Raw genomic sequence first — 265,035 nt, 5'->3', positions numbered from 1 at the left:
ACCAAAAGCACTCACAAAACAAAGAGGAGGAAAAAAAAGTGATCCTTGTTTGAGTACTGCTTAAGCTTGTGAAATGATGCAGGGTTGAGTTTGAGTGATAGCCCGGTCTTAGTGCAAAGGTTTGACATTCCTTTACCTAATGACTATTTGTATCATACCACTCCTGCTGAGCTGCTAATAGCAAATAAGAGAGACATTTTGGTACAGAAAGAAGCCATGCGTCCTTTCTAATCAAGCATTGCCCTGTCTGAGTTTCTAGATAAACTCCACAGTACTTCTCAGCCCCACACTTTTTAAAAATCCTCATACCCCTCTCAGCTCACTGTTTGACCTGCATACTCCATCCACTTCTCTGCAGGCCACAAAAATTCCACTCAAATTCCTTCTCTGTCTGGTCATTCCATAGATCAAATCAGAGCCCCTTGGTTTATGATTAGGAATGCAGCCATCTCAGCTGTTGACATGTCTCTGGACCCTTTCTGTTCCCATTTTCATCCTTAAGGCTCCTTTGGACTTTTTTAAACTCAAAAGTGGTATTTCTTTAACCCTTTTAAGCTAAAACTTGGGACTTTCTGTACCATCTGGCTTACCTACAATGCTTTGTCCATGCCACAAAATAGCGTCATGACAGTGCTCAGTTTTGCTTTTGCTGTATGTCCACTTCTCCCAGACTTCTGAGAAGTTGTGCTGAGCCCAGGAGTCCTGCAATGGCTGGGTTGCACCGTAGGGTCTAGAATCATTGAATTATTCATTTGGAAAGGACCGCTAAGATCATCTAATCCAACCATCAACTCTTCACCACTACGCCCACTAAGCCACATACCAAGGAACTGCCATACTGCAGGCTTTTGTTCCATGCCCCTGTCTCTCAGTGAATTGTCCCATTCTTTCTTTCTGTCCCCATGAACACACTACTGCCCCATTCCTTCAGTTCCTCTCAAGTCACCCACACTTCCCATCTGCAATACAGATAAACCTCCTCCAGTGTCTTTCAGTGCCACTAAGTCTTTCAGAAAGCATGAGCTACATGTGTGCCATCTGACCAGCTAGTGCAAGCATTGAGCCGTGACCTTCTGTCAAATCTGTCTGAAACTGGTGAACTGCATTATAAAGTTATTAAGAAAGAGTAAGAGGATGATAGGATGAGAAGGTTTGGCCTCAGGTTGTGCCAGGGGAGGCCCACGTTGGATGTTAGGAAAAACTCATCTGAAAGATTGGTCAGGCATTGGAACAGACTGTCTGTGGAGGTGTTCAAGAAGTGTGTAGAAGTGGTACTGGGGAACATGGATTAGCAGGCAATATTGGTGGCAGGCAGATGGTCAATCTTAGGGGTCTGTTGCAACCTTAAAGATTCTATGATTCTTAGAAGGCTGATAGATAGTGGTACAAACAGGCTACAGAAGTCACGTAACAGTCACCTTTTTTAGAAAATTAGGCTAAAAATCTAAAAGCCTGGGAGGGAAATGACATCAGGGAAGCTGATTTTGCTTCCTGATTCTTAGACTCAGCCTGTACATTGCCATAAATAGTGCTGCTGACAGGCAGTTTTGGATTGCACAACAAATGGACCAGGGCAGGGCTACCCAATGGAGCAGAGTAAAAGCATGTCCTTTGTTCTTCTCTGCTCTCCTGCTCCTTGCTGCCAGATGCCTCCTCCTCACCCTTCCCTTACACACCCCAGGGTAAAGAAGAGCACCTGCACTGGCAGTCTTTTGCTGTCCTGGTGGAGATATGTTTCTGTACCCCAGGACCCTGATACAGAACACAGCAGTGAATCTCACACAGGTTGCAGCAGGGCTGGAATCCCTTTGCCCACAGCCAGTCCTGATGCAGTCCTGGGTCTGGGTCTTGTGCATAGTTTGGTTCTGGAGACTTAAAATGTCTTCTGCTTGAGGACAGTGAATCTCCATTGTAAACAAAGGCTACTTGTGAAATTGTAGAAGACATATACTAAAGCACAAATTGGATGAGAAAGGGAGAGAATATTGCTGTGTGCCAAATTTCAGAATGCATGGGCTCTCTACCAGAAGCTTAACAGAAACTAGCAGTTTTCTGGGCTCTTTGTTGTATTCCATCTTCCGGGCACCTTCTTAGTGATGTGAAATGGAGCTGTTCTGGCACTGGAATTTTGTCACTCTTCAGATATTCTAATTATCTGCCCTAACAGGAGCCTCGTTTCCTAGTTCACTGTTTCTTTTTCCTCCCTTGAGACTATTCCTGGCATCTGTTTCCACATCATTATGTGAACACTGAGTACAAAAATGTCTTTAATGTTTTAGTAAGACTCTACCTAGCTTATCAAGTACAAACGAATCTGTAAATCTGTAAGGAGATCTACCATCTTTTTCAATAACCATTTTTCTCTTCAGACTGAGTTTGAAAAATGCCTTGTACCATATATTAAAAACTTAGGATTTCCTGCCTCTTTTGCCTGGCACTTCTGATGTGAAGTATTGCTACCTGAGACCTCATTTATCTGCTCTTGTCCATTTACAGCCCAGTCCTAGCTGGAGGGGATAGATGTAGGAGGTGAGGGAATTCAGCAGAGTTATCTGCAAATATGATGCAGAAATATGAAATTTTGGAAAGAGCAAGTTAAACTTATTGGGTTACTGTAAAAAGACTTCAGGGTAAGGGATTTCAAAGCAGCTGAAGCCAGAGCAGCAGCACATCTGCCTGCCCAGAGCCATGGCACAGGTGAAGGAGGCCCCCAGACCATCATTTTGTGGCCACAATGCTTCTCTGCCCCAGAGTCTCTCTGCTTTGCTGCCTGCTCCTGATCTGGGCAGTGTCTGCATGTCTGCTGTGTCATTGCTCTATTGGGTTGCACTAAACCAAAACCCAGCCCTGCCATGTGTGCCTAAACAATGTCCAAACACCCATTTTGGAACTCCCAAGAGAGCTCTGCTGCTCCTCAGCTGTCCCTGCCCAGCTTCAAAAGTATGGGCTGAGCCACATAGTGCCCACAAAGACAAACACGTCAATTTAGCCTCAGTGAAGAGGATAATTAAGACTTTATTGAAAACACACATCAGGAAGAATGCACCCTTAAAAACTGCCTCCCTGCACATAACTACCAGCTCTACCTTTTGCTTTCTGCTTAGAAAAGAGCTAACCAAGCAGGAAGGATTTACAAGGAATGCTTATTAAGGAACAGCAGTTTCCAAGGAGAACCAGGGTTGTGGCATGCAGAAATGCTAACAGTGCCATTAAACAGGTCAGAGTTACAGGCAGACCAGGTGTCTTGTTGCCATGTTTGCCTGTCTCGCTGCCTGGCTCTGCTATCTGCTAGCTGATTCCCTGTTCTGCTCTGGCCAAGGAGTCTGTATGTTTTTGTGTATGCATGTGTCAAAGGGAAAAAAAAAAGAATGGAAAATATTTTGACCTTAATGTGAAAATGGCCATTTTACAATTATTCATATGGAGAAATCACTGTTTCCTTTTTCCTTCTAAAATATAACCCCCTTCAACTTCAGCTACATGTAAGATGGGCCCAAACAAACCTTTAAAGAACAAATTAGCTATCTCTGTGGTATCTCATAAGGCTGTGGAATTCATGAAAACCACATTCCTTGGATTCTAAGGCACTAGCCATCCTTGCTGCTCTTTCAAATAATGTTGGTTTTGCTGACTATTCTCTCGGAGAGCCAGCACAGTTGTCTAATTGTAAGTAAATAATCTTGAAACAAATCCGTGTTTGACATGCTGTCATGCTAACGTTTACTGTTTTGAAAAAAAAGGGATTTACTTCAAGGATATTGAAAAATTCCATTGGTGTTTAAAAGGAGTAGCAACTGTGACCCCCCATAAATTAAAATGCTTGACCCCGCTATATGATATAGACAATCCAAAGTATTTTGCATGTAAAGATCAGTAGAGGTGGAAAACAAACCTTCCTTTTGAAGTCCCGGTGTTAGTTCATACAAATATCCATGAGGGCTGTAAAGATTTTCAGGGGTAAGCTATTTAAAACTGAGACTCTTCAGCTTACATGCAGCCCCATGAGCTTCTTTGGGAATGCATAAGGTTCATTATAAAGGTCTACCCCTGTGGATTGTGTTGCCAGAAAAGGATGTTTGAGCCACATTCAGGTGCCACTGCTATGTCCCAGCATCCTGGATCTTCAAGAGAAGAGGCTAAAAGTCTGGGGCAGACAGCCTGAGCATGATCCGCCTCTGTGTTTCTGCACCCTTGCAGGGCAGGCTGGGATCATACAGGGACTCAGGGTCCAACAGACCCGCTTCTCTTTAACTGAATGCCATAGTATTTGTAGCACCTAAGATGGATGTCTGCTGTGAGGAATTGTCTCAGCTGAGATGTCACAACTTTCCTTCTCTGTACTCTCCAGTTATAAACCAGGACCTAAGAATCTGGCACACCAGGAATCTCTGAAGAGCTCATCAGGCTCTAGCAAGAGGACATCACAGAAGCAATGCACTTATAGCAGTTTACATGGCCATAGTGCCTGGGAACCCTAACACTACAAACTTCTGAGCCTTTCAAACACCCAGGATGAGGCAGGTGACATGGTGCAGCTGAATTGCAGACTCATATCCCAAATCCATACACATACACTGAAAACTGTGGCCAGAAATGGAAAGGGTGATGGACTGGAGAAAGAAGGTACCTTAATTCCCAGCTTTCACTCTTTGCATGGATGTTGGAATATGCTTAGTGTGTTTTTTCCCATCTCCAGCATAAAAAGACAGATTCATACCACCCTTTGTGAAACTCTGTAAGAGCTGTGGTACACACTTTCATCATCTTTACTTGGTCTCCAACCATAGTCCTGATGTCACAAAGCCATTGAAAGAATGTGCCCTCTCCTAGCTCAGCCAGTGTAATATCCCTGTCACTGTAAAATCTTTTTAAAGTACAGAGTTCATATCAATTCCAGAAATGCAAGAACATAAACCTGTTAGCAGTGCTGCCCCAGCAAGGTGCTCCATTAAACCAGTACTCCACTTCAGGCACAGACAGGGTGTTCTGTGAGTGATGCAGAATTCTCAAATATGTGTGCTTTGGCTTGCTAGGTGTAGTCTGACATGTTACTTCTTTAAAGACGAAAGCTTGCCAGGTTTTCTCAGCTCCAAGTCCAAGTGCTGAGTCCAATGTGCCTTGTACCATTATGTAGAAGGCAGAAAGCTAGCAGAACTTTGCTGCCAAATTCAGACTGAGAACAATTTTGGATATAATTTCCATGTCATATTTTTACACAACTGAATAGTGTTGTTGTTGTTTGCCTTTTTACCACGCAGTTACTGTGCAAGGAGGGAAGAGTTTTTGCTTGCGACATTTTTCATTCTAATATCTTTCTTGTCATTACAAAGAATTGGCAAAAATGGCTTATTGTGAGCAGATCTGGTAAAAATATTCACAAGAAACAACAAAAACCTTCTGTGACTAATGAAAGCATTTAGATTGCCTATCCAGATGTCTAACCAATCCTGTTTATAAGTTTACACTCATCTGAGAACTCAAACTATTCAAGTGCAGTCAGAGTGATGGAGGTGTATGAAGTTTTGTTTTAATGTTTGGCTTGTACAGGGAAAAACAGTCTCTTTGGATTTGTGTGCATCTGTTTCTATCTGAAAGTAATACTCAAAGCAGCAGGAGCTGGAACATCTTTTGGTGTTGATTCAAATGGTGCATGAAAAATAAGGTCAGTTCTCTCTGGATCAGCACCAATTTTACTATTTCCAGTCTAAAAGTTATGGTGCTTCTTGTTAAAATGTTCTTGAGTGGGACTGGGAAAAAAAAAAAACTCCAGCATTTCAGAACAGTTCTTCTGGATTTGTGCATTACCCATGGAGAGATCACTAATAAATGTTGCTAACAAATCTGCCCTTTCTGACCTCTTGCTGCGAAGTTACCAAAATAATTAAAGGAGTTCCTATATCAAATAACAAAGGCCTTTTTTTCTTTTGGACAGAGGAATGTGTGATGTTTGTAGATTTTCCTCTCTAGTAAGCTGTCAACATTTTCAAAGGCAAACAGGAAGATGTCTAGTGGTGAAATCACAAGACACGGAGTCAGGAGGTCTCGGTCTATTCTTGGTCCTGTCACCATTGCGCTACGTGACACACAGCTCCTCTCTGCTTCATTTCCATCTTTCACCATGCAGTAGCCTTGGCACTCATGGACATTGCGCGGCTGTTGCAATGGTAGATCATATCCGTATTAGTTAGGGAGACTGAGGAAATTATGTTTTCCAATCCTTGCCCAGCACGTGTGGAGAGGGAGCTGGGGATCTGGGCCATGATGTATGCCATGGGTGCAGGTGGCCATAAGGAAAGTGCTGGCAGCAGGAGGTTTCTGCAGGCACCTTCAGTCCCTGGGCATCTCCAGCAGTGCAATTGTGCAGAGAGCTCTGACTGCCTCTGAAACATACATAGTGGGTTTTTTGCCTCTCAGAAAAGCTGAGCAATCCAAAAAGGTTTCTTTTTTTTCCTTTCTTTTTTTCTTTTTCCTTCTCAGGTTACATAATATATAAGGAGTTGTTTTTCTTTTTTCTTTTGCTTCATAAATGATTTCTTATTAGGCACAGTGGAAAAAGAACACCCTATAACAATCCAAAATGTCCAAAATGAAGCCATTTGGCTTTGTGTTGGTCTAACAACATTAGCAAACATCCCACATCTAAAAGAAATATGAAGCATTATTTCTGTAGTGTGTTCATTTGCTTTACTTCGAAAAGGAACATAGCACTTACATACATATTCTCAACGAAGCACATTTTTCTTCATTTTGTTTCCATGACATTTCATGGTTTCATTGCTTGTGTTTCAGTGATCTTGTCCTCTGTAGTGGAGAGCATTAAAATAATGAGGAAGGTGAACCAATTCTCATAGTCATGACCTTACCATGCAGTACCCCTCTGTGTGCTCCTGCTTTAGAGACAGCAGCAGGAAGCTCACCCAGCTGTGACTGCAGGTAAAATCCTTTACACAAAGGGGTGATGGAAGGGGACTACAATTATCTAAATGCAGCTATACTGTAAGCTCACACCTTTAATTTATTCAGAGTAACTTGTTTGTCTGTCCCTGATGGGTGGACCCTTCCAGCAAGCAAGCATGCTGGATGATGCAAAATAAAGATGTTCCCATATGAAAAATGTCTGTCTGTTGGCATTTTGATATTGCTTCTGGGAATAGAAAGAAAAGAGAAGAAGGGATTTCAAGTTTGAATTAGTGCTACTAGGGAATTCTTAACAATTAGTCTATACCTGGTGTTCCTTAAAGTGTGGACTTCAAGACATTAGAAATAACTGTGAAAAATTAAGACACGTAAGCACACACATATTCCCACAGATACAAATAAGAGAACAGGCGAAAGGGGAAAAATAAAACTAATCAAGGTGTTCTTGTGGCCTAGCCTCAGTATTTGGTTGTAGTAAGAAGCATTCTGACAGTGCCATGCAACATGATGCTTGGTCTTTGTTCCCTCAAACCATTACATGGTCTTCAGTTAGGAGGCCTACATGGACAAATGCCTTCAGTGAGGACAACGTGTCCACTAATAAATGGAGTTTGATGTTTACATTGCAAACACAGTCTGTTGGTAAAATCTGTACTCTGAGAATGCTCCTCTCTGATAAGACACACCAACGTAACTTCACAGCGTGACTCTTGATGAAAACCACCAGGAGGTAGGCTGACTGATGAAATAGCTTGGCTAGCAGGTGAAGATGGGCATCTCTGCAGTGCAGCCTTGTTTCAGTTTGAGAGAGCTGTAATTCCTCTTGTATCCTCCTCCAGGAGTTGGCATCTACCTGTTTTTTTCTGCTGTGAACTGCCCCTTTTGTGCAAATGGGCAATACCCCAGGGCTTGTGCTGCCACAGCTACCCCCAGCCCTCCGCTCTCACCTCAGAGAGAAGTTGCTGATGCTTTACAGTAGGAGACAAAATTTCTGCAGGACAGCTGGGTTAACTCCTCTTGAGGCCCGGCACTGACACAGATAAGCAAGCAGAATTCTGTAGGACAGCCAAGATTTAAGACAAGCAAACAAATGAATAAAACAAAGGTTTAGATAGCCAATCTCTAATTTGTGTAAAGCACCCACCTAAAGAAATCCTTCTGAAAATGATTTTTTGACCCACTTGAAGAATGAGAACGGCTTGATCTTACTGTCCTTTTTTATAAGAAAGAAAAGTCCAAGGGCCAGGACCCAGGGTAGCCCAGCAGTGCTGAGGCTCCTTTAGATGTGAATGGAAGTGTATCAGGCTATGAGAGCTTGTCCTAGGAGTCCCCACATTTGCTTGTGAAAGCACTTAGCTGATGCAGCTCCAGAGCTACTAACAACAGCATTGCTTCTTCTTTTTCATGATCATCTGCAATTTTGACTCATTTCTTGCAAAATTGCCCTGCTCACCCTACACAGCTATCTAAAATAAAAGATCTTAGCTCATCTTAGCTGGCTCTTCCTTTCCATTTTGTTTTTCTTCTATTGTAGCTTCATTAAATTCTGTGCTCCCTCCTGTTCTTGTGAGTGGAAGGAGCTCAATCAAGTGTCAAGCACTGGGATGGGCAGCCCAGGTGGAAGTGGAGTCACCATTCCTGGAGGAGCTCATGAAACATGGAGATGTAGCACAGAGGGGAATGGGTTGGTGGGTACGGTGGCGATGGGTTGGACTAGATGATCTTAGAGGTTTTTTCTAACCTTAGTGATTCTGTGATTCTAAGACAGGGAAGGACTGCCCAGAAATCCTATACAGCAGCACTGCCTTGTAGGTTAAAGTGTCTGTCAGAGAACTTAAATCTTCTGTGTCTCTGCTTTGGACTTTCTCTTTTCCACAGCTGTGGTGACACAAGTGTTTTCATTGCTGTTAGCTTGCCACGTGGGAGTCAGTGGCTTAGTATGCATAACAGTACAGCAGAAGTTTAGAGTATGCTACAAAGCTTAATGACAAAAATATGTGTAGAACCAAATAAATCAAAATCTTACTTTTGGACTGGTTTCTGTGGGCGGAAGGTTGTTCTTTCATTTCATTTTAAAACCTTCATTCATTTTTTGCAATAGTAAGCAATGTTTTGTTTCTAATTTGGTCAACTTCACTGTTCTTCACATGCAATAATCTATAAAAAGCAAGAACTGTGCGAACTGTTAAACAATAGATTTAAGATACCTCTTTGCTCTCTTGTCTCTTGATCCAAAATCCTTTTAAAAGAATCTGATGTTTACAATTTGATGGAAAATGAGATCTTTGACTCATCTGACAGAGCTTAGCACCCAGGGCCCCACCAAATTGATGTCTCTTAATGACACAGCTGAACAGTTAAGCTGAAAAAGATGATTTTTTTTAACATAAGTGTGCAGAAATATGTCTTGTGGAGGCCTCTCAGTATGATGTAATTCACAAAATATATATAAACACAGGAATTATTCTGTGAAGTTTTGCAGTTGTGACAAACTATTCATTATGTTGTTGGATTGTTTTTTTTTTTGTTTGTTTCTTTTTTTTCCTGAGAGTGAAAGCTAATCTTCACATCAGAACAAAGACACATTAAAAGTAAAAAAGTGAAAAGGAGGGGGCTGAATTTCTTCACAGACAGCTCAAAATTGCATACACCTTCAAAACATTTCAGGCAAAGGAAGTCTGTTGAATTTTATGTCAGTGTGTAGGGAACTGCAATAGGAGTGGTATGTAAGGAGAGGGAATGGGAAGGTGAAGAGGGGCAACCACCTGAATTGGCCATCCTTGAGAGTCCTAGCAGATCTGTGGGATGCTTCTCAAGGCATCAGATGGTGAGATACAGAGGTGAGCTGGGCTGGAGTCATTAATTATTCTCAACTTCTAGATGGTATGAAAGAGGCATGCTGAAAACAGAATCATTGTTACTGAGCTGAGAAGCAACTGCAAGACATGAAGATTTCATAGGTGACATCCCTTGTTCTAGCTGCCAGGGAGTCCTGATCAGACCACCTGGATACTCACATCTGGATGCTCGACAGACAATCTGAGTATATACCCCTCCCACTGTTTGTCAGCGTAAGCATATGGACTCAAGTGTGAGTATAAGTGAAATGATTTTTTCATATAAAATCACCTTTCCCTCTATATCGCCTTGCTTTGATCTTTGCTACATCACTGATAGAGTTGGAGCATTATTTCCTACAGATATGTGGGAAACTCCAGCTTTCAAATAACTTTGCATGCTGCAATGAATCAGAGATCTCTCTGCCACCTGTTTGTAATGAACACAAGCAGGTTCCAACAGAATTTCCCTCAAATACAGATACAAAGAGGATTTACACATCCAAACCTCTCATATATTTGTTTAACTGTATTGGATTTGCACAGATTCCCTTTCGGACAATGAAATACATATAAAAAAAAGGTAATTCTCTCAACACGCAGATAAATCTTGGCTGCACTAAAACCAGTGGCAAATATCCCATAGGCTTCAGTAGGTCCAAGATTTTGGTTTGGCTTCTGGTCTTTCAAGTAGTTGAATGTGAAAGTTTAATACAAAGGGTGTCTGTAAAGATGCTGCCTTACTGGTCACTCTTAGAGCTCATAGAGCTTTCTGATGGTACACCACCATCAGAAAGAGCAAAAGTAGTAAAAGTACTTTAAAAGGGCCTCTTCAAAGAGCAGTTGAAGTTCAAGTAAGTATTTAATAGCTTTTAAAGAACTAAACAGTGCAGACTTCTGTAGGAGACAAAAATTAAATAGGATCTTTTCTATTCACTTTAGTGGGGCCGCACTCTGCCTCTCAGGAAACAAGTGGCAATATCTGTACCTGCATCTGCATACGTCCTTGAAATATGTTCATTTCCTTCATCTGCAGGTTGTAATAAACTGCCATCCTGTTTTAAAACGGTACCTAAAATGTTGGCTGACTTTTCCATCAAAATGTTTTCCTTTGCAGCAGTGCATTTTTCATCAAAATGGAAATATTTAAAAACATGTTGATGTAAATGAACTCCCCCCCTCAAAGGCTTTCAGCACCAACACTGACTATTTCAGGAACATCAAATCCATCATACATTACCAAAGTTCATTTTGACATTCCAAAATGATGATGCTATTTGTCTTTTATTCATTTTAAAATGTTTCTATAAAGTATGGCATGTTATATACTACTGCAGTTGGCAGGAGAGCAAAATATAATGCTGTGCAAATGAATATCATGGTTGAAATATTGTGTTCATTTATTGGGTGGTGCCATCTTTGAATTATTACTGTGAATGGCCAGTTAACACTGAATTAAGCATTTTTCCTTGATCATAGTGTTTACTCATTATTGCAGAGAACTGGCATATCACATCCATCCAAGTATTTCCTGTTCGTATTGGGACTGAACAGTCTGATAAACCATTTCAAATCGACAGAAATAGGGGACATTTATATCTACAAGATAAAAATGTTCAGCGACAGGTAAACTGAGGCTGATACTAATCATTTTTTAAATCTTTTAATAAAATATACCATCGCTGAAGTCATAAACTGATTTCAAAATACTAAAAACGGTATTATCAATATAAAAATGTAAAAACATAAAATAAGAAATACAGAAAATATCTTAAAAATCTAAAGCAAAATTTTAAATTCCAGAACAGTCATGAGATGTTGAGAAAATTGGTTTCAAGATAATCTCTTACTTGATTCAGAATAAAAACATATTTTCAGTGGGAAAAAAAAAAGTGAATGCATAAATGCCATGTTTTGACCAGGACTGGTATTTGCACAAACAAGTTAGAATAAAATTCCTCTTTGGAAAAAGCAACACATGGCTATAAAACAGCATGAGTCTGAGCAAGCATTCAATCAAAACTGCTTGAATTTGGAATGGTATTAATAAACCATGAAGGAATTTGGCCATTGTTCCAATATCAATTCATATATCATCACTGTATGTGGTGTTAAATTATACATAGATCTCTTAAAAGCCAAAAATGCTGCCCATCGGCATAACTGGGAAGTAGAAATCAAAGTAAAACTGTGTAATTACACACAAACCGTGTTGGTTTACTCTTGCCAAGAAAAACATTAGGAAAAGAATGGGTTGCGTGACCAATTAATTCCCGCAGAATAGTTAGCACAACACATCATGAAGGAGCACTTCACCTGCCATCCTTCATCTCCCTGGCCCTGTGCTGGCTGCACATCTGTCTAGGGTTGGGTGAGAGATCAGACATCGGTTGCTGGCAGTTTACGTGACAGATGAAGATGTTGAGTTACAAGGAGCTCTCGATCATAGGCTACAAGCAACAGCAGGAGAGAACGGCTCTGAATTCATTCTGCTGATTCTGTAGCACCAGGGTCTACAACCAAGCTAATACTTTATGTTGTCTGAATACCTCATACCTAAGGGTGTTCTACCTGGCTAGCATGAATTGACACAAGATCACCAAGAACAGAGGCAAATGTCTAGTTAAACTCCCACAGAATGATCCGCTCCATAAAGACACATACAGAAGACCAGCTTTCACCTTTCAGGTTCGTTCTTTACCTCAATTAGTTGCATCATTGCTTTCACAAGTTTCTTTTCATTCAGTCCCCTTTTAGTAGGAGGAACTCATCACCACAACCACAGAGAACCACTGCTACCCTTGAAAAGCTTCCAGAGGAATAAAATGTCGTGCTTAAACAGTTAGCAAAGCAAATCATATCCCAGTACTGTGTTCTTCACCTTTGGATCTCACTATAGAAGAAAACCTGTTCAAGGATCCTGTCTGTTGATCAGATGTCCACATAGCTGTCAGTGGACAAAATTTATCTCCAGGATTATCACCTCCTGCAGCAGTAGAGTTCCTGGGGAAACTACTACAGTCAGCAAAGAAACTCCAAGGTGCTGAAAATGAAGGGTTCAGGGGAGTACACCTCCATCCAGCACTTCTAGTTGGATGGAGGAATCTGGATCATGACTGTTCTATGTAACACACAATTATGTATTGCAAATGACGTAACAGCAGAGAGGATTTTCATGTTTGTAGGGCTGGAAGGTGAACAGGGTCTGGAATCCATTCTGTGAATACATAAAAAAAAGATGTAAAAAATGTTACAGATTCCATCATTTGCAAGCAACTTTTGCAAAACGCGTGTTATTGATTTAGCTTCACTCCAGCAATTTCCTTCAGGCACTTAGTATGCATAACAAGTGCAGTGAAGTCAGTTTAGGCTGTCAGAAGGACCAAGATGATATTTATGGTCAGCCACCTTTCTAAATGTGGAACTCTTCTCACCCAAATGGATAATTCCAACACTACAAAATCATTTCTTTTGAATAAATGGAAAAGTGGAGCTTTACTCCTTATTTTTTATTATTTTAAAACCCTGCAGATGTTAAAGAAGCAGGTACATGAGTGAGCCCAGATATGCACCCAATTGCACAGCTAAAAAGACTGGCATTATCCTGTTGCTAGCTGGGACATTTGTCAAGGTAGGTAAGTAATGTTTTCCAAATTCTTATATCCTCTCAGAGCCTGAAGTCTGTCAAATCATCACAGTTAATACTTCTCCTGGAAGATGTAGAACAGTTTTTTTGTAAATAGGAGGTCACACTTCCATGTCTCTTTCCTTCACCCCAGGACTGCAAAAATGTCAAAGGTGTTAGGAAGAGTTACCAGAAAGCACGGTTAGTCAGAAGGAACTCTCTCTCCAGGAGGGGGAAAGGAGAGATGGCTGCAGTTACAGACAAGGATATATCTGACTATACTTGCTGGCAGCAGCTCATTTCCTTTCAGGCAAGCTAGTATTTGTTTCCATAGCCAGCAAATACAGCCAGTTCTCACCCTCATCCCAGGAGGCACTGAGCTGCTGCTGAATCAAGGTTGCACAAAGACGAATGAGTCCAAAGGGAAGGGGCAGGGAAACAGAGACAGCTTACACTCATAAAATGAGAAACACAGAGTTAGGAGAATTACAGAAACAACAAAATCCATCTGCATTTTGGAAGGTTCTTCTACCAGCAGAGCCTGAGAAGTCCTTCCCCCCCCAGTAATTCCTCTTATATATCATCCAAACCTCAAATTCCTCTCTGGAAATGAGTGTGGATGGGGCTATATTTCCCTGTGGTTATTTTTGAATGTCTCAAAGCTTTTGCCTCCCTTTTCCTTTGGGACTGAGGAACTGCACCAACCACCAGCAAATATTTGCATTCCGTGTTTCAGTTCTGTGAAGGAAGTGGCATCTGGGACAACATGGCATGACAAGGGCTTAGAAGTCTCAGTTTTAATTGCAAACATTTATTATCAGCATGTAAAACAATATAATAACAAAAAGTTAAGCTCTTTGATTGTATTGAGGGTGCCTTGCAGAGGGGAACAGAAAGTGCATGGCTCCATAGCAGATTCTGATATCCTTCCCTCACTACAACATATATCGTCGCTTCTTTTATCTGGGCCAAAGCAAATTGCCTCAAAGCATCTTTGTTGTACTTCCACAAGTACCTCCCACCTAATACACTAATACACTATGCGCTAACCAGGGCATATTTCTATGCTCTTTTTAGGACGTGTGTGGCAAAGTCTAGGGAGAAAAATCGTTGTCAGGAGCACCTGGTAGTCTCCAAGCTCAACCTGCAACTGCATGTAGCAGATGAATCAGTGGTAGCAGATGCAGAAAAGGTTGAGCAATGCCTCCTTCATGAACAAGATCTCCCAGGCCTTTGTGCCTAGCTGTAATGGTCAAGGAAAAAAGAAACTCCTGAAAGTGGCAGGCAACTGAGTCTCCTGGGAAACCTAAATGCATCCAGGTTTGTGGAAGCAGATAGGGTTTGCCCAGAGGTCCCAAAAGAGATGGCTGTGATATGTAATTGCATGTCATCTTCATCATTTTTGAAAGGTGAATGGAGAATGATGGAAGCCACCAATGGCTAGAGAAAGACAAATGTTACAAAACTTCAAAAAGAGCAATAATGACAATATGAGAAACTACAGAATATCCTTGAGAAAGTGTGGATGGCTTCTGGGCAGATGAAGGAGATGACAAGATAAATCACACCTGACCAACCCCAGGGCCTTGTGATGAGATTACTACACCTGAGGGTGATAAAGCAGCAGTGGATTTCACTTATCTTGATTTTAGGAATTCTTTTTACGTGGTTTTCCACAGCATAGGAAAAGCATATTAAGGATAGGATGCTACAGTGAAGGTGGGTGGACTGCTCAATGAGCAAAAAACTGGCTGGACGTCAAGATCAAAGGGCAGTGATTAATGCTTCACCCTCTGTCTAGAGACTACTGACAAGTGAGGTCTGTACTATTTTATAGCTTTTACACCTTGCAGTGGAGGACAGTAAGGTGAAGATTTGCCAGCAGTGTGCCCCAGCAGCAAGGAAAATTGTGTCTTCCTGGGCTGCATTAACAGGAACACAGACAGTAGACAGTGATCTTCCCCTTTACTTGGCACTTCTTAGACCCCATCTGTATTACTGCAGCCAGTGTTGGGCCCTTTGGTACAAGAAAGACAGCCAACTGGAGTGATTTCAGCAGAGGGCCATCAGGATGGTCAGGGGCCTTGTGAGGAGAGGCAGTGGGACCACTTTCAGCCTGGAGACAAGATGGTGCTGGGGGTTCCTAACAGCACTCCTGGGAGATATTCTCTTCCCATTGGTGCCTGGTGGGAGCATGAGAGACAACTGGAATGAGAAAGGATGTAAGAAAAAATGGTTTCACTCCTAGGACAGCCAGGTAGCAGCAGGCACGGCTTGCCCAGGGAGGTCGTGAGGGTTTTCAAGATCCAACTAAACGAAAACCTAAGCAACTCAGTCTGATCTCACAGCTGGCCTTGCTTGGAGCAGGAGGCTGGACCAGAGACCTGAAGGCTCCTCCAAAAATAAATTACTCCGTGCTCTAATTTTGTTACCCAAGTAATTTTTGTCCTCTGATACTTCTTTAAAACATTTCTACGTATACTTCAATATTCGTTTCTTTGCAAGAACTTAGACAACATACTCATTAAATTAGAAAATTAAATCAGAAAATTTGAGCTTCATTACACAGGCAAGTATCTTAAGGAGGAAAAAAAAGAACATTACAAGCAGACCACCTGCCTGTTACTAATTTTCAAGGAAACTTTTAAAAGCAATACAGAGCAAAACTAGTAACTATAGTTCAGAAAATAAAATGGCAACTGAAAAAAAAATGAACATACCTGAACCTGTAAATAGCCTCCAGCAATAGCAATGAAGTGGTGCCTCGTCTTGTTTTACTTCCCCTGTGAAATATTTCTTGCTTGTGCTCCATATGGCACATGGGTTGAACACAATGTCTACTGCTGCTCCCTTCTTCACATTTCTCCCTGCTCTTGCAGCTCTTCATTGTCCAAGAAACTCTAGAGATCTACACGTCATGAGGGAAAAGTTTGAATGAACAGATGCTTGCATATTTGTTCTGCAGTTCATGCTGATTTCGGCAGCTTTGGACCAAAAATTGCTCTGAAAACAAGAATACCTGGTCTTTTTCAGCAAAGAAAGAAGTATTACAAATGGCAGGATGTAAACTCCACCCTTCAATGTGTAGTTTTATCAGTGTGTAGCAGAATCCTTCCCTCTCCATCACAACTGTCCCTGCAGTAACAAGAGAGCTTGCAAGCAAAAACAGAGCTGGGTGAGGCTTCACTCTTTGTCTCTGTGCTTTTGTCTCTCTGGGATCACTGCTAAGTTCACATCCTATAGTTATTTTCCCAGGCCACCCAACTGAACTGCTTGCTCAGAAAGTGATCCCTGCTAACCACAGCCAGCTAAGATTGATCCCTGTCAGCTTTGGGCCTTCCCCCCCAGACCACCTCCTTTCACAAGCTCTGTGCATCAGTTGGGCTGGAAAAGAGCCACAGTGGGTGGAGAGCTTGAGGCCTCACTACACACCATGAAAAGCTGCAGATGTGTTGCCAGATTGTAAAGGAGATATTTTCAATCTCAGTACTCCACTGGAGCACCTGCATTGAAATGGGCTAGTAACAGCACTAGTTTGCTGTACTTTAAATTGAAATGTGTGAATATTCTGTCCACGTACATATGAGATTCTGCAAGCCAGCTGAATGCTGAGAAGTCTTAGAATCAAAGAATCATTAAGGTTGGAAAAGACCTCTAAGACTATCTAGTCCAACCATCAGCCCATTCCCACCATGCCCACTATCCGTGTTCCTCAGTGCCACATCCATACGGCTCTTGAACACCTCCAGGGACAGTGACTCCACCACCTCCCTGGGCAGCCTGTGCCACTGCCTCACCACTCTTTCAGAGAAGAAATTTTTCTTAATATCCAACCTGAACATCCCTTGGACAACAGGAGGCCATTTCCTCTTGTCCTCTCACCATTACCTGGGAGAAGAGGCCAACCCCCATCTCAATACAACCTCCTTTTGGATCACTGTAGAGGGCAATAAACTCTTCCCGGAATCTTCTCTTCTCCAGACTAAACAATCCCAGTTCCCTTGGCTACTCCCCATAAGACTTGTGCTCCAGACTCTTCACAGCTTTACTGACCTTCTCTGAACATGCTCCAGGACCTCAGTGTCTTTCTTGCAGCGAAGGGTCCAAAACTGAACACAGTACTCAAGATGCATCCTCAGCAGGGCTGAATACAGGGCGACAATCACCTCCCTGGTCCTTTGGCTACCTTTCAAGTGGAGAAAAGGACAGTGTATCTTCCATCCTGGGAGGTCTGGATGGCTAACTCAAAGATAGAAGCCAGGAGAGGTGGTATCAGCTGCCATAATATAGGTAAGAGAGTGAAGAGGACATCACTGGTGACCAGGACCTTCAGGGCTGCCTATGATCTGCTGCATCTTTCAACATAGTCACAACAGCTCAATAAGGTGTATTCTGCTCAGTTAGGCTTGTGGGTAAGTTTATATGGATCTCAGAATGACATGGGTGCACATATCTCATTTCTTATGCATTTGTCAAGCAGATAAATTTGACTTTTCTGCAGGGGAGAAAGCTTTGCTGCGCTTTTGGAAGACCTGGCATCCTAGAATGACAAAGAAAGGTCAAAATCGGCTTGTTCCTGTGCCCTCTTCATAGATACCTCCAAATACATTTTGGACGAGATATTCCCTTTACAGGACTGCATGATAAATGGAAGATTAAAATCACTGTCCACCATGGTCATTCCTTCTTCATTCCTCAACTGTTTCTGGCCTTTTACTAGAAGTTACCCAATACTTTCCATTAGAAGGGCCTTATTGCTTTGCCAAAGTTCAGTCATTCTAGCTGTAATTTCTCCTGCTGGCTGGATGCCTCTGGCTGATTTTGTTTGGATCTCTTTTGATAATTTTTTGGAAAATTTTCAGTCATTTCCAGAAAGAACCTATGGGGAAAAATGTATATACTGTTGCCTGCGTCAAAAACTTACATTTTGTTTTAAAAACTCTGATTTCCCAGGCTTTGGGAAATTTGGTGAGTCAATGATCTCTAAGTCTGGAATGGCCTTTTCTCTTTCCCAGTGGAAGTATGCAGAGCATAGAAGCAAGATGTAAACCACAGATTTGTACAGCAAATATGATTTCAATTCACTATGAGTTTTGCTTCACTTGTTTTAAAGGTCAGAAAACATATGAAGGAAAAGGGAGAAGAGGCAGGGGAAAAAAAATTCTTGTTTTCAAAACCGGTGTCTTCAGTGCTATAGAACAAGACTGACTCTGCCAGAAAGTTCCTATGCAATGTGAGCAGCTGTGTGGGGTTTGCTTGGGATGGAGTGTTTTCTTCACAGCAGCCCATACAGTTCTGTCCTTTAGATTTGTGGCCAAAGTAATGTTGATAACACTAAGGTTTTAGCAACTGCTGAGCAGTGCTTGCACAGTGTCAAGGCCGTCTCTGATCCTCATTCTATCCCTGCAGCAAGTAGGCTGGGGGAGGGTGAGAGGCTGGGAGGGAACACAGCCGGGATGACTGACCCCAAGTGACCAGGGAGATATTCTGCATCATGCTCAGCGAGAAAACAGGAAAGTTGATTTTTTTTTTCCTTCCCATAGTCATTGCTTAGAGACTGGGCATCGGTCTGCTGGTGGGAGGTGGTGATTGATTGCTTTTGCATCATCTGATTTTTTCTTGGTTGTGAGTTTTTCTTTTTCCCTTCACTTATTAAACTGACTTTACCTCAGCCCACGAGTTTTTCTCGCTTTTTCTCTTCCAATTCTCTTCCTCCATTCTGTTGCAGGGGAGTGAGCAAGAGACTGGGTGGGGGCTGAACTGCTGGCAGGGGTCAACCCACCACAGCAGCAGCTCACCAACATCCATCTCATCCTGGCTTGTCATTACCCATGTTTTTCTCAACAGTTTTCATAGGAACCTTATGGTGTAATTTGCAGAGTGCTGAGTGCCCACCCCTGCCGTGTAAGTCAATGGGATCTAACTTGCAAAAATGCAAAATACTGAGTATGACTGCAGCTAGGGTTTGTGCCATCTGCAGCACACCTAATGTCACAGTCTCTCAGCACATGGGTTTTGACTCAGACAAGGCCAGGATTGCTTTCTGTAGGCTTCGCACACATGGAAAGCAATGAGAGGAAGGGTGGAGGCAATAAAATGTGTAGCCGAGTCTTGTGGGGCTGTGAGTAGGGCCTTTAGCCAACCTTGCCAAGTGGGAGGTGGAAGGTGCTCTTGGGTCTATAACTTGCACATTGACTGTAACCCTGAGAACTCAGAGAAATCAAAGCATTTCAAAGGAGGCACTACACGTAAGAGGATAACTTTTAATTTCACTGTGGCTCAGTCCTATACAATGGAGTTATAATACTCCATATTGGTGTCAAAGATATTTGCAAAATTTAAGTCACATTTGTGAAATATATAAATGTTACACTGATGACAGGCACAGAGGAAATCAATATTTTTTTCTCCAGAGCAGAGCCCAAATGTCGTAGTGAATAGGACCCAGAGATATAATGAAGAGAAGATAAAATACCAAATGAGTATTCACTAAATAGATCCAGTCCCTTCTGTGTACTGAATAAAGAGAGAGCTACTGGAGAAAAATTAGCACATTACTATGACTCAACATCAATATAAATACTTTTTATCTATAGAAATAGATACGTTTTATCAATAGCCCCAAACGCATACAGATAAGTTAAGGTCACACAGGCAACCTTTCTACTGGCATTTGCTAGCTCATGAGTACTTGATTACACAACCTCAGAAATGTTCTCTGATAGCAGTTCTTTGTGAGTGTCATTTATGAAATCTGACAAAATGAAAACACATGGGATGTCTCCAAAGCTCTCATTAATAATTCAACTGAATATCTAACACCACTTAATCTATCTGAAAAAGACAGACAATACTGCATGGGAAATAACTGGGGATACTATACATGATCTTTGAAGCAGTGTGCAAGGGACTATTTATCACTATCTAGCTTTTTGATTAATCTGTTACCTTTGAAATCTGTTTAGTCTAAAAAGCATATTAGAGTGGCTATCATTTATTGCTATTAAATCCCAACAAGCAAAACTTCAAAGGTTCAACATATTCTATAAAAAGTAATTTACATAAATTACAAATGTGTTCTACATAGTAAGGAAAATTCTTTACATTTGGAATCACGATGTTCCCAGATTTTCAACATTTCTTCTGTACTTCTCTGGCCAAACTCAGAGATGAGGAGTTGTAATTTAATATTCCCCTGACCCTACTTACACCCACTTGTTGAAGCGTCAGGGAGCCCTGGTGGGTGTAACTCACATGTCAAAGAGCCAAAATACACTGTAATAAAATTAACTTAATGTAGGGAGGATGCACTGTCTTTGCTTGTCTTGCTGTGTCCGTCTCCTGTGGCAAAGCAGTATGCAAGAAATGCTCGCTGAGTGTCTGTTTGACCCTGACGTCTCCCCTACAAGGGAAGAGATCAGGAAAACCAAAAATGTGGATTTACTCTGTGGATCTATACTGACATAACCAGAAAATGTGAGGAGAAGACATGCTTTGACGTAGTGTCACATCAGTGTCTGATGAAAAACAAGACTATACACCAGCTTACACTCTCAGTGTCAGACTGCCTTATGATGACATCTCTGTGCATCAACCTACTTCCAGAAGAGCTTTCACAGATAGACAGGCACATGCAGAACATGCCTGCCCATCCCTGAACAAAACACATGGCATGTAACCACATCTGTAGGATACTCCTCTGGGTTGATAGAGCCAACTTCTGCAAGGAGTCTGCTGCTTGCAGGCTCCCACTGAAGAAAACCAGAGGCAGAATGTCTCTGGCATTTGGAGAGCCTCAAAACATGGCAAGATCTTTAGCTTCTTATACCAACATGAGCCAAAACACGTCCAGTATCATTCTGATATACTCCAGACAAAGAACTCACCCAGACAGACCCTGAGCAATCAGAAAGTCTTTCAGAGGAAATTGGAATTATCATACTGTGATTGTTGAAATAAATCAACACTATAAACAAACAAAATGTTATTACTAATCTACATGAAGCTACTTCCACTAGCATCCTAATAAAATCTGGCATTATTTGGTTTTAGCTTTTCCATCCTTGACACTTAGGCATTCTAGCATTAATGGAATTATTCTTCATTATTTGCAATTTTGGTGCACAAAAGTCAGTTTTTCATTGCCTTAAGTGTTCAGCAGATGCAACAGCTACCGTTGTTTTCAGTAATTTTGACAAAATACTGTGCAAGAAAATTGGTTTACAAATTGTCAGAATAAAATTTCCCAAACTTCCTGACTCAGAAATAGTTACTTTTTATTCATTTTTAAATAAAATAATAATAATGCTGTATTTCGTCAATACAAATATATATATATAACAATTTTCACTAAATATTGTCCATAGGTAATTGTCATAACGTCACTTCTATTTGCATTCTAGCCATTTGTTTTTCACTAAATTCAAGGTGATGTGCCTGTCTGCTCCATTCTAGAGCCTTGCCATGTTACCCTTTCAGGAAGTCGAGATTTTAAAAGAGAAAAGTCACAACAATTGACAGAAAAAAGAACTGCTTCATGAGCCTTAGTGTCATCAACGTTCAAGCCATATCAACAACAAAAGTCTGTTTTTCTGAGAAACTTCAGAAAGCTCAAAAGATAACCAGGTGCTTTGCAGCTTTCAGGATCTCCTTCAGCTTCTCAGTTAATCAAAACAGGAAAGAGAAAACAAACAAACAAAAAGCCTTATTTGTCATAGACAAATCTAGATAACTAAATACTTTGAAATGATGATGCTAATTACACAGTTTAAGGAAAGGCTCATCTGTAGATTTAATAAAATATCAGTAAATAACTTCACCATTTGTTTAGGATCATTTACAATCTCATTACCCAGATCCAAGGATGATATCCTTGCTCTGGGCACAGATCCAAAATGGTCATTAAAAACAATGTGAAATTGCTGTGGAGAAAAAGATTTATCATTACATTTGTTATAATACTCAACTCTTACTTTTAAAATGCACATTTTGTATTGAGCCCAAACAATGCTTACTTAAGACAGATGATCTCCCACATACAGTTCCTTCATCACATACAGTTCTCTTCAATGGTGGCTTCAGTTCTTTTTCAGATTTTTGCATTTAATCATTGCTCCTCACCTTGCATGTGGGCTCAGGCTGTTAGAAGGCTGCCAGTCAAAGTGAATGCCACACATACCTTTTAACACACTTCCAGCACCTCCCTAAGAGTCATCAAATTGTCAAATAGCTTGCAGTTGGAGAAGAGAGGAACAATTCTGACAAAATGTTTTAAGCTGAGCTGTAGGGAAGAGGCAGGTCAGAGGAACACACTGTCCAAGTGAGCAGAAACTATATACATTACATTTTTTGCGTAATTTCAACAAATTACTCAGAGATTAAATCTGTATATTTTTAATCACTGCACACGTTTAGCACCGTCGAAGATTTTCAAAATCGTTTTAGTAGAAGATCATCAGCTATTTCAATATGTCATTATGTAAAGGATACATAAGAAGTCTGATGTGCAATACAAGTTGTACGACCAAAAGAGAATATAGAGGCAGATTTTAGAAATATGAAGTCTCTATCTCCACAATTTATTAAATGTATCACAAGAATCAATGCTGATTTGGGGACTAATTATTAATCATACTTCTTTATGGACACTAAGTATTCATTATTTTTTCTTTCAACACATTCAACACAGTAAGGAGCACGTTTCCCTCAGATACAGCAGTTCTTAAGTCACAGATGAATAGGTCTCCACACTGCTTGGTTGCTATCCTTCAGTTCGCTAAGGTTACTCTCTCAAGAGCTGAAAGAGTTATCAGCAACTGCTTTTGGTGAATTTTCTAAATTCCTGCCCACTTCTGCTCCTCGTGCATTTTGTGGAATCACAGTTTTTGGTAATTCTTTCTTTCTTAGTGTTCCTCCAGCACTGTGCTCTCAAATAAGAGTAGTTTTCCTTTGCACTAATGAGGTTTCATTACCTTACTTCATTCAGTCCATGATAATTAATGGAAAGATTTCTTCTTGGAAACATATCCATGGGCTTTGGATCAGAGTCGGGATGGTTTTTAGTCTGGAAAATTGGACAATATTGATTCTTCAAAATGAAAATGCTAAGTCGACTTAGGATCCAAAATGAATGGTAGAACTGACCAAGTATTAACTGGCCACACAAACATTGTGAGTGCTGCTGATTTAAACCAACACTTTACTGCAAGACTTAATTACCCAATGACTGTACTTAGATTTAGTAGTTTTGCTCGTGACTTGCACCAAAGATGGATATTCCAGTCAACTACCAGAGTGTCAATGAAAAGCTGAGTCATGTCTCTTTGATACTTGAGCCCTCTGCTTTAAAGTAGCAAATGTCTCCTGCAGCTGGTGTGCAGGCATCTCTGGCAGTATCCAGCTGGAAGAGAATGACTACTGCAAAACTTGCTCAAGAGGTTGCCAATCCAATCAGAAAGAAATGAAGGAATTCAGATTTCTAAATCCTGGCTTTCGCTTTTGTTCTACAAAACAAAACTCTTTTGCTTCTGATGAATGTACTCTTCCATTCCTCACCCAGAAGAGACCCTACCTGATAGGTTTATAGTGCTTTTTGTCTTGGTGTTAAATCAATGCTGTGGTATCGTGCTACAAATCTGCTGGGACGCAGTGTTCCCATCAGAGCCACAGAACAGCTGACAAGACTGTATAGCATGATCCCACCTTTCAACGTCACCCAATGCAGCAGGCTGGGATACCTCCAGGTGCACAGCAGAGGCCAAATCACACACATCTCCTTTCTGAGGTGGGAAAGCCTTTCTGGCACCTGCACTGCTTTGCTCAAGCCCTGAATGAAGTGGCATACGGTGCATGAGCTCTGCTTCATCAGCATTGATGTTAGTGGCTAGAGGAGGATAGCAAACCCCTTCAACTGCCTAAGTAAGGGGATGACTGCAGAAAATCCCTGTATGCCTTTCAAGAAAATGGGAGCATGGAAACGCTCCATTATTCCTGGCAACATCCAGAACGAGAGAAATAAAAGACAACCAGGCTGTACATCCCAAATCCTACAAATATTTACACGCATTCTTCAGGCCACGCACTGAGCGCGATCCCATTGAACCCAGCAGGACTGTTTAGGACTGAGCACCGCACGTCTCAGCGGATGGGTATGAACTCACGGTTCGCGATTTCTCGCATGGGTACCAACGAGGTGTTCGGACACACAGGAGGCCAAAACCCCGTGCGCTCGCCACGCGCGCATGGAGGTCACGGAGGGACAGCGCGTCCCATCCGGGATGCCCACTCATCGCCGACGGGCGACCGGCGAGCCCCATCCCGTCCCACCGCCATCGTAGCCTCCGGCGGGGCCCCGAGCCCGCCCCCACGGCCCGGCCCCGGCCGCGGCCCCTTCCCCGGGAGGGAGGGAGGGAGGCGGGGCCGGGCCGCTGCTCGGCGGGGCCGGGCAGGGCCGCTCGGGGCTGGCGGCGAGAGGAGCCGCGGCGGGCGGCAGCGGCAGCGGCAGGGGCAGCGGGCAGGGCGCGGCCGGCCCCCGGCATGGCCCGGCAGTAGGCAGCCAGCCCCCGCCGCGCCCCGTGCGTCCTATGCGAGCCGCCCCGGCGCCAAGATGAAAGGTAGGGACGGCAGCGGGGCGAGCGCTCCGCAGCCGGCACACGTGCGGCGGGCAGCGGCGGCGGGCAGGGCAGCGCGGGGCGGGCGGGAGCATCCCCGGCTCCGCGCGGGGCACTGTGGCAGCGCCGGAGCGGGTCCCGCCGTCACCCCGCGCCGGTTCTGGGCACCCGCTCTGCGTTCCCCCCATCCCCGTCTCCGCTGTCCCGCGGACGAGACTTGGAGTTCTCCGCCAGCGGTTTGTTTATGCCTTGCCAGCGCCGTGCGATGTTCGCGGGGTTGCTTCTAAACATCTGGCAGTGATTAGGTGCCAGCGGAGGCTTAGCTGGCTTGTGAAATGTATCTGGCACATTGCTCCTCAACGTCCACCGACTGGAAAATATTTGGGCTTTGCTTTGCATCTGTTAAAGCCGAAACTTTGTTTCTTTTCCCTTTTCTCTCGTTTTTCCCTCTCTTCTTGTTGGGCGAAACTCCCCTTCTGCCGACTGACCCCATCCCGGAGAGCTGTGGCTGAAATAATGAACTCTAGAGGTCAAATAAGCAGATTGCCAAATCGATGTAAGATACGTTGTGGGGTTTCAAGAAAGCCTCTGTTTAGGAAATCGATAGCCTTGCAACGAGGGGCAGAGCCCGTACGCACCGGGGAGCGGTTACAATGGAAACATCAAAGGACACTATGGAAAGTGTGACAAGTATTGGGAGTTTGCAAGAGTTGAGTCTCGGTTTTCTTCAAAGACAAAAATACACTTGAAGGGTGGAAGGGAAAAAGCACACATGAAAATTGCTTTCGGGCAGCGGTGTGGCTGTGCCTGGATTGCAGGGGCTGGTGCCAGATGCCGGTAAACACCGCAGCACTGACACGGAGTTTCCAGGGCTGGGGACAGTGGTGCGGTACTGACTCGCTTTGCCTGAAGGAAGGAATGGCTTTGGGGGTTCTGGTTCTGCTTCAAGTACCTGAACGGGGGCTTGGGAGGGCTTGGGAGGGACTTTTTATAAGGGCATGTAACAACAGGACAAGGGGCAATGGCTTTAAACTGGAAGAGGGTAGATTTAGAGTAGATATCAGGAAGAAATTCTTTACTGTGAGGGTGGTGAGACACTGGAACAGGTTGCCCGGAGAGGTGGTGGATGCCCTCAAGGCCAGGCTGTGTGGGGCTGTGAGCACCCTGGTCTAGAGGGAGGTGTCCCTTCCTATAGCAGGGGGTTGGAACCAGATGTTCTTAAAGGTCCCTTCCAAACCAAACCATTCTATGAAAGAAAAAAAAAAAACACATCTACTCTATGGTTCCGCAAGCCCACCCACACCATTTGAGTTACTCCTGGTGTCATGACATAATCTCCCCACAGGGCCCTGCAACATATTAAAAATAATATATTTATAGGACACTTGTGCCAAAAGCTTTGTCATCAGTTTGTCACAACTGGCGTAAGTGTCATGGCAGGAGCAAAGCAAAGCAGTGAGAGTGTAGTAACATCAAGCCATGGGTGTTACCAGTATAGCCTTGCTTTGGGTCTAGGGCTGAGCTGTTGCTCGGGGCAGGTGGGATGCCAAGGGCAGAGCACAGCAGTGACACATTGGAGCAGCCACACACTGCTGCATGGCACTTGGAACCAGGCGCTGATCCCATTGAATCCAACAGGTGCTTTGCTGTAGCAATAGCTGGGTACAAGACGTGAGGGGGGCTGCAACTAGATGATCGTGAAGTCCCTTCTGACCCAAGCCATTCTATGGGTCTACGATTCTATGATTTCTGCCTCCTTCCACTCTGCATGTGGTGCTGTGCTTTGCTGAGTGGAGATGTGGCTCTTGGAGGGCCATGAGCACTCACTGTGCTCACAGCCTGGCGGGGGGAGATGCTCTGTTCCACTTGCCAGCCCCTGCCATCACCTTCCCTGAGAGCAACCACAGCCACCTCATTTCTACCTCCCCCAGAAATCAGTTCTAAAACATGCAAAGAACCCCTAAATGACGGTGCTAATAACTGGAGAAGTCTTCCAACCTATCATCAAGTGCCATTGCCTGTGTTATGGAAAATGCAGAGCCAAAGCAAACTTTGTGTCTTATTTTCCTGGTTCATATTTGTGTGGGGTTTTTTTTGTCACAATTTTTCTTTAAACTTGATGGGGGTGATAAGTGGGGGACTTTAGAAGTTGGTGCAGTGACACATTTTTCTCAAACGATCTGTTGATTGCAGCTGTCTCTGCATCTACCCTCTCTGGAGGACAGATGAATATCTAAATAATTACATCACTGAGTATCTGTACGGAATAAATTATATTTTCCACTGCTGGTGTTTGTAACATGCTATGCTTTAAATCAATAAAATAAATGGAAGTTTATGTTTAATGTGCTTGCACTTGGATTTGCAGCAAACTACACCAAGCTCACAAACTTTGCAGTACTTTTAAGTAATAATTCATGTGATTTTTAAAGGGACTCAGCTGGTTCATGGTTATATGCATCTGTATCAAATGATAACTTTTCTTCTAGGTTTTAGTTTTGTACTGGGGTGTGAGACATAGTTTGTTGCCTGGGAAACAAATGAAAACAGCTTCCCCACAGTCAACACCACATGGTCAGAAACATCAACCTAAGCTAAGAGACAGGAACATGTTGTTAAAACTTTTCTATATACCTGCGATACCTTTTGTAACGATCATTTTAAACCGTATCTGTAACTGCTGCAGTCGTGGTTGCTGTGGTTTTGCAATGTGGCTTTTGTTTGGACAGCGATCGAACAGTGATGCCCCAGATCATGCACTGCCGCAGCCCGGGTGGTTCTGTGGGATGGTGGCTCTGGGACAGCAGAGGAGCTCTGGATCCTTCCACAGATCCTTCTCCTCCTCCTATGATCCCTTCCTCCTGCCCTGCTGGCTGCACTGCTTGGAGAGCGGTGCTTGCGGTGGAGGGAAAGTCAGCTGTGCTGTAACAGGAGGGAGCATCTGGCAGAATGCCCTGCCCTGTGCAGTTCCTCTCGTATAATAATTAATAATAATAATATAATAATAATTCCCTCCAGATTTTAAATTCAAGCCCAGATGCAATCTGCAGGTGAAGCTTCCATCTTCAAAACCTGAAGGTGCATGCACCATTCAGTTGCTCTTTCATGAAAAGCCTTGAAATAAATGGTCTGTTATATAGTGCCCACTACCTTGGCAGATTTTGTATTTCCCCTGAACCATTTTGATGCCACCATTATATTTACAGAATGCAGTGAATTTGCTAATGGTGGAGAAATGTGTCTCTCTCTCCCTCTGTAATCTTCCTGTGCGCAAAATCAGATGAGTGCCCCTTCCCAGGATAGAAACAGCAAACTGCACTTTTCAAACAACCCAGCCCAAAGCATTTTGCAGGAGCCAGACAGCATCTGAAAACCAAGGATGGGAAGCGGAGCAATCCAGTAACCTTTGGTGCAGTTATAGCACAGCTCATATGAATATAGTGACATAAACATGAAACATATGCAAAGCTCTGAGTGGTGTGTGTTGGACATGTCGCAGGACCCTACCACAGAAGTTCAAAGGAATGAGCAGCTATAATAAATGTGTGATACAACGCAGAGCAAATCACAGGCAGTGCTACTCTACAGTCGGTGTAACCCAGACTGACTGGTAGCATGGGGGATTTTAAACATATGTATGAGAGAGATGATCATGCATGCGTGTGTCAAAGGATATTCTCTTTAACGCCAAAGAGGAAAGAAAGCAGAGTTTTAGGAGCTGTGAAAATAAAAGGGAAATCTGTTATGGCACAGATAGAGCTATTACTCTGCAGGTGTGGCTGTTGAGCAGAAGTAGAAAGTAAGCTATTGAGTGCAGGGTTTTTTTTTATAAGAAGTTATAACTGTGCATCTTGACTTTCAATATTCTGCTTTTCCTGGCCACACAGGACCAAGAAGAGCGAATTGGGCTGTGTGAGGAAGGCTCTTCTGCTGCTTTGGAGAAAAGGAATTTATTCTGGACGAGTTTCGCTACAGCTGAGAGCTGAACAGAGCCCTTTTTTGTCATGATCACTTAATGCTTCGTTGAGACCTGTGCTCAAAGGCCATTGTACTCCAGGTCCAAACACCTCTGCTGGCTTGGCTGGCAGGAGGGAGGGAAGCGGTCTTGCACATCTTGCACAGGGGTACAGCTGGTACGAGCTGGCAGAGCTAAGCCAGAGTCAAAAGGCAGAGACAGTACAAGAAATGTCAAGGATGAAGGCAATTCAGCACTGTGAAGGATGCATGCCCAGTTATCTCCAGCTGCACAAAACACTTCTTATGCTGAGGCTCTCTTGTGTCAAAACAGAGATATCCTCCATGGAAAGCAAAATGAAGACACCTTTTAGCAGGCACTGAAGGTGAACATGATCCTCCTAACATGAATGTGGTCTGTGCAAGCGAGGGATCAGGGCACGATGAATTGTACTTGGAGTCTGACTGCTTCCACCTAAAGTTACAATCCCTTTTGGTGCATAAATTTGAGGTGAAGACTGGGACGTCGCTAGGAAACAAAGTGGATGACTTATGGGAGGCAATATAGGAGTGTGGTGTTCAGGAATGCTGCACTGTTTAATGCTGTTGTTAATTGCCTCCTCTAACATGCGGACAGAGAGGCAAGATTTTTCAGCGCACTAATGAGAACAGATCTGTTTGCCCTTAAATCATTACGCTGAAATATGATATGATTTAAACCTTTAACTTCTAAGGTCGACCCTCTGCACCGCGCAGCTGGTGCTGGCCCCAGTGCTGCAGCCTTGCTCTGAGGCACTCAGGGGCTGTGCAGGTTTTGCTCAAGAAACACCGCTGTCTGCTCTCATCATTTCATCCCTAAAAACAAAACTGGAGCTTCTTAATCTTCTGCCTCTTTTTGTGCATTCTCTCAATTTCTGGGCTGAAGGAGTGGGGCTGTAGACCAGGACTGTAACACTGAAAACCCACTTGTCATGACTGTTTTATTTTTTGTATGTTTTATACATGTGTTAACTGATGAGACACGCAAGAGAGACAATCCAAGAGTCCTACTCGTGGATTAGAAGTCTCAAGAGAGAATCGATGACCTGGGACTTTGCCTCTTGCTTTCTTGTGATACTGAAAGCAGACCAATTCCTAGTTGTACAAGGACAAGGACAGAGAGAAGCCTCAGTTTCTGCTGGATCTAGGCTAAGACAACATTCCAAAGGATGCTGGGGGAAGTGAAGAGGTGGACTTTCTCCTAGAACTGATAGTGGTGAGGCAAAGGGCTGGATCGAAAAGCTACACTCAGAGCCAGCCACAGTGACATGCTGGCTTGGGACTGTCAGTAGAGAAGGGTTTTCAGCATGGGGAGGGTTCTTACGAGGGAGGGCTTGTCAAAACAGAAGCAGAGAAAAAGATCTGGATATGAAAAAGATCTGTATGGAAAAAATGAGTGGAGAAAGTCAGGAGAAGGAAAGTGAAATGAAGCATCTGTAAAGACAGAGGGGTCAAGCAGTTAGCGCAAGCAGGAGACTGTCCAGAGTAACAGCCATGAAAATCAGTGGAAACCAATTAAACTGATGAAGTCATCAACATCTGAAGGCTGCAGCTGCTCACTATCGTTCTGCTGGCTCAGTTTCACCACTAGGTCAGCACTTTGAAAGTAGACCCTCTTAACAGTGACCAGAAACACATATAAATCTGATCACTCCTCAGAAAGCTTTTGTAATCTGAGATGAGAAAGATATTGGTGCTCACTGTTCTCTCCTGTCTGAACAGTTGTTAATATTACAGAAACCTCACAAGTGGACAAGTTTTGTCTTTTGGAAAGAGGGCTGGTGTGGAGAGGGCAGTTTTGGGACACCACCGACGGTTCATTCCAGAGGCACCCATCTTCATCTATGCTGCTTTATGGGTTCACAATAGGGTTACTATCATTTTTTACTAATGGGCATAGTGTCTTTCCAAATGATTAAAAAATAATAACAAAATATGTTCTTGGTAATATTATGAGGGCTGCTTCAAAAGAACTGCCTCCTATCTTATGATGTTGGCCCATGACATCAGAGGTGGATGTTGGTGATATGGCAACAGAGGTTGAACCTTCCCACCAATATACCATTGTATTTGGTTGCTGTGTGACAGATGGCAGCAGAGGGGAAGCCTGGCAGCATGGCATCTGACATGGAAATGTGTATGAAGCAAAGGTGTGTCACTGAGTTCCCCATGCAGAAAAATGGCACCTACTGATATTCATCAATGCTTGCTGAACGTTTATGGAGTCCAAACAGTGGATATAAGCACAGTGAGGGGTGGGTGGTGCATTTCAGCAGCATTGAAACAGTGAATCACCACTGCTGGTGCATATTATTACGAGCACAGCATGCAGGCTCTTGTCCGTAGCTGGCAAAAATACAGAGCCAGCAATAGTTATTGTTAAAAAATAATGTTTTGTAGGAGATAATTTGCTCTATCAAACAGTGTTATTGTGCTCTTTGTATCTCTTGTTGTTTCCATGGGAAAAAAAAAAAAGGAGGCATTATTTTCAGATCAACCTACATATAATGAATTTTACAGAGTAGCACTGAGATACAACCATATAGGTGCCTTTAAACTGGTGGGAAATGCAGGGCCTTAATGATTAAAGCTCTTGGAAAATGCACATTATGTAGAGATTTATTTTAAAGGAAACTCTTATACTGGATGTCATTGTTGCTGCAAATTACTGTTACAGTCCCAAGTTCCCAGTGTGGTACTTAGAGGTAAATTCTAATGTGCTGTAAATCCAGTTTTCAGGTCGCTATAAATTAGTACCTAAAAACTAAGGTGAAACTTGGCATGACTATTTTCGTTCCAGGTGCCTCCTTCTCTCCTGAACTATATTTCCAGAGTTCGAAATTTTGAGCGGAATATTTGTGCCTTTCCTTAATTGAAGACTTTAAACAAAGATTACTTTTTAAACCCATGTTTCCCACATGGAAAATTACCAGGAACGGTTGGATGCTATGTGTCTGAAGCTAGCATATGACCCAGCATTTTTATGGCTCTGAAATCTACTTTGCTTCGTCAGGTGAAATGACCAAGCAGGGTGTACTGTTAAAAGATGATAACTGGACATGTGCATTAGTAGCTTTCTGATATGCTTCCCATACGCCAACAATGACGACCATTAAAGGAGAGGAATAAAATGGATACAATCACCCTAAAACCACACTGCACCAAAGACTTCTCACATCTGGTGCTGTTCTAAAGAAGGCACTGAGTGGTGCAGTGGTTATAGGCCCTGTGTAGTCTGAGGGTAGATTTAGCATCCTTGTCGGCTCTAGGCCAGCTCTGTCTTACTTGACCTCAGCATGGACTCCAAAGTGGCTCGTGATTAATTTAAGATTTAAGAACAAGAACCAGAAATTACATGGTTCTACTCAACATATTTTTGCTTTGCCTCTAGCAAATTAATCAAATGAGAACCCAATTTGTTTTAGATTAAATGAATTCCCTCTGTTCACTGTGATAATCCCCAGTTGAACTGCCTTCCACTCCCTTGAAGCATTGTACTGTAACTTATTTAACTCTACAACTGTATTTATTAGAGGTATTGCAGTAATAATTTACAACTGGAAGGCAAGCAGAATTTCACATTTATACTCAGTGGGGCTGGGATATTGCCAGAATATCTCAAAGCGTTGTTTTTGGATCAGAGCTCTTGCTTTGTGCTTACTCCTTTAAGTATCTGATGTACTCTTGCTAGGCTACAGATAGCCACTTATTTTCAGCAGTTTGCTGTGAGCTCTGAGTGTTGATCTGTTGCTGGCCTCCAAGGAGACTCTTGTAAACCTGATGCAACAGGTCTCTAGTGGTCCTTCTCCTTTGGAGCTAAATACAGCTGGTTGTTCGTGTGTTCTACCCAAAGTTCACTTTTATTAGCGGACCTTCAAACTGCCAGAGCTCAGTAAAAGTCAATGGAATAAGAAATTACTTTTTAACCAGCTCTTCTCTTTTCTTGTCTTTCTTATTCTAGATAATCTCTCTTTCAGATGACAGCTCTGTAGAGCAGCCTGAAACTAAGTTATAGATAGTCTTTTTAGCACTAAGGAGTAAATTCTTCTGCCTAAGATGTAAAGAAAGGATTCTTCGTTGTTATCTGGTTCAAGGAGGAGTACACTCTTCATGAGGAAAATATTCCTTGCCTGCCTATAAGTGTATGCCTATGTAGCAGGAATACTGCATTCAATCCAATTGTCTTTGAAACCAAGGGCTGAATTTAAACTGAAGTAAAATATTTCAAACTTACGGCTTTCACAACATCAAACAAAGCTCTCATATAGCAGTTGCAGCTGCATTCAATTGTACGGGCAGCACTGATGTAAAAAATCTTATGTTTTTTTCTTAGCATCAGCCACAGATGCTCAGAACTCATTCATTTCTTCCACTCTGGTTTTTGGTACTGTCTTTAAAACCATGAGGCATAAAAACATCCTGGAGGTTTTCTTACTATTTACTTTCCTAATTGGTGTATATTTTTTTAACCTTTGTAATTCATCACAGATCACGTTTTCTCTAAGAAACTTATATATTCGCTTTTCAGTGAAAGATTAGGTTCTCCCATATTAGCCCAATTCAAAGATAGCACAGAACCCTCAGACTTTTGTACACCTTGTACGAAATGGGAAGGTTTTCAGTACTGGAACTTGTGGCAGAGAGCTGAGGATGAGTGTTTGCCAGCTCCAGTCAGTGCAGTGCTCCGAGGAGTAGGCAGGGGCGAACAGTTTTGCTTCAGGACTTACATTTATGGGCTTCTTTGTCAGCTTTATTTTTAATATTTCAAACATATGCTTCTCAGGAAGAACTAGTAAAATTTTCAACACCTCCTGGTCTCTTTATTCCAAAGGATGAAGAGCTGCTAATTTCTGAAAATTTAATCTAATCTCATTTTATTCATTTTTGTCTCCCTTAAACTTGCAGTTAATATTATTAGAGATTATTTATTCCATTTGAAATATGTAAACATTGCATTTCCAATATAGTAATTTGCGTGAAGGGCCTAATGGTGATTGTGACTGGAAGACCTCTGAGCTTAGTCTGTTAAGTAATTCTAATAGCCTTCCCCTAAACTACTTTGTTGCCTGATACAACAAAATTAAAATAGGTCTTATCAGATGTTTTAGATTTTAGAAACAGGAGGCCAGCTTACTTGCTGACAAAACCGGACTTGCCCATCCCTACTTCATTTCAAATGCCATCACTGCTCTTCAAAATGAGATTTATTTGGAAAAAATGATCCCTAGCTAGCATGTAATGTTGAAAATATTAAAAAGTATGCGTGAGGGCCTGAGATGGTGGGCAGAGAGAAGGTACAGCCATTGGTGTGAGGGGTGAGGAGGGCCCTGGGGTGGAGGTGGATGGGCCTTGGAGATGTGGTGCAGCGTTAGGCCACAGGACTTCAGCATGGCCTGGCTGCACAAGGCAGATATGGATGAGATAAGGCAGGTTACTCTCCCAAGAAACAGGAGGCAATTGTTTTTAGCAAGAGAAGGCAGGAAGCTGAGGGCTCTGGCACTGATAACTTTTCTGTGCAGCTTTTATCTTTTGTGCAAGAGGGGAAGACTTGTCTGGAGTAATTTGCTGCTGGGATGAGAGGCTTGGCTTTTTGTGATAACTTGGTTTGTTAGCATTGGTCGTACTTTGTCAGATGATATTGTTCTCAGATAATATCTGGTACAATGGTGAGGTGTTCTTTGTTAGAGGATTCTTACTGCCTTCAAAATCAGGATGTGTTTGTTTTGCCTGAGGGGTGTTTGCTGGTTCCTGCATTTCTTAAATACAAAACTGAAACGAAGGTGACGATAGATAGGAGTACCTTTGGCAGTGAGCAAAATGTGTAATACCTGGTGAAGAACATGAGTTTTGAGCTGTTTTGTCAAAAGTGCTGTCTGAGCAAAGGGTGAAACAAAAACGATTCATTTCAGGGACTTCCATGCTGTATCAGGCAACATCTTCCTCAGACCTCAGAATGTGGCAAGTCAGAAAGTGCAGGGCATATTCCTGCTTATATGCCCAAATAATTTAGACTTTGCTGAGCCTGGTTGAGGAACGTTTCTTTCCTTCACTTTTGAGTCTGTCCTCCCATGGCCATGCTGTGTCCTACATCAGCTGCAGCACCAGCCCAGTCTCATGATGCCAGCAGCTTGTTCATGAACGATAAAGCTGTGGGTACCAAAGGGCTACCCAAGCCCATGCTCACTCCCACCACTTGTGCTTATCTGTTTGGAGCCTGGTTTTTCACTGCAGCTCATTAAATGTTGCATTCTGGCAAATTCCTTGGCTAGCCTCTGTGCTTCTGTTTCTTTCTGTCCGTGCGTAGCGGGAGGATCTGGATGGGACAATTGCAAGTGAGGCATCTTTCTTGGCACCCAGTGCTGCAAGAGTGGTATGAGCACTCAGCAAGCTGAAGCTCCACAGGCTGAAGCAGCTGTGCTCAATGTGATGCAGACTTCTGCCTTGCCTCTACTGCAGTGCAAGCAAAAGCTCAAGAGCAGGCATATTTTGGAGAGTAGGGGCTGCCATGAGACCTTGGTGTTTTCTTCATGGTAGGCTTGCAGGTCTTGTGAGATGATGTTCTAAGTGCTGATTTTAAAAGAGCCCTGGAGGCTTCTCCAGTACGTGAACTGGGGTGTGCAGAAGAGGAAACAGATCCCCTCTGCCTCCTTCTAGAAATCAGAAAGCAGGAGTTGGGCAGTGGGGCTGAACCGCTCTTCCTGGGAGCCAGTCGGTAAAATCTGGTTCTGGCAGCAGGCAGGGCTCTTGCTTTCCCCTCCATCTCAGCAGAAAGAAGGGCTGGGCTGGCAGTAAGAAGCTGAATAAATAAATAAATAAACGAGTGAGTGCATTTCTTCTGCTGATGCCTTCCTTTTCCTTTGAGTAATGTCTGCTGGAAGGAAGTAGAAAGAAATTAAGCTTCTGACAAAATAAATTGGTGATTACTAGCATTATGGTATTTGCTGGATGAAAATGAGAACAAAAGAGCTGAAATGTTTTTCATCATCTGTTTGCATTTGTCAGTTCTCTGTCCCATTGCTTATTGGGTCTTTGGGTAAAGCTAATGCACCTGTTAACAAGTTCTTCCCATATTTTTCCAGTGGTAGTAGTAACCTGGTGCTGTGTTTTTCTTTCTGTCTTCAGACGATTTTGCAGAAGAGGAGGAGGTGCAGTCCTTTGGCTACAAGAGGTTTGGTAAGTATAGCAGGTCTTTCACCTCTCTGTTTCTGAGCGCTTATCTTAAGAGAAGCAGCTGCTATTAAAGCCTCCTTTGCTGGCCAGGCAGCATGAAAACATGTAGGTACAGTCCCATCAACCCATTCAGTCTCATGTCTGGCCAGCAGCAGGTGTGATGAGAAGTAATCAGCTTAATTACTGGATCCTTGCAGGAAGCAGCATTACAAAAATCAAGCCTACATTTCAGTACATGAGTGTGCCAGATGTAAAGAGTTCATACCCCTGAAACTTCTGTCCCTGCTGTGCTCTTCATAGACCCAAAATGATGCATAATGTGATCAGTTGTGGTTATATGGGACCTCCTTCATGCTCTCAAAAGTCAGAACAGCTGAGCCATGAACAATTGTGTGAGTTCCTCTCAAATAAAAAGGAGCAAAAGCTTATGGGATGATAGTATTCTGAGTAGTCCTGGTGACAAAAATCCCTTGCCACAGCTTTATCTGATCCTGATCTGGGATGTGGTGGTATCTTCAAAACCTGATTACTCTCCTGTAAGGTGTTTGAGACTTGTGCTTCTGTATACATAGGGGAGCTCTTGCTTCTGTTTCCTCTTGAATGAACCCAAAGGTTTTTCTTAATACCTTGCAATGTAACCTTCTATAAGCTACACCTTAAGCTATGAATTCCAAACAGACAAATTCTTAAAACCATATTGGTCACTTTTTTTTTTTTTTTGATGGTGATTCATTAAAAATAACCTTATCATGTGAAGGAGGTAGTGCCGTACATTTCTGAACACGGGTCAGCAGCCCTCGAGACTGGAACAAGAGTCACTTCCAATGACTCTTTTTGGCAAACAGATAGGAAAAACAGGCTGAATTTATAAAAAGAAAAAATAAAGAAGAAAAATATCATCAGTTCACCCCAAAAGAAGCAGGGGGAGGCATGTTTGTGGCAGTAGGAGACACAGTGGCTGGGAGGTGGGATCACATTCGCATGACCTCTTCTACCCCCTGAACTGCTGCACCACTCCCCGCTGTTGAGCTTTATTTTGGGTAGGTCAGCCAACCACAGAGCCAGCATCTGTGGCTTGGAAAGTCCTGACGTAAAGCTGTACATAGGTTTTTTTATACTTTTTGTTTTTTTCCTCTGGACTAGGCCCTGGAATAGCAAAAAATAAAATAAAAATCTCAAGAACTGGGAAGAAATTTTAACTGTTCAGCATGCTTCCAGGAGTGCTTGTCCTCTTGTGTTTGTCCAGGTGGAGGGGAAGAGGAGAGGATAAGCAGAGTGTCAGGGGCAGGATACAAACACTTGCGGAGGTCCCTGCAGGGCACAACCAACCTTCGGGGCTATTTCCCCTTCTTCAGAAAGACTGCCTTAACATGTTTTCATTTCTACAGTGACCACAGCATCTCTAGGCAGCCTCTGAGCAATGTCACAACCTGAAGAAGCATTGGCTCCCCCATTCAGGAAGGTGGCATGCACACCTTAAAAACTCCACTGGTTTTTAAACCCCCACTGGTCCACTGGTCAGCCAGATTGGTACTTCCAGTGAAGCACCACAGCCAAGTAGTTCAGGACCCTTAGGAAACGTTATGCTTGTTGTCCCAGCTTGTGCTACTTCTTGGTCTTGAGTCCTCACTAAAAGTAGCAGGTTAAATTGTGAGCGTTTGGATCATGAAATATAGTATTAAGGATAAAAAGATAAAGAAGAAAATAAGCTTTCTATTACTGTTGGTATTGTATGGGAACTGTTGAATCACGGCCTGAACCACTGATTGATCACCTGAGGCAAACACTGAGTCAACTGTGGGAACACAGGTGAAGGCAATTCATCTGTGTGACCAGAAGGGGTGGAGTCTGACTCCACGTCTCCTAGACCCCATTTAAGGGCTGACCACCACTGGGGAAGGGTATTTTGTTGGAGATCCCTCCTTTGTGGAATTTTCTTCTGCAAGCCTTAATCTTCAGAGACAGGTGAGCATTTCCCTTATTACTGATTGTCTCTTTGTCATCTTGATGCTCTTTCTGAATTATACCATCTGCTGAATATCTTGACTGACAATACCATTTGGTATTATTAATTTTGTTTTCCATCCTTCAGGTATTAAAGAGTAAGAATGAAATATTCCTTTCACATCACTGTGAGATTTTACATATGGCAATAAGGGATGTGGTTTAGTGATGAGACTTGATAGGTCAGATGGATTTGATGAGCTTAAAGGTCAAGTGATTCTATGATAGCATGATTAGAGAAGCCCAAGTCAAGAACCAACCTTCATTATACAAACCTTTAATAAAAGGGCATTTTGGAAGGAGGCCTATCTTGTCTACAGGATGGTGCTGTAAAAATCTTAGTGCTTTTTGTGTACAGCTGCTGAAGCAGGCAGCAGTAACAGCAGGGGTTGGTTGGATCAGTAGCATTGCATAAGAGCAGCTGAGTGAAATATTTTGTGACTGGAGTAGTCCCTGTGTGCCGTTTTAACATGAGACAAGATAGAAGGACCGTGACTCAGGTGACTTCAGCTCTATGTTTTGGAAAGATGAAGCCTTCTTTGGAGCAAATTGCTCTAAGATGGAGATCGCTAAACCACAACTGCTTCATAAAGAATAAGTTTTGCAGTGGATCACTGCTGGCAGCTGGGAACATGTGTTGGTCAGCACTTGGCTCACAAGTCTTTGAGTAACTGCTTTCCTAGAAATTAGCTGAGGAGTTTATTATTAGCTGTCTTGTTGCTGGAGTCTACCATTTGCTTCAAGAAAGTAAGAGATCTGCTAAAGGGTGGAAGGCACTCTCAGGCTGTTCTCATTTTGGGAACGAACTTATTTGAAAGGAAGACTGAGCACTTTCCATCCTGCCAGCATGAACTGCTCCCGTTTCCTGAACCACTATTGCTCTCCCTTTTCAGATAAACTAACTTCCGGGAATGTATTGTGCTACTTTTCAGTCCACTAAACTCTAACTGGTTACATTAGTCCAAATACAGTAAAGTTTAAAAATACTCAGCACAGATGCAGACAGGGAACTCTACACCAGCATGTGTTTGTTTTTGAGCATAGGACAAATTCACCACAGGGGGGTCAGAGAGGCTGAGGAAGATGCTCTTTCCAGCTGCCTGGAGTTGTTTGTTTCCTCTCAATGGGTGCTCCAGATGTGAAGGGATGCTGCCAGAAGGGCACCGTTCGGTGTCTCAGCTGCCTGTGGCTCTGGGTTGCAGCGATGAGAACATGATGAAGCATATTTCTTATTGCAGTTACTTCATTATCCAGTCATTGTGAGGCTGCTTTGAAGTGATCTGCTCCAGATAACAAGCTGTGCCTGTCCATCAGTTTTCATCTACAACACTGTCATTGGTGTTAACCCTTTCATCAGGTAGTGCTTTTGGTTTGTATATCCCCCACTTCTTCTTCAGGAAAGAAGGAATGATAAGAGGCAAAACATGCTTTTCAGGGTTTTTAAGATACTAAATCTCAGGATTGAGAGCTCCAACTAATTTCTGAGTCATAGAATAATAGAATCATTTGAGTTGGAAGAGACCCTTAAAGACCATCTAGTCAAACTTCTCTGCAATGAACAGGGCCACCTACAGCTACATCAGGTGCTCAGAGCTTTGTCCCACCTGACTTTGAGTGTCTATAGGGGTGGAGCACTTAAAGGCCGCTATTATGTCTCCCCAGAGCCTTCTCTTCCTCTGGATGAGCAGCCTGGTAGATATTAGGATGAGATCTGTTCACAGTGAAGTTTTGACTCTCCTCTGGCTCTGGACATCAATGGAGGTAAAGGAACTAAAGCAAGCCAATGGACTTTGAAGTAGCAGGCCTGATCTGCTTGACTTGTGTCGTTCCCAGGCAACAGATACGTAGACAACTGCAAATTTTGATTCTTTGTATTAATGCTTTAGAACTTAAAACCTGCACTTAGAAGAGCAATTAATATACAAATTTCAATGTGAAGTTATTCATTGGTTTGTTTGAAGCTATACCAAAATATGAAATAACTGGGGGGGAAAAAAGGGGGGGTGGCTGGGTAGGGCGAGTTTTTGAGTCTGAAACAAGAAAACAAGCGCAATTTTCTTGTTTCAGAAAGCAGGCTTCCAAGAAAAGAGCTGAAAGCCTTGCTGGCGATGAGAAATCTCACAAGGAGTAAAAAGATAGGGACAGTATACTGCAGATAAGCAGAAGACTAAACAGTTTGTGCTAGATAAGTACCCTGCCTTTGCCCTCGAGAAACATAGCTGGAGTTGGAGGCTATCTTGTTCCCTGTGCTCCAGCTGATGTCCATTCTGTGCAGCTACAGTAACTTAGTTCCTGAGCTTTATTCCAGTTTTAAGGATTCGTTTACGTATTTCTAGGACAGAGATGGACAAATCATCTTGCCAGACAGTAATGAAATCTGCTACACTATAAAGACTTGGGGAAAAAGTACCAATGGCTTTAAAGCATTCTTGCAAAATATGACTTTTTGATGATGAGTTGCTTAGGGGCAGCTGAACTTGTTCCATGTAATAACTGTTCTCTCACTTCATATTGTTTTGAATATTTTATACAGAGAGAAGCATCTATCACTTGGTGTGTGTATATATATCTTTGGTAGAATACAACTGGGGAATTTTAGGAGTTTGATAAAAACATTATAAATGGTTTACAGAGAAATAAATTGAAAACTGATATAGAAGACTTTCAGGCAGGAAAAAAAGTTCTTTCTATAAGTAGCAATTTAAATCTGATAATGGTAATATTTTTTAACACTCATGGCTTGGATTTTGGTGGTGGTTCAGGAATAGCATTAACTCGTGAATACTGCAGAGAGAGCATAACTTTGGCCTTTATCCCTGGATAAACCTAGGCCATTGCTCACATCTATAATAACACACATAGAAGAATGCCTGGCATCAGCTTGATGGCGAGCTATATCCACACAAATCTTAAGCCTGTAAGAAAAGTAAATAAATAAAAATCTAATCTTAAGAAAGTTGTCAACTTTTCTTTCATTTGTAAATGACCAGCAAGGGATTTCAGGTGCCACAAGCCACATAGCTCTCTGGATATTTTTTCACCTGTGATGCACAGCTGATGTACAGCTCAGTAGTAAGTCAGGAGTCACTGTTGCTTACAATGCCAGTAGAAAGTCTGGCACATGGCTTCTAGGCTTCTGATCTTGCTGCATTTATTGGATGGAGATTTTTGTGTGTGTGTCCTGGGGTAATTAAACCTACACTGCATGGCAGCATCGGCATGCCTGTTCATTATAGGCCAAGAAATATCACTTGGAGCTACCCTTTCCACTACAATGGCCTTAGGATAAAAGGGGGCACCCAGGTGAGCCTAGTGTAGCCAGCATGTCCTGGGGCTGGAGCCTTAGGGGCACAAATTGGGGGCTGCATGTGTATGCAGGAGTTCCTTTGTTTTTGTTTTTCTTTTCTTTGCTAGTGTACATCCAGAGTACAAGTGCTACTGTCAGGGAGTTGAGCTCTTGGTAAAAAAAAAAAATAAAAAATCAAGAGGAACATATGGGAGGAGCTACAAAGTGCCTGCAAACTTCCCTCTTTGTCCTTGCTGTCAGCAGCTTCTGGATTATCACTGATACCTCCCAACTGAAAATTTAAAACTGACCAATCTTTCCATGCTTAGCAAAGATGGAAAGCGGTTGAGGCACCCTGACTGATCCATCAGCATTGGACAGTAATAGTGCAATCCAAGAGGCTGACAGAGCTGTGTGTTCCATGCCACTGTAGGCCAGAGACGTTGGAGCTATTGGGGTTGATGGGTTTGGGACTGCCTCTCTCCTGCTCTGCCTGCATACAGGCCCCAGAAGGAGGCCTCTTAGCAATGCAGTGGGTGACCAGAGTCATTCCAGCTGTGTGCTGGTCTGCAGGCAATCTATTTTTTATTAGTTATGTTTTTTTTCAATCTAAGTACAATTAAAATTCTTAACATGTTTCTTCCTACGTTGCATCTGCATGCCTGCAAGTATACCTTCTCTATCAATCTCCATCTTTCAGAGATGTGCTGAAAGGTGGCATGGTCACTGCTATGTGTGCAGTCTGCCCTCTGTTTTTCATTAGGGCTGTAAAATAGGTGTGTGGGCTGACTAGAGTGTTGTATTTACAAATGGAATGAAAAATATTGGTTGCACTGTAAGCAACACCTGGGGATTTTGTATTCGTTTCCCTGAAAACTAGCTGGACAAATAATGAAGCACTTTGCATCAGGTTGCTGCCAAAACAGCTGGTCTGTGTGTTGGGTTGTTCTGTATCACAAGCCATTACCTGAGAGAGAGATTAATGCATTAAAATGAAACGAGTTGCATTTTTAGTACTTGGTGCTGTTTCTATGGAAAAAAGCACAGGAAAACTGTGGAAGAAGTGAAAAATTTAAGATAAGAAGCCATCCCAAGAAGGAAGGGGAAGATAAAATAGTTGGAGACACCAGCTAGTGGGCTCTCCCAGGGCTGCTGTTGTAGCATTACTGATGTCCCTGGTGAACTCTATCCAAAGCAGAGCTCTGCTTTTGCAGCCAGCAGCTGCCATACGCTGCTCTTTACAACCTGCTATAAGCTATAAAGCTGCAAGTGCTCAGATGTGTCTGACTGATCCTTGGCTATTCCCTACCTGCTTCTGTTGTCCCATGCCAGAAAGTTGCCGTGCTGTGCTTACTGCTGGCAGTGCAGTTTTGGAAGAGGCGCACTGGTGTATAGTGAGGCAGAGGATGCCTTTTCTTTTGGGGGATTTTCCTCAAGCCATCTGGGCAGCCTGACACTGGTGTTAAGGGGCATCCCACAAGTGACATGCTGCATGCAGATCTGTAGGCTGTGTGAAGCAGTGCTGCTACCGTCACTCTGACAGCAGTTTATTAACAATGCTTGTGTTAACAGTGAAGAGATGAATGTTTCAATTAGTGGACAAAAGTTGGTACAACTCCATCCAGAGCGCATCCAGAGGAGGACCACAAAGTTGATGCAAGGGATGGAACACCTCTCCTACAAGGACAGGCTGAGAGAGTTGGGGCTGTTCAGTCTGGAGAAGGGAAGGTTCCAAGGAGACGAGAGCGACCTTTCAATAGCTAAAGGGGAGCCATAAGAACGAAAGGGACACTCTTCAGCAGGATCTGTCGTGACAGGACAAAGAGAAAAGTGTTTCAAACTAAAAGACTGGGGATTTAGGCTGGATAGAAGGAAAAAGTATTTTATGTTAAAGTTAGTGAAGCACAAGAACAGGTTGCCCAGTGAGTTGGTGGATGCTCTGTCCCTATAGATACTAAAGATCAGTCTGGACAAGGCTCTGAGCAATGTGATGTAGTTGTAGGTGTCCCTGTTTATTACAGGGGTGTTGGACTAGATGGCCTTTAAGGTCCCTTCCAACTCAAATTATGCTATTATTCTATGATTCTATGATTCTGTTTTAGGCTGTTTTTGCCTATTGCAGACACTGACAAGGGGCAGCATGTTGCTTCACTAAACTAAAATTAAACCAAACTCTACTGTGCCGCAGCATAACAGTTTAGCCAAAGTAAAGCTGGAATAAAATTTTATCCAGTCTCAATTAATCTTCTGCATATGGCTAAACCTAAGCAGAACAGGTGGAGAGCCCAAGCATTTCTTCTGATTCTGCTTCAGCCAAGGTTGAATGAGTGGGTTAGGGGTCTGGAAACAGGTGAGTAGTGGGGGACCATGAGTGGGAAAGGGCTCTGTGGGTGCCTGGATCTGTCAGGGCTGTGATTATGTAACAGGGAGCTGGGAGGTTTGTGTCCTGCAGATACTCTTTGGCTTAGTCAGGAATGTATCTGGAAAATGCACCCTGCCAGGGCAAGGCATGGATGCCTCACATTAATGAAGTGTGCATGTGTCTTCTGGGTTGTAGCTAGTGGCTGCTGATGGAGGCAGCTGGAAATTTTTGTGGGAGACAGTAAAAGACTCAAGGGATCCACTTTTCAGCCCAGCTTGTCAGGAAGTTTGCATTAGTAGTCCTGTGCACACGTTCAGTGTGTTGGCAGCCATTCCATAAAGAGGCAGGGCAGGTAGGCTTTGTTTTATGGATATCAGGGAACTAGGATATCACAGAATCATGGAATGGCTTAGTTTATAGGGGACCTCAAAGCCCCCCAGTCCCATCCTGTGCCATGGCTGGGCTGCTACCCAGCAGCTCAGCTGCCCAGGGCCCCATCCAACCTGGCCTTGAGCCCCTCCAGAGATGGGGCACCACAGCTTCTCTGGGCAGCTGTGCCAGCACCTCATCACCCTCTGAGTGAAGTATTTCTTCATAACATCTAAGCTGTATTTAAGAGGGCTTCATTGCGTATGTTTAAAAACAAGAGAATTTAAAATTATCGATTTTATTGATGTAATGTATTTCTGTGTTAGCATGGTTTTGTCCAGGAACATGGAAAATTCCACTGAGTTTTATATTCTGGATTTGCCCAGGAATAGGCATGCAAGTTTCTACTTGTCAGACTTGTAACGTCACTGGAACCTACTCAGTTGCATCCAAAGGCAGAAAAAACACTATCCTTGCATATTTTGTTAAGTGGTTAGGGAATGATTTCAGAGTGTCTGTGTGTGTAGGGACAACCAGTAACTGAAAGATTTTCTACATACATCTGTTATATTGTATAGAGGAGAAAAATCTGATTACCAAAAGAAAAAAAAACAAAACAACAAACATAGAGCCCAGGGATGTTTTTCTTCCTTTTTCCTCTCACCTGAGAAGTTAATTGCTTCAGATGGGAATAAGGCATATAATGTACAGTGTACTGGTGGTTTCATTATAAGTCTGGCCTGTAGGACTTGAGTTTGGAGTGGGAGAGCTCTTGCCCTTAATTAACATTTTGTACAATCTGATGCTAGAGTAATTTGAACCCACGTTGTGAAGTTTCAGTGTAGCACTTGCGTGCAGCTAAATTCACTTCTCCCCAGCAGCAGTTGCATATTACTGTTTGTTTATATTTCAGTGTATGTGCTCACTTTCATTTAAACGCATTCAACGTGAATTTGGGTCAGTGTGTTGGATTACCTATCAGCTCGACTTCAAATACACAAAACCCAGACATGTGGGTATATAGATATCCTGTAGGTTCTATCTAGAACTCCAAAAGTGTTCCTGGAATTCCCAAGACCAGGAAAGCCAAAAACCTTTGAGTTTGGTTCTGCTTCTCACCCTGTTCCAAGACCCCAGTGGAGAGTTCAGAAGTCATACTGTTACCACAAATACTGATGCTGCATATGCTCTTTCCTAAAACAAGCTATCTAATCATTGCTCCATAACTTATTTTTCTCCTTAGGATCACAGGTTTCTGCTTGATGAATGATACTATGTGCTTAAACCTCTTTCACAGACCTAAAAAAAAAATTACCACATGCATATTTTAGCACTGAGCAGAGTTTCTTTATTAAGTGTACTGGACAATAGTCAGCATTGCTCACTTATAAGGGGAAGCAAACAAAGCAACATCTGGTTCTTCTACTCACTGCAGAGAATCTGAAAGAGCTTTCCAAAAACTCTAGAACTGGTGCATTTTTTAAAGAGTTGGTCAATGGTAGATAAAATTAGGAGAAAGTCTTGAGGTGTATGTGAGGGGCTGAACTGAACAAAATACTGGAGGAAGCAGAGGAAGAGCAGATGTGTCCATCTGGGTCATCAAGCAGAATTAAAGTATACATGTTATTTTTCAGAATTCCTTAATTCAACTCTTTGCTCCATCCCTGCTGGATTTTCCTGTCACTGATTGCCCTTTATGCAGGTTCCAAAACTGTACATGAAACCACCTCAGTGGAAGATCTCTTTGTTTTCTGTGGTGTTCACAGTTCAAGTTTTAGGGAAATGGGTGATTGGGTGTGGTGGGGTGATAGTTGAAACAGAAGATCTTAGTGGTCTTTTCCAGCCTTAATAATTCTATGATGACCTGATTTGGAGAAGTGCTGCTCTGCTGTGCCATATGGAAACCATGCATCCTCAGTGACAGCAGGAGCAAGTTGAACCCCGTCCTTCTGCTCTACTCATGGTATGGAAAAGGTCAGCACAAGGTAAAAAGCAGATCTCAGTCCCAGGCTCACTACCAAGCCCTCTAAGGCAGGGAGATTTGGTAGCTGGAGGAAAAGCAGAGAGCAGCCTGTAAAAACCATAAGCTTCAGAGCTGGCCTTTTGCTGTAGCTTTGCATCGCAGCCCCTGGGCAGCTCATATTTGTGGCAAGTGGCTTTGGATAATGCTGTGGGGCTGTGTTTTAATTCTCAGCTGTCTATGCAGGAGGTTACTGTGAGTGGTTCTGTGATTTAGTAGAGAGAAATGGAGCTGTGTTCTCCACAACAAACCCTTCCTATTGCACTTGAATAGCAGTTGAGTCTCTAATTATGTCTCCAATGGAAAGGGAGCTCCTCACTTATTGCAAAGAATGAAACTGCACGTGCATGAAACCAGATGTCCTAATAAAAACCCCACCAAGTAACCATAAGAACTACAAGAATATGTATTTGTCCAGCAAATGATAGAGGTGGTCCAGAAGAGAGGAAGTCTCTTTGCAAAAGGAAGCAGAAGAGCTGATAATGAAATCAGAAGTCATCTTATGTCAAAGCAGGATTTACGTTGCTGTAGTTTTCTTGATTTTTGAGCTTGCTGGTTGCACTGGTGTAGCACTATAATTTAATCACTTTAATTTCTTTTTTCTCCCTTCTGGGAGTTTTCTAAAACACTCTTTTAGAAAGAAAAATAAATAATCTCTGATGTCTTTTCAGTTGTTCTTCTGGGAAGACTTGTGGTGAGCTAAAAGAAAATAGTCAGTGAAGCTGTGAATGGGAGACATTTCCAGGGTGGGTGTGTTTGAGGTTTGTTTGGGTTTTTATAATACTCTACTCCTATGTCTTTTTTTTAAGTCTTCAGATGCTTTTAATACAGTGGAAATTGGATTAAGAAACTGCTCCAAATTCCACAGTGATGGGAGCTTTGTGGAGTGATGTGTTTTAGGACCAGCTCCACTATTGCACGTACACCCTGAGGACAGTTCTGCTGTAGTGGAGCTGGGATCCTGTTCCGGTTCTGCAGCCTTTGCTTGAGCAAATACACAGCAGAGAGTTTTTGCAGTCACTTTTCACTCCTTTGGCTTACAGATCCACACCTAAAGTGGATAAACCTCTTAGCCTTTGTGGGCACTCTATTGTTGACAGTGGCATTAGTGAAGCCAGATGATGTCTGCATGGGTCTGTCTTCTGCTCGTGTTGAAGTGCAGTGCTGAGAGCAGCACAGAATGGAGGGAGGTGCTGCATTGCACATGAGATGCTCTGAGGTTGCAGCTTCCACCATGAGGGTTAATCTACTGTTTTGTGGAGGCTTCTCAGCATAGTTAATATCACTAAGGAAAAAATTCACAAGATTGATGAGGCAGTGGCACAGGCTGCTCAGGGAGGTGGTGGAGTCACTGTCTCTAGAGGTGTTCAAGAAAAATGTAGAAGGGGCACTGATGGACATGGTTTTCTGTGGTGTTCACAGCTCACGTTTTAGGGACATGGGTTAATGGGCATGATGGGGATGGGCTAGTGGTTGGATTGGATGACTTTAGAGGCCTTTCCAAGCTTCATGATTCTGTGATTCTAAGCCTGTTTATAGAAAGCAATGAAAAGCCCTGCTCTGATAACTCCTGCGCTGCTGGGAGGTGCTTTTATTTTCTATGCTGCATGGGGTAGGCACACTGCAGGATGAGGTTAAAACAGCTGTAGTTTGAAAACCAGTGGCACACTGCTGACCTGCTTTCTGCCTTTATTATGATTTCTGTGCTATAACTAAATCTTGGCTGGAGCCAGTGTGGATGGGCACCATCCTGACACAGCTGTGTCAGCAGGGCAAGGGCTGCCACGACTCACATCTGTATAGCCAGCTGCCCAAATCTCAGTGGAGAGCTTGCTGTCTGTCAGGTCCTGCCAGGCAGCACTACCTGCCCGGGTGCATTTGCAGTGCTGCTCTGCTGCCCTCCACCTTTTCTCCTTATTGCCACAGCTTGCAAGGGTCACAAAATCTCCTCCTCCTCTGTTTGTTTTTCCTTCTTCCTTGTGAGGCTGATGTGCACTGGCCTCGCTGTCAGGCTGGTGTTTGATCTTATCCATGAGCAGGCTGTGTATTTTTCAAAGCACTTTGCTGCCAGAGCTGACCACTACTAAGGGAAAGGAAAAGCAGTCAGCAAACTTCCTCACTTACAAGCGTGCTACTTTAAAGCTCTGCAGATCACGTTGCTTGTTTTTCAAACCAGCTCGCAAAAATGTTGCCAGCAAATTTCCAGTAAATTTGGCATTTAAGTGAAAGCGGCTTCTTAGAAGTATTTAGATGGTCACCTATGGAAAGTTTTGTTGAAGGGGGGGAAAAAAAAAACGAACAAACAGGGGGGATGATCTATAGTCTATATACAGCTATTCCTGAAGAAGATGAGATACCCAAAGGAAACCATCCTTCTCTTTAGGTTGTGGCTTGTTAAAAAGGATTTTGGATTTTCCACCCAGATCTGAAGTGCTGATTATGGAGTTCAGAGGTATGCAGAGAAATGGTTCTTCATGGGAGTTCTTGCATCAAGCTCTTTTTGAGATTCATGGGAGCTGTTTATAACATCATTTTCTCTCAATAATCTTAAACAGCTTTTAGGAATCTGAGTTGATAATCTTCTGACTCACAGGTAGATCTGCTGTAAACAGGTTCCCTTAGTGCAGTTGTGTGGTCCCCACTGGTGTCTGTGAAATGATTTGGCTGGATTTGATACAGGGAGTTAAAAGATGCTCAAGCAGCCAGCTTAAAGGTTTAAATGAAAGCACCGTTTTAAATCACAGTTCCTTTTAATGCATAAAATGGCCCTGGAGACTTTCAAGGTGAGGCTGGATCAGGCCCTGGGCAACCTGATGTAGCTGTGTTGTCTCTATTCTTTGAAGGGGAGCTGGACTAGATGACCTTTAAAGTACCCTTCCAACTCTAAGGATTCTATGATTCTGATTCTATAAGACTCATATTGTCACTGTATTCAGTAAATTGCGGTCAGACTCTCACTGAGCAGGACTCATTACCTCTGTGATGACCCCTGCTGTGCAACCCAGTAACACCTGTCAGAGGCACCTCCTGCAGAAAATAAGGCATTGAAACATAGTTTAAGATCTTAAATACCCTCGTGGACCTGTACCTGGGTGTGACAGAGCACTGGCACAGCTTTCCCAAAGGCCTTGGGGACCTTCAGAAGCCACCTGGTCATGGGCCTGAGCACCCTGCTCTGGGTGGCCCTACTGGAGCAAGAGTGGGTCAGAGGGACACAGAATGCCCTGCTTCCCTCAGCCATGCTGGGATTTTAATTCTGCATTACATATGATAATATATCTAGCAAATAACGTAGTGTTTTCTCTACTCACTCCCAGTTGAGGAACACAATATAAAAACATAAACAAGATTTTGCAAAGACTGGCACAGGATAAAAGTGCTATTGCATCTCTCTGTTAATAGTTTTGCAAAAGTAAAGTTAATCCCACTGGAGAGTTCGGCATATGGTCAGAGTAGGAATTACTAAAAATAAGTAATATTTTGTTTAAAATCCAGTTCCAGATATTCTCATTAAATGAGAGTAATAAGAGAGTCCGTGTTCCTTTATTTACCTAGGAATTTGGTATTTACTGTAAGATGATTCAGATGGACACTTCTACATCCTCACATTGTGTTAATGATTTAAATGAATAAAGAAGTTGTTGAATGTGGTCCTCAGTGACTGGGGATGATAAAATAGTCAACAGTTCAACTTGGTTTGAGGATATTTTATGTATCAAAGCAATATCCAAATATTTCTATTTGACAATGTATATTATTCCACTGGTATCTTCTTATACTTCTACTGGGAAAAACCATAAAATCTCAGAATGGCTTGGGTTGGAAGGGACTCTAAAGCTCACCCATCTCCAACTCTAACTGTTCCAAAGCTGCTTGTTGCTGCATTTATGTAACCTTCCTTCTGAGTCATGTGCATGTGCCCACTCAGCCTGCAACCTGGGACAGCACCATTCATGTGAACAGGCTGCAAACACCCCAGTATAGGGATTCTCTTGTGAGACTGCCCAGAATGCTGCCCAAAAAACACAGTGGTAAAAATGGAGAGCTGAGCAACCCAGGAACGCTACCCCTTGCTTTTAACACAAAATTTGATCATGAGTATCAGCAGCATCGTGATTGCATTGGGATCTCATGTTTCTAGCCATTCACTATATGCCATTTCCATTGCAACAACTGGGATTGTACTGGGAAGAGATTATAGGAGAGAGCACCTGCTTTGTTCCCATTGCTGCTCACTGCAGAATCAACAGGCACTGGGCTAATCAGAACTGACAGCAATTAAGAGTAATTGAGGTAGTCTTTCTAACTCAATGATTTTCCTGTAGCTTTTAATAAGGAAAAATCAGAAGGAAAAACAAATGCTGTTGTTTGCGAAGCTCTCACAAGCCATTTCTGATTGTCTCAGGAATTGACAACTCATTAGATGGAGAATTGGCAGTGTTTGGACTAAATAACACCAGTTTTCTACATGTCTTTATTATGACATTTTTGTTTACATTCTTTCAACATGTGGAATGTTAATATTTTTTTTCCTTGGTATTTTTTTTCCTCAGTACAGGGACTCTTGGGTTAATTTGAGTCCAAACTTGTTTTCTTCTGTTATGTAAGAAGTCTAGATAAGAGGAAAGCACATCAAACTTTCTATTACAATACTGCAACTGAGGGAACTGCAAAGGTAGGGCTGGCCAAACAAGGTCCTAGTCACAGACCTCTAATCATAAAAAAAAAAAAAAAAAATCACTGGCTTTGGAAAACATAGCACTAATAAGAATTTTTTTAAACTTTTCTTATGTTTTGAATATTATCTGTGTTTAGCATGGTGAGGTCAGATAAATACCACGTCGGCTGCAAAAGGGAAACATGTTTGTGGTGGTGACAGCCCTGGCAGCTTCACCTGCAGCCTGTGCACTGGGCTGTCTCCACTGGGACTGTGTCTGACATACCAAGCCTGTGAGCAGTGGCTCATAGCTGCCAATTAAAAGAAAAAATGTCCAGAGAAATATTTCTGTCTTATCCCCCTGTCCCAAAATATGTTGCTTTTTATTTTTTCTTCTTATTTATTTTGGCCTAAGTCAGGACCCCAGATCAAGGATTGCAGGTGGGGAGATGGCAAGGAAGGATCTGCGTCAACTGCTTGTCCTGCTACTCATGCATGTGAAACCCCTCGTGACCCCTGGGCAGGAGATGCCCTTGCCACCCCATACCTCTCATATATGTGTACCTGAAAGTGTGTATCTTCAATAGCTTCTTTATGAAGAGAACAATTGAAAAAGTAAATTCTCTGTTATGTTGTCCTCTAAACTCTTTTTTACAGTCAAGCCGTTCTATCATTGCTTAGTGTCAGTGATAAGCTATGGCGAAGAGCAGACTCACTGAATCATAGAATCATTAAGGTTGGAAAAGACCACTAAGATCATCTAGTCCAACCATCAGTCCATCACCCACCATGCCCACTGACCATGTCCCTCAGTGCCACAAAGGGGAAAATTACTGGTAAAGTTGTACTTGTAAATGCATAAGCTTTTTCAGATAAAAGGAGGAGATAGATGTGGATAAATTCTTCTAGTCTGACAGTTTCCCCTAGAAGATTTTTGTGTTTTTCACTTCCTTAAAATCATGAATAAAGGCTTGTAGATTCATGCCTTCATTGGGTATCTCAGGTTAGCTAAGGTACTATTTTGCAGTCTATGTACTCTCTGTCTGTCTGTAAACAAAATCCGTATATATCACATCTCCTAGAAGAAGCAAACAGAACGAAAAGTCTTCATCTGTGTTTAGCTACAACTTTGAAAATACTTCCTCAAAATACAGTTTTCATCTTTAAATAATAAACTGTTGTGTTCTTTTTTATTATGTACCACCTTCTTCACCCAAATACTGATGTAAATTATTCCTGTCATCTATGCAGAAGAACTAGGCATGTGGCTCCCTGTCACACTAGGAAAATCACAATCTCCATGGCTGGTGACATCCTTATATATATATGTTTATATATAGAGAGAGAGAGAAGAAGAGAGAGATAAAGGTTTCCTTGGTGTTTTGTTTTAATTTTTGAACTGGAAAGAAATTGTTGGTTAAAAGAAAATCTGTGCCAAAAACTAAATCATACTGCCACAATGATACACATCGTCCAAGTGCTCCAGCCAGATCTGGAGTCTTGGTGTTTGTGATGTTGAAGTTTCTAAGCACAAGCTAATTCTACCCATTTTAGATGTTAAATATAGCAAATGTGATTTCACTGCATTAGACTGAATTTCATCTTGAATTCCAACAGTATGCATTTGTTCTTATAGGGAAATTCCTCTATTCAAAGGGAGTGCAGTGTTGACATATTGCTCTAATACTGGATACTGTCAAAATATTTGACCCCTTTCTCCTAGAGAAAGCTGTGGTCATTTAACATTTTCTTGTTGATGCCCCAAATAAAAGCAACATGGTTTGCTCCCTCTTACCTTGCTAACAAGTTGTAGAAAGGTTCATTGTGGAAACCCCAAGTATGCTTCATTTTAAAGTCTTCAGTTGAACTGAAGTCTTCAAAGTTCCCAAACTACTCAGTTATTCCACATTCTGCTTTAATATTAAATTGTTGCTTTGTTTCATGGGAAAAGATTAAATAACCTGTGTCTGAGTTTTCACCGGAGGATGGACTCTCCAGCCAGGGATGCACGAAGCCTCATGCACAGTGATTTATTTAGAAATCCTGTCCAGTGTTTTCCCCTTTTCACTGCCTTAGGTTAATATATTTAAATGCAGTAATCCAATTTTTTCATTTTAATATGTTTTTGTTTGTTAATTACTTTCTCCAGAATCTGAACACATACAGCTTATTCTAGCTTTCCTGAAAGAAGGTCTGGAAATGTTTGTGAAGGTAAATCCTTCAAAATGGCAGTGCCTTATTCCATAGACACAATATTCTAGAGCAAATTTCCACTGGTTTTAATTTCCTAAAGAGGTGTCACATTCTTCACTGTGGTTTAATCAGCGGTGCAGTACTCTAAAAATATTACAGATGGCTGGAACCATATATTTCATATGCACAGTGAAACTGAAAAGTGGCTAAAACACTTCATACTTGCAGAGAACAACTGCCTTTTCTAGCGTCTTTATGTTGCTGTTACTGATGGTATAGAAATAGAGGACAGAAGGGTGCGGTGAGCATTCGAGATTCCAGGAGAGTCTCTCTACAGAATGACTGAGACCTCCAGCCTGAATAAGTAGTAAATAAATGAGTTTTTCTGTTAGCTCTCATAAACAGATGGTGGCTCCCAGTGTCAGGACAAGAGGCAATGGGGACAACTGAAGCACAGCAGGTTCCCTCTGACCATCGGAAAGCACTTTGTTACTGCACAGGTGATGGCGCACGGGCACAGGCTGCCCTCAGGCTGTGGGGTCTCCTCCTTGGTGACATTCAGAAGGTGGCTGGATGTGGGGCTTGGCACCCTGCTCTGGGTGGCCCTGCTAGAGCAGAGGTGGAACAGATGGACACAGGGAGCTCTGCTCGCCTCAGTCATTCTGTGATTCTGTGATACTTTAATCTATCTTGTTTTCTGCAAACATTATTATGAACAGCCAGCTGTTTCTAGGTCTGTTTGTAAGCATCTAGTAAACAGAAGGTTGAAGTACTATCCTAGCAAATTCAGTAAGGGTTTTTTCACCTATTGGAGTTCTGTTTCGTGTAATGTATCTACATCTGCTAGAACAGGCTGAGGATGGTCTGTATGTGTTGGTCATCTTCATCTCATATAAACATCATAATCTGGAACCCACACAGGGACATTCACCTGAGAAGCTGCTGGTCATTACACTTATTTATTTATTTAAGCAGTTCTGAGAGTATCAGAGCACAAGGTGAGTCTGTTGTGCACACTCAAAAATTCTCTGCAAAAATACATGTTAGAGTTCAGAGTACACTTTTTGGTTGCATCCAAGTTATGCCTTGTAAAATAAATAACTCTCTAGAGTTATTTAGAGAATTAGACCATTTTCAGCAAAAAATAAGCAAAGTGATTTTCTTCCTGACAAAATAATCCATGGTATTCAATTATATCTTTGTCTAGGGGCTGTGTAGGAAGGCAGAGATGTCTGCTGAACCTGATGAAAGTCTTCCTTAGATTATTCAGGCAGCCAAGTTCATCAGCTCTGTTAAGTTTCTATCTGAATTGAGTTCAGTGTGATAGAGCCAGGTGTAGTAATACATGCTTCTATATAACGCATAGTTTATTGCACTGATATCAGCAGTTTCTTAAAGGCTTACAGCCCATCCTGCTAGATATTTGTAGGTGAATGCTGACCGGGTTTGCTTTTTCTAAGTGGCTGCTGCGAGAGATTCAGTTCCTCAAAGGGAGGTCAGCATTGCAGATGCCCATGGCCCTGTATGAAGCAGCCCAGGAACTGGCTGAAAATCTCAGTATCACAGCTGAGGTCTTGTGCACCTCGGCTCCCAAAGCACGCCATGTGAACAGGATGTGTTTGCTGCTTTTTCTGGAGAGGTCTAGGCCGGCTGTGTTTCTCTCCAAAGCCTTCTGGACAACTCACAGAAGCTAGCAAGCAGCCAGGTGGTAGAGGTATTAAGTTGCAAGGAAGGTTTTTAAGAGTCAGTTCAGAATGTGCTCACTGAATGAAGTTTAGCTCTTTGACTAAGCATGCAGTGGTAAAGGAGGGGCCAGCTCCCTTGTGAGTCACTGTGGATGGAATGGTGTAGCTTTTCAGAGGACAAGAGCTATCCTGGGCTGACTGGGCTGTGTGGGCCTGTGCACCATTTTCTGCCAGCACAAGTGCTGCAGGCTTGTAGTGGTAGGGAACAAACCTCCATACTAAACATGAGCGCTCGCAACTTGCTCTCAGCTCTCACTCCCATCTTCTTACCAAGCTTCAGTAGGCTTTTTTGTGGCAACTCCTGGCTCCAGTGCTTCTTGCATGACCCTGTGATGACTCCCTCTATTCTTGAGGGATAATACTGAGACATTTAGCCTGCGGGCCAATTTCACATAAATTAATGCCCTGGCACCTTCCCATGTGATGGAGTTGAGATTGCACCATTCCTTCTTCTATTCAAAGCACTTTTGGGGTGGTCTTCACAACTCTGGAATTTGCACAGCTGTACAAATCTTATATCTCAGGCAGCACTCAGCACAAGAACCTGTTCTTCCATCCCTGGTCTTCAACTCCAGATGAAATGCAAACACGGTGGGGGGCCCTGTAGCCATGCTTCTGGTTTTGTTCCTTCCTTTGTGAATGTGAAGCATGGTGAGACCAAAACGTGAGCTGGGAGGAGATGTTCAGCAGAAATGTTTCTTGAGAGACATCATATGTGCCTCCTGGGAGTGTTGATCCCACTCACTGTCAAACAGCAGAAATGGTACTTGGTCTTTCTCAAAAATTTAACTTCTTCAGTCTTGAGCTTTTTTGCTCATTGAATACTTTTCATTGTGGCTAAATGAATTAAGGAGACATTGATGTAAGAGAATTCTGTGTCCTGGATCCTCCATTAACTATTGCTAACATGTGATCTGCAGGTTTTTTCCACTTCACCTCTGTCTAAACAAAGCTATTTCCACAAGATTAAATAGCCTTTCCCAGGATGCGGGAAATGGGGTGAAGGAGATGGTCTTTTGGAAGAAGGCTATAGCAGTGTGGAAAGACATGTTAACCTGGGCACTGAAATAAATTCTGGATTCTTGAAAATGTTTTTCAGAGGCCATCCCAAAGCCCATGTAGCTTTAGTAATCCATGATCTCTTCCAGCTGTTAGTATGAGCACCACAGCATAATAATCACCTCAGCATGCATTACTCATTCCCCATTTTATGGTATGTCTTTTTACTTATTAGATCACTGACAGAGGGAACAAGCCATCCGTTGAAGAAGACCTGGATGTAATTATGCATAGTTCAACTGGATCCTATTTGCACTGAACAATAAAAGATGTTACATGTAATGTGAGTTAGTAAGCTTCATGGAGGAGTATAGCCATCAGGAAGACAAGAAGTGATGCTCATCAGAAACTGCTGCTTGCGGAGATGCAGTCCTGATGACATATTAGCCATGATGCATGTTATCCACGGGTCATTAATTTTGGCTTGAAATTCTCTCCAGAAATGAGAAACCCTGAGGTTACACAGGAGGAGTTGACTAATGGCACTACAACCTGGCCTACCTTGAGAGAACAGCAGGTTTTTGCTGTCTGTGCTGAACTATGACCAGGATCTGTGAAGACAGTAAACATTTCAGGCTGGTGCCTCTGCTTTGTCATGGGAATGGGTGTGAAATTCCTCGGGAATCCTCTGTCCCTCTGTAACAAAACAGCAAGAGGCCAGCCAGACTGCTATCAGCAGTCCCCAGCACAGACATATGTATGGTGCAAGTCAGGGACATGCAAATACTCTTCCATTAGTACCACAGCACTCAGGTGTAGGGCTGCTCAATCCCCGTGAATCGGTCCAAGCAGGCTAATTAATATCCAGCCCTGCCAAACACCTACACTGTTTTCTGATTAGCTTGCATCCAATGTGCTGTTTACGCTTGGGCTCAGATCACTAATAGATTTAAGGGATCAGGTTTTGGCTCTGCTTGATGCTAATCTTGCTAATATAGCTATGCTCAAGTACTTAATTTTGGACAGCTTTCCTCTTAGCACTTGGAGACCTATAAATATATAAATGGAAAGGCTAGGGAAAAAATTCCTCAGAAGTGAAACACTTGATTTCCCACTTGATGTTCTTGATACCAGTGCAGTACTGTTGGCCAACTGTAGCAGTGTTAGTCCGTTGTGAAAATGATAAAAAGAATACAATTCTCAGGTGGCTGTTACAAGAAGCATCCTGATTTTTTTAAAAAATAGCTCTGAAGTTTGGTTAGTGCCTCAAGGTTCACAACACAGTGAAACACCACAAAAGTTAGGGCCAACAGACAAACATACTGAATGCAACAACAATGAAAATAACACTAGCAGAATTATAGAAACATCTTGATTATTATTTGTTATTATTATTTCATCAAAGGCCATTATCCTTCAATTCTTCTTTCAGAAACAGATTTCAAAACTCATGAAAGGATTTTTTTTACCCAGTCATATTTCAGGAAATGCTATTTGCACGGCATAAACTTACAGAGGAAGATGCTCAGTTTCATCCTGCACATCCGTTTGACCTATTAAAGACATCTGAAACAAAGATGTTTGCTAACTACTCCTCTTTTATTAGAAAAAATATTTCTGTCTCCAGCACAGATCTTCTGATTTCCCAGTATCATGCCGTAGAAAACTTCATCATCAAGGTGAGGAGAGATGAAGAGTTTTTATGAAAGTCTTTATCAGTAGCAGTAAGAATTCACTGCTCATCTCCCAGTGATCACTGATCTTTCCAATAAGGGAAATATGCCATCATCCAATTGGTATAGAAGGGGATACTGAAACCTTGAGGCAAGGAATTTGCTTGCAGACATAGCAGATCAGTGATTCTGAGGAACCTGTGTAACAGTGAGAAAATTATTTAAGTTCTGATACAGATCAGGAGAAGAGTCGGGACATGCTGGTGGTCTTCTAGCTCTAGTGAGAATGGCTGCATCATGTTGGGAAAGTCACTTAATCTGCATCTGGAAAGGTAAGGAGGAGAAAACACTTCACCACCTTCCTGTGGTAAAAAAAGCATACCACAGAGCCAAGGAGACAGCAAGGGAGCTGAAAACAAATTAAGGCCAGAGAAGGGGATATCATTAACTTGCCTAAGATGTTAGATGGTTTTATTTAAATGTATATCAGATCCATGACCTCAGAATAAAACAAAAAGCACATTTAACAAATATTTTGTAGCCCAAGAGCCATACCAGAAATTTGTGATGCTTGCTGAAATCTTAGCATTATTTCAGGAGATTCTTAAGTAGCAGCAGAGGTGGGAAATGGCATAGTTAGGGAAATTTATAGGTACTTCTAAATCTTGTAAAGTTCTTGGATGAAAAGTTGCATAGCAGTACAAATGACTTTTTGTGTAAGTTATCTTTAAAGTAACTATGACTGCTTTGCATTGTGGCTAAGAAATTTTATGGGACTGAACATAATACACAGGTCTTCTCACTGCATGATCTTCAATAAAACTCCCCACTAGGCCCTAGGCCCCAGATGAGTTTCTCAACTGCACTTTAACTACATAATACTAAATAATGTACTTTAATTAAATATATAAAGGCTTCTCTAGAATTCATCTGCTCTGCACAAGAAGAAGCAAAATTGCTTCTGATACATTGTTGATGATACCAGGTAAAGTATATGTGGACAAGCCAATAGTCACATGCAGAATAAAGAGTGGAACTCAGCCCACTAGTGAAAGTGACTGCTTGCCAAGCAGAACACCTTCTCAAAAAAGCAGCCCAAGCCCAAGAGCTTCTCTCCCTTCAGTAGCTGGCACTTATATGAGCCCAATGTGGCTCAACCCTGGGTCCATCCTTTCTGGGCACATGGGAAGCACAGTCACAAACAATGTGCTTGAGCTCCCTGGACCAGGCACACACCTTCACCAGGTGCTCCATCACCAGCTCAAGCACTGACCTAATGGTTCTGTACAACATCCATTAAAAGTTCCTTACAATTTCCCATCTGGTATTTAGTCCAGCCCAACGTCTCAGCTGATAGCACATTCTGAAGTCACACCAACATTCAAGATGAGTTGTGTTAAACCAGAACTGGTGGGAATCCAAGCTGTGTTATGTTTCAGTAAGGAGAAATCAAACCTCAATTTTAGATCTAATTTGACTTTGTGATCTTGATTGTGAGATGGTTTCATATCTGAGAGAGATTTGTAGTTTGCAGATAGTTCAAACCTTAAGATGGTAATTTTTCTGAAGAGGTCTCTGCTATTCAATGTAAAATGAGGGCTAATATTTTGTTACATTCAAACAAGAACCTGATTTATTTGTCTGTGTACCAACTTCTCTGATTCTTCTCTGGTAGATGTGTTTGAGGTGAAGGATTTTTCAACTGCAGGAATTGAATATTTCCTAGTTTTCTGGTTGGGTTTTGTTTTTAAATGAAATTGTAGAAAAATTACACATTCTGTCCTGACTGAAAAAGTCATTAGAGAAGTCATCTGAGAGAGGTTTGCTATTACTTTCAGAAAGTCTGTGCTACTATTTTCAGGTGAGACGTTAGACTGTAGGAAGTAAATACAAACCTCCCAAGCCATACATTTGAAAGATATCACCTAGGTTGTATGCCAGTCTGTGAAAAGACAGACATTTGGACTCACAGATTTTGTCCTGTATTTGTGCATTACTTCCCTTGTGGATCGAGATGACCAGTGGTCTCATAAGACCTCCTGTTTGGTTTTCGAGACACATCTTAGTAGGCAGGCAAGTGCCTCTCTCAGCTCTCATCTGGCCTTACTATCTGCTGACAGGCACAAAATTACGTTCATATATGCTTTATTGATAATATTTTTATACAGAACTTTTGGTAATGGTTGAAGTTGTATATCTTCCTGTTTACTGTAATGCTGGGTTTTTAATATACCACTCTCCCTCCTAGGCACTAAGCAACACAGGTTTTTGTAAAGGCTGCTGAGTTCAGTGAGGTGAGGCAGGCTTTTCTGAACTATACACATACTGTAGCTATTGGAGAGGCAGAAATAAAGTTGGCAACTCACCTCTGCAGTCATCAGTTTCTGCCATTCCCCTGCCTCTGGGATCACTGGAGCTTCTGTACCTATAAGGTGAAGATAGTCTTGGCCTGTGGTCTCAAGTCAGGGAAACAACCCCCTAGCCTAGCGTAGAATCAAAGAATCAGAATCATTAAGGTTGGAATCATCTTGCTCAACCATCCACGTACCATCAGTATTGCCCACTAACATATGTCCCTTGGTATGACATTTACATGTTTCTTGAACACAAGTGTATGCTAGTAGTAGTATAGAAAGTCTATCACTTGAGGTAGAAAAGAAAATGTGTCTCTCTGCTGTGGTTGCTAGCAGCAGGAAGAGTAAAATCTGTCTTTAGACAGAATGTAGTCCAAGCTCTTTGGCTCCCTTTTGACAAGGGCAGTCCCTCTCTTTTGTTAGCATGCAATACTTTCCTTTTCCTTGAGCTTGGAGAAATGAAGAAAAACTTTGGAGGAGCGTTTCATCAGATGCTTGCTGAGCGCCATTTCTTTTTTTTTTTTTTTTTTTTGAGATCAAGGTGCATCTTAGCATTTCATGAATTGCCAAAAAGATTCCTTACTGACATGCAGCCAGGGTGGTCATAGAAAGGCAGCTTGGCTTGAATGGCTGTTGTAATTCCTGAAGTTGTGTTGAACACCCTGTGCTACTGTGGGAGAAGCAACTTTTGGAAGAGTGTGACTCTTTCGTGGTCATGTAACCTGGGCAGTCTGTGCTGCAAGACACTTTGGAAGCTGCACTTCTGCAGGAGAGGGCCCTGCAGTCTGCTGAGGGTCGGAACTGCAGTTAGCTAAACAGTAATGTCACTGCATGCAATGCCAACAGCGAGCTGAAGTTCTCTGATGTCTTCTTTGAACTGAGGACCCCAGAGTAGAGTTTCTTGGTTACACAATAAAATAATAAAGATGCTAGTTTAAATTTCAAATTAGTAAAGGACTATTTTTGGCTTTCTCAGAGACAACATCTGTAAATAATCAGGCAGAAGCCTTTCCATAAAGCAACACAGAAAAACCTCAAAGAGCATTTAGATTCTGCAACATTTAAACAAGATTTTTAACCCATGGGGAAGCCAAAATCAACACAATGCTTCCTGCACATAAAAGCATGGAATTTCTTAGCAGTGTGGGGGCAATAAATGACTATCACATTTCCCTCCTTTCTAAAAACTAAATATTTTTCAATGGAAATAGTAATATTGATGGAAAAAGAAAAGAGGATGGTGAGTTATGTAAGAATTGATTTAAGCTCTGAACCTCCATACATTGCAGTCTGGTGGCTAATTAAAGAAAAACTTGGGCTCCTCCATTTTGCTTTAATTGTCCTCCAAGCTCAAGAGATCAAATGTGCTAGCTGAGTTCTTTCTTGTAATCATCCAGATTCATGACCCAAGTTCAAGTTCATTCCTGCTGGTTCCAGCCAAGTCCATCTATAATGCAAACAAATGAAGGGAATAATATACTCTTAATTATGTTCTCTACCATGACAGGGGAACATGATGACTAACAGCTATACATATATATTCTCCTAACTATCTCTGACCACAGCGTTTGCCCGCAGCGTGTGTGGAATCAGAAATTTGCCTGTAGCCAAATACACATGGATGGGTTATTTGCTAAGGAAAAATGTAAACATTGTCCAGTGTAAAAAAAAAAAATACTTCATGTAAGATGCTGATACCTTGTTTTCCTGGTTTTTGCATGAAAAGTGCTGTTGCCTTAAGGGGTACTGAATCAGGCTTTTGTGCATTAGAGTAGAAAACTTTATGAAGGAAGGACTGGCTACATTTCTGGTCATTAGATTGACCTGATTGAAACATAGATTTCCAAGTTGTGGATGAATGAACCTGTAAATATAATATTCAGGGGTACTAGCAGTGCAGACAAACAGAACTGGGAAATTTTATGATTTAATACAGCTTCGTGAGCAAGCTGTGTGGTTCCATGAACCACCCCTGGTTTGTGAACCACTGCTGGAGAAGGGCTGAATTAAGCATTTATTTCAGCTGTGTGAAACTCTGGGTAAAGAAGCAAAAATCACAGTCTTGCAATTCCTGTTTACCACTCTGGTTAGTTTTTAGCTCTAGTTCATAAGTTGTCATTTAGAGTGACTAATTGTGTAGCTTCCCACAAACACTGGATTTGTGTCTTTTCCCAGATGAGGCACAGTTATGAGAAGTTATATAGTAGAAGAGACAAGCTAATGGAGTGGCCAAACTTTGCCTAAATCTGTTTTTCTCAGCTAAATGACTTACTCATTTTGATATTCTGAGAGATGCCAAGGCGGTTTCAAACTGTTTTGCTTCATCGGCAGCTTTCAGGGAAAAATAAATAAATTGTTGTTGTTTCAACATAGGAAGAGATCATCACAGAGATACTGAGTTTACCAAAGTGCGTCCATTGTAATGAACTCCCATAGTTCCCAGTCACACATCAGAACTGGTGGGACCTGGGTGCCTGGCATAGCCATAGCTCCCTGCAGAGCCATGTTCCCAGCCAGCTTCTGCTTTGTGGCTCCTCCAGGCAGGTAGCTAGCACTGGAGGAACGGTGCCCCTTCTCAGCCCATGGGTGGTCTCTGGGGCTAAGCACAGACATTTCCAAAGGGAAAAGAGGCATCTAAGCTGGTTTGTCTCCTTGGAAATCTCAGTGGACCAGTTGGGTCTACCACAAGACAAAAATGCTTTGATTAAAGCACAAGATGAATGGAGACTTCATCTTCTGGGACTGGGGAGGCTTTGTCACATAATAAGAATTTTCTTTTTCATATCTTTTTAACTCTGACAAAATTGAGATTGCAGATTGGCACACTATGATCACAGCACCATGTGGAAACCAAAAGTTTGTGCTGTGATCACCTTTTAAAAGCAGTTTTCTTTCCAAAGCAACCTCAGCTGCCATCAGAAGAACAAAAGGCCAGCCAAGAGTCTTTTATCATGAAACTAAAAGATTCACAGCAATGAAAGTGTGCATCATATCCTATATATTGTCTGTACATTAGCTTGTTTACTTGTAAGTTGTGGCTTTTTGCATTTTTCTTTGACTATAGCACTTAGGATTTAAGGAAGATATGCTGTTGGTGGGAAGGATATCAAACAGAGGAAATTGAAGTTACTTATCAAAGTAGGGCAAACTTGCTGCTCTTCAGTGTGGAATAAGAGATTATCACCTGCGGTACGGGTGATGGACATGGTTAATACAAACATCTTCAATATACGATTACTGAGGTTATATAAACCTGTGAAAATAGATTTTAGTTCCAAAATTGAAGACATAAAAAGCAGACATATTTCTCCCTTGTTTGACCACAACTGTCTTATGATGCTCCTACATTTTCATACATGCCCTTGAACTTTTTCACATTAGTTGCAGAGCCCATTCAAGTCACAACTTACAGAAAGTCAGGGTAGGAACAGAGTTAGTGTAATCTTGTATCTTAAAAAAAAATTAACAATATATATGCTGTTCGGGTATTAGGAAACATCTACTGTCTTAATTCAAAAGTTAGTAAGTGCAGCATGGTAAACAGAGAAGTAAGGGTGTACAGTATGGTATTGAGTTTTTTGTTCGTATCTTACCCATTCAGATTCTTCATACCATGTGGGTAGCAAACAGATGTATTACATTACACGACATTAAATCCTGTGGAGGCAATAGTCTTAAGTGCTGCGTCAAATATTTATAATGTGGAATTATTTTAGGACAGAATCCAAGTGCAATATGGCATCCTTCATATCGCCTCTCTTGTTTTTGCAAGAGCTGGAAGCTTAGCTACTGCCTTGCAATCATGCTTCTTCTCTAGCCATCAACATCTCTTTTCATTTGTCACCATCTGAATATGTTTTAATTATTATCATTTATTAGTGCCTCTACTGTTTTATAAGCTTTCTCTCTTAAGCTGGGAAGAGACAAGTTTTCAGGAGCCCCTTTCTAGCCTGACCACTCAACTGAGTGTACAGGACCTCATTTTCTCATGCCTTTAAGGAACTTCATGGAGCATGTGTAGCACCTCTGTGCACCCTAGCAAGCCCATAGCTACAAGCAGCTTGCCTCGTATCTTATGTCAGTGGTGTGGGCTGTGTGTGGCGTGACACCACAAACCATAGCCCTGGCCACAGTGGGGTTCTTCAGCTAATTTAACAGCTCCTGGCCCAGGGGTGAGAGTGCAGGATAGGTGCCCAAGGGGGACAGCTCAGAGCAAATAAGTTTGACACATACAGCCAGCTTGGCGCACTGCAAAGAGGCTATGTGATGGCTTTTCAAGACTCTATTCTCTTTAATGTGTGAGAGAATAATAATTACAACAGCAAAGTAATTTCCACCATTAAATCCTCTTTATCTGTATAATGTTGTGCTTCTAGGTGTCAACTTGCTTTTCTTTTACTTTGCAAAAATGAAGCTCCTAACCATAGCAGCCTGTCCTGAAAACATTCAAAATATCTGCGGCTATTTTCTCTTTAGAAAATTGGCGTGCTAATGGAGTTTGTTGTTCATCTACAGCATGTGTCTTCTATTTATGAGTCTATTTAAATGCCAAACTTTTGCATGCTTCTTTCACCTCCCTTTAACTTCCAAGCTTAGCCAAATCACCTTTTTATGGCATTAATTTACATGTCAAGTTAGTCTTTAGAAATTCTTTACTCAAAAATATTGGCAATATTTTTGTTCATAACTCAGAAGAATTTGTATCTGAATACTTCTGTTGCTCACTTATTTGTAGGAGTGACTTATTAACTGAATATGATTGTTTTAATAATTTACCCACAAAGATAGTTTCCCATCTCCCAGCTTCACATTTTGAGATTTGACAGGAGAGCATCCCTGTTTGTAGACAAATTTCTGAAGACTTTGAATGTACTTTTTTCATGCAGATGAAAGTTCTGGAACATCACCTGTGCCTACAGTAATTCACAGGGTGTGAGTTTGGTTGAGGACAGAGTCTGTTGCAGTGTCTCAGTTTGTGGACCCAGTGGAGCCTCACGGCTGGCCTAGTCTGGGCTCAAGCAGCCATGAGGTGAGGGTGCACCCCAGATAAGTCCCCCATAACCAGATTCTGAGGCTTAGGTGCTGATCAGCATGCTTCACAATCTTCACATTGAGCCTACAACAGATTATCCAAAAACTTGTGCAGGGCCAAGTGCAGCCTTACTCATATAGTTTTCTTTTAGCCATAAAGATACAGCCTTGTGTAACCTAAGTTCACAGGACTGGTTTGTCTCCCTGTTACCCCTCTTTGTGGTTAGGTATTTGAATATTTAACATATTGGCAGATGCACGAGAACTTGCAGGTCAGAGCTGCCAGAACAAGAACATTGCTCTTCATAGTGTGCTGCCTAAGCCTGATGAACAGATTGATCTTTCTCTGTGTGTGTGGCTGATGGAGGATGCCCACACATTTCCACAGGGTTGTAGTCAGTCACCTTGGTCTCACAAGGAGCTTCATAAACAGGACTGTTGGCTGTCACTAGAAAAAGGCATTTATACTGCTCAGTATTGGTACAACTGCTGTTGAAATACAGGGCACTAGCTCTCCAGGGAAGATGTGATCAGATGGAGAACATGCAGAGCTGAGTGAAGAGACAGGTTCTGTTTTCTGCGACATATTTGTCCCCTGTCACTCATTTTCTTACCAACAACAGAACTTACCCCTGCAGAATTCATTTCAATGCTGTCAATCTGTTGGACATTTTTCTCCACAAATAAGAATTTGGAGAATGTATTCAACTACATAGTAGGGTTTTATTGATTTTTGCTTGCCTTAGAGCTGATTTCCAAATTCAAATCAATACCTTCTTTATTCTGACGCTTAGTGTGGTATGAAGAAGGGCAGCTATAAGCAGTATGTAGCAGGGAAAATGAGGACAGCCTCCAAGTTTCTCTCTCAGGGCCCTCTTTCAACGTTTCCAATCCCAAATCCTAATGTGAAAATGCCATAATTCTTATCATAGTGTCTTGACAATCTTAATCCTTTCTGCTGGCACAGGCAGTAACTCAAACGCTTCAACCCCTTTCTCCTGTTTGAAAATGTCTCCAAGCAAAATGGAAACTACTATCTGATGTTACTTTAAAAAAGCAGTTGAAACATAAATATCTTGGTGCAGAAGTCCAAGTCAATCTATTTCTCAAATTCAGCACGGCATTTTCTCATTCTATAAGATATATTGCCTGAGGTTTTCAGTTCCTCTGGGTGGGCTCTTGAGCCAGTGAAACGGAGGTGTAGTTCCTACCAAATTTGGCTCAGGTTTGTGTAGCAGCTCATAAACAGTCATTTGCATAACCTCACCGGTGTCTGAGGGAAGGAGGCTGTCAGGCAACACTTGTCGCATGTCAGGGCCATCTTAGGGTATCCGATCTGAAGGGCCACCACCAGGGTGAGCCTCATCTCCTTCCACTGATGTGACCCACATACCATCTGAGATGGGGAATGATAATTTCAATCAAATCAAAGTGAAGATGACTACAAGCTGAGGCCATTCCGTCTCTGAGCCTTTTATCCACTAAACTGCTATGTAATATTCTTGAAACTACCTAAATGCGCAGGTCTCATTGAGATATAAAACACTCAAACTGTTAGTCTGGTTTTTATTTGCACTCCTTCCAGCACGAAAGTAATTGAGAGTAGGTCTAATACAGTGTATCTGTAGCTTCTATAAACCTCTTTTAGGCCTGTTTGATTCCTGGTTTCATACAGGGTCTGCGAGATTGGCAATGTAAAACAAGTTCAGGAAAATAATAGAAAGTGTAGAAAATATATTTTGCATTGACAGACCATTTGAACAGATGATCCTGAATAAAAATTTACCTTTCTAATTTATGCTTACCTTCAGTGTGGCACACTGATGCTTTTACTTGTTTTTTGATGCTTCTTTGATTTCAGGAGAATTATGTTGTTAAGGAACTTTTGAAAGTCCTGGAAGATAAGCACCTGCATCTTTAGATGCTATAAGTGCTTTTAAGATGTTGTACCTGCATGACTTGCTCTGAGGCCTAATGGAAACCAATGGAAGGACATTCCAGGTCAACAGGATAGCTCTTGAACTGGTTTTCCTAAGCTGAACTACAGTGTGCGAGGCACAATAGACCAATGAGGAAAATTTTAATTAAACTGCTTTTTTTTTTTTTTTTTTTAGTTTTACTGAGGCAAATGACATTGTGAAAATTGTCTCATTTGTCATTACTTCCTTAAGCTATCTGGCATTTCTAAGGGCACATAAAGAGGCATTGCAGTCCCTGAGTATCTGGAACTGCTTTTCACATTATGCTTGTTGTTAAGTAGTATTCCTCTCCTTCTCCCATCAGGCTTGGAAGAGGGAATTCTTTTAGTTAGGCCTGTCCACTGCCTTTTCAATGGCTGTTATGGCAAACTAATCAGCTTCGTTCTTTACATAGCTCCTCGACATTTGTTTATTGTTGTTCATTAGGAATTTTTTCTGGCTTACTTTAGTTTGAAAGAGTTGTTGGATGCTCTGGTATGCTGTGGCCTGTGTTATTGCTGAAGTCCATTTATTGCCTAATATTTTTCTGAAGTGATTCTTTTCAGAAACAGTCAGATTTGTATATCTGTGAAGGATTTAAATCTTTCACATCCAAGCATGATGACAAATGTAATATCTAAGTTGGAGATTTTTACTTTGGTGTTTTGGCATTAGTTGTTTGCTGACCACACATTGTTTAAAGTGGTAAATGGCAGCTGCTGTCTTGCCAGTTTATGGCCTTATCTCCTTTTCTCTATATCTAGGGAGACAGTTTCGCTCCCAACATATGAAAAGCAATTTTGTGTATTTATTCTTCTGTCCAAGTAATATTTGTACTGTCACAGAGGTTCTCATTAGAATGAACAGTAATTTGTTTTTGTGACATGAATGCTACTTAGATAACTGCACATTGTCTGAACTATCACTTAGAAGACCAGGGCTATTAGCAAAATGTAGCGTACTGTTGATAAACACTACTATAACTGTATTGTAGAATACCACAATTTTCTTTCCAGTAGTCAACTAACAGAGACAGATATGGGGATATTACTCTGGAAAATAACAAGTATGGGCCCCAAGTTGCTATTGTTATGAGTAAGAGAATCTGGGAAGAAAAATAAGAGAAAGCCATAGTGAAAAGAAACCGGTAAGTCAGAGATGGTAAAAGGTAATTCTCTTTAATGAATTGACTTTTAAAAATTTGAGGTCATGCTGCCAGAGAACAAATCTATTACGATTCTCTGTGAAATGAACAGGGGCAAAACCATGGTAATAGCACCAGGGAATTGTCAAAATCATCTATAAATCTTTGGAAATTTTCAAAATTTGACAGCCTGATGAATTCAGATTATAAAAGAGTCTTTGGAATTTTTCTGGACTTTTTTTTTTCTTTAAATCATGGGCAAAAATATCCCAAGAAGATATGAGCTAGTAACTTTCAAACTTATTCAGAACAATGACACCTATAATTACCTTCTTTTATGTGGAGAGGCTAACAAGTGAATGTCTTCCCACTCACTTTCCACAAACAAGGGTTTGGATTTTACTACCAAAGTGAAAATGTGAAAGCCCTGTCAGTGAACACAGGAACTTGGTTTGAAGTTAAAAATAAACTTTATTCTTATGGGTTGAGTATGTGAGAGAACAACCATGCTTTCTGCTTCACTTCTCAGATGTGGGCTCTAAGGAGACAAAGAAATTGGAGAACATGGAGAAGCATCTCCTTGATAACCTGATGGTGTGCTGGCCCAGTACAGTTTCTCTGAGGTGCTGGATGTGTCCTATCACTGGCCTTGGGAAAGTTAGGGAGAGCATATACCCTTAGCAGAGTGCCCTGTGTTCCTGCACAAATTCATCATGGCGTAGTTGAGGTAACACTGTTACCCCCAAAACTCTTCTTAAGGAGACAAACACGCTCATAAAACTATAGCCAGATCCTCTTTAGGATCTGTCTTTGATAATGCCCTCCTTCTGCCGGGCTGGTTGTATTATTCACCTTAAAAAGGGACTGAAATATCATAATGAACATCATTTAAATAGAAACAGTTGAAGTAGGAGGGAATTCAAATGCAGATTCTTCTTCATTTTAAAGAACTTATTTTGAATAAGGTCCAAATGACAAAATCAGATTTGTTTTTTCGGTGCTTTTTGTCAATTGATTTTACCTCTTTTTGACAGCTGCATCTCTATGCAAATGTCAAATTCAAACTTCCCACTGAGCCTTGAGTTTGGAATAATTCAAACCTCATCTGAGAGCCCTTTTCCAAGCATCAGATTATTTGTATATGTATGAAGTGCAAGGATTTTTGTTACGTGAAAATGATTGAAATAACCTTTTTCTTAACTGAAGCCTGGTTGAGTAAGGTTTAACATATTCAATTCCAAACAATCGTTTCTGTGTGATTATAACATGCTTTGCTTTTGCAAAGAAAAGTGGGCAATTTTTTATTGCAATTTTATAATGCCAATACATCTTTCTCATGAGTCTTCAATGTTATGTGTAGCCAGTAAGAGCATTAAAAAAGATCCAGGTTTACAATGTGCCTGCATGTTTTTGTGTACATACACATAAAACATAGACAAGTGTCACACAAGTCTATGAAGGAGCATCATATGGAGTTTTAGGTTTTATCTTTTGCCACTATTATTTTGTTTAAGATGATGGTAGCTTTCCAATCATATTTTGCATATGTTACCCTGAGAAACAATAAGAGTGTTCCAAAATATTTTAGATGCTGTATAATTATTTTAGCAGCTGTGGTTTCAGTTACTTTTAATTAATTCCCCCTGCAGCTCTATATAAAGAGAGACTTATGTTAAATGCAGTTACTTTCCTCTGCAGATGGTTTGGTAAAGTATGGCTACTCATAAAGGAGGGTACTGAGCATTACATGGCAAACTTGGGGGCTTTGAACAAATGTGATTATTAATGTAGGACCATTTCTACGTGGATCATTCACAGTTTCTGGTAACCACAGCTTTACATCAGAATGGTCAACCCTAGGTTTTAAGCCAGCTGACACTGCTGGAACAGTTAGCTTAGATAATTCAGAGGTGGTGAGACAACCCTCCACCATAGAAGCAAATGGTGTTTTGACACTGCCCTATATTTTTCCTAAATCATTTACTTGGTTCAGTGATCATGACATTCCCAGAGTGTGTGGCTCTGTCACTAAGAACATGTGTTAAGCAGACGAAAAAGCCTCCTGTAGGGTATTTATTTCTCTTATGTATAGGACAAATTCTCAGACCCTGGTGAAGCTAATTTAGTTTTAAAATGCTTTGGATGGAAACTGTAGGGCCATGTTCTGTTTCCATGGGATGCAATGGCACATGCCAGCTGGCATCCATAGGAGCACTGCTTCTTTACAATAAAGATTTAATATCATTTCTTGTAGTATCCTTCAGATGGATCAAGTCTGTTAACTCTGTGATTTTTTTCTGTCATAGTTAAAAACAAGACCAACATGAGACACAGCATAGGTTGATGACAACACAACCTGCATTTTAGAAGTTTTTCAATTTTATTTTTTAGTTTAGAAGGATCAGGCCACTTAAATATATCCAACTCTTATTACTGTTGACTGACTGCATATCAGTAAAGGAGCATCTATCACATAATTACCAGTTTACATCACTGAGCGATGCTAACTCCAACCAAGAATTCTCTGAAGTATCAGAACACATAAATATTTCTATTAAAATATTATCATTCTCTAGGAGGATGCAGATTTGGGATGAGTATTCCTGTTAGGTGTAGAGTGCTGAGCACAATGATGGCAGCTCGTGGGGGCACATCCTAAAGAAATTTCTGTATCGCATTAGCAGCATTGGTGTGATTTTGCTAACAAAAATAATCTCTGTCAACGGGAAACTAATCATTTTGGTGGTTACAGCTCTAAGCGTGCTTGAGTGAGAAACCTGAGCAGAACGGATCCCATGAAGTCTCTGGTTTTCCCAGAGAGACTGACTGTGTTATAGTCCTTTGGCACCTATAAAAGTGAAATGCAGAGGAATAGCAGGATGGTGCCAGAGTCGTGACTTTATTCCTTGAGCTTCAGCCAGGAAGGCACTGTAAGATTTAGAGCAGTAGGTCTCCGTAGGCAGGGGAACTCTGCTGGCTTCTTTCCATCATTTCTGGATCATTTAATTAATTAAAGAATCGTTTCTGTTGCAGTCACAAACGTTCCAGTTTGCACTATTGCCCAGGGTCAGAACTTGCCTGACCTCTCTGGCAGAGGAAGAGAGGAGTAAGGAAATAGGAAAAAAAAGAGAGTAACTAATTCACTTCAAGGAAGCTTTGTTTCCTTTACTCTCGAACTCAGAAGAGCAGAAAAGGCTGAACTGGAGGAAAAAAGGGCTAAGACTGAGGCTGATTAAGAGAAGTCCAGCTTGGAGAAAAGGCAAAGAATGAAACAAGTAAGACAGAGAAAAATAAACTACATTAAGAGAGAGCTTGGATGAGAGAGTCGGCTTGCGGCCAGGAGGGAGCAGCTGCAGCAGGAAGGCCCGGATCCCATTGAAACAGAAAAGGGGCCATCTCTCTGCTGGAATGAAAAGGAAACAAAAAATAATTCACCTTTAAAGACACAGAAATGGGATTTGAGGTGAGGGGAAGGGCAGAGAGGAATGAAAACTTGTGAATGAGATATTTTTTCTAAGAGCAATGTGATGACTGTTAAAACCCTTCCAAAGAGCTGTGATGGTGCAGATAAATCAGAGCAGCCAGAACGGATAAGCCATTCTGAGCAGTTTCACGTTGCATTAGGACTTTTGAATGAATGCTGAACATCAAGCACATTTCCTCATTTTTATCAGGGGAGATGAGGCAGATGACATACCATACTGATGACATCATGCCTCATTCCAGATGTGAGCAAAGAGGGAAGAAAGTCTAAGATGGATATTTTACCACAAGCCAGAGCAGTTCTCAATACTGAGGCATGACATGAGATTGCAAATCTCAGCACATTGTGGTTCAACAAAATAATGGACAAAAAGAAGCAAGGTGAAACCTTGGGCAATCCTGAAAGAAAATTTTATGTTCAGGTGACAGAGAACATACATCTTGAGTAAAACATTTACACTTTCAGTACAAGAAGAACAGCCAACTGGAGCCATTTCAGCAGAGGGCCATCAGGATGGTCAGGGGCCCTGTGAGGAGAGGCAGTGGGACCAGGGCTGGATCAGCCTGGAGACAAGATGGTGCTGGGGGTTCCTAGCAGCACTCCTGGAGCCTGCAGGGAGCTTATGCAGAAAAAGATGTTCTCTTTCCATTGGTGCATGCCAGGAGGAGGAGAGATAACAGGCATGAGTTTAAACAAAAGAGGTTCTGACAGGATATAAGAAGAAGCAGTTTCACTCCAAAGACGGGCAGTGGCACAGGTTGCCTAAGGATGACACACCGTCTCCAACCTTGGTGGTTTTCCAGACTCAGCTAGGTAAAGCCCTGAGCAGTCCTGTCTGATCTCATGGCTAGCCCTGTTTGGAGCAGGGTGCTGAGCTTGAGACCTCCTGACAGGCCAAATGATGATGTGTTACTGTTTTGATTTGAGTGATTTTTGAAGATAGATAGCTTAAGATAAATAAACAGTTACGGGTAATTTCATTAGGAAGTGACAAGGAATTTCTGCTCCTATAAAGAAGCTACACTTCTTAGTAAGGAACTAATTAAATTAGACACTAATATAGCTATTCAACCAAAACTTTATGTTGAGATAAGAGGAAGATTAAAACAGTACGTTAAACAACCTGTTTCCTGTGGTTTCTCTCCTTTTTGTTCTGCTTTCTTCCCTTTCCAGTTTATGAAATGCACATAAAACTGGACCTTTTGAAGGGTTCTAAAGTAAAACAGAACAAGATAAAAATGCTCATTTGATTCTGGAAAGAAGGGAAAATAAGTTGTTTTATTTTACACTCCCCCCCCCCCTCCCTTTTTTTTTTCTTGATATTAGAATTTTTATTTTTCATTATGGTAGATGTTAATAACGAACTGGTATGGATCTCTTGGTAATGGGGCCATCATCTTTGGCAAAGTGATTTTTCTTGTGTGTTTTATATTAAAAGGTCTGACAATTGAACCAGAAATAACTGCTTCTTAGCACTGCATTCTTTGTCCCAAGATTTATACTGATGAAGACATTCTGAAGTTTTAACAGTATTGCAATGCACGTTAAAACTCTCCTATAAACCATAAACTTTAGGTTAAAGAATGACCACCATTTTAACTATTTAAATCTTTTGCAACATTTTCCCAAACTCTCAATAACTATTGTAAACAAACAAACAAACCACAGGAATGACTACAATTAGGCAATATAAACAGGCTTCATCCAGATCAAAACACTCGTGGTTGCATTCTTATGCAAAAAAAAGTTGGTTTGTAGTCCCAAAAACCCTACCCTTGCTTATTTATGTTTGTCTTTCCATTATGATGTTTACTGCAAGGATATGCAGTCAGTTGCACTGGAGGTTAGAGCACAGTCCTGAGAGTCTGTTTCTCAGCTGTGGCTTTCCAGAGTCTGGCACATCTTCCAGATAACCATTGCATGGTACATACCTTCTACCTTCTAAGGCTTTGAGTGGTAGCACAGTACAATCACACCTGTCCTTGCCCAACCTGGTGGCTTCTCTGAGTTGCCTCCTGATTTCCCAAGGTGAGCAATGTACTCATGGCCTGAGTACCTGTTCCTGCTTGGTGCAATGATGCACAACAGTGAGAGCCCACCCTAGTTATCCAGCTCTCCAGGGATACTGTTTTGCGTTTCATCCTTGCCTGGCAGAGGCCCAGTAAGAGTGATGGTGGGATGAGAGAGGCAAGGAAGCCCTTTGGTTAAAGAAGGAGCATAAGAGAAAGGTGTAGAGTGGGCAGGAGTAGTGAGGTCCAGCTCTATAAGTCCTAAGAATTGCTGTATACCCAGAAGTGAGATGTTGCCTCAATTTTGTGCCCCCAGTTTTCCATCCCAAGCAAGCTAGTGTAAAGACAGCAGCTTCCATGTGTCTCAGCTAGTTTAGATTAATGCAATGTCGAACATGAGATATGAGAATCAGTACAGTGTGTTGAGTTTTTCTGACATGTTGCCTGCGGTGAGCAATTCCTAGCAAGTGGGAAGCCACAGTGTGTGGCAGCTGTTGCCTCTTGAGTGAATCTTCAGGGGCAGCTCGAAGCTTGTAGTAGTACTTTTCACTGTAGTAGTTACGTCTTGAAGAAAAAGGAAGTAGAAAGTGTTGGTTAACTACAGCAGAGCCCATGCCTGAAGAAAAGATTGTAAAAAGTCTTAGTGATTTTTCAGCGATGCAAACACTCTGTGGGGCCTTAAACCAGGAGGGTGACGCCAAGTTCAAATCATAAACATTTTATGTGAGATAAAAATGAAAGTCTTCAGCAGAAGTAGAAACAAACCCTTCCTGTCCATAAATGTCTGTCTTTCTTGTTCGTCAGTCATGTGACCTTCTAGAACTTCATCTTAGATCAAGCTGGACTTCAGCAAAAAGCCAGAAAGTGAGAAACAAAGACAATTGTACTGCAGTGCTTTATTGATGGCAGATTCGACATAGACATTTTGCCTCTGAGTAATGCAGCAGTGCCATAGCACTTGATGAAATAGACCACTGGCACTAGGATGGGCAAAATAAATCCCATAATCAACTCTTAATTTCTAATTTGATTTCTGCAATGTCACTGTCAAACCTCTGTGGAATGTTAACTACGCTTTTACTCTCCATTCACATGGCAGAGCAAATATTTTGTAAAATGTTATTGTCTCTAGTTGAAGCTTTGTTTTAATCCAGTCCCAAGTTTCCATGGTTTTCTATAGATAAAACCAGAAATGTTAACTGTAGTCAAATGTTTTATGCTAGTTTGGTAATAGGAACATGAGAATTTAGGCACACTTAGACTTAGCTTTGTTTTTGACCTATCTGTACCCAAGTGCTTTCTCTCTAAACTCTTCCAGTTGCCTATGTTATGCTTTAGAGAGCATAATTCTTGTGAGTGGATATATAAACATCCCCCCCACAGTGTGAAACGAGGTGGCGTGCAGGACGTGTGGTTGAAGTTGTCAGCTACAGATATATCTTGACATGAAGAAATGGAAATCACAGTGATATTCAGCTGTTTTCAATCTGCTTAAGTATTTGGGTGTTTTTTTAATCCAAATTCTTCTAGGTTTTTGTTTAAATTAAAAAGATGACAGACACCTTATAACTTCTCTATTGAATTTATAGTGGATGTCTCTCTCTGTAATTGCTACATCACACAGATATGCTATGCTAAACAGCTACAGACAAGTTCTTGCGTGCTTGCTGTTAAGACCTGGGATCTGGCACTGTAGGTCTTTTCACTCTATACCCTCTCACTGGAAGCTGTGAGAGCTACACCACCACACCCTGATGCTGTTCTGTTTTCAAAACATTCTCTAGTGCAACGAGACACAGAGGCAGTCCTAGTGTTCTTGTTATTTATTGATAATAAGGTTGTCATTACGCAGTTAAAAACATAAGGCTTTAACTTACATTTCAAACTCGTAAAAAATGGTACATGTTGTTTGCCCTGCACAGATTTTCAAGAAAGTTAAGAAGCATAATATGAGGAGATTTCCCCTCTTTGTGCAAGGAGAAACCAATATCCTTAGACTTTTGCTCCAGAATGGCAATAGCCTGGATTCAATGCCAGGAATTTTCTCTTTGGTATGAGGAACAGTTGGAAGTTGGGTACTGGCTGAAAGAACACACTCTTTAACAGCTTTTTTTGAGCATCAAAAATACTGAGCAAAGCTGCTGACTCTTCACAGTTATCACATCACCTGAGCAAGTCATGAGGCTGTATCAGTGGACACTGCTCTGTACCAAAACTTGTGTCCCACAAGTTAGCTTGTTTTGATCATCCTACAGTGATGTAGTTATTTATCCTCATGCAGAGGAAGGATTATGTGGCTATCTGAGTGCAAAAGGCCTGGAGGAGCATTCTCTGAGAAGCAGCCTTTGGTCTCAGGAGGACACCTTGTCCTGCCACAGTACTAATCATTCAGCATTTTTCATTTATAGATACAAATGCACAAGAACATTGGCACCTCTTCCTGGTTCCTCGTTGCTTTTCACTATGCATTACAGTCGTAAAATGCCTCAGCTTTGAAGCTGGAAAGTGAAAGCCTTTTTATTCTCCTGGATAAGAGCAACCACATGAGGACCTAACTTGCTTTAATACACATGCAACACGCTTCATATGTCTAATTGATTTATCTTAGCTTTCCCACATGTCCCCACATAGGCATGCCTCAGTGCAGCTTGAAAGGAGGGAGTGCAGCCTTTCGGCTCAAAAGCTGGTGGTAAGTAATTAAACCTAGCAGCAGCAAGAACCCCTGAGACAAAATCTTTGGCAGTTTTCTACACCATGTAGTGAGCTTGGGTCACCAAGGGCCTGTAAATAGCATCATAATGACTGGTTCCTCAGCAGGGATAAACATGTGCTTTGAGTTTTCTAAATGATTCAGAGGCATGCTGTGAGATAACTACTGATAACAAGCAGATGTGAAGCTTGCTTTTCAAGACAGGGAGGCAGAGGGGGAAAGTTGAGTAGATAAGTAGATTTTTGGCTTACAGACCTCTCAGAAAGCCTGATGTTTGAAGATCATTGAAGCTTGGAGCTCAGTTTTACCCAATGAAGGTAGTGTTTCGGTTCTTGTGAGAGCTAGTGAGATAATGCAGACAAAACTTTCTGATGGTTTGTACCTGAAAGCAAAACCAGAACCTTATTTTAAAAGATTAGAAATGCTGTATAATTTCTAAGTGCATTTTACATTATGCCAGTGTCTTTATGAAGGTTTTCTCAGAAGTTGTATGTGCAGAAGTTTTAGTTTTGTTCTTAATGATACCTAAGCATTGAAGGGTGTGTTTCAACATTATACCCAGCAGCAGGACCCAAACCCACTGCCCAGTAGGAACAGCACATTCATACTGGTGCAGCAGTGGTGCCCAACTGCATTAATGCTGTGATGCTGTGAGTTCAGGGATGGGGTGGGTGTTAATTTGGGTTTCCCAGCACGTTTTGTATTAGCAGACTGGATATACGAACTGTCCTATAGAATGGTGTATTTGCAGTGTTTTGGAGGAAGTCTGTTACAGCCTCCCAAGGTAAAGGCTTTTATCAACAGGTTACCTGTTCTTTCTCAGGGAGATCTGGAGTTTTGCTAATAATGTACAGGTGGAGTAAAAGAAAGAAATTTGTTTTGTTTTGTTTTTTTGCATTATTTAAAAAGCCAAAGTACATGTTAATATTTCTCTCAGTAGAGAGGATTCCTGGCAAACTGAAAACTAGAATAAAAGCTGTTTTGGTGTTCAAGCAGAGAGTGGACCATTCAGTAAGAAAAGAGACACATCCACAGTGACTCTTCTGAAATCCACTGGAATAGTTGTTGGGATGGATAAGCAGTTTTGCATGTATTGTTTAGGATCTCCATTTAAATGCCATAACCTGATGCCTTACAGTGCATTAAAAATTTAACAAATCTTAAGAACTTCCCTAAAATAGCAAAGGAAAAATCTCCCTTTGCCTGTTTTTGTAGGGAGGGGTTAGAAACGAAAAGACATCCATAGATGTCAAAGACATAGATGTTTGTAGACATAAAACCATATTGAGGCTCATCAGTTGCATTATACCCATGTGTGTCTGCCCCTTCAGTTCCTGCTTTATCTTTCATTCTTCCATTTCCCAAGAGGAGTGCACTTACCTGTAGGGTATGGGACCCCTGCCCAGCAATGCCTGCCTGTGTACAGTGAATTGAAGGCTGAACTTAGCAGTTCCCTCATGAGATACACTGCCTGCACGGGAGCTTTAAATACACAAATGGGGCAAGCAAAATATAATACTAATATTTTCCTTTGTGATCTCCTTCTTCCCAAAGAGGAGCCTAATGTGGCTCAGGCAGCCTCAATGAATCTTTTGCACAAATGCCAACGTGGCATCTGTGTGTTCACTGTTTGCATTTGAGTCCGTTTCCTATAAGCATTGCAGCTGGTTACTAGCTGTGGTGAGATACTCTTTTCAGCTTCTCCATCTAGAAGGTGACTCATTTTTATAATCATATAGTTTCTTGCAGTTAACTTTGAGAGCTTTGAGTGCTTTAAAAATGCATCAGCTTATAACTTTACAACTGGAGGGGACCATTATGCCCATGTCTGACCTTTTGCATAATACAAGACAGAGTAATTGCTGAATGATGCCTATAAATTTTTTTCTGGGTGCAAGGCATGTCTTTTAAAAGACATCCAGTCTTAATTTTTAAACTTCATGTAACAGAATGCATTAAATGTCTTTTCTGCTGCTTCCTATCGTTAATCATCTTCTCTGATAAAAGTCATCAGCCTGTGTCTGCTAGGAACATATTTAATGTCTGCCCACTACATCTGCTCTTCTTGTGGCTTTGTTTACTAGAAAACCCTTTATTGTCAGAAGGGGTTTTGTCTATGAGCAAAACATAAATGTCAGCTTAGCCTTGTCTTTGATTAAATGTGTAAAATGAGATTCTTCAGCCCTTCATTTAAGGCAGCTTTTTATCATCCTTTCTCCTTAACTGTCCCAGCTATTGCTGCATTTCAGGATTTCAATGAGTGGGTGTTAGAAGGAAGTACATTATCCCAGTATCTTCGCCAGCCTCAATTATGCTGCATCTCTACATCTTGTTTATACACACACATGTTGCCTTTGTTCTCTCTTCAGGTGGAAGGTTTCCTGCTGTCAGGCTCTGGTGGTTACCCTCACTGCCTCATCCTGTTGCTGAAACACTCACCTTTCTCTATTATGACCAGGCATTTAGTTTTTATATTTAATTAGAAATATTAAAACAAACACAAAAAAATCCCAACACAATTGTAGCCAAGTTGTTTGTCCCACAACCCAATTGCTTTGCAGATCTGATTCATATGCATTTTCCTAAGCTGGATCCCCTGGTGAAGCTTTCAGCCCTGACCCACAGGCTGTGGTGAGCCCTGCTAAGTATCCACAGCAGCTGTCAGGTATTTTACATTGCACAGACATGCACTCTGCTTCCTCACAAGTCCTGCTAGTGACTATATTGCCATTTGAAGGCATGTGGTGCTGAAAATTGGATTTCCATCAGGCTGTTTCTAGTTCAGCACCTCTTTGATGAGTTCTCTGTCAACAGCCAGGTGAGCTGCCAGCTTAATATAAAAGCCTTTCTGAAATGGATAGCAAGTTTATCAGTGGAGTGATAACTGTCTTTTGATACAACGTCAGCATCTGTCACAGATGTCTTACGTGACATGAGCATCGAGTCTGTGACTTTGGGAAGGCAAATATTCCTCTGAGTCTTTGTTGAAGTGGTGTTACAATGGAAATGGGTGGATTATTTATATCCTATTCCTTTTTGCTGGAGGAGATTTTAGAGGGTTGTTCTTGGTTTGGTTTGCTTTTTTATATTTATTTATTTATTTATTTATTTTGCAAATGTTGTTCTGTAGTATTTCTAAGGCCCTCACTGTCAGAACTCCAGATGGAGAAGCTTTAATTCTTTATTCACCAAGTCATTCATAATATACTTGAGTTTGCACTGCTCAAACTGGAACATTCCAACCTGACAGAACTTCTGCACAGGGATGTATGTGACACAAGAGAAGACACTAACCGTAGAGAATTAATGCATGTGAGATAGGAGAAGGCTCAAGAGAAGGCCAGGCGTCTGACATGTGTGCAGAGCAGCCAATAGCACCAGGAGCGGGAGGTGGTGGAGCAGGGCTGGGGCACAGTGCTCAAGGACCTGGAAGCAGGGAGCAGCCTCTACTCTCCACTGCATGTCAGCAGTTTGGTTTTTTTTTTTTTTTTTGAGGGAATCATAGAAATGTTAAGGGGGGAAGAGATCTCTTAAGTTCGCCTTGTCCAAACCATCCACCTACCACTAATATTGCCCCTAAACCATGTCTCTGAATACATCTACTCTTTCCTTAAACGCTTCCAGGGACGCTGACTCCACCATATCCCTGTGCAGCTTGTTCTAGTGCCTCACCACTCTTTCTGAAAAATAATTCTTCCTAATATCCGACCTGAAGCTCCCCTGGCACAACTAAAGGCCATTCCCTCTTGTCCTGTTGCTGTTATCTGTGAGCAGAGACCAAATCCCACCATGCTGCAACCTCCTTTCATCAGTAGCAATATTAAGCAGAATGGGCCCCAGTACCAATCCTCGGGGAACATCACTCATGAACAGTTAGGTTTAATTCCATTTGCAACGACACTCTGGGTCTGGCCCTCCAGCCAGCTTTTTACCCAGCAAAGAGTATACTCGTCCAAGCCATGGAAATGACAAGGGATAAGAAGAAAGACTTCAGGATTCAGAAGGTGGCTATAAACAGACCTCTGGAGTGACCAATAGGTCCACTTAAATGCTACAGGGATGGAGAGTCAAAGGCAGAGTGGGGTTGTAGCAGAAGAATGTGTTAAATGTGAAAGAATTGGATGGAGGAAAGGGAGGTAGCAGCAACCGCAGGGCTCTGCTGGAGAAGGTCAGAAAACAATGTAAAGAATCTGGTGTCAAGGGGATTTTAATCATGAAGTCAAGAGGCGGCCAACGTAGGGTCCAGAAGTTTAGAAGAAAGAATGTAGAGAAAACTCATTGCAGAAACTTCTAAAGAATCTGTAAGACTTAATGACAGCTTCAGCCTGACTTAAAAATCTCTGACTTTTTTCATAAACCAGCAAGGAATGAACCATTGATATGCTCCACTTTGAAATGACATGGAAAATTAACACATTGTTGTGGATGCCTACAGGAAGGATTTCTGGCAGTTTTGATCTCACATTGCACAAAGCTTTAGCTGTCACACACAGAGCATGAATTCTTGAGCAGAGGATAAACATCCTGCAGAAGCAGGCAGGATGCCAAGAGGAGTGCTGTGTGATATCTAGCCTTATTTATGTTTGTACAAGGGGAATTAGCTGTGCATCAGGTATTGTCAGTGAGGTGTCAGAAACCTGCAGAGCTCTGTAAGGGGAAAGATACAAGTATATGAAGAAGACTGAAGATAACTTGCTAAACAGTGAGTTATCACACCACATGTGAGCCACCACACCACATACAAGTCACTCAGCTCTTACTTCAAATGGCTTATATTCAAAGCCTGGTTACAAAGGACTAAACTACCCCTGTCTTGTTGCCATTTCCTCAGTACTTACCAAACTGGCTGGTGTAGAAAAGAGGCCCCAGACTGGGACAATGGGGAAGCTGGGTAAGGATGGAGGCATGTGAGCTGGGATCACACAATTCTCAGCCCTCATAAATGCTCACTTGACTGAATGATATACTGCTAACTAAGCAGCATTTTGAATGCAGTTCATTTACTAATGTTCTTAAGTGAGCCTTTATCTTTTTCTCATGTACAACATGCATAAGGAATGAGTAATTTAAGTACAGAAGACATTATAGACATGTGCAGTGATCAAGCAGATAGGTTCTGCTTTGCATTAATTTCTCCTACTTATGTTATTCTCTATGACCCAGGCTGAGTCTTGTCTATTTTCAGGGTCCCCAATGCCTTGACATGGAAGCAGTAAGGGCTAAAGAAAGATTTGGTCCTGGGAAGAGAGAAGCTGATTTTGAGCATAATTTTTGTTCTGAATCAATGAGCCTTCTTTGTTTTTCAAGTCCTTCTGGATATTCCAAAAAATAATCTCAAAACACATAACTAGACCTACTGGACAAGGCCTGTACAGTTTATTTCAAGAAGAAGTATCTGAAACTCTTCAAATGCTGTTCAGTTTTCACTTGTACTAATTTAGATCTGGAGTTACAACACTGGAGTGATTATGGATTTGCACTGATGTGAAAGGGCTGAGAATTTGGTTCAGAAGGAAGAGTTTGCTCAAAGAGGCAGCAAGTTCTATGAAAAACCTGTGACTATGGAGTATCTCTGCTGTAGAGTAACCAGATCTTTTAAAATCTACCTGCTGAGGATCTGTTCTTGTGCTATTTGGGGAGGACAGTGAGACAGTTTGCATTTCAAGATCGAAGGTGTGAATAAAGAAAAATGCTTAAAATTCCTCTCTAACCATTGTGTCAGGATATTGCAGATCTAGTCAATGTGGCATATTTTAGGGCTGAAGATTGGGTTATGCCAAAAATCTAAATTTGGGGCAATATTTTTATGACAAAAGAATTTTCTTCATTTGAAAAAAAAAAGGCTAAAAATTTAGAACAAATAACTTCTTCTGTCTTCAAGTTCTGCACTTGTTGAATCATAGATTTTTCCCACATATTCAGTGTCTGTCCCAAACATATACTTTTCTTTTTCTAGAGTTGTTGTTTCATTCCGCCTGCTCAGCCAAAACTCCAGTCCCCTTTTTGCTTGACGAAAATAATAATCATCATCATAGAATCATTAAGGCCAGAAAAGACCACTGAGATAGTCTATTCCAGCCATCACCCCATTCCCACCATGCCCGCGTTCCTAGAACTTGAGCTGTGAACAAGTAAGGAAGTGCAATTAGTCCATGTGCTTAAAAGCAGGAGCCTTGGTTATAAAGAAACGTGCTATAATAGTAGTCATAGAAGAGATTTCAAGAGATGAACCACCAGCAACTTCAGTTAAGCTCCTCTCATGTATTTACAACAGTGTTTTGTGCTACGTATTCTGAAATGCTGCATTACAAAGCATCCTAAAGTAATCTTGTCACTTGAAAGTCTCACTACTATTACTGTGTCATCAAACAATTGCAGATTTAGGGACAAATTCTGCAGATTTCTTAGTGTCTACAGCTGCAAGAGAGCTGGTGCATCTGCAAGGCCATCTGAATACCAGACTTCATTTACATTACAGAAAATTATTCTAATTCATTATAGCAGTCTTTCAGAACTGAGTTTCTGCTTGCAATAGCTGCTAAATAAATTCAATCTGTTGAAATAAATGTATGTGTGCCAAAAAGAGTCTTGATCGGGCAAAGTGAAACCGCAAATTTCAGAAGTAGTGTGTTTTGCAGCAACCTTTGTCCTGTGCAGCTGAAAGATGGTCCGTCCTTTCTGTTGTTTGTTTTTGAGAAAGTGAGTGGGTAGCAACTGGCAATTTTGGTCTGCATTTGACTGTAAGGAAGTAAAGTAGATCAGTCTGTGATGTCAGTTGTTGATGGAGTAAGCCAACGGGAACCAGCACTGAATCCAAACACTAAGACTTAATGAAAGTTCAAGGCAACGTTTCCTACTTTTTGTAAGGTTTCCAGGTACAGTTCAGGTAGGTAAAGAAGATGCAGACCCTCTGTCTGTCTTTTTGCAACACAATTAAGCACCCTCAGTTCTTTCACCTTTTCAGTTCTACAACATTTTAGTAGGTGTCAGGGAAACTATACGAGTTTGTCTGCAGGGGGCACCCAGCCTTGCATGTTCTGCTGCCTGCTGGGCAAAGAAGTTGCAAAAAACAGTGATATATCTATAGACTGCTGAAAAACTCAGCCAGAACGTGAACTCCTTGACTGTGGTGAATACAATTGCTAAAGGTTACAGCTCACAGGGAGGCAGGTTTTCTTGGCTGTGTAAGGCCGATGCACTAAGTATGTGCTACAGAGTGAAAAACTGACAAGAAACCTCTTAGATCTCTGTTCTCCTTACAGGTTGAGGGAACCATCCCAAGATGGATCACTATCTTTTTGATAGCGATCAAATTATCCTTTACCTTTGTTGTTGTAACTAAGGAGTGTGAATTGAACAGAAACTGTGTGCAAGGTAGGGATTGTGTGGGCTGGCTGCATCTCAGTAGTTTCTCATTAATATCAAGTGAACTCTGTCTTAAATAGTAGTACTTCAGGAACTAATTTCACAAGCCTGTCAGAGCTAGCACTTTCTAGTTTTTTAGAAGATGCTGCTGTTTCCCAACCTGATCCTAAATCCTTCTTACACTGTGACTGTTAGTAGTCACAAGCATTATCAGCAGTTGATTTGTGTACTCATGGTGTGTGTGCTGTAGTACTATAATCTTTTCTAGTATTGTATTAATAGACTGAAATATTGCTCTTCCACCCTATTTTTCCATGTATTTCAAGTGCACTTCAAAGAAGATGCACTTTGACAAAGAGAGCTTGTCATGACAGAACTTCCCACCAGATTTTGGTGAGCTGCACTGAAGAAGTTTCTACACAGTCAGCCTTAGGACTTTGATCCAGGACCTTTATTAAAAAAATAAAAATAAATTAGAAATGAGAGAAAGCCAAGATCAGAATGGTATCTTTTCATCCCTGAGTAAGGGCCACATACCTGCCTTGGTTTGCAGCTCTCCAGATACCTGCACACTGGCAGACCCTTGCTGAAGAGGGCCAGGTCGCACACAGCAGAGTGTGTCCACTCTCAGGGAAAAAGAACACAGAGAATGTGTTTAGCTAACAGGATAAATGATATCTCAGCATTTTCTGGCAGTATCCCAGGGCCATGATTCAACATAATGGACTGTCCCTGAGCAGTTTCTCCTATTGTATTAATACAGATGGGTTTTAATTACCCTCCAGCCTTTGTTCCTTTTGATTCACATTATTTTGTTCCTTGTACAAACAGACTTACCATATGTTTGAGAAGAAAAGAAATGCTATTATGTTCCAACGTGCAGAGCTATACTGACCCTTATCAGTATCCAGTGCCATGAAACATCTGAGAGGATCATCTTCTCGCTCTCTGTTTTCGTTCTGGGCTCAGCTGGATCTGAAAGGCACATCCTCCTCAGGGCAGTGAGACACTGTGTCAGCACTGTAGATTTTCTCCTAAATACATATGCAACAGGCCAGAGCAGAGACACACCTTTTTCCATGCATGGAGACTGGAGCCAAAATGCTTAACTGCTCTGTCCCCATGTGTGATAGGACATAGCCTTATCCAGTTGCTCCTGTACTAACTCCAATGACCTGAGTTTTGGCTAAAGTGTATCTTTTAAATGAGGACGCAAGCTTGATCTAAAGACATTAAAATACAGGGAATCCCCAGTGATGCTAATTTGTTCCAGTTGTAATCACCTCCACTGCTTCATTTTTGCTTCATTTTCAACAGGCATCTTTCTTCTTTCTGCCTCCAGCTTGTAGCCAGGGACTTAAGTTAGAAACATAGTAATCATTTCTGTTGGAAAAGACCTCTAAGGTCATCTAGTCCAATCATCCACCTACTGCCAATGTTGCCCACCAAGCCATGTCCCTTAGTACTACATCTAGACATTTCTTGAACACCTTCAGGGACAGTGAGACCACCACAGCTCCAGGCAGCCCCTTCCAGTGCCTGACCACTTTTTCGGAGAGGTTTTTCCTAATACCTGACCTGAAGCTCCCCTGGAACAACTTGAGGCCATTCCTTGAGACCTGCAGCCTCCATTCTGTAAATATGGGTATTGAAGGCATCCCCTTCCTGTACGTGCTGCCTTGAAGCTAACAGCCATGGAGGCCCTTGGCCACTAACTCCAGCAGACTTTTTCTCATGGTCTTTGCCTGACCAGCCTGGCCCAGAGACCCAAGGTTGTCCAGGGTGCAGGTGTTGTCTCCAGCCACAACAATGGGTGGGACATTTGGGGTCCCTGTGACAAGCTGAGTGTCAGCACCATGTTTCCCAAGGCCTGTTGGGCTTCCAGCTCCTTGCGCCTAGCTGGATCCTCTCTCTTTTCCTTAAAATCATTGTGGAAATTCTTTGGTAGCTTCCTTGTCATCTCTCCCATGTTTTCCCTCTTGGAGCCACTGCTCTTCAAGCACAGCGCACAATTTTAAGCTTTTTGTTTCCATCATACTCTTAGTGGTGTTAACAGCCATTTTCTGTAAGTGGTCCCAGCTTATGCTGTGATTCATCTTGCTTGAATGGCTGCCCTGCACGCCTCATTAGTTAAGCGTTAAGTTCTGTGGTCCTTTGGAAATCTTACAAAGATTGTGTCCACATCTGAAAGAGGCCCAAGAAGGATCTCCCACAAAGCTGGATGCCATTTTCAGACAGCACAAAATATTATGGAGTGGCTAAGCCATTTAGTAACTAATGAAATAATGATTAAAAATAAAGCACTCTTATGTCCTCTGGCTTCTGTCCATGTACAGCAAAATTTTGACCTGAATTTGTTCATGCACCTTGGCAAAAGACCTAGAGGAAATTTCCATAAGTGCCTTTAACTTTTCCTTAATAGAGCTCTCAATACAAGAAGGAGTGGAAGAGAGAAGAACCTGCATTACAAATCAGCCTGAGAAGAGAAGGCTCCCGGGAGACCTGATAGCAGCCTTTCAGTATCTAAAGGGGGGCTATAAGAAGGATGGGGACAGACTCTTTAGCAGGGTTTGCTGTGATAGAACAAATGGAAATGATTTCAAACTAAAAGAGGGGAGATTTAGACTGGATGCAAGGAAGAAGTCTAATTTTGCAATAAGGGTGAGTGAGGGACTAGATTGCCCAGAAAGGTGGTAGATGTGTAACAAACAAAAGATATCTTTAATTGGATTTATCCTTATGGTTCTGATCATGCTGCTTTTCATGGTCCTGTTTGTGTTGTGAGTCTTTACCTATAGTTCCTGGCTTTCAACATTTCCTGCTCATGTTTTTCAAGAGTATATAGTTAAGCCATGGAAAAAAATCATACTGAGCTGAAACTTGGCATACAAGGAACCAGACGAGAAATAAATGTTCAAAGTCAAATTAAACTGCTGAGAAACAGGTATTTTTAGAAAATACTTTTAAAATGTGAAAATTATTTTTCAGCTTATTATTTAGAACAGTACAGGAACTTAATGCCTCTGGACCCTGAAGACAGAGAGTTATTTTGCAACTCATTAGACTTTCTTTAAATGTCATACTGCTATGTGTTATTTTTTAAATCCAAACTTTCCATTGAGCTGCCAGTTTGGCTGCTTTCCTGCTCTTCTTGTTCTATGCTTTTAGTTTGGCATAGAAGAAACATCATTTTACAGCTCCTTGGTTTCAGTGATGCACCTGCAATTGTGTACAAGTCTGTGGAAGCCAGAGAGGTTACACTTGTGTGACTGAAACTGAGAAGGAACAAGAGTGTTTAGTGCAGTGATCTACTGAAAACATTTGACACTTGCATTGGGCAAATAAATTGTAGTGTCTCCACAGCTAGGTTGAAAAGCTACGGGTCAAGGGTGCAATGTATTTCTCTGTTGGAGTTCCGAAGAGCAGCTGCAGAGTATGGCATAAATAACAGCAGATATTGACTTGTTTTGGAGTGAAAAAGCAGGATGTGTTGACCCTGAAGTTAAATATTGACCCCAAATTTGCTTCAGTCATTTTTTGCTTGAAGCAACATAAATCTTGGAGTTTGGCAAAAAATAAGAGTTGAAAAAACAAATTCAGGCTTGATATAGTTGTGTGCAAATCTGTTAACATTCTGAATCACCTTTTTCTGCCACCTTTTATAATAAGTATCAAAAGGGACCATTTTCCTTATGTTTTCAAGTGGTTTTATCATGTCAAAATAAGGAAACTTGATTTTATAGCAATTATTTGAGAACTTCAACATTCTTTAACAAGTTCAACATATGATGGAGTTGCAAGTCTAGAAAAACACTGGAAACCAGTAAGTCAGTTTTAATGTAGATATTTAGATTTGCAGTCTAAAACACTTCGGTACACTTCGGATGAATAACTTTTCAAGATTAAAAAATTGTATATATATCATCAAAGTTCACTCAGTTCTTCCTTTTTACCTGAACTGTTTCCCTTCAAAGCAAGCATTATGTTCTGTTAAGATTGCTTTTATTGAAAACCAAGATAAGATTTAGGGTTTTCACTGCTTTTTTTTTTCCATTTAATTTATAGCATTGTACCTTTCTTAAGAACTTCTAGTAGCATATTTGCAAATCTACTGAGGAAAAAAGAAACAAATCTCGCTCACAGTTTCTCATCTAAAATATATTCTTCCAAATTCCCACACATAGCTGTAGGTTTGTGTTATGCCTTGTGTCTTTTAATTAACATACCGTTAAAGCACGTAAAGTTTGTAGCAAGATCTGCTTTCTTTCTTTATTCTTTGGAATAAGAAAGCTGTTAGGTTCAATTTAAGACTCATAGCAATGAGCCTGTATGATACACCCAGTTAATACTTGAGTACTCTATCTGCTGATGTGGAGTCACTGGGTCCATGACCTCAAAGCAGATCCCTTTGTGTTTTTCCCTTTGTGCTATTCTGGAGCCAGAGACCCTTCAATTTCCTGACTCTGTTAAAAATAGTTTCAATTACTTGGTTTTCTGTCATTTCATCATACTCATCAAAGGATGGTAGATTTCTTTCTGTGCAAGTTCAGGAAGGGATATATCACAGAATTGTAGGGGTTGGAAAGAACCTCTAGAGATCATCTAGTCCAACTGCCCCAAAATACGTTTCAGGAAGATCATTATTATTGTTGCAGGTATTATTTTTGCTATTATTATTGTTGCTGTAGCAATGCAAGCAGCCGTTTGTTAGGGGATGTCTAAGAAACTGGTTCATTTTTACAAGACAGGCTGCTAGAAGGCTTTTAATGGATTCAACAACTTTCATATTTCTGTATTGTCAGTAATTTTCATCTATTTTACGTGGCAATTACACTGACAGTAGGAAGGCAGTAGATAGGTACTGTGTAAATAGGTAGTATGTTACTTGTTTTCCTGGACAGCTGCTTATCTTATCTGTGACTACAGTGCTCTGGATACAGTTCAGCATAGCTTTTCCTCACTTGCCATGTGTGGATTTAGTTCATCTGTTTCCAGTGGTTGTCAAGACAGTATATATTTACTTATTTATTAGGAGGGAAAACAGGAATTGTATTTAGCGGTCACTGTTCTATCTTTGTGCAGAAAGTTATAGCAATTTATGGAATCAATTTTGTTCTCTAGATACAGATGAACAGGGAAAAATCATGGCAACTGTCATGGTATTAGGTGAAAATAATCCCATTTATTAGGGCTGTTGCTCCTTACATTGCACAGCACATTGGCACAACTGTGTGAAAATGTTCTGACTGCTTGAGGAACGCACTCTTGGTCTGCTTTTTATCCAGGAAATTGGATGCTGATGAGATGTGTATGAGTCAGGACAGAAGGAGAGCTCAGGAGCTGGAGAAACTACAGGACATGGAGAAGACAGGAGAAGAGGAGAAAGGGAGAATAGAATGGCAACACTGAAAGGTGGTAACTGCAGTGGGTCATGGTCCTTCATTTTAGCCCAGAAATCTAGCTTAAAAGAGGAAGAAACCTCTCTTGTAAAGATAACATTCAGGAAAAGGAAGTGGAGACTGAGGTTGTTTGCAGGAGGTTGATTAGGTTAGAAATGGAAACAGGATTTATTATCTCTACTGTCAGGCCTGCAATATTTCTGAAGAAAAAGCTACACCTTTAGTGGCTTTATAAGAGCAGTGAGGTGAAAAATAAATCCTACCCCTGTCATCCCCTTGCCTTTGGAGGAGATTTAATGCAGTGTTCTTGATTCTCCATGTGGCACCATTCCAGGGGAGCACTGTGTACCTAGACGTAATTTCTCTCTTGTAGCTGAATGTGTAGTACAGCCTCAAGAGATGAAGAGTGAATTTACAGTCAGTGGAGTTGTGTCTGCAAACTGTGTTCAATGCAGTGCCTACAAGCATCCTTTCTTCTCCATTCAGCAGTGGTACCTCAGCCAGGCAGACTTGGCGTTATCAGGGAAAAGGTCACAAGTGGCATTTTACACTCCCAGCCATAATTAAATAAACAAGTGGAGCATGCCTCTACGTGTATCTTCCTCTCTAGATGCGCTGTGTCTTTTGCACCCACTTTCCTCTATGAGTGCTCTTCCTCATGGCCTCTGTTTTTGGGGCCCAATCACTTGATCAAATTCCAAATAGGGGAATCCAGCAGTGATAGAAACAACTTCAATTCCTTTTTTCTTTTTGATCTGAGAATATGTCTTCTAAATTTCCTCAGGCTGACTTTTCAGCTGAAAAGAGGCAATTCTTGCATTAGAGGATGCTTCCATAAATGGAAAAAGAGAAATATTTTTTTGTCATCAAATACAGTTGAAATTTTATTTTGTTCTGCCCTGCTAGGTAGTGGAGATCAGAAAAAAAGTCAACCATGATGAAAGAGAAAGACATCCAGTGGGCTTCTTAAAACTCAGTGAAAATTGGTTTGGATTCATATTTGTTGCAAGAGTTTGAAAGCACACTTTGCAGAGACGTGGAATTTTATAATGCAGTTATGTGAACAAGTGGCTACAGTGGCATTAGAAATGCACATGTGTAAGTGTGCACACTCAGACACTTTTATGGAATAGATCTGTATTCCGTTTGACTTGTGCTGGCACATAACAAGTTTAATTTTTTTGTTGGTGGCAGAATAAGTGAAGCTCTTCTTTGGTCTGTAAAAAAAGTGATCCAACCTATCACGTTTTAGCATTGTCTTCAGAATGATGTCAAAAATTGTAGCAATTAATAAAGCCAGTGGTGGAAAAGAATGGGCTTCACACGTGTGCCGTGGCTGACCTCACCACTTCCCCAGCAAGTCCTTCTGCAGTACAGGTGTCACCACTGGCAGTATCAGGACAAACCACATTTGCAGCCTCAACTGCGACCATGATGCCCTCCTGAAGACTGCATCTTAACAGCCCCAAATCACAGAGTTATTATTATTTTCTACTTACCAGTTAACATAACTTCAATACTAGGGTCACTAATGCCTAAATACTGCATTATAAAAATAGAGAATATTAAGGAAAATATATACTTAGTCTATTACCTTTTTCCTCCTTTCAGCCTAATGTAATATGAATTAAAGCTGAATATGTGTGTTAATCGTCAAATTATACCACCTTAATTAGGAGCTACATTTTACAAAGCAGCTTGCTTATTTAAGAACAGAGGGACCAAACGTAAGCAGAAGTGGCATTACTTTGCCATCTGGCTAAATGCCTTAGGTCTCAAGGACAGATCCCTCCTGTGACTTTGCTATGGCTTTATTCAGTCTATTTTTAATTAACTCATTGTATGGAATATCCTCAGATTTTCTTAGGAGGCTGTTGCACAAACAGAGATCTGGCTTTGATCTCCTTATAGATCTGGCTGTACATCTTCTTGCAAGTTTATCTAAAATTCTCCTGTTTGGTCTATGATTGGATAAAGACTTTTTCTGTGATGTAGCGCGACTGTTTTGCCTGTCAATGAACAGGTCTTTAATTCATACATGATTTTTATCTTCTTTTAACTGGTCTAGTTTTTTTTCTGTCATCTTCTGAACTGCTTAATTAGATTTTTGGGTTTTGTTCCAGAGACATGCACTGAGTGATCCCCCTCTTGAGTTTCATTAACTGAGGGCAGACACATCTCTCTAGTTCCAGACAGTAGTTTAAAAGCAGCAGCACTTAACTGTTTTTTTTGTTTGTTTGTTTGTTTTTTCATTCTGGTTTGAGTTAAGCTCTAGACGCGTCTTTAAATCTAATAGTCTGTGGGATGCCGGGACCCTCAAGTTGTGTGATATACCATACTGCTATGACTGGACCTTAAATTACTGCAAATCTGTGATATCTGTTAAAAGTAACCGTGCTAGTTCTTCAGTTCTGCTCATAATATTTGCGTAACGTACAGTTCAGATACTCAGCAGTCTTTGCTCATCCTGTGTTGTGGCTGGGCTTTTTGTATCCTTTCAATTAAGATACTTGGTGTTTAATCACAGTAGGACATTGTTTGGTAATAGTATATAATTAAATGGTGATGGTTGTTGAAGTGTATAATTAGGATTTTTGACAATTCATTGTGAATCTCTGGTCTGCTGTAAAGAAGAACAAAGCCAGAGAGAAAATGCTGGCTGGGTTATATAAATAAGTGAGAGATGATGGTTGGGCCGAAAATGAGGGTTCTTCCCTCCTATAATGAAAGGCTTTGTGTACATTATGTAGAATATAGTATTTCTTAGGCTTAAAGCTTTCCAGAGATGATAGTGTTGGCCCTCTGAGACTCTTCATTATGTCAGATGTGGAATTATGGATTTATGGGAAGCAGACGCTGCCTCAAACAGGCTCAGTCTCATAGAGGAAACTTTTCTTCTCCTCCCTGAAGAATTTCAGGCTGCAATCTGCATATTATCACTGGTAAGGGTTTTCTGAGGTGTCCAAGAGAAGAAATCCTCCCATTTCCAGTGAAATACGCTGGGGTTTTTTTTGGGACAAAATGCCTCCTTGTGTCTCTGCCTGCAGCTTCAGGAACAAGTGGCCTATCGAGCCATGCCGGCCTGAGTCCAAGCATTGCTCTCCCAGAAGTGACAATAGCTTTTAAGGGGCAGGACTATGAAAACCCTGTCAATTATGGATTCTTCTATTGTCTTCTGACTTCAGCCTTACAGAATGACTTTGTTGTTGTTGTTGTTCTAAGAGTCTAAGAATATGCTATTCTCCTAAAATGCAAGCTGAAAGTCACTCGTCACTATATAGCTGCAAGAAAGGAGTATCCGTGTGAAAAAGAAATCCCCCAGTGTGCAGCTCTTTCGAGGCATAAGTTCCTATCCATAGAGTGGGCTTTGGGGTGTGCTTCTTTCCTCTCCAGATGTCCTTCAGACAAGCTGTCAGCTGTGTGACGTGGTGATCAGATTGTGCAGGACCCTCCAGAAACCTGTGAGGACAGACCAGTTAGGGGTTGGTCTGTTTATTTTTTAATTTGTGAAGAAAAGAGGCACTGTATCATGTGGTGTTTATGTGAAATATGAAGTACATTGCTGCCATGTTTCATGATTTTCCACCTGACACAGGAAAACTGGCACAAGCGAGGTGAGTACATATCCACCGCTTAGATTTCGGGTTTAGTTGCTTTGATTGCTTCCTTGTAAATAACCAGAAACCTTTCCAAAGTAAACAAAGCCTGCATTTAAAAAATACAGAAGCAAAACTACTGAACTCCAGAGTGAATGACAGCATGTTTGTGCTGAGTATTTTTGACAGTTATTAAAAAAAATCTGAGCATGGAGTTAAAGCAGGCTGCTCCCACCTATCCAACCAAAAGCCAGCATCGTATCCCCTGGCCTAGCAGGACCATTGTCATCACCAAGTCTGTGGATGCAGAAAAAAAGGCTGGTACCCAGGGCCTCAGCCAGGGCTGAGCATGAACCACTCTGAGTTTGTACTGTTTATAACCATTATGAAGAATGATTGCTTTCTGAGGTAGCTTGGTCATACAGAGCCATCAAGTCATCAGTTTTGCTGATTGCAGCTAAACTATTCATGGAGGATCACAGGATTTGTTTCCATGAGGGGTAGGTTAATAACCTGCAAAACCACATAGAAAAAACATAGAAAAACTTCAGTCTGAGTTTTGTGGCTCAAAGCCGTGTGAGGTGTATTTTTGGCAATGATGTGTCTGTTTTGATTTGAGAGTGCAAATATAATACTCCAATTTTTGTGTCAGTATGAGTGCTTCATTCTAAAAAACATATACACACATATATGTTTTTATGTGAATATATCTATGTATGTATGTGTTCACTCATATGTGCCAGAATTTGAAAATCCTGTTTATTTAGTTTCCTGACGCCTAGTAATGCTAATTTTACATACACACACACACACATGCATACAAACATACATTTTACACTTGGGTGTGTACATTTCATCACTTACAGGTGCTTTTTTAATGGGATTTGGTTATTTAAATCCATTTATAGCTTCCTCATGGAATGGTCTTCTTTTGCCAGTGAGCTCAGCACCCACTGGGAGACTGTTGCGTGGTTAAATACCTCTCAAGATTTGATTCCCACCTATATGTTGCATTACCTCAATAGTTTATTCAGGCCCCTTTAAATATAGCTATTAGATCAACTGCTCATCAGTTTCAAAAGCATTATCCTGGAAAAAAATTATCTTTTGAATGATATGAACCAGACTTGTCGTCTTCCTTCCGAACTGGAAGGGATGTTGTCTCTTTACAATGAATCACACTGGGGAGAGCCTCTCCTAACTAATGCACATATTTTTGTTTCCTGCACTCCGTTTCTTCAATCATCTTATCAGCACAATTCTTATCAGGGTTGCAAAGGGAACCTTGCACCTTTGTCAAAACTGATCTGCTGGCAGAAATATGGTGGGGCCACCTAAGATCCTGCAACAAGAGCCAGGGAAAGGTCATGGAGGAAAATAATTCTAAAATAATTATTCAGCAAGAAAATATGTGTATATCATCCTCAAGTGCTAAAAGACATGCTCCTGACACACCAAATAGTCGAGAAGGGAGGCGTTTTGTAAGATAGCTGCTCTGTGTCAAAGAGCAAAGGTATTTAGCCTCCCATTAAAAAGCATAGGATTAAAAAAAAAAGGGAAAAAAAAAAGCAACCCCTCCCCCAGCAAAACCTCTGCTTATCTGGAGCACAAAAGGCATCTGCAGATGTCTACCCCCCGCATGAGAACAAAGTCTTCAGCTGCTGGAATGCGATGCTATAAAAACAAATACTACAAAGCCTGGTAACAGGGGGATGTCTCACTTGCATATTTTTTTGTGACCGTCTTGGTTTGCAGAGAAGGGAGTCCCCAAAGCAAGTAAGCCAGCAGGATCTCTTTGTACTGGGTCGCTGTCTGTTTGGCCAGATGTCTTCCCAACAGGGAGATAGAAAAACCAGAGCTCTTATTAAAATAAGTCGGGAAAGGGAATGGAAAAAAGCATGTGTCCAGCAAAATGAGGCGCATCATGTTCCATCTGATATTTATTAAATGTTGATCAAATCCACGGTGAGAAATGCACATCATGCGGAAGTGACCTTGGCTCCCTGGTTTTTGAAGTTAGTGACAAATGTCTGGGAGCAGACCAGCATTAAAACCATGTGTACAGGACACAGAGAGGAATATGCTACACTAGGAGCAACAACAACAAACCAAGAACCGACTGGAGCCAGTAACCCAGCTTTGCAGGTTTTACATATGTTCTAGCAATGGATTGGGCATATAGGGTCTTTCTCTGTACATTTTACTATATGGATTCCTGGATGAGATGTAAAATGGAAGAGTACAGCATATGTGAGCCATGAAAGGGAGTAGTCATGTGAGTAAAAGTGTGATCAATTCTTGGAAGTAGAAGTTGTATTAAAGTAAAGCCCAGGCATGGATTCCTTCAAGACTTGCCTTTGAGATTTTGTGATAAACCTGTATACTTTCGTGCCAACCTGATGGGTTTTGTGTAATCACAGTGAGCATTTGAAATCATCTCCCATCTTTTCTTGCCTAGTACTTTGGCTATTGTGTTTTTCAGATCAACCCTTCAATAAAAAGGAGTGTTCTCAGAGCATGGACTAAATGTTTTTCCTCTATCAAAGCAGTCTTTGGGACTGGACCTAAAACAGGGAGCAGGGAAGAGCAATGGGGCAAGTTGAAGCCAGATTCTTTGCTTGGAGAGGTTATGGAGCCCTGATTACATTATAATTCATCCCTATACAGGGAGGGCTATACTCCTGGTTTTACCTTTGCTCATAGCCTCTACTGTTAAACTGCACAAAAAGACATCACAGACTCACAGTGGAGTTGGACTAGATAACCTTAAAATGAGTCTTCCAAGTCCTTGCTTCAAAGTACCTCTATATTTAGTAAATTTTATATGCTTAGTAAGATAGAAAGCCAGCTGGTACCAGGAAACTTAAGGGCTATGTATTTGCAATAAAGAACACATTTAATGATTCTGAAAGACTTTACTGCGTCCACCTCTAGTGAAAGGAGAACAACAGAGCCTGTTAGACCTCCCTTGTGTTTCACTGCAGCCCTGGACCTGGGGCACACTCGATGAGGGTGCTTGGGGTTCACTAACGTTCAAATACAGGTTTAAGCTGGCAGACAAAGCACCAGCAAGCAATGCTATGCGCAGCTCCAGCCCAGATTAGTTAATGGAATTGCTATCGTCTGTATGATCATGTCAGTATGCTGTGTTTATGTTATTGATACCGGCAGTGCTGGATTGTTGAGGGATGGAAAGCTCTGGCTTTTGTTTGAGTGTTCTGATGTCTGTTTGAAATACACTGAAAGTAAAAGTTCTTAAAGCCGAAGTGCTGTTTTATTGAACCTGCAATAGAGAGGGGTGAGACAAGTGAAACAAGATCTTTGTGATGTACTGGAGCATACATGATACATGATGCTGGACTGCAATACATCCAATGGCATCAGTGGCATTTCAGTTCATTACACTACCCAGGAAGTTGGACTACAGTGACAGAAAGCAGTTCATGTCATAAAATGAGTAATCTTAATATGAGACTGCAATCAAGTGATACTTTTCTATGTGCAGTCGCTGTCAGATTTTTGTTTATGTTTCTGCCTTTCTCTAGGCTTCATACCTCTGCAGTTTGTCAGTTTTCCTGGTTATGGATATGATCCTGCTTCCATTTACATTAAAATAGCGGAGAGCAAGCTTTCTGTTATCTGTAAAGCTTAGAAGGTGAATGTGATGTGCTTTGTGCCCCAGACTTCCAGTGTTTTTTTTTTATGTGTGATGTTCAAAGTCTTAGAGTTCTGGAATCTAAGTTTAAAACTCTTTCTGAGGAGGAACCTTATGTTCAGCACACAGTACAGAGCCCTCAGTGAGCCCTTTAATACCAGCTAACAGCAGCAAAATGGTGCTCTAGACACCATGAAAATGTGAAATAACTTGTTTCCAAATTAATACTGCAAAACTTTAGAAAATTGCTTTCCTCCTCCAACTTTTTCAGCAAGCAGAACTTCCCTGCTTGTAAAGCCCTTACAGCTATCAACTAGAGAAAGAAAACCAACCCACACACCAGGGTCCAGAAGCAAACTTGGCTGTCAGATTATGAACTCTTCACCTTTTCTTTTGTGGTGTAGGTGTTACCAGTCTTCCAAGTCCAAGCACCAATAAATGGGCTCTCCAGATGCCCAGCTCTGTAGCAGCTCCTTTCCTTTTGCTTCTGGGGCTTACACTTGCATATCTCTGTCTTCTTTTCTCCTGATGTTCCTGAAAAAAGAACTGGTTGTTCCCAACTGATCTCATGCCTAAACATGGAGTAACCCAAGTCTATGGCATCATATGCATCATGTAGCAATGAAACGTGGCATCCCATCTGAAGAGTCTAGGAAACATGAGATGGCATGATGTGGAAAAAAGGTTGACCTGTTGACATGAGAGATACACATTTCTGCCTTGTGCATGGCTAGTATATGTGCTAGCTATAAACTTTGTATAAATCCTCTTCCTGAGTTGCTCTAGTTTGGTAATCCCTCCTTCTTGTACAATGGGCCTGAGGAAGTCATTAGACTGCAGTTCTTTGAGAGGGAAATACAGTTGACTTAACATGCTGCATCGGTCACTGGGTCTTGGTGAACCTAGGGGAAGAGGCCTGTGTTTTTCTCTTATAAAATAAAAGCAAAAATCAACTCTACAGAAGGTCATGAGCTGGGAAAAGTAAAATCAGCTGTGGGCTAGGCCTCAGGGGAAATGTAAGTTACTCATAAAAAGCTACAGAACAAGTCTTGATTAGTAAAGTAATCTGGTACATATAATTTATTAGAGCTTAAAGCCTTCCTGTGGGACTCCTCTAATAGTACACAAATACAGTAAAATATCAAAGAAACGCATATTTTGTAAGACACTGAAAGCTGCATTTATCCTGACCTACTAATGCACGTCAGAACAAGGGATAAATCCAGCCCATTCAGTTCAGTGCAGTGGCCCAGTTTGCATATTTTCACATGGGTCACATTTCTCCTGAATTTCTTTGTATCTTAGTCAACGCTTCCAACACCATCAAACTGTTCCTGAGGAGTGCATCAAGAAAAGAGTAGTATTGCTTTCATGACATACTCAAAGACATTTAAAAACTCAGCAAAAAAAGATTGAATTTAAAACAATAAGGGTTTGTTTTCTGTTATTGAGGCCCTTTATCTTAAACATGTCTACAAGGGAAAATTCACCAGTATTTTTCTGCTGGCATACATCTGCCACTAGCTTCATTAGCACTGCGGCCCTTGTTCTGCTTGGAAATGGTGCTTTCCAAATCAAAAATTAAAAAACCTCTCTCTCACTATGGAAAGTGTTCACACAGTGGGTATTTGTGATAAGCCTCGCAAGGTAGGTCCCAGACTCCCATCATGCTTTCACGATGTTATTGTATTTCTGTATTTTCTTTCTGCTGTTTTTTATTTATTTATCTGAGTATTTACTGTTGCCTTTGTGGGTTGTCTGAATGCTGAGAAAGAGCTGCTATGGCATAATGCCTGACAGAGGATATACTGATAAATATTTGACTTCCAAAGCTCTCCACGCATTTGGTAGCAGAGACGGAAAATGGTCCTGTCTCCCAGGAAAGCTCCAGTTTTCCAGCAAAGCAGAATCTGCTTCTTTTCCACAGCCTAAAACCCCAAAGGGACTGTATCAATAAGCTGATGCTTTAACCACAATGGAGGCTATCCTGGCAAAATAGGCAGCAAGGCACCCATTTCTTATCTGATCACATAAATATTTTGTTTGTTAGAACATGGAGGAAAGAAACACAGAGATGAAACCAGCAGTGTATCCTTAGCCCTTGTTTCTTGCTTTAAAATTCTTCATCTCCTCTTTTGCAGGTATTCAGGAGGGGACTCAATGTACCAAATGTAAAAATAACTGGGCACTGAAGTTTTCCATCATCTTATTATACATTTTATGTGCCCTGTTAACAATTACTGTAGCCATTCTGGGATACAAAGGTAAGTATGCATCACATGAAACACTTTTCTTTCAGTCAAGCATCCAGGGAGATTTTTGTGTATTACACAGGCAATTTATCGTGTTTTCATCTTGAATATGAATTCTTTTGTCATTGTTGTTTGTGGTACACATAGAGCAACAAAACCTCAGCCTTAGGGTTTCACTTTCAAGCAATTATGAAGTTTTGAAATTAGATTAGAAATCTTAAAAGAAAAAAATTAGAAGAAACTGATTTTTCTTCCACCATGAAAGGGTTCTAACTGGAAGACTCAAAAGTCTGCAATGCATTTAGCCTTGATTTCACTGAGCCCTTTTGTACATCAGCACAGTTTAAAATTCACATTGCATAGCTTAAAATTCCCATACCTAATGGATACTAGCTAAGTGTAGTCACTTAGATACTGTTATGAATGAATCAATGTGAATGTCTTCTTGTGCAATCACAACTATGATGTATGAAATAAGTAAGATATGAGGCTCCTGTAAGATAATGTAAATGAATAATGTTATTCTGAGCATAAAACACTGCAGCATCTTGCGGAGAAAAACAGGCAAGCTTTAAACTACCTATCTGAGCACAGCTTTGAGTTGTAGCTTCATAAGCCCTCTGAGAAGCTGAGTAAATCTTCACGTGATTAGCATGCAGTGCATCCTGTGCCACCAACAGCTGCGCTAGTAGCAGAACTGACATCATCTCTGGTCCATTGCCACTGAAAAAAAAAAAAAAAAAAAAGAGGAAACTGTAGAAATAGAAAGGGATAAATACTGACTTGGAAGGATTCACTGGAGTTTTAAGAAGGAAGAAAATTAAAACTGCTTGCTTTAGATGGAAAATTTAAACAAGGAAGAGCGAATGGGAAGGGTATTCTATCAGAATATATTCTTTTCAATATAATGAAGGCAGAATGTGGTAAATTAAAAGCAAATGTGAAAAAAAAAAGAGTACATACATACTCACTCAGATGTTTTCCTGAAGAATGTGTAAGATGCTGAGAAAAAAAGACTTTTTAGGATTCTTGATCTATTTAGAAAAGATTGTTTGGATATACTGACTAGGGGAGGACAAACTAGGGCCTTTTGCAGGTATAAAAATGCAAGTGTCTGCTTATGGTGAGTAAGGATGTGATCTTTCTGGTCTGTAACCCAGACATTAAATGGCTGGGATTTAGTGGAATTTTCCTCAAGAGCAATTTATTACATGGTTGTCAATTCTGGGGCTTACCATGAGAATCAGACTTCACTTGGCATCAGAAAGAGCACGTCATGTGGAGGGACCATTGCTCTGTATCTTGCTTTGGCAAACATTTGCTTGTATATGTACCGGAAGCAATAGCAATAAGGAAACTGTCCAAAATATCTTTTTGGGAGTTTCTCTTCCTCATTTCAGTCCACAGTTTTCCAGCTTCATTGTTTTTGGGCCTCCAGCACAGTCTCTTCCCCAAGCTTCACTCCTGTCTGAGTCCCCTTCATTTCTATACTCAGTTCTAAACCTGCTTCTTGCACTGACCAGTCACTGCTGACTGAGCAGGAACTAGCCTTTCTGTACATCCATATTTATCCAGGGTAAGGACAAAATAATTTCCTTGCCCACAGAAATGGGGAAAGAATGCACATCTTCACTGACCTTAGGTCATGTTGGTGATGAATTCCACCTGAATTCCAAAAGAGACAGGCTTTGGAGAAAAATCCTTTTTGGTCCAAGGTATCTTCTCAGTAACTCCAAGCAGTAAGTGGCCACATGCCAAGTATTAATTTCACCCTTTGTACCCTGCAGTTTAAGAGCTTTGTCTCCACAGTGCCTAAAGAGCTAACTTGCAGGAAATATTTGCAATTGAACAAACCCCTAGCTGACAGTACATATTTAAAGGAATTGCTGCAATATTTTTCTTAGTGGGGAAAGAATTAAGCCTTAAAGGAAAAACAAAATTTAAAATAAAATTTTATAAAGCTCTTGAACTCTCCCCTCTGCATTAGAGTTTGGCTCGTCTTTTTCATTGCAATATTACACAGAGAGAAGGAATTCTGCTGGCATCAGGGATTCTTTAAGTCTCTTAGCTAAGTTTCCATTAAATTTGCCTCCCACGCTTATGTTTATAAAGCCCAAAACTACTTTTAAAACTTTCATTTCCTACATAGCATTTAGATATCCTTTGTGATTTAAAACATTAAAACTACTAATCAGTGAATTAAATATGGCAGACAGAAAAACAACTCAATGGGAGGCAAAGTCAACACAGAACAAACCTCTAAATTGGTGGTAAAAATTACAAAGTAGGTTGGAGAAATCTGAAACCAAAACATGAATTAAATATCGAGGTCGTGAAGGAATAACAAGCTGAGTTTACTACTAGTTTGCTTTCGGAAGAAATGTGCAGTAGTTGTTTAAAAACATTAACAAAGCAAACTGTGATTTTAAAACATGCTTTCTTAAATAAAATACAAAACTACAAAGCTATAGAAATTCTGGCACTGGGCAGTGCCAAATTAGCCTAGATAAGGTGAAAGATCATTCTGCAGCTCTCTACATTAAGAGAAGCTCGTGTTCTCAGTTTGAACTTCTGATTCTCAGTTCTCAGTTGCTGATCAGTCCTTGTTCTGTATGTTCTTGACTAACGACCACCATGACTTTCACCAGCTTGCTTTTCCTGTCTCCCAGCTTTTCCCTGCCATCACCCAAGACCAGCACATCCTGGTGGGAGGGCACATTTTCTCCCTGCTTCTTGTCTGAAGCTGAAACAGAGTAGGTCAGGTGCGGACACTCCTCACTGTTCTTGTCAGCAACTACTTGAACATCTGGCTTCTTTTGAAGGACCTTTACTAAATTTTTCACAGTGACCTTGTCAGAAATTTAAGATCACAGTGTAGAGATATCTCACCAAGCTGAGAGTTAAGATGAACCTGTCTGAAAGCAAGCTTAAGGCACAGACTTTACATTTTTTGAGAGCAGCAGACTGTTGGAAGCAGCAGAATGACCCTCATAAAGAACATCAGAATCAGTCTGCCTTTTAGCCTTGTCCTTTCTGCCTTCCTCCGCACTTCACACTGCTGTGCTGACACCCTGTGAGGGTAAAAAGAACAAAAATCAAGGAAATTCTATGTCTGATAAAACTAATTTTGCACTTAATGTCAGTTAATCTGAGTAAGTCATCAACCGTTTAATATCATATAGGCAAAACCACTATCTTGAATATTTGAAAGCAGCGTTCTCTTTCCAGCCTCCCTAAACCAGCATCTTCTTCCTAAGTATCATGTCAGCCTCGCCTGGTCCAGAGCAACACCACAGAACTAAGTGCTGTTACTTTCTGTAGGAGTCAAGCTGCTGGGGACTGGAAGACCTCTTAGGAGTGAGCACAGTCAGCAAGTTTGGTGATGATATGAAGCCGGGAAGAGTGGCTGCCACACTAGAAGGCTGTGCTGCCATTCAACAAGACCTGGAGAGACTAGAGAGTTGGGTGGAGAAGAACCTGATGAGGTTCATCAAGGGAAAGTGCAGTGTCTTAAACCTGGGAAGGAATAATTGCATTTATCAGTACAGGTTGGGGGCTGACCTGCAGGAAAGGAGCTCTGCAGAGGAGGACTTGGGTTTGCTGGTGGGCAACAAGTTGACCATGAGGCAGCAGTGTGCCCTTGTGACCAAGAAGGATAATGGGATCCTGGGGCGCATTAACAAAAGTGTGGCCAGCAGGTCGAGTGAAGTGATGCTCTTCCTCTGCTCTGCCCTCCTGAGGCCACATATGGAGTGCTATGTCCAGTCCTGGGCTCCTCAGCTCAAGAAAGATAGGGAACTTCTAGAGAGAGCCCAGCAGAGGGCAATAAAGACGACGAGGGGCCTGGAGCATCTCCTGTACAACGAAAGGCTGAGAGACCTGGGGCTGTTCAGCCTGGGGAAAAGAAGACTGAGGGAGGATCTTATCACTGCTTATAAACATCTAATGGGTGGGAGTCACAGAGATGGGGCCAGGCTCTTTTCAAGCAGTGCCCAGCAACAGAATAAGTGGCAATGGGCACAAACTTCAGCACAGTAAGCTCCAAACGAACATGAGGAAAAACTTACTTTCAAGGTGACAGAGTCCTGGAACAGGCTGCCCAGAGAGGTTGTGGAGTTTCCTTCTCTGGAGGTATTCAAACCCTACCTGTATGCTTTCCTGTGCACCCCGCTGTGGGGAGCCTGCTTTAGCTGGGGGTAGGACTGGATGATCTCCAGAGGTCCTTTCCAGTCCTTACAGCTCTCTGATTCTGTGATTTGCCATCCTTCAGACATAGAACAGGCATGGTCTTCCATACATACTACAGCCAGTTTTCAGTAATACCAGTAAGGCCTCTGATGAAACTGATGCTTCAACAAATATTTGGGATGTTCTACACAAAGAATATTCATAGTTACAGACCACCTTCAGTCTTTTTAGTATGGGCTACTTTTCTATTTTCTTATTTTCATTTTTTCTTTTTTCTTTTTTTTTTTTTTTTTTGAGTTTGGTAATGAAAATAGCACATGCTGTTGTATCTGCAATTCCATCCAGTTTCACCAGCTGCCAGTACAGGCTACTACATATTGATAATATTCTACTACTTCCATGTGCTTTAAACTCTTTGAGGGAATGCTGTAATATTAGTTTCCAATATTAGATTTCATTCAGTCAACATTCTTGCTGTTACAGAGCAGCATAAAGTCTGAGGTTTACAAACTGTAGATCTGAAATGCAGATTTTCATTCATTCAAACTGCAAAAGGAATAAACTACATTTTCCTTTCATTATTGTCAATATATATTCATTTTCCAACTCCAGGTATACTGCATAACTGGAGCAAGCAGGTGAATATTATGCAGAATTTGAGTTAACAGATGATGTGACATTGCTAGGAAAAGGTTCAGCTAAAACACTTGGAGTGGGCCTGCTTTTTAAATCCAAATGCTTTTGCTAGATCCTAAGATCCCAGAGTGAGCCATGTCCTTCATGGTGACTATCCATAAACAAAGCAGAGCATTGTGGAACTATCAAGGAGCTCTCTAGTGCTGGCCAGAAAGAAATACCAAGCGTGGTCCTCATGCCCATGTGTGATGCATAGATATATACATGCATTTATATATACATGCATAGATATATACATGCATATATACATACATGAAGTATGAGAATCTGTATAAGGACCTGGGCTGATCTGGACTACAAACTGGAAGACAATCAGTGAGAACTAACAGAGCATCAGCTTGGCTTAATTTGGGAAAAATGGTGTACAACATTTTGACATGTACCTTTAACAGGTCCCCCTGAAAAAAGCAAATCCATTTTTATAGCCAGGGTCATTACTGTAGCCTGGCTTTTAGCAGGCCAGCTGCCATCAGCCCAAATACTGAAATCTGCACTCTGACTCTATCTTTACACACACAGTAAAGCTTCTTTTTTTTTTTTTTTATTGCATTGTTAACAGTTAGAAGGGAGCATGAAGGTGATTCACCAAAGGATGTCGTTTCACTTCGAAAATCTTGAGATTTTCCCTGTGTTGCAACTGCACTCACCTTAGTGTAGTTACATCAGAGATAATCTTGGTCTGCTGTTGGTTTTTTGGAAAGCATTAAAACGCTTCTGTGCATCTGTGGACCCATAGACAGAAAAACAAGGCCAAAGTTAATGGTGGACTGCACTTCAAAGGTCTAGTTGTGGTTGCTCAAAATAGCAAAATATGCCCTAAATTTCCACTCCTAGTGAAAAACAATTCTTTACATAGCAACAACTACTATGAGGTTACTTTGTGGCTGCAGATTATCTCACAGACAGAAAGAGCTGGTTGGTATCTTCAAGCCAGCACAGGCCTAGAGAGTTGGGTTGCCTTTATAAAGGCATGGGAAACACATTATTTCTCCTATCTGAATAGGGGACTGGCACAGTGCCTCATGCAGCCCCTACCAGGGTTCATCCATATCTGTTCTGCTCCCAGTGCAACCTAAGGGCCAAATAATCAGGTGATGAGAATAACATTTCTGCCCCTGATTGCAGTTTGAATGCCAAGCATGTTCAAGTAGATTTGCCACGGAAGTTGAAGACAGCTCCTCGCCTTGCAGATGTTTCCCTGGTTGCTTCAAGTACAGACTTCTGTCACTAGAAGCCAATCCAGGCTCTTTATTTGTTGCTCTTTTTCCATTTCCATATCAACTCATTCAAATCATCAAATTGTCTCAGTGACAAGAAAATGACTCAGACATTACCAAATGAAAAGCACATCAGAAGCTGTAGGGCTGTACTTGCTGACTGGCCACCATTTCAATCTTAACAAGTCAGAATAATTTTAGAAACATTTTGAGTGATCTGTGCCATTATTAACACATTTAAATGTTGATTTCAAAAGTGTTTAATAAATGCTTTTTCAGACTGCTACGTCAGACCAGAGCTTGCTAGCTAGGAGACATTTTTTTTTGTGTGTGATTAAAAGGCTCAGGATTTAAAAAAGAAAAATGGAAAGGCCTCTTCAAGGAGAAATGGCTTGGTGGATCGTGGTGAAATAGAAGGAAGACCTCTCTCTCGTGTATGAGCCCTTTGAGCTTTGAGCAACCATTCTACCCTCAAAGCACTGTGCTTGTAGCATGGAAATACTGTGAAAAGACAAGGACTTGGTTCATGAGGAAAACTCACAGAGAGATTTCTTTATTCATAAGGGAGGTTGCTTCTGAGTAAAGAAATGCGTGGGAACTCTTGGCAGAGTGAAGAACTGGAAGTGTGCTGGGCGCCACCAGCAGATGGGAGTTCATCCTGCAGCTGTCTCGCAGTACATTGGTGGAGTGTAATGGCAAGCAAGGCAGTTTTAATGCTTTTTTTTCAATTTTGATGTGTTCTTCTGGTTTATTTTGTAGCTTTCTAGACTTCCTATTTTCACTTTTTCTTCTTTCCATAATATACTCTTATATTATATTATATATTATATCATAATATATTCTTTTCCCTAGTTGTAGAAAAAATGGACAATGTGACAGGTGGCCTGGAAACGTCCCATAGAAGATACACAGAAAAGCTCACAGAGGTGGAGAGTGATCTGAAGAAATTAGGTAATCTACATGCAAGTAGAACCTTTTTATCACAACTTTTCGGTGTTCTCCTGGAAGACAGTGGCCAGAAATTTGTCTGAAAACTTTCTGGCTATGACAAGATGCAGCACTTCTGTTTCAGTTTCTCAAGCACTTGGGAAAACACTTGTTAAGGCTGTCTCTACCTGTGACAGCATTTTAAGCATACTTTAATATTTACAATTCCTACGGAAGTCACTCTGAATTCATTTATACTTAAATAAGCACTTCAAATTTGTCCTCAGGAGTCTTGGGAAAGGGACTAGCTTGCAGCTTGATCGTAAATGTTTAGAGCTTTTTTCTGCTAAAAAAAAAATAGCTGTATCCTGAAGTATTTGCACGCTGCATTTAGTTCAGCGACATGGGATAATGGGATAATTCAGTGGCATGTACTTTTGCTGATATATATATATATAGGCATAAATACTACTCCTTGATGCACATGCAATCTTTCATGTTACTCCGCTGACTAATTTGATTACAGCTTGTAGCACCTTTGATTTGGTTCATGCCCATGTATTCTTACACAATACTGGATGGATGGACAATGAGATACTTGGACCATCAGTTCCCATTGAAGTGGACTTATAGTGGAGGAAATCAAAAAGTTACAGGGCAATGTGTGTGAGAGGCGTATGGTTAAGAAAACTGATGTAGGGTTGCTGAGATACCCGCACGTGGTAAATGAAAGACAGGCCTTCAGGGATTAGCTTTTGTGGACCTGAAACTTGTCAGAACTGTGTGAGGAGCACAATATAATCTGAGCTATACCTGAGAGGTATACATACAGCCAGAACTGAGAAGGTCCTGAAGTGAGAGAAATGCTGGGGAGAGAAGCTGTGCTCAGGATGGTCCTAGATGTGTTTATAGATGTGTCCATCTATAAAATGTTCCATAAACACTTTGGACTGAAGTCGCCCTTGCTGTTCACCATCATGACTCATTCAAACACATCAGAAGAAAGCTCCATTCAGACCTTTATTCACTGTAGCTTATGAAAACCATCCCACCCCCTCTTGGATTCATCTGAAATGATGCACTTCAGGCTGCATAATTCACAACATAGTTACACTTTGATGGGTCAAAAACATATGGAGTGTGTATAGCAGAGGGAACTGACTGAGGTCAACAAAGGGAATCTTCCATCAGAGTGAGTGTTGACTGCTTATTTCTTTAGTTTCTTTGTCCTGGATGATGAAGTGTGCAGCCTCAAAAGCTTAACTACACTCAGACAAGGTCCCTGAAGTATACTGTAGAGTGGTGCAAGCAAAAGCAGAGATGTTCCTTGATGGTTATGGTTTTGCTTTCCTGAAATTCAGAACATGAGGAAACAATAACAGCAAAAGAAATGTCATTAGAATCAACAGTGGTATGCTCGAGAAAAAAAAAGAAATACATCCTGTCATGTCTAGAATAGCTGGATGGCAAAGCTTTTGTCATTACCCAGATTGTTTTAAAATAGGTATTATAACCATTTTTTAAACTAAAACCGAGATTTAAAAATACAGAATTATTTGTACTAAATCACAGTAAAGATATTCCACCTGCCAGAAACAGGAGAAAAAAAAATATGAACTGCTAGAATCTACTTCTGAGCTTTCAGCGAAATCCAGCTGTAGCTTCAAAGCATAAACTTTCTGTTACCTCTTCAATATTTTTAATGTTTTTTACCATTCAGATTTAATTCAAAATAGAAGCACTACTTGACAGTGTGTATTGATCATAGTTTCTAATGGTACATTTTCCTACATATGCTAACAGAATCACCATTTTGTTCTCCTCAACAAAATCTAAAGTCTTCATCTTTCAGATTTCCACTCTGTCTACTGAAAAAAATTTGCTTAGTGATTTCTCTTGTCTGGAAAAGATATTGAAGAAATTCTATTGACAAAACATTTTGACAGCCATACTGCACTTAAAATATACTGTAATTTTTTATAGCATGTTTTTAAAAACCTCATGCTAAACTCTCTCATTCATATTTTTGTCGGTACAACAGATGACCAAGCTGGACAAAAAGCCTTGAATACTAACACTGAACTGTCTAGCTTCAGATCTGACATTCTGGCTCTTCGTCAGCAGCTTCATGACATTGCAGAGAAAACAACCAGAAACAAAGATACACTGGAGAAGCTCCAAGAATCTGGAAATGTACTAGATGATAGGCAGAGCCAAATGAGAAGTGCCTTAGATAGTAACTCTTTCATGATCATCAGTGTCAATAAGACTCTTCAGGCATATACTGGCTATATAAACAATCTTCAACAAGACACAAGCAATATCCAAACGAATTTGCAAAACCAAGTGCATGCTCATAATGTGGTCATCATGAACCTTAACAACTTAAACTTGACACAAATACTGCAAAGAAATCTTATCAGTGTCCTGCAGAAGTCTATGGAAGATACAAGTTTGGCTATTCTAAGAATCAAGAATGACTTTCAAAACCTGCAGCAGGTTGTCCTTCAAGCCCGGAAGGACACTGATTGGCTTAAGGAAAAAGTACAAAATTTACAGACTTTGGCTGCCAACAACTCAGCACTGGCAAAAGCTAATAATGATACACTCGAAGACATGAACAATCAGCTCAGTTCCTTCAGTGGGCAAATGGAGAATATCACCACAATTGCCCAAGCCAATGAACAAAATCTGAAGGATCTCCAGGAACAGCATAAAGAATATGAAAACAGAACTTCTGCCAAATTCAGCCAACTAGAAGAGAGGTTCCAGGTCTTTGAGACTGATATAGTCAATATAATTAGCAACATCAGCTACACTGCTCATCATCTACGGACACTGACTAGCAATCTCAATGAGGTTAGGACAACTTGCACGGACACCTTAAGTAAACATTCAGATGAGCTGATTTTTATGAACAGCACGCTAGCCAATATTCGTTTAGACTCTGCATCACTCAAAATGCAACAGGATTTGATGAGGTCAAGGTTAGATGTTGAAGTTGCCAATTTGTCAGTAATCATGGAAGAAATGAAGCTGGTAGATTCCAAACACGGCCAGCTCATCAAGAACTTCACTATCCTACAAGGTATGTAGGTTCTCTAGTGAAGCCCATAATGGATTGTGATAAATTCCTATTTGCAATACTTTATTTCTGTATAAGTTAGTGCATGTTGGTACATAGTTCTGGGGTTTCCCATTATATAATGCTAAACTTCAGAAATGTAAATGTAGTTTGAATTTTCCTTACTAATTTTCCTATGCCTTCTTTACATACCTAGAATGGGGATGTTATGAAAGAAGGTTCTGACTTAGCAGATTTTATTCTGAGTGACTGCCTGTATCTGCTTTTGATTTAGTTTCTAAAATAAGGTAGTGGAGGTGTGGAACCTCAAGAAACCAATCCCTGCTAAGGAGGAAATGGCTAAAAAATATATGTTGGACTATACCCAGAAAGGTCCACCCTAACTGAAAAACAAGTTACTATTTTACTTTAAGACAGTTGTTAGACCACCAGAATACATCCTACTTTGCTTAGTTTTTAATCCTGGAATATTTTATTTTCTCCAGGAATAAATAGCATCGAGATTAGGAGGTTTCTCCAGTCAAATGAAAAGAACATTCATATTGCCAACCTGATGGGAACCAGCCAGTCCTAAAACTCTAATCACAAGTATAAATTAAATGTTCCAACTAGACTAAGTCTGAATTAGAGCCAAGATTACAAGTCAGTAACCTTAAGGTTCTTCATTTAACACAGGCCTAAATTACTCTAGTTGAGTAATCTATGTCTGAAGGAGTTTAAATCATGTTGAAACAAATATATGTAGGCAAAATACTTGATCACCCATGATCAGATACTTTAAGTCCAAAATTATTTTGCTGTTTATATATGTAAAACTGCCACAGCATTACCATTTTCTATCATGGGTATCGTTCTGTTTCCTGTTATAACCTAGCTAGTGAATATAACTGGCCTTTTCCGTTGTTGGCCAATTGCACGTTGTCCATCTTTTTTGTCTCTTTGATAACCCATTATTGACAGAGTAAGAAACAGCCCTGCAGGAAAAGCAGTCCAGTAGTCTTAAGAAAGAAGAGATGTTGCTGGAAGGAAAAGAAAGTATAGCAGAATGGGAGAATGGGAACATCAACATGCTGTACTGCATGTATTGTTGGGCACCTCGACTGGTCACCTGAAGCATCACAGCACTGTCCAGTACATAGCACAAGGTGCATCAGATGATTTTCTGCTGAATTTTATTTTTCATTGAAGCTCAGAAAAGAGAAATGGTGTGTAGGACCTGAGAAGCAGACCTACTTTTACAAGCACAGCTGCAAGGAGCTGTTAGCCTGGTTTTCATAGTGCTGCATATCAAAGTCACTGGTCTGAGATGTATTAAAGAAAGATCCCCAGGTGGGCTCTTTGTTTTCTGTCTGTATTCCCACTTTGAATGCTTATATTGTTTCAGGCCCTCCTGGTCCAAGGGGACCTAAAGGTGACAGAGGCCCTCAAGGTCCTCTTGGCCCTGCTGGCCTAAAAGGACAAAAAGGAGAGAAAGGAGAGCCTGGACCACCAGGACCTGCAGGTGAAAAGGGCCCGCCCGGACCAATTGGGCCACCGGGAGAAAAAGGAGGGAAAGGCTCAAGAGGATCACCAGGCTCCAAAGGTCAGAGAGGTTCTCCTGGCAAAACGGGTCTCCCTGGACCAAGCGGAGACCCAGGGCCACCGGGGCCTCAAGGCAAGGATGGCCCACAGGGACCACAAGGCCCACCAGGATTTCAAGGCCTGCAAGGAACTGTGGGAGAGCCAGGCGTACCAGGACCTCGAGGACTACCTGGGCTACCTGGAGTCCCTGGGCTGCCTGGTCCAAAGGGCCCACCTGGCCCACCAGGGCCACCAGGTCCAGGAATGCCAATGGCACTACAGAGTGAACCTACATCAGTGCCTGAGGCTAATGGTAAGCTCTACTGGAACATGTGCATCTTTTACTGAGATACAAATATATCTAGTGGAGGGTGTTCACCAGAGTTACTGATTCACATAACCTCTGCTACATCTCAGTCTCTGAGATTCATCATAAAGAGCCCTGTCAAGTGAAGCTATACCTGTTGGTCTTCCTACTCAGGATCTGAAACTGATTCAATTTATTGATTACAGCTACAGAAAAATCGTAAGTTATATGAGAAATAAATGGTCCCCTTGGCCTCCCAGTTTAACCTTGATTTCACAGTCAGGATTTTGGTAAATAAATTCTCAGAATGTATCTACATATGTTAGATGGCAGTGCATGGTAGATGAACGTGGGATACTCCCCTAATTATTGACCCTGTGCAGAATGTTATTATTGGTTCACTGATTTGTGAGTAATTGGTTTCATGCAAAAAAAATTCACATCACAGGTTGTTCTCCTCATTGGAAGAACTATACAGAAAAGTGCTACTACTTTTCAATTGAAAGAGAAATTTTTGAAGAGGCAAAGTTATTCTGTGAAGAGAAGGCATCGCGCTTGGTTATCATAAACAACAAAGAAGAACAGGTAACTAGCTCTTCTTTCCATTTTTCAAGGAGGGTGTCTGAGCTTATTTAACACGAGGAAGCCACAAAGTAAGTAGGAAGTGGGAAGCTGCGAGCATCATGAATTCATATAGTGAAAGTACACACAGTGGTTGATTTGCTTCAGTTAGCATTTTGTCCACCTTCTGCTCAGCAGTTATTCCTCGTGAGAAGCATATACGCTGAAGGTGCTGGTCACAGAGCACAGGAAGAATGGTGAGAACTAGAGGAGTTTCAAACCTCTGAAGATTCAGTCAAGTATGCTTTGCATATAATCCAAAATGTGGACTTTAAGATCTTAGCTGTGGCTTTATGTCCGCCATACTTTGATGACTAGCTCTTTGTACACCACCTGCAGATAGTACTATGGGTATGGTGTTGCAAGGCAAACTCATGAAACCTATCTTCAGCTTTAAAAAGTTTCTCTAGGCATTCCTACTCTGATAGCAGAGAAGATCCTGAAGACACAGTAGCTTAATAGCTTCAAAGACTGCATTTACTTGTTATGGATTAAGATCTTTCTTCCACAGCAATGGATAAAGAGGCAGATTTCAGGGAAAGGCAGCTTCTGGATTGGACTTACAGATTCAGATAAGGAAAATGAATGGAGGTGGCTGGATGGATCCTTACCACTTTACACGTATGTAAATAAAAACAATAGTATTTATTTTCTGCACATTCTATGATTCTTGCCAACACTTCTGTAAACAGCATCTAGAAATTATCCCATGGATCTAGAGGTTTGTAGGTGCCAATGAAATCATTCTTTACTGAGGGTGCTATTCAACTTTTTTTTTTCTTTCTCCCTTCTCTACGTGTACAGCTTTCTTTCCTTGCCAGAAGGAAGGCTGAACATTGAATGAAAGAATCACGTAACTACACAGCAAAACATTCCTTGCCAAAACATTACCTCCTGACTTTTATTACAAAGTTGAGATGGAAAGCACAGATAGTTTTTCTGTCTTGTTTTGAATTTTCTTTATTTGCATTACAAGTGGCTATAAATAGAGGGTTCTTTCTGATAACAAATGGCCAGCCTTTAGATAAAGCCCAAATCCAAGTGGAAAGCATTAAACATAAGGAAAATGCTTGAAACAAGGGTGTCTAAACTTTGGCCAGCCATGAACTGAATTGGCAGCTCTCCAGGAATCCTAGGGTTACACCTAATTTGTCCTAAATGGAACAGATTTCAACCACCCAAATGTTTAATACTGAAGAGTTTACAGAGCTGAGCATGCTGTGCTCCAAAAAAACACGCTCAGTCAGTCAATTGTTAACAAAATAATTAGCTGTGATCTCATTGGTGCTCATTTTGATGGGAAACATGGAAAAAGTCAGATTCATTTCAAATGAGCCATAATATTTTTCCCTTTTTCTCCTTCCCTGTTTTCATTTTTCATCCTCTTTATGGCAGCACTGTGCCCAGACTCTGCTTCAGCCACTGCTTTCAATAGATTTTCACCACACCATGCGTTTAGGTGCCCTGTAATAACCTCAGAGCTGTCAGTTTCTTATTTTCAAAGTATTTCATTACTCGGAAAGCCACATGTCCTCCCAGGTGCCTGCTCAGATGCTTACTGTCAGGCAAGCATATTTTCTATCTGAGTGTGGCCCATATCAGCCAGCAATCACAAGCTCTGGTCAACAACCTGTTCCTTCAGGAAAACTGAGCTTCTAAATCCCAAGGCCAGAAGTGTTTCTCACTTGTCAAGCAAAAACAGGATGAGGAAACACTTGCTCCAAGCTCTTTACATACTGTGTTAACTTTTACCACTAAGACGATCTCAAAATATATGTAGATACATATTTTGTACATTATTTATAAACTCAAAATTTCACCTTCTATCGAAATACTGGTCTCTAAAGTAGATAAACCCTTGCTGTGCCTCTCAAGAGGTCTATCTCAGTGCAGTTGCTGACCAGGTCACCGCATTGCCATCCTTTGCAGCAGTGAGAGCTGCTGGCTCCTCTCAGTACCATCTGCTGGCAGGAATGAAGCGTGCACACTGTGCAGGTTCAGAATGATGCACATGGAGCACTCCCACTGTATGTGCATGTACATTCAGAAACTAAAATAAATTTCATCGTTCTAATTTTAGGTCTTTGAATCTTGGCAGCCTGAGGCCAAATAGATTCCCTTCTCTGTTATACATCTGTTTTCCATTTTCAGCAAGAGTCATGTATTGTTTGTCTCAATGTGTATTTCCCTTTCAGAACAGATCTCATGATGTTTTTGTTAATTTCTTGTGGTTGAAAAGCTGTCATGTGTGCCGCGTTGTGCAATAATATCTATTGCTTTTTTGTTGAAAGAAACTGGAAAAGCGGGCAACCTGATAACTGGAGCCATGGGGACGGGCCAGGAGAAGATTGTGCTGGGTTAATCTATGCTGGGCTCTGGAATGACTTCTACTGTGAAGATGTTAACAATTTCATTTGTGAAAAAGACATGGATAAAGGTAAGCAAGGCACTTGATTATTTTACTCTACGTGTGGCAGGTCAAATTCAAGTACACTTTGCACAGATAGAATAGAGTTGGAATGGACCCTTAAAGGTTATCTAGTCCAACTCCCCTGCAGTGAACAGGGACACCTACAGCTGCATCAGGTTTCTCACAGCCCTGTCCAGCCTGACCTTGAGAGTCTCCAGGAATGAGACATCCACCAACTCACTGGGCAACCTGTTTCAGTACCTCACCACCCTTATAGTAGAAAACTTTTTCCTTATATCCAGTCTAAATCTAGATAACGGTAGGTAGTGAGGAGATGAGCCAGGCAAAGGGTTGGTTGCAGTGGCAGTGCTAATACTCTACATGATGTAAATGCTGGATTGATCAATTTGGAAAAGCAGCCTTCAGATTGACTGCATCGCATGCTGTGCATCTTGCCCACTTAAAACACGCCTAAAATTTCAGACATGATTTGGCATATGTGCTCCAGACCCTGGCCACACTGCAAGCTGTTTTATAAACTCAATGGCCAAGCAGGGGGGAAAACTGGCCATTAGGCTGGCTAAGGGACCAGCCTTCAAAAAACAAATAGACTGTTCAGAGAGTTTTTGCAACAGGAAGCACTTGGAGAATGCCAAGACCTTGAAATTCCCACAAGGAATGCTGCCAGGAGATGTCCATTGGGCTGAGGAGCCAGGTCCCCATGCCACAAGCAACAGCTCTGTTGCAAATAATGGCCATTGCAGTGGAATGCTTGTAAATGGCCAATGCAGCCCAGCAGTCACCGAGGTGGTTGACACAGGGCTTCTCTTCCTAGATGCACAGAGTGCAGAGAGGTTTGCATGGCTCCTTGGAACCTCACCCCACCATCACAGAGCGAGGTGATAATGATGTTCAGGGCCTTGTTCCACATACATGTTAACACCTACGTACAACCTGGTGTAACATTGCTTTGCTGAGAGTGCCCAGCTGTTCCACTTGCAAACGTGTAAGCTGAATTTCAGCAAAGGCAGATGGAAATGTCAGCTACAGCCAAAAATACTTCTCATCCACAAAACAGCCCCCTGCAGCAAAACAAAACAAAGTGCTGAACAAGCTTGGTGTGTGTATAACAATGTTTGAATGTCCACAGTGAAGGACTATATGTAAGTAACTACATGATGTATCCTCCTTTCCCTGCATACGTTTGTTATTTTTAAAAAGCCTAATGGTTTACAAATACTTATCTTCCTTACAGAATCTGAGTCCAGATAGAGTTTTAACACACCTTGATCTCAGTAAGTTTTCTTTTTAGAAATGTTTAATCTTCACAAGCTTTTTATGTGATGTTTTTCTGTTTGATTTTTTTTTCTCTCATACTGTAGGGCAAATGTTTGGAGTGTAACAGGCTGTGACTTTACAGATACCTACATGTTGTGAAAATTCACTTCAAGAATAAGAAAATCTTAGGAGAGAGAAACATTACCTACAAAAAAAAAAAAAAAGAAAGAAAAAAACCCACAAAAGCAAGCACTGAAAACTGGTTAAATTGCAACAGCAACTCTTCTTCAGCATCCAATTGTTTGAAGCCTTTCATGCCACAGCATCAGGAAATATCATTGGACTAACTCTGCTAGAGATTTTTCTTCCCAACCAGTAACCACAGACAGCAACTGGTGCCTTCTGAAAAAAGACATTCTCTCAATCTGAGTAAGACTGTTGGTCAGTCACCTATAGAAGAAAAAACATATAAAGCAACTGTGTAAACAGGATGTTTCATTTGCTAAAATCCCAAATGTAGGAAAATTATTCAGATACACACAAATATATAGATTTTATATAAATATATATATATAGTCCAACTCTTATCAATAATATGGAATATACTTTTAAGAGCTTTTAAAACTTTGTATTTTTGTACAAAATATTTGCTTTTTACAATTGTTCTCTTTTTTAGTGACTTTTTTTTTACAAATATAGTGCACAGGGGCCAAAGAAAACAAGAAAGGTACTAATAATTCACTAAGGTTTGCTACCAGGCCTAGCTCAGCTATAGAGAAATATTTTTCCAGTTAGAAATATTTGTACTTACCCAGATGATTTGTTCTGGTTAAATAACTTTTAAAGCAAATTTTAGGTAGTGTTTTCCTTATTTTACGCAATCTAGTCTGCGTGGGTAACAATGAAGTTGACTAAGGACCAGACACTCATTGTAGCTCTGAAATCAGCCATGTTCCATCAGGGTACTCTGCAAAGACCATGCTAATAAGAGTTTCTCCTTCCTTCCTTCTTCCGTGCCTTCCTGCCTGCCTTCCAGCCTCCTTCCACTGGTGAGGAAATGCCACAGAACTTGAAATGTTTTCATTCCTTCTCCCTGTTTGTGAGGAATCCTGCTCTAATAGGTGCTGCCCACATTGCCCAGAGGAAGGATTTTAAGAAAACAGAAACGAATGAGCTGCACTTGCAGAAATGCATTTCTTTTCAAGATAGATTTCAAAATTTGGTAATAAAAACATGCCGTACTCACGAAATCTAATCAACTTGCATTTCTCCAAAGTACTTTGTAAAGTGATCTCTCTGTTTTCTTGGACCAGTACTTCTCTCCCAAACAAACTGGAAAATAAAATAAGCTACAAAACAGAAAGCAGTGTGGCTGAGATGATATCATCAACCAGACAGCTTCCTCCACAGTCCCTTGAGCCATTGTCTAGGCAGCAGTGCTGCCTATCAGGAATTTAAACAATTAGCAACTTCTTGAAGCTCATTAGCACAATCTCTGGTTTTGGTTCATGGTTTTTATGCTCTTCATATGGCCACATGGTATATCACGAGGGAAGTTGTTTTGGCTTCTTCTGAAGAAGAGTTGTTTTTCCTTTGCCTCCTGACCTGCCATTTGCCTTGGCCGAATGTAGATAAGTTTGTTGAAATACTCCAGCTCTGTTGGACAGAGACATGATTTTGTACTTCAGATTTTCAAATATTGCTCCTAAGAACATCCAATTAAAGACTGCTGCTTTCCTAAATCCCACACTCCCTCCAGTGTTCATTCTTTGAGGGATGGTGGGGGGAGGGACAGATATTTTCAGCATAACTTACTTGAAGAAAATACAGAAAATGTTTCATTTGGGAACCTGTCCTACAGCATGTACTAGATGTGAGACAGGGACAAAAGGATAATTGCACATATTTAATTGAAAGTGAAAAGACTGTGTACTGCAGCAACACAGACTGTGTGTTGCTCACTCTAATATTTTTCTCTTTCTTTAGCAATAGGGGTGATGCTCCATTTCAGGGTAAGATAATCCAAGACTCAGTGCCCTCCATTCCCTCAGCAGAGGTTTTCTGTGCAGTGATGATTAACAGCTACACTTATGCATGCATAAGGTTGCAGATATGGCTGTAAGCAAGACCTGCTTAGCTTATTGAAATCTAGCATCTATGCTAAATCAACCATGGAAATAACCGTTGAACTATGACAGTTTAAGGATGCAACATTTTTATAAATGAAATCCTTATTTCAAGGTGATATTCATGCTGGATTGTAATTTGTGTTCTAATTAACCACCTTTAACTGAGAAACAAACTGTGCCTGGTCTAAACTCTGTTCATGTATTTGAAGCCAAGACTACAGCTATTAGACAAAGCTGCCTGGAGATGCATGCTGCATTTACATGCCTAGTGTGTTCAGTCATCCTTCAAATCTGGCCTCAGTAGCCAGGAGGGCTGAGACAGACAATCATTCCAACCCAGTGTTCCTACAAGAGGGAAATGGAGATGTCAAATGGCCACAGAGAAGGAAATAGCTGGGAGAACTGGGAGGGTATTAGGATAGCTCAAAGACCTGTCACAGAAAGAAAAGATTGGCAAGGATGCAAGCAGGACACTAGAAAGGGCCAAAAAATTGTCAAGAAAGCCAGAGCTGCCACATGACGTCTGGAAAACATCCCTGCTAAATCTGCTTTCTGTATGGTTTGAGTGACAGCATAGGTTGTATGGAAAGTTCTAAGTGATAGGAAATTATTTTGTCCCAGCTAGAATTTTGGCTTTCCTTCTTAAGCACAAGTAGTGTAACTTGGCATCCTGAGTTCATATTTCCATCACTCTTTTTTCTTGGTTTATATCAAATTAAATGCAAGTTCCTATCCCCTGGCAAGCACTCGGGGAGGGGAGAGGAAGGCAGAGAGGGTGCAAAATCATTGTGATTTACATCAGTGCTGGATTTCTTAAATCCGTGTCTGACTCATGTAATTAATTTATTTTGAATCATCTTCAGCTGATTAGAGTTTATAAATCTCAAACTTTCATCCCCTATGATCTCTATAAATAATATTTTCAGTTGTTCCGATAAAGGAAGCACTAAACAGAGATGGAGTTGTTTACTTGTGCATGTTTGTGTAACCAAGAGACATGTGGAGATCAGTGTATACAAACAACCAGAAACATTTGTAGGCATTGAGAATAATATTGATGAAAATTATTTTAATTAAAGCCTTTTCACTTACACCATCCTAGTTCTAAGCATGGCTGTGGCTATCTTATCCCTTAATTGAAGTTTTAGTTCATTGCTCTTGCAGTATGCTAAATGCTAGAAAAATGGTTTTAAAGGCCAGAGCTGAGCAAGACGAAATACAACTGAGGTTCCTCTTGCAGTTCCCCATCTTGATGGAAGAATGCAAAGCACCTCAGACTGGCCTCTGCAGGAATTATGCCTTGACCTCAGCTATAGTACCACAGGACCACAGAATGGCTTGGGTTGGAAGGAGCAGTTTGTGTGCTACCATGCACGACCAGCTCACCCCCAAACACGATGGTGAGGAACTGGCAGTGGGACACAGCTGTCTTCACATGGCACTGTCTCCAGCATGGGACACTGAACAGCTCAGGTGGGAAGGGACCTCAAAAGATCACCAGGTCCAGCCTTTGGTGGGGAATGGAAAACAGGCCTTCCTCAACCCAGAGTCTGTTTGTTTGTTCACCATTTCCACCTCACTTTTTCCATGCAGTTTAATAAAAAAATAAATAAAAATAAATAAATAAAAACTTGGCAAAAATATTTTTGAAAGTTCTCATGTGTTTCCTTTCTTAGGATGGAATACATTTGTTTTTTTCTTTCCATCTGGCTCAGAGTTGAAAAAAACATTCTTTGATTTCTTTTTCAAAATAAACTCTGTGTAGTGCTCCAAAATTTGTGTAGTTTTTTTTTTCTTTTTCTAATACCACAACAATAAGAGCGAATCACCAGGCGAATAATGCTCTTCTTAGAGAATATTTTACATGTGGTTAGGATTTGCTTAGCCGAAGGGTTTCCTGGGGGCATGGAAGTATTGCCACCCTGACTTTGTGACTGGGGTGAAAGGTATGGGTATGATTCATTTTGATGTCTTGGTTTGGGGCATCTGTTAGGGATGTGTTTTATAGAGGTGATTTCCTCCAATACTACTGACATTGGCATACAGCATATTCACAGTTTGTGAGGAAGGGGTTCTTTTCAATACTCAGTCAAAGAGAAGGGTGTCTCCCCCACATCACCATGCATATGGTGTAGATTTGGAAAGCAGACCTCAGTGTGATCACAACAGAGCAGCATCAGCTCAGCAGAGCAGTGTCTTGCAGGGATAAGAGGTAACAAATGACTTGGAATTACCAGGAGATCCCTTGATCATGGGAAAACAGTTTAAAGGGCTGTTGTGACAAGCTCTATTTTAAAACTAATTAGATTTTTCTACCCTTTTAATATTTCTGGCTGCTCTTCAAAAACTTTTTATTAAGAACCTTCTTTTAATAACCAGTGTGAAAACAATTATGTCCAGTTTGGACATTTGTTCCTGTAGAAGTGCTGTCCCTTAGCATAAATCACTTCTCTCCAGGGACTGCCATGCAATTGAAGTGGTCAGTCTGGAGCCATTCATCCTGGATGCAGTGAGGAGTGGCTGGGAACAAACACGTCCCTCTGACCAGCTGGGGAGCCCTGATGCTCCTGGTGCTGGTTCCAGCCCCGCAAGGTCCACTCTGAGCCTTCTCTTCTCTAGACTGAACAATCCCAGCTCCCTCAGCTGCTTCCCATAAGACTTGTGCTCCAGACCCTTCATAGCTTTGTAGCCCCTTGTGTCCCTGGGCATGCTCCAGGGCCTCAGTGTCTTTCTTGTAGTGAGGGGCACAGAACTGAACACAGTACTCGAGGTACAGCCTCATCAGCAGTGAGTACAGAGGGATGATCACTTTCCTGCTCCTGCTGGCAACACTATTTCTGATACAAGCCAGGATGCCATTGGCCTTCTTGGCCACCTAAGAAGTTAACACATGATTTCTTCTGGTTATATTTTCTGCTCTATCTGTATTGCTGAGGCACAAATCCAAGGCTCAGACATCCACGTGCTTCCAGGCAGTGGGGACTGCTTCCAGACTCCCCACAGTTGCAGCCGTGCTCTTGCCAGCCTTGCCAGAGGTCCTGCTGGTGGAAGCTGCACATCTGAAATGTGACTTTGGAAGATGTCTGTTTGGGAATCTCTCTCATTCAGAAGTCTGGGCATATTGTAAAGATGACATTTCCCTAATCCCAGCTCCATTATCCACATTCATATAAAACAGATGATGAATTTTTTTTTTCTGAATGCTAGCAATGTATTTTTGTCCACTCTTTTTCTAATGTCAGAATAAAAGTCTGGAGGTGGAAATTGGATGAAACACTGTTTGGCGCTGCAGTATCCTACTGTAGCAAGTGAATAATGTTCCTGGATTAATGCCTGTGAGAACATCTTGAACTGACATTTCAACAGCAGATAGCTTTCTGCTATCTGCTCATGGAAGCAAACTTAGTGCACATACAGCTGTATGTGGTCCATCCTCTGAGGGGCATGGGCAGCCCTGCAATGTTCTAAAGCTAAAGAGAGAAGAGTTGAAGACAGAAAGGGACCAGAGAAGAGGAGAAAGGGACAGACAGAAAACAGAAATAGGTAGAGAATGACTGAGGAGTAAAATGAACTCTGATGTTCTCAATGTGGTTTCTAGTAAGATCAACCACAGAGGAACTCTCTTCTCAGAAACAATGTAAAAGGCCATTGTCATGGCTCTCAGAATACGCACTTGACTAGAGAGAGAAGCCTGCTGGAGCCTGAAGTCATGTCCGAATTTCCCAGCACAAACAAAAATTCCTGGTGGCTCCAAGACTCCAGGGAGCTGGGTTAGGGTTTTTGGTTTGGTGGTGTTTTTTTTTTCCTGCACATCCTTTCCCTCCTACACAAGTTTGGAAACACAGAATATTTTCTGGTCTTCCAGCTGTATTAGAAGCACAGAGCTAGACTTTGGAAGAAAGATTAAAGCAAGAATAGGCAGCAGTCTCCAAGCAACAAAACAATGTGTGTACTGGGAAATAGGTCCACAATAGTATTTGGACTCAGAACTCCTACTGTAGTACTAAATTCTCATTGGTGTTTGCGTTTGAGCAGGTGCACTTTATCAACAGTCTGCTTTATTAGTAATAAACAGCAGTAAAAATGTACAGATGCTGAAAAGGAGGAATTACTGAAACAAAAAGAAAGCTGTTTGGCTTTGAAAAACAGGTGATTGTTGAATTCGAAAATCGAGGACAGTTCAAGCAGAAATATCCAATTGATTTTCATGGGTAGGAATTTTAAGGGTGGCATTTCTAAATGAGTGATCAATCAGTGATTAAGCACCAGCTTTCCTCCATTTTTAATTTTAAGGGTCAGAATGTGGAGCCTTCGGGGGCCTCTCCGTAGTCACCAGGTGGTGATTTCAAGCAAAAAGCTAATTTCAAAGGTTGATCAGACCTCTGCATCCCATTATTATCCAGCTTAGGAGTGGAAGGATGATCAAAAGTCCTGATCAGAACTGACTCTTACTTTCTGTATGTTGTGCAATGTTAATTAAATAAGGGAGAAAACATTTCAAACATAGTTCCACTCCACTGTCACTGGGAGCTCCCTATTTATTTAGCAGACATCACCACAAGGTATCCTGGTCTGCGTCCATCTCCTGGCATTTTACATATGAGAGAAGTCTAAAAATAAAATAAAACAAGCAATAACACAGGCAGAACAGCTGTTGTTCTATTCAGACAAAGCTCTGTATGAAAGCCATTATGATGGAGCAGACTTTGCAATTGAAAATCCATTTGCATTTTCAAGTCTGAGGCCAACTGTAAATCTTTGGTTATATTTATAACAGATTAAAAGACTCTGGCCCCACTACACTTCTCCCTGGCAAGAAGAAAACCACCTGCACAGCATCAGTCATTGCTTCAACTCAGTAGGTACACATCTTTCAATGACAAGGTGGTATATTTTTTCATTTCCCATCTCTTCATTTTCACATGTAGTAAAGTGATGTGCACTGCATTTTCCTCAGCCCTGTGGTAGCTAGCACTCTTGCTAAGGAGACTGACGTGTGTTTTGATTTGCTCCTTTCCCTCAGTTTGAAGGACTACTGCACTATTTCCTTTGTGATCGCAAAAGCCAAGGTAAAAACACTGAACAAACATAAGGCTGAGAAACCTCACAAAAAGCCAGAAATATTGCTCACATTTCAAGTTCAGAGAGAGTGAAAAAGAGTGTATGCCATGCAACAGGCTACGTAAACCCTTCTGGAGCTGACCACATCCCTCAGTGACACATTCACATGATTCTTGAACACTGTGGTGACCCCTCCACCTCCCTGGGCAGCCTGTTCCAATATCTCACCACTAATATCTAACCCTAACTTCCCCTGGTGCAACTTGAGGCCATTCCATCTCTTCCTATCACTGTTACCTGGGAGAGAGGCCTATTCCCAAAATAAAGCTTCCTGAAGCCCAAGTGACCCTTATTTTGATAGTAAAGTTTGCAAAGTGTTCAGCTCTTGCACCACAGATGTTGGGGGGAGCTCCCTCAGCACAGATGACATTCACCAGATGTGTTTCCATGCTCAAGGACCCCGGTGAGCACAGGGTCAGCTGTTTCTCAATGCACGTACAAGGCTCACCTCTGTTTTTTTATGATAAGAAGATGAATGAACCAATGAAGAATCTGAACTTATGGAGAAATAGTCCACAAAACTAGCAGCAGGTTAATTCTCTGATCACTAACCAATATATGTGACAAATATAACTTGCAGAAAATATATCATTTGTTGTTTTTCATTGTCAGTCCCATCGAGGTCCATAGTGGAATGGCACTGGAAAGAAGCAGATGCATTGCTTTTGTTCAAAAGAAATTGCTGCCTGAGAAAACAGAGAAGGGATTTATTTGGGAACTTACTCACAGGTGTTTATGGGCTCCAGCTGTCAGCTCCAGCATGTATGATCTCTTGCTGTGCCACATATGCCACTCTGGTGTGAACATCTCAGGTACATCAGGAAGGCCCAGACTTGCAGTTATGGGACTCCACAGAGTGCCTGCCAAACATTTTGAGTGCCACCGAGCACCACAGACAATCTTGGCATGCTTCAGTTTGGTTCATATTATAATGAGAGCATAAGGGCATAAACAGTTTAACTTCTAGAACATGGGTGGTGTGCAGTTGAAATATATATATATATATATCAGCTAAAGGATTTGCAAATTGATACAGCAATCCATACTGCAGGCCAAATTCCATCATTTACATGCCAGCCAGACTTTGGAAAAAAATAGCACATTTCAGGTTAATGTTTCTCACCTTTCAGAAAACCAGGTTAAAATCTTCCTGATATTTTAAAAATTGTATAGCTAGACAACAGAGAATTCACCCAGAAGATGTCCATTTCCTTACTTTACAGAATTTCTTCAAACATAACCTCTAGAGTTCCTCTTTATGGGAGTGAACTATGGGAGTATCATTCGATACTGCTATCATGTAGTTTTCTGTGTACAGCAATCTGCCACAGAAACAGTCCATTTTCACTTCCAATTCGTCAGAAATTTTTACTAAACTATAGAGTCATTTATAGTTAACAGTCACTACTTGAGCCTGGGCAGAGATACATGTCTATCAATACAATACCATCAATTTTCTGGATGAGAGCCTGATGGTAAATCATTTGAACTTGTATTTGGCTTTAAACATATATCTGGTCCTGTCAATTAATGTCTAAATGACTCTTCAGCTCAGTTTCTCTTTCTTTTCATTTCAGATGCTGATGATATTTGCCAGACAAAGAAAGGCTTTGCAAATATTCCTGAAAGAACACCTGCAAGTAGCCTTGAGAAACTCATCTGAAAGGTGGACTAGAAATAAAAACACCCAGGAAATTCCACTCGTTCACCAAATTTATGTAATCAATCGACTCAAAAGATAATAGCCTCATTTACCGAATAGATAGTAGCTGGCTAAAGAAAACAATCGCCTTTCCTTAAGTGAGGCAATGAATGGCAGTGAATGAAGAGCCTAAGCAGGTAAACAAAAGTTTGGGCTATATTTAGTCAATGCAGAGTCTAACAGATAGCTGGGAATCTTGAGGTGAAAAGCTTGATAAGTTATTACTGTTCCCTCGGGCACCACAGAAAAGTCACTTGCATGTGAAATTTAAGTAGATAAATAATATAAAATGGGAAAATATGTGATTGATAGAAAGCTCGAGTCAGATCTTAGTTTTTATCATGTGGATATTTTATCCTTGAGTTAGATACGACATTGTTATCTGAGTATCACTGCTGCTGTGAACCACAAAAATACGTCACTTTACTAGTCTTACTTTAAAGAAAATAGAGAAGTGAAATTACTTGTGTTTGTCAGCTCTTTGCTTATCTTTCTCCACATACCAATTTCCCATTTTCTTCTACTACCTGCCATGAAGTGAGAAAAAAACAACCCAAGCAGAAAATATGTCACAGTCATTTAAATTGGCAGTTAGAGTCAAGAGCAAGCAAAGAAAATGAAACTACTTTCACTAATTTTGTGTATTTTCCCCCTTGATGTCCCTTCCCCCACTTCTGTACATTTTAACTTCCTCATCTCCCAGTAGCAAGGGGAGTTTCAGATACAAGCAAATGCTCCCCTCCAGCTGCTTACTCAGCTCCAAACTGCAGTGAAGCACAGAATTTTCCAGGAATGTTTCTTTGGAGTGACCTGCATAGTTCAGATGGTGCTTAAATGTTTGCTGATTTGAGAGCTTCAGGATCTTACCCAGGAGCTTTCATTTTTCAGTTTCCTCAGGATGTTTTCAAGGTAAGCAAAAAAACATAGTAGACTTCATCCTATTGACTGTGACCTAGCAAAGCCTTGTTTCTGAATGGCTTTTAGGAATCTGTTTCTGTATTACAAGCTCAAACAACAGGTATAAAATCCAAAATTGTAGCTCAGTGGCTCAGAGCTTATAATGCCTCTATAAAAATACCCTCATTATATTACACAATTGTCAAATTCCTCACCAACAAAAAATCCAGTTGCTGGTAACCACTCTGAAATATTAGAATTGTTAGGTAATTTGTGTCATCGTGAGGAAAAATACAGTGAATTCAATATCAAATGTTGTGAAGAAATTGAAATTCTGAGTAATATGACAATGAATACATAAAAAATCAGACTTGTGAGAGAGTCTGGGGAACCTTTTAAGCAAGGAGAGGAGTCACAATGACACTCCAGGTACTACAGAGCAAGATATATCTCTCATTACAAGCAGCTTGCTAACAGTTTTCCTAAGAAATTCTGCATCAAGACCATGAACAAGACTCAGAAAAAGTGAGAAATGATCAGGTTTTTGATGTTGTTGTTGTTGTTTTTTAAGCATTTAAAACAACCAGTGATCTGGAAAAGAGACAGACCTGATAGTATCTTGAGCAATGCAGCTTAGCCACTATTCCTAACCTGCAGCCTGAAGGAAGGGTAGATACGTAATGAATAAAAATTGTCCATCCCTTGGAAAGGCCTTGGGTTGCATCAGCACCATGGATTGCACCACTGTAGTAATATTTGATCTTTCTGGCCTGTCACATCTCCTCTCATCTGAACAGTTCATCTTGGTGAAGGTAAGAAAACAATGTTTGGATGCACACACTGTGGGCCTGTGAGAAAGAGCAAGTAGCTTCAGGTTTGCTGCCATTTTCAGTGTTTAAGGATAGTGGGTTTCCATGAGCTTTCTCTAGTACTGTGTAACATGTAAGGCTGCCTGGAAAAAGACTTTGCAAGCACTTTGAGATTATTGACAAAAAAGTAAACACTGTCCTGATTCTAAGTTTGTTCAGACACACTTTTATCGAACAGACTAATGCCCTCCAGACTCCAGTAGGTGAACTATGCTTTAGTGGCTGGTTAGACAGTTGCACTTAGGCAATGCAACTGACATTCCATGGAGAGGCATATTGATGTTGCAGGGATTTTTAAGTGATTGGATTCTCTAAAGCAGTAAGAGTGACTAATTTCCCTCTCAGTGAATCCACATATGTTCAGCTTTCATGTTTTGAAAGGCAGCCAAAGCAGCATTCCTTCAGGCTTTAAGTTGATATAAATAAAGTGTAACAGAGAGCCCTGACAGCAAAGTTTATCAACCATACATCCCTTATTAGAATTTACACATGGCTGGATTTTTCACTTTGTCTTCAACTGGCTCTTAAAGAATGTCATCAGCTGCCATAAGTTGGCAGTTTCCAGCTATGAGGGTGAGATAAAACCTCCACACACAGACATTTTAGAATGTCATTTGGACAGCAGTAAGCTGAGGTGATCTGCTGGTCCACAACGTGCAGGGTACTTTACAAACTTCTGTTTCATCATGAAGACTTTATGGTCCCTGCAGTACAAAAATTAAAAATATGGTAGAAAGAGATGCTGTAGTGAAGTGAGCCATTAGATGTAACACACACACTTTGATCATTTCCCTTCTGATCCTCCCTATGGAGTTTTTTTTTGTGTATCATAATAAAATTGATTGCTGTAGACCTTATCTATTTTAAAAAAATTATCCAAATCTTATTACAGTTTTTAATATCATGGATGTTTTTCCATTCTTTCTTCATTCTTCACTGGGGTAAGTCATCACATGTGAGCAGTACACAGTGATGGTGCAGGATTCAAGCAAGTGTATCCCTTCTCAATGAGGGAGGGAAGGGATTGATTATCGTGCTCTGCTCTACACTGGTGTGGTCTCACTTCAAGTACTATGGGGCACAATATAAGGAAGGCATAAAACTATTAGAGAACATCCAAAGGAGGTGAAGAGGATGAAGGGTGTGGAGGGCAAGGTATATGAGTAGCAACTGAGGTCCCTGGGTTTGTTCAGCCTAGAGCAGAGGAGGCTCAGATGAGGCATCCTACAGCTCCTCTTGAGGGGGGCAGGTCAGTGCTGAGCTCTGCTCTCTGGTGGCAGAGGCATGGGGCTGCGTCAGGGGAGGAGCAGGTGGGGATCAGGAAAAGGTTGCTGCACCAGAGGGTGGTGGGCATGGAACAGAATGCCCAGGGCAGTGGGCACGACCTCAAGAAGCTGGAGTTCAAGGAGCATTTGAAGAATGTTTTCAGCCATGGGGCCTGGATATCTGGGTGGTCCTGTGTGGAGCCAGGAGTTGGACCTGATGGTCCTGGTGGGTCCCTTCCAACTCAGAGTATTCTGTTTCTACCATTCTTCTAAAATGCATCCTTTGCTGAAGCACAGGAGAGAAGCAATAGCTTACGGAGAGCAACAGCTTCTTCTGATCTCAAGACTTTTCCCAGATAGTTTGTCTTGGTTTGGGGAGGTTTTTGGATGAATTCCTGCCTAAAGCCTGAGAAAATCTTTTTCACAGGGTATTTCTGTAGTTTGAACTACAGTGGCTGATTCCTTCTTCTCTTGCTTATGCATGTGAAAGGTTATTTGGACTGGACTGAACTCTGGGTAAGGACCATTTCCCCATTAAAAAGGCTCCCAAAGGACAGAGTTATTGGGCTACCAAAGGACAAACATTTGCAGTGCAGTGTGGTAGATTTCTCCTATTTCTGGTTTGTAATGAGACCAGTTCTCACTGCCTTTAGCCTCTCTTCCATTCCTCCTGGGCCAAGCTCTTCCTCTGGACCTTCAGGACTCTGCCTCCTTACATCTTAACTCCCACTTTCTCCCTCAGTGACTGTCTGGGATTCTCACTTTCCTGACTTCTTCCATCCACACCCAAAACCTGTATTACTTTGTAACAAAGACTGAAATTATGAGGCGCTTGTCATTGAAATTAAAGAGGTCCATATCAGAGTATGCTAAAAATGGGGGGGTATTTTGCAAGGAAGACCTCTCTAAAACTGACACACTAGTGCAAGATTTCTGCTTAACTCCCAGTAGTTTTATTAGGTTATAATCCAAAAGATAATAGTGACTGAGGGAAGCTGTTGATACCGTGATCACTGTGAATAGCAGCCAGATATGTGACAACGTGCTTCTGAAAAAGGCCAGACTTCTGCAGTAACAGTGACACAGAGATGTAAAATTCAGTAAATTCTTTTGGCAACAAAATCAACATGTTCTCTGCATAGAGATATAACAAGAAATACAGCGTAAGCACTTCCACAAAGTGAGGCTTGGGACAAACAGATGGTGATAAATGAGACAAATTCAAAGGATATTTCTAAAGACAGTAAATAGTACTATTTGAAAACATTTCATGGACTTTTCTTTCTTTAACACAATAGTATTTATGTAAAAATATATCAATAATTATGATGATTATGATAATAAAATAATAATAAAGTTTTGGAAACATGCCTCCCCGCAAAGATTTAAAAGAAAAATTCTCTTTTTTCCTACCTTACCACGCAGAATCAATGACAAACAAGAGTCTTTCCTTTCCAGGTTTTTTTGCAAGTATCTAGCTACAGTGAGTTGTCTGATCATTACCTTCAGATAGAATAGCACAGTTTAGTCGGGTCAGTGTTGATGTAGATGATACACTCCAATTTGGCCAGAATCCACCTACAAGCATCTTTAGCATGACTCAAGAACCTCTCCATGCTCCCAGCTTCTACTGACTCCCATTTTTATTCTACCACAAGGTCAAAATCCTGGTTTTGATCATTGAGGTCATTAATAGGCCAGACTCATTTTCCATTTGGGACCATATTCCATCTACATCCAGAGCAGCAGTATTCTAGGACAACTGTTCTATTAAGTCCCATGTCCAAGATGAAAGACAAGAACAGAAAATCAGCCATTTTCAATAAAACAGAAGATGTGTCTTTGGACTAGACTCCTACCTAAGTCCAGGTAATTAAACCTCAACAAATTATTTGAACAATGCCATCAAAATTTACTGGTGAAGCATTTCTGTTGTAATGAGCATGATAGAATGGGATGATATGGAACATATTCCCAACAGTTTATCCAGGAAATGGAGCAGAAAAGCAGAAAGTATTAAATGCAGCAGAATATTATAATGAGATCTAACAAATATAAAAGTTGTATGTATGCTCTGGATAAAATTATTGCATACTAATAAAAGGTAGAATTCACTGTAAACTCTTTTTACAAATATAACTTAAATTTTCCTGAGGGACTCCTTTTTGTGTCAATCTAGTTTCTCGCTCATCGGTCCATACACTGTTAGTTGTACCTCACAGTCCAACAAATTAAAGGGCTGGACAAGATGCCACCTAAAAATTAAGTACCAAAGGTAGCACAGCTTGTGCTTCGGTGTACATAATTGCTTTAAAGATGAAAGGCTCTGTCTTATGCAGCATCCCATGACTAGTTCAGAAATACCAAGTAAGCTATTCAACTTAGGCTAATAAGGCAATTTACCCACTTTTCAGGCTGGCCCTTCTACACTGAATGTCGCATGTTATTGTGCGGGGAAGGAAAAGCATTGAATAGATGAGCTCTTTGAGCACAAAGGAGGGCAATCAAGAAAGGAAAGCAAAGCAGAAAACCCTAGTGCCATCAGAGACAGAGGCTTCAGAGGCTCTGTTCTACAGGAATGTTAACAGAACTTAAAATGAAAACTCGGCTTAGCCTTGGGAAGGATTTATCCAAAAAGATAGCATCTGGTTTAAGTGAAGCTTTTTGTAATTCAAACTACACACCCTATCGACATAAGGTAATACGATCTCTGTTGCATCAATTGCCCTCAGAGCACAGCAATGATCCAATATACTGGTTTTGTTAATTGCTTTCATCCATCTGGACTTTCAGCTGGGTATAGTTTTTAATTCTGAGCTGAAAACTGATTTAGTTTGCACAATCTTTAAAGAAACAAATAATAACTATTTTCTTTCACTCTTACCTTTCCACCTAGCGTATACTAGAACACAGCCTGATCAATGCTGTACTTTTCTAACATATTGTTAGTCAATGTAGGACATTGACTTCCCTTCACATTTTCACACTCCACTGAGCTTCTGATCCCTAAAGAAGAGCAATTGTGTCTGACAGTCCAGTTCATTGTTTGGCATCCCATGCAACCTCATGAAGTTCAACAAGGCCAAGTGCAAGGTTCTGCACCTAGGTCTGGGCAATCCCAAGCATAAATACAGGCTGGGCAGAGAAAGGCTTCAGAGCATCTCTGAGGAGCATTTGGGAGTGTCAGTTGATGAAAGATTCAACATCAGCCAACAGTGTGCGCTTGCTGCCCAGAAGGTCAACTGTATCCTGGGCTGCATCAAGAAAAGTGTGGCCAGCAGGTCAAGGGAGGTGATTCTGCCCCTCTACTCAGCTCTTGTGAAACCAAAAAAAAAAGTACTGCATCCAGTTCTGGGGCCCCCAACACATGAAAAACATTGAGCTGTTGAAGCAGATCCAGGGGAGGGCCACAAAGACAAGAAGAGGGCCCTATGAGGACAGGCTGAGAGCTGGAGCTCTTCAGCCTAGAGAAGAAAAGGATCTGGGGTGAGACACTGGAACAGGTTGCCCAGAGTGGCTGTGGATGCCCCCTCCCTGGAAGCATACAAGGCAAGGCTGGATGGGGCTTTGAGCAACCTGGTCTAGTGGGAGGTATCCCTGTCTGTAGCAGAGGAGTTGGAAGTAGCTGATCCTAAAGGTTCCTTCCAACTCAAACTATTTAATGATTTGATGATCCATGCTTAAGTTCATAAGTTCATAAGTTCATAAGGTTGGAAAGGACCTATAAGATCATCTAGTCCAACCATCCTCCTATCACTATCTCTACCCAACTACTAAATTAAGTCCTTTAGCACCTCATCTAAACGCTTCTTGAACAGCGCTAGGGATGGTGCCTCAACCACCTCCCTAGGCAGGCCATTCCAGTGCCTGACCACTCTTTCAGAAAAGAAATGCTTCCTGAGGTCTAATCTAAATCTTCCCTGGCGCAACTTGTGGCCATTCCCTCTCGTCCTGTCATTACTTATCAGGGAGAAGAGGCCTACCCCCTCCTCACCACAACCCCCCTTCAGGAAGTGGTAGAGTGCAATAAGGTCTCCTCTGAGCCTCCTCTTCTCCAGACTAAACAATCCCAGCTCCCTCAGCCGCTCCTCATAAGACTTGTGCTCCAGACCCCTCACCAGTTTTGTTGCCCTTCTCTGAACACGCTCCAGGGCCTCAATGTCCTTCTTGTAGTGAGGGGCCCAAAACTGAACACAGTACTCGAGGTGCGGCCGTACCAGAGCTGAGTACAGGGGGATGATCACCTCCCTGCTCCTGCTGGCTACACTATTTCTAATACAGGCCAGGATGCTGTTGGCCTTCTTAGCCACCTGGGCACACTGCCGGCTCATGTTGAGCCGAGCATCAACCAACACCCCCAGGTCCTTTTCCTCTCTACATTCTTCAAGCCATTCTGCCCCAAGCCTATAGCATTGCATGGGGTTATTGTGGCCAAAGTGCAGGACCCGGCACTTGGTCTTATTGAACCTCATCCCATTTTGCTCAGCCCAGCTGTTCAGCCTATCCAAATCCCTCTGAAGGGCCTCCCTACCCTCAGGCAGTTTGACACATCCTCCCAGCTTTGTGTCATCTGCAAACTTACTGAGGGTACACTCAATTCCCTCGTCTAGGTCATCAATAAAGATATTAAACAAGATGGGCCCCAAAACTGACCCTTGGGGGACACCACTCGTTACAGGACGCCAGCTGGACTTAACTCCATTAACCACTACCCTCTGGGCACGGCCCTCCAGCCAGTTCTCCACCCAGAGAAGAGTGAACCTGTCCACACCACGGGCTGCCAGTTTCCTTAGGAGAATACTGTGGGAGACCGTGTCAAAGGCCTTGCTGAAGTCCAGGTAGACTACATCAACAGCCTTTCCCTCATCTACCTGTCTGGTCACCCAGTCATAGAAGGAGATGAGGTTGGACAAGCACGACCTGCCCCTGGTGAACCCGTGCTGGCTGGGTCTGATCCCTTTATTGCCATGCACGTGTCGTGTGATCTCCCTCAATAACATCTGTTCCATAACTTTCCCTGATACCGAGGTCAGGCTGACAGGCCTGTAGTTCCCCGGGTCTTCCTTACGGCCTTTCTTGAAGATGGGAGTCACATCGGCAAGCCTCCAATCTTGTGGGACCTCTCCAGATAACCAGGAATGCTGATAGATGGCAGAAAGTGGCTCGGCAATCACCTCTGCTAGCTCCCTCAGCACCCTTGGGTGGATCCCATCTGGCCCCATGGACTTGTGGGAGTTCAGATGGAGGAGAAGATCTCTGACCGTCTCTGCTTGAATCACAGGGGGTGCATTATGCACCCCGTCCCAGACTTCCAGGTCAGGGCAAGTACCATTTGGATAACTGTCCTGTCTATTAAAGACAGATGTGAAGAAGGCATTGAGAACCTCAGCCTTTTCCTTATCATCTGTGGTTATATTGCCTGCCTCGTTGAGTAAAGGAGGGAAATTTTCCTTAGTTTTTCTCCTGCTGTTAATATATTTGTAAAAGGGTTTCCTGTTCTCCTTTACAGCAGTAGCCAGCCTAATTTCAAGCTGGGCTTTAGCATTTCTAATTTTCTGCCTGCAGATCTTGGCCAGTTCTCTGTAGTCACCCCAAGTAGCCTGACCCATCTTCCAGAGGACATAGACTCTCCTTTTCTCTCGGAGTCTCAACAAAAGATCCCGGTTCATCCACACTGGTCTTTTGCTCCTCCGGCTTGACTTACAGGACTCCGGGACTGCCTGCTCCTGTGCCTTTAAGATTTCCATCTTGAAGAGCATCCAGGCTTCCTGGACCCCTTTACCCTTCAGGAGCAAGTCCCAAGGGACCCTTGCAACAAGTGTCCTGAACAGGTCAAAGTCTGCCCTCTGGAAGTCCAAGGTAATAGTTTTGCTAGTCACCCTCTTGACGGCACCCAGAATAGCAAATTCAAATAAATAAAATAAACTTAAATACCTAAATGTGGATTAAAGCCCATTGTCCAGTTAGCACTGTGGCAAAACCAAGAGACAAGCAGAAACATCACACTGCTGGCTTTGCTGTGGGAGGAGTAGTCTCTATTGGGGTGCATGGCAACTGCTGGGGTGCTAACACCTTCAATCACTGCTACCAGCTTGATGGATGTGCTTGTCGATATACCAGCATTGGTAATAACAGCACAGCACTGATGTCAAGATTTATAGGAAAGCAACAAACAGCATCCTTAACGGAGGAAAAATAGAGGCTATTAAGTCACAACAGTAACATTTTTACTTCCTGTTAATCTGTTCTACCCAGGAAAATAAAATATGTTGCACTCACTAACAAGTCGTATTGCACTGCTTTTCAGCACACTGGCAGTTTGTTCTGTTCACATATAACATCAGTCTTGGCCTAAGGAATATTTGTATTCTGGAAAAGACTTGATTTACATTGACAGTAATGTCTCCTTAGGACACTTCCAATTGGCTTTTTACTATCCTTGCTAAAGTTTAAATGCTTTGCTTTATCCTCTTTGGAGAGCTCTGTTCTTCCTTCTTACAGCTCTGGAGGGGGGTGATGACGCTAGAATAATCTCAAACAATTTTTAAAGCACAGTGCTTTATTCATCTGACAACATGCTTTATCAAAATATGAAGTGAGAAATGATGAGAAGACTTCATAGAGAGCTGAACTAAATTTCTCCCGTGGGTGATTTTCAGCATATGCAGGGGACACATTCAAAATGACAACTCATGCCTGTTTTCAATGCTATGAAGCCCCTTTCCTCCGTGGTTTGGAATGAACCGGCAAGGCCCTGGCCCACCCTGCGTTTTTCAGGCAGTGCCAAACGATGGTTTCGTTACTGGTGAAGGAGCGACCTGTCGTGGCAGCGCCACAACTGCTGCTGCCTGGGCGGACACTTCCCTCTGCCGGCAGAACACTCACCAGCACACACACAACAGCTTTCGCTGCAACTCCAGCATCACAAGCGTGATGGGGAGCGGCTGAGGGAACTGGGAGTGTTCAGTTTGGGGGAGGATGAGGGCAGATCTTATTGCTCTGTATAACTGTCTGAAAGGAGGTTGTGCTGAGGTGGAGGTCGACCTCTTCTCGCAGGTAACAGTGATAGGATGAGAGAGAGTGGCCTCAAAGGAAGTTCAGGTTGGATATAAGGAGAAATTTCTTCTCAGCAAGAGCAGTGAGGCAGTGGCACAGGCTGCCCAGGGAGGTGGTGCAGTCACTGTCCCTGGAGGTGTCCAAGAGCCGTATGGATGTGGCACTGAGGGACATGGTCAGTGGGCACAGTGGCCGATGGATGGACTCGATCTTAGAGGTCTTTTCCAACGTCAATGACTCTATGATCTTCAATACTAATAACAGTAATTAACTGTCGTTAACAAAACACTATTAGTAATTATTTGCATTTTCCAGTGGGAGCAGGATGGATGTTTACTTTTCCTTCCCTATGCCACAAAAATTGGGCAGCACCCGGTGACAAAACGGCAAGCGACCAGCAAAGAGGGAGCGCTCTAACGCGAAAACAGCCAAAACGGGACGCCAACGCTCCCGCACAAAACGCGGTAACAGTCGCTCGTACACAGAAACGGCGCAACGGGAGAACCCCACAGATCGCCAAGGGCCCGCAGCGCTCAGCACGCCGCGCCCGCCCACCGTGCCCTCAGGGAGCCGCGCATGCGCGCAACCGAGAGCGACTCGCCGCGGAAGCGGGAAGGGAAGGGAAGGGCGCGCCGCGCGGCCGTGAGGGCGCTATGGCGTCATCAGCACGCGTCTCGGAGCGCCGCTCGGCCGGAGCGATGTCGCCGCCGCTTTTCAGCCTGCCCGAGGCGCGGCACCGCTTCACGGTGAGCCCGGCGGGAGGGCGGCGGTTCTGCTCCGCGGCGGCCGCTCGGAGCCGGGGACGCGGCGGTGTGGAGCTCGGCCGCCTCTCCCCGCGCCAGGGCTGGGCCCGATTCCGGGCCGCCGTGAGGGGAGTGCTGTGTGAGAAGCGATGCGCGACCGCGCGTTCCCCGCACGGAGGAAGGAGGCGATCCCTCAGAGCGGCGTTGGCAGCCTCCTGGTTCTGTGCTGGGTTTGGTAACTTCTGTTTGTTTGCGTCTCGGTAGATCTCCACTAGAGAAGCTCTGCACCACAAAACGCTCAAACCGCTGTTGAACGCCTTTAATCAGATCCCAGGGAGGTGAGTGGCTGCCGCTCTCTGTTCGGGTCGGTGTGGGTGATCTTATTCCCGGCCGTGCTGCTAACTGATGGGTGGTGTTTGTATTTGCAGCGAAAATGAAAAGAAGTGTACCCTGGATCAAGCTTTCAGAGTTATTGTAGAAGAGGAAATAGTAAGTACTACAGCTTATCTGCTAATATAATGCGAACTTGTATCTCCAAGTTCACAGAGTCATAGGGGTTGGGAGGGACCTCTGGAAATCATGCAGTCCAACCCCCAGCTAAAGCAAGCTCCCCACAGCAGGGTGCACTGCGAAGCATCCAGGTAGGGTTTGAAATACCTCCAAAGATGGAAGCTCCCTCTGTCACCCTCACAGTCAGATTCTTCTTCACGTTCACGTGGGACTTCCTGTGCTGTAGTTTGTGCCCATTGCCCTTTGTTCTGTTGCTGGGCACCACTGAAAAGAGCCTGGCCCCATCTCTGTGACTCCCACCCATTAGATGTTTATAAGCAGTGATAAGATCCTCCCTCAGTCTTCTTTTCCCCAGGCTGAACAGCCCCAGGTCTCTCAGCCTTTCGTTGTACAGGAGATGCTCCAGGCCCCTCGTCGTCTTTATTGCCCTCTGCTGGGCTCTCTCTAGAAGTTCCCTATCTTTCTTGAGCTGAGGAGCCCAGGACTGAACATAGCACTCCATGTGTGGCCTCAGCAGGGCAGAGCAGAGGGGGAATATCACTTCCCTCAACCTGCTGGCTATGCTCTTGTCAGTGCTCCCCGGGATCCCATTATCCTTCTTGGTCACAGAGGCACGCTGCTGACTCATGTTCAAAAAAAAATTAACACATTAATTGAGCAGTTTCGTATAGGATCAGGAAATACTGCTTATTAAAAACATGGATTATATGGAAATTACATAATTAAGATTGAAAACGGATGGCTAAAGGAAGCAGTAGTTGAGGCAGAACAGCAGCATTCTGCAAGTGCCGTCCTGTGCTGAGAGGTGTTGGCGTGTCCTTTTCCAGCAGTTCTTTGTAGTGCTCATGGAATTCTGCCTAGAATTAAAACCAGAGTTTATTATCCTACATCAAGAGTGGGGTGGAGTGGCTACCTGTTTGTAGCATGTAACAAAACTGCTAAACAGTTGGTGAGAGGAGTCAAAGAATGTTTGTGTTATTGCTTGACTGTAAGTAGAATGGGAGATGCTTATGTTCAGCGGTAAATGGCTCAGTCTACAGAGTAAGTGTTGTAGGGGCAGAAGTGATCAAGAAATGTTGCTCATTCAGTACAACCCTTGTGTATATATAACTGATGTGTCTGACTTAATAGACCAAAATTTTGTGAATTTGAAATGTCAGTATATGCTATAACTATGCCTGCTTGGGAACAAGAATTTTGATTTCATTAAGTATATCAGTGTCTGAATAGAGAAGTTAAATGCTGCTCCTTTTGTTTAGATAAACAAAGCCCCGTGTGAAAACCTGCTGGCAATTATTTCTCTTGCTATTAATGGAGTCACTGAAGGTGAGCATATTTTTCTTTAATCTGTTGGCAGTTTTAGGGGCTGCTGGGTTGCTTTTAATTTTAATTTCTTGATTTTTGGTAAGATGTATTGAGCAGTTGCCTTGGTAGTGTGTGGTCCTTAGGCTAACAGTTAAGACTGTTTCCTGAAAGGGGTGAAACATAATGTAATTGAATTTGGTTATATTCATGATAATTGTGTTGGAGCCTTTTTTTCAGTTCTGCTGAATATTAGGGCTCATCTCCCACATACTGACCTGTCAGTACACAGATGTTTATAGATATTTATTGAATCTGTTGTGATAACTTCTTGTGGGTATCAGAAACCATTGTACTAATCTCTTCTGAAGAGTCTCTCACACCCTTGCTTTTGTTCACATTGCCTAGAAATACTCTTTTTTTTTTTTTTTTTTAGTGTAGCTCAACTACACACACACTTTATCAATTGTAGAATAAAGTGGCCTCTGGTTGTGATGAACGCAGACGTTACCAAGGTGCAGGCCTTAGCATACAGACTTGGAGCACTGCTTCAGCAGCGCTTAGCTTGAGAAAAAGATTCTCAGACTGTGGGTTTAGATGTATAAAGAGTTCACCCACAGTCTGCAATGAGATGTTTAAATCTTTTGAGATATTTAAAACAGATAATGTGTATTATTTGTTATACACCAGTGCAAAGCTCTCACAGTGCATGCTTGTGCTTGAGCTTAAGCTTTTTGTTAGGTGATGTAGGGACTTTACTTCTTTCTGAACATAATGTCCATCAAATGGCATGCTTTTACAGCATTTCTGTTCAGATTTGCTGAACAGAGTGTTCCGTTCTTTAGGTATCTGCACTGCATCGACGCCTTTTGTGCTTCTGGGAGATGTTCTGGATTGCTTGCCTTTGGATCAGTGTGATAAAATTTTCACTTTTGTTGAGAAGAACGTTGCTACGTGGAAATCGGTGAGTGTTTTTCCATATTAAGATGCATACCCAAACATATTTACAAGGAGATTTTAATCATCTCTGTGTCCATTTATGTTAAAATAATAGCATCTTCTGTTTTGAGGCTTATAAATGTCATATATTATGTTTTGAGGCATATAAATGTCAATGATAACAGAAGTCAGGAAGGTAATAATGAAAGATTATAATGCTGATGGTTCTCCTGTCTCTTTTCTCTCCTGCCTGTGGCATGTGTCACTCGTAGAAAGTGAATAATTTACTTGAGATACACAGTTTCTATGAATGTCTTCCCTTGGCTTATGCAGCTGCTTCCTCACATCTGCACAAGATTCCTCCCTTTTCAGCTTACAGGGGAAGAAGTCTCGGGCACTTGTTTAATGTACTTGTTCCAGTACATTATGTACTGGAAGTACTTGTGAATATGTAGCCCTGAAATACTTATGCTCTTAACAAGCTGAGTTTTGAGGCCTATATGAGTGTTCTGTGTTCTTGCTGTGCTGTTGTGCTGTGGCAGGAGAAGGGCTGCAGTGATGGGCTGCTCAGCTTCTGCTGAGGGTGCTGTTAATTGAAGAGGGAATTCAAGGACAAAAGGCAGAAGTCCTAGCCTGCCTGCATTTCTTGATCACTTCCATAGGTTTTGTCCTCTCTGATGTTTTCATAAATTGTTTCTTGTCGTTATTTAAAGTGCCTTCTATTTTCTTCCCCCTGCTGTCAAATTATTATTACTGTGAACATTCAAAATCTTTTATGCAGTGTTCTTCACATATGCATGGAAATAATGTGTGTAAGAATAAAAGAAAAAATAAAAAATCAGTGTTTTTTGAGGGGGAAAAAATGTGGATCTTACTCTTGCAACTCATTGTCATGTGTGAGGTTTTTGTTGTTCCATTGTAGCTTTGGTTTGTTTTATATGGAGACTGGATTTAAATGTTGCATTTCATGCTTTCTTGAGATTTGCAGGAGTGTTTGTTTTATGTTGGCTTTACAAAGTCATGGCTTGGAGCTGAATTAAAATCTGCTCCAAAAAGTTTTGCTGTCTCTTGCTGATCTGAATACCTTCTCTCCATTTCAGAACATGTTTTATTCTGCAGGGAAAAACTACTTACTACGAATGTGCAATGGTGAGTTTTAGTTTTTTGTGGGTGGTGGTGGGGAATTAAAGAACTTCCTGAAAGGCAGTGAAAATAAGTTCAGTAATGTAATGTACACACAAATTTGTTCAATAAGTAATAAAGGCAAAAGGCAGATGGCTCAGCAGTTGTTCATGAACATTGCTGATTAATGTTAAAGTCATCCTGACCTGAAGGGAATCCTCTTCATCAGTGGAGCCAGTTACAGAACAACGTCAGATAAATATTCCTCAGCAAATACAAGACCCCTGTCAGAGGAAATGCACGAGTAGGATTTGGTTGAATTAATCTTTCTTTACCATTGTAGGAATTCAAAGAATAAATAGAATGTGTTTGGGAAAACTGTGGTAATCAGAAGTATTTACTAATATTTAAATTTACAAATCATAGCCTCTTTTCATTAGTTAGGTGGGACTTGTAATGAACAAGTCTGAAGTTCTAGTGAGTAAGAAATTGGAAGCAGGACACATGCTAATATTCTTTACTTTTTACAATATTTAGACCTTCTAAGGAGACTGTCTAAATCACAGAACACAGTCTTTTGTGGAAGAATTCAGCTGTTCTTGGCTAGGTTGTTTCCACTGTCTGAGAAGTCAGGTAAGATTTTTCCATTTCATCACACTTAGAAGGTTCAGGGTACTTAGTCCTTGTCATATGCTAAGCCTATGATAGCTGCAGACCAAATCCACTTGGTGAAAAATGTGTTGCATTTGTGTTTTTCTTCTTCTACCCTTAATATTGGAAGTTGCTTTTATTTGTTGTCAGACACAGGTTTTAAATGCTCTTTCTGAGAACTTAATAGAAGTATCTAATAAACGATCAACTGTAAGAACAGACTCAGAAAAGTTACAGCTTCTAAGATTGACCTTCTGTTTTCCACAGGACTGAACTTACAGAGTCAGTTTAACCTGGAAAATGTGACTGTTTTCAATACCAATGAGCACGAGAGCACTCTGGGGCAGAAGGTGAGAATTCCTACATCATTTTTTTCACTCACTGTGGAGAAAACAGTTCTGTGAACATATAACACTGTTTGCACAGAAGTACAGTACTCTGCATAGTACTCAGAGCTGTACATTTCTGATTTAGTTGTTATTCTTCCAGACCAAGCTGCTGATTCTCAAAATGGGCATGTTTTTCAGTACAGTAAGGTGTGAGGACTTCAAGGGGGGAAAAATCTTGATTAGATTGTGAGAGATAAGAACTGTTACTTAGAATAAGTTTTCTTTACAGCCCACAGAGGAGAGAGATTTCCCTACAGCCTTTCTCTTCTGTGGAAAACGTATATGATTTATAGTGGCACTTATATTGAGTTTTAAGTATCTTTTCCTGTTAGCACTCAGAGGAGAGAGATGAAGGAATGGATGTAGAAGAAGGTGAAATGGGAGATGATGAGGCACCAACAAGTTGGTGAGTTCATGGCAATTCTTAAAGTTGAAACAATTTTATGAACTGAAAGAGTTCTTCTTTCTTGTCCTCTTCAGATACAAATGAGCAGTGTTTCAGTTTCTTTAAGAGGGAATTGCCTGGAGTTGGAAAGAGACCTACAGGCTGTTGGAAAATGTTACTTACCCTAATTGGTGTTCTATTACATTTAGCCCAAATACCTTGACAAAACTTGTCCTGGTAAAATGTGTACAGAGATGATGAGTACACCCTGTATATGCTTTCAGAAAACAAGACTGTGCTCCTCTTCATTCCCCAGATAGTGTAAAACTCTTAAGATCACTTTTGCTTCACTGTCTGTGCTTTTCTTGTGGAAAAAAACAACAGTAGACTGCATGAAAAATTCTCTTAGGAGCAAATCTGGAACTACAGACTTCTCAATAGGACTTACTAATAGCTTCATGATTACACTTAGAAAATGAATGATATTTTCTAGGGTCATACATTCCTGAATGGATGTGAATTTAATACAATGTTTTCAGTGTACATTTTTGTCACCATTGGGATTTTCAGGTTTTTTGTTTGTTTGTTTTCCAGTTCCATTCCAATAGATTATAATCTGTACAGAAAATTCTGGTCGCTTCAAGATTACTTTAGAAATCCTGTGCAGTGCTATGAGAAGGTCTCGTGGAAAACTTTCCTTAAGGTAATCCATCTGTGTGCTTTCAACCACACCTCCTAAGTGGAAATCACTGGTGTGTGATTGATAGCAAGAATAATAACAGAAGGTATTGAAAATGAGGAAGTAATTGCGTTTTGCTGTCTTCTGAAGTGAGCCTTTGACAGTACAGCATATTAAGGTGCAGAGTAAATCCTCTAATAAAATTTCCATAAGTCAGTGACAGAAATGCTTGATATGCAGAAATGTCAGAAGTACCTTTTTTGTTATCAGTTGCACAAAGCAGAACTTCTTTTATCTCATACTAAGAAAAATAGCTCTACCTTGTCCCAAGTCTTAACTTGTGAATATTGATTCTTTTTGAATATTAGTCCCACTAGAATCCTAAAATCAACAAGATTCTAATGACACAGATCTCTATAGAGGCAATAACCTGCAGGTCCCCTTCAGCCAGCTCTTTCAGTTTTGCTTACGATGAAGACTGAGGATGGTTTATTGCAAAGATAACATATTGCTTCACACTTGGTCAGTCAGATTTCTATTTAGTAGTAAGAAGCTTGCTTTTTTTTCTTTTTTTCTCCTGATCTTCATTCTCTGTATTCTGGAAATAAGAGGTAACATCTACACAGACATCTGATGTGAATGTGGTTAATAAAGCCTACCTTCTCAGCTTATCAAAAAAAAAACCAACAGAGTGACCAGAGAAACCACGATTGAGAGAATGAAGATAAGGTTTAAGTCTTTCACATGAATTTTATTGACTGATTTTCTTCAGTTTCTGCACTGATTTTTAAGAGCAGGAGTACAAACCTAACTCTTAACTTATTTATCTTTGCTTGTGTATATTCTGAACACCTTTAATGGTTTTGGATATAAGCACTATCATTGTGTAAACCATTTTTTTTTCCTTTGTAACATCCATCAAGAAAGTATTTGAGCATTGTTTGGAGCCCCTAGCGTGTTTTCATTAGTACCTTTTGAAGGTGTTATTCTGGCAGTCTTTATAGCAAGTTTGCAAATGATTTTATTTGCTTGGTACTAAGACTGTTACAATTTTCTAATGATGTACTTTGCCATGTGGTGTATAACTGTTTTATAGTACTCAGAAGAGGTTTTGGCTGTTTTCAAAAGTTACAAATTGGATGACACGCAGGCTTCCCGAAAAAAGCTGGAAGAGCTAAAAACAGGCGGAGAACACGTGTATTTTGCCAAGTTCCTCACTAGTGAGAAGGTATGGCATCTCTTTGCTCACAGCCAGGCTAGGTGAGGTTGAAGGGAACCTGGAGAGATAATCTAGTTCTGCCTCCCTGCTAAAAGCTCTCAGCTGGAGCAGGCTTTCTTCTGTGCTATGTCCAGCTGGGTTACAAAGGCCTCCACAGTTTCTCAGAGTATCTCATTGCATTATTTCACTACATTGTTTATTGATATGCATTTCTTCTGCGTGTTTTTTTTTTTAATGAATTTTATTTTGTCTGTGGGTTCCCTCACTTAGTTTATGATTCAGGGACTAATGTTTTTGGAATAAGAGTCTGCAGTAAAGCTCTTACTCATGTATTGTGTTTGATGTGTTTTGTTGTATTTTTAAAAAGGATGCTGAAAGAATTTTAAGAGCTCATGTGGTGTTTTTAATTCTCTTTACTGTTACATTTTCTAAACTCGACTGATAATGTTTTCACCGTGTTTCCTGCCTCTTAAGGGTCTTTAAAATTACTTTGAGAAAGATATTGAGAGTTTTGAGCTTTGTCAGCACTGTATTTTTGAGTTAACTCTATCAGATTTAATCCTCAAATGTTTGTTTTTATTTCGGAATAATTTGTGGCTTTAAATTCTATGCTCATATATTAGTAGATGACAGAAAGCAAGTCTCAGTGCAAAATGGCTTTTCTTTTTCTGGAATAGAAAAGAGGAAAAGAGAACTTAAACTCATAAGCCTTTGTCTTGTGTATCAATGGTTTTAGCATAATGTGGTATAGAACTGATGGCTTAATAATCACATAAGTCAAAGATCTTTTTCCTTAATTGTTCTCTTTGTACGAGTTGCAGCCCATGGGGCAGAAACCAGGCACAGTTTGCAGATGTTGATGAGAGAACCGTTTTGTGGTAGCCAAGTCCTTATGCTGTAGCCGATAGTTGATAGGAAAAGGAAGCAAGCTGTCCTTCAGCTACTAAAAGCACTGAGTACCTGTTTTTCCAAGTTCTTCATTTCAAGGTGATTGATACGTTAGGTAGAATAGGCAGTATGAAATGATTTCTATAAGAAGTTAAGAATGTGCTGTCTGTTTTACAAACAGTTCTTTGAGGTTCTACGAAACCAATGGGAAGCTCTGATAACTGGCTTTCCTAAACTGCAGTGCGTGACAATTGCACTGATCTTAGTACTTTTGGAGCGTGGTCGTAGAAGTACTGCTGAAACTGAGTAGTTTTTCTTGTGAAAACAGTCTCCATCTGACTTATCTGAAAATATTTGTTGGATTTTTATTTTTTCAGTTATGCATATCTTTAAAATAAGTGTAATTCTTCTGTTTTTGTTTAGCTGATGGATTTACAGCTGAGTGACAGTAACTTCCGCCGTCACATCTTGCTGCAGTATCTAATACTATTTCAGTATCTGAAAGGACAGGTCAAATTTAAAAGGTAATACAGGAGTGTTTGTGTTTTGAGTTTGGGGAGCTAAGGTCTTGGAGTTAAATAAACCAAAATATTCCAAAAGAGCTTATATCTGTTCATTCCAGGGTTCTTGTGAAATCTGTGGAACCTTGGATTGCTAAACAAGAATTGGCTGCAGTTATTTTGTAGCAGTATGAGAGCTGTCTCATTCTTACCTTTCTGTGCTCCTCTTAGTGCGATTTTCTACCTTCCACCAACTGTGGTGTTTGTTTGGATAATGTGATATATAAATGGCACGGTGTAACACCTGGTGCAGATGTTGTAAGATAATAACACATTATTCCCTTCCTTAAAGAAGAGTGTTACAAAAAGAGTCCTATTAACAAAGAGAAACTTTTCTAAAAGCCTTTTTTGTGTTACTGGATTAACCATCATGTTTATATTTACCATTTAAGGTACATAGTGCTTTGTAAAAAGCTAGTTTGCTTTTAAAGTATGTAATTGGCATGGGTTATTCTTGAATCAAAACTACCTGATGTTTGGTTAGTTTAAAAAAAAATCCATCTAGGAAATAAGCCATATCCTAGATTACATGTTTATCTCTCTGTATTGCTTTCACTTTCACTTACTAATTGTTATCATCAGTCACACAAATGGACTTCCTTTTGCACGAAGTACAAGCTCGTCTGATTGACTCCACAAACCATAAGGTGGTCAGCTCATGGGACTAGATTAGAGTGTATTCAAAGGCCTTTCTTCAGCTCCTTTCCAACTCCTCTCAGGAAGCATGTGGTGTAAGCAATTTTTTTTTTTCCAGTTCAAACTATGTTCTCACAGATGAGCAGTCTCTTTGGATTGAGGATACTACAAAAGCAGTTTACCAGGTTGGTACAGTAGGTACTTCTATGAGAATTTGCATGGACAAAGTAATTTCCTCATGTAGTATTGTGTCAGTGACCCTTAAAGAAAAAAAGCAACGTTTTATTTGTTGCTTTTTCTTTTTCCCCTAAGTATTATGCTACAAATAACAATGCAATAAGTTGACTTTTTTTTTCCCCCCCTCCCAACTGTAGCTTCTTTCAGAAAATCCTCCAGATGGGGAAAGATTCTCAAAAATGGTAGAGGTCAGTACTTTGGTGCATGTTTGAACTTAACTCTGTCTGACAATAGTAAGGAGTAAAAAGGCTGTAGTGGTTTAAACTGGCTTTTGGAACACAGATATAACGTCTGGGAGACTTTTTATCTTATCTCACTGAAGATCTCAAAGCATCTTTCTATTTTGTAGCCACATTTTTCCCCATGTTTTCATTAATGTGCGTTTCGTGTTTCTCCTGGGGAGAAATGGAGGTGTGCAAGTATGTGCCTGTATACATGGTATCTTTACAAAGAGGAATGCTATGTCCAAATAATAGGAACAAGATGCTAGTAGAGTTTTGTTGTTTTTCTTTAACTTCTTGTCTTCTTTTTTTTCTCCTACTTTGACTACATCTATTTGTTTACAGAAGAAATCCTTTTCTGTAGTCATTGAAGAGTGGAAGAGCACTGTTTTTGAATAAATGAAACTAGTGCCTGAGATTATGCTATCAACCTTCGAAGCTGTGACTGAAATGCACTGAATCAGTTTTCCCTTTAGTTTTAATAGTGAAATTAAAACTCACAGGGACAAATTTTAAGGTAATTATGATGCTAATGATGTGGAATGTTCTGTTTCTCCAGCATATATTAAATACTGAAGAAAACTGGAACTCATGGAAAAACGAAGGCTGCCCGAGCTTTGTGAAAGAAAGGTACTTCTCTTACCAAGTAGAAACTTGCTGTTTACTTGAAATGGTGGCTCAGCTTTAGAATATTTCACAGTGTTTGACCTTGATTCACAGAACCTTGACGTTCTTGTCATTGGATGTCCCTGCTGTATGTGCAGAGCACTCTTAGATGTCTGTCAAAAGTCACAAGGCCTTCGTTATGCCAATGAAGAGGTGGTGATGCATATATGGGTCTCAGGAAGGCATTCCTCATTGTCTCGTGGCACCATTTTGTTCTCTCAACAACAGGGGTCCAATGACTGGAGAGACTGAATTGTGCCCTTCCTGACTTTGGCAGGCTCTAGGATGAGGAAGTTAATGCCTGACTTGTACAAACACCAGTATGGATTCCCTCTGCGGGAGCTGTGGGCACTGTGGCTTCAGTAGAGTGGCATACCTGGAATTTTGCATTAGTTTTCCTCTTACATACCATTATTGATGAGGTTTTCCACAGTGGTGATCACTTAGCTGAAAGCAAGCTATGGTTATGTGGCTATAGCCATCAAAAGATTTCCCGTGTAGCTAGGTACTAACTAGTGCCAAACTTGAACTTAGTCTCCACATATATATTTAACTGTTCTGAGTCGGTGTCCGACATGTTTCCCTTCCATCCCCATTCGTTGTACCCACTGCCACTGCCCCTTTTTGTAAGGAGCAGCCTGGTCACCACTTCTTTGCAAATTTCCTTTCGTGGAGGGATCAGGTGGAGACATCTCTTCCTGACATCCCCCATTTGCAAAAAGGGGGGGGAGGGGTGATGAGAGAAGAGAAGTTGCTATTGGGGTGGGGGGCAAAAAAGTTAAGTTTTGAAATTTGACTTATTTATAAATATGTTCTGTCTCCTTCTTTAGATCTCAGCCAGAGTTTCAGCTTGGGTAGGTCTTACCCTAACTTCAGTGATTTGGGATCTCCATTCTCTGATCCCATGAAATCAGGTGCAGCTGGGGAAGGAGAACTTGCAATCATAGTGCAGATGATCCCAGCAGCAGAGTAGATCCCACTTAGTATGTGCTGCTGGAGCAAATGTGATTTGCCTCTTTCTCTGTGTTGGGACTCTGATAAGCCTTTACTTTTGTGAGTTAACTGATTTTGGTGTATGGCATATCTCTTTCCTTACCCTCCTAGCTTATGTTCTCCATCTTCTTTCCTCTTCTCTCTTTCCACCCTGATAATCCTTCCAAATACTTTCATTGTGATTTAACTTGAAGCTATCTGAAATGAAATAACAACATGATTTTCTTTTCTTAAATATGACTGGTTTGATTTTAAAGAGCACTGTTTTGTTTTGTTTTGTTTTTCTATAGGCCTCCTGATTCTAAGCCAATGAGGCCTTCAAGAAAGAGGCCAGCTCCAGAGGATTTCCTAGGAAAAGGACCAAACAAAAAAATCCTGATGGGGAAGTACGTTGGTCTTTTTTAGGGTTTTTTTTTCTCCCTCATTTTGTTTTGGTGTTTTTTCTTCTGTTTTTTTTTTTTTTTTCTTAGAGGGTTTCTGTGCTGTCTCTTCTGCTAATTCCTAACAGGTTTGTAATACAAACCTTATACCATTTGCTTTAGTGTAAAGGCTGTGGTTGAGAATTTCTACAGCACTGTTTTGTGTGTCTGTCTTTGGTGATAATGGAACATGGAATGATAGAGTGATGAATGTGGAGTTTAATGTGTGTCTGTGTTTTACTTTTTCAGTGAGGAACTGACTCGACTTTGGAATTTATGTCCTGATAACATGGAAGCTTGTAAATCTGAGAGCAGGTAGGTGAGAAATGATGTGCCATTGTCTAACACTGATCTCTCCAGCCCTTGGATATATACAAAATCAGTTATTTCAAAGCTATGTAAGGAAAGTGTTTAAGATTATCATGCACAGCATGCTGTGTCACTACATGTCATGAGAAAAGCTGCTTGTGTGCATCTCTGTCTTGAAATCTTCTTACAAAACACTAGTTCTCTTGACTAACATTTACATTGTCAGTAACTTTCATTGTTTATCAAAATCTGAGCTAAAAATACAGCTGGAAAGACTCATTTTTGTAGCAGTTGATTGTATAATTAAGCACCTTACTGATAAAGGAAGATTGTTGAGTCTGGTTCTAACAAAGTTGGCAGATTTTTAGGTAGGCATATGCTTTGAGCAGTACCAGATAAGATGAAATCAGCTGGCATGCATTGTTTCAACACACACCACATCTACGAGTGGTGCAGATGTGGCAAAACACAATTATTGGTTATCCCTTCTGCTTGCACAATTGTAGGAAATACTGCAAATATCCTTTTCTGCCTAACTGTCTATTTGTTAGGTAGCACGTAATTCCTCTGTGTGCTGATGTGGAAGTTTAGGATCCATCCCATTTCTTTTCCAAAGAGAGCTTTGCTGGTAGCATCCAAAAAGGCTGTGAGTGCCTGAGAAGAGGTGCTAGCTGGCAGCAGGCGTCCTCACAGCTCTGAGTAAGCATGTAGCCTTCAAAGTGGCAAACTATCCATACAATGTGAATATTGTTCCTGTTGTTACATCTTTCTGGCTATGGTTCCTTATGTGCTGGTTTGAATATCTTAAAGAAGCAACAGCTGGCTGTTCCAAGAACAAAAATATAGGCTGACCTTTTAATATGTCCCCTAGGAACCACAGATACTATCACCTGAATCACATTATCACAGAAGAGCTGAGGTTGAAAGGGGCCTCTGGAGGCCATCTAGTCCATCCCATTGCTCAGCCAGAGCAGGTTGCTTGGGGCTCTCTCCAGTCAGGTTTTGTACATCTCTTCATGAGTGGGAACTCCACAGCCTTTGGGCGATGTGTTGCAAAGGTTGACCGCTCTCACAGAAAAGTTTCTTTGTTTATGGGGTGGCTTTTTTTGTTAGGATTTCTTTTTTTCAGCTCCTTGTGCTTATGTGGAGTTTCCTGGTCCCTGAGTCTCCCTGCAAAGTCAGATATTCCCATCCAAGCACAGCTTTTTGCATGGGCCCACATCTGTCGTACTGGTGAGCCCAGAAATGGACCCAGTGCTCCAGTTGTGTATCAGAAGTGTTGAGCAGAAGGGAAACATCGTCTCCACTGGCCTGTCGGCCATAATAATTGAAAATTGAGTAGCAAGAGCATTCTGGCTTTCTCTGGTTGCAGGTGAAACTGGAGTGACTGCGTGTATATAGAGGAGACCACGGTTGCTTATCCTGTCCTATTGAATCATACAAAATGAAGCAGCCATTTTAGATTCCCAGCTGTCTGTGAGCTGTGCATGTCTCAGATACAGCCAGCTGGTTGTTACAGATACTTTTATGAAAGTCTATTTGCCAGAAGTCGTGTCTTGTCCTGTATTCCTTTGTCATCAAACGTGCTTTAGGATATCAGCATGAAGGGAGCTTGTAAGCAGGAGGGGGACTGACTTTTTACAGAGGTAGATAGTGATAGTTTAAAGCCATTCCCCTTGTTCTAAAAGAGAGGAGGTTTAGTTAAATGTTAGGAAGAAATTCGGATTGCAGTGAGGTGCTGGCACAGCTGCCAGGAGAAGCTGTGGTGCCCCATCCCTGGAGGCACTCAAGGCCAGGCTGGATGGGGCCCTGGGCAGCTGAGCTGCTGGGTGGCAGCCCTGCCCACGGCATGGGGTGGAATAGGGTGGGCTTTAAGTCTCTTCCAGCCCAAACCTCTGAGCAGTTCTATGATACGATTCACCTTTCCACGTGGCACATGGCTAGGTGTGTATAATCAGTAGTGCCAGTGACTGCCAATACCTAACCAGTTCTTCACTTACATGCAGTTTTTAAATCATAGGGATTTTTTTGTCTGCTTCTGCATACAAAAAATTGCATACAATTGTGAGATGTTTATGAATGAACTGAAAAACGCCTATTTTAGAGTAATATGCAAGTAGTATTATGTTCCTTATTTTAATTTTTAGGGAATATATGCCAACACTGGAAGAATTCTTTGAGGAAGCCATTGAACAAGCAGATCCTGAAAACATGGTGGAAAACAAATACAAGTACGTGGGCCTTCGTTTTGTTTCACTTTGTTTTCTTGTCTTTTGTGTTTGAATTGCTGGAGAAAACAAACTGTGCTCTGTAGTGCTTTATGTCTGTGTCAGACTCTATTAATGCTCAAGTCTTTATAAGTTCAGACAGAATAATTCTGATTTGGAAATCAATCAGATCTTTTTGACTTTTTTTATGTGACAGACTGTTAACCCAGCTGGATTTGTGTTCATTGCAGGGCTGTGAACAACTCTAACTATGGATGGAGAGCATTGAGACTACTGGCACGCAGAAGCCCCCATTTCTTCCAGCCAACAAATCAACAGTTCAAGAGCTTACCAGAATATCTAGAAAACATGGTAATCAAATTAGCCAAGGAGCTGCCTGTAAGTGGTATTATCCTATAATAATAATAATAAATGAATTAATTTGACTTCCTGCTTGTCTCTTTCTGCAGTCCATTTGGTACATGGGGAAAAAAAACCACAAGAAAAAGTTAGTATGTCAAAGGAAAGAAATTGCAAGGAAAATTAATTTAATCTATGAGGATAACGTTAAATTTCAGATAACGTTGTCTAAGAAATTAACTGCTGAGCTGTGCCTTCTGCTCTGTGAACAAACAGCTGTGGTGATCCAAGCCTTTCTGCACCCATTGCAGAGTTGCTAGACAGGAGTACGTCCGTGCTGAGCTGCTTGGGCTCAGTGTTGTGGTGCAAACCACTTCTGTGGAGGACACAAGCTGTGTTACAGCTCCCAGTGTGAGCAGCTGTGGTCAGTGGGGCAGCTGCCTGCAGGGAAGGGCTGAGGGTACTGTGGGAGATCGTTGTTACAAAGCTTAGCAGAGTTCTTCTGGCAGCCCTCTGACTTTTAATGTGCGTAAGGAAAAGTAGAACTGCTGGAACTGTAAATCCAAAGGCGTTGTCTCCTTGTGTGTTCATCAGTACAGATTTGAGGCAGGGGCCCCTAGGGGTCTTTCAGGTTTCTCTGTATGCAGTGGTAAGGGAGGCTAATGCTGGGGAAGGGGGACATTTCTAAACCTCTGAGTTAGCACAACCCAGCTGTTTCTCATGGAGATGAAATTGTGGTTCTGTACTTCAGACCTTCCATGTCTGCAAAGTAAAACTGACTGAGGTGTAGTAGTCGGTTTGTCATATACAGCTTTGTGGTTTGTTTGGCTGTCAGAGCTAAATGGATGCTTAAAGCGATTTTGGAGGAAGTACTGGGAAGGGAGAGCTGTTAAACAGACACTCAATGCAAAATTGGTGATGCTCCTGTCACGTAGCAGGTGTTAGGGCAGGAAACAGTTACGTGGATAAGGCCTGTGATTGGAATGTGGAAAAAAGGAACCTTTTGCTCATCTTGTCTGATCTGTAGCTTACTCAGAGAGTGAGAAATCCACTGTTTGCTTACATGTTCACCACCTGTAATTGTCTACTGGGGAGTCTGACAGTACAGAGAACTTGAGGAATTCTTGAGAGGACGGGCCTAGGGAGCTGCTTTGGCAGGGGGTTGGACTCGATGATCTCTAGAGGTCCCTTCCAACCCCTACACTTCTGTGAAATGAGACTCCCAGTAACGTAGGCTTAAAGAAGGTTCTGGGGCTTGAAATTTTTGTTTGTTTGTTTTAAAGAAAGTAATAAAGCAATATATGCCATGCCCTAGTCTTAGTGCAGAAAGGAGAGAATCCTGTGAAGTCAGTGGGGTCTTTGTTAGGTTTTTTTATTAATGCATCGTTGTATTATCACTGCTGGATGCCGAGGGCTGTGGGAGAGTTTTAGTCCTCATTGTGGGATCGTGTTCAACTTTCCATTCTAACACACGTGCCAGGCACCATCATAGAGCTGTAAAATTTCTTTAAACACGAAATTCATCCAATGATGTTTAGTTCTCTCATTGTAGCCTCCTTCTGAAGAAATAAAAACAGGCGAAGATGAAGATGAGGAAGATAATGATGCTTTATTAAAGGAAAACAATGAAAGTAAGATTTGCATGTTCTTAGTATTTTCACAGTTCTCTTGATGCGTAGAGTAGAAGCTGTGTTTAATGGTAGATTCTTCTGAGGGTTACTGCTCTTGGTTGCCCTGGCACTCCTCACTTGTGCCCACGTTTGTACCCAGAAAAATGGCCTCCCCAGCTCACACAGCTGCAGCGCTCGTTGGTCTCGTGCTCGGCACTGCTGACAGTGTCCAACTTGTCCAAGTTGGAGAGGTGTTTTTGTTCGGAGCCTCTTCTGCCCTTTGTGCTGTGAGGTGTATGCTTACAGGATCGCTGGGCAGTTGCAGCTGAAGGGTCCGTACCATGTGTACAAACCTTCCTGAGTGTTCCTCTGCGCCTTTTCTCTTCTTTGTGCCCTTTAGACGCCATGAGCGAGGGCCTCCCTAAAGCTGGGTGTATAGCTACGAGACTTTGAGAAACAGATCTATTCCTCTTCTCATATCTTCATCTTCATTTGAGATAACTAGAGGCTAGAGCTTCTCTGACAGAGGAGACAGGAGCCTCCCTGACAGATATCATCTCTCATTCCTCTCCATGAGCCAGCCCCTTCCTTTTTGCCTCTTGCTCGTAACCCTGGCTGTTCTGTTCTCATGTTTCCTCTCATCTCCTGTGTCTGTGAACTGCTTCCTTCATCCTCATTCACACCTTCATTTTGTAGTACCTTCTCCCTTGTGCTCTGTACCCCTGTCTGTGAGCTCCTGTCCCCGGTGCAGGCAGGGAGGGGAGCTCCCTCCCGAGGGCCTCAGGGTTTGGGTGAGAGATTTTTGTTGCTGGACAGCTGCTGCTGGGCCTGTGTCCATCCTGCTTCAGTTGCCTCCCTCAGCTGCTGACCTCTTTGGTCTCCATGCTGGTAGTGGAGTTCTCTTAAACCTAATGCTGCCTGAATCCACCTTCTGATTTTCACTGTGTCGATTTTACATCTTCCTGTAAGTGTTGTCTTCAAGCAGAGGGGTGGTCAGCATGGTACACAGAGCTGATGGAAGATGTCGAGCCGCTTCCTGTTCTTCTGTCATTCGTGCTCCTCGGTTCTTCCCTGTGTGTAGCAGATCTAGCTCACATCAGGGGGTGTAGCACTGTGAGGGGCTGGAACTCGGTGCCCACTCACTGTTGGGGTGGCGTGGGGGTGGGCTGCTCATTGAAATCAGGAGCACACTGACTTCCTGTGCGTAAATAATTGTGTTATTATGTGGTTTTTTTCTTTGGAAGTGTGTGAAATTACCATCAGAGGCAAGCCATAGCTTATAACCTACGGTGAGCTATAGATTTGTAAGACACTTGTGTGGTCGCTCAGCTTCTCAGCAGAGCGCAGGGTCGTTGTTGGGATGAGGGGAGTCCCTTAAGGGCTGGCTGTGCATTGAAGCTGAGCCCCTGTTCGTCGCTGTCCCAGCTCTGATCTTCAGCAGCTCTTCAGCTGCTCTTTGCAAATCGCTGCAGCGTTTACCTGGGTTGAGGCTGTCTAAGTGACTAAGTGGGAAAGACAGACAGCTGTGGAAATTCGCTGTGCTGTGCCACTGCAGCTGACTGACGTACTGCAGGCTCCCTGAACACATCCCAGCTTTTGCTTGGCAGAGCAGCTCTGATGGACGTGAGGCTTCAGCAGTTGTCAAGTCAAGCAGGCACTGGTTCAGTGCGGTGACTAATATGGGAGGCAGTGCTGGAAGCCCCAGGGTACAGCTGCACACAGGCAGCACTGCTGGGCGGCCTCTAAAGGCCCTCTGACTGCTGGTGACTAAATCAGCGGTTCAGAGTGGGGCAGCTCGGGGAGTCAGAGCAGTGTGTGCTGGAGACGCTCCCTGAGTCTCGCTGTGATTCTTGTTTCCTTTTGCTCCAGGTCCAGAGGTGCAACGGGACAAACCCATGACCGGGGAACAAATGGAGGCGTTTGCCATCAGGCTGGGGGAGCACTGGAGGGCTTTGGCGCCCTACCTGGAAATGAAGGATTCCGATATCCGTCAGATCGAGGCGGACAGCGAAGACGTGAAGATGAGAGCCAAGCAGCTGCTGGTTGCCTGGCAGGACCAGGAGGGTGCTCACGCCACGCCCGAGAACCTGATCACTGCACTGAGCAAAGCGGGGCTGGGGGACCTCGCCGACAGCCTGACCAACGACAGCGACAGCGGCAGCTAGCGTGCTGCCTGCCTTCCTCCTGCTGAGGTAATGCTGGCCCCTTGGTGCTAGGAGCAGCTCTTGGATAGCTATCTATCTTATGGCAAAAGAAACAATAAACCCTTTTTATAATATTGTTCAGTTGCCCCTGTTTTCTGAGAAGATAATGAGGCTTTGCACGCTTCCCTGGAGACAGGGGAAATGGAAAAGGGTGAGGTTGCTCCCAGTGTGGCTCCAGAGGAATGAGTCGTACATCCTCGTGTGGGTGTTGCTGTGCTGGAGCACACCTATACCTGCTGGCAAACAAGTCACTGAGGAAATGGGGCTGGGTGGGAGAGCCAGGCATCACGTCCACCCTTAGAGGTGCTGCTTGGAGAGGTCCCCCTCTGGAAGAACCCAAATTGAGGCACAGGAATTCCCTGTCTGTGGAACAGCAGTGTGCTCCAGGGCAGGGAGCGGCTTGGAGTATGAGCTGTTCTTGTAGCTGGGTTCCTTCTCAAAAAAAATACAAATGTTTTGTGTGTTAACTTGTGCACTACAGAGCTGGTTGGTGCCTGCTGTAGCATGGCTACCATCAGCAAAGTATCCCCAGTGGCTGTTTGGAAGACAAAGGACCGGAACATCTCTGAGTAATACTTAAGGACACCTGTGAGTTCCCCTGGTGTGCTGTAGCTGAAGCAAAGTACCATGCACACCCTGGCACAGGAAAGCTGGGGCGAATGAGGGCCCCTGCGGATGGTGAATAAGCACTGCGTGTGGGGACTGGTTACCAATTGCTGCAGCACAGCCTGCCAGCTCAGTGCTGTGTTCAAGGTGTGGAGCTGTGCCGGCTGCATGTGATCCTTCTCTCTGAGCTGTGTTGTGTCACTTCATGCACAGTGAAGCACAGATTTCTTCTGCTCCTGCCAACCTCATTTGTCACCAATGCCACCAGCAGCAGTGCTGTGACGTGTGGGGAAAGGTGCTGAGCAGGAGGAGCCCAAGCACTGAGCCACACCCTTCTCTACAGCTTAAAAGCAAAGCACCTTTCCGTGCCTGCTGTGAGACACACATTCAGCAGCAGTGGCCCAAGAAGTGAACACAGACACATACTAACTGTGCTATCAAGCCACCAACTTTTTTTTTTTTTTTTAATGGAGACAGTGTTGATCACAATTTATTGTAAAGTCATGAAATGCCAGCAATGGCACAGACTGATCAGCAGGTCAGGTTGGGCAAAACCCTCCATTGGAGCCACAGCTGTTGGCTGCTGGCAGCAGCACTGAGTTACACGAGGAGGCAACAGTTTATCTTCCACCTGCCCACTGGAGGCAGAGGATGGACAGCCACTGCACTGTGGTACAGACCATGCAAGAGTACAAATGTGAGAGTAGGTGTGTAATAAATACTTGATGACATCAGAGAGGAAGGGGGGAAAAGAGGCTCATGTAAAAAAAAAAAAAAAGATCTCCTGCAAGACATTAAAGCTATTTTAAGTACTGTCACTACCACAGCGGGCAGTCCCGTGCTGTAGTGACTAATTGGTACACGGACCAGTTTTTAAACGGCGTCCCTTCTCATATGAAAAGGTCTGAATGTATTATGTATCCACCTGCTAAAGCTCTGGGGTTAAAGAAGTGATCAGTAATCAACATTTATTTCACACCTAGGCAGAATGATGAGAACCGAAGGCTACTGCTCAGCTTCATCTTCAATTACTTCAATTCTGCGTGGGCCGTACAGTAGAACGTAGGCTATATGCCAGTCTCCTCCCCCAGATAACCTCAGAATGTCTTCAGGTGTGACGATGCTGACTTTGTCATCATCAAACTTAATCCACTCATCTGTAAGAAAAACACAGGGAGTGCTTGTAACAGAGCCCCTTCCAGGCTCCCTCCTTTCCCAGCACCATTTCTTTTCACCTTGTTTCCTTTTAACCCAAGACACGTAGTGCCCAGAGGAACTCGATCTGCCCTGATGCGTTAGCACTGCCTGCAGGTCGTAATAGCCACAGTTATTGGAACCGATATCTGAAGGGAAGAAAGAAAAACAAATTAAAAAGAATTGCTTAAGCTCTTCTTTAAGGGCCAACCTTCAGATTTTGAACAGCAAAGACAAGTTCACCCTCTTTGTGGTTTTGCTTCAGTTTCAGCTTTCCCCCACCCGCTGGTATGGGGACTTAACTGATGCAGATATCTGTCAGACACGTGACAGTTCTGTTGACTGCTTGACCAGCACGTCAACTTACCCAAGCTCTCCCTCCCTTCTACTTCCATCACTTTCTGAAGGTTAATACCCAAATGCCCTGAAAGGAGGGTTCTCCAGTATTCCTTCTATCCGATCCACTTAAGCACGAGTAAACAGAAGACTGCTTAAACCCCATACATTTCCCCATGCTCACCGTCAGGAAAAGAGAAGGGCTCATATTTAACTTCTTTCTGCGCACCATCGCTTTTGCTCAACTGGAAAACACAACGAGCTGAGTGAACACAGACACGTTCTGAAAAAGCTTGGGCTCAGTCTCACAGATACCAACTGCGCATTTGATTCAGTGTCTTTCTACAACCAAACTTTCACTATTCCAACTTGGAACACATTCTACTGCAGTTTACTTTGAGCTGGACCTCTGAAAAGCTCACATAGATAGCACCACCTTCCAAAGGCAGCCTGCTGCAAGGAACTGCTTTAGACCCCCAGAGGTCCCTTCCAAGCTCTACGATTGCATGCAGCCGCTGCAGCACTCACTGCATGCACACCAAAGCCACTCTGTTACTGCAAGTTTCATTCCCTGCCAAGGGTTTGCTGGCAGAAGAAGTGGCAATGAGAAAATTGTGGGCAGACCCCAACTTGCTTTAGTATAGCTCTTTTTTTTGGTCCTGACTGTGTAAAGAAGGGTGCAAGCCTTATTCACATATCTACACAGAATTGCCCAAAATTACAATGGGAAAAAGATGAGCATTTTGGGTGCACGCTGCATTTAATCAAACTGTCCATGGAACTGCCACAGGACTCACATTCTTTGGCTGTTGATTTACTTTTTTGTCTTCAAGATCTTTGAATTTCGATCGGTAGGAAACCATTTTTTCCTGAAGATCTGGCGTACACAGCTCGTACACATCCAGCATGAGAGGAAATTTCACATCCTACGAAGTGAACAGACAGAAAATCTGCAGTTTGGTACTCTATGTGGAAGTGTTCTCCCTAAGTCACCACATCCAACTAAATGAGACTCAGTGTATTTATGACAACTTCATCTGTTAAGTATGTACAGCAGCATATATTACTGTTCCTTACTTCCTCACTACAGGAAAGACACTGAGGGCTAGAGAAGGGCAACAAAGCTGTGAGGGTTTGGAACACGTGTGATGGGAACTGGAAGAGTTCAGTCTGAAGGAGAGAAGGTTCAGGGGAGACCTTATTGCTCTCTACAACTGCTTGAAAGGAGGTTGTGGTGAGGTGGGCGTAGGTCTCTTCTCCCAGACAGCAGCGACAGGATGAGAGGGAGTGACCTCAGGTTGTGTCAAAGGAGGTTCAGGTTGGACATGAGGAGAAATTTCTCCTCAGAAATAGCAGTGGCACAGGCTGCCCAGGGAGGTGGTGCAGTCACCATCCCTGGAGGTGTTCAAGAACTGTGTGGATGTGGCACTGAGGGCCATGGTCAGTGGGCACATTGGGGATGGGCTGATGTGGTTTTAGAGGATTTTTCAACCTTAATGTATCTGTGTTTCTGTGGTAACAGGGAACAAAGCTGCTTCGCACTCAAGCAATGAAGTTATACTCTTAATATTTTTTAAATTACTCTTAAAGAAAACTATTCAGTAAACGACCTGCAAGGTTTAGTCGCCTTCCCATGATGACAAGCATTAGAAATAGGTAAGCGTTAATATGGAGGAAACTTACCTTAAGGACTTTGGCATTCACAGACTCTTTCTCTTTGTAAAAAAATCTAACCATCTGAATGGTCAGGTACGCTGGCAAGCGACTAATTTTAGACTGAAAAAAAGAAAGTGCACAAAATGCCATTACTTCAGATATATTCACAGATCATTTATCCCTTAAGCACTGTTCATCCTAAATTACAGAGTATTGCAGCAGGAACATTTCTGTACATAAACACAGAGGAATAAAGGTCAGCCCCCCCCCCCCTCCTGCAGTACTGCTGTACTCAAAGAAATCATTTACAACTGAACTTAAATTTCTTGGTAGTGGGTACTCAGGTGCTTTATAAACATAAATTGCATGCAGCATTAAGTTTGGGATTTAGGACAGAAAATGGGCAGTAGTTAAAAAATAAATAAGAATGAGAACAACGAAAGTAGCACTCACAGATTTGATGTAGAGTGCATTTCTCTGCAAAGTCGGAGAGAGTTTGGTGATTTCCTCTTGAAGACGCTGTTCAAAAAAGCACAACAGACACATCCATCATAAAGCACTGAGCTTCAGGCACAGCACGGATAAACAAACTGCATGTTGTTCTGCTGATCCATCCCGCTGCTGTCAGCCACTGTGCCATAAGGCATTTTGAGACCATGAGACCCCACAAGACTGTTTCTCTGTGTGGAAAAGATTACTCTACAAGAAAACCACAGTTTAGAACTGAAGAATCCAGATTTGGTGATGGATGTGTTGTGCTGTGTCATGCTTGTAACACAACTAATATTTCAGGCTCCTTGCAGCATGAATATTTGCACATATCTCAGCTGCTGTTCTGAAGAGGCCACCTGCCTCCTTACACAGCTCCACTTCTGGGGACCTTCCCAAATTCAGGGCAGGAGCAATGTGCTCGTTAGCACTGTGACTCTCTGTCACTACAGGCAGTCCAGCACCAGAATTCTAGACCTCTTTTGGCCTCAAAGTGAGGTTTCTTTTTTCAGCTCTGCTGAAGCCTGCATTATATTAACACATAATTCATTCCCGCTTCCATCTATGACACCCCAAAAATCTTTGAACTTTGGACAGCAGATGTGAATTCTGAGTCGGGGTAAATTAAAACCAAACAAAAAAGCAGAGTAAAGCCAGCACCACAAAACCCAGATCGTTTGGAATTTCAATTAAATTAAGACTTACCAGTTTTAGTCCTGTAAACAGATACTTCACTTCCTGATTGATAAAGCAGCTGAGCTGAAGCTGATTCTCCTTTCCTTTAGTTACTTCTTCTTCTTCAGCTTCTGTACATTTCATGCTTCACAATGTTAAGGAAAACCACTGTGCACCACACAGCTGAGCTAGTGCTCTCAGGAAAACAGCATGCTGAATGGCATGCTCATTGAAGTTCTGCACACGCTGCCACAGTAACATAACGCTCAGGAGGCTTGACACCCAACTTTCCTACCAGGTCTCCTCCTCCTGTCATTGGCCCATCCACCTGAACTACTCATTCTGCTCCTCCCAAATACTTGAGCAATAAAAGACATCACAGCGCAAGGAGAAAGATGGATGACTCAAAATATGAGGCCTTCACTCTTCATTAGTACCAAGCTATGAGGACAGTCCCCCATCTTAAGGGATGCTTCCTTATTTCAGAAGAGCAAAGCACACAGTACAACTTTTTCAGGAAAACAGTGGTCAGTTTAATGATTTTGTGATAGAAAAAAGGGAAGAGTAATCATTTGGCAGGACACACATGCCCCACGTGCTCATCTGTTTTTGTTTTCACTGTAAAAAAGCCACTAGAAAGTTGGGAGCTGAATACGTTTCTTACGTATTGTTTGCTAAGTATCTAATTTATTTCTTGAGAAGTCGATCTCACCTCAAGCTGTCCACATTTAGTACACCAAGATTACCAGAAAAAAAAAAAAAGGCTATTTAGGAAGCTAGTTATTTTACGTGGATAAAACATCTTGGAATTCCCACATCAGATAACTGGAAGACTTTCCTGGAAGGAAATTTAAATTCAGTGTTGTTTTTTTTCCTGTAAATTTCCATTATTTGCATATACTGTGAGAAGGAGAGGAAGGAAAACAACTTTAATTGCTGTGCGCCCCTGAAATACATCATTCCCTTTATTCCCCGGCAAGTCTCTATTTTCCACGCTACTCTCAACTCTTCACCATCCCTGCACTCAAGTAAAGAAACAGAAACTCATTAACACCCTGCATGCCTTGCCTTAGTCCTCAGGATACGCAGTTTCAAATTCAATGCTGAAGAACTGATCGATTAAACTCTTCTTTTTAGAGGCTGTTGCTGAAGCTCCAGAGTCTGTCTGTAAAACAAATCCTCTCATGAAGTAACTTCAAATAGCATGTAAAGAGTCTCTGTAGACCAAACAACCCCATTTATTTAAATCCCTTGAAGCCCGTTCCTTCACCTGTGTTCAGGTGCATTTTCTCAAGTCCATCCCCCTGCACAGTGTAAAACTTTTAAAAAGAAATGCATTTGTAGCCCCTCTGTTAAGGCACAGCAGTAAGCAAGATTTTCAGTCAGAATGTGCCACATGACAAGTTGAATCCGCCTTTAAATATTGCGGTAGTCTGTCACATTTTTTCTGCTGCCAAGGTTCTTCAGAACGGTTTACAGAGTTGGATTTTCCCCAAGATTTTACCATACAAGCTTATTTCATATCAGGTTATTAGTTCTCTGCTTAGAACAGCAGTTGTATAGCTAAGAATGCTTTTATCAGACACAAAGACGTTCTTTCATCTACTTTCAGTTCTTAGATTTGCAGGCTACCCTGGGCAGCTGCCACATTCTCACACCCACCTCCACCCTGGTCCAAAACACTCCCTAAAAGATCCAAATGAAAAGTACTCCAAAAAATACACTGTAGCACAGCTCACAAAACAGTCAGCGCTACCCTGATCGGTCATCAGAAAGCAGTTTCACTTCCTGGACCACAGACACCTGTTAAAGAACTCAGTGAGCAAATTAATTAAAAGAATTACGTGAGCTGTAAGTAGACATTCTAACTCCAGTTAGAGTGAGTCCATGATTACCTCCATCACTGTATCACCTTCTATGCCCTCCAGTTTCTGCTGTAGTACCCTCATCATCTGCACCCAGCACTCATTGGCATCCTAGGACAGGAACAGAACAATGAACAGGCTAACAGCAGAACGATTTCAACAACAGCATTACTGTCTTCCCTCCTCACACTGTAAACCAAATGGAACATCCCCAGCTAATAATTTACCTCCGTATCCTTTCAGAAATAGAGCCTGAAATTACAAGTGCCTTTTCTACGTAATACAAAAGCCAACACTTACCAGGTTACATCATTTTCACAGAAGGAAAACATACACATATATACATTAAGACTTCCCAGATAATACAGAACTTTCAGGCAGTGAATTAATAATGACTCTTTACCTGTTGGAGGTATTGTCCTTGATCACCTTTCTCTGCAAACTGTGGGAAGGCCATGTGTAAAAACTGCAGGAGAATGATAGGTGGGATACTGGAGGAAGTTTTATCCATGGAATCAAACAAGTCTCTAAGAGCTTGAAAAAAAAGTGAATGCTTTGAGAAGTGGAAAACATTTACAACACATCACGAGGTTTAGAAATAGTAAAACAACAGCAATATTTAAAGGTGGATCCTCTAACAGTGCCCAACATGATCTTTCCCAAACAGGGTCAAGTTCTCCAGGTGGCATAACACGAGCACCTAAAATCTCCCTTGTCAACGTGACCTCCCAAAGGTAAAGATGACAGTTCTGAGAGCTGGATGCTCTGGTGCTTTGACTTTCCTGGTGCTAACAGAAGAACATTTCTGAGTAAATCAGATGTCATTCAAAACACATCTGAGGAACGTTTTCACAGTAAGACAACACCTAGAGAGACCAGAAGGCATTCACAATCTGTACTCTAGAGCAGCTCAAGTGTCACCAACTACTTGAAAAGAAAAAAATAAATCACTTTTTCCAAGTAAGATATCTAGAAAACGCTCACGCTTGATTTAATACCCAGGAAAAGAAGTATGTGGATACACATATGCAGACAGGTGTGACTGTGTGCAACTCAGTGACACGACTGCGTGACAATACGTGTGGCTTCCTTTTTGGTTCTGGACACACTATCACGTACACCTTAACTAACCATGTTATAGCATTTCACGTCAACAAATGACTTCAGGGCCATCTGTTAACCCTCAAGGGTCAACAACAACCCTGCGAGGCAGGCAGTGGTCACACGGTCACCAACTCACAAGTGGAGAGACTGCTGAATGCAACTCCTGAGCCAGTGAACATAGGCCGGATTACATGGAACCAAGGTCAATTTCTCCCCCTCTTTAAAGAATATGTTCACTGATCTTGGACAAAGGATCAACAGATATGACACAGCAATTAAAGAAGAAAATGCCCTGCATGTTACACAGGAGTTCTTGTTTGGCTCAGCACCAGACAGTTAACTAAGAATTACTCAGATCTTTAACCATTACAACTCCTAAAAGGCAGAGCTGCCACCTTTAAAAGAAAATAAGGGACACAAAGTAAAGGCAGTGGAAGGGGGAGGGGCAGGCATGGTTGTACAGAGTAACCATTGAACTTACCACCCCAAAATTGGATCAGCAGGCATACCCACACACTTGACCTTTCCTTCCTTATACTCTTTTGTTTTTCCTTAAATGGACTGGTAGAAATCCCAGTGTCCTGGCCCAGCATCATAGTGGGGCAATGAAATAGAGTAAAAAAAAAAAAAAAGAAAGAGTGGACAAGTAGTACCCTTGTTCAAGTCTAAGGGGTCTAACTAGAATTCTAGTTAGAACTTGGAGATAAGAGCCATCGTGAGCTCCCACACTGTGAGCACCCAGACCTCCACAATAAGGATAACCTTCCTTTTGAAGACATTGCTTTGTATCAGTAGGGTTCTTCAGGGTAAAGGCTGATAAAGCATCAGCTACCACCCAACAATAAAGCTCAGACAATAAGGCTTTTAAAAATAACAAAATACATATGCTGTGGGCGTGGCATTAGACAACCATTAAGAGAATTAAAGAACTGCTCTTGACATTATTTCAATGCAAAATGATCCAGTCAGCAGATGGATGGAGTCTGCCTTGGAGAGTTCCTGTTACCTTATGCCTGCATGCAACACAAACACTTTACAAGTAAGCCTAGCTAACACTGGATATACTTCTCCTAGCGTGCAGCTATGTAACATGCACTGATGTATGCTTTGCAGCCATGGTCAGTTTAACCTTTAAAGATGTTAACCAAGCAAAACGAGTTCTCCAGTGCGAGCAGACCTGATATTCCCAAGGTGTACACATTGAAGAAACACACTGAGCTCTAACTGCAAAGACTGCCTCCATTTAACAGGGAATCACACACTTGCCTAAAAGGCTGTGTTTCTCTACACACCAACCTGCAGTAATGTACTGAGCAGAAGCCATTTCTCCTGAAGCTCTTAAGGCACCACCATACCTAAAAGAGAAGAACAATTTCTCTGATTTACACTCAAATCATGAAGAGCAGTCAAGCTGGCAACCAAATTTAAACAAACCTATCCAAAAAAGTCCATCATTAAAACTGAAGTAAGTGAAGAAAAGACTGATATGAGTCCTGGCTATTCTGCAAGCACATGGAAGCACAGGAAAACTGGCAACCTTGAAAATAGACAAATGCTGCCTCTCTAACCTGTTTTATGCAAAGATACAATCTTTTCCTAAAGAAACTAAGAAAACATTTGAGTAGAAGCTACCATATTTCTGAAACGTACACTATAGCTGCTTTGGATGCATGGAAAGAACACATTCACAGACAGACTGGAGATATGATGCACAGAGCTGGAGGACAGCCTTCCTACCTTCACAGAAGATGAAAAAACTGAGAGGTGATGCATTTTGGAGCAGCTGGAAGCACTTCCAACACTGGGAATGCGGGGGAACCCACCCACATTATGAGAGCTTAGCAATCCCCTTTGGATGGTTTCTTAATTTACCACTCGCATGGGGAACACATGGCTTCCTCAAAGGACATAAGCCTTCAAGTCAAACAAAGGCCACAAGCATTCTTGTGCAACCTTAGACAGGACTTTGAGTTCTGTCCCTTGTCAGGTGACAGACAGGGCACTTTCTTCCTGTCACATCTCAAAGATAGGAATACTCTTGCAGAGATCAACTGAACAGCTGAAACAAAGCTTTACAGTAAGTTTCCCATTCAAGACCATTCACCTCTCTCCCACTGCCAACATACCCTTCCATGTCATCATCAAGCAGAGGAGGCCCAACAGAGGCTGGCTCCCCAGTAAAAAGCTCCATGCTGATGGTTCTTTTGTTATAATGCATCTGGAGGACACATTCAGGCTCATGTTGCCACACACTCTTTTATTCCTCTGATCTTTATGACATTCTAGAAGTTTCTACCAGATTCCTCACAGAAAGAAGCTTGGTCTTTTTGATACTTTAGTCCAGAATCGTACATATTCTACAATCAGAACTAATGAAGCAGATTTGGATGGACATGGCTTCCACTTCCCACACAATCACAGAACTGTAGGGGTTGGAAGGGCTCTCTAGAGATCACGGAGTCCAACCCCCTGCCAAAGCAGCTCCCTAGCCCAGGTTGCACAGGTAGGCGTCCAGGCGGGTCTGGAACGTCTCCAGAGAAGGAGACTCCACCACCTCTCTGTGCAGCTGTGCCACTGCTCCGTCACTGCACTGGGAAGAAGTTCCCATGCACATTTGTGCAGAACTTCCTATGCTTCAGTTTGTTTGCATTTCCTCTCATCCCAGTACCAGAACTACCCATCACTGAAACTCCAGTTTCTTCCTGTTATATCCACAGCCTTCCCAGGAATACCTTGTTGTTTTATCTCCACGTACCAAAAGGTTAATAATAATTTCACAACTGAAACATATCACGGTACAAAGTCATCAAAAACAAAAAGGAGACATTCTTCAGAGGAAGAAGTCACGTACAATTCTTTTACGCAGTGCAAGAACATACAAATAACACAAACAAGAGTATTCAGAGTTAAGAATGCTTCAGCAGGCCCGCTGAAGCATTCTTAAGTTCCTTTTAGTTAAGCAAAACTCATTCTCTCCATCAAAAGCTAATTCCAAGAAACACTTGGTTTAAATCTTCTTTAAGAAGTTTAGACTAGCAAAGCCATAGTGCAGGTTTTAATTAATTGTGATATTAATCCTTAACAGGTTTAAAAAACGTTGTGGTAATCCATAGCATTAAAAGGCTGTTGCACAAAACGCATGCTATGTCATAAGCTGAAGCAAACATTCTAGTCATGGTATTTTTACATAGAGCCCTACCTTTTAAGGGCCTCTTTCACTTCTGGCACTGAACGGATACACTGAACCGTAGCATTCATGTAGCAAGTGTTGCCAAGGTTTGTCAATCCACATGGTAACTCCATCTACCAAAAAATTAACAAGGGTGCTTGAATAGAGACACGGGGAAACTTTTTTTTTCCCTACAAAAGCTATAACTGGACACAAACTTGCAAGAAAAGGAACCATCAGAGAGAAACCAGGAAAACCTAGAAGGTTGCATCAAACTGTTCTGCTGAGTTTTCCAGAGCCATTTTCTGACCATGCTGATCTATTTCACAATTCACTGCTTTCAGGGGACATCCAAGAACACTTTGTGGCTCTTTTGCTCTGTATGTTTAACTTAAGGAGCATATTCTTCAAGCAAGCAGTCAGTTAGAAAGTATAATTATGATTCAAGTTTTGCTTTTAACGAGAACGTGAACCACCTCTGCTTTCCCTTCAGAAACATGAAGAAGGCAGGAAACAATTTCATGCATCTCATATTCAGGTGCAGCCCAGGATAGCAGCGTAAGGGTAGCACAAATCAGTTCTAAAGCCATCAGTAATGCTCTTTCCAGAACATTACTCAACTGTCTTCTTACAGCCAGCCTTAGTAATGTGACTTTTCAAGCACATCCCATACTTTAACCGAGTTATCGATATAGACTTGGTGTTTAAGAAGACACAAACGCTAAACAAAAGAACTACAGATTCAAAATACACTTTCAAGCAACTGCAAGTACTTCAAAGCTTGCCACTATTTACAAGTTCACAAGGAACTGAAGCCTGGGATGTGCTTACAGCAGAAGCCAGCTGCTCCTCTGTCATGTCTTCCACAAAGACGGGCCGAGCAATGGGCTCTTCTGGGAGCGCATCTGCAGAACCCATCATTAATAAGGTCATCCCCTTGGAACACAATAAAAACAGCAATAAATATTTAAGCTCAGTTATTTCCTTAAAAACAACAGCACAACATAAAGCCCTTAACACACTTCAGGTATTTCCCCAGAGATAAGCCACATCTCTCTCTTAGATTACACAACTCCTTCCAGTAGCTGACAACGTGAGATCCCAATCAGGACTAAATGTAACAACCACAGAGCAAACCAAACATGAAGTGTTCAAAAATGTTCCCTTCCTGACTGAGGATTATGCATCTTGAAGACTCAAGTCTTCATTCTTCTTTCCCTTAACTTTCAGACAGAACCCTGGGACCAAGGATAACCGTGCAGCAGACTTCCCATTGGAAAGCAGCTGCAACACTTGAGATTCTCAATCAAAAAAAAGTCCACGAGACCTCACATGCAGAATTCTCACAACAAAAAAAGATCCTCAGTTTTAGCCAAGAGTCTGGGGAAATGCGTCAGACGGACGTCGGCCAAAATTGGGACAGCAGCTCTGAGTACAGAAATCTTTTTCCACCTGAAAAGCATGCAGGACAGGAAGTAACACCCTTTGGCCTGGCACGTTCCAGGGATGTTAAACTCATCAAAAAAGTCAGTGGAGAAATTCGGGGAAAAAAAAGAAAAGAAATTGTGTTACCGCACCTCCAGGACTGTTAGAAAGAAAAGGAGTTTGCTGGCATTCAGCAGGAAAACATCTATACAGAGTAAGGTCCATCAAAGGGGAAAAAATGGCCATCTGAAGGAAAAGGATGGGCTGAAGAGGAAGAAACTGATTTGATAGCGTAAATAAATCCCTACGAGTTGTACAGATTGTTACTAAAATGTATAAAGGCAGCTGTAAGCCTAAGAGTATTCAGAAAAGGATGAGACTGTGATATATTGGAGTTTCTGCTGAGCAACTTTGCTACAATAGCTGCAAGTTATCACTGTGGGCTGCTAACAGATGCTCAGGAACTAATGACAAGGGTAAGAATCGCCCTAACTTACTCGATCTGTTCAATAAACAGATGTTACAAGATACCTACACAAATGAAAGTGGTTGAAAACGTACAAAATCTCAGTGGTTGCCTGTTTCAGCATTACACAGGTAAAAAGTGAGCACATTTGTACTTATTTCCTCACTGATCATATTCAAAGGTGTGACTAAAGCACAACCCATGGCTTTGCTTTTAACAGCCAACCGGTACAGGAGAACAAATCTCAGAAGGCTGATGAAAAACAGCAGGCAGAGGCAGCTTCAGCATCCCCAGTGCAAGGACCAGCAGTGAGGAGCCAGTAAGGACTCTCAGGTGCAACAACTCTGCAAATACTTTCCATCAAGGCCCAACTTTTAAAAAAGGAATAACCCACTCCAATAGAACTCACACAGAAACAAAAGCTTTAAGATCTTCCTCACAGGCCAAAATAAAACTGAAGGCAGTAAAATGCAGCGACTGCTTAGAACTTACATTTTTTATTTTTATGTTCCCCCAGTCATCATCCTGCATTTGAAGTGAAATAAAAGAGAGGTTATTTACTTTCCACCAAAAGACAAGCGAGCACTTTCATTAATATTAATCACATATTTCTAAATATACGACCATGTTTCATCTAGAAATCCCAGTTACGATGGATTTACACACCATTAGCCTCATCTAAGGAAAATAAAAAGCAACTAAGCCAGCTTTTCGATAGGGGGTTCAGACATGAACCAACTGCTAGGAAGGCTGCCACATTGCACAACACTTGATGTAAGCCTCCAGCAAAGCACCAGGCAAACTTTTCTTCAGCTAAAAAGCACAAAGTTCCACCCAGATTCTGAACGGTGCAAAGGAACAGCAAAAACAACTAAACAAACACAGCAGAGTTTGGTGCTAAACGGTGAGAAAGCAGTTTAAAACTGCAGTACACCTCCTGGGCATTCAGCAACAAACTTTCAGCAGTAATTTCCAGCAGTAGGCAATGAATCACACAGGTGATTTCTGAGAAGTACAGGCAGTTTAATTCTAGAGAAGCACTCAAATATGGCCATTGTTCATTATGTCGCAGCGTAATTAAAGCAGAAATAATGCAGAAAAAAATGTATTTGTACCTTCAGGGTTCCTCCTTTAAGCATGACCTTCTGTCGAGACGGCTGCACTCCGGTCAGGGCGAACAGCTGGGCCTTGAAGACCATTGGAGGCTCATCCGTGTTGAGCTCCACGCCATCAAATTTCTCTTTTCCCCATTTCACATTAACTGCAAACAGAAGCATTTTGAAACAAGATTATTTCCTAAAATGAAAGAAAGCAGTTACGAAGATGGAGCCAACATTTCAAGTTCTGGACTTCGTGCCATGGCAAAGCATTAGTTCAACACTCTTGACATTAGGGGACAACCTCACAAAGCCTAAAGGAGATCCTACTGTAGGCAACATGTGCACTGAGAACTTCCACACAGAGTAAGTGCACAGGAGAGAATCGGAAATCCCTTTGGCAAGTCTTCATCAAAGCAGAGATAAAGCGAACTCTTCCAACCTCGTGGTGCTACCCACTGCAAACAAATTTCTGCAGGAAGGTGAGATGCGCATTCAGGAAAGCTTCCCATCCTCTCTCAGTGGCAAACCAGTTTTAAAAGCCACGGTTCTGGCCCCAAACGTTACCAATCACACTGACACAAGGTGCTAAGCACGTACTGACACAAGCCCCACAGAACAGCACACCTTCCTTTATTGCAACACCAACCTGACAGCGCTGCGATAGCAGGGGATTTGGACCTGATGATCCCCAAAGTCTTCTCCAACACAACAACTCTGTGATTTGGTGATTTGAAAACTACGCTGCCACCCTCCTTAGTTTCAGCAGCACTCAGCATACCTGAGCGCACGTACAGCCCCAGGAGCCCTACCCCCAGTACAGCTGACAAGGAGTCGCGCGCACGCACACACACACACACACACACACACGCGAGCGCGCGCGCACAGTATTTGGTCGTGCAAGTGGGAGCAGCATCACAGAATCACATGTGAACGACCCCAGGACCGCCGCCCACCGCTGCCATCAGCCGGGCGGGCACCGCTCGGTCAGGGGGCCCTCAGGCAGCTCGGGGCGAGGCGCGGAACCCGCCCGCGGCTCCCAGCCCCCCTCGGCGGGCACGGCCCGGGCCGCCGCCTCACCTGAGAAGAGCGGCATGGCGGAGGGCCGGAGGCGGGAGCGGCGTCACCAGAGGGGAGCGGCGGGCGGCGGCGGCAGCGGAGGCGGCTCGGGCGCGGCCCCCTCCCTCGGGCTCTCATTCAAACCGGCCCCTCACGATGACGCTGCAACGCGGCCACTGCCGGAAGCGGGGCGGAGTGCGCGCGCAGCGCCGGAAGAGCGGGAGAGGGCGGGAAGGAGATGAGGTAGGGTGTGTGCATGGAGGCGGGGCTCCAGGGTAAGGGATTAGCGTGGCTGGGACCTTATTGCCTTAACCCTTGCCATCCTGTGTTTCTGTCACCTCCTGTTTCCAGCCAGACCGCAGCTGCCTGCTCATAGTATAACCACGGCAAATTTCCAATCCAGTCATTTGTTCTTAACACTAACAGAGGCCTGTGTATAAACCGTTTTTTCGTGGCTTCTAAACAAACGTGGGATGGTCTACAGTCAAGCTGAATTGAGGGCGTCCTTCCCTGTAGTATAACCTCTGGAGGATACAGACTCATCCCAAGGAAGTGCAAGTCGTTTACAGAGTTTGAGAAAGGCACTAGAGGGTGCTGTGCTGGAAGAGAAGTGAGGTTTGTAGCTGCTGGATGCCACGATGGACAACCGCTGCCTTTTCTTTCCTCCACTGTGTGTTAGGCTTCCCATGACAACTTTGTGCTTTCCTTAAGGTGAGGATCAGCAAACAGATGCTGCTTTGAATCTTACACGAACTGGCGTAGGGAGTACAGCAGTAGAGTGCAGTGTGGTGTTTAAATAGGAGTGGAAGTACAGATTACCTGGACTGCTTTACAGCACTCCGCTTTCCTGCACCTCAAAACCCTGTCTGTCTCCAGGTGAGCACACAGGAAACAAAGAACAAATCCCTGAAATACACCTCCAGCATGTGGTATGTTTCCAGCACAGGGCTGAGCAAAGCCCAGAGGGGATTGCTGTGACCAGCAGCATCTCCTGGGGCTGCCGGGGCCCTGGGGCATGGCACTCCCATCTAGAAATCCACTATTCCACTTGCTCCCGTGTCACAGCAACACCAAGCTGAAAAACGCTCAGATAAAATGGTGTGACTTCTGGCAGCACGAGACAGAAAGCACGAAGGCAGGCTGAAGAAAAAACGTAGCCATCTGGGAGGTGCTTAAAAGTTGTGTATCTCCCATTTCAGTGTCATTCCTTGCCTTAAAGCGGTTCACACTTTTCACACGGTGTATCTCTAGGAGTGTGTGTCTCGGGGGTGGAAAAAGAGAACAGAATTGTTTCATGAGCATAGTAGAACCATTCCTATGTGCATTCTACATAGATGTTGATACTCTTCTCCCTATATTTATTTATTTATTTATTTTTTGCCAAGCTAACTCCTTTATTTTTCTTGTTTCTTCAGCAGGAAAAAGGAGGCTTGAACAGGAAATGAATAAAAGAGTACATTCTGGCTTCGCATCAGCATTAATGAGCTTTCAAGGTAATACAGTAATGGAAAATAAAATAAAACAAAGTGAGAATGAATTTAAAAAATAATCAGAATAATGTGGACATCTCATTTTCTCACAGTGTGTGAACCTCCACACCTTTTCCTGCATGAACAGAGCTGCCCTGATTTATGCCAGCTCTTCTAAGCTTACACATTTCTCTTGCCAACTGTGGCACTGAATTCAATGAGGGCAGGCAAAGCACTTCTGTGGGAGAGGAATCTGAGATGACAGGCGCTGCTTTTCCTACATCTAGAAGCCTGTGGTGGCATTCGTTATGCAAAATGTTCCTGCAGATAGGCACCCTGCTTAGAGTAAGCAAGTGCTAACGTCAGTGTAGCAGAGCACACGAGCTGCGATTTGCATGTCTAGACTCTCTTATTACAGCATTTTAGTGGCAACCTACCCGAGACAAACAAGTCATCTTCATTTTACACTTCTGCTGCTTCTTTCCCAAGCAAGATCAGCATTTAGAAAGGACTGTGGAATTCAACACTGGCTCGTACTGTCACTTTCATAGCTTTTTAGCAACCTGCAGAGTAAACCCATTTTTTCTACAGCCCATTCTTCTAGTCATGGTCTTTTCATTGCATGGTTTTACGCAATTCTTTTCACATTCATGAAACATGGAATTACAAGATATGACTCCTTTTAGGTAAGGTTCAGGAAGAGGTACAGAGTGTGAAAAAGCAATACAAAAACTAACCTAGCCTGGTGAATGACCTGGCTACAGGCCTTCTCTATTGCTCTAGGTATTGCTCTATACTAGTAGAGTATGTTAGATAATACAGAAAGGTGTTCATATTTCCCCTCTAGGTACACAGTAGGAGTTTAAAGCAGGTCACTGTGGCCCCCTCGTATTGCTTTGCAGTCCAACAATGCTTCAGACGGTGTCTGAGTGCTCAGTGGGATGTACAAGCTGCAGTCAGGAGAAAACACCATGCCAGTCATTTTCAGAAGGGTCCTTCCATAAATTACTTTATTTCTCATTAAATGAGCACAGAGTCATTACCATATTAATAACAGATATGTTTATTATTACATATCCATCAGTGCGGCTTTCAATACCACTTGAAACATGCAAATCGTCCTAAGGACGAATCAGTTTTCCAGTGCTTCTTATTTAATACACAACTGCAAAGCCATTATAAATTACTGAGGAGGTATTCGGTTAAGAAATAATATAAAATAAAACCATACTGCCCATATAACCATGAATGCATTCCTGCTACAAAGCAAGAGTCTGACAGCATTTCCTGACATTTCTGAATTACCTGAAGCTTTTATGTTACATGCTTTATTTTTTCCCACTGCCTGCACGTCCTGCCTTATAAACCACAACCAGTCTTTCTTTGTAAGAGGAATTCTCATTCAAAGATTGTACTTAAATTTAGCAAATGCATCTAGCATCTACAATACTTCAACCAATCAGAGTTCAGTAAAAACAACTGATATGCAATAGGTTTTTTTTTTAGAGGTTTCCTTAGTTTTTATATTTCTACATTTATTGACATGGCGATCATACAATTAACTCAAATTAAGGCACTAAAATGACAACGTAAAACCCAGTAAAAGTGTTCTAAGAATAATTTACATTTCAAACAGTGCATACATGTTTGTTAACTTAATGTATGTTATCTCTTAAAATTGTAAAGCAACACATTATTCAGTTATAGTAATGATGTACCCCAAAATACGCCTCCAAACTTGGTTCTTACTGTTAGTTTCTAATGCCTCTAATAGTAAAATAATTCAGTATGGCTTGGCAAAAATGCATAGATTAAAGGCAATTACTTGTTTCCCCCCTTTACAAACCTGCCGGATCAGTATTTTGAGAAGCATGACGTGAGACATTTAACACTTTGATCCATTCCATAGTGGGTGATCGAGCATTAAGGCTGTTAAGAACTCTGCAGTGAAGGCACTGAAGTTCAAGTGATAAGGCTTCATTTGTGAGCTCGTTCTGCAGTCTTCAAGAGCACAACCACTGAGTCTTGAAAGCAATGGCAGTCCTTCTCACTGAGGAACCTTCCTCCTCTACTCAGTTTCATGCGCTCATCTTGACATAAATATCCCCTTCCGAGGGTAAACAGTCCTTTTCTTTCACTGATACGAAGAAAGTTGGCTGCATTTCATTGTGATTTACAGGCTTTTTTTCTTTTTAAATACAAAAAAGGCAGCACCTTTTTTTTTTTTTATACACTAGCTAAGCTTTATTTGCTTTAACTTGCATTACATAGTAATAATTAATCTAATCTACCTTTAGGCAAACCCGCAATTAAACACCCTCAGTGTGCTTTTGTGCCAAAGCAAGGAGGAGACAGTAATAGCAATCTTAACCCTGAAGCCTGTGATAGTTACGTTGAAAGGAACAGCAGCACGTCTGCACTGCTCGGTGTGGTTACAAAGCCCAGTTCTTCAGACCGCATCCCAGGAGGTTCCATTAAGCGCTGTACATGTGGTTAGCTGCAACAAAGAAAAAAACACCAGACAATTAATAGCAAATATTAAAGCATTTGCTTTGTCACATTTCGGCATGCTTGTTAAGGACTTCGTTTGCGAAGTTCCGAATGAAACTTGTTCGTTTTCCTCCACTGACACATATGGTAATAAAAACGTACCTACATCATCTTCCCAGCTGCGCTTCATTTCAGACAACATGAGATGAACACAAATCAGACAGATGATTACGTTACTGCAGCTTTACCAGTAAGCCACTGAGAGCAGACAAGCACGAGTACATCTGTGGCAAATACAAGGTGACCTTCTTCCACTTATGAGACTAGGAAAGGCTTCTGTAGGGCTAAGAGCATGCTCGTGCCGTTGCCAAAGCTCATGTGATGCATGGAAGTTCCATTTGAAACATGCATTAACTTGATCGGGCGCTCAAGTCCAAGGACATTAAAATATAACACCTCAACTGTGCTGATAATGCGTATAAATTGGCGTGCTGCAAACTGGAAGCGTAGTTTCAGATCTCAAAGCAGTACTGCAATTGCTGGCAAGTTCATTGTGAAGTTACAATCCGTGTTTCTTAAGTTACTAGGATAAAGAATCAGACTAAAAATTAACTTCTTTTTGAAGTTCCTTTTAAAGGGTCTGATGCGACTCTCCACCATATCACTGCCTATCAACTGCAAGGAAAGCCAGATCAGACCTAAATGAAATATACTAAAATGTTTTAAAGGATGTATTGAAGTCTGCATCCATCAGTGAGATCAGACTGTGCTACACCATCTGCCAATGCAACCATTTCCACATATTCAGTACAAGCCAAGATGCACTGTATCCCATAGAGATCCCCATTGCTTCTCTTGTCCCTTCCTCTTACACTCTAAGAGCACAGGGTAAGAACTGCAGGGCACAGTGTCTTGATTTCAGGGAAGCTGATCTAAATCCCTGCTTTCATCCTTCATCTTTCTGACTCCAGAGGAGCACCCTACCCTCATACCCATCCTCCCTCAGCTGAGGTGGCCACGGCCTTTCCCAGGGGCTGATCTCACTCACCAGCTCCAAGAACTAGGTCTGTGGGATTTCTGACAGTCAGGACACTGAACTGTGAACCTTTGTGAAAAGGACTGTTTCAAGCACCTTCCCAGACGGTATGATAGAGGAATGGAGAAGGAAGACCGAAAAAGGAAAATGCTCATCTTACAGCAGAAACGGGCTGTTGGATTAGCTCCATCTCTCGAGTTCTCATCTCACCTCTTCCTAATACTTGTGCGCTAGGTACCTTTTCAGCATGTGCTCACACTGCCTGCAAGTGCCACGCAAGCCTCATTTTGCTGCAGCTAACCAGGTGTCAGCCGCCTCCCCGCTGCGCTGGGGAAGGAGCGTGCTGCAAAGCCACCAAGCAGCACCTCAAGCACCAGTGAGCTGTGTGGGCCCCCACTGCCTCCTGCATACATCTCACACACAGCACAGCAGGCCGGCAGCACACACGTACCTAGCACTCTTGCTGGCCAACAGTTGTGCCTCTCTAAATTGCTTATGCTCAATATTCCTCTTCCTCCATACTTGGCGCCTACGATATGCAGCAGTAAAACAGAGCTTGCTGAAAGTTCATTACGTGTTCTAAGAAACTATTTCAGTGTTAAACATAAGAAAGAAAGAGAATTTCTAAGGTCAAATATCAATGACATCAACGAGTTCGCTGAGGGACTCAGGCCAAACTCTACAAGAGTCACACAGCTGTTAACTGTTTGATTCACATCGCATCCTGTGCTCCAAGAAGTTGAAAAGATGCAAGATACCATGTGAGTATTTATTTCTGAATTGCCAGAATGTCAAATAAAGTGAACTTGACATGGGCAAGGTTTGGCTGGACAGGGGAAGAACAAGTATGCTCAAATAATAGAGAATGACTTCTAAAAGGCACCATCAGGATCGTTTAAGTGCTGTTTTGAATGATCCCAGTTAATAGAGCTTAAAGATACATATAAATAGCATATTAAAATAATTCTTTCCAATCCCATTTCAGCCTTTAAAGAGAAACCTATTATACCTTCCAGGAAGATGGTAAAAATGCATTTTTCTTTTACTGTCATCGTTCTCTGCAATAATGGCTGAGAAACATCCCTTATAGATGGAAACGAAGCATAACCAGCAAGCAGGTATTTCAAACATTTTATCCTGAACATTTCACATCAGCTGATCATGTAAGAGCCCCCCTGCAGGAAGTCTCTCATGGCAATCGCAGGGGTGGGTGGCAGCAGAAGGAGCACCTGAAGTTCTGCTCCAGAGCACCTGCTGATCCCAGAACATACAGGGAGACAGGACAGGAATAGGGCAGCAACACACATTTCAGAAAAGAAAAACACAAACAACTATTAAACAAAAACGTCTTCATAGCTTTTCTCCAGTTTTCTGACTTGAACTAAAGGAATATCCCTGGATAATGTAGGGACAAGAAAATAGCACTCTTTCTACCTTTCCTTTTTTACTACTCGCCTTTGGAGGTGGATGTTCCATAATGTACTCAATGCCTCCTTGTGCACAGAAGTTTGCATTTAGCACACTTCACACAAGGAGCGTTTGGCAGTGCTTCCAAATCAATGTCTTGCAATCCAGAATATGACTCTTTCCTTAGTTTCCACTTCAAACTGTCCACCTACTCACTTATTCTTGGAGAAAGGAACATGCATACTGTGGGAGGACACAGCTTAAAAATAAGTTTACCATGCCCTAGCGTTGAAAAAAAAAAAAGGTATTTTAAATCTGGCTCTGGTTAACACATAGTGCCACAAACAGAGTTTCCTAACAACTCACAGGACAGAACACAGAAAATGAGAGAGCAAGGAGAAACGATGAAATCACTAGTTAAGCTGTGTGACACTAATAAACAGTACAGCAGGCAGATGTTCCATGGTGGCACAAATCCACAAATCAGAGACAGGAAAGCTTCTCACATCCCCATTTGCAGAAGACAGGGTCAATGAATGCAGGTTGGCATCCTTGTATTTAAATACTCCTGCTGATATATTATTTTTTATTTTTATTAGCCTTACTTTTAAAACAGGGAAAAAATGCAGAAGTGCAACCAGCTCCCTCACACATACTGGCAGGCCAGGCTGCCATTGCTATTGCACTTCAAATCTGACCAACTAGCAAATGTGACCAAAGCAGCAAGAGAATTCTGTCTATTCCTGCTTTCAGGATTCGAGCACACATTTAGATCACCTACTCATCAGTCTTCACTAAGGAATTATTTCACAATTTTCTCTCAAATAAGATTTTACAAACAGATATATGTATACATTTTTTAATTAAAAGATCCACAGCCTTTGTAGTTTTTCACCTCGTTTTCCCAGAAGTATTTTTAACAACTTTTCGGAATGACTGGTTCGCTGAGGATCTTGTAGACATAGTTCTAGGAGAAGCACGGACAAAAGCAGACGGTGGGTTCTTAGGGATCTTCTTTACTAAATGAGTCACCCACTTCTTCTGTTCGTCTTGACAGGATGCCAGTAACAACATATCTCTTGCTGAAGTTACATCGTAACTCACTGGAAGTAAAAGACAGAAGATAACGGTTATCAGTGACCTACCAAACGTTCCACTAGAAACAGCAACAGCACAGTCCTGCACTGTCCCCAAATAGTGAAGCAGTACCTGGGCAAAAACCCTTGTGCTCCCACAGCTGAGCCACGAGTTACATCAAAGGCCTCCCTGCAGAGGCTTCTCAAAGCTGCCTGTTCATAAGCAGCACTAATACCTTTGCACGGTGCAATTAACTCCTCCTTTTTATCCAAGTGGTCTCTATGGCACTTCACGTGGCATCTTCGACATTCCAGGGCAGCAGGGGGTTTAAAGACATGCCAAAGAGGTTTGGCACAGGCCTCACAGTTGGCTGGAAAGTGGTATATTGTTGGAATAAATTCATGGCCTTTATGATTTAGGAAGTTTGTCTTCTCTGCAGGCTGTACTGGTTCTACCTCCACATCCTTCCTGCATTCCCCCTCATTAGCATACAGAATCTGAAAAAGGAATACTGCATGTTACAGTTGAAACACTAAATATTTCTGTACCATTTCTAAAATCACCAAATGTTTTGAAAAGGATTGGAAAAGGAATGACAATTCACTTCCTTTTTACCTGGAATATTTTAGGAATTTCTTCAGTTTCTGCTCTATATACATCTCCTTGAGTTACAGGTCGGACATGGAACAGCTTACTAGATTTAAAGAAAGACAAATCAGAAAATGTGACTAATCAAATTGCTTTCAAGTTCTTAAAGATTATGTTCATGGAAGCAAAATTACACACTTCAAGGCTGTAATACCATTTCAGGAATTCACTAACACCTTACAGATCTTATCTAGCAGATCTCACCCAAGTGAAACCAAAACATTCCAGAGCATGGAAAGAGGAGGATGTTACAAGAGACTGAAGATCCACCACGGCAAACTTAACTGTGAAAAAGGCTTTCAAATTCCCTTAGAGCACTGGGAACTCTATACTACTACTAAAAAAGCATATTTGTAACCCTGGGTGGAAGTACCCATATGAAGTACACTAACTGCAACTTCTTTTCTTCCTAAATCATATTATCGACTGAGCAGCAATCAATGCCAGAAGATGATAGAGGGCAACCTGGGGCACAAAGTGATGAAAATGCTGTCAAAATTGAAACAGACATCATCCCACAATGCATGTGGATCTAAAGCCTATCCAGCCCAACACTCTCTTGTCAACAGCAGCCATACCAGATGTTTATGAAAAGAGAATGAGAAACAGCTCAAAGAGAAAATAACGCTTTTCCTGTTTACAAGCAAACAGCAGCTTAAGTGCTTCCTGATTTTGTGATTCCTTCCAGACCCCAATATTTTTTAGTTGCTGGTAGACTGCTTCATGCATTTGGAACCCTTTTTTCAATTACTACTCTATGAGGTCCCAAAACAGTCAGCTGTTCAAACATCACATCCAATCATGTAACAGCAAAAGCTTTCAGAGATATCTGAAACATTTTTCCTTATGTATAACCAACATACAGGGGACACTAATTTTTTTTTTCTCTAATAAAAATTGTCCAGAAAATTTAGAAATGCTCTGGGCTTTGTCAACACCAATCCCTTCTCAGACTGCAAGAGAACGTTATGAGAAAAGGGGATGAAATTTAAAACCAGAGAGCTTGTACCTTACTTTTGTGTGCCCCACAGACATCACAACCTGCTTATAAAACAGCTGTCTGAATTAACAGGAGAAACCAGTCACTAAAGTACTGTGGGGCTGTGCCACAACTTACCAGCCATCCCATACTTTAACCAGCAGCAGTAATAGGTAACACCAGATCAGAGAGAGACAGAACCAGGTAGGTTCTACTGTTTCTGTCCCCATCATAATAAGCCTCATCTCTTCTGCAAAATCAGACCAGTGACTACAGAAAGACCCACACTATCCTGTAATTCAGTTTCTCTCTTTTAGCCATAGCAATACAAAAAAAAAACGAACAACGTAAGATCTTCCATGAAAGATAACAGCGTACTGAAAGATGAAATACAGGTAAAGAGACATTTCCCAATTAGGACAGGAAATTCAAAATTATTTATGGAATTTTGATTCCAAGCTTATAGATTTCTTATGAGCTTGAAGACAGTTCTTTTGCCAACACACAGCTAACAGTAACTGTACTTACTCTATGTCTAGTACCATGGATGGATTAGACTGGTCCTTGTCCTTTTCATCATTATAGAATAGTATCTTTTTACTGCTCACCACAACATACTGAGAAAAGAAAAAGTAAAAAGAAGTTAAAACTGAATATTAAAAAGCAACATTTATCCAGTTGTATTTTCCTAAGAACATTAAAAACTTTTTTTTTCCCCACTCAGGCTTTTTAACTAGTTTCAAGAGCTATTTAAATCATCTTCCAGAGATACTACTGACAGCTGTGCAACACTACAGTCACAGTGACTGTGAACTGTCACTGCAGAACTCTGAAGTGTCCACAATGACTTTGGGAGTCTATCCACACAGAACTCATATTTCATTTGCTACTGGGAAGTTAATATGAAAAATTACTCTATCCCTGAGCAGCTCCTGGAGTGTTCAGTATCACTTGTTGATAAGTTGCAAACGCCTCTGCTAGTCCAGAGACCTGCAGGACTCACTGGTGCTTTGCAGTAAATAACTGGTAGACTGAAAGTCAGCAAGAGCTCAGAATCTATTTCCTACCTCATGGTCTAACACAACAAAGAGCCATAGTAAATCAGCAGCAGGTTTGAACAAATGATAGCCTGGTATACATTCCAAATCAAGGAATAAACTCAAGCAGTAATGAAAGGTTTGCAGAGGAAGAAGAAAGGGAAAAGGACATTCTCATGTGACTTTCCATTTTAAAGGTCAAATCACAGAGTACATTTCAGAGTGGTAAAGATGTTAAGAAATAGAAATATTACCTAATGTGCTGATGAGGGCTGGTTTTTTTTTCTTGAATGTTTTAAAAGCTTTTGTTCAAAAACTGCATATAAATGTATTACAGTTATGCTATGCCACCGAAAAAGTGAGTATGTAAGAATGCATGGGATTCTAAGGAATATGGAAGAGCTATTTTGGGAAGGCACTAAAGGCTATAGAGCAGCGTCTGCCCTCCCATTCTCAAAAGCCTATTTATATTGTCCTCAGTGTAAAGCAGAGACCCCTTCCCAGTGCTGCTCCTAAATCACACAATTCTAAAAGCTTGTTCATATGACAGGAATTACAAATCAAGCTGCTCAGAGAAAAAAAGTTTTCCAACAGACAAGTGAGTTAAGATCAAACACCTCTAACCTAAGCACTCCCCAGTGAGCTCAGATCTGCAGCATTCACTGCTTGTCACCCTTCGCTAGGACCTGCCAGTCCAACGTCTTTGCTACAGCTGCCCATAAGCAAAAGCTCAGCTGTAGCAGTTCCCTCCCCTATAGTTTCAAACATTTTAGAAACATTAAATGTATACATATAAAAACAGGATTAAAAAGACTGGTCTGTCCATATTCAACTCCATATTCTGGTATAATACAACTCAAAAGTAAAGGAAATAAGAGAATACACAAACAATTTGTCTTGAATTCCAGTTACTGGTAGGTAATCAAATGAGTTTCTGCATGACACCAGTACTGACTATTCAGTAAATGCTGGTTATGCCCCCTACAAGAGCAGATTGAGTTTCCTCATTACACAGGAATGAGTCTGACTTCACAATCTGAATATGAAAGTGACCTTAACAAGTTCATAGGAAAGTGTGTTCCTCAAGCTGAACGCTTCAGCTGAGCACATCTCAACTACTGATCTCAGTTCCTTAGTCAGGATTCCCTAACACAAATCCCAATCACGTTGAGTAACTACTAAGACTTAAAGGTACAAACCTCTTGCAATTTTCCCCACCGTAGAAAATGTCTGTGCTTGTATTCTTTTGATCTACTTCAACAGAAAGCTGATGCCTCTTTGCCACTGAAGTACACACCTCTGCCTTTCACAGTAAAAGTAGAGCCTTAAAATGAGTACTGCTAACAAAAGCAAATTCTGACAGTAATAGAATTCAGTTATCACACTGCATACACTGTTTCAGACACAGTGTAGTTCAGCCAATGAAATACATAAGGAGAACACGGCCCCTCATTCAATGGTTTGAAACTCAGCTAGCTGAACAAATCTTGTCAGCTTGATTCCTTTTACGTAGGCAACCACTTATAACTTGAATTCCCTCAAAGTGCAGGAACTACTTTTTAAACTAGAACAGTATGAATGGAGTAACTGACTGCAATACCTTGCATGCCTGAAGAAGCTCAAGTCTTTTAAGGGAAAAGCTGAATTTACCTGAAGTTTACAAATTTAATCCTCCTAGGGTGAATGAATATTCTAGAATTAAAGTAGAGATGTAAAGTAGAGATGTCTGCAAGATGTATTCTGACAGAAAAAGGATGTAATATTTTAGATAATTAAGAGCAAAATAAAGTGATATGTTTTGTGCTTTATGTACTGCCAGAAGTCTGATAGCAAGATGGATAAATCAGAACAAGAGTCAAACAGCCTTAGATATCAAACAATTTCTGATACATGCTGCACATCAGTCCTGGAATAAAGTTACAAATAAACTTGAAGAGCATTCAAACACTATTGTCATTTGACTCAAATATGGCAATGAGAACACACCTGATCTTGCCCTGTGGATTTCACGCACTTCTACTCCCAGGTAGACAGAGTGAAAGGTAAAGAGACTAGAAACCAACTGAAAGGCATTCCAAGGATCTGTAACAAAGCCAAGGTTCCAAACTGTGCTAAGCAAGCGATTTCAATATGGCACTTGACCGCATCACCTCCTGTCTGAGGGTCTGGGGGTAATACTCTTAAGTAGAGATTGGCTGAAATAGGGTAAAATTTAACAATCGCTCTTCACAAAACAGAGTACTGCTTTTAACTGATAGATACACCACCTTCATCCCAAGGTCTGACACTGATATGAAAACAGACATCTGGAATTTAAAGCAGTGATAGTAGAAAGGAAGTTATGTTAACCAAACGGGAAACTCAGTATTTCAAAGGAGCTCTCTCTCCTAAGTGCCAGTGAAAACACTTCAGTGTTCTTCAGAAAAAGAATCAGATTCTGCGAAACACAAACTTCCACAACAATCATTACAACTGCAAATACTTTGCATACAGTTACCAAGTCAAAAAAATCCCACAGAAACCACCTGAGCTTCTCATGCTTCACACCATTACACTGTCAGCTGAAGGGACTGATGTAATGCATAGGAATGGCCTTTAGAACACGTAGCTGTGGTATTTACTGATCTCTGTTATCGAGTTGCACAAAAAGCTTCTTTTTTCAGTCACTATCAGGGATATAAAGTAAACTACTCAAAGGAAAAGCAGGATTAACGAGTCCATGATGTACATTGTAAAGCATTTCCTCAACTGCCTCACACAATTTTATCAGTATGGTATTCACACCTGACTTGGATTTTCCTATTTTTTTCTTAATAAGGTAGCACACACACTACAGCACTCTCACTACTTTTTTTGTTTCTTAAATACAAGCTGTAAAACCAATTCCATCATTACTGTATGCCTGAAAATAAACATTTTTCAAGGGAATAGGGAAGAAAAAAAACCCATGCGTACCTGTTTCTTCCAGCCATGCCGCTTTATGTTTCCCTTGTTTGGTATTGAAAGCCAACCTTCAAGTCTTGACTCTAGTTTAATAAGAAAATTGAACCAGTAAGTAATTGTATATATCATTAATTACATTAAATAATTTTATATATGTATAGTAAAGCAGAATAACACAAAGCAAACTACAACTAGAAAGGAAAATGTACTACATGCAGTAATAGGCAATTACCTATTCAGCAAAGCAGAATAAAAAGCACAGCTGAATAAAATGAAGATATAAGCATTTCATGCTCCATCACAAGCTAACACTTTATTATACAGTTACTGCAGAATAAAGTGAAGCTGCTTTCCTTGATGTCAACATTTAAACACAATGTGAACTGTCAGGCCACAGAGAAGTCTTGGCACTGGAAGCACGTTACAGCTTAAATGGAGGATGATTAAGAAATTTTCCATGTAAATACCATTTAACACTCATAGGGGCTACACGAAAATATTCAGCAGGAGGATGCAGCCAGTAAATCAGATTCACATTTCCCAAGGGAAACATAAAAGAAGAGTGCACAAGAGCAAGCAAAGTTACACAGGTGTTTCATTACTCACAGAAGATAAGTATAGAAGATAAATAAATAAGGAATGCAGGAAGAATCAACTAGATACAAGGAATAAGAAACAAGCATTTTATTCAGATTTTCAGTGGACAGCTTTTCAAAAAAAATTACTTTAAAATCATTTATTTTGCTATCATGAAATTACTGATTTAACAATTAAACAAAGAAAGGTCACAAGAAAAATAAGTCTGCCTAATGTGAATCATGAACTACCCTCTGGCTAACTGATTCAACATTTCATTTTCTTTGACTGATATTTTTAACATTATGCAGCCACATAATACAAGTGAAAAGATACGTTGGCTCCAGTAATCTAAAATGACTTAATGAGAAGACTCACAGTTTTGTAAACGGGAGAATAAAGTAACCTAAACTTACCCCATGGTTACAAATAACTTCTGTGCTGCTACTGAAGCTAAAAAAAAGTTAAAAACTACTGAAACTCTCTGCACAAATATTTACGTAAGGAACTAGTGGCTCCCTTCATAATCCCATGCTACTCCATGTAAGGCTAATCCCAGAAAGCTCTGAAAAGCACACCCAAATATATAAAAGATATTGTCCGTACACTTTGTTATGTAAAATTACAGCAAGACCAACAGTCCAGCATTTAAAACTGGGTATGAAACAAACAGCTTTCCAACATTACTCCATACAATATTTAACAGCAGACTATGATTTAAAAGAAAAAGGCAATAAAAAGATAGAATCACCTCTTATCATTTCTTAACAGACTACAGAAAATTCTCAAAATACTGAGTGGGACAGCCAACTACTCAAATCCCACCCAGAGGAAAGCAGAACTCTTTCCAGCAAGAAGTCTGCCAGGAACAATTAAGGAACACCATGCCTCCCTGCCTCTTCCACCTGTGAAACACTTGCAGCAGGCCAGAGAGGCTGCCTCTCCTCCCCCCTAGCTCTTGACTTCAGAAATGGAAGCATATTCTCTCTAGGCACCACAGCTAATGCTCACCCTATTTCAAATACTTGTTCCTCGACAATTAATTTTATTCATTTATTTATTAATAATTTAAATCTTTTTTTTTTTCATTTTGTTTTTCAGGACTTTAGAACTATTCTAAGGCTGAAGTACTTTTTTGGAAAACAAACAAAAAACCTGTTTCCCTGCTACTAATGAATGTACTACAGGGATTCTAGAGGAACACCACATCTTGGGAAATTGTGCCATATGAAAATATGGAAAGATCCAATAACAACAGACTTTAAAGAAGAATCACGTACTACTCTGCTTATAAAGATACAGCACGAGGAAGAACATTTTCCTAAGTTCACTTCAATTTCAGTACATCCTGGAAGAAATTTCTAAGGATGTACAAAGTGGTCAAGTTATTACCAGTGAAGTGGTTCACGTTCTTTTCTGTCTGCTAAAGATCTATTTTAGTAAGCAAATACTGTTTGAATGAGAGAATTTCTGAACTGTGAATGATATATTGCAGTTGAAAGTATTTTCTGAATGTGCTCCTTTTCAGCAACAACTAACGTTGGTCTGGAACTAAATGTACTTGTGAAAGGGTAGATGAGCTATTTTGTTCCAGCCTTGCCACAAACATTCATCTTGAATAATATCTACAGTGCATTTTAATTTTCCTTGACAGAGTTAGCTAGCAACTGCAAATGCCCATCTGGACATTTCACAAATATCTGATCCAGAGGAATAATATTTACAAGCGTTCCTATTAAGTAATTAAGAAAATATGAACCATCCAGACTATGAAAGAGATTTTTCCAACTTTGTCTCTAAAAATAAGCTCAGAACTATTGCCTAACAACTTCCCTATAGTTTGAAAACAATCCCAGAATTGATACTTCGGTATTCCCAATTCAGGAAAAAAAAAAGCAACAAGGAGAAAGGGGGAAGCCTTGAAAATACCTTATGGCTACCTCAACCCAAACAGAATAAGAAAAAATAATCTGCTAAACCTACAACTCTCTCAATGTGTATTAGAAGATGGATTTGCATTTTAAACATTTCCATGGCTAATATTCATGTCTCCACAACAGTGATTCAAGATGATAGACAGGAGTTGTAACACTATTAGACAAGACAACCACTGCTCAACAGATTCATGAGTTTTTCTTGATTATGAGCAGAGTAATACAGGTGCCTTTGTGAGCAATACAGTATCTTTTCCACATGAAGGAATTTCTGCTCCTCAGACTCTTCCCATAACTACAAAAAGAGGGATTACTACCTCACTAATTCCTTCCAGTCAACCCTTCCCATTTGATTTATTAATAGATTTTCATTAAAACCCCAACCAACACTACTGGCTCATACTTTGACTGTAGGAATATTTCATTTCTGTGCCCTGTATTTCAAAAAACTGCTGTTCAAAGTGGTTCGCATTCACTGTTCCACCTTGTCTGTGTAAAAAATGATGCAATAACATACATTAAAATATTGTTTCAATTAAAACTGCCAGACAGCTAAACTGTTTAAATTATCTGAACCATTGAACAGGTTGCCCAGAGATGTGATAGAAGAATAGAGTCCTGTACCTGGGCAGGAACAACCCCCCACACCAGGACATACAGGAGAGCAGGACCTTGGGATCCAAGCAGACACTGAGGTGAACAGGAGCACCTTGTGCAAAGAGGGCTGATGGTATTGTCAATTGCACTGGGCAAAGCACAGCCAAGAAGTTAAGAGAGGTCATTCCGCCCATTTACACTGCATTGAAGTCACACCTGAAGTACTGGGTCCAGTTCAGTGCCCCTCAATACAAGAGAGGCATGGAAATACATTCAAGAGAGCTCATCCACTGGAAGGATAACAAGACCATGAAGAGACTGGAGGCATATCTCCTGTGAGGAGAGGCTGAGAGAGCTGGGCCTGTTGTTCTGCCTAGAGAACAACAGTCTCAGGGGGATCTCATTAATGTCTATAAATACTTGAAGGCAAAGTGCAAAGAGGTCAGAACCAGGGTCTTTAAAGTGGCATCCAATGCAAGGATAGGAAGCAACAGGCACAAACTAGAACACAAGTCTGAGTATCAGGAACTAATTCTTTACTGCATGAGTGTCTGAGCAATGGCACAGGGTGTCCAGGGGCTGTGGAGTTTCTTCCTTGAAGATCTTCAAGTCACCTGGACCTGGTGATTGGCAACTTGCTCTGGGTGTCCTCATTTGAGCAGGGGGTTGACCACACAACCTCCAGAGGTCCCTTCCAACCTTAACCTTTCTATTATTCTGTTGATTTCCTCTTTTATGGCATGGGGTATGTACACTTAGAAGACTGGCTTTCTTTTCCTGTTTACAATGATATTATAGTCCTCCTGTACTCTCTACTTGTAAATAAAGCGTGAAATACAATCATACTAATGTCACAATCTCCCTAAATGACCTCAATTGCTTTTTATTCAGATTCTGATCAATTCAGAGCCTCACTCAAACAAACAAAATGAAAAAAACCAACACATTAAGGACAAAATTTAAACATATTTTAAAAATATACATGAGATGACCTAACAACATAGATTAGAGGTCCTACCTGTATGAAATACTAACATCAGAAGCACAACTGCAGTAAAAGTAAGAGGCATGTGGAAAGAAGAGGGCAAAAAATGAAGAGAAATGAAAGGCTGGTAAAGTAAAAATAGAGAGTTCATGAATATAGAAGACAAAGGGAAAGTCTGTAACAAGCTCCAGTAATTGTGATATTCTAATTAACAGTGAAAAAGGTATAGCTGATTTCCCAAGACTTGGCAAATTTCAGCCCCTCAAAATCCAAGAGACAGTCTACACAAACAGATGCTTAAAAATGCACAATTGCAAAGGGAAATTTGGAAATATGATATATGAGGCAGACAAAGGAGAAGCACAATCCTATAAACTTTCTGAGATCTAAAAGACAGTGTCACATTGACTTAATATTAAGGAAATAGGGAAGATGTTACCAGATGGAGGCAAGTGGTGAGGGGTTTTTTTCAGTATATTACACAACAGCTATTTTGCTGAAAATGGTGGAGAAGGAAAGCGAGGAAGTTTAATACTACCCTCGTATGCTGAATAAGTCTAGTCTGTTTTCTGGTAGAAAAATGTAGATAGAAAGCTTACAAGAAATCAGAATTTCTCAGTAGAAATTAGAATCTATGGACTTCTTCATCAAGGAGATGCTGCTAAGCATCTCAATTCCAAATAGTAATTTGAGGTGGGGAAAAAAAAAACAATGTAGCTTTGTAACACAAGTTTGTAAGACAAACATTTATTAAGGATTTAAGTTGTTCTCCAAATGTATATAGAAAATAAGCCTAGCTCTAACGTATAGAAAATATTAAGCACTGCTGATTATTACTATCCCTACCCAGGGATACAGAAACATGAACATAATGAAACATAACTTTGCAGGTACTGAGGATGGGAAATCACTAACCAGTGTTAACAGTGGGCCTCAAAATACAATGTCTGTAACTGTAACTGAATGGGAATTGCTCGCTTATATTTGTTATTCTTCAAAACAGTTGAATCTGAATGCCATACTCTGGCACACATCACAGAAATTTCTACTATTTAGTTTTGGTTTTTTTTCCTTCCACACATACAGCCGTTGCCACTTTTCATAAAAACACTACCTTACTACAACTAACAAACAAGATCAAGGCAATTTTGCATTCAAGATATAAAACACAATCAAGACATTATGGAAATGCTGGCCCTTTACTGTATTCACTCTACACTGTGACTTGTAGTTACTATTCAAACACCAGCAGTGACAGCTATAAAGACATTCTTTCCACAAATGAAAAATAAACTGAAAAAATAGAAGTAGAAATGCGACACAGAAAGAAAGCTGGAAGTCATTTTCAAGAAGGTAGTAACTGATTTGAAGGACTGGAAGAATGGACCTTCCAAAACTCTGTGTACGCACAGAAACAACTGCTTCAAATATGCTTTCCTGTTACCTGAAAGATTGCCATCAATTTCATCTGGCTGTAGACTAGAAACGCTGGTGGAATCCATTCCTTGCTGAAGATCCAGAATTTTCCTTCGTAGTTGTTCTATGTCACTCTCTTTACTATCCAGCTGCATCTGTAGCTCATTCCTGTATGTTGACTCTTCTGCAAGTTGCTGTTTTTGTATATGCATACAATGTTACCACGGTATCAAAAATATGCAAACAAAATATTTTAAAACCAAAACCTTACTGCTACTTTTTCACCCCAACTCTCTAGACCCTTCCAAGAGCAGTGATACAAATTATCCCAAAAACATTCCTCAAGTTTAGGAAAAAAGGTTAAATATCAAAAATACAGCAATGCGTTAAAGTAGAAAATTATTAATAGAACTTCTAACAAAAAAATTTAATCTTCCAGAGGAAAATCTATATAAATATGTACTATGCAAGATTTGATTTTCATAATGTAAATCAGTAACTGTGGAAGTGACTAGTAGAAAGGGGAAATGCATGAGAAAAAATACAGTTGCCGTAAAATTCTACAGCCTGGTACATCTGAAACAGAACTCTTTTTCTCAAGGACACTAGGAGCTTCACATCTTCCCTGTGCAGAGAACTTCATAATGTGACAAAAACACCGAGTACTTTACCGCTTGCATTTCATTAAGCTCTTTCTGGTATTTCACAACCATCTGATTGAATTTCTCTTTTTCTTGATTAAGCTCTAATTGTAGCTTTCGATTTTCTTTCTCCTTCTTCCTCAAATCTTGCATGCTTGCTTTCTTTCTATCAATTTTAAAATCTTTCCTATTCATTATCTCAGCCAGTTTGTTGACAGCCTGTTACAAGAAACAGAAGATTAGTTAGAAAAGTTATATATGAAAGCAAGTTTCACATAAAGCTTCCAAGTGTATCCAGTTAGAGGATTAGCAAAAACGTGCAAGTCTACAAGATCTAAGAACAGAATGGGAGAGGTGTGCTTCAATAAATCATTGTAATGAATTCCAAAACTGAAAACATGTACACTTTTTAATGTACCCACAAGGACTTCAGTTACTGTATTTATCACACTGACATCCAATTCAAACAGCAAAAATGCAGATATGAGCCCATGCCCCATTCCAACTTCTCCAATCATCTCCATCTATCTTTAAAAAGTGTAGATTTCCCAAAACCACAGAAATGTGGTTGGTACAGAAAAACTTCTCTTGCCCCTGAAAAATTCTTCACCAATATAAATGGTATTTACTCATAATAGTAATAATAGTGAAAAGCATTCAATCAATGTTACTTAAACTCTAATTATCAGTAATATGTACTGCACATCATGATTAGCACTAAATTAACAAATCTCAAACACTAAGAGCTAACTGCACAAAAAAGCCATGCTGAAATATATCTGCTATGCAACACTTATTACTTTATTCAGTTACATAAGAAGCTATACCTGTGTCTTCAGAGTTCTCTCAGTGTTGATACTCTTCTCATAATGCATTCTAATATTGTTGATTTCTTCCTCTTTTTTCAGTTTATATTCTATTAAAGTAAGATTCAACTTTGAGATTATTGGACAAGGTAAATATTCCTAAGCTTAATCACTTTTAAAACCATACCATTTTATTTCCCCTTATTCCTATTGAGTCACCAAATATTACTGGTCAGATAAATGTTACTGGTCTGATCAATACTGCTGGTCTACAGCTACTGTTACTGTTCGCTGATGGCACCAAGACAAAATACCATAAACAACCTGAGTGTTTGTCTCCCCATGAGGACTAAACGTGTTGCCCTACTTCCTTGGTGTTTGCACCGATAGAAGTTTCTGCTGTAAAAAAATTATTAAGCCAGCAGCCACACAGAACAGGACTGGCCTCACTTCCAGCACAGTTTCTCACGTGAGGCACAGGAATTCTCTGAGGAAAAGGTTTCTTGAAGCAAGGAATGACTTAGTTACATCTCCAACTTGCCCACCCACACCAGTTACTCAGTTTTATTGAGCTTTCTATCACACCTGCAGTCTTCTGATTTTTCTCAAGGTTTCTAAAACCTTGAGAATCCCTCATCAAAACTACAAGTACTTAATGAATAATTTTCAAGTACTTAAAAGTAACAAACTTAATAAAACTAGAATATGTATGTATATGCATACACTGCAAACATTCTCACTCAGTCCCTGCCAAGCTCATGGTCTTACGGAAATGCAGAACAAAAGGAAAATATTCCTTATTCCTTCCTGCTTACATATTGTTTGCAACAACACTGGCATCTCAACTGATAAAGTCTTTCCTCTCCTAGTTAACAAGATACTAAAATACACGTTCCGATTATACAGTCCTTGCTCAAATGCAGAATCACAAGCAACTTGAACAAGTCATTTTTTCACATAGCCTGAACACAAGAAATTTGAATGCAAATCCACTAATATGCACATGATCATAACTTACTGTACATTCTAGAGACAGAAACAAACACTTCATCAAGTACGCCGCGTGCTATGTGAAATGAGTGAAGTACTACTTTTCCTTAACAACTTTCATGCACTCGAGGTATGGCTGGCAGACAAGTTAGACAGACAGTGCAAGGAAGAGCTGTACTTGGCAGGCATTCCTGATAACGCCTGCAGGAACTTACATTCTAACTTGCTTTAAAAACTGAGGGAAGCAGGTGCAGCAGCTCACTTAATTCTACCTGCTGAAGCTGAGCTTTCAATTGCTCACAATAATAAAACAGCAGTGATGGGAACGGAACCAATACTGTACAGAGTGGCAATTACATGGAATTTCATGACACATTTTCCATCAGTCACTTAACCACTACAGATGACGTACAGGAATACTTCTCCAATTTTCCACTTTCATTATGACACATGCTACAAATTCATTTGTGCTTCATAACAAGTGATTTAAAGCTTCAAAGATGACATACCTTCCTCCTGTTTCTTAATTCTTTCACTGATTTCTGAATTTTCTTTTGTTATCAAGTCAACATCTTTGGTTAACGTGCTGTTAGTTTCTTCCAGCTAAATGAAAACGAATACATAGTATTTGTTTACCTAGTAACACAGTCTAAAAATTTTAAGAAGCTGTTCCATTTTGGAAAGTCAGAGCTTTTAAGAGGGCGCAGAGTATTGGTGCAATTAACATTACTTCCGCTGTCTTCACAGAGAGATCTAACGTGCGGTAGCGCTAACAGAAACATTTCAGTAATTGATCCAAGATGAGCTCTTAGGGTCAGTTTTCCCACTCCCAGGATTCTTAAGAGCATTTGCACACATTATGCTAAATGGGAAAGTGATGATTAAATAGCAGGTTGCTATTTGAAAACTCTCAGTTAAAGACATTTATAAGCACAATATTAATACTCAACAGCTATGCTATAAAGCATCTTTGAAAACAGCAAGAAGAGGAGGAGTTCTTTTAAATAAATAGTTTAACAGAGGGAAAAGTCGCAAGATTTCCAAGTATACATATATTTTTTTAAGATTAAGTAATTTTACAGTAAGATTCTACAGCACACCACCTAAACAAATTTTTCTTTAAAAAAAATTAAATACATTGAGCAATGACAGGAAAAGGCTGGAAAGGGCTTAATAACTGAATTATAGACATTGGCTTGACTTTCAGTACGAGCTTATCTCAGATTCTCACCATCTACAATTCTTTGTTTGTTCAGATGATGGGATTTAAATGCTTTAATTGTCTGAGCTCAAAACTCAAGACACTTAAATAACCATTAATTATGCCTGTAAGATTCAACAAATTAAGATTTTTCTTCCCTGTTGTAGGATATATTTAGGTAGTATTTAGTCATGCAATTTACCCTTCTTATGATGCTGTCCTTATCTGTTATTTCTTGCCTATGTCTGGATGCAGCTTTTTTGCTCTCTTGACTCAATTCAAAATACTGCTCTTCAAGAAGTGCTCGTGCCAACTGTTCCGACTCAGCTTTGGTTTCAGCTAAATCCAGCTGCGTACTGAGTGTTTCTCTGTAAAAAAAGGATATTAAGATTTTGCTTTTCTATGCAAAATATCCTGTATTTTCAGGAAAACTAAACAGTTCAAATTGTACTATTCAGTTAGTTATCGTTATCTTAGTTTCCTAAAAAAAAAATATTAAGATTTTACAACTTGTGTGCTTGTTATGTTTTAATGAACAAAAAGCTACAGCAGTCAGCTACAATTTAACTGTAATTTCAGTCATCCACAAAACACCAACCCTTTGGAAATGAAGTTTCAAGTTATCCTGTCTTTGAGGAATAAAATATTTGGATTTCACATACAGCGTGGTCCACTAAAAGGTACTCAATCCTACCGATGTTAGCTGCTACTTCACACAGGATTACTGCTCGTGTGCTCTCAACTGTCTGAGCAATAATACCACAGGACATTTCTGAAAACATACAGTGGTTCTAAGTAGGTTTTTGGCATGAAAAGTTGCAGATCATGTCTACAGCTTGAGAGGCAGTTCAGCATACAAGCTATAGCACTTTGCTCTCGCGTGGGGTACAGGCAGAGCACTCATGTGCTGGCAAGGAAACCTACATTAAGCCAGACTATCACCCGTAAGTCAAATGTACCCAGCAACATGTGACATGGCTCACAATGTGGGAGGAAAGTAAGGTGGCAAAACATTACTGCAGTATGGGCTTCAAAAACAGACGTCCTTCCTGCACTGCAAAATAAAATGCCATTTATGCTGTGAAGTAAGCACTGCTGTGGAACCCACTGATGTGATACAACTGTAGCAGACATGGGCCTCTACTGTAAAAAGATAACTGTCAAAATACACTTAAGAGTTTGTCTTTAAAATAAATATATTTAATATATATATCCCAGATATACAGGTAAAAAAACACCTGTAATGAACAGATGGTTGTGGTGGAGAGAGAGAGAGAATAAACAGCAGCTATAAAAGCACGTGACGGAAGGACTGAAAAAATCTTTCGTTTTTTTTTTTAAATAATTCATTTAATTTAATTTAATAATAAAAATTTAATTTTTATTTATTTTTAAAATAATTTCGTTTATTTTTTAAAATAAATCTTAAGTAATCAGGGTATCCAAAATTCAGAATTTAGTATTTATTATCTTTTCCTTAAATTATTTCTTGGATTCAGAAATACATTAATTACTAATGAGGACAGTGTAGTAACCAAATCAAAGAACTTTTACAAGCAAATGGACAACAAACAGACTAGAATATTTTTTCCAAAATTTTACATCCTCCTAAAATTCTCAGAAGTCAGCACTCTTCCTCTTGCCATGATGTGCCAAATCCAAGAAAATATGGATAGCCATATTTGTCTGTCAGCACAGGCAATATCGTGTGTCTCTGCCATCCTACAGGGTGGTACAGAACAGCTTTGAAGCTTGCCTGATTTTGAAAGAATTGAATAAATTTTATATCTGATTCAAATCTTTGTAAGTGAAAAACATGCCTATTTGACAAAAACAATGGGCATACTTCTCATTTTGCAATTCCTGCATTTTCCTTTGAGTTTCTTTATTCTTTTCATCAATTTCTTCCTTCAGTTCCTTAACCTGAGTTTTGTAAAGTGTCTGTGAAAGAAAACACAAGAAACAAAAACAGCAGAATTATTATTCAAATTCCGTGCTATAATTCTTCATGGTTTTGGTACCTGGTCGGTTTTAATCTGTCAAACCAACAAATGCCAGTACTGCCTTTAATAATAATTTTCTTCTCCATGCCTCCCCAGTATGCTCCTTTTCAGTTACTCCCATGTCAGGAACTGATGTGATTGGGATAGTTTTCAGTTTTCTAGTCTGGCTTTCTACATAATTGTACAATCACATCCACTGACAGAATGGAAGGCTGGTGCTGGGGCAAGTAGGATTCTTGGAGACAAGATAGAACTGCATCCTCTTTTAGCATCACTGCCCCAAAACTTTAGTCAAACTGAAGCTTAATCCTGCCCTACACTTCCCTCTGTTGTATTCTGCTTACATCCATGCTCTTAGACTGCAAATTATGCATACAGATTGATTTTGCCTCAACTAATTCAACCGAGGTCTCATCTATGTGAATGACTTTTGCTCTTAATCACTGTATTAACAATATCACTAATTCTGTAAGTTCAAATTTGATCTTGTACTGTAAAATACCTAGGCCAAGTTTTCAGACTGGTTTAAGAGCATCTCATTTAGAGCTTGCAGAAAAAAAACAATAAAACAACACACAATAAGGAGCTCTTTGTTGGCAGTACGCTATGGAGAAATGCACAAAAGCCTGGAACGTGTGATAAAAATCACAGTGACATGCAGTGTAGTAAACACCACAATTTTTTTTACTGCTCCTTCAATGAAGATCTGAATGTAAAGCATTCTTCCAAAAGCAAATTGTATCTGTGGGTAATCACGAACTATTTAATCCATGAAAGACACATCTTAGCTCCCTGGACTATACAATAAAGCTCTTCCATACTCTCTGGGGATTCAGGTGCAGAGATGCTGTCTTTTAAGAGAGATGAGGGAAAAGTGCCGAACAGCACCAGATCTATGGCTTTTAAATATTGAAAATAGTTGAAACGTTATTCAAGATAATTGAGTTACTCATTACAACATAACAGAAAATCTGACAAGCGACCAACTAAAATGGAACATATAGAACAGACTGCAACAGCATATCAAGGTTCACTAATTCACGATTTCTGGCAGGTTATTTTAAAACTTAAATATGCCAGACTATTCAACTTCACATACAAATGCAGCATTCAGAATTCTTTGCAAGTCTTACCGAAAAATACTGCTCTGCTTCAAGCTGATCCTGAAGCTCACGCATTTGACCTTCATTTCCTCTGTACTGTCTTTGAAGAGAAATGGAAACCGTGTAAGAAGTCTGCTAATAACAAATAACAAAGGCTAGCTCTAACCAGAACTGTAGCCTACAATAATTTTATATTTGTACACACATTATTTCAAAGACCAAGAATTTGCTTCATCCTATTACTGTGATTTAATTACATTCTACGTAATTGAATGATGCTTCTAGTTACGTAAGCTAGAACAAAAGTAAAAAGAGAAACATCAAGTGTTGAGTCTTACTTTCAGCTGAAGGAAACTATGATAGAAGTATGATTAACAAGAAGCATCTTCAGTCAGATCGTTGCAAAAAATGGGAAATCAGGTAGATAAAGAGGAAAAAGTTGCTGACTTCTGTGCAATAAGACAAGTCCCATACACTTAAATAAGCACCGTCACATTCTGTCCTTAAACAAGTCAAATCTCAAAAAAGTATCTATATCCTGATGTAGAACAATAAGCCAAGAATTACTCTGTGTCACAGCTCATAACAAAAATATTCCAACACTGAAGGCTACATGTAGAAATGATAACATGCAGCTAGAAATACTCTTTGTTTAGGAAAAAATGCCTAGGCATCTGTCACGGTGTTATCCGTGACAGTGACCCAAGGGAAACCGAGAAGGGAGAGAGGAGAGAAAAAGAAACTGTGTCAGTGGCCGCGCGGCCGCCCGAGCAGAGCCGCGCTCCGGGAGGGGGAGGGGGAAACAGCGGGAAGAGATGGGTCTACAAGAAGACAACGGCACGATCTGAGAAGGAACAGTAACTTTACTAAATATAATAAAATTGAACAACTGAGAGAGAGATAAAATTTCCAAACCGAAAGCTGTGAGCTTACGTTAAGGAGAAAAGTGCAGGGGAAGCACACGTGCTGAACCTCCACGGCAGCCCAGAGGAGCGCGCCCAGCCCGAGCGCCGCCTGGCATCCGGTGCGGAGCTCCGCCCCTCTGCTGCTCCCACAGCATTAACTCCTTCACTGCTGCATGATGCTCTGATGTGGAATACCGGCATCAAAACCACAAAACCACAACATTCCACCCCTTATTCCACATCATCACATCATGCTTAACACACATCTATACATAACCAAACAGTAATAACATGAGTTACATAGAAACATATATATATACATACATACACACGTAATTACAGACTGCATTCCCCCAGCATCAAATTCCCTTGTGGGACACACTGGACGTCCCCATTTTTATCCATTACCCACCAGGTGCACCCAGGTCCCTGCACAAAAACGGTTCCACGGAGGGGTTTGCCCTTTCCAGAGGCTGGAGGGACCCACACCGCTTTTCCCAACATGCTCCTCACATGTGCCACAGGGACCTTATCTCCCTCTATGGTCTATAGGGAGCCGGACTGTGTAGGACCCTCTCGGTTGACTGATCCCCTAGTGTTGACCAGCCAGGTGGCTTCTGCCAGATGCTTCTCCCAGTGCTTGAATGTCCCACCACCCATTGCTCTCAACGTGGTTTTTAACAACCCGTTGTAGCGCTCGATCTTACCAGCAGCTGGTGCATGGTAGGGGATATGGTAGATCCATTCAATGCCGTGTTCTTTGGCCCAGATATCCACAAGAGAATTTTTGAAATGAGTCCCATTATCGGACTCAATTCTCTCTGGAGTGCCATGTCGCCATAGGACTTGTCTCTCGAGCCCTAAGATGGTGTTTTGGGCGGTAGCATGGGCTACTGCGTATGTCTCAAGTCACCCAATGGTCGTCTCCACCATGGTGAGCACGTAACGCTTACCATCGCGAGTTCGTGGCAAGGTGATATAATCAACCTGCCACGCCTCCCCATATTTATACTTTTGCCATCGCCCTTCCTGCCAGAGGGGTTTGTCACCGGTTTGCGGGACAGTTTGACCCGGTGCCGTGACAATTGAGGCAGGGGACCCACGGGCCCACACCCCGGGGAAGGAGGAAAAACGAGAAGGGAGATGGGTCTAGGAATAAAACAGCGGCAACGATCTGAGGAGGAAAGCTAATTTACTAAATAAGATATCAGAAAGGAAAATAACACAATATAATATAATAGGAATTGAGGCAAATGAATCAAATAAAATGAGCAAGAGAGAGAGTGTCCGATAAACCGAAGGCCTTACGCTAACGCTGAAGGCGGACGGCTGCAACAAACACCCACTGCCGAGCTCGGTCCCGAAGGGAAGAGAGAGTCCCGTGACTGCAGACAGTTTTTATCTTTCCCTCTGAGCGTAAACACGTAAGAACGCAAAGCATCGCAAAGTCCTCTGGAGAATGTAGTTCTTCTTCTCTTCTGAGACAGGTATACCTGGAACTATCGATGATCCACGGAGCTGGAACATTAACTCTTTAACTCTAAATGCACTACATGTTATGATGTGGAATACCAGTACCAAAAATCATAAAACCATGACAGGGTTTCATCCTCTTGGCCTGTTTAATTATGGTGCAACGGCATCCATAGTTAAGTCCACCCCTCGGTCTCTAGCCCACTTATAGGTCGCATCCCTTAAATGATGGCCTGAGGTCTCATGGGCCCACCGAGCTAAAAATAGCTCTCCTTTGTTCTGCCAGTCCAAGTCTATCTGAGACATCTCAATTTTGGCAGCTCAATTTACCTGATGGTTATTTTTCTGCTCTTTAGTAGCTTGATTCTTGGGCACATGAGCATCTACATGGTGCACCTTTACACCCATCCTTTTTGTTCGGGCAGCAATGTCTTTCCACAGTTCAGCAGCCCAAATAGGTTTACCCTTCCGTTGCCAGTTGTCCTGTTCCCACTGCTGCAACCACCCCCATAAAGCATTTGCTACCATCCAAGAGTCAGTATAAAGATATAGCATGGGCCACCTCTCCCGTTCAGCCACATCTAAGGCCAGCTGGACAGCCTTTACCTCCGCAAATTGGCTTGACTCTCCTTCTCCTTCGGTGGCCTCTGCAACTCGTCGTGTGGGGCTCCACACAGCAGCCTTCCATCTGCGATGCTTACCAACGATACGACACGATCCATCAGTGAAGAGTGCATACATCTTTTCATTCTCTGGTAGTTCGTTATATGGTGGGGACTCTTTAGCACGTGGTATCTCCTCTGGTGGGGATGTTCCAAATTTCTTGCCTTCAGGCCAGTCCATGATCACCTCCAGGATTCCTGGACGGTTGAGGTTCCCCATCCGAGCTCGCTGTGTAATCAGTGCAATCCACTTACTCCAGGTGGCATCGGTAGCATGATGGGTGGGGGGAACCTTTCCTTTGAACATCCAATTCAGCACTGGCAGTCGAGGTGCCAGGAGGAGCTGTGTCTCAGTACCAATTACTTCAGAGGCAGCCCGAACCCCCTCGTATGCTGCCAAAATCTCCTTCTCAGTTGGAGTGTAGCACTCCTCTGAACCCCTGTACGCTCTGCTCCAAAATCCAAGGGGTCGGCCTCGGGTCTCCCCAGAGGCTCTTTGCCACCGACTCCAAGTGGGACCTTTCTCTCCAGCAGCAGTGTAGAGGATGTTTTTCACATCCTGTCCCAACCGAACTGGCCCCAGGGCCACAGCACGGGCTATCTCCTGCTTAATTTGCTCAAAGGCCTGCTGCTGTTCAGGACCCCATGTAAAATTATTCTTTTTTCGGGTCACCTGATAGAGGGGGCTTACTATGAGGCTGTAGTTTGGGATGTGCATCCTCCAAAAACCTACTACACCCAGAAAAGACTGTGTCTCTTTCTTGCTAGTGGGTGGTGACATACTGGTGATTTTGTCAATCACATCTCCTGGAACGTGATAACATCCATCTTGCCATTTTACTCCTAGGAACTGAATTTCTTGGGCAGGTCCCTTCACTTTGTTCCATTTAATAGCAAAACCAGCACCCAGAAGAATTTGGATTATTCGCTCTCCTTTTTTAAAAACTTCCTCTGCTGTATCACCCCACACAACAATGTCATCGATGTACTGGAGGTGCTCAGGTGCCCCACCCTGTTCCAGTGTGGTTTGAATCAGCCCATGGCAAATAGTTGGGCTGTGTTTCCACCCCTGGGGCAAACGGTTCCAGGTGTACTGAACAACCCTCCAGGTGAAAGCAAACTGTGTTCTGCACTCTGTGGCCAAAGGAATAGAAAAGAATGCATTGGCAATGTCAATGGTGGCATACCACTTGGCTGCTTTTGACTCCAGTTCATACTGCAGCTCCAACATATCTGGCGCAGCAGCACTCAGTGGGGGTGTGACTTCATTCAAACCATGGTAATCTACCGTCAGCCTCCATTCTCCACTGGCTTTACGCACCGGCCATATGGGGCTGTTAAACGGTGAGTGAGTTTTGCTGATCACTCCCTGGCTCTCTAGTTGACGGATCAAGTTATGAATGGGGAGCAAGGAATCCCTGTTGGTGCGGTACTGCCGTCTGTGCACCGTTTTTGTAGCGATAGGTACCTGCTGCTCTTTCACTTTCAGTACCCCCACAACAGACAGATCTTCTGACAGGCCAGGTAAAATAGACAGCTGCTGAATGTTGTCTGCATCTACAGCAGCTATTCCAAAAGCCCATCAGTATCCCTTGGGATCCTTGAAATGTTCCCTTCTGAGATAGTCAATACCGAGTATGCATGGAGCCCCCCATCCAGTCACTATGGGATGCTTCTGCCAGGTTTTACCGGTGAGGCTTATTTCTGCCTCCAACACAGACAGTTCCTGAGAACCCCCAGTCACTCCAGAAATATGAATCAGTTCTGTCCCTTTATAACTCGAGGGCATTAGAGTGCACTGTGCACCAGTGTCCACCAGTGCCTTATATCTTTGTGGCTCTAATGTGCCAGGCCATCTAATCCACACAGTCCAATACACTCTATTATCCCTTTCCCTCCCCCGGCGGAGGGCAGGGCCCCTCTATTGGGGCTTGTTACCTGCAGTGACGGGAGCAATTTCATTGGTGGCTGATCTCTGCTGCAGTTCTCTCACCTGTGCTCACAGTGCAAGAGTGGGTTTTTTATGCCACTTACTCATGTCCTCTCCATTTTCTCGTAGGAAGCTCCACATGGCCACACGTGACATGATGTTACTGCTGTCATTTGCTCGAGCAGAGGGGCGGTTGCCTTTGGTGGCCGAGACTTTCATCAGTTTGATCAATTGCTTCATCAGATTCTTTGGGTCATGCTCGCCTTCATCAGGCGTTTCCAATACTGACACAGGTTCATCCCTATTCATCAGTAATGACAGTTCATCCAGTATAGTTTTCTTTATCTCACCTACTTCTTCTGCTACTACAGCTGCAATGGAAGCACGTGATGGTGGAAACTGTTGTTCAAAGTTTTGGAGTGTAATAGTCAGTTCATAAACTGGGAGTCTTCTGTCTTGACCCTCAAATTTATGGAACATTGCTACCAGTGTACTTGCGTACCTCTCTGGTGCTGTTTTTGAGAGCTTACGATATACATCAGGTGTGCACCTTACTCTATCAGGATCACAGTCCTGGTGTTGATTGTTAGGGACGAAATTGGGATCATACAGCATCTCTACTACGGCTGTTTCTCTCAAAAATTGGATGCTTTTCTCCACGGTGTTCCATCTTTCCACCTTAGGCTCCAGATCATCTTTGTAAGGATATCTATCCTTTGCAGCCACTAGTACTCGTTCCCAGAGGGTAGCGACTCCATTCAGACATCTGCCAATTCCTCTGTCGATAGCTGGGTCTCGAGCAATGCTTCCCAGTTGGCGGGCTTCGCTGCCATCTAGGGACACACTGCTGGCACCGCTGTCCCAACACCGCAGCAACCAGGTGACAATAGATTCACCCGAGCGCCGTACAAACTCCTTTCTTGAACCTTGGATTTCAGTCATCTTTAGGGGCCGACGAGTAGTGGTAACAGTGACTTCATCATCATCGCTGTCTTCTCCATGTCTCTCACTTTTCTTAGTGGCCTTTCTAGGTGGTGCTGAGGAGGGCCCCTCGCCTGGATCTTCCTCTTCTTTCTCTGCTTCTTCTTCTTTCTGTTCTAGGCGCGAGGACGGCCGTGTCCATTTCTGGCCTTCCACAGGGGCAACCGACACTGATACCAGTGCTTCCTGTGATTGGTCAGGTCTAACTTCAAGGTTCTCATTTTTGCTTTGGACCTTGGTTTGGAAACCATTTCTCTCCTGAATATCAATTATAGCTCAATAAGCACAAACCAAACCCCAAACAATACATTCCTTCTCAGATCATCCTGAGTCACATGACTCCTTACCTAAACACTCACTGAATTTCTCAGGATCCCACAGGTGCTCAAGATCAAAATTGCATAACACCGGGGGTCCCCACGCTTCTAATTTCTTTCCTAATTTTTTCCACCTTTCCTGCCATTCAACACTCTCTGGTTTTGAGGAACGCTTCCTCCACATGATGTAAATTACTGTTGCAGAGAGTGCATACAGGAAAACAGATAACACAGTTGCCAGGCTGACATCCTGAATATAGGTAAAGACCTGAAAAGAGTAACCGGAAACCAATCCGAATGCCGCATAATCTGTCACGTTAGCCAGGGTGTTTAGGCAGGAGGTATGTAACCCCCTGAGCACACTAAAATAGCTGTATGCACACATTATTCCGGTGCTGAACATGAGGAGCTTAAAAAGATGCCAGCATGCTATAAGGCTGTGGGGTAAATAACTCCCAAGGATGGTACTCCGCAAAGAGATAGTATAGGGGATGGTATATTTTAAGTAGTCCTATATAAACAGTATACAAATAATACAAAAGAGAAGATGGCTCACCTTTAGGATGACAAGGCTTGCAGGGGACTCCACGTGGGAGGGATCTCCAAGAAGAGATCCTTCCCTGGTGGTGGTCAGCCCTTAAATGGGGTTTGGGAGAGGTGGAACCAGGCTCCACCCCTTCCACTCACACAGGTATATCACCTTCACCTGTGCCCCCATGGCTGACTTGGTGCTCACCTCAGGTGACCAATCAGTGGTTCAGGCCGTGATTCAGCAGTTCCCATACAAAGGTACATGAAAAACCTTAGTCCACTTAGCACCAGATTTACAATGGAGTACATATACTGCACTGCCCGCATTCTCCACCAATAATTGTCACGGTGTTATCCGTGACAGTGACCCAACGGAAACCGAGAAGGGAGAGAGGAGAGAAAAAGAAACTGTGTCAGTGGCTGCGCGGCCGCCCGAGCAGAGCCGCGCTCCGGGAGGGGGAGGGGGAAACAGCGGGAAGAGATGGGTCTACAAGAAGACAACGGCACGATCTGAGAAGGAACAGTAACTTTACTAAATATAATAAAATTGAACAACTGAGAGAGAGAGAAAATTTCAAACCAAAAGCTGTGAGCTTACGTTAAGGAGAAAAGTGCAGGGGAAGCACACGTGCTGAACCTCCAAGGCAGGCCAGAGGAGCTCGCCCAGGCAGAGCACCGCCTGGAATCCGGTGCGGAGCTCCGCCCCTCTGCTGCTCCCACAGCATTAACTGCTTAACTGCTGCATGATGCTCTGATGTGGAATACCGGCATCAAAACCACAAAACCACAACAGCATCACAGAACATTTTTCATTAATAGGAACAATTTTTTCCTCTTTATCTCAGACTTTCACTTACTTAGCAAGTTGAGCCAACTCAACTTCCAGTAATCTTTTTGCTTCCAGTAACGTATTGATTTCTTGTTTCAGTTGCTTCTCAGAACCCTTCAAGTTATCTGCTTCAAAAGCTTGTGCCTTCAATTCATTCTGCGCCATTACTCGCTTACTTGTCTCTTGCTCTAGCTGAAGTGACACATTCTTTACCTAAATGAGAAATCGTTTCAAGTTTAGGAGTGTCTGCTGAACAGCTGATAATATCCAGTTGAAAGTTTAATTTTTGGATCATTTGTCAAACAGTGCCTAAACTCTACACGTGGAATAATATATGAAAATATCCCTAAATCTCCAAGCATTTCAGACCAATTATTTCTCAATGCAACTAACCCTTCTTTATTTTCTTATTTATACAAAAAATTCTTAGCAATAAACACTCTACTTACTTCATCTTCCAGTCTTTCCTTTTGCTGAAGAAGATGCTCCAGTTTCTGCTGAGATTGCTTCAGGTCAAAGTCTAGCATAGAACACTGTTTTTCAGCCTGAACTATTCGATTCTCTGCCTTTTCTCTTGCTGCTCTTTCTTCCTTCACTTTTTTTTCCATTTCTAAAACAGATTATGGAAAGAAAGACAATGGAAATGAATATGTAGCATCTGCAAGAATTTTTTTATAAACACAGTCTGAAATACCCTAATATTTTTCAGACCTTTCTGTTCAGCTATTCAGGCTCTTTTGACATTACATGAACTGGTTAGCACATGAGAACTTCCTGGCTTTGTTTCAAGCAATATTTTTTTAAGAAGTACTAATTTCAATTTGCATTCAAAGCATCAGAATATTATAATGATAACTGACAGTAAATAATGAAGAAGAAATAAAAAATGTGGAGTCTTAAAGGAATCACTATGAAATGTTATGAACAAAGTTGAGTTTCCACGAATGGATAGTACAGGGAAAGAAAGGATATGCTATCATTCAGATAAGCTTTATGAGAAGTTAAGAACTTCATGCACAGATCCCAACAAACTTCAAAGACGTTATAGTCAACTGTGATAACACGAAACCTCTTTCACTCATGGACATAATGCAAAAACGTTAAAAGCTTCAGACAACCCTAACAGAACATTAGTATTTACAACAAAGTTACACAGGAATGAATGCTCCAGATCAGTCTTGGTAATGAATTCTTTCAATTCCATTTAACATTGGCCAGGATTACAGGATTCAGTGGTATTCCAGAGGCCAAAGAAGGTTCTGAATTGGAAAAGCAGTAAGTTATTCAAAACATTAAGAAGTAGTACACTTTCTTTTTGTGCACGTATCTGGTTAAATAATGTCTTTTAAAATACACAGTTCTCATTATGTTTTATAATTTTGCTGTCTTTTTTTTTTTTTTTTTTTACATCAGGGATTAAACACTTATGTAGAACTGCCACATTATAAGACCATGCATTTTAAGGTATCATGATTAAAAGACTATTAACTATTCATCTGAAAACTGCAAAGTAGACTTACCACACATTGCAACTGATTTTGCCTCCTCTATTGACTGATGTTTGTCAGTTAATCGAGCTTTAGTCACTTTGTGTTCATTTACTTCCTGTTCTAAGCGCTCTTGTAAAGACTTGAGTTTGTAGTTCAAATCTATCTCCAAATTATTCTTTTCCTAAAGATAAGAAAAAAAAGAGCTATAACAGTTCTATAATATCTGAGGGAGTATTTCCTCCCTTCTCTTACTCAGTGTTATCTTGTCATGAAGGAATTATCAGTGTTCCATGCTTCTAAAGAAAGCCAATAAACAAAAACTGTATTCTGCACCCAGGAGAAATCTTCATTGGTTTTATTTATTACTGTGTAAATTCATAAAACAATGAGAATTCACAATTTGTGTGATTAGTAGTCACCTAAATTGGAAACATTTAGCTATCCCAGTGACAACAGCAGGGCACAAAGAAAATTTTATTACCCACACCTGCATGCAATTACGTTATTTCATTAATAGGAGCCCAAGCTCCTAACAGGAGCTCACAAAACAAGCACAGCAGATGGGCATTGAGAAGCAGGACTTCCTTTCCATCACTACTTCATGTATTTCCAAGTGAGAAAGATCACTTCTTACACCTTCCCACATAGGTAATTATCTCCCTGCTTTATTTGTAGACCACACAATACTGCAAGTCTTTCTCTGTTTTGATGTCAGATAACTATGCAGCCTAACTGAAAAAAATGGTGCAGGATTTACTTTTATTCTTCTTTGCTTGTATCCCTTCTTGAGGCAAGGATCAGAGATGACTGATTCACAACAAACATGAATTATACACCCAAAGCTACAAGTGAGAACCATTTAAGGACTTGCAAGACCTACCACCCTGATAAGACTATAAATTAGTTAGCACAAATTAGTTCTTTTTTTAATAGATTGATTTACAGCAAGGACATAACAGATGATCCTAATTTGAAAATACAATCAAAGCTGTCACAGAATATTACACTCAACATCGTTTTACCATACCTTTTCTGAATGATTAAGCCTATCCTGTGCTTGTTTTCTTTCTGCTTCCACTCTCTCAAGGTTATTTTTAAGGTTTTTTAATTCCTCTTGTAAAGTTGTAATGCGAACTGTCAAAATACAGGTATTATTCAGTATTTGTTTCTAAACTTAAGACAATCTTTTCAATCTTCACTAATTTCTGAGAGCATAAAATACTTCTAACTTTTTAATATATACAAACACTATACACTGTAAAAGGAACTGACCTTTTCAGTTACACCGTCAGAAGCAGTTCCAAGAAAAAAAAATCACATGCAAAACTGCTTGTACCTGGAAGGCAGCTGCCTTCCATCACTCCCAATAGCCACTTTGGGAAATTTCTTTGCTTCAATGCTAATTCTGCCTGTGCCAAGCAACAAACACCTTTTCTGATGTTATCTCCAGTAAAGTGAAAATGAGGCACACTAACAAAGACCAGCGCATATGGATATACAGGTGTTACTGCAGTACATATTCAACTGACTAGAGCAATATTCCATGAATAGATTAACTGCTCCTTCTTCTCAGCATCTACAAGAGCCTTTGCAGCATCAGAAGTTTATATACTAAATACCAATTGTCAGTATGCATTTCTAGACTGAAGATTTTGCACTAGCTCCTTTAAAATAAACACATGAAAAAAAATTTATTACTTTGTTTTACACTTAATACCTTAGATACAGTAGACAACCTACAATTCAATTCCATCTGGCTACAATGCAGAATATTTCATTTAATTTTTAAGTATAATGAGAACTGCATAAGATGGAAGAATGTCTTCCTGATTTTTATCTTTCTGCATTCATTTGAAACATGACTTTAAAAACAGCTGCCAGTGTCTGAAATACACAAAGTTATTCATATGTATACCAGCAAATCCCTTATTATATATACCTTATCCCTACACCTTTCAGAATAAAGATCCCTCCCTTGCAAACTCTTGGATGAAGCCAAAAAACACATTTAAAAGTGCACAGAAGTCTTCAGCCATTTTGTACGTCCTGCTTGCAATTAACAACAGACTGCACCAAACGGAAACACCCCAAAGTGTTCAGAACCTCTCTCCAGTCTACGCAAGTAAGCAAATGATCGTGCCTTTAGGAAATGATTCTCAATACCACCAACAGATGGATTAAAATGGCAAGTAAGGAGGCAAGCTCTGTTAGCAGTCACAGTCATGAAACATTATTTAAGTAGTATCTCAAATATAAATATACTTGTGATTCTTAGTACTAGATAAAAAGTTCCAAGCATCCAGACCTGTATCCCTAACTATGGTTTTTGTCTTACCTACAAAGTCATGTAGAAACCTAAGAAGAAATAATATAAATGTGACAACAAATTAGCAAGGTATGCCAACTTAGCTGCTGCACCAAGATGGTAAAACGCAACATTGGGTCTTTTCTAGTACTACCAGCTTTCCATATTCTTTTACTGATCATATACTTTTAGCTTCCCTCAGAATCTTATATCCTCCCTTCACAAGAGCCACTCAGACAAAGTCAAGTCTTCATAAATTATTCTATTACATCACACTATTCACAGATTGGCTTTCCCCTTCTTCATGTAATTTTAGCTTATAAACGGGCTTACAACTTTTACTTAATTACAAAGACAAGATTTACCCTGCAGTTCTCCAATCATTTCAGATCCGTGACTTCTGTCCCTTCGTTCTGATTCCAAAGCTGCTTGCAGCTGATAATAATCTTTCTCCACCTGCAGTTTTGCACTTTCTAGAACTCTGCACCTTTCCTGCAGTTCTCTATTCAGTGATTCCACTTGACTTAATGACTTGCTCATTTCTGTGTTACTCTTTCTCAGCCTTACTGCTGTTTCTGATTCTGTCCGTAGCAGATCATTGGCTTCTTCCAGCTGTTAGAGAACATAAAAAAAAAGATTCTCAAACATAAGCATTTATTTACTGGGGAAATTTTTGCTGTATCTGAATACACAATACTGCTCCCTGGATTCCAGAAATGATGAAGACGGGAAACCAACAACATACTTGTTTTTGTAACTGTGTTATCTTCTCATTTGTAATTTGTGAATGCTGGCTGATTTTTTTCAAGTCTTCCATTTGATCTTTCAGAGTAGACACTAAAGAGAAATTACACCATTAATTCCAGCAAATTAAAAAAATCCTTCAGCTTTTACACAAACATTTGAACATAAACATTTTTAGATCAAATTCCATGCCTGTAGAATAACAACAAGCTGTAGAGAACAGAACTCAAAAATAAGACAACTTCTTGTTAAGACTCAAATCAAGGAAAAGCACTCAACATTTGTCTTCCTTATTTTAAAAGATTCTTTTTAAAGTTCTGTAGCACTTAAGATGTTAACATAGTACAATTATTAAACACACCATCTATCTCATCTGTTTCAATGTTTGGACAATGTGACATACCTTCATTTTCCACATTCCGTCTCTTTTCACTCTCTTGTTCAATTTTTCTTTGGTAGTCGTTTATCTTATGCTGCAGTGCCATCTTTTCCTTCTCAATCTGAGACACTGTTAATTCTAGGTTCTTTCTTTGATTTCCCTAAAATAAAATGCATTGGAGTTTACTATGTACATTTTAACCAATGGCACCTAAACCAGTATCTATGCCAATAATTAGTCAAGGAAACTGATGCATTTTCAGTGGATTCCTTTTGGGCTCTTGAAAAAGTTCTCAGAAAACATAGCTTTTTATAACTCCTATATCACAAGTTTACCAAATTACTAGAGAAGTAAATGTCAAAGAACTGCAATGATCAAGTCTACATAAAACGTTTAGCAGAGGAAACAACTCAAATCAGTGCATCAAGCAATAAAAAAAACTTTTGAAAGTGTGAACAACTAAATATATATTTCTTCCAAAGATATGCACTGAAATCGAATAATTTGGTCTCAAATTTAAACTGAGAAGAATCCTGAACTGTCAAAGCATTACCCATACTCTTCATCCAACTAATGCTTCAGTGAGGAAACACATTACCTCTTCATCCAGTTCTTTCATTATCTTGTCTAGCGTTATGTTTGAAGATCTAAAAATGAAATGATCGATGAGGATATATTATGTTTTTGTAGTTAAAAATTCCAGTCATCACTGAAGTGCTGCATCTTAGCTAATTCTAATATGTAGTAAGTATTTAAAAAGCAAAAAATAAAACATTTAATCATTGGAAATTGTTTGTAAAATATCTTCACTATTTATCAACTTTGCTGCAGATTAATTTGGAAAACCTAGGTGTCATACTTTGCCCCTAAATCTGAAATGCAAGAACACTAAATACAGAGAGTATCATTAAAACTGGAATATTCTGATGAACTGCTAAGACTACCTCTAGTTTTGAGCTACTACCTCTAGTTTTGAGCTTCCCAGGTGACTAAAATGTTTATTTCAATAGTGAACAGCTCACTACCACGTTTAATAGCATTATTAAAAATAACTGAAATAAGTTATTTGAACACAGACAAAATTAACTGCACAGTAAAACTTTCAGATAACCGGCAAAAATCTTAACACAACGATTACATTTTGGCAGCTACTTATCCCTCTTCAGAGGGATAACACAGAGGACTCAGACATCATCATCCACCAGGCACAGTAAGGAGCTGTCACAGCAACATATCTAACCTACTAACTCCACAGCAAACAACATCATGTATCAGAAAATACACAGTAGCATTGCAGGAACTACTGCAGTCACTGAATATATTTCAAGCACCTTTATGTCCTACTTGTGTAAAGCAATCAGAGCCCATGAACAGTGAAGTGGTATTCAAGTAACAGACCAAGTCACACAGCATGGATTCACAAAGGACCATCCCAGATCTCAGTTTCTATATTAAGTATCTCGTGCAGTTACAGACTTGGGTCTTAAATCTCATCTACTAACTCTTCCTATATTCTGCACGTAGCATAGCTTCCTGGCTTGATTCAGGCTTTCAGGAAAGGGCTTCAAAAGGAAAAGCTAACTGAAAGAAAGTAAGTGGAATGACTCTAAGTAAAAATTTCTAGTTATTAAAAAAGAATATTGCCACTAGTTTGACCTTAAGTGCACCTGCAAAAAGTGGGCAAATTTACCTAGAGCTACTTTAACAAAGCAGAAACAAGACCTTTAGAAAGAAAGTAATTGGTCTTTTCTATCAGTCACAGGAATTAAAAAGGAGTTCTGTAAAAATTGCCATGTATTTAGATACCTGTGACAATGTTAACAGTCTGATATACACAGCACATAGAGTAATTCACTTTTATAAAAAAAAATGTTCTTCATTCTATTAAAGCAGAAAAACTAGATAAACTCAAATACACAAGGGTTCAGAAAATGTCATACACGAATGCCAATGAAAACAAAGTATTTCCTTCACACTGTATTAAAAAAAAACATTCAAATGCTGTTCTAGAATGATTTAAACCTGTGCTTGGAACTCCCCTGTAGAAATACAGCATAATCATGTTATTCTGGTAATCCCTAAAGTAGTAATACAGAATTGAAGTGTTAGATACATTTAAACTACATAAAGAAACCAAATTCAGAGTCTCACCTGCACTTCTGTTCCATTTCATCTTTCAACTGCATTTCATTATGTAGCTGTTCCTCCAAATCATAAATCATCTTCTGCATATTTTCCATCTTTAAATTTTTATTTGTACACGAAAAAACACGCATTAAATTCAAAAATTTCAAAATACAATTTCAGTCTATTCAGAGCTACTTAACTCTCTCACAGCCCATTCACTTTAATTAAAACACTATATTTTTAAGCTGATTTATATAGCCCAATTCCCTTTCTCCAAAAAAAAATCTTAGTTACAAGAAAGAACGTGATACTACACAGTTTTATCATTTGCACACCGGTAAAATTATAAGGACATGTATATTTCCACTGAAATTTATGGGACAAAGCTAGGTCAAGTACTCCTCGTTTTCAGTATTTTCAGAATTAGAACTGTTTTGTTAACTGTTTTTTCTAGCATTACCTACTAAATATATTTTGCAATGCATCTTCAGTTCTCAGTTCAGGAAGCAGAATCGGGCCCATCAGTTATTAGCAGTAGAGGAAAATGCTCTTAAATACTAAGTCAAGAGATTTTTTTTTCCAGATAGCCTTGTACTAAAGTTTGAAAATAGTAGCAAGCTTTGTATGTTAATGCAGAATGGTCATTTGCACGTACTGTTTGCCAGCAAAACAAATTCTTAAATTCATTCTTTCCACACACTCTCAAAATATCTACCTTCTACTGGATGTCTGTGCACAATAATCTCACTCCAACATCAGCAAAATCTTCAATTAGCAAGATGGTATCAGTTCCAAGGAAGCTCATTAAGTCAAGTCTGTGCTGATTCACTCTAAACTTTTCCACTGCTCTTGTAAGGGTTTCAGCCTTATTTAGCTTTCCCACATTTTTCTCCGCATTTTTGAACGGCATAAAGAATTACAGTCCTAATCTTGATTTTTTCAAAGCAACACATTTCTTACACGCAGTTCTTACTCTTGGCTGTCTTATTTCTTCTAACTGCTAACTGCCCGACTCCTTTTTGCACAATCATTCCAGAAAAAGGAGCAGATCAGTTCCTCTGATGTCTACCTCTTCCACTTTTTCCCCACAAAATGAACCTAAAAAACCTAGAACTGCACATTAAGACCATAAGGAGAAATTCTCACTTCATTCTTCTTTCACAGCAATAGTTTGCAAATGCTTACATCCTCAAAAAGGGCAGTCCTCTGTTCAGTCCTAAACTGGAGACACAGTGTGCTTTAATCATAACAAATGGGAAACCTACAGTTGAGATTGTTTTTGTCTACTTCCAGGCAAGTGTTACTTTTAATTCCTGCTTTCAACCTTTACACTTTCTTTCCTATTTTAGGAAAAAAGCAAGGAGTACATGCTGGTGTGCCCAAGAACCAGACACCCTATCTCACTTCCTCATTTTTCTTCCATCCATGCTCTTAAGCTGAAGATTTCAGAGAAAGACAGATATGGCAACAAGGGACTAACCATAAACCATGTATTTTATATATTCACTACTCTATATTCCATGTGTTTACCTCCACCTACCTTTCTTTCCTTGAGAGAACAAGGAAACACTAGAAGAAAGAGACTTCTCAGCACTTACAGAGCAGCTTCAGTAAACTACTGGTGTTATATACAACATAGCACCGTTCTGAAGAGAACATGGTTGTAGGCAAAAACCACTGTCAACTCAGAGGAAGAAGGAAGGAGAACTAGAGCACAACTCATTTATTCCATTGGTATTACCACTGTGAAACAACGCAAGACTATTTAAAGGTAAGCTCTCACTTAAGTAAAAAGGATCCACAAATAATACACAAAAATAAAGGATCAAAAATCTAAGATAATTGCTCATCCACTTCTTGGTTACTCATTTTACCACACAAAGGAATTTAATGTGATGGAGGAAGACAGTTCTAAAGACATCTGTTAACTGAAGCATTTCTGTACTAACTCCTCGTAGTTTGGACCTCTACTGCTTCCTCTTACTTCTTATCTCTAAATACTTTCATAGCAGTCTATCTAATCTCACTGAGCAGTCACATTACATACATGCAAGACAACAGGCTTCAATAGCACTTTCGTGCAATCTGATATCAATCACCTAAATAATACCTTAAAAAAACCCTGTTAACTGTAACTTAATACAAAAGCATTCCCTTACGTCTCACCCTCTGTTTACAGCAGAGATGACAAGAAAAATCCCTCTGAAGTTGCCATAACTTATGTATTTTTTAAACCATCTGCTTCTGAACCCCAAGCAATGAAGAAAAATGAAGATCCACTGCAAAAATATCTGTTCATTTCCTTAATACCTGCACTGTTGACAGAAGTTTAGGGTAGCACTAAATGAAAGTAAATAATCAGATCTTAAGAGGTTGAGTATCCTTTAAATGAATTACAAACTCCATTTTCCTCTGACTTTATGGTTTGATTTTGTAAAATTTTACACTCCTGAGGGATTGAATGCCAGAAATTTCAGAGGAGATACTCAGTACTATGCCATAAATACAGATAGAGTAGTTTACATTGTGTTATATTTCCAGAATTAATTACTTTGTCAACCATGTGTTAACATTACCGTTTTCATTGCAGCATGTAATGAAAGGAAAAACAGCTGAGAAAAAACTGTAGGATAAAAACACCCCGTAGTAAAGATTTAGAACTCATTTAAACATCCTATCACCCACATCCTTGCGGAGCCTTCCCTCCCAGCACTATGAAAACCACAAGACATTCCAACAGACTTGACAGTTCAGACAGTGCTCTAGGAATCTAAATGGGGGTGTCACACCACTAAATTTGCAAAGAGCATTTAGCTACTATCTTTAAAGTCAACTCAAGCTCAGAATACACCTTTAAGGTATCTGCAAATATGTTATAGTCTAGCTCTGTTTTTAATTTTGTCACACTGACAGACATATGCTGATGAGAAAAATAATATTCATGGAAACGCATACGTAATCAAAACAAGTTTAGTGCTTAATAAATTCACTTAGTCCAATAAAATAAACTACTAGCACCCTTGCCCTTTACAAATTGTTGGGGGGTAATAAACATCACTAGAACATTTATAATTACAAGTTTAAGAGAAAATTAAGAGAAAAGGGAACGTGCATCAACATCTGCTTCTCTTTGACTTTAAATGGAAGTCGTAAGAGAACAAAGGACTAAACAAGGTAAATCAATCAAATCCAAAAAGAGCTATTTTGAGTCATCTATCATTTTTGTCAGCATTTTATAATGGAAAGAAAACCAACGTGAAAAAATATCAAAAGGGAATAGCTTACTTTACACCAAAACTTAAGTAGAATCCAAGCATGACAGCTAGGTGAGCTGCTATATATATATATACAAATGCAGCTTCTTTGTGCCCTGAATCTCAAAAGCCTGTGGGGCACTCTTGGGAAGGAGCAGAACACCCAAGCTTGGAAATTTTGTTCAAAAAAGAGAACTCCTGCATTGCTACCTCATGTGCCACCTCCCACTTATCACACAGGATGCTCCAGCATCACAACAGTGGGCTGTTGAAAGGCTCAAACTTCCTATCACACATCTAGATGACTCCCACAAAGCCAGCGTATAGCTGGGATAGGTACTGCACCCCAAAAATACTGCACAAACACTTCAATATGTCAAGAGACGAAATCAGCAAATCTGATTTCATAGAGAATGCACTTTTATTCCAACTCCTAAAGATCAGTGTTCTAGGAAGAACTGAAATCCAGTTTTTTGAACAAATGTAACAAGCACCAATCAATGCCATCTATTGCACTCTTCTATTTCAAAGCACTAAAACAACTTGAGATATTCAGAACTCAGTTTATACTCATACATTCAACTGACTCCCTGGGATACGAGAAAATTTTAAATCAGTGAGACATACCACACTTTTATCCGTACTGGAGCCTGTTCTGTTATCATTGGAATTTTCTGCAGAGACAGATAAATACCTGTAACAACATTTTAAAAGTTATTTTAAGAGTTGTTTAAAAGGAAAACGGAAAAATAGAATATAACCACACTAAAAATAGAACAGTCCAATTTTTTTGTCCCAAAATCTGGATAACAAATAGCAACAAACAGATTACTTATTATACTTAAGAAATTAAGCACATTTAATTGAGCAAAAAAATAAAAAACAAGCTCCACATGATTAATTCTAAGAATTGGATTCAAGTGGAAAGAAAAATGTTGCAGCAGAAAACCTCTTGAAAAAAAGGACTTCTGCCAAGTATTAATACAACCATTTTCCTTTTTTTTTAAATAACTATTAAAAAAATCTTTGCTTTCCATGGTTACGATACTCTCTCTGGCTTGCATCCCATAAATATTTATTCCAGCACTTATGAAACAAGTGGTAATGAAGCAAACCACAGAAACTGAGTGTGTGTGTGTGTGTGTGTGTGTGTGTGTGTGTGTGTGTGTGTGTGTGTAACTTCCAACAGAGTCATTAGAAGTTCCACACACAAAGCAGTCCTGGAGTGCTATTTCACAGAACTCTTCTCTAGGAATACCACAAACATGTATTTGTTGTGATTCTAAAAAGTCAGTTAAATAAGCACAAGTGACTGTTTGAGAATTACTTCATTGTTTGGTGTAATATTCTTGGCCTGATAAATGCTCTAGAGAGCCATGAGAGGTTCCTAACTATATCACATTACGTGAGGAAAAAATCTCCAATATATAAATTGAGGAAGATTGATACGTCCTCTTTTTTTTTTCCCACATGAATAAGAACCTCTCCAATAAATCAAGGAGGGTAACACCAGACACCTGCAAAAGAGCCAAATTAAACAACAGGACTGCTTAGAGACAATCAAATGACAAAGAGAAAACATGATAGTTCCCTTCAAAAAGGGACAGACTGTCTCAAGTACAAGAAGATAATCGCATTTTGCACACCAGGGCTACTGAGCAGCAAAAATACCATTCTGAAGCAGTCACAGCACCAGAGAAGATAAGAGTAGGAATAAATTTCAATCTAGAAGAGAATACCAAAGCTACAAAGAGCTATAAACTGTTCTCAATTAGAATTCCAAAATCTGTGTTATAGGTGAAGTTCAATAATGAAGAACCACATTCTCTAGTTTGGAATAAATGAAATTACAAGCTGTAGAAAGTACTTTTTACTAAATACCATTCCACTTCCTTTAGTGACAAAAGTCACATCATGTTCTTAAATCCCCACTTCTTCTAACTTTAAGCATGTGTCAAACATAACCAAAGGAAGTGGAAGATGCATGCAATAAATACACATGTTAATGTCTGAACTATTTTCAATACAAAAAGAGAATTAAAAGTAAGATTACAAGTTTAGCAAGTATGAATGATAATTTCAGACTTTTCAAAATTGTCACAGAGTATTATGGGATTCATATCAATTCCAGAATATCATTTTACTTCCAGTAAGTGTACAACTTAATGATAGCACTTTGCAGAAGAGTTCTACCACAACAGTAAAATAGTTTTCTGAATTCCTGGTACTGTCACCATTTCAACAAGGAAAAGAAAAGAAAAGAACGTCTGTTATTAACAACTTTCAGTATGCTATTTCACCTTCTTAATAATATAGTCTTCCTGCAAGGCAAAAATTTAGACTTTTTTTTTTCATTACAGACTGAAGTCAAAACAATAGGTAAAATTATTGGACTGTTGAACACACTCCAACTGTCTGCAAAGCTTGTTTTTACTATGTAGAAAGCAACAATAAATCCAACTCATTGCTGAGATGGAAAGAATTTCACCACACTTTGGAAAAGTGGTTCCACTTCTATCCAAGGCTGGATAAGAAGTTTATTTTTCTTTAAAGCTTTCCCATCCTGAAATGCTATTAAAACTAACAGTTACAGTTTTCTGACATGCTCTACTAGAAGATTTAGTCCATTTTAAGTGTGACTGACACCCAATAAAAAGCAGCATTAAAGGTAAGAAGATTTTCTGAACACAGACACAGCTATCCATAGTGCTTAGAATAATAATGAATGTTAAAGTATTAATCAATGTAATTTCAACTGATGTCAATTCAAGTTTTGTAAGGAACAGCAAAAACTGAACTACTACAATCTCACACTGTAGTTGAATAGTTTGAAAAACAAAAACTGTTTCACAGATAACAGGGAAGAGAAAAGCATTTTATTTCTAGTGACCCAGAGAGAAGTCAAGAGAGGTTTTAATTTATCACAAGACTACAAAACTGATGTAAAGTGTGGAAATCCTTGTATAAAGCTTCAGAACTTTCCAACAAAAGTGACATTCATATCCCTGATTCATGACTGCATGGGTATTTCAGTGCCCTTGTCTTGCAGCAGTCAATTATTCTTGCTCAGTTTCTGCTGCATCACTATGTGATGTTCTTAACAGAGAATAAGACATTCACAGAATCAGCATGGTATTTTAATACACTGATAACTGGAAGTATTGGCTATCAACGTGTCAAGAAAGTGTAATTTATTAGGATTCTGACTCATTAGTAAGAATGTTTGGCTTGTATTTACATACTGGTAAGAGACAGATGGGAATATTGACAAGAGAATACACCACTATATTGCTTGTGTACGTACCGACGGTTGCTGTAATATGTAAATCCAACAAAAGGAAGCTGGTTGCCCACAAATGCTTTTGGAATGGGAAATGTTTCTTCCTCTCCTTTGTCTTCATCCAGATCATCAAAATTACTAGTATCTATGTCACTACTTAAGTCTGGCACAACTGGTGCTACAGCTAGGAAAAAAGAGGAATAATTATAACCATCTTATCATTCAAGTAACAGTAAGAGTTTGGGGGAAGAGTTTGGGAAGAGTTTGTCTCTTTGGTGCCTAAGAAACTTCATTTCTTGCTAAAGAGTAAATAAGACTAAATTCCATTAAAAATAAATATGGCAGTTGTTTTGCTAACATGACACATTAGTAAGCCAGATTACTGTCTCTGAGAAAAGCATTATACTTACTATCTCTGAGAGTCTCCCAAGCCCACTGATCATCCTTGAAGAAAAGATGCCGTTTAATTTCTTCTACACCATTTCGTCCTAGTCTCACCTCCCTGTAAAGACATGCTTTTTTCAGCATAGCATGGGCAACGACATAAATCATTCAGAGAAAGAAAAGAAAGATTCACTCTACAGCATACCTAACAAAGTGAAAAATAATTATTCCTCAAATTAAGGCAAGAAACAGACACACCTCAAAGCTTTCAGATATGAAAATAACTACAGCAATACCACAGGTACATTTAAGAACAAAATCAGGTTTTAAATCCTGACAAGAACTCCTGCTGCTACTGCTTCCATCATCACAGACTGGCCAGACAGCTGTCAAGGAATTTGTGCTCTTACATGAATCCCAAGCAGCTTGGCAAACAAAACAGCCTCCATCCTTTGTAGCACCAGGTCTCAAGCAAAGGTTATGCTTACATCAGTAAGTAGTGTGAGTACAATTGGAGCGCACCCACAAAATTAAAAAACCTAACATCCACATTTCACCCAGGAGTCTACCTCTGAGTTGACTCTACCCTGATCCTATGGACTGAATGCCCACAAGCATTCAGCCGAGACTGCATTAGGAACACTCCCAAAATGCACCTTTTGCTTCAGCATTATCCTAAAGGACCTCTTATGACATTCTGCAACACAGCAGCTATTAGTAAGAAATAGCACTTCATATTCAAACCAAGTTTAGAATGTAGAATTATTCACAGCAGCAGCATTTCCCTTCCACCACTATACATGATAGCAACCACAGAGGACAGCAGCAAGCACTGGTGACTCTTCTCCCAGGCACTGGGACTGGACAAGATAAAACTGATGATACTTCCTGCCCAGTTTGCAGCAGCATCAGTTAGTAACTGCTACTTCAGGTTAAACAAACATTATTTCAGGGTAGACAAAGAGACTTAAAAGATTTAAGCAACTTAAATTCTAGAAGCTTCTTGACTAAAATTAAGATAGCATTCCTGTACTTAAAGCAACTTTATGTTGTTGAGGCACAAATAAAATCAAATTCATACAAAGGAGAACATTCAACTAAAAGGAGTGCATTGAGAGCGCATACACCTAACTATGGTAGCATCTAAATTGGAACAGTTATGCTGCATTCATACCAAGACAATGAAAATTCCACTTCGGCTGAGCAGTTTATGAACCCAAACCAACACATTATATAACACACACATACACTCCTCTAACATGAGAAGTTTTCTTAAGGAAAGCTTACTTTCATTTTGAATACAGTTTAAATCTCACCTATCAGTTAAAAAGGCACAAATAAGGTTTTTGGCCTCTTTAGAGATGTCACTGTCATCAGGGAAGGTGAGTGAGTTCTTGTGGTTCATAATCTTACTGTATGTCCCAACTAAAGAATCTGCATAAAAAGGTGTGTCACCTGAAAAAGCAACAACACAAAAAGTAGAACACAGAAAGATTGTGGATTTGATGCATAGCATCTGAATTAATTATATATGCAATAAATGCAAGCAACTAACTGAACAATAGGCAAATAAACATTTGAGAACTGTGCCAGAATATTTCCAAAATATATTTTATGAATTCCGCAATCAGTAAATCACAACTTATGGCAGGAAAGTAATAAATTAAATAGTTAAAGCAGTGTTATTTTAGCTTACCTAACAGTACTACAGCTGACTTTTATTATCCTGCTACTCACCTACAAGCATCTCATACAGAAAGACTCCAACTGACCACCAGTCACATTCTCGTCCATAGTAACCATCACCGCCCTGGGACTTCAATACTTCAGGAGAGATATAGTCTGGTGTTCCTACAGCTGTATCACATCGTACCATACCTTCCTATGAAGAGAAAGAAAATAGCCAGGCCCAAATGTAAGAGCTGAAATTGCAAACCATCTTCAAGAGCTTATGCAGCCTAAACAACACTGACAAACCGTCAACTTTCATTAACAAATGTTTAAATGCCCATTCAGAGAACATTTTTAATCACTAAACTACTAAATCCAGAGCAAAGCACTGGATTACTTGCTCATACAAGTATGAATGTCTTACATACTGACAGGATTTAGTTAGGGTAAACAAGGAAAGATCCTCTGCTAGTGCAAAAGAGTCAAACATTCGGGATTTTGCTTTTGAGACCAGATAAATTAACTTCTTCACTTCCAAGCCAATATCCTTAATGCCAGGAAGACTGCAACAGAGATAAGATCCTGAAACTTGAAGCAGAGGCTTCAAATTGAGTAACAGATGAGAAAAATGTTTTACATTCCTCACGCTCCTGAGAAAGGACTGGCAGAAGAACAAAGCAATCACGCCGGAGATGTCAACTAGAACGCTGAAGCAGAAATCACAAGACTCTTTCCAGAGTTCAGACACTTCCAGAAAAATTCTATGCTACTGCTAGAAATGGATCCGCAGAAAAACTTGTATAAAAAAATATAACTAAAATGTAACAAAGCAAGTGTTGCATGCACTGTAAATCCAGAATGCACCTGTATCAAGCTCCTGTCTATATGGAGCAGTTTATTTTTCACAGAGCTAACTCACTCTTGCTCCTGAACACAACAGCTAGCCTCGTTTAGTACAGCACAGAATGTAAAGCATGACTGACACAAGTTTACTTCTGTGACACTAATAAAAGGTTTTACATTTTTACTTCTTCTTGGCACTTAAACCTTAAGCACTAGGTCATTTTTCTACATCTCAGAAGTTCCCATTGTTGAGAGCAAAACCAGCCCCAAAAAACTGGTATTAACTCACATTATGTGCCTGCTATTCCACTGAAGTGAACTGATTTCACACTAACTTTGATAACAAAAACTAAGAAATAGTCCAGAAGAATCTGGAGACAATTAATGGTCCAACACGGTACAGAAGTTGATGCAATCCCTATTTCCAGAATCGTTTTCACATTCTATACAGTAGTTTAGTAGGATGCATAAAGAATAGTAATAGGAATAGAGCAGAATCCTTGGACATCTCTCATCCAAAGTTTTCAGTCTATTTTATTTTCACTTTCACAAACAGAAAAGCAAAGTTAAAAACTTACACCTACCTTATTCATCTTCATACAAGTACCAAAATCTGCTAGTTTTAAATGACCAGCTTTATCTAGCAGCATATTATCAGGCTTCACATCTCTGAAAAGAGAAAAATTTTTGTGTAAGTTGGTCAGTTTAACTGATGAAAACAGCAGAAGTTATCCACTTTTTGATGTAACATGGCAAAGAAAAACAAGACGAAAGCACAACCATTTCCTCCATTTTTTCCTTCTTAAAGTAGTTCCACAGCCTGTGTGTAGGGTGTGATAAGACATTTTCAAAACTGAGAATGAATGTAGGAACAGTCTCAAGTCACTAAATTTAGCAAATCTAGAAGTTACTCTTGTTTCAAAATAAAACAAAAAACACTCCGTGGTTTAAGGTCATCTCTATTAAGGTCCAGTTCAGCTACATATATAAAAAAAAAAATCTATTTTGATTCCCAGCTAATCATCTCAACTCATTTTACACAGCAATTCTTTTAAAGAAAGAAAATTTCCATAAGCTAACTTGGTGAAGTTCAAAGCTAACAGTATTAAATGTACTAGCAGAATATTAGCAAGAAGCAGCAATCAATAAATAAGCTTCAGAAGAAAGTATATTTCTGGAACTTCAAAACTAGAACTGAGGCCACTACTGTGAAGTCAAGCTCTAGCAATACCTCAGCTCAGGGCATGAAGTGGAAATGTATCAGTATACACAGAATAATTTTAGTTGGGAGGAGTTTTTGTAAGATGCTTAGGCCAAGTGGCTGATTAAAGCACAACTCAGGAAATCAGATTAAGCTTCAAAGTCACATTCAGGTTTCTCAGGGTTGAATCCACTTGAGTTTTGAATTTTTTCAAGGATGGGCATTTCACTAATTCTTAAGAACTCTCTTCCATTGTTTAGCCATACTCAAATTTATTTCCTAGTGAGTAACTGGATATTCACAGAATGGCTGAGGTTGGCAGGGCACTTTGGCACCACCCTGGATGCAGCAGGGACACACACAGCAGGTGCCAAGGAGGCTTCTGAAGATCTTCAAGGAGGAGACTCCACAGCCTCTGGACAACCTACACCAGCACTCCATTACCCTTGCTGCAACTTGTGTCATTGCTGCCTCTAATCCTTTCACTGTGCAACTTCAAGTCTGGCTTTATCTTCTATATGAAGTCCCATTGGGCAGCCAAAGTCTGGTGCATTCTGTCTCATCAGAACATTATTCATGTTGTGAACAGAAACTGTGCTGACCTCATAAACTTTGTGAGGACTCTCTAACAAATGGTTGGGCCTCATTCTACTGAGCATAACCCTTTGAGGACAGTGTTCCACATTCCTATTCCAGCTATCTCTCCATTCCAGCTATATCAAAAGCCTTCAGGTTAGATAGGCATGCTTTACCCTTGGTAAATTCACGCAGGCTGTTCCCAGTCACCTTGTCCCTTATTCCCCTGATAATATACTCCACTCCCAGAGACTGTCACGGGGCTGATCAGTCTGCAGACCCTTGGTACTATCCTTCTCTCCTCTCCTGGAGTGAGAGACTCCGGACAGCAGTATCATGACACTGACCACCTCCTTCATAATCTTTGGTGCATCCAACTCTGGACTTGTATATGTCCAATTTGGCTAAGTGGAACCCAGCTTGATCCCTCTCTGTCACAGAAATGCCTCAGTCCTTCACACTATGCCACAAAGCACAGGGACCTAGAAGGCATAAGAGCAGACCTTACAAATGAAGGTTGAGGTAAAGGTAGCAGCCTCAGCCCTTCCCACATCCTTTGTTGCTATATCCTTAATCCACGAAGCAATCACATTTTCATCAGTTTCCATTCACTCTTCAAATTTCAAATCTGCCAGCCTCAAAATACTCAAGATTTCAGGAAAAGATCTGCAGTGCTGCTGGCAACTTCAACTGTCTGCTCTCTGAAGGCTGCAATACACATGCACAAATGGTTCTGCCAGACAATTCATTCATTAAATGTAGTGTAGTAACATCATTAATGATGTATCATCTAGATCCTGTTCAAGCACGGTTCAACACGGTCTCCCACAGTATTCTCCTGAGGAAACTGGCAGCCCGTGGTGTGGACAGGTTCACTCTTCTCTGGGTGGAGAACTGGCTGGAGGGCTGTGCCCAGAGGGTAGTGGTTAATGGAGTTAAGTCCAGCTGGCGTCCTGTTACGAGTGGTGTCCCCCAAGGGTCAGTTTTGGGGCCCATCTTGTTTAATATCTTTATTAAGACCTAGATGAGGAAATTGAGTGTACCCTCAGTAAGTTTGCAGATGACACCAAGTTGGGAGGATGTGTCAAACTGCCTGAGGGTAGGGACGCCCTTCAGAGGGATTTGGATAGGCTGAACAGCTGGGCAAGCTCAATGGGATGAGGTTCAATAAGACCAAGTGCCGGGTCCTGCACTTTGGCCACAATAACCCCATGCAATGCTATAGGCTTGGGGCAGAATGGCTTGAAGAATGTAGAGAGGAAAAGGACCTGGGGGTGTTGGTTGATGCTCGGCTCAACATGAGCCGGCAGTGTGCCCAGGTGGCTAAGAGGGCCAACAGCATCCTGGCCTGTATTAGAAATAGTGTAGCCAGCAGGAGCAGGGAGGTGATCATCCCCCTGTACTCAGCTCTGGTGCGGCCGCACCTCGAGTACTGTGTTCAGTTTTGGGCCCCTCACTACAAGAAGGACATTGAGGCCCTGGAGCGTGTTCAGAGAAGGGCAACAAAACTGGTGAGGGGTCTGGAGCACAAGTCTTATGAGGAGCGGCTGAGGGAGCTGGGATTGTTTAGTCTGGAGAAGAGGAGGCTCAGAGGAGACCTTATTGCACTCTACAGCTTCCTGAAGGGGGGTTGTGGTGAGGAGGGGGTGGGCCTCTTCTCCCTGATAACTAATGACAGGACGAGAGGGAATGGCCAGAAGTTGCGCCAGGGAAGATTTAGATTAGACCTGAGGAAACATTTGTTCTCTGAAAGAGTGGTCAGGCACTGGAATGGCCTGCCTAGGGAGGTGGTTGAGGCACCATCCCTAGCGCTGTTCAAGAAGCGTTTAGATGAGGTGCTAAGGGATTTGATTTAGTAGTTGGGTAGGGATAGTGATAGGAGGATGGTTGGACTAGATGATCTTGTAGGTCCTTTCCAACCTTATGAACCTATAAGCAATATATTAATATTTTTTGCTCTGCTTTTCTGGAAAAATGTGTTAACACATCTGACCAAATTACAAACTTAGAATATACAGCATGTCTTTCTCAAATTGTTTCCGTATTTTCAGTTGATAAAGATATCCTTCTGCTTCTAGTTAATACAGTTAAAACATAGACAGAAGTTCAAATATCAACAGAGAACATCTCAACCTATCCTTGTTTAGATTCCTGTTTAAGGTGTCTCTGAAGCCAGGTGAGGTTCTAAATGCAGAGCTGAGAGTTAATAATTACTAACAGTGTATACTATCACTAACAAATTCTCAAAACAGCTTTTTCTAGTCAAGTTAAATTAATTAATCTGAGGTCACCTTATTCATGTTACTCTAGGTCTGCATCTCTTGGTAAAGTGGGACAATTTTATTATTCTCTGAACTGAGGAACTGAAAAACTTTACAGATCTGAGGTGACAGAGTCAAAATAATTTCTGTTGGCAAGTATTTCTGAAGTTGTAACATTGAAACAATAGTAAAAAAAATGATCATTAGCAATTTTAAGACTATCTCAACTAAATTCCGACAGAATTAAAACACTATGTAACAATATTTTTTTTTATTTTTATTTCTCACCTGTGTATGAAGCCCATTGAATGAATTGCATCTAATGCAAGAACAACTTCAGCAGTATAAAATCTTGCCCATTTCTCAGGAACATCGTAGTTACTCATTAAATTCACAAGGTCTCCACCAGGCATGTATTCCATGACCATGTAAAGGTAACGATCATCTTGGAATGCATAAAATAACTGTAAAAAGAAAATAAAAAACAAGTCACTGAATGTTCCAACTATCTTTAATCTTCTGCTTGTTGGAAAACCATGAAATTTCTGTGCCACTTGACTTACAGAATAATAGAACTGCTACAACTACTGCAGTAACTTCATATCATCCAGTAGACCTTCTAAAAAGGTCTTTAACTCTAGACAGTTTTTGTCAGACTTTCCTTTCTTTTATATTACTACATAAACAGTGGAGTTCTGCTTCCAGATTACAATTTGGTGCAATAAATATTGACAATTTCAAAGAGAATTCATTGCATAATAAGACTTAATGCTTCCTTACTCCCTGGAATGACAACTGACAAATATGTAAACATAAAACTACTGTAGTGCAAGTATCTGCCTGATTCTATTTGTGTTATCACTGAATATTTATTATTCTATTGTCAGTGTATCCATTGTTTAGAAAGTGAACCTAAGCTTAAAACTAAAAAAAGTAGTACTTCCCATACAGTAGTCATTGCTCTGTTCAACAGTTAAGAGTAAGTAGATTGAAGTATTTAAGCCTTTTAGAAAACCATAAAACAGTGTTGTACAATCACTCCCAGGCAGACAGTGATGTAGTTACCTGTCTGACTGCGGTAAAACTTGAATGATTTTTAGGTCACTCTTGAATGATTTTGTTTAATTCTAACTTAACAAAAGAATTTACATGCTTAAGGGTAGGAACAGTTTAAATGTGTTAACATGCTCACAAACGTATGATGATTGCTTCAGGCATCCTCTGCGTAAACTTCAAATGCAGCAATGCCTCTCCAAAAATTGTAATAATGCTGGTTATGTTCTTGTTTCAGTGCAGGCATAATTTGTAGTCAAATATATACAATTGGAATATGCAGAAGCAGCATCTTAACATATTTCTCTTACATAAGTTGCTTCAAAGAATTACTATAGAGCAGGCTCACCAGCTTTAACTTCTATTTCTCTTACATAAGTTGCTTCAAAGAATTACTATAGAGCAGGCTCACCAGCTTTAACTTCTATCTAGCAAAGAGTTCTAATAATAAACAGAATGGTTTATCTTGCAATTGTTAAGGCAAAACAGTCCTGAAGGAAGTACAGAACATGCTATTTGCTGTCAATAGCACTCCAGTTGTAAGCCATGCATTTCTCCAAGAGATCAATGTGAAGAAAAAGGGAAATTAGAAAGTTAAACCATGAAAATAGAACTCATGCAGCATTATAATGGAACTGCTCTACACCAACAGTATTTTTAAAGGAATCTCACTATACCTGAACAACCCAGGGACTATTAGCAAAAGCCATAATATCCCTTTCTTCCCAGAAGAACGCAGAATCGGATCTTTTTATCATCTCAAATTTGCTCAGAAGTTTCATAGCATACACTTTTCTTGACGATTTATGCCTTACCTATGACAAGAGTTATGTACAAAATACATTAAAATACATTAGTTTTCCACAGTAATATGGGAAGAATATAACAATGTATTATTTTTCCTGCTTCACTCGATTTAATAGGTATCGTAAGACTCTTCACGCTTTTATGGAGAATGATATATTGCACACCCACAAAATAATTAAATAGCATTTTCTGATATTGTGCTTAAAATTCTTCCTAGAAGTATCCAACAGCCTCCAAAGGTGTAACAGTGATTTTATAACTTGCAGGTGAATATCTCTAAAAGGACAGATGGAGGCTCCTCTTAAATACCATTAAGATCATAGGCCTTTCCTAGAGATCAATAGCAAACATATAAAATTGCTGCTTATGCCTAGTTTATCCCACTAATTCTCAGTTTTATAAAGCAGCATGAACAAGTCCAGTTGCTGATTCACCAACAGCGCACATCTCCTCTCATCTGTAAGAAACTTCCATAAAACTCCAGTGTGGGCCCTGAAGTGGCAGAAACTCTCTGAGTCCTGAAGAACCGTTTGAGAGTCCATAAATACAGCAGCAAAGGCTGATTTGCAGATTACAAGTAATATACATTTCACTTCTTTTCAACAGAAGTATGACTTACAGTGCAAAAACGAGTGCAGATTGAGAGTACAGATATTCTCAAAAGCATTGCCATGGGATAAAAAGAAATAGATTTCCACATATAATATAGTGTATATTACATAATGTAAATATAATACATATGTACATATATATATAACATGATATATAAGTAATACAAAAGACTTCATCTTCTGAACACTGTATTCAGAAAGAGACATACCAGGAATTGTTACAGAAAACATTTAAACATACAGAGAAAGAGCTTACCAACTGAACCTCCCCGAATGCCCCTCTGCCAATCACCTTCACCACTTCATAATCTTCAGCTTTCATGCGCAGATCTCTCATTTTATTTACTGTGTCTTTATCTATGTGAAAGATAATTCACATTCCAAAAATATCAAATTGATATAACTCGTTCACCTCTTATTTTAATTTTTCAACATTACTGAAAGATAAACTCCTTACACAGGGGACCCGGTTTTTAACCTACTTCCCTATTGGAAACTTCCCTGCAGAATGCATGACCTCACTCTCATTACTGTAGTAACAAAACCCAACACAAACATAACACAAGAACAACTGTTCAATCAAATTACTGAACATCTTCACTTGGCAACTTTTTTCTGAATATTTTTTCTAAATAATTATCTTAAAAACAAAAAAAAGCTATGCAAAAATCACATATCCAGTATGACCTCGCTTGCAAGCAGATCTGTTTTAAAAAGACTATTTCTGGATAACTATGCAATACATCTGAGAAAATGTTATTAAGTATACATAAGAGACACTTAAAGAAACTATTTTTTAAAAAAAAGCTCTCAGTATTCTGCACTTTCATTATTCCTTTTACTGTAAGAAGTAGATTTTAATTTAAAACACACAGTGGGAATCATGGTAATTATTTATATAAACCTGTCATTCTATAAACTATGATAATTTACCAACTCCCAGCAGGCAGATATTCTAATTCCAAATTTGGTCAAAGATTAAAACCGTCTATTTTAATCCATATGGGTCAACACTGGCATGAGATTACATGGAAAAGCTTCAAGTTTCAGTATTTCTAAAGAGAAGGAACAGCTACTAAAATACTGCTGATAAAACAAGTTATACAACAGTATTTTATTTTCAAAACTAATACTCTAGGCCTAATGGTAAACTTTAAAAGAAGTACAAGGGAAGAGAAAGGAGAAATATCAATTCTATAGTTTATGTTAAAAAAAAAGATGTGGCAGACAAAAGGAAAATACCATTTGGATGCAGCCTACACTAGCCATTATCTCAAACAAAAGTGGCATATGGGCAATTAAAATTCATTAAGATTTTATTTTCTACAGGAACAAAACCAGTTTTGTTTGAATAAACACTGTCAAACCACTAATGTGGAGCCATCCCTTTACAATGCAACATGCCATCAGCTGATTTCAACAATCTATGTTCCAACTCTAATTTCTGACAAAGTCTTGTCACACAAGGATCAAAAAAATCAGCAAGTCAGAATAAAATGCATTGCCTTATTTGCCCACTGCAAAAACTGACCAATAGCAGCAGATGGATAGGACTGCAGAGAACCAAAATGCAGCAATTCTTATATAATCACTGAATCACCAAGGCTGGAAAAAACCTCCAAGATCATCCAGTCCATGACAAGGATCTTCTAATTACCATTAACTAACTTACTGTCTACTCATCTGCTAACAGTAAGTTCTCCATAAAATAAAGCAAGCTCTGATTTTATTTGTATTGTAAAACATTATTCTGAATTTGTAGAATAACAATGTAAACTGTTTGGACAAAAGATATTTTTAATGGTTTTCTATTAATCAATAAAATGTTCCTGTATGTTTTAGGTTATATTGAGGAATTTGTTTATTTATTGAACTCAGAATTTTGAGACAAACCAGATTTCACCATTTCCTCACAAGTCCACAGCCTGTTTCTGTATTCCAGCAAAGACAGCAAAATTACATTTCTAAAAGCAGTCTGAAGCTGAAATAATTTGGTCTGTTCTCTACCTTTAGATTCCTTTAGGTTACATTTCACTCACAGTAATTTACACATATAAAATACTCAAGACAGTGAGAAAACATTTTCCTTTCTTTCGCTCATCCCCACATGCAAAAGTGAAGATCTTCTGAAACTTACTGACGACTTCACTATTCTTAAAAACTACATTCAAATTATGTTTTGAAATAAGCATTTCCTTTGCCTAATCCAACTTCTCCTTTCTCCAGCAGTTTCACCACAGCTTCTCTGCAAATAACTGAGTACACAAAATGTTTGTATAACAATGCATACCAACTCAAACATAGCTTCATCTGTGAGAAGTTTAACATTAGACCTCAGGCACTGCAGCAACCAGCTTACATGCATGCTGAGCCAACAACCACATCTAATGGGCTTAACATTGGCACAGACAGGGAATAAACTGAAAACCACCGATTTGTTATTGTCACTTAAATCAATGTCAATGATGCAAAGACAAAAATTAGGTTATTTTACTGAAATTACTTTGTATTTGCCACAAAAGCAGTTTATTACAACATTTAGTTACAATGTTTAAGCCTGTAAAAAACTAATAGAAGTTCATTTAATTCTAAGGTTTGCCCATTCTACGCACAGGCAGGGGCAAGACTAGAATCAGCAAACAACTCTGCCACATCATCTCCAGAATTTGTCCATTTGGTACACCATAAAAGACTTTGCTCTAAAATGATGCTTTGTTTTGATTATGTTTATTTTGCTTTTAAGTACAAAAAGCAGGCAACTTACTTCTATCAGTAGAATCAATATCATCAAGAATATTGTTACTGAAAAGGATATCTTGTTGTAGAATAGAGCATCATATGAAAAAAATAAAGTGACTTCCTAAATTTGAAATGAGTTGTACCTGAAGACTAACATTAACATGAAGGTACATGAATTCTGAAATTCATTTCAAAAAACAACAAGGAACAGAATTAACAAGAAAGTTAAGTAGGGTAGTGATATCTTATGGTTGCAAAATAAGAAAAACAAACAAATGATCACTTTCTTCGCATATTCTTTTTTCTGTCTAGATAATAAAACATTATCTCATGCCTGCTGATTTCTTTAAAAATCAAGGAAGCTACCACGGCAGCCTAATTGTGTATATATTAAAAAAAAAATCACAAAATCATAGAATTGCTCAGGTTGCAAAAGACCTTAAGGATCATCAGGTCCAACTGCAAACAAACAATCCACCACTAAATCACATCCCTGAGCACCACATCCAGATGGATTTTAAACACGTTCAAGGATGGTACCTCAACCACCTCCCTGGGAAGCCTATTTCAGTGCTTAACAACCCTTTCTGTAAAGAAGTTTTTCCTTACATCCAACCTAAACCTCCCCTGATGCAACTTGAAGACATTTCCCCTTGTTCTGTCAACTTGTCACCAGTGAGAAGAGACCAACCCTGCTCTCACTGCAATCACCTTTCAGGTATTGGAAGAGAGCAGTAATGTCTCTCTTCAGCCTCCTCTTCTCCACACTAAGCAGCCCCAGCTCCTTCAGTCACTCCTCATAGGGCATATTCTCCAAGCCTTTCACAAGCCTTGCTGCCCTTCTTTGGACCTGCTCCAGCACCTCATGTCCTTTTTGTATTGAGGTGCCCAAAACTGAACACAGTTCTTGAGGTGGGGCCTCACCAGCACTGAGTACAGGGGTAGGATTACTTCCCTAATCCTGCTCACCATACCATCCCTGATACAAACCAGGATGCCATTGGCCTTCTTGGTCACCTGGGCACACTGCTGGCTCATATTCAGCTGACTGTCCATCAGAACACCTATATCCTCTTCCATCAGGCAGCTTTCCAGCTGCTCCTCCCCAAGCCTGTAAAGTTGCCTGGGATTCTAGTGACCAAAATGCCAGACTCACATCTTACAGCTTACCTTGGCCCATCAATCCAGTCTTTCCAGGTCTTTCTGTAGTGCTTTTCTACCCTCCAGCAGATCAACACCCAATTAATTCTAATTAACTAATAATCCTAAGCTGCATGAATATGTAAATACAGCAGCTATACAGCAGTATAGGATTCTCACTGGATAAAGAAAAGAGACTTTTTATGATATAAAACACATGCTCCAGTCTAACAGTGAACACTTTAGTATGATTTCTTGACACTGCACATGTTATGTCATTTTACTGTTAACTGCTTTAAATACATTAGTACATGACATTACAAAGCAAGCTACAGGAGTCCAAAAGGTTGCCAAGAACAAAGAGACAGGCTTTTCTCTTTACAGGTTCTGTGATGTTGAAAACAACATCATTTACATTAGCAAACCTGAACATTCGTTAGCTGGGGATTAGATTTCTACTGGTAACTGTGTCAGTACTGACTGGTAAATAAACAAATATGACTTCTAAAACAGCTTGCACCCAAAATCCCTAATGACATCTCAAAATGCAAGAACAAATTATTTTATTTCAGTTGGTATCTCTAGTCCCAGTTAGTCAGTAACCAAAGCATTAAATACTTACACCTGTTCAAGAAGTTATCAATGTTTTTGTTTTTTCGTAAGGCAGGAAAATCCAAGTCATATACCAAAGCATCTAATCCATCCTGCAGAAAAACAATAAAAGCAGAATTAAATGTTTGGGAAAATACAAATTCTGCTAGAGATAAAAATGGTTGTCTATCAATTTTCCATACAAACAGAACTATTGACATTTACTTGATTCACAATCAGCAACTGCATATCTCTCACAGACAGGTGAAACAGCTGTCACTCATCTTCCATTGGATATTTTGACACTTAATCTTTGCCCACATCTAAACAAATACACTTCTATGAACTAGTTACCTTCATTAGCTCCACATTTACAATATTTTTTTTCCAAAACATGAAAATCTTAAATAATAGCTCTAATGAACTTCATCAATGTTAAGAAGTCACAACATGCCACTCAGCAGGCACATAACCACTGAATGGCAAAGGGCAAAAAGATTAATCCCACGAGTCAAGCCCCCCACCACATCCCCTCCCTTATTATTTCTTTTTTAATCATGGCAATGAATAGATATACAAGGTGCAAACTTAATTATATGAACAAATGTAATTTCACCGATTTTTCACCAAAATACATTCCTAAAACAAATTTAACAAACCCACATCTTTAAGGTCCTGTTAATAAACTTGTCATAAACTTTGCCTTAAAGTTTACAGCCTCCATTTTACAACAGGCATGTATTACGCACTTGTGGTTTACATCTCCTCAGAGAAAAACTAAACAAAGTGTATTGGTTGAAAATCACAGATACAGTGTCCAATGAAAAACCATCAAGTATTCTAGGGGGACCTTATGAACTACATAAATAGCACTTATCAGCTAGGTAATGTTCCAGTGACAAGGCGGATGATAGGAAAGCCGGGGAATACGAACTGCTGGGTACCAGCAAATCACATCAAGAATGTACCACTATTTACTCGTCCTACTCCCACCTACGTGCCCAGACCACCCACTACTGGCCTGCTGAAGTGAGGTAGCGCATCAGACATCATTGAACTGATCAGTTCGGATCTGACCAGACCTGAGCTTGACTGTTATTTACTTTTATGAAATTATGCAATGATCCATCAGTCCAACCTGCTACATCCCTTAGGTAACGCTGCTTCAAGAAACGTTAAAGTACAAGCTTTCTGAAAGCTTACTTCACAGAAATACATATAAGAGGAACATATCTGACCTACATTAAAAAATTGTCTTTGGTCCCTCACATCAAATTCCAACCTGTTTTCCCCCTCAGTCAACAAGAGTTTCTAAGCTATGCAAACCAAATACTATCAATATCTAAGCTATTTATAGGCATGTAGTCCTCACTTTTAATTTTGCAAGATAGTAATAACTCAGATATAATGAGAACAAACAGTAAAATCATGATAGATTCAAAAACACATGTAAGGAAGTAAAAATACAGGGCTAATCAGAACTACTTTTGAAGGCTGCATGCTGTTCATTTTGTTTCATTACAACACTGCTAGTTTAAGTTAGCTCTTCATAGAAGAGAAGAAGCACTACAATGAAAACAATTATCAAGGAGAGTATCACAATATTTTCACAGCCCATTGTTTTGAGCTTATGACAAGAAAAGAAAGCAAACAACAACAGCAGCAACATACTAATGGATCAGAAATATAAACAAGAGAGTAGGAGGTTTACAACAGCTTGGGACTCCAACCAGACCAAGAAGCAGTGCTAGATCAAATGCACTTGGTGAGAAATACTTTGTATCCTACTAAAACATGTCTTTTCCAAAAATACACAGTAAAAAAACAGAAAAAACACCAGAGAATTTCACCTTTTGGTAGCTTCAGGAGAGAAACCATCTAAGTGTTAATACACTTTTTTTTTTTTTTTTTTTTTTTTACTTTTGAGGCATGAAAACTTAAAACAGTACACTAAGCTAAGACTAATGGAAATACTTCACATTTTTAACAACAATCTTAATTTGCATCATGACATCTTCATTCTCAATTAAAATATAGCTCTACAGAGAAAAAAAATCACTAAGAACAGAAAGTGACATGACTTCACTGTCTGTCAGGTGTTTGTGTGCCTTTTAATACAGCTCAGAAGTCAAGACGAGATGGGGGAAATTCACATTTAACAAGCCAAAGCAAGCTTTCAGAAATGCTTATATCAGAATTAACCACAGAAGTATTCCCTTTCAGAGCTTCAATATTCCTCTTAAGAGCTCGCTCAAGTAAAACTCTTGAGAAAAATAAACTCTGCAAGACAAATTCAAACTTCTTGACAATTTCACATTCATGTCAAATCACACTTCAAAAATCACACGAAGGACATCTAAGGGTGCTGCAGACCAGCAGCTTCTTACTCACAACAGTCCCTTAACAGTAATCCCCTTTTGCTACCATATCCAGAGAGGAAGCAGCTATTTCAAGTGCTATTGCTGGAGAAGCACGCAGCAAAATGGCAATGCCCAACAGAAGTGGCACAGGTCACAGAGATCAGAATAAAGGACAGAGTTTTAGTGATAACAGGAGAAACAAGGCCAAGTGAAAGGAGATACAACCATTATTGCTGATGACTGCAAAGAGAACTTGGCTGTCTTGTTTCCATCTTCCTCAGCATGCCACCTGACCCCTGCCAGATACAGACAGGAATATCTTCAAGACCTATGGGACCCATATCTCTTCCTCTTCAATTACAGTAATCAGACACTTTATTAAAATATACAAGATGTTTTCATGATATTGAAACCACAAATGGAAAAACTTGGTTTCAACACGCATCTTTAAACACAGCACAGCCAGTGCATCTTACAAACACTTCCGGCTTAGAGGTGTTTTCAACTACTGCTAAGTTCTAAGGCCGGTATGGACTCATACATTGTCTCCAAAGAGGAAGATAAGGATGTCTAGGACAGAGTACAAGAACAGTCCAGCACAAAACAATGCTCCTTTGGTGCAAGTCAGAAACTGCACTGCTGTATGTCATAGCACACTACAATTTTCTTGGGTATTTTTCCTTCATTTGCTCTACTTGTTTAAGTGTTTTGCAGTTATAGCATCACACAAATAACTCCATAGCCTATGGGGTATGTGAAAGTATTCCTCATTTTGAGCTTGCCACACCTCAGCCACAGAAGTAATGATGACTATCCAGCTGCTCTGTGACAATTTTATACACTTCCATCATTTCTCCTTCAGCCTTTTCTTTTCCAATTATCCTTGCATGAAATGTATTTCAAATCCCACCGTCACCCAACATTTGGTTTTCACTTTCTCCTATATACTTTTTGAACTCGATGGAAAACTGTAAATAGCATTTTAGTTGTGTTCACTACAAAACAAAACTACACAGCACAGTTTCTCCTGTTTCTGCTCTTCATTAAGTTAACAGCTGAATTATTTGAGTAGTTTTGACTGTCACTGTGCACTGCATTGATTCTTACACACAACTACGTACAATAAGCCAAATCTAGTTCAACACTCAAAGATCAGAGTTTATCCTCCCACATCAAATTTCACCTACTACATTTAACCATCCAGGCACCAACAAATACTGATTTTTTCGTTTTTCTGCTTTAAATTTTCACTACCCTTTTAGAATAAAATCCCCTCATTATTCACCACTTTAGATCATTTATTTCTGAGAAATACCACAAGCCTGCTAAACTTCATTACCCATCTCTCTGTTTCAAGTGAGCTGATTGCCAACTCTACTGTATTCACTCATCCACAAACAACCCTATCTGAGAGCAACTTATTTTTGAGAAAAAGCTGAAACAAAGAGCTTTATCAAAAGCTTTTTGTCTTCCTCGTATTCAATAATTACCTCAAGGACCTATGCTAGGTTTGCAAAATAGGATTTTCTTCCACAAACAGGAGTTATGGTGTTGCCCATCTTTAACATACATGGGCTCACTTGTTCTGCTGCTGGGGCTGGGTGCTCCTGCATTCCCCCCAGATGTTGTTTTCTTCAAGGAAAGAAGAAAAAATGTTACACGTTTAACATCTTCCTTACTGCTGTCAAAACAGTTTTAAGTTGCAATGTAGAAAAACAGAAAGGTTATACACACACACACACACTCCATGCCTTATGAGTCACCATCAAGAAAAAAAAAAGTCTCAGATCTTACTATTTTTTGTCAATCTGTACAAAAATCTTTTCTGGAACGCTGTAAGGAAGGACTCCAGCATGAGAAATCCTGTAAGCATTTTCATTACGAGGCATGCAGACATTTCTTTACTATCCCTTCAATTTTTCTATACATATAGAAAACAATAACATGCATCATTAGCATGCATATTAATTACATATCTTATTAGCTTTGAATTTCATAAGCTGTTACACTACCATGTGTTATGAAAGTCTTTCATTAAGATTCCTTAAATGTGCTTGCTTTCTGCAGTATGACTTGAGCAGCTCCACGTCAGCTGGTACTGCCGTACTGTCAGAAGTTGTGATCTCTTCCCAAAGCACTCACAAATTAAGCCATCACTCCTACCATGACTGCAGTGAACTGTCTCACTCTGTAAATAAACTTCTTAATCTCAGAACTCATTACAGTATAATACCATTTTTTATTCAGACATGAAAAATCAACTTCAATGCAAATTTTATAGCGAAATTTAGTGCTAAAATAATTCAAAATAAATTCTATCAAGCAACTCCAATACAGCAAAATATGTTATCACTAGGTTTAAGTGATATAAAGTCAAACATACAGGACCTATGTTATCAGGGTACAGACACAGAACATTTATATTTTTTATTATTTAACTTCATACAAATTTCAGTACGATGTACCTAATTGGAAGTATGTGACAAAAAAAATGTACTAATCCTAGTTGAAGCACAGCTACCAGGACAGAAGTTGTTGATTTGACTATTTATCTATCATTCAGACAACGAAGAAGCCAAGTGAGCGTTATCAGCATACAAAAGTTGCATTCCTTGGACTGACTGGCAGTTATCCAAATTTAGAGTTTTCTACTTTTCCTTTTTTGGAGAGAGCACAGTAAGTCTTAAGAGCAAACAACTCTCACCATCCATATTTCAGTTCCCTGCATTGTAACTGTTTTCCTGTTTATTTCTATAGTGCTAGAGCTTCCTCCCGTACTTCACACCAACAAACCTGGCAGAACCTTACCTTCACGGGTACATCAAATTGTCATAATGTCCTGTCATACACACATAACCTGTGCTGAATTATCAATAGATACCGTAGTATGAGAAGTTAGTTTTTATATCTTAACTTGCATGAAAAGTAGTAACTCAATTCCACAGGGAAAGAAAAAAGTATGTTTCTTTGGATTGCATCATCAGATCTTTGTATTGTTAAAGGGACCTGGAAAGGCTGCATAAATCAGCAAAGAGTCTTGTGAACAGGCAAATGCTAATTCCTGCACCTGGGGAGGAAACGCTCCCGCCACTGGAACATGTGGAGTGCTGACCAGCTACAGAGGCAGCTATCAACACCCAGGCTCTGATACATAGAGCATCACCACCAGGACAGGAAAGGTGATCCCTGCCCACCATTCGTCTCCGGTGAGGTAGCATCCTCACTGCTGGATCCAGTTCCAGGGCCCCTAGAGTGAGCAAATCCAGCAGAAGGTCATATAGATGATTAAGGGACCCCAATACTTACACAGAGATCCTGAGAACCTAACTGGGCATGATCCTGGGCAGCCTGCACAAGCTGACTCTGCTTGGGGTGGGAGGCTGGACTAGACAAGCTGCAGAGTTCTCTTCCAACCTAAACAATCCTATTTCACCTGTAATACAAATTTCCTTCTTTGTCAAGGCCAATGATATGCTTTTGCTTTATATGAATCAGGAACGTGTTATCTTGTCAAAAACATCCTTAACACCCCGCCATAAGCAGGGAGACCCTATTACAAGGCTTAGCTCTGCATGCTTGATGTTTCTTCAGCCCTCAAGAGAAAGCCTTGGATCCATCCTTGAGCTCCCTTACTGATTTGTGAAACATGCTAATGCCAACTCCATTGGTAAGGAAAGACACTAAGCTTTCCTCTCATGTCCAGCATTATTTCCTCTCTATTATTTTTTTTTTTAATTTTTCATGTAGACCTATATAACCTACTTTCAGACGAGAATATTCTTCAAAAGCCAACTTTCAAGCCAATAGGACTACATTTATCCATCTCTAAGTATGTAAAAGATTATACAGTTGTAAGTTAATCACATTCATTTATATTGCTGCCCAGAGAACACAAAACCACAATTTAGTATTTCATCTTTAAAGCAGACAAGTGAACGTACACAGAGTTAAGACACTTCACTTAAGAATTTTCATTACATTGTTAGACTAGGCAAAGTATACAAACTGACATGAGCTGAGTACAAGGCACTTGATTCATGGCACTCTCTTGTTGCTGGCACCAACAATACTACAGAACTCATTACTTCTTTATATCTTGCAACATTCACAGAGCTCTCACAATCTTAAAGACAGTCTTTCATAAAGAATTTTTTTTCCCAATCAGTAAGGAGTTTAACTCAGTAAAGATTTAAACTCTCAGATCTTGAAACCTCAAGTCAAGTGTTTTGAAAGTAACAGTTGTCATGGCCTTCATTACAGCACTTTAAAGATTTATTTTTTTCCATAAGGAGATGCAAGTTTCATCCGTTATCACAACTCCACATAAGTTACATGTAAATACATGTACTTAATTTGTAACAGTCTTTTTAGCACCCATAGTCACACTGAAGAAAATCTTATATAGACAGGCAGACAGAAGCTGCACTGCTCTTCCAAAAGCATGCAGTATTTTGGGGTCTTTGCATTTCAGACATATTTTGGGTTCTACACATTTCAGAGGTTTTGTTGGCTCCTGCCAACGAAAACCTCCAACATTATTACAACGCTAATTTCACTACATTGGAAATTATAGTGTGGTTCATATTTATTAAATCCCAGCTTAAATTTAGTACACTGGTATTTTACTACTTCAATATGTCACCTTAATTCCATTTAATATTGTATCTTTAAGAACTGCTGTAAAATGAGAGAACCATGTTTTCAGGGAAGATAAAGACTACACACATCCAACATATACCCAACAAAATATCACCAGGAACATATTTCAGTAAGATTTATGCATAAATAGGCACAATGTGTGTCTGGAAACAGATGAGGGAGATGAGTAAAAGCAGTAAAAACTGATTGCTGTTAAGTCAAGTTATATTAATTCATTTTGTAAACAGGAGAGATGTCTTGAAAGTTGTAGTTGATTTTCCTTAAAAAAGCTCACTTGCATGAGCTGATATATTGTTATACGCTCTTTTATGATCTACAAGTTTCAATGCCAAGCATGGTATGTTCTGCCATCCAAAAGATTCCTTACACTCTGAAGAAAACAGCTATATAAGTACCTGGAGGGCTATGTTTGTTTCTTGACATCAAAATGTGCAGAAAATAAAAAGAGATGGCGTGCACTAGGTTTATATAATTTATCAACCCATATTTGAATCCACATAAGGATTAAATAAAGCGTAAGTACAGCTTCTTAAAACTGCCCTTTCCAATAAAATTACATTGAAAGTGCTGAAGTCAAACACATTTACAGCGTATTATAGTTAAAGGACTGACTGGCATGCACACCACCGTGAAACTAACACTGTGCAGCAGCTCCAGCACTAAGCAATGGAAGTCCCTGACAGGTCCAGAGCTCCCTGCGACCACACCAGGACCACATTAGCCACACAAATACCTGGGGGGGGGGGGGGGGGGAAGTGACCTCACATCCTTTTGAGTTATGCAAGTTAGCATGTTTGCTGAAAATACACCACAAGCCCTGTTCCCACATCTCAAAATGTAATGTAACTTGGGGGGGGGGGGGGGCTAAATCTCACATGCAAATTACATCAGCAAAAGTTGAGATGCCTACAGTATTCTTAGTTATCTTCAGAGGACACTCGTCCACTGGCTGCACACAGATCTACTGCATCTGCTTGAACTGTCCATGTGAACACACACACGGTTACCAATTCAGAATAACAGAGTCAACAGTCTAAAAATCACTAATTATAAAACAAAAGTAGGATGGATAAAAAATAACACTGCAGATAGAAACACTGGTACACAACTGTCCTTCAATAAAACAGTGATGACTGACAAATCAGAGATACAGAAGGGTAAACCGTGCCATTATCAGTTCAGAAGTCCAAAGGTAACAAACTACTTCAGTCAAGGGAAAAAGCAACCGTACAACTCCACTTTGAGACTGTGACACTTATCAAAGACAGCATCCCCCCTGGCATCTATTGCTTGGAAAACCACAGTTTGCCTCTCCATGCTTTTTCCAGGCAGGTACCCATGAAGGCAGTACTTAGAAGTTAATTTCAGCCAGTTAGACAACATGAGAACTAGCAGGGTACCAGCACATCCATAAGAAATGCCAGAAGTTTAAGAGGGATTAAATATGCAGAAGAACTGTAGATCCTGTAGCTCAACATATTACCAACTTTCCCTCCTGTAACTCTACAAGTCAAAACAGTTTTGCAATTAGAGGTGAAAAGCAGCCATGTCAGAAGTCCAAAAATGAAGGCAACAAGAGAATTACGCTAAAAAATACTTTCTAGAAACTGAAATAGTAACTTGTAAAACCACAGAGTCCTTTGCAGCCGCACACAATCTATGGACTGCAAAAACGTAGAAGGTTGAACACAACTCCCTAAAAATACCAATTTTGGGAAGCTTCTCCAGTTGTGCAACCCCTGTCAGGGCTCTAGCTCCATTCCTGCACTAAGCATTCCAGCACAAGCAATCGCACGTCAAACAGATATTTGAAATATGCAACTAAACAAGAATTGAGCACTACATCAGAATTTGTGCATCATCTCACAGTTTTATAATGCAAACACTAGCAAAGCCCATGGGCTTTTCTATTTTTTTCACCTATCAATTAGTAGAAAAACTCCAGCTTCAGTAAAAACAAAAGATTTACATGTACATAAAACTACTGGTGTTCTATATTCACTTTTTTCCATGACAGATGGAAGACCATTTAAGAATGATCTTAGTGTTGCTGTTTTTTTCTTTTTTGTTTTTTAAAGTAATAAAGGTTTGATGAAATTTATTTTAGATAGAGGCAAGTTAATTCTACTGCCACGAGTTCAGATTCTTCAGAACGGACAGCATTTGGATACTGACAGCAACAAAACAGCAAACTTTTCACATTTTTCAGGGATTTGCACCACTAATATTGAACAAAGTGCTTCTGAGAACTTCTAGATTCCAGAATCCAGTATGATAAACATTTAGAAAGTGACCTACCAGTATGGTCTTACCCACTACCATTAAGAAGCTAAAAAAGAAGTGACAAAGACACACACCTGAACAAACAAACAGTAACATAAGCAATACCACCAGTAACACAGCTTTGAAATACTCTGGATGCCTATGTGTATTTTCAAGTCACTAACAGCAACTGCTCTCAAGAGTAAAGGTGTTTCTATTCACCAAGAAAACCAGAAATCCTAACAAGTCCAAAGTAGGACTTCACCAATATTTAAGACCAATCTCTTCCAGAACACTTTTCATTCTGACAACTCAGCAGTCATGACTAAAACCCTAAGTGCGTCAGACTGCACATTAAAAAGGGGTGTAACCAATAAAAATGTAAAACCTACATGAAAACGTGGTTCCACGTTCAAGTACTGCAATTACAGACCTGAACCAAAGCCATCTACCACAGCTTAGGGTGGTCTTTGCAGTTTGGAGTTTCTCACAAGATGATTAGTAGGGGTTTTATTACACATAACACACCAAGAATACAGGTCACTTTACCTGACATTTTCAAGTACACTGTTTGGAAGTTAGCGGAAGAGATGTATCAGGAATTCATCAGTTGTACCCAACACTTCTTTCTAATCTAGAAAGGGTCCTGATATATTAGGCTTGCAAGTTTGTTTAGGGATTTGTAAATAAGTTTTTCTACATTCCTTTCAAGCCTCAAGATTTATGCTTGGGAAAACTAAAGCCATTAGTTTCATACACCAAGAAAGAAAGCATGCCCCAGAATTTTCAGTACAGTTGCTCAAGCCAGAGGAACATTTCAGCACGGTTGCTCAACCAAGAGAGACAGCAAAACAAAAAAAATTCTGGTATCCAACTGTTACTATGATGGGTGTTTACACCACGTTTAAGTACTGCTATTGGAGGGAAATAAATACTAAAATTCTAAGAAGCAGATGAAAAACGGCTCTTCCTGCATGTTTCTCCAGATGCACCCATATCAGAGATGAGAGTACATCACCAGCTCCTCCTTAGCGTTCTCCCCACATACAGAGAACACTTCAGAACTTGGGAAAAGCACTCCCCCTGCCAAGAGGATGCAACAGATTGACATACATCCTCCAAAGGCATGATTTTCTTTTAGATTTAGAAAACAAATCTCAGACGAAGAGGAGAGAGAGCCAGGGCTGCCTGGACCACTGCCACTACCATGGAATCTTGTCAGAGTCTCTCCTGCCTGTCCTTACAAGGGAGCAAGGCTGAGCTTTGGCTGATTATGCTAATCTCTACAGGAGACGAGGACAAACCATACTTTAGTCACACCATATAAGCCTGTCATGAAACAAATCAGGGCACACTAACGGTATGTTTTTTGCTCCTCCATCTCACAGACTGTTTGGAGTAACTGTCATTTAGTTTCTCATTAAGTACACAGCAAAACTGATGGAAGCACATTTTCTAAACAAGCAAGCAAACAAACAACAGAAAAGTTAACAGAAAAGGCTGTGTTTGACTTGTGTCAAACTGACAGATAATTTCTTTCCTAGACATTGTCTTATGAAAGTTCTTCTCCAGCATCCAGTTCATAAAAGTCAATGAAGAACATACTTCTCACTTGACTAACTACATGAAAGGGGGCATTTGTATTATCTACTGGCTATAACCAGTGGTTCAAAAGCCACATCCAGCCAGTTCAGCTAATGTGTGCTCCTAAATACTAGAGAATATCAGCAAGTGATATCATTATACCATAACATCATTAACTGAGCAGTATCCCCTTGAGTTCGAAATTAACTCTCCCTCAGGTCTCCTCCACTTCACTTAGCAGAAGTTCCTGCTGGACTGCAAAGTCAGTTTCTTTAGAGCTATATGAAAACATGTACATGTACACAGTCATTTTAGAAGCAGATGCTTGCTGTCAGCCCTGGCCATTTTATAATTGAATGTAATTACGTAACCTCAGAATCCACAGACTTAAGTGGAAATTCAGGAAACAGTTAAATCTTCTGTGGTATTCAAACAAAATGCTCAGGCATGGAAGTAACTGTCATTCAAAGTTAACTAGATTCTGAAATGCAGCTGAACAATTCAGTTCAGAAAAGCTAAAAAAAAAGAACCACAAGATTAACCACTGATGCTTTAGGAAAGATCTGGAAATGTGCATATATATGTTCTGTATACATGGAGACATACACAAATCCCAAACGGTACTTAGAAATGCACCCAAAAACTGATGTATAGTTTTCATTCACACTGCACTCAAACATTTATAGCTTCCTCCCTTGCTCCTTCCAATCTGGACTTAATGTACACAAGCATGTGAACTGATCCTTTTTGTTCCTTCTTCATATTTATGATTTCAGCTCTCAACCTACAAAATTGTAACAGGACAAACCTCAATTGTCAAAGCTAACCTTACTTCACTGAGAAACCTCCTAATCCAGCTACGTTCTGAAAGACAGCACATAGTCCAGTTTACAAAAATTGTTTTTTTAAGTAAATCTAATAAAAATGCAGTTTCAAAAATGGTCATATCACTTATGGCACCCCAGACTATAACTCATTTGAGCATACTGCTGTTAAGGAAATAAGAGGAAGCCAGAAAATTAACACCAATAGTCAAATCAAACCCATCTACGAATTAGGTAACTTCTGAAAACCAAAAGAAAAGTTCACTGTCGTCCAGATGACGAGAGGAAGAGAACAGAAAAAGAGCTGAGTGGAACAGTTTCAAATTCTCACATGCTGTTTCTTTACATAAAGGTTAACCTTAACAACTGAGAACAGTCTTCCGAGGATCCCACAGTCTGACTCGCTCTGATTTCAGACATCATCCAATAACATGAATGTGTCAGAGAGATGTGCTTTTTAAATGCCAGAATGCCAAAGACACTAACAACAATGACAGCAGTCATTTCAGTACAAGCTGGAATTTGATAAGCATTATCTAGTGAGTATATTTTGGTGCTAATCATAATACTGCTCCTTGTAAAATAATTATGTATACATAAACAATATATAAAAGGTACACTTGAAAAAGCACACATCCAACTAGTACAGTGACTACATGAAGAACAACAGCACTAGCAGCATTAGGCACTAATTTACAATCGACTCAAGAAGCTGTTGCAGCAAGACTGTCTTGCCTCACTCTTGATGCCCACCAACCTCAGCACTGTAGCTACTGATCCGTAACATCCATATGACTGTAAGAATGAAATTCTAAACCAAACCTTTAGCATCTTCAAGAATAAAGATCTGCTGGGATAAATGATACTTCAAACTAACCTGGTACTGACATGCATACTTAACTCGTGATCCTAATTATTTGTATTACTACCATACTTACAAAAAGGATTACAACTTAGTCACTGAAATCTTTGCTCTACGGTAACTCTTAAATTGCGAAGTCCTTATCAGTTGAGCAACTTCACACCTGAAGTCATCTATCAGATGGAAGAAAGCTATCACGAGATAAAGCTACTGAGTATGTAAGAAATCCTACTAGCTCCTCACCAGTTTGATTATTTCTCCAGCTTGGGAGACTTCTTAACCCAAATGCACAATCTGAACTTGCTGGATGAATGTTTTTCATCTTAATATTCGCAGTTCATCTTTTTGTTCATTTAGGAACTAGATTCATAGCATAAGCATCCTGCAATTCAGTTTCATCCAACTGTTCATGCCACCAGATTTATCAACTGTTTCCTTCAGTTTCAGTGTTGTTTTTTTGTTTTTGTTTTGTTTTTGTTTTTGATGTTCAGTTTGAGGTGGGGGGAAAAGATAGGGAGTCGTTTGGGATTTCATTATTTTGGGTTTTTCCCCCCATTGAGCAGCCCTGATGTTGTAAGATTAATGATATGAGAATTGTGCTGATTACATTATTGCATCCTGCACTCCACTGTCCCCTCAAACAATGGTACAGACAGGCACACAGTAACTACACAGACCAACTAGCAGGGCTGAAAACAGACTGCCCTTCTGATACTCAAGAACTTTTTTCTAGCTTTGGTTACAAAGCATCAAGAGAAAGAGAGACCAAACAGTGAAACACAGTATGCATGTTTTCTCTAAAGCTGGAGATTTTTAAAAACAGTGCATTTGATGCCTCTTCGAAATTAAATGAACTACATATTGGCAGAAAAAATTATCTGCATCAAGTCTGCTATTTTGTGTATGGCATCACAGTATACAGAAGGAACTATGACGGGAATGTTTCTAACAAAATCTCAAGTAGGAAATTCCAATTTCACAGCAGTGGGAACTAAGACTCCTACTAAGCCTTCTGAAGAGTCAATTGAATTTGCAGATTTTTTTTGTCATTATTTTAAAAGAAAATGCATGGCCTTCCATCATATAAATACAGAAAAGCTAATAAAAAACATACCAAACATTTTTCTGTTTTAGTCGACTAGCATTTAAACATCTCAAGTGATTAATGAAGCTTTCTGCAGAAAGACTTCCCTGGGAACCCGTGAAATAGACCTTAAGAACTACAGAAGAAGTCAAACAGTAAGTGCACAACTTCATTAGGGTAGTAAAACACTAGGCACTCAAACCGTGATGCTAAGAAGTATGCTTCCAGAAAAAAAGAATGAACTTAAATTACAACCTCAACAACTATTCAGGTGAATAAAACATCTCACTGACCCTTAACCCTCTGGAAACCTTTGCAAACAGGACTGACCCCCCATTGTTCTACTGAGCATGCTCAACTGAGCGCTGGATGCTATGGTTTATCAGTTTAACTGCAGATGAAAATGCATACAATTTCACTTTAAAAGATTCACATACACCACCCAACTCAGGCAGGTGGCACTGAACTCTTTCCACAAAAAGTATCACATCTCTTGAGCTCTTGCTTAGTGCCCCCAATTTCCCTTCCCAGAAAATACAATGAATCTCTACAATAACCTATACGAAGTTTGAGACAAATGTCAGCCATAAACATGAAAGTTTCTGTGCTACCAAAAACCTTAAAGCGTCATAAACATTTATTTTTATAATAATGATGCAAAGCAATTTTTAAGCTCACGTATAACATTTATTAGCTAACAAAAATATTAGTTTTCTATACTTTAAAGCAATGACTGGAAGTCACAAGAACATTCAAATAAGTTAGCTTTTCCAGTTTATCTGGGAAATAAACTGAAAAGAATAACACTAATTCAAATATTCCATCTGAAAGCAATGGTTTCAAGTTAGTTAAAACTTCACCATTAAAATGGTGAACTTTAATACTGCATACTCATTAGATACTATAAACAGATTCACAGCTTGCTTTTGATTTAAAAAGTCCCCAGATTTATTTCTTTTTGTCTTTTATACGGATGCTTGAAACTTGATGTATATTTTTCAAGTACACCACGGTGCTGCCAGTGTAATTCTCCTGCCTCTTTTAAGAGTACAACCAGTACTTGCCTCAGCACAAACAGACAGCTGGGAAAAATTAGTACTTCCTTATTTTAGAAGCAAGACATAAAAACGAAACAGCACCTCAGTAGAGGCCTAAAGAAACCAGAAAGTCCTGACTTAAGTCACCACAGACGAACCAAATGACACCAGTCTCAACGCAATTTCTAATTATCTTCCTAATTTCTCTGTCTGATGTCCAAACCTCATATTCATATTTGTATCTTATGGACAAGGCTTCCTTCTAAACAAAAGGTACTTTTTTGTTGTTCTGACCCCTTACCACCACCTCTGTTAGTGAAAACTGATCATTCCTAACTGCAGAACACAAGGCAAAAGCAGAGTTTGATATGGGAATGATGTTCTCAAAAGGTTGATACATGGTTTACTAAGTAGGAGGAGGAAAAAAAAGGACAATGTGAAAAACAATATGAAATATATTTCAACTTTCTTCTTGTTTGGCTTGACATTTGATTGCTGCTCAAAGTAGTGAAGTGGAATGACTGACTTTACACAATCTCTCCAAGTCAAATGAATAGGCCGTTATTTTTTCAAAATAACTAAGAATGAGAAAATGTACAGTAGGTAATAGACCTGCTGCAAGAGTAGATGAATTATGTTAACTTGAAAGCCTAAGAATAGTCAGTAATGTCAATTCTGGTTACCAGTTGTTTTTTTTTTTTTCTACAAGAAGAAAGCAGGTTTAACTAATAAAACAGCTTGTTTCTACACCTCCAGGATGGAAAAGTATACTTCATTAAACCTGAAAACCATTTATTTATCATGATGCAATCCCAAGGCAAGAGGTACAGAGATTGAGCTACAGCTCACAATTTAGACAAAGATTTAAGTTACTTATAAAAGATGTCATTTAACATGGTTATGAAAAAAGCTACACTGATTTCAACTCCTTGGAGAAAACGATTAAATATATTGTGAAGACATCAGAGGACTTCTAAAAGTAATTCTTCAGAAACTGTTATTCGTATTTCACCTCCCCAACCCTACTCTTCCTAACTCATCACTTGGTAAGACTAATTTTTAAATTATATGTAAAGATTTAACTCTCCTTGCAGAAGTAGGCTTGCCATTTTAACAGCTTGTTTCTAACATACACTTCTCTTGGATACTATTGCTTTCTCTCAGGAAATATGAGTGATATAACCTCAGCAAGACAAGACACAGTTCATCTCTTTTGGTACAACTAGCCAGTCTCTCACAAGGCAGTCTGATCTGAAGGAAAAACCTTCAGCTGCCTATTCTGGTCAAATTTTCAATGGAAAAATCAAGTGTGATCAGAAATATAAGGGATAAAAAAAAAAAAAAGCAACAAATGTTCCAACATGCAAATACAAAGTTTTCATGAATCTTTTCATTTATTCACGATATGTGTTTGTCAAACTGCAATGAAAAAGGGTATATTCAAAACAATTCCTCTTTTTTTTTTTTTTGTTTCCTGGAATTTGTGGTTTTCCTGTTTCCCATGAAGTTAGGGAGAATTTTTATTTAGATGAAGGTGAACTTAGTAGGTCTGACAGCCCTCCTTACCATGTGATTAAGGAAAAGGTTGCCGTGCCCAAATGGGAAGGTGAAGTCAAGAACAATGCAGCCATTCAGGGTCTTCCCTGACAGTAACAGTTCAACTGCACTGCATCAGAAGGCAGAAATTTACACAGGAGTCAATTACAGTCACATTCCCAGAACCGAAGCAGTGTAATTCCAGCACTGTAACACTCCCTATTTTTTGTCCATTCTGACATCTCTGATTACACCTCGAGCCTGAACTACTGAGTATTTTTCTATATATTATATAATACATACATAGTATATATATATATATTGCATTAAGAAAGATTAAAAAAAGTTTTGTTTTGAAACCCAGAAGACATTTAAGACATTTTGGTCATGCCAAAAGCATGACTGGACTGTTTGGAGATGCTATGTTCAGCATCTGTACGAACAATCTGTGGAGTATGAGCAAGGCTGAAAACAGGCATTATAGTCAAAGACAAAAGCTCTTCCAAGACGCATAGTAATCTGCTCTCTTCAGAGGAAGCCTCACTTCTTAATGATATCTCCAGTTTCAAATTCACCATACTTTTCAGGGGAGGTAGGAAAAAACACAAGACACAAACCCCGTATCAATAGCTAAGCTTACACTCCATAGCCCTCAGTGGGCATTTCTACTGCTGGCTACTGCAGTTAGCAATGACAGTCCCAGTTTTCAAAAGCTGTTAGGATTGTTGCCAATACCAGCAAAGCAAAAGTTTCAGGCCCTAATAAGTCTGTAATTTGGCTGGCATCATTTTCAGCATTGTACATCTACAAGCTGTTTAAGGGACTGTCTATTCCAGAAAAGAGAAGGCTCAGAGGAGAATTTTGTCACTCTTTACAACTACCTGAAAGGTCACTAGTGCTAAAAGGGAATGGCCTTAAGTTGCTCCAGGGAAGGTTCATTTTTTTTCCTCAGAAAAAAATTCCCAGAGAAATTCCTTCTCAGTAAGAGCAATGGGGCACTGGCACAGGCTGTCCAGGGAGGTGGGCTGGTGTCATCATCCATGGAGGTGTAAAGTAACATACAGACATGGCACTGAAGGACATGGTAAGTGGGCAGGATGGGGATGATTTCACTGTCAGACTAAACCATCTTAAAAGGACTTTTCCAACCTTAAAAATCCTATGAAAAGAGGATATGCAGTACACAGTAATAAGTTACACTTGTTACACTAGCACTTCTGTTATTCAGAATGTTTGAGTGGTCCCCAAGCTAGCACAAACAGTGTTGACAGTTGTTTGTTCAACTGCCAATGAACTCATCAGTAAGAGGAGCAAAAGGAAAAGACAACAGCTTACAGAAGATGTACTGGAGAGCAACAAGGTAACAGCTAGGTAGATTGATTGAAGCAGCAGAAAACCCTTTTCTCTTTGCAAAGTGAAAATAAAATCCCTCAACATAATACTGAAAGGATCCTTTGTGCATCTACAACTCAGCTGAAATGATTTTCTAAGAATGGGTATAACAAAATATCAGTATAATAGGATTTCATAACAAATGAAGGCTCATGAAGAAATTTTATACACTTCCACCACCAACACCTAATATTAAGACAAAGGTACAAGGCACTAATACTACTTCTATTTTCAGTGTCATCTCTACATCCTGCCTCATGTGTTCTGTGTACCCTGCTATTTGTGACAAAGGCATGGGACAAGCGTAGCCAGCACAAACTCTTTATGCTACCTCCCTGCCCGCTCCTACCTGAAGAATCTTCCCTATTTACTCTTAGTCTACCATCCCCTAGCTGAAGAGGGTTCCCCCCCTTCATAAGATAGAGTTAAACGTGGTCTAAATATCAAGAGTGGAATATGCACACTGGACTCCGTCACCCACACTGCAGGAGATAGTACTTGTTGCACTGACAGCTCAACACAGCCAGCCTCTCCCCCCTCTGCCTATACCCAGAGGCAGGATCCTGCCCCACCACTACTGAACCTCCCCCACTGCATGGCAGAAAGACAGTGATTTATGTACTGAGATATTGGAAGCACAAAACTCCGTACTACCAGACCCACCAACAACCAGAACAGCACTACCGGAGTATAACAGAACAGCCATAGTCAACCCACAGCCTGCATGTGGCATGGCCCAGCCAAGCTGGCAGCGCAGCCACCTCCAACCCTGCACCATCATGGCAGCAGCTCTTCCCACCAAGCAACAAAAGAATATGCCACCCTGCCTTCTTATAACTAACATAACTAATTTAAGAATAGATTTTTAGACTGACAAAAAAAAAAGCAATCACTTCTTTTATTTGTGACTCCAGTTTCAGTCATCATAAACACATCACTTGTGAATTTTCAAGTAGAACACACAGAATTACAATAAAAAATGTGACCAGGTCTCTCTACCAGACTTCCAAAAGCCCTCTCTTACCAGAGAGAAACACCCCTCACTTCACAGCCATGCCGCATTCATGTCACCACGTTTTGGCAATATTTGTGAACACCTGTTTTCAAAGATGCAGTACAGGAAGAGTAAAATTTTATTTAAAATCTCTGTCAAACAGCTTGAGAGCTCACTGTGAATGGCAGCCACTGCCATCAAGCCAGAGCGATGCTTCGGTTTCACAAGAACAAGGTCACACATCCCACTAGTTTTACGGTTTTGTTGCTCTCTTTTTTATGTTTTCATAAAAAGACATTACAAATTAAAATATGATTTTCTATACATTAACTATACTATATATTTAATTAGGGCTGCTCTGAAAGTAATGCCTCTTTTTATGGTAGTGACACTGCAGTAGAGGTACTTTCCCACCAGTATCCTGTTACATGTCATTACGCGTGACAGAGGGCAGCAAAGGGGCAGCCTGACAGAATGGCATCTGACATGGAAGTGCATATGAAGCAAAGGTGTGTCACTGGATTCCTCTGAGCAGAAAAATCAGCACCCACTGACATTCACAGAATGTTTGTAGAGCCCAACCAATGGATGTGAGCACAGTGATGCAGTAGGCGGTACACTTCAGCAGCAGCCACAGAGATTTACCAGCAGTGGTGCAGACTGTTACAAGCAAGCCATGCAGGCTCTTGCTCGTCACTGTTTGGAAACATGGTGGTGACTGTGTTGAAAAACATTTTTTTGTAGCTAAGAAGGCGCTCCATTAAACAGTGCTATAGTGCTCTTTGTATTGGTTGTTGTTTCCATGGAAATAATTAGGAGGCGCTACCTTCAGAGCAACCTTCATAGATGCAGCCCGAGACAATACTCTTCACTCAATGCAGCCCAGGCTAGCCAAAAGGTTGGACACCCATGTATCAGAGCAAGTCATCAATTTTCTTCTTCCCTCTCCAACAGGAAAATCGTACATCTAATCTATTCCATCTGACATCACAAATTAAACTCGACTGCTTTGAAATCGGCACAGTCGGAGCTGCAGTGGCTGATTGAGGTACAGGGCGGGTTTTCGGGAGGTTCCTGTCTCTCGGGATCCCAGTGAGAGCGGCAAGACCCTTAGGCTGTTCTCGTGAGAGGCTAACGAGGCGTAGGCGTTGCCAGCCTTTCAGCGCCCTCGCCCACACCCCTCAGCTGAATAGGGCTCAGGGAGGGCAGCAAAGTGTCACTACCCACTGTTTGTTTCTTTGTGTTTATTTTACATTTTTTTAATTACTATTATTACTTATTTTTAAGCTATTACAATTCATATCTATATATATATTATAAACTATTTTTCATTTATTCATTTACTTTCAATTTTCATTTATTTGTTTTTATTTTTTTTGTGCCATGGTCTCTACTAGACAGAGGGCTTGCCTTAAAAAGGCTGTGGCGACCCAGACAGAAGGTCTGCCTAGAAGCGTGGCCACACAGGTCTCTGGTTGCAAGGAGTGCCAGAGCCTGCTACTGCTGGATGAGGGTGCTAAGCAGTTCTCCTGTGCAAGGTGTGAGCAGGTGGAAGATCTGCTTAGCATGGTGACTGAACTGAAAGAGGAGGTTGAGACACTGAGGGCCATCAGGGACTGTGAGCGGGAGATTGACTGGTGGAGTAGCTCCCTAGAACGCCAGAGAGAAAGGCGCCGGGAAGATCCCCTGCAATTGGTGGTGGACTCCCTGACCTGTCCCCGTAGGGCAGAAGGGGGATATCTGAGGGATAGGGAGGGCTGGCAGAGAGTCCCTGCTCGGTACGCTGCTCGGTACCGTGGGCAATCTCCCCCTCTGCCTCCCCAGTGTCCCCAGATACCCCTAAGCAATAGATTTGCAGCATTGGATGTTGAAGAGGTGATAAGGGGTGAAGTGCAGGAAGATTCCCGCAGGAGGTCACCAATGGCAAGGCAGTCACCTCCGTGCATTGAGACTGCTACTACTAAGAAAGAAAGGAAGGTGATCGTTGTGGGTGGCTCCCTTCTAAAGGGAACTGAGGGCCCCGTTTGCAGACCAGACCCAAACTACCCAAACTGCAGGGAAGTGTGCTATCTCCCTGGGGCCCGGATCAGGGACATTGCTAGAAGACTCCCAGATTTGATACGCCCCACCGACTACTACCCGTTACTCGTAGTTCAGGCAGACTGCAATGAAATATCTCAGAGAAGTCTGCGAACTATGAAAAGAGATTTCAGGGGATTAGGGCGATTAGTTCAAGGGGTGAGAGCACAAGTGGTGTTTGCTTCCATACCTTCTGGGGTGGTGAAGGACACAGAATGGGCTAGGAAAACACAGGTGATGAATAATTGGCTGAGAGGTTGGTGTAGAGACAGACACTTTGGGTTTTTTGACCACGTGGCAGTTTACTCTGCTCCTGGCCTGTTATCTGTTGATGGGATGCACCTATCTCAAAGGGGGAAACGAATCCTAGCACAGGAGCTAGCTGGACTCATTGAGAGAGCTTTAAACTAGCTGTGACGGGGGAAGGGGATAAAACAGAGCTCACCAATAAAGAGCCTAAGGAAGGCTGTGCTGGAGAAAGGGGTGAGGCAGATAACTCAGCTGAAGTGCATCTATACCAATGCACGCAGCATGGGCAATAAACAAGAAGAGCTTGAAGCCATTGTGAGGCAGGCTAACTATGACCTTGTGGCTATTACAGAAACATGGTGGGACCTCTCCCATGACTGGAATACTGGGATTGATGGCTACAAGCTCTTCAGAAGGGATAGACAGGGAGGAAAGGGTGGTGGCATAGCTCTCTATATCAAAGAGTGTTTTGATGTTGAAGAGCTTGAGGTTGGAAATGATAAAGTAGAGTCCCTATGGATAAGGATCAGGGGGATGGTCTTTAGGAGTGACATCGTGGTGGGGGTCTGTTATAGACCACCTAGTCAGGATGAAGAAATAGACGAGGTGTTCTATAAACAACTCGTAGATGTTGCACGATGGCCAGCACTCGTTCTCATGGGGGACTTCAACTTCCCTGACATATGCTGGAAATATAATACTGCGCAGAGGAAGCAGTCCATGATATTTCTAGAATGTGTGGATGATTGCTTCCTGACACAGCTGGTGCAAGAGCCTACCAGGGGAGATGCCTTGCTAGACCTACTTTTCACTAACAGGGAAGGACTATAGTAGTAGTATATAGTAAGTAGGAGATGTGAAGGTTGGAGATTGTCTTGGCCAGAGTGACCATGAAATGGTGGAGTTTGCTATTCTGGGTGACATCAAGAGGGTGACTAGCAAAACTGCTACCTTGGACTTCCGGAGGGCAGACTTTGACCTGTTCAGGGTGCTTGTTGCAAGGGTCCCTTGGGACTCGCTCCTGAGGGGTAAAGGGGTCCAGGAAGCCTGGATGCTTCTCAAGATGGAAATCTTAAAGGCACAGGAGCAGGCTGTCCCGGAGTCCTGTAAGTTGAGTTGGAGGAGAAAGAGACCAGTGTGGATGAACCGGGAACTTTTGTTGAGACTCCGAGAGAAAAAGAGAGTCTATGTCCTCTGGAAGATGGGACAGGCTACTTGGGATGACTACAGAGAACTGGCCAAGATTTGCAGGCAGAAAGTTAGAAATGCTAAAGCCCAGCTTGAACTTAGACTGGCTACTGCTGTAAAGGAGAACAGGAAACCCTTTTACAAATATATTAACAGCAAGAGAAAAACGAAGGAAAATTTTTCTCCTTTACTCGACGAGGCAGGGAATGTAACCACAGATGATAAGGAAAAGGCTGAGGTTCTCAATGCCTTCTTCACATCTGTCTTTAATAGACAGAGCAGTTGTCCACAGGGTACTTGCTCTGACCTGGAAGTCTGGGACGGGGCGCATAATGCACCCCCTGTGATCCAAGCAGAGATGGTCAGAGATCTACTCCTCCATCTGAACTGCCACAAGTCCATGGGGCCAGATGGGATCCACCCAAGGGTGCTGAGGGAGCTAGCAGAGGTGATTGCCGAGCCACTTTCTGCCATCTATCAGCATTCCTGGTTATCTGGAGAGGTCCCACAAGATTGGAGGCTTGCCGATGTGACTCCCATTTACAAGAAAGGCTGCAAGGAAGACCTGGGGAACTACAGGCCTGTCAGCCTGACCTCGGTATCAGGGAAAGTTATGGAGCAGATGATCTTGAGGGAGATCACACGACACGTGCATGGCAACCAGGGGATCAGACACAGCCAGCACCGGTTCACTAAGGGCAGGTCGTGCTTGTCCAACCTCATCTCCTTCTATGACTGGGTGACCAGACAGGTAGATGAGGGAAAGGCTGTTGATGTAGTCTACCTGGACTTCAGCAAGGCCTTCGACACGGTCTCCCACAGTATTCTCCTAAGGAAACTGGCAGCCCGTGGTGTGGACAGGTTCACTCTTCTCTGGGTGGAGAACTGGCTGGAGGGCCGTGCCCAGAGGGTAGTGGTTAATGGAGTTAAGTCCAGCTGGCATCCCGTTACGAGTGGTGTCCCCCAAGGGTCAGTTTTGGGGCCCATCTTGTTTAATATCTTTATTGATGACCTAGATGAGGGAATTGAGTGTACCCTCAGTAAGTTTGCAGATGACACCAAGTTGGGAGGATGTGTCAAACTGCCTGAGGGTAGGGAGGCCCTTCAGAGGGATTTGGATAGGCTGAACAGCTGGGCTGAGCTCAATGGGATGAGGTTCAATAAGACCAAGTGCCGGGTCCTGCACTTTGGCCACAATAACCCCATGCAATGCTATAGGCTTGGGGCAGAATGGCTTGAAGAACGTAGAGAGGAAAAGGACCTGGGGGTGTTGGTTGATGCTCGGCTTACAATGAGCCGGCAGTGTGCCCAGGTGGCTAAGAGGGCCGACAGCATCCTGGCCTGTATTAGAAATAGTGTAGCCAGCAGGAGCGGGGAGGTGATCATCCCCTTGTACTCAGCTCTGGTACGGCCGCATCTCGAGTACTGTGTTCAGTTTTGGGCCCCTCACTACAAGAAGGACATTGAGGCCCTGGAGCGTGTTCAGAGAAGGGCAACAAAACTGGTGAGGGGCCTGGAGCACAAGTCTTATGAGGAGCGGCTGAGGGAGCTGGGATTGTTTAGTCTGGAGAAGAGGAGGCTCAGAGGAGACCTTATTGCACTCTACAGCTTCCTGAAGGGGGGTTGTGGTGAGGAGGGGGTGGGCCTCTTCTCCCTGATAAATAACGACAGGACGAGAGGGAGTGGCCAGAAGTTGCGCGGGGGAAGATTTAGATTAGACCTGAGGAAACATTTCTTTTCTGAAAGAGTGGTCAGGCACTGGAATGGCCTGCCTAGGGAGGTGGTTGAGGCACCATCCCTAGCGCTGTTCAAGAAGCGTTTAGATGAGGTGCTAAGGGATTTGATTTAGTAGTTGGGTAGGGATAGTGATAGGAAGATGGTTGGACTAGATGATCTTGTAGGTCCTTTCCAACCTTATGAACCTATGAAAAAGCTTACCAGCTGTCCTGGTTTCAGCCCAAACAACCAATGTCTGGTTGTTGCTGTGTGATGGAGGCACACCCAGGGCTGGGCCACTCCACAGGGCAGAGCCTTCACAGCACAACAGCAGGGGTGGGGCAGAGCCAGCACAGGTGCCAGAATAAGGCCAGGGTCATTCCATAGCACACGACACCACACAGAGATCTATAGGTGTGGGCAGATGGCCAGGGCCAGCTACTGCTTGCCAGGCAGGCTGAGCAGCATCAATCAGCAGGTGGCAAGTAATTGCATTGCAACTCTATATATCGGTACCAGTGCATTTCTGTTTCCAATTTACCTTCTCTCACAGTAAATAGTTTTTATCTCAAACCGCTAGTTCTTGTTTCCAATTTTCTCCCTCATCCCACCCAGCAGCAGCAAGCTCACGGCTGTGTGGTGCTGAGTGGCAGCCAGGTTTCAACAGCAACTTGCACCTTAGGTTAGTTGCCCTTAAGCATAAAATCTTCAAATCTACAACTGATTACATGCAATGGTAACAGGGTGGTTCATTTTTTAATTTCTTTGAAAGTTTCTAAATAAAACAGGGACATAGAAAAATCAGTTTGAGATCTTTTCTTTGTAAACTTAAGCTTAGTACCTATCTCTGACCACTGTGACACAAACACCCTGATCACCTTTCTTTCCCTCAGTTAGCCACAGTAGCTATTTCAAATGGGGATCATACAAATCCTGCTCAGGATTTGTCCATAACCCTAACCCTGACATCTCCCAACACACAGCTTTCTCCAGCATTAACATGGGGAAACATTGCCCGTTTGAAACCTCAAGCTGAAAAGAGAAGCTTCTAACCTTTTCTTCTTCTGGTAGTAGAAAGTAGATGTGAGGGACTTGAATTTGAGTAGTCAGGGCTTTCTTCTGCCAGCATTTATCTGCTACAGAAGGAACTCAACCTCTACAGAAACAGTATTTTCACAGCAGACAGTGACTACACAGGAAAACAGCCATTTGTTATTAATTCAGTGCGTGTGCAGATATCTAACATCAATAGACATTATCAGGAAGTGTTAGTTTTCCTCTGAATATACTTGCACCTTGTCATTTAACTCATCCAAATTCTGTGCAGCACTATCTGAACAGTGCACAGCTTTCACAAGGAAAAAAAAGAGAAATACATCACCCAGAATTTGTCCAAGTATTAGAATTCAAGGACTTCCTATCTAATTTTTTTTTGTTAATATCACAGTTTGGGAATATCTTTGGGGAAAAGAAATAAAGCACCTATTTCACTTGTGCTTCTGGATGACTTGTAAGTTCTGCAGACCAGACACATAACCCAGGAAGACATTTAGGCGCTTCCAATCAACAGCCCAAAATAAAGCCTTAACTTCTCAAGCATCCCCTACAGTTTCCAGGCATCATATGTTTACATTATCTCAGCCCACATAGATGAAAAAAAGAAAGCTTCACCTTTGCTTTTACACAGACAGGAGAAATGGTAAGCCCAAAGAAATGTAGGAGGGAAAGCTGAAACATGAGAATCAACATTTAACCTAGAGCCTGTAATAGAGATTTTAAGTACTGTCCCCACAACATTGCATTGCATAAATATTTACAGGGAGTGGCAATCTCTCAGTAACCTAAAAACAATGAGTTACCAGATTTTGAGTATCAGAATAGACTTTGACCTGTGCTTTAATGAGAACACGGTACTGATCCTGCAGCCGTTCTCCCTCAGCAACATGGGAGGCAAACTAGACTGAGCAATTGCTGCTAGTCCAGATCATCTCTAGACTCTTGCAACTGAAGACAGACCTCACAGCAATGCCATACCACAGCTGAGGCTGTCTGAATATCCATCCTCCCTGGAAAGCTCACAAAAAAATAACCAACAACCTGACTACGGACACATTGCAGGAGAACAAACAGCCTCAGCAGAGTAAGTCACCAAGATCTCTCTTACTACTTCTCCTTTTCACAAAGATCACGTTTCAGCTCTTGTTCAGCTGCTGTTTATCAGGGTGTATATGTTTCACCAGACTACCACGGAAGAAGATAGGACTATTTGTACTTGTTTTATACCAGCTATAACTGGGTGTTGTCTGGATAGTGCTTACAGTTGTACCAACATTGTCTCATCAGCCTTCTGGCTTTATTTCTGCCTGAATGACTGCACAAATTAAGGCAGAATAGTTTTCAACCACTCTCTAATTTTATTCCTAAAGAAGGAAGTTCAGCTTTCCACTATCTCCCCTGACAACTGCAATTTCTCGCTGACAAGGAAGTTTTGATAAATATCATCAAGTTCAGAAGAAATCGTTTTTTAAATATATGCTTTGGAATTTGTCAAATTCAGAAGAAACATCCTGCATCGAGATAAATATCTCAGTATTTCCCAGTGAGAGACCTAAAAACAACCATTTTATTTTCAGATAGTGTTGAAGTATGTCCTAGAAATCCTGGTAACAGCAGCTATGAGGCTACCAGTATCATGTGGTCATAGAGCTCCTAAATATTTATTACATTCTCAGGGAGTGGCTCCCAAAGCTATCATCTTCCCCAAAGAAGACAAAGACTTGCAGGTTGATTTTCAGTTTGTCCAATGAACGAAGTCCATGCGTTCCTCTCTTCCTTTCCACCATCTCCAAGAAATGAAAATACTCCACAGTTGCCAAGGGAAGAATTTTTTTCACAAATGTTTATACTCAGAAAGAGCATTCACAATCTATTAAAAGTTTAGGGGTGTTTTTAGTTCCCAATTCCTTCTGCTGAAATGTATCTTAACATCATCCTTCCGTTATCGCTCTTGCTTAAAATTTTTAATAGGGAAAAAAAACCCTGCATGCCTACAGCCTCTAGTTTTAGAAGCAGAGAAACAGGTTAAGTCAATGATTCTTGTAAAAATGCACCACACACTGCGAACAAAATGCTAACATTTTGACAGTCCCACTGTTTTTACTGTCACTCTTTAGAGGTTTGCACAACCTTATTATAACAGTAACAAGACTCCAAGAAGGTGCAACCTGAAACGCAATCCACCAAGTTCTTGTTTTTCCAAAGCCAACTTACAGTTGCACTCTACCTTAACAAGGACAAAATGTATTTATCACAGATTCCACATCAACTTACATACAGCATAATTCATAGAGGTAAGGAGACTGCATTAATCCACAATTACAGTTAGTTTTAGACAGAAAGCTTGGACATGATGCAGGCCCAGAATTCTGCATCAGACAAACGTCTCATTTTAGATCTTACTGAACAATAAAACCAGCAGATCCAAACAGCTATAGTTTAGTTTAGTGTAGACAACCCAGGAGAATCTGCCAGTCCTGACATTTCGCCTTACCCTGAACTACACAACTTCACCTGGCTCAATAGTAGTTACACATGGGAAATGAGAAGAATCAAGGTCTGCATTTATGTATTTTAGGTATAACAAAAATGGAAAGCTCTTGAGACTAAATAAACCAAGTCTGTCATACAGTTTTCACTGTTATCAGTTAATGTGAACCCAAACTACTGAACAGCTGATAGACTTAATGTTTTTAAGACTGAGCTCATCTAAAATCTTAATCACCTACTCAAGTAATTGACTGAACATTGGAGTTACTCAAGCATTTATACAAAATTCAGAAAGATTCTGGGAATTATGCAAGTAAAGACAGCCCCAAAGAACATTTTCATGAACGTTTACTTGTCAATCACAAGCACAGGCAGCCTCAGGTCAACAAGCCCTCCATCCATACACAGATATACCTCTCCCTCCCTGCTCTCCCAGAACTGGAGGCACATGAACTCTGAGGATTTAATTGGGAACACAGAGACGAAAGAAACCTGGTTTTATTCCAAAGTCGTTGGAAAACCACGCTCTCAGTGAATCCCACATTTTACTGTTTAATAGCATTATTGGAATAATGAGCTCAAGATGAAGAATAGTTACTTACACTGCCTTTATTTAGCACAGCTATAGTGCTCCAGTACCCTGTTATCACCCACCCTTGTGTGATGACTTCATAATCTTACTAGATCTCTTCAAGACTAAAAATCCCAGGACCTGATTTTGGGAAAAGCCCTACATGATGCCATAGCACTACTTCAATGCAGGCTGCAGCCTCCTCTCCTTGTGGCTCACTGGAAAAGCCCCTGCCCATGATTTCCCAGCGCAGTACTAAATCAAGTACATGGGAAGTGCAAAGATGTAAATTCAGTTACAGACAGTAGCAACCTGGAGTCAGGTTTTTTTGTTTGGTTTTTTTTGTTTTTTTAACTGTTTTTATTATAATTGCTTTTTTTTCCCCTCAAGCTCTCTTATGCCTTTCTCCCTCCTGTGCCTCAGCTTTCTGAATTTCCTTCCTGTGTCATGAAAATTGAAGTTACGCAGTCCCCAGTCTGTCTTTACAACGAGCTCTGCTGTCACAACTCTTCTCCCATATCTTCCTGAACCCATAACACACCTTCCTTTTATCAGACCTTCCCCCACCTCTTCCTTCAGTCACATTATTGTTCTCAAACCAGTTCACATATAACTTCAGCATACTTCTAGCACTCAGAAACTTGCTTGAGACACACACAACAACAACAAAAGCTCACAAAACTGCTGTTCAGGTTACTCCATATCTACCTCCTGCTCTACAGGGACCACAAGCTGAACACGGACTAAGATGGTCCCTGTTAAGAAATAGTAAGTTTCTTAAACTAAAAAAAACCCCGAATTTTTAAGCCTACAGGTCTAGAATATTGGAAGCTGAATTTAAAGCATCTGCACAATAGATGATTAAGAGTTAGCTAACATTATTGATGAGAAAAAGGGAAAACACTAAATGACACCAATTCATATTATCTTCTCAAAAGAAAAAGGGTTTTAACATATAGAAGGTATCATAAAAATGAATTTTTATCTAGTCTAATCATAAAAGCAGTATTTTTTTATTTACATACCAGGTCTAGAGACCTAGTACAAGTTTCTGCAGCCTAAAGAAAAGAGCTCACCTCACAAAAATACTTCAGGCGCTGACCAAACACACCTAGGCTTTTCTTCCTTTAAAACATAACCATATAGATTATGAATTTAAATATACACCTAGAGCTAAGAACAATGCTTGCAGTGTGAATCACACTAACAACAGATGTAAAGTACTTTGACTCTTTAAAAAAGGGTTACACACTTCAATTCTGCTGGAAAAAAAATAAAGCCCTGGAACTGAGGAGAGCAGAAAGAGTGACACAGAAACCACACCAAAGTCAACCTACCAGGTGATTTCCTCAGGAGCTCGCTTTTAAATTGCCATTATTGTAAGCCAATATTATCTGTAACAAGGGCTAGCAACAATAATAATTCTGATGACTATAACATATGAAGCTGACTTTAAAAGAATACTCAAAGGTATGCCAAAAAACTCTGAAAATTGATTAAAAAAACTAACTTGAAAGGTCATTCTTAAGACCCAAGAGACAAACATATGTTCCTAAACTTAACAGAAGTATGACAGGAAGCATCCCAATAAGTTCATTCCCAACCTGGCTACAGCTTCACTCCAAATACTGATTAACGTAACTAGCGAAGAGGCAAATCCTTAAAAGTGCTGAGATCAAGGAATACAGTTAAAAACTATATCAACGGCATGTTTGCTATCTGCAGCCTCTAGTACTACTGTGGGAAAGCCTCCACAGCATGGCCAGCATCAAGGCACACACCAGCTGACTGAGTCACAGTCACTGTACAACTCCAGACATGGTTGTGTAGCCTTGACTTGCATCAGTAGACGCAGGGTGTAAAAACGTAGGATTTAGCAGTGCTGGTTTAAGTCATCAGAATGGAGAAAGTATATTCTAAGCATCATCTCTGTTCCCATCAGTTGCGGGTCAGAGATTACAGATACGTAAACTAGATCCAAAACAGTAAGTTGCCTGAAAGATGCAGAGCTGTTTTCCTTTGTGGCAACAACACCCACAAGGACCTGCTTTGGTCCAGGGAGGCACAGTCTGACCTGTCAGCACCTCAGCATCACCAATCAGATGAACAGACAGCATGCTGCCATGAACCTGTGCACAGACTCCCATGACGTTTTCATCTCTCCACTAATTTATGCTCAAGCAAGATATGTGGCAAAAATCTATGCTGCAAAGGATGAAGAATGGCTATTAAGAACTACCCCCTCGTCCAACCCCCTCCCCCAAAGGTCAGAGTTCACATTAGGAACAATTCCCATGGAATCGTTCCCTTTGTGACAGGAGGAGGGGAGGATGGGGACCCACCTACACACTTCCGAACTTGTATCACTTCCTACAGAGAAATTCACTACCTTGGCATGAAAGCAAAGACCAAACTACTTCAGGATATCTTAAGGCATTGTAAGAGACTAATATTTTATATCATTGCCTCAAAGTTTGCTGATGAACATGTCCAAGCAAGTCCTGGGCAAGGGCTGTGAAATCCTTTGTCCAAGGGACGAGCAGATGGGCATGTCCTGGAGCAACGAAAGAGAGATAAGCTGCAGCTCAGTGGCCGCTTAACACTCTTTTGTGTGGTACTCATCTCCGTGGGGAGATAGCCATCTCAGGAGAAGCTTGCCTGGCAGGCTAGCACGGGATTTGTCACGTAGGTAAGAGAAATGAAGGATAAAAGAGGGATCGACCACCATGAGATGGGTGTGGTTTTGTTGGTGTTGCGGTGTTGGTGTTCTTCCATCGGAAACCTCATGAGCTGATCCCTGCTGCTGCACTCCCTCCTGGGCCTGCTGCCTGAGACACGCTGCTTTCTCCTGGACCTTGCCGCTCCTTCGAGGTGTTCTACCATCTGAACCCTCACGAGCTGATCTCCGTTTGCTGCTTCTACGGTGCTGACCCCTCGCTGCTTCTCCGGTGCTGACTGACGCTGTTCCTGGACTTTCCCCACGCTGCTTCTCCTGTGCTGACCCGGTGCCGCTTCTCCAGGACAGCTGCTTGCTGCTCAGGGCTGCCCGTCGCTGCTGCTGTTCTCCCCGCTTCTGCCGCCCCTGCTCTTCTGCCTCGGACCGTCGGAGCCGCTTGCAACCGGACCGCCCCTAGGATCCTGGCTGCTGACTTTCCCCGCGTTGTACAAATCCTTGCTTCTTTCCTACCTTTGCTATCGCTCGTCTTCCCTTCCCCATCACCCTTAACAGTGTCCGCCTTCCCCATCTCCCTGGTTTATAGTAGTAATAAACTGGTCGGACCCACATTTGAACCGTTGTTTCTTAATCTCACGCTGGGTATATACATAATCTAAGAACCTTCGTCGCCCTCCTTTATATTGGAGCGTGACAGGCATGCCCAAGTATCCATCCACTGTATTTGTCACACACCTTGGTACTTCTCATATCTAGAACTGAAGCATCAGCCACTGTTTTGAAAGCAACTGTCAAATAGCATTGCCTTTATGTCAGGAAGTGTTGTTTGCTTGTTCACGATGCAGTTACAACACTGACAGCGCCAGAGAGCCACTGAGCCATCAGGTGCAAGAAAGAGGAAAACAACTAGCATCTCAGACCTAGCACACCAACTAGTTTAGCATGCACTTAACCCCTTTGCTGCGAGTACTGCCCCAGCTGCAAGGCCACCTTAACCCTTCAGCTGTGTTTTTCATAGCAAATGTCAAGAGGGAGAAGTCACATTACAGTTAAGCACAGCAGCACTACAAGAACCACAGGAACACAGAATTTTTGGAAGAGACCTCAAAGCCTATGCAACTCCAATCTCTGCCGTGGGCAGGGCTACCACCCAACAGCTCAGCTGCCCAGGGCCCCTAGCCTTGGGCACCTCCAAGGATGGGGCACCACGGCTTCTCTGGGCAGCTGTGCCGGCACCTCACTCAAGGAGGACCTCGCCCAGTGGTCAGTGGGTCACACCAAAGCTATCTGCCTGCACGAAGCACGGGCACAGGGCCACGACTCAGGCGGGCAGGCACGACGCGGTGCCACCGGGCAGGGAAATAGAAGCGAGCCCCCAGCGTTCACCGTCGCCCCTCACTTACCAGCAAACAGTCCACGTTCACTTCGGATTTGGGGTCCTTTAAAGTGCCGTCGATTTTTTCGAACCGAGACTCAAAACTTTCTCCCGTCGACATGTTTCCGATGATTCAACAAGCTTCCCTTATTCCAGATCAAACGTTAAAAGCGATAAAAAGGGAAAACGTATGCCAAAAAAATAAAAATAAAAAAAAAGCCAAAACAGGAACCAGCACGCACAAAAGAGAAACCGCAGTGCCTACGCGGGGCTGCGGAGCGCTTCCTGAGCGGTGCCTCCAATCACAGCGGTGTCCGGCCGAGTCCCCGCGCCGCTCCCGCGGCTCACAGCCCGGCCGCGGCTCCCCGAGCCCTCCCGCCCCCGCGCCGCAGCGGCCTCATCCCCGCGGCCGGGCAGCAGCAACAGCAGCGTAGCGGTTCCTCCTTCGCGCCCCGGCCGGGTCCGGGAAGCACGAAGCGGCAGCGGGTGCGTGTGTGGGGGAGGAAGGGGTACGAATCAGAGAGGCACAGCCGAAGGAAAACGTCCGCAACGCAGGACGTCTCAGCGCGTCGGGCTCGCTCCGTCCATGGGCACGGAAGAGCTTCAGCGGCGGAGAGGCGATAACGGCATCGTCCTTCCTCTTCCTCCTCGCCTCCCCGGGACCGAGGGCGCGAGACGCAGGAAGGAAGGCGGCTCAAGGGAAGGGCAGAGCGCGAGGTCCGGCTGCACGGAGAGCCGCGAGCGACACCAACATGTCCGCCTTTCCTGTTTGAACAGCGACGGGTGGGGAGGGTCGTCTGTGACGTACACGCAGCACGCATGCGCAGGAGGAAGGAGGTACGCGCGCGCGAGGCGGGGGCGGTGTTCTTTCGCCGCCGCCCAACGGTCGGAGGGGGCGCGCGCGCGCCGTGCCCGCGGGGCGCGGGAAGGACATAGGCGGGGCTTGGGGCGGTGGCGCGCGGGGAATGGCAGTTGAGGGCGGTTAGGGGCGGTGCACGTGGCACTTCGGTGGTGGCCGTGTCGGGGTCTGCGGCTGTGCCAGGGCTCCTGCGGTCGTTAGGACTGTGTTGTTTCACAGCCGCGGCTGAGAAGCGCAGCGACCCACAGCCAGGCGCTTGGGCGTGTCTGCTCAGTGCCACATCCATATGGTTCTTATACACCTCCAGGGACTGTGGCACCAGCCCCCTGGGCAGCCTGTGCCACTGCCACACCACTCTGTCTGAGAAGGCATTTCTCCTCATATCCAACCTGAACCTCCTTCCTTCGAGCAATTTGAGGCCATTTCCTCCCAGCACTACTTATGTAGGGGAAGAGGCTGATTCCAGCTTGCCACAGCCTCTATTCAAGGAGCTTTATATAAGGTCACCCTTGAGCCTCCTCAAGACTGAAGCATCCCGGTTCCTGCAGCTGCTTCTCATAAGGCTTGTGCTACAGACCCCTCGCAGCTTCACTGCCCTTCTCTGGGTCACACCCCACAGCCTTGATGTCTTTCTTGTAAAGAGGGGCCCGAAACTGAACACAGTAGTCAAGGCGAGTAGTTGCTTGCCCAATGCACCTTGCATCACTTTTTTCAGTGACCCAGCTCCAAAACAACACTTGGAGAGGAGCACCATCCCCTTGGCTTGACACCCTGGGGAGTTCTCAGCTAGCAGAGCTGGGCCCTGGAGCGGACTGAGCTCATGCACTGTGAATGATTTTACCACAATAGCAGTACCTCCTGCAGTGTTCCTCATGGGGGAATCTGCTGTGTGCATGCTCATTTGCATGCAAACAGAGTGTATTTTCAACATGTCCATCAGATTGAGCTTTTCTTGTGAGTATGGTGGACTAGAAACGTATGCCTGTCTCAGAATGCCACAGGGTTTGTGTGGGAAGTGCTTCAGCCAGCTGTCTAGGAAACTGTGAGCCCTGCTTTGAAAACATCAAGGGGAGCAAAGGGGAAAATAAATGCTAATTTTAAAAACAGTTACGAGTTTGACATGCCTGCTGTGATAAAATGCTCACGTTGTAACTCACGAGTGTAATGTAGTAGCTTCTAATCCAGTGATCATTTGTTCACATGCTTGGCTCTTTAAACGTATTTTCACAAAGTGCACTCAGACTATATCTATATGATAAGGAACTTACGTATTTCTAGCACTGCCCACTTAGAAACCATATGAAGTTCCATCCTAGCTAAGCAGCTATAATGCAGTGAACACATCGTGGTTTGTTTTTGCTTCCCAATAACGAACTAAATCTGGACAATCTCTGCATTTGTTGTGTCACATATTTTTGAATGTAGCTAGCTTTTGTTGAGTGAAAGGAAATTACTCAACACATGTATGACCCACTAACACCAAGCTGTTGAAAACTGCAGTCCTGAAAAATCTTTTTCTTTTCTCTCTTGAGAAGCATGCAGTCTCTAACACTGGAAGATGTTTCCATATTGGCTGATGTCTGTGATTTGTAAACAGGCAAACCAATATTCTCAGTAAAACAGGAGCTGTAATCCTCATGTCCCAACTATATGGCCTATTTTACAGGATATTTAAATGTGTTTGCTGCTAGTGTGACATGAGTATAACAAATTCGCTCTGACTTAAAAGCTGATTGCTTGACAGAGATTGCCATTTCCTTTTAAATACAGATATCAGTAAAACAATTACTATATTGGCTTCCTGCAAATCATCCTATGTAAGTATATATAATAACATTGTCATGTAAATGATATTCTTGTACACTACAGTGATAACACTGTAAATGATAACAGATTTCAGTAGCACCCATTTCAGCATATTAGCAAAAATCAAGAACAAACCAGCCATGGAGTACTTGCCAGGTATTAGCTGGGCCCTCTCTGGGCAGGTGCTGTTCTCCCTGTCCTTACATGAAGAAGCTTAGAAAGACTGAATTAAATGCCTTGTCATAAAACCAAAGGCTGTCTCAATTTCTTAAGTCACCAAGTGTGCACCTTTAAGAGTGCTCATAGAAAGAGAGCCTAAGAGAAGATTCACAAACTTCTGATGTAACTCTTGACTTAGAGGAGTTACACAAGGCAAAAAGGAAGCTAAATCTTGTTTGCTATATTTGGCCAAGTTGGTAATGTGGGATCTACCTTCACATTCAACTTCCTACTTAGTCAACATGAAACTTACAGCAGTTAAATCACATTATGTGAAGCCAGACTTTGGTCCACCACCCTTTTTCCTTGATTGCCATAACAGTACTGAGTCAGGTTCACCACAGCTTCAGCCCTCAGGGCACTTAGCAGCACAGGCCAGTAGTTCTTAAAGCTCTGAGATGAAAGCTGTGGTCAACAAACACCCTCCTTAGGCAAAACATTTTGCCTTAGCTAAAGCTTCTGTGTGCATTAGAAAGGCCTTTTGCAGGAGCTCTCAGCATTTCAGGCAAGGACCAGTGATACATCAGCGTAACTGAACTGACTTTAGGTAATGAAAAACTCACACCAGCGCTGGGCTTAGTGTACCCACAAGATGTGAAAAAGGCTGTGTTGTGGGGTGGAGGCTGGGAGCTACATGTAGCTCCAGGTAACTCCAAGAGGCTTCCCTTGAAGGAAGCATGCTGGGAAAACTCCTGCAGGAATTACAAACTGTAAGTTAAAGTATTGAACAAGTTGTGAAATTTTACCAATGGGAGAAAGGAAGCAAAGAAAGAAAGCAAATTAAGAAAGCATTTTGATTCATGCAGGATGGGGGAAAATGTAGGAACAAAAACAGAATAAAAATAGAAGAGAATAGAAATTGCCAAGAGAATAAAAAATATTATCAAGTGAAGACAAATTTGGATATAACCAATAAAGAAAAGAATTTGGCATGGATATACTCAGTGAAAGTAGTGTCTTTCAAACATCTGCAGATGGTCAAACATTGCAACGTATATATACATAAATGTGGATGTGTCACTGGTGTTAATAGACATGGAGGGCTCCAGCTACATGACCATGGAGCCTGTGTGTGGCAAATGGTAACTGAGAAACAAATCACCTGGATCTTTGTCATTCTCTTGAAAGAGCAAGAAGTAGGCAAAAAGAAAAAACAGTCACCTTTCAGAAATGTCGCAGTGGCCAGGTTTGGTCAGGATTTGGGGAGGGCGAGGTTTGAGAAGAAACTGAGTCAGGAAGCCAAGTGAATGGGATCCGCTGCTCCAGGGCAAACACAGATGTGTCTGCTGCCAGCAGACAAGGGCAGAGTTGCATGAACAGCTGAGCATAGGCCCTCTCGAAGCAACTTTTGCTCTATCTGGAAGGGAGGAGAGCTGCGAGTCCATAGATAGCAATCCACTGGGTAAATATCTGGTCACCAGATGGCTCAGACCTATGTAGACCATGACCGCAGTTATGGTATGGGCTCCGTTTGCTCTTATGCTTTAAAAGAGTAGAAAAGATCTGTAACCAACATATGGCAAAAGCTCACAAAGCAATTTTAAATCAAATGAAAACAAAATTTCACTGGAATGCTGAAAGCTTCATACCTCAAGAAGGACT

General features: G+C 41.1%; 4 protein-coding genes across 8 annotated transcripts; 2 read left to right on the top strand and 2 right to left on the bottom strand.

Annotated features, from left to right (window-relative positions):
* The first annotated feature begins 24,843 nt into the window (after nucleotides 1–24,843).
* On the top strand, nucleotides 24,844–115,710 carry COLEC12 (collectin subfamily member 12). The gene is made up of 11 exons (XM_065752245.1): nucleotides 24,844–24,992; nucleotides 36,105–36,155; nucleotides 98,307–98,429; nucleotides 105,371–105,469; nucleotides 107,487–108,533; nucleotides 109,915–110,403; nucleotides 110,846–110,982; nucleotides 111,530–111,639; nucleotides 113,310–113,455; nucleotides 114,684–114,723; nucleotides 114,811–115,710. Exons 1-10 carry the CDS (start codon nucleotides 24,986–24,988, stop codon nucleotides 114,698–114,700), a joined length of 2,226 nt encoding a protein of 741 aa, XP_065608317.1. The 5' UTR covers nucleotides 24,844–24,985; the 3' UTR covers nucleotides 114,701–114,723; nucleotides 114,811–115,710.
* Nucleotides 115,711–134,371: 18,661 nt separating this feature from the next.
* Nucleotides 134,372–153,071, top strand: THOC1 (THO complex subunit 1). 3 transcript variants are annotated; one of them, XM_065753745.1, is made up of 22 exons: nucleotides 134,372–134,491; nucleotides 134,753–134,826; nucleotides 134,917–134,977; nucleotides 136,258–136,324; nucleotides 137,146–137,264; nucleotides 138,340–138,388; nucleotides 138,899–138,994; nucleotides 139,280–139,362; nucleotides 139,734–139,807; nucleotides 140,381–140,489; nucleotides 141,562–141,693; nucleotides 142,996–143,096; nucleotides 143,887–143,953; nucleotides 144,143–144,193; nucleotides 144,786–144,856; nucleotides 145,723–145,746; nucleotides 146,176–146,271; nucleotides 146,554–146,619; nucleotides 148,761–148,844; nucleotides 149,072–149,219; nucleotides 150,733–150,811; nucleotides 152,660–153,071. In XM_065753745.1, exons 1-22 carry the CDS (start codon nucleotides 134,399–134,401, stop codon nucleotides 152,953–152,955), a joined length of 2,040 nt encoding a protein of 679 aa, XP_065609817.1. In that variant the 5' UTR covers nucleotides 134,372–134,398; the 3' UTR covers nucleotides 152,956–153,071. The 3 variants fall into 3 exon arrangements, with proteins under 3 accessions (XP_065609817.1, XP_065609818.1, XP_065609819.1); XM_065753746.1 differs by lacking the exon at nucleotides 145,723–145,746; XM_065753747.1 differs by lacking the exon at nucleotides 150,733–150,811 and having other exon boundaries at nucleotides 152,660–152,788.
* Nucleotides 153,072–154,551: 1,480 nt separating this feature from the next.
* On the bottom strand, nucleotides 154,552–168,313 carry USP14 (ubiquitin specific peptidase 14). Of its 2 annotated transcripts, XM_065752248.1 has the most exons (16): nucleotides 168,157–168,313; nucleotides 167,095–167,240; nucleotides 166,472–166,504; nucleotides 164,920–165,024; nucleotides 164,119–164,222; nucleotides 162,216–162,274; nucleotides 160,219–160,349; nucleotides 159,846–159,926; nucleotides 159,036–159,115; nucleotides 157,981–158,095; nucleotides 157,240–157,305; nucleotides 156,814–156,906; nucleotides 155,928–156,056; nucleotides 155,315–155,375; nucleotides 154,836–154,943; nucleotides 154,552–154,757 (listed from the first exon to the last, which is right to left on the bottom strand). In XM_065752248.1, exons 1-16 carry the CDS (start codon nucleotides 168,170–168,172, stop codon nucleotides 154,606–154,608), a joined length of 1,479 nt encoding a protein of 492 aa, XP_065608320.1. In that variant the 5' UTR covers nucleotides 168,173–168,313; the 3' UTR covers nucleotides 154,552–154,605. The 2 variants fall into 2 exon arrangements, with proteins under 2 accessions (XP_065608320.1, XP_065608319.1); XM_065752247.1 differs by lacking the exon at nucleotides 168,157–168,313 and having other exon boundaries at nucleotides 167,095–167,256.
* A 2,649-nt stretch (nucleotides 168,314–170,962) lies between these two features.
* Nucleotides 170,963–260,863, bottom strand: ROCK1 (Rho associated coiled-coil containing protein kinase 1). 2 transcript variants are annotated; one of them, XM_065752242.1, is made up of 34 exons: nucleotides 260,578–260,863; nucleotides 228,589–228,670; nucleotides 224,344–224,444; nucleotides 223,347–223,484; nucleotides 221,905–222,080; nucleotides 218,163–218,247; nucleotides 216,802–216,946; nucleotides 216,381–216,519; nucleotides 215,091–215,182; nucleotides 214,705–214,864; nucleotides 212,028–212,094; nucleotides 208,171–208,259; nucleotides 206,618–206,666; nucleotides 206,044–206,179; nucleotides 205,642–205,733; nucleotides 205,262–205,508; nucleotides 203,619–203,725; nucleotides 202,622–202,772; nucleotides 201,551–201,711; nucleotides 201,130–201,314; nucleotides 193,504–193,573; nucleotides 192,214–192,308; nucleotides 190,570–190,735; nucleotides 189,676–189,769; nucleotides 188,198–188,286; nucleotides 187,401–187,589; nucleotides 186,758–186,923; nucleotides 181,234–181,304; nucleotides 177,770–177,858; nucleotides 176,230–176,308; nucleotides 175,850–176,111; nucleotides 175,433–175,640; nucleotides 173,582–173,659; nucleotides 170,963–172,101 (listed from the first exon to the last, which is right to left on the bottom strand). In XM_065752242.1, the coding sequence occupies exons 1-34, from the start codon at nucleotides 260,668–260,670 to the stop codon at nucleotides 172,098–172,100; spliced, it is 4,155 nt and encodes a 1,384-aa protein (XP_065608314.1). In that variant the 5' UTR covers nucleotides 260,671–260,863; the 3' UTR covers nucleotides 170,963–172,097. The 2 variants fall into 2 exon arrangements, with proteins under 2 accessions (XP_065608314.1, XP_065608315.1); XM_065752243.1 differs by lacking the exon at nucleotides 173,582–173,659 and having other exon boundaries at nucleotides 260,578–260,862.
* Between the last annotated feature and the right edge of the window lie 4,172 nt (nucleotides 260,864–265,035).

The sequence above is a fragment of the Cyrtonyx montezumae genome, unplaced genomic scaffold (assembly GCF_038088225.1).
Source record: "Cyrtonyx montezumae isolate F1298 unplaced genomic scaffold, pur_monq_1.0 scaffold_8, whole genome shotgun sequence".
Taxonomy (NCBI): Eukaryota; Metazoa; Chordata; class Aves; order Galliformes; family Odontophoridae; genus Cyrtonyx; species Cyrtonyx montezumae.
This window is presented reverse-complemented; position numbering and strand designations above follow the sequence as displayed.

Excerpts from the sequence above, each read along its gene's own strand:
- COLEC12 (XM_065752245.1), top strand. Across the intron at positions 98,430-105,370 it reads AGCCATTCTGGGATACAAAG|TTGTAGAAAAAATGGACAAT; the intron begins GTAAGTATGCAT and ends TCTTTTCCCTAG. Across the intron at positions 110,983-111,529 it reads TAAACAACAAAGAAGAACAG|CAATGGATAAAGAGGCAGAT; the intron begins GTAACTAGCTCT and ends TTTCTTCCACAG.
- THOC1 (XM_065753745.1), top strand. The coding sequence starts at position 134,399 with ATGGCGTCATCAGCACGCGTCTCGGAGCGCCGCTCGGCCGGAGCGATG. Across the intron at positions 141,694-142,995 it reads AGTTCCTCACTAGTGAGAAG|CTGATGGATTTACAGCTGAG; the intron begins GTATGGCATCTC and ends GTTTTTGTTTAG. Across the intron at positions 148,845-149,071 it reads ATGGTGGAAAACAAATACAA|GGCTGTGAACAACTCTAACT; the intron begins GTACGTGGGCCT and ends TGTTCATTGCAG.
- USP14 (XM_065752248.1), bottom strand. Across the intron at positions 164,223-164,919 it reads AGGAGCAGCTGGCTTCTGCT|ATGGAGTTACCATGTGGATT; the intron begins GTAAGCACATCC and ends ATTTTTTGGTAG. Across the intron at positions 162,275-164,118 it reads GTGAAAGAGGCCCTTAAAAG|GTATGGTGGTGCCTTAAGAG; the intron begins GTAGGGCTCTAT and ends CTTCTCTTTTAG.
- ROCK1 (XM_065752242.1), bottom strand. The coding sequence starts at position 260,670 with ATGTCGACGGGAGAAAGTTTTGAGTCTCGGTTCGAAAAAATCGACGGC. Across the intron at positions 192,309-193,503 it reads AAGCAGAGCAGTATTTTTCG|ACACTTTACAAAACTCAGGT; the intron begins GTAAGACTTGCA and ends TTTCTTTCACAG. Across the intron at positions 181,305-186,757 it reads AATTGATGGCAATCTTTCAG|AGTCAAGACTTGAAGGTTGG; the intron begins GTAACAGGAAAG and ends TTATTAAACTAG.